The sequence below is a fragment of the Callionymus lyra genome, chromosome 5 (genome assembly GCF_982586985.1).
Source record: "Callionymus lyra chromosome 5, fCalLyr1.hap1.1, whole genome shotgun sequence".
In the NCBI taxonomy this organism is placed as follows: Eukaryota; Metazoa; Chordata; class Actinopteri; order Syngnathiformes; family Callionymidae; genus Callionymus; species Callionymus lyra.
In genome coordinates, this window is record NC_141822.1 from 28872299 (window position 1) to 29114325 (window position 242027).

General features: G+C 41.3%; 17 protein-coding genes across 35 annotated transcripts; 9 read left to right on the plus strand and 8 right to left on the minus strand.

Annotated features, from left to right (window-relative positions):
* Nucleotides 1–223: 223 nt before the first annotated feature.
* nrp2a (neuropilin 2a) lies at nucleotides 224–63040 on the plus strand. 3 transcript variants are annotated; one of them, XM_087791727.1, is made up of 18 exons: nucleotides 224–808; nucleotides 10906–11083; nucleotides 18719–18900; nucleotides 27932–28162; nucleotides 30149–30304; nucleotides 30732–30901; nucleotides 32003–32158; nucleotides 39079–39223; nucleotides 41305–41480; nucleotides 41891–42070; nucleotides 42140–42284; nucleotides 48477–48557; nucleotides 48637–48741; nucleotides 54271–54536; nucleotides 54721–54817; nucleotides 56336–56368; nucleotides 60217–60279; nucleotides 61290–63040. In XM_087791727.1, exons 1-18 carry the CDS (start codon nucleotides 736–738, stop codon nucleotides 61592–61594), a joined length of 2742 nt encoding a protein of 913 aa, XP_087647853.1. In that variant the 5' UTR covers nucleotides 224–735; the 3' UTR covers nucleotides 61595–63040. The 3 variants fall into 3 exon arrangements, with proteins under 3 accessions (XP_087647853.1, XP_087647855.1, XP_087647856.1); XM_087791729.1 differs by lacking the exon at nucleotides 56336–56368; XM_087791730.1 differs by lacking the exons at nucleotides 60217–60279; nucleotides 61290–63040 and adding an exon at nucleotides 58014–60110.
* Nucleotides 63041–81654: 18614 nt separating this feature from the next.
* On the plus strand, nucleotides 81655–91842 carry abcb6a (ATP binding cassette subfamily B member 6 (LAN blood group) a). Its single transcript, XM_087791742.1, has 20 exons — nucleotides 81655–81866; nucleotides 82208–82728; nucleotides 83505–83645; nucleotides 83707–83896; nucleotides 84278–84370; nucleotides 84582–84774; nucleotides 84838–84959; nucleotides 87955–88064; nucleotides 88130–88195; nucleotides 88323–88448; nucleotides 88768–88844; nucleotides 89141–89204; nucleotides 89288–89373; nucleotides 89443–89500; nucleotides 89574–89678; nucleotides 89820–89994; nucleotides 90061–90173; nucleotides 90261–90355; nucleotides 90429–90497; nucleotides 90560–91842. Exons 2-20 carry the CDS (start codon nucleotides 82216–82218, stop codon nucleotides 90717–90719), a joined length of 2556 nt encoding a protein of 851 aa, XP_087647868.1. The 5' UTR covers nucleotides 81655–81866; nucleotides 82208–82215; the 3' UTR covers nucleotides 90720–91842.
* Nucleotides 91843–92277: 435 nt separating this feature from the next.
* Nucleotides 92278–96593, plus strand: cnppd1 (cyclin Pas1/PHO80 domain containing 1). Its single transcript, XM_087791731.1, has 8 exons — nucleotides 92278–92466; nucleotides 92846–92948; nucleotides 93586–93667; nucleotides 93745–93865; nucleotides 93941–94069; nucleotides 94141–94202; nucleotides 94293–94410; nucleotides 94512–96593. Exons 1-8 carry the CDS (start codon nucleotides 92404–92406, stop codon nucleotides 95142–95144), a joined length of 1311 nt encoding a protein of 436 aa, XP_087647857.1. The 5' UTR covers nucleotides 92278–92403; the 3' UTR covers nucleotides 95145–96593.
* Nucleotides 96594–96971: 378 nt separating this feature from the next.
* prkag3a (protein kinase, AMP-activated, gamma 3a non-catalytic subunit) lies at nucleotides 96972–101858 on the plus strand. Of its 2 annotated transcripts, XM_087791734.1 has the most exons (12): nucleotides 96972–96998; nucleotides 98806–98972; nucleotides 99035–99116; nucleotides 99314–99372; nucleotides 99454–99499; nucleotides 99593–99647; nucleotides 99774–99900; nucleotides 100722–100887; nucleotides 100951–100988; nucleotides 101110–101256; nucleotides 101318–101411; nucleotides 101750–101858. In XM_087791734.1, the coding sequence occupies exons 2-12, from the start codon at nucleotides 98814–98816 to the stop codon at nucleotides 101797–101799; spliced, it is 1023 nt and encodes a 340-aa protein (XP_087647860.1). In that variant the 5' UTR covers nucleotides 96972–96998; nucleotides 98806–98813; the 3' UTR covers nucleotides 101800–101858. The 2 variants fall into 2 exon arrangements, with proteins under 2 accessions (XP_087647860.1, XP_087647861.1); XM_087791735.1 differs by lacking the exon at nucleotides 101750–101858 and having other exon boundaries at nucleotides 101318–101538.
* Nucleotides 101859–103547: 1689 nt separating this feature from the next.
* retreg2 (reticulophagy regulator family member 2) lies at nucleotides 103548–111551 on the plus strand. Its single transcript, XM_087791732.1, has 9 exons — nucleotides 103548–103873; nucleotides 104966–105069; nucleotides 105898–105928; nucleotides 106051–106180; nucleotides 106322–106406; nucleotides 106792–106929; nucleotides 107536–107624; nucleotides 108175–108310; nucleotides 109126–111551. The coding sequence occupies exons 1-9, from the start codon at nucleotides 103620–103622 to the stop codon at nucleotides 109878–109880; spliced, it is 1722 nt and encodes a 573-aa protein (XP_087647858.1). The 5' UTR covers nucleotides 103548–103619; the 3' UTR covers nucleotides 109881–111551.
* On the minus strand, nucleotides 111541–115525 carry mdh1b (malate dehydrogenase 1B, NAD (soluble)). Its single transcript, XM_087791733.1, has 11 exons — nucleotides 115468–115525; nucleotides 115262–115384; nucleotides 115074–115186; nucleotides 114332–114466; nucleotides 114129–114271; nucleotides 113877–114045; nucleotides 113394–113730; nucleotides 113183–113324; nucleotides 112755–112930; nucleotides 112545–112684; nucleotides 111541–111628 (listed from the first exon to the last, which is right to left on the minus strand). The coding sequence occupies exons 2-11, from the start codon at nucleotides 115281–115283 to the stop codon at nucleotides 111596–111598; spliced, it is 1410 nt and encodes a 469-aa protein (XP_087647859.1). The 5' UTR covers nucleotides 115284–115384; nucleotides 115468–115525; the 3' UTR covers nucleotides 111541–111595.
* A 647-nt stretch (nucleotides 115526–116172) lies between these two features.
* On the plus strand, nucleotides 116173–118348 carry LOC148080148 (uncharacterized). Of its 2 annotated transcripts, none has more exons than XM_087792595.1 (3): nucleotides 116173–117056; nucleotides 117125–117296; nucleotides 117368–118348. In XM_087792595.1, exons 1-3 carry the CDS (start codon nucleotides 116328–116330, stop codon nucleotides 117772–117774), a joined length of 1308 nt encoding a protein of 435 aa, XP_087648721.1. In that variant the 5' UTR covers nucleotides 116173–116327; the 3' UTR covers nucleotides 117775–118348. The 2 variants fall into 2 exon arrangements, with proteins under 2 accessions (XP_087648721.1, XP_087648722.1); XM_087792596.1 differs by having other exon boundaries at nucleotides 117384–118348.
* Nucleotides 118349–120176: 1828 nt separating this feature from the next.
* fastkd2 (FAST kinase domains 2) lies at nucleotides 120177–124731 on the plus strand. Its single transcript, XM_087792597.1, has 11 exons — nucleotides 120177–121051; nucleotides 121118–121221; nucleotides 121411–121519; nucleotides 121772–121895; nucleotides 122285–122424; nucleotides 122496–122668; nucleotides 122827–122981; nucleotides 123059–123292; nucleotides 123373–123466; nucleotides 123976–124090; nucleotides 124166–124731. Exons 1-11 carry the CDS (start codon nucleotides 120494–120496, stop codon nucleotides 124250–124252), a joined length of 1893 nt encoding a protein of 630 aa, XP_087648723.1. The 5' UTR covers nucleotides 120177–120493; the 3' UTR covers nucleotides 124253–124731.
* A 1235-nt stretch (nucleotides 124732–125966) lies between these two features.
* On the plus strand, nucleotides 125967–158360 carry raph1b (Ras association (RalGDS/AF-6) and pleckstrin homology domains 1b). 4 transcript variants are annotated; one of them, XM_087791736.1, is made up of 18 exons: nucleotides 125967–126226; nucleotides 138485–138569; nucleotides 144511–144630; nucleotides 144824–144929; nucleotides 144996–145175; nucleotides 145907–146334; nucleotides 146800–146886; nucleotides 147324–147398; nucleotides 148959–149036; nucleotides 150837–150996; nucleotides 151111–151232; nucleotides 151510–151575; nucleotides 152550–152693; nucleotides 152884–152994; nucleotides 153314–153412; nucleotides 153490–153610; nucleotides 153692–153828; nucleotides 153905–158360. In XM_087791736.1, the coding sequence occupies exons 3-18, from the start codon at nucleotides 144511–144513 to the stop codon at nucleotides 157247–157249; spliced, it is 5379 nt and encodes a 1792-aa protein (XP_087647862.1). In that variant the 5' UTR covers nucleotides 125967–126226; nucleotides 138485–138569; the 3' UTR covers nucleotides 157250–158360. The 4 variants fall into 4 exon arrangements, with proteins under 4 accessions (XP_087647862.1, XP_087647865.1, XP_087647864.1 ...); XM_087791739.1 differs by lacking the exon at nucleotides 146800–146886; XM_087791738.1 differs by lacking the exon at nucleotides 138485–138569.
* A 972-nt stretch (nucleotides 158361–159332) lies between these two features.
* On the minus strand, nucleotides 159333–170235 carry LOC148080151 (putative ribonuclease ZC3H12C). The gene is made up of 6 exons (XM_087791741.1): nucleotides 170134–170235; nucleotides 162985–163802; nucleotides 162779–162918; nucleotides 162480–162714; nucleotides 162087–162193; nucleotides 159333–162015 (listed from the first exon to the last, which is right to left on the minus strand). Exons 2-6 carry the CDS (start codon nucleotides 163731–163733, stop codon nucleotides 160568–160570), a joined length of 2679 nt encoding a protein of 892 aa, XP_087647867.1. The 5' UTR covers nucleotides 163734–163802; nucleotides 170134–170235; the 3' UTR covers nucleotides 159333–160567.
* A 375-nt stretch (nucleotides 170236–170610) lies between these two features.
* LOC148080152 (mitogen-activated protein kinase kinase kinase kinase 4-like) lies at nucleotides 170611–196530 on the minus strand. 8 transcript variants are annotated; one of them, XM_087791744.1, is made up of 32 exons: nucleotides 196277–196530; nucleotides 195888–195953; nucleotides 188951–189007; nucleotides 185995–186120; nucleotides 185614–185724; nucleotides 185444–185534; nucleotides 184888–185018; nucleotides 184764–184818; nucleotides 184611–184689; nucleotides 183466–183641; nucleotides 183277–183349; nucleotides 182978–183188; nucleotides 182742–182903; nucleotides 182492–182578; nucleotides 181752–182201; nucleotides 180733–180882; nucleotides 179425–179703; nucleotides 178545–178645; nucleotides 178332–178468; nucleotides 178094–178188; nucleotides 177036–177214; nucleotides 176707–176836; nucleotides 176245–176517; nucleotides 175446–175563; nucleotides 174445–174612; nucleotides 174236–174379; nucleotides 174022–174156; nucleotides 173853–173953; nucleotides 172837–172986; nucleotides 172599–172758; nucleotides 172397–172536; nucleotides 170611–172315 (listed from the first exon to the last, which is right to left on the minus strand). In XM_087791744.1, exons 1-32 carry the CDS (start codon nucleotides 196331–196333, stop codon nucleotides 172232–172234), a joined length of 4476 nt encoding a protein of 1491 aa, XP_087647870.1. In that variant the 5' UTR covers nucleotides 196334–196530; the 3' UTR covers nucleotides 170611–172231. The 8 variants fall into 8 exon arrangements, with proteins under 8 accessions (XP_087647870.1, XP_087647873.1, XP_087647876.1 ...); XM_087791747.1 differs by lacking the exon at nucleotides 181752–182201 and having other exon boundaries at nucleotides 176707–176815; nucleotides 178344–178468; XM_087791750.1 differs by lacking the exon at nucleotides 181752–182201 and having other exon boundaries at nucleotides 174445–174609; nucleotides 178344–178468.
* Nucleotides 196531–200600: 4070 nt separating this feature from the next.
* chst10 (carbohydrate sulfotransferase 10) lies at nucleotides 200601–205105 on the minus strand. The gene is made up of 5 exons (XM_087791752.1): nucleotides 204714–205105; nucleotides 204544–204638; nucleotides 202742–202970; nucleotides 202566–202671; nucleotides 200601–202371 (listed from the first exon to the last, which is right to left on the minus strand). Exons 1-5 carry the CDS (start codon nucleotides 204805–204807, stop codon nucleotides 201819–201821), a joined length of 1077 nt encoding a protein of 358 aa, XP_087647878.1. The 5' UTR covers nucleotides 204808–205105; the 3' UTR covers nucleotides 200601–201818.
* Nucleotides 205106–206805: 1700 nt separating this feature from the next.
* Nucleotides 206806–208907, minus strand: rpl31 (ribosomal protein L31). Its single transcript, XM_087791753.1, has 5 exons — nucleotides 208823–208907; nucleotides 208192–208295; nucleotides 207992–208117; nucleotides 206962–207074; nucleotides 206806–206886 (listed from the first exon to the last, which is right to left on the minus strand). Exons 2-5 carry the CDS (start codon nucleotides 208293–208295, stop codon nucleotides 206855–206857), a joined length of 375 nt encoding a protein of 124 aa, XP_087647879.1. The 5' UTR covers nucleotides 208823–208907; the 3' UTR covers nucleotides 206806–206854.
* Nucleotides 208908–209514: 607 nt separating this feature from the next.
* On the minus strand, nucleotides 209515–219745 carry zc3h13 (zinc finger CCCH-type containing 13). Of its 3 annotated transcripts, none has more exons than XM_087791756.1 (20): nucleotides 219651–219745; nucleotides 218337–218510; nucleotides 218161–218264; nucleotides 217970–218084; nucleotides 217525–217636; nucleotides 217276–217442; nucleotides 217070–217209; nucleotides 216532–216732; nucleotides 216225–216389; nucleotides 215813–216150; nucleotides 215297–215725; nucleotides 215012–215230; nucleotides 214040–214580; nucleotides 213850–213962; nucleotides 212289–213476; nucleotides 211630–212217; nucleotides 211426–211569; nucleotides 210843–211043; nucleotides 210608–210771; nucleotides 209515–210532 (listed from the first exon to the last, which is right to left on the minus strand). In XM_087791756.1, exons 2-20 carry the CDS (start codon nucleotides 218499–218501, stop codon nucleotides 210332–210334), a joined length of 5295 nt encoding a protein of 1764 aa, XP_087647882.1. In that variant the 5' UTR covers nucleotides 218502–218510; nucleotides 219651–219745; the 3' UTR covers nucleotides 209515–210331. The 3 variants fall into 3 exon arrangements, with proteins under 3 accessions (XP_087647882.1, XP_087647880.1, XP_087647881.1); XM_087791754.1 differs by having other exon boundaries at nucleotides 213766–213962; XM_087791755.1 differs by having other exon boundaries at nucleotides 213766–213962; nucleotides 219573–219713.
* Nucleotides 219746–220558: 813 nt separating this feature from the next.
* Nucleotides 220559–224445, minus strand: cpb2 (carboxypeptidase B2 (plasma)). Its single transcript, XM_087792598.1, has 11 exons — nucleotides 224332–224445; nucleotides 223147–223222; nucleotides 222958–223082; nucleotides 222785–222893; nucleotides 222610–222711; nucleotides 222442–222546; nucleotides 222237–222347; nucleotides 222079–222169; nucleotides 221778–221980; nucleotides 221164–221248; nucleotides 220559–221086 (listed from the first exon to the last, which is right to left on the minus strand). The coding sequence occupies exons 1-11, from the start codon at nucleotides 224403–224405 to the stop codon at nucleotides 220887–220889; spliced, it is 1281 nt and encodes a 426-aa protein (XP_087648724.1). The 5' UTR covers nucleotides 224406–224445; the 3' UTR covers nucleotides 220559–220886.
* Nucleotides 224446–224761: 316 nt separating this feature from the next.
* Nucleotides 224762–227574, plus strand: alg11 (ALG11 alpha-1,2-mannosyltransferase). Its single transcript, XM_087791760.1, has 5 exons — nucleotides 224762–224823; nucleotides 225317–225538; nucleotides 225607–225978; nucleotides 226050–226615; nucleotides 226873–227574. The coding sequence occupies exons 1-5, from the start codon at nucleotides 224777–224779 to the stop codon at nucleotides 227154–227156; spliced, it is 1491 nt and encodes a 496-aa protein (XP_087647886.1). The 5' UTR covers nucleotides 224762–224776; the 3' UTR covers nucleotides 227157–227574.
* A 119-nt stretch (nucleotides 227575–227693) lies between these two features.
* cdadc1 (cytidine and dCMP deaminase domain containing 1) lies at nucleotides 227694–233767 on the minus strand. Of its 3 annotated transcripts, XM_087791758.1 has the most exons (12): nucleotides 233738–233767; nucleotides 232013–232123; nucleotides 231629–231732; nucleotides 231393–231570; nucleotides 230441–230732; nucleotides 230161–230367; nucleotides 229987–230087; nucleotides 229853–229902; nucleotides 229095–229264; nucleotides 228838–229027; nucleotides 228569–228632; nucleotides 227694–228347 (listed from the first exon to the last, which is right to left on the minus strand). In XM_087791758.1, exons 2-12 carry the CDS (start codon nucleotides 232110–232112, stop codon nucleotides 228256–228258), a joined length of 1548 nt encoding a protein of 515 aa, XP_087647884.1. In that variant the 5' UTR covers nucleotides 232113–232123; nucleotides 233738–233767; the 3' UTR covers nucleotides 227694–228255. The 3 variants fall into 3 exon arrangements, with proteins under 3 accessions (XP_087647884.1, XP_087647885.1, XP_087647883.1); XM_087791759.1 differs by lacking the exon at nucleotides 233738–233767 and having other exon boundaries at nucleotides 231629–231729; nucleotides 232013–232395; XM_087791757.1 differs by lacking the exon at nucleotides 233738–233767 and having other exon boundaries at nucleotides 232013–232394.
* Between the last annotated feature and the right edge of the window lie 8260 nt (nucleotides 233768–242027).

A 242027-nucleotide genomic window follows, 5' to 3' on the forward strand; every position in this document is an offset into this window, starting at 1 on the left:
CGGCATCAGATTCACACATTCCTAATTCAGAGTCACGATCTGCTTCTTATCGTGGTGATGTGTCCAGGAGCGAGGCGCTCTCTGAAGGGGTGAGTCCGTGGATGGGAGAGAGAGGAGCAGGAGGGGCGTGCGTGTGCGCGCTCCCTCCTTGAATCAGGGGTGGGGGCGGAGCTGAGGCGCCGCCACTGTAACGCGATAGCGGCTCAAAAGCGCGACGACTCTCACACGCTCTCACACACGCTCTCACACACACCTCCAGGACGCACACGGGACGCACACGCCGCCGACAGTGGACCGAACCCGGAGCCCAGTGACAGAGCAGCACCGGGGACCTTGTGCCACATTGGTGCCCAAACAGCTGGAGCTCAGAGAAGATCCGAGAGGACTTTAGCAGGGGAGTCTCTCCAGGAGAGACCTGAGGGGAACCATCCGTGTGCGCAAAAATACGCGTGGACTTACTCACCGTGGACGACCCCAGAATTAGATCACTTTTTTTCTCCATTAACGGTTTGAATCGGAACAGTTCTGTCATCGATGGACACGCTGACGCTGCGTAAAGAGACAGTTCCAGTGACATGTAGTTGTCACGCGTGTCTCCGCCTGTGTTTGAAGTTGGATTATTGAACTGCTGTGGATGTTTTTTTTAAAAAACTCTTCTTAAATAGTTGCAACTCTGGACTGCGCACATTTTCAAGTGGAAACAGTTTGAAAGTGAACAGATCCGCCTCCTCCAAGATGGATTTGTCGTGGTCTTTGCTTGGATTTTTAATGGCCATGTGTCATCTCTCTCCGGTCCCGGCAGAAGAAAGTAAGTTTGTCGACATGTTGATCTCAACTCCACTAAGAATAAAAGCAACAGTCTGTCAACTCTGACTTGAATCCGCAGATCAGAAGCTCTTGAATTGTTTGTCTCTGATTGAATTATTCATCGAGGGCAGGGAACCCACCAGAACCTGATTTTTAAATGCTGAACAGTTTTATTATATTTTACTGTACGGATCGTGAATCTGCTTAAAAAAAACAACCTCCGCTCGTGCTCCGGCGGGTGTCCAGGAGCGAGAGGGCGGGCGGCGGGTGTCTCCTGCCCGGGGCAGCGGGCTGCGCGCACCGCGACCTCCGAGCGTCCTCCGCGCAAACGTAAACAACAACAAAAGTATTTTCTACTTAATTATGTAAACCTTATTTCCAAAGCATGTTTTTATTATGACTATTTATTGAGTAAAAAAAACAATTTAAATCATTGATTAGTTAAATGATTAACCAAGTATTTGTATGAAGATTCGAATATACTTGTTACTCGAATATATCCATAGTTTTAATGCCTCTGTCAGCTTTTATTATTTCTAAAAAGCTAGCAATGCTAAATGCAAAAAAAAAAGTATTAAAGACTGTATATGTAAAGGCTAAAGTTAATTTTATATTGCATAATTTTAAAGCTTAAAAATGTATGTAGAATAAAAACAACTAAATCAACACTTGATGAATAAAGATTTGATCTGCTTTATCACGTTAGCCATTATGAGACTAGCTAATCTGGTTAAAAATTGAATTATCTGTTCTTATATTGAGAGAAATTGTTGTTTTGGAAAGGTTTTCTTTTTTTTTTCGTTTTTCCTCTTGTTTATGATTCTCAATAACAAAACAAATGATAACAAATGTGTTGCGTGTGTGTTTAAGTAGCATCTGCCTGTGAAAAGTTGAATAAGAACCCAAGGCAAGTCCACTGTTCTACTGTTTCCCTCATAAGTCAAGATAAAAACACACTTGTATCTTACATGTCTAAGCAGACGTTCAGTGGTCTACATCTGGCTGCCGTTTGTTTGGCGGACTGAGGAGTCGGTGCCTTTACAGCACCACCACCCGCCGCCTCTTTTAAAAAAAAGAGCCTAGTCTAATGCTTATAGTCTCTTCCTCTTGTTTAGGCTACTAGTTTTTAAAGGACATGCATCTGAATGTGTGTTGATCGGAGGCAGATGTGGACCTCTTGGCAAACGAGGAGATCCACCCTCCGTTCTCCTCCTCTCGTTTCTCTGTGCTGCCAAGACTCCACGCCACATGTTCCTCCCTCCATGTTCCCTCCGTGAGCCACACTACACACAGATGCCGAGAGAGGGAACAGACTGGAGGCACAACAGAGTGGAGCTAAGAGAGGGGAAAAAGAAGGGGGGACCACAGAGAGCTAGAAGAATGGCAGGAAGATATAAAGGTTTCATTGCGATGCATCCACAAGCTATAACCTGAAGAAAGGGGGACCGGGGAGAGGGGGCGCTAGAAGGGGGGGATTGTTGGAGGTCAACATCAAAGAGTGCGGGGTCAGGGAGTAAAACGGGACTGGATTTAGAGCAGAGACGGCTTGAGTCGGCTGTTGACTGATGTGACTGAGAGAAAGTGTTGTGAAAAGGACACGCAGACAGGCTGGACGTTTTATGGATTTCTGTAAAAGTGTGAACTATTTGAAACACTTCAATAATTCAAGTGGGTTTTTTTTTTACATTTAATTGTGGCTACTTCTCACAACTTCATACACATAGGTTAACAATACCATCCTACCTCTTACACCATTTGTACCAGGGAGTATCTTTCTAAACCCTAGTGTTGACTGACGGTGCTTTGTGTTTCTGCATCATTATGACCCGGCACTGTGAAGGTGATACCTTTTCTCTGACCGGGATCATCAAGACTCACATCAGAGCAGAACAAACTTTCCATTTTCTCACTGGGAAAACAAACTGATCATATTTACATGTAGCGGCTCGTTTCCAAAGCTCTAGTGCCGTTCATTTGGTTCTTATTAAGAGCAAAGAGACGCATCCATCTTCTCTTGATTGACGCACCAATTTACAGTCAAATATATCTACATCTTTGCTCCCCGCTGTTAGTAATTATAGGAAAATAAATCAACCTTCGTTTTTTTTTGGCTCCGTCCTCACATAGCAGATGTGCCATTCTTCACATGGAGAACATTTACTGTGAATATTAATGCTGGTGTCATCTCCGAGTGGAGGACAAGTCTTGGGAGCAGGACCATAATTATCTCTCTTTCACATCCGGTGCAGACGGACCTTCTCTCCACTCGTACTGTAATCACAATAGTTTGACTCCCTGACACGTACATTAATTACTAGCTCGCGCCGACATTAATATTCAGGCCATTAAGCAGCTCATTTGCATGTTTATTGAGTGGGTGGGTGTGCGGCTTCAGAGTTGTTGGGTTTCAACTCATTTAATCATTTGCTTAGAAAGTTGTGATTACATTGAGTCGTTTATATCTCTCTTTTTTTCTCGGCGTGTTTGTTTTTCTTCACGGCCTTTTGGGCTCTTTGCATTTTCCCCCTGTTTTAATCTTCCCGGGTCTCAATGGTATCAGCTGTGAAAACAAGGTCAGCGATTAGCATTCATAGCTGAAGACAAGCAGCGCGGCTCGCTCGATACCAGCCAGGTATGAGAGTCGCAAAGCCCCGAAACAGCCCGCTGCACTCAGGGTGAAATTAAAAACAAGACCCCCATAAATAAAACAGAGACCCGTGTTTCATTCTGATGCATTTGGCACGTTGGGGGGGGGTCTTAACCACTGCTTAGGGACGGCTTTGTCTGCAGCTGGAGGGTTAGAATTGTGGAGAAGCATTTAGAATGTATTGTTTTCACTCACACGAGAGGTTAGGGACGAGTCCAGGAGGTCGTTCAGATATTTCGGGGCTTGTTTTGAAAAGGATATGATGGTTATATGACACACAGTCTAAACAACAAGAGACATGATACCGTGGTCAGGAGGGATTTGAACCAAAACACCGGCAGCCTGAAGGCAACAGAAACCATCTGTTTACCTAATTGATCCATTCGACCATTGATCACCACGGCCTGCGCCGTGCATTTGGCTGATTAGCATCGGCCACTTATCCTGTTAGCATGGAAGAAGAACTAAGGGGGATTGAGAGAGGAAAAGAGGATTTGGGAAGAGTATCCCTTTTTAATCTCTTTTTGTTTGTTCTAAGATCCAACCCAGGAATTTCACGAAGAGAGCGCTGGTGAATCCCTCTCTTTATTTGAAAGTTAGAGGCTATAAAATTTACAATTTCAACAGGTTTTGTTATTCCAGCATGCGAGTGATTCTTAACAGACTCCTCGTTGTCTCACGGATACACTGGGAAGATTGTTGCTGCCATAGCATCAAAAGATGGATCGCACAGACGTCCCAAGAAGTACTGCGTGCATGGATCTTGGATTTTGTAATTTGTGCTCATAAATCAAGTTCTGTGGAAATGAATCAGAACATTTTAGATCAAAGGATTAAGCAAAAGTTGTGAGAATGCATTGACAAAAAGTGCTTTATTTTAATCTTCAATAAGATAACGGCAAAATATGTTGTGGTAAAATACATTTATTTCATTTTTCATGGTCTATCCTGTTAGAAGAGTCGGCTTCTTGCGGCAATTGTGGATGAAATAGAGCGTTTAACTAAGAAAAGGCGGTTTTGTGAATATTTCCTTGAGAGTAGAGAAGCAATCGATTAAGTCTGAATAATTCATCGCTCAGTGCAACAAGTGGGAACAGAAGTTAATCTTAATTTAATACCAGAACAAATCAGATTTTTGTTCATCGTTTTTTTTTCTTCATCCCCCATCCCTGTCATCTTTAAGATGCGAACCCCTATTCTTCCGCCCTCCTCCTCCTCCTCTCCCTCCATCCTTGGCTGGGGCCAGTCTAGTGTGGAATGGTGAGATTAAAAGCAGTGGCAGAGACAACCTCTGCTCTTGACTGAATGGATGAGTGCGGCCCGCTCTCCCCTCACATTCCCTCACTCACGGCGATAGCACTTTTTAATTAATGTAGGTGGAAGGAGGAGGGGGTGAGAGAGGCGAGGGAGGGGCCACAGACACCAGGAATGATGGAGGGATTTATCAGTCTCTTCCCCTCACACTCGCCGCTTATCCCGGAGCGTGACGCCATACTTCCCCGATAAGGCGGCTAATAGAAATGAAAGTGATGGCACCCACACACTCGCACACTTTTATTGTGCCGCTAAGACATGCAGACTTATGCACATTTCCTCTGATGAAGACGATAAAAGCACCAAAAGACGGATGTGAATGGATTACACAAGCACATCAAATATGCACAATAAATGCAAACGCCGACATTAATTAAAAGCCTCTAACACAAATACCCTGAGAGGGGGAGACACAAAGGAACGTCCTCATTTACCAGCTAATATGCATATATTGTGTATTTAAGTAATTACAGGAAGTACACACAGCTGTCACTGTAATCAACTTCCTCTTTTGGCGGCAAGGATCGAGCACAAAAGCCATTAACGATGTGTTTTAAATTGATATCATTATGTAGATTTAAATGTTACTTAAGCGTAACATTCCCTAAACGCCTTATTTGTAGGTCTTTGTGACAAAATACACGATAAAGACCAAGATCCAAATACGCCCTTCTAATTACATGAGTTATGAAAACTATTGTCTTTGCTCTTTGATTCCTTGGTTGACTGTTATGGGAGGCCACGAGGGCCTTTATTTTCTCAAGTGCGGATCCATTTTCATTTCCTTCTTAAAATTACTTTTTTATCTACGCATTTGTGCAGGTTTCACAAAGTTAGCTGGTTGTGCTAGCTCCGCCCCTGCGACAAAATGATTGGTTAGCCCCTTTGTCACGGGGGGGCAGGGTTTCATATCTACTAAACCCCAACAAGCCCTAGCGTGTTAATTGACAGCAGAAGACCAGGAGGATTAAAATGACTATTTTTGGAAATGCATACAATACATTTGACGTATTTCGTTATAAATGTACTATTTTTTGTCTGTATGTATTCCCCCTTATCTGTATAAATCACTCTATGCATTTAAACATATTTCAATACATATTTCTACTTCCTATATCTCTATGTCCAATCGTTATAATCTAATTATGGCACATTCCATAGACTGTGACTTTTAAAATGTGACTTATCAGCAGTGGCGATGTCCTGAGATGCTTATTTGAAGATGAAAAGAAGTCATTGTTCTAGAGGAAATACAGGCTCAGCAAAAGTGGACTTTATTATCGCTCAGCTCATGTGTGTCGGTGTGTGTGTGTGTGAGACCGGCAGAGGGTCCCAGGCGGGGTCAGCGTCTACAGGGAGTCGCAGGATAGCAGACAGCTCGTAACGAGGCTGATCACACTCCAACATCACAGACACAGAAACCCTTCTCCCTCCGAACCAAGCTTTTTTATTTTGTCTCTCCTCGCCAACTTCATCCCACCAACCTGTTATTATGACCACGCTGCATCTCTCACTTTCATCCTCTACCACTTTCCACTGAGCTCTTTCTTTATCAATCTCTCCTCTAACCATCGCTCCCAGCATTCTCTGGCCATACTTCCCACAATAATCCCTCACCCACTTCTCCTCGCTCTCCCTCCCCTCATTCAGTCTCCTCATCCTCCTCAGGCCACTGAATGGGCAGCTGAAGGAGAAAGTGCCGAAGCTGCAGGATTCTCCCCAAACGGCTTAATCTGCCGCTGCTGCGTGTGCTGATAGCCTCCTGCACACCGTCTCAGCAACAATAGCTGTCTGTCTGTACCAGTGTAGGAGATAAAGACATGTCTCCCTCCCTCTCTCTCCATCTTCATCTCTTTTTGACATTTTCCCTTTCCTCAATCTTCCTCCACTCTGACTGACAGGTGCTTATGACAACCAGAGTCATGTGACCTCGTGCTCACAGCGCACATTATCTTAAAGGTTGCATGTGATTGTTTCTATTCTTATTCCCATGAAAGTGGAACATGTTCCTGAGACTTCAGTCCCAAAGGAGGAGGTCTCCTGGCGACCAAATGTGGCACAGTAGCACATTTGACACTCACAAACAACAACACTTATTTTTATTTATCTTATCTTGTCCTTAACCTTGTTCACGAGTCACCAGACACTGAAAAGTAGTTGCAGTTGCAATAAATGGAAAGTCTTACATTAATACTTGTTCCAAAAGAAAAAGATTTCTACAAATATATTCCACACTTCACCCAGGCGTTCATCTCCTCTGGGTTTATGCTGATATTCCCCAATTTTGAGGGCATTTATTATTTTTGGCTGCATAGCTGGTGAGAAATTCAGAGGATCCCACCTCCGACGCCCTGACTGCATCTGGAATCATTTGAAGTGTCCGATTTCATTCAAATTCAGAGTTTAAAAATGGCAAAGACTGTGTAGTTGTCGGTTTAATAGTTGCTATTTTTCATTTTGCTGCTGTCTTGACTGCTGGCGGGAATATTTATTGTAGCTTATTCTGCTGACTCATCCATTATCTTCTTTTATTTTGTTTTTTAGGTTTATTCAAGAGTTATTTGTTTATTTGCGGTACATATTTTGACTGCCCTTTTTTCGGCCCTGAGTGGACATTTTTTTCTAGACTTTGTTGCATTTTTTATATAGATAATTTTCTCTTCCTAATCAACTTATATTTTATCTTATACATTTTAATGATTTTTACCAAATCTCCTATGTTATTATGTTAGTGTTGCATTTATTAATTATTATATTATTTTGTATTTGGTTTATTTTTACTTCCTTAACTTGTTATTAAATAATAACAATTTCTTAATTATTATAAGTGATTTATTATGTATTAGTACATTGAAAAAAATAAATAGTGTATTATCAGAACACATTGTTTTCTTTTTTATTACATTGCTTTAGGTCACATTATAACATTGCTGTTTACCTTTAATAACAAACAAGTCGTGTGTCCACTTGGGAATAAATAAATTGTGTGAAGAGTAGTCGCCATGGTGAAATGAGACCGTACAGTGTCATTATCACAGAGCATGAACTTGTTTTTTCTTTCAAATGGGAGAATAAAGGGTGTTTCTACGTCATGTGTAGGAGTCAGCAAGTGCCTCTGTGCCCTTGTTCAGGGTGTGTGTGGGTGTCTCTTCTCTCAAAGTGAGGAAGCCACAGCTCTATCAAATGTCAGAGATTCTTAAGTGTGCCTTTTAAGCACAATAGGCGGTGGAAATGTCAGCACTTGAAGGCTCTGTTACACTTCAAACCTTTTTTTTTTATCCTCGCCACTTATTTCATTGATGATTTCGGAAAGATTTACGATGAAAAAAATGAAAAGGTTTTCTCTCCTTTGTGACCACAATTGATCCGGAGAGGCAGCTCCGTAATCAAACTTGCCACCTGTTTGTGCTGAAGGGTGATTTAAAGTTTGAAAGGAAAAAATCTTCCAGTCTCCATGACAGTGTCAAGAGTTTTGTCCTTGATACACAGACCAGTGTGAGCAAAAAAAAGTAAGTGAATAAAAGGGAGTAAATTCGAACTTCAGTTCGACTATTAAACCGTGAGACGTCAACTCTAAACATTTGATTTGATTTAAGTGTTCTTAATTACCGTCTGGGTCCAGTATTCTTTTAGAAGTACAGAACACTTAGTGGTGTAGAAGCGGTCGCAAACGCAAGCTTCTGTTCTTGCTCACGACTACTTTTGGGCAAGAGAGTTCAGAAAAGCTATAATTGATTTAAATGCTAGGATTTCAAAGTAACAAATTACTTAGACGAAAGAAATTTCTTGATGATTTCAAACTTTTTTGTCATGTATGTGATAGGAACTACTAAATGAGTTATGAATCATAATGTTGCGACAAAAATGCGCACATTTCTGCCTTATATTGAGTAAAATATGTATTAAAATGTAGAATATCACACATTTTCCATAATGTACTGCAACAGTCAAGGTTTAATAACCCTGTTGATCCCAATTCAAGGGTCATAGTCGTGCATTTACAACACTTTTTAGAAGCTTCAAAAAAATGTTTATTCTATTTAGGGATTTAAAAAAACTTGGCTGGGACTGGAGAAGTTTGAGAAGCAGATCTCTTACACCCGAGAAGGTCGCAAACCGAAGCAGCCTTATTAGGAAAACATTTGTTTCCCTCTCGGTTTATGGCCACACTTTCATTACATCTTGAACACCTTCTGTGTGAGACTCGCACAAACACTGCCGAGGTGGAACCATCCCCCCCCCCGCTCTGTTGTCATGGAGAAATCATTTCTTCGCCTTTTGCCCCTGTGAAAAATAATAATGCCCGCAAATTTATTGGAATGAAAAAGTAATAAAAGAGCCATTGTCCACAAAGAATGATGTCTGTGTGATGTCTCACTGGGCTGGAGTCTCTAATACGTGCTGCTTCTGTATGTGCATGTGAGTTTATGTGTTTAGCGTGTTTGCGGGAGATAAGGCGACGCGAAAGAGCAGCGGTAGCTGTCAGGGCACGGGCGGAGAATGGAGACTTTGTTGCGGCATTAGTTTCTCATTACAGAGTCGGGGTGACCCCCAGAACCCCGCTAGACAGTCCGTCTGTGTGTCACTTCCTGCCTCGGCCCGCGGAGCGACGCCATTGGCAGGCTATTGTTCCTGGGAGAGTGCGATACCATCAGTGTTCTAATGTTTGCAGATTGGCTTGCCGGAGCAACAATTACACTTGGAGAACGCTCCCAGTGGGGATGTGGAGAGATAAGAGCTTGGGTGTGGAAGAGGGTGAAACTGGTGTGTGTCGGTGTGTGTCTGTGTGTGTGTGTGTGTGTCACTCACTAAATTATCATCTTTTATTGTTTTAATAGTGTTCCCATGCGGTCCTGCTCGCATTGACGACGCACAATGGGAAAGTCTTTCTAACTTCCCCCAAACTGAAGGCCCTAAATTGCTTTCTTTGTTTTATTGTCCTTCTGTTGCTCATCACATCTTCATGGAGGTAAACGCAGGCGCGGCGGCGACTCGCACTTAGATGAAATAAAACGCTGTCAATTTCAGGATTCGGCATTAGCCGATAAAATGCGGCTCCAGGTTTATTTAACTCTAAACAAGCACATTTTACTCGTCCAAGTGAACGAGATAAATCGCTGGTGAAGATACGTTGTTATCTGCTGCAGTATATTCGGTTGAATTAAATCCAGTGTTCAAAGACGGTGCTGATGTGCCTTTGTGCAATCACATCAAGTGTTGTTTCCTTCTGCTCCAGTTTTTTCAAAGGTGGAATTGTTAAGTCGTTTTCCCTTAACTCGGAAAAGAAGCAGCAAAAAAAGGGTTGAGATGAGGTTGTTAGTTGATGACATAGGTAGACATGTGGTCTGGGGGCCACATGTGGACCTTTTACTGTATCTACCCGGCCCTCATGAGGTCAAAGTATAACTGAATAAAACTGATAATGTAAACATGTTTTAGCCTACAGACCTTTTCTTTAAAAGGAGGCGTTTATTTTCTCTTTGTCTTCTTTTCCTTTTGTCTATTTTGAGACTATATCTTTTGCATAATTTTCTTTATGATCTTTCCATATCTCTCTATGATTCATGTGATCTATATCTAAGTGGTCTATTATCTAATATAAAATAATTTGATATACTATTCAATGCAAACTCAACTTATTTTAAGTGTTTGCCCTTCATACTGACATTGTTTTTTCTTTTTTGTCCATTCTTTAATTGTGTTAACTCATACATAAAGCTCTTACACAAGCAGCTATGACTATTTAGGGCAAGAGTGTTTAAGTTGATAACACCAGGTCAACAATCTACTTTTGCGCAAACCATGAGTTTTACACGTTTGATTTGGGGTGTCAGAGTAAATAACAAGGACGAAAACTGAATTAAACCAGAATTTCTTAAATGTTCTGACTCTATGTATCATATAAACAGTATCATCATTCAAGCTTCAGGTGTTGCAGTGCATCATGGGACTTACAGTATTAAAGATACTACAGGCTTATATCAACGCTGTTTTGTGAGTTTGAGTTTGACATTGCTTATTTTAAAATGTACAAATATGACGTGTAATTTATTTGAAAAAGTGTCTGTCCTTTGAGTTTAGAGAATGTGTGTCCAATGTACAAAATAGTGACTGTGTTTACATTTTGTGTCTCGCAGCCTCAGAGTGCAGGGGAGTCTTCGACGCCAGCGAGGCGGGATACATCACCTCCCCTGGTTATCCTCTGGAGTATCCCCCTCACCAGAACTGTCAGTGGGTCATCACGGCGCCAGAACCCTCGCAGCGCATCGTCCTTAACTTCAACCCGCACTTTGAGATCGAGCGTCTGGACTGCAAGTAAGTGGAGCAAACCACTTGTTTTAATTCTACTGAGTAATACACTTTGAAGTTGTCACTCAGACTGTGTTGACAAAATCCTCAGAAAGCACAAATGTGTCTGGAATAAATCCAAACGGTCCGGAGCACACTCTTTTTTTACTTGCTAGCCTTTTTCACTGTCGGCGGTTTCGGGTTTGATCACAAACATGTTCCACGTTCTGACCACAGTGGGTCAATTACGGTAGAAATTTTAATTGCAGATTCACGCGCTCTGCAAAACCATTAAATGGACTGTGGTTTGCATCCAGAGCAACAGTTAGTTATTGGCACTTTAACTCCGTGCAGCTCCGCCCCATCTCACTTTCACACCATTACACGCATTATGTGCTGTTTGCTGCCCAAAGTACCCACAGACCAAGCGTTATATCCCTTCGAGTGGCACTTACTGGGTTGGAGTTCTCTGCTATGGGGCGCGTCACGTTCACACAAGAATTTAAAACCCGAGTTTGTTATGTTTGTCGTGCACCATTACTTGACCTTGTAGAAAAGGTAACGCCAGAAGTAAAGCTGGCTGAGGCAGTAATGATGCATGACACATTTGCTCAGTTTCAAGGAAAAATGTGTTTGAGGTCCGGTTCACTTGTAAGTTCAGCCTCAAGTCTAAAACCAAAGTGAACTAACTCGGCTCTGTTGTTCAGTGTTGTGCCATGTTTACTCAAATACCAATTTCTACTTCGACGTCACTTCTACAGAGACTTGTTCGACAAAATATTGTTACAAAGATACAATTTCACCAGAAGAAATACACAAACAGAGAACACCTCTGCCAAGGGCGTTATTTGGCATATCTTGTCATAGCAAAAAGGGGGAAAAAACTTTAGTATTGTTAGTTGGACGCCAATAGACCTGTGGGTCTTTCTAGTGTTGCTGTTTTAGAAAACTGATTCTTTATTATTCCTTTAGTGTTTCCATTGTTTTCAAAAAATTCAACAACCCAATCATCTCAATTTCATCAGATTTTCCTTGTTTATTTATCTATGTCAATGGAAAATGTTTTTAAAATCCTTTTTTTCAGAACTTTTTGAGTGATTCTGCAAAAAAAAACCATGCAACAAAAATGTTAGTTCCTTGTTCAGGTTAAAAAGTAGCATTGTTAGAAGGGTTGTTATGGCAACTGTATCGGTACTATGCCTAACTTACGGCCGGAACCTCCGATGCTAATAAAGTTACAACATCAACGCTCAACAGCTCATACAACATTAACAAAAAGAAACCAAACAACATAGACTTTTGGTTGATCAACCATTGATACTACGACTATAAAGTAATGCAAACCGATTACTGAAGTAACTGGAAACTCTTGCAATATTTTGCTACTTTTACAGGTTGTACGTTTACTATTTTTACATTTCATTCAACAGCATCATCCCAGCCAACCTTCACTAGCAATGGGTTATTTTCTACTCTTACTACTTTCAAAAGTAGTTTTCCCACAACTTCCTAATGTCTTTAAAAATAACAAATGTTTTTCCCCCCCGATATCATCCAGACCCTCCAGCATGCACTTATCTTCGTTGATCAGATAACCAAATGCCAGGCAATATTTGAAATGTTGTATGTGAGATATTGAGCCTGGCTGGGCTGATGGAGTCACCAGATGGACGGATAGAGATATAGACGGATGTCAGTGGAGGGAAAGAGCAGAAGCGAGCAGAAAGCAGAGAATGAGGCCCATCTGGTTGGCTGGAGATGACGGAGTTGGTCAGTTTCCATTCTCCGACATGAAACTAACCAGAGTCATATGTTCCTCTATTGTCTGAGAGGAGAGTAACAAGTCATCCTCCCGTGTTTACTCTTCTTTTATACAAAGACTCACACAGATTCAGAGACGAGCTCCATTTTTGGGTACATCTGGCTGCATGAGTCTGCAATCACGCTGGTTTATTTCTCCTTTTTTTCCATCCAACAATTCCATCTCTCTGAATTACAAAAATGAGGCCTTGGGGAGCTGACGTTCCATAAGTGTCCGGGTATAATTATGCATACTGCCAAAACTGAGCTCATCCTTTCCTCCAGTATCAATATGCAGCTGCACTTTACCGTTTTAGAAGCCCACCAAATTACTAGTTATTAAACCCTGATGTTTATCACATCTTAAATGTATCTGATGATGTTAGAACAAATGGAAATATGGATCAGAATTCAAAAGACTGGATCATTACGTTGTTTCTCTCAAAATTAAAAAGCAAGTTCTTTTTCTCTGAAGTCAATTTTTTTTTTATATTCCATTGAAACTGACCTTTAACACTATGTTAAATAAATATAAATCAAATTATTATCAACCCTAACTCAGATTTAAAAACACACACACGGAGCACTTTGCTGTATGGAGATATTGAATAAGAGTGTAAGTGAAGAGAAAAGAGTATTTAAATTTCCAGCCTTCTCACAGACCCTGACACATCTGTCAGAGGGGAGCAGTTGCATAATTATCTTACTGTCACTATTGTGGGTAATAATGCTTCCACCGCAGTGTCACAACACTGTAGCACGTCGGACTTTCTCCACTGTAGCGGGAAGGGAAATGTCTCAGCTGTTGATAAACTCTGTGTCAAGCAGTTTCTCACAGCCCAGGGCGAGAAGGAAGAGGGATTGGATGTAGAGAAAACCCAAATGTCTCCTCTTCTCTCCTTTCCACTGAGAGTTTTATTGAAAAAAGGGGTTATTTTTTTACAGTTGCCCGGAGGGACCAAAGCCTTGGCCTGCCCTCTAACACACACTCCCACTCCATCTCCTTTCATACACACAAGTGTGATCGAGGAGTCAGTGAGCGTGGGTGGCAAAAGGCGTTTACGTGTGAGTAATTGTGCGAGCATTCAAGCCAGTTTTAAAAAGCTTCGCATCCAAACCGCCATTGTTGTTTAAAAAAAGAAGCTCTGCCACCATGATCACTGACACATGTGCTTTGTAAAGGCAGCAAATTCCCCTTTGGGGGTCGAAACAGCAGCAGAGTGCATCTGAATATTCCTGCCTTCGATCCCATTTTATGCTTCCGTCCTTTCTGCCAGCACGGAGCTAAGCCCCGCAGTCTCGTCACTCTTAGCCACTCATCTATGGCAACAAAGATTACACAGAAATTCACTGTTGTGGTTCAACAGAAAAAAAGTAGAAAACTGCACTCTGCACGGGTGGAAATCCAACATTTAAAATTCAGGTCATATGTTTAAAAAATAAAGGTGTTTTACCCTTGTGCCATTTTAGATTGATTTATTTCTATTATTGGCTTCTTGGGTATCAAATACCTTTTCAACGTGCTATTTTAGGGGATATTAACTTAAATTTCAAGTGTTTCTCTTCTTGTAATTCAATTATGAATGATATCCTGGCAACACTGCCATCCAGTGGCTGGAGGTCATTACCTCAGGGACCCGCTACCTACAGTAGATACTTGTTTTAGTCAGTTAGCAATTTTATTGAGTGTTATATATAATTGTATTATTAGCAGAATTGTAAATAAAAACAAGAATGTCTTAAGAATAGTACCAGTCTTCTGACCCGGCTGGGTATTTTGTAAAACTATCAGTAGCCTTTCCCTGCGAGCATTGTGAGCAGGGTTTCATGCAGCATAAACCCACGACAAGGACATATGCATTAAGTGTCACTTAAAAATATCTGCACGTAGATGCTAGCGCTTGGGACCTGTCGATGTGGGAGTGCTCATCAGCATTCACCCTCCATCGCTCCCCTCCTTTCTCGAGCGATTTAGACCCCAATAAAACCAAGAAAAGTGCTTTGTCAGCTGGAGAAAGGGGACTCAACTCTGACGATTTTTTTTTTCTCTGCAGTTTCAGGCCAGCTGTCCTCTGACTATGTAGCGTGTCCAAAGCAAAAGTCTACTGCAGCAATCAAATCTGTTGGCCCTTCATGTCTGAGGTGGCACTTTAATTCAGGATTTCATTTCAGGGGGAGTCCGGCCACCTGCCAAAGAGCTCTTACCTCCCGGCTGCAAGCAGATTGATGTGAACTAAATGTAATAAACGCTAGATGAAATATCAGGCCCATATCTCTAATGCAATCTGCCATTGCCGAGCCCCGGGATGCTACCTGGTGATATACCAGGAGCAGAGAGAGTCTTTATCCTTCTCTACGGCTCTCTTTACCTTTATCTCCCCAACGCCCCACCTGGATTTATACTCTTCTGTCTCCCCTAAAGGTGCTGCCAAACATTGGCATTAAATATTAGCATGGTGATGAAACTCTTGGCTTTCAGGAAGCTTTTTTATCTCTTTAATAATTCATGGAACTTTAGGCCGAATGGTAATATCTAACTTAGGGAGCACAGCCCAATGTTTGATAGTATCCTGCATCACTCGTTTCTTACCCTCAAGTTCCAGCTTTGTTGTCCCTGAAGTTCAGGACTAATATTATTTAAAGCCGTCTGATCATACAGTAGATCCATCCACAAGTGTACTGTATAGCAGATCGTTCCTGTCCAAGCCATCAGAGACCAGGAGCGGTGAAGTGTGCGATCAGCGATTTCCGCTTATAATGGGAAATCAATAGATGATCTTCTCCTGCCCGAGGTCACAAGGTTTAAGGACAGAAAAAAGATCTTGGTGGCCAATTCTGAATGGAGATTCCAAGATCTCAAGCACTATAAGATCAGCCAGAATTTTGTCAAAGTCGGATTTTCCGGATCTTCTTCATGTTATTTTGGGGTCATATATCATTGAAGAATTGAAGCTTTTATCAGATAGATGAACGGTAGAATGATGGTTCTACAAAAACGATTGCTTCCTAAAGATAAAGTAGATAGATCTCTAGATAGTAGGTAGCCTGGTGTTCCTCAGGGCTTGCTTACCGGTTTCCTCTATGTGCTCATGTTGACAGGTTTCAAATCGTTCTTAGGGCATATATAGAAGAAACATTAGTTGTATCTAACCAACAGAAGAGGAGGGGGAGTGGCCATATTCATCGACATCTTAAATGTATTACTTGTCCAATAAATAGTCTTTTGGATTTAGGCTGCCCTTTACTTCTGTCCAAACATGTCCAAATATGTCCGAATAGATTGCAGAGCCGTACACAACAGACACAAATACATGATGATAGGTGTCGACTTGGAAGATCCCGACAGCAGTGGCCGCCGCTTAGACTGATGTTTCTGATCAATGCTGCTCTTGAACGTCCAGGGCCGTGCCCGGACTGTCTGCGGTCAGCGGTTTGGCTCCTGTCATCTGTAAGTACGAGTCTGTGATGGACTGGAGAGGACAGAGCTGAGACATCAGGGGGATGGGAAAGAGAGAGAAGTGTTGTTTGGCTCTTTCTTTTTTGGAGTGGGGGGCTGGATTGAAGATGGCAGGGCCCATGGATCTGCAGGGATTCTGCTCCCAGCATCTAGTTAATATTTCAGAGGCACTTATGGTTTATTAGAGTCCCTTCGAGAGTGAAAGCCAGAGTCTGCCTGTGTACTTAATTTCTGCCTCTGCTCATCATCTGGAGGGAGAATCCGGGTTCTTAATGTTCTCTGGATTGGCGGTCCTGCAGGTGAGAGAAGCCGGAAAAAAAAACTTGAAAATAGACCCGCCGCGGGGAGGATCAACAACTCAAACCTCAGAGTTTGATTTGCAGATATTTTTGTTGCGCCTTTATCATCAAATCAATTAAAGGAGCGTAACCCGAGCCCTGCAGCCCCCCCTAGTCTGAGAATGGAGTGTCCTTATCTTAATAAATGCTCAGTGTGTTTCCTTCCATAACGGACAAAAATAATCTGTCTACTTTTGTTGCACACGACCAGTGCTGATTAAAGACCAAATTGTCTGTCATGTGCCCTCCGGGAGGTTTGATTCACTGGGCATTCTCACTCTTGTTTAATTTTCATTAAGTGGGGGTCTTTAAATGGGCCATGAAGTCGCTTAAATTAATCTGTTCATCACATTTGAGGAAAAAGACGAACACACTTTTGAATGATGTTCTCAAGAAGGTATCTAAAGTACTCAAGATTCATTGATGTATTTTTTGGTAGTTTCTTTTACCTTTTGTAAGAGGTTGTCACAGACATAAAATAAAAGATCCTCCCCTTTATAATCTCAACTGGTATCACTAGCTTGTGTGGGTACTTTTGAGACAACATATCGCTGAATCTTTAGGTGTGAAAAAGAAATTAGGTGTTTTTTTTAGGCAGATGAGAACATGTCTGGACCTGTGTGACACCACTGGCCCCCTTAAGGTTTAGAGTTTCCTGGACCGGTCTCCCTGGAGTCTAGAGACTGTGTGTTCCTACGATGGGGGTTGAGTCAGTACAGCTCCCTAAACTGCTCATGCAGATCCAGACAGACTTGCGGACGGACAAAAAACTGGTAACAGTGTCAGACATAGGCGGGGTTTGCGTCGACACATATCTAATGGGATTTAGTTAGGGTGGGGGGTTTGTCTCAATGGGGGGGGTTGAAGGGGATCTCAGTCGCCGATTCTGCGCATGTGCAAATGCAAGTGCAATGTCCTGGAATGCGTTCAAGTGTGTGTTTTTGCCCGAGACAGACAGTGGGCTCTCCCACGTCAGACCCTCATGCATGTATTCATCAGAGCCAGGGGAGCGGCTAGGTCAATAATCACATCTGAGGAACACTCACTGGCTGACGTTAATCCATGACAGGAGAGAGGGAGACGCATAGAGACCCACTCCAAAATCAATTAAAACCTAATTAGGCTTTCAGCTCTTTCGCAGGCCTTTTATCCTCAGTGTTGGCCAAACGTTGTGGAGTGTGTGCGCGCACGCCCTTGTCTAAATCGGTGTGTGTTTATTGGTGCAAGTTACGCCGTGTGTTTTCCCAGACCATGTGTCAGTTACAGCTCTTAAGTGATGGAATGATACTCGCGCCTCGCTGAGGGATTGCACCGCGGCACCTCTTGTTTTTTAGGATTACAGGCTAAATCTGCCGGACGGAACAAGACTTTATCAGCCGCCTCGATCATCTGTATCTGACTTCTCTTTTTATATTTGCTGACCCTCCATCTGGAGGCGGTTGTATCAGCAGATCAAGTTCTGGAATCAAGTTTGAACCTCTTGAAACTTCCTGGTGTGTTCATGTGAGACTAGTTTTAAATAGCACTTTTTTACTGTCTTTCATAAAAATGATCGCTGATGTGAGCAGATAGCCGCTAACACATGGACATAACAATGTGTTGCCTGTGACCCGGGCAAACTCTTCTGGGACTTAGATCAAGGCACACGGGTCGCTGAGGGCGAGTTAATTCTGGATCAGCCAGGTGGACGCACAAAGCCATAAACACACGCACACAAAGCCATAAACACAGGCGGACTGACCTGACAGTTAAGAATGTGCTTTTATGGTTCAGGTTCAGCTGACTGGTCAGGGTTCTTAATGAGCTCATCCATGTGGAAGTTCAAACGCCGAGGTGTCTTCAGCTTTTCTTTTTTTTTTCGACTCGTTCAACTAGTGATGTCCTCAGCCTCTGTTCCCTTGAGCAGTCTTTTCAGCTACGGCTATTTTTAGTTTTGGTGTCTATGAATCATCCATGCACGGGGCTTGCATTCAGTGGTACAACAGATGAAGTGTTTGCTATTGATATAACAGCATGTTTGTTCAAGAATGGTTTGAGTATATTCACACAAATATTCTTTTCCGACAGGTACGATTTCATTGAAATCAAGGACGGAACTTCGGAGAACGCAGATCTTCTGGCTCGTCACTGCAGCAACATCGCCCCCGCACCGATCATCTCGTCCGGACCGTCCCTGCAAATAAGATTTGTGTCTGACTACGCACACCAGGGGGCAGGTTTCTCTCTGCGCTACGAGATCTTTAAGACAGGTGAGAAAGTGCTGAGTCACGAGTCACATTTGTTCTGATATCTACTTGCCATCTGTCTTGGGAAGGATCATGATCGGGGTCACCTCTAGTAGAGCCAGGGACAAACACATGATTGTCGTAACTTCGTTTATTGTCTTTATTTAAGATCCAGAGGAACTAAACATCACAACTGTTATAGTGCTGACTCAGCAATAGTATTGTAGAATTGAAAGTGCACAGTAAGACACTATAAGAGTCAATGGTTGTGTCACCCAATTCTAGATCAGACATGAGTTAATAGAGATCATTTATGAACGACTGATAGACTTACTCTGGTTGTCTTTGAGGAATTCTTGCCTAATTGGAACAGGATCTACTTCCTCTCCGGAGCAGACGAAGGTCTGGGTGAGTGATGAATTGAGCTCCGGGGCGGCAGGAGTTGAGACGGGAGGTTAAAGGTTTACAGGTGAAGGCGGAGGCCCGGAGATTGATGGGGATGAGCCGAAATGGAATTTTCTAAAGTCTGTAAAGGTGCACAAGGTGAAGTGCACTTTGCACGAGAGTTTGCAGGCAGAGACGGGGGTGGGGGGGGTTGATAGGACGGAGCCGGTACCAGTGGGAGGGGTGTGGGAGTTGTTAATGGTCAGGTGGCCTTGAGGCAGCTGAAAGATTTATGCTTCCAGCTGATGGTGTTTGTTTTACCCTGCTTCTGTCCCGCCTGCCTTGAGTCCGTCTCTGAGCTGCCTATTGACACTGTGATGGAAATACCATACGTCACAGTCAGAGGGAAAATCTTGGATGAAATTGTAAAAGTTGTGTGAGCCCACTTTTATTTTCCCATCACAAAATGCTGAATTATTGATTATTCAAAATAAAAGCGACTTTCTCCTGCCATTACTGCAGCAGTGGCTGAGTTAAGTGATACTTGGTGAAACCTGTCAATCAATATGAGTTATTATTGCGTAGTAAGAACCAGCCTTACGATGGTACGATAAGTGTATTCCTCTGATTATCGGTGCAACCAGGCCATTGTGTTTTAATGGCATGAAGAGTTAACAAAGCCACATTATCTGTTGCGTGTTAACTCTGGATGTATACACAACTCCTGTGAGGCTTCTATTTTTAAACCTCTGATGATCATATGACTCTCTGTAATATACAGTCATTGTGACTCATACGAAACAAGCTAATTTCTCCCCCTCATGTCCACGACTCCATAGATAAACTTCACGTGTGGGCGATCGACTTTACATGTAGAAGTATATGTGAAGCAAATGTTATTTTCAGAAGATTCCGCCTTAAATTCCGGGGTGTTGCGAGGCAGTATGAGCGAGTGTAGGTGTCTGCTCCAAGCGTGAGTGGGTGGTTCCTCTCTGCCTGTTTTGTCAGATACATTGCATCCATACATGTGTAGGCGGGCATGATAGATGTGCATGTTCGGAGTGAGAGATGCTGGGAAAGTGTCGGGGTGACAGAGCAGCCCTGGAAGAGTGAGTCGGGGTGTGAAAATGTATTCATTATGCATGATTGAGGCCATGTGTTAATTACGGCGTTTGCGGTGTCTGAGCTGCCTCATCAGAGAGTTTGTCTTACTGTGGCAGAGTCACGGCGCTGCTATGATAAACTGGGTCTGCTAGTTCTCCTGCTAACACTCTGTATGCCAGAGAGTTGGTCTTGTATTTAAAAGAAATAAGGAAAACGCTTTTATTACCAATTGTATTTAAAAAGTTGGAAATATTATGTTCCTTTTTTGCTTTTTTACCAAGCTTACATGCTTCAGGAGTAACTGAAGTATAAATGAAGAAGAGCTTATGCAAAATGATATAGTCAAAATATATATTTTTTCATTGTAAATTAGGCCCTCAATATGAACTATAAGCACATATTTAACTCTTGTGTTATCTCGGGGTCAAGATGACCCGAAGGCACGAAAACAAATGTGTTTGTGGTATCCCTTGTGTTGTCACTGGGTCAAGTTAAACGACTTCCACCACTACTGCATATGTATTTATGGAAGCCAGGGAGGTCATTCATCTTGACCCAGAGACAACACACGGGATACCTCAAACACATTTATTTTCAGGCCACGTGGTCACCTTGACCCTGAGATAACAGGGTTAGATACAATTCAAATGCACTTTATTTTTTTTAACATAATTGTCAACAATAAACTTACATGTAAACAAGAATAATAAACATAAAAACTAAAAAGCACGGTATTTTTGTATTGAGGAATATGTATGTATCCTGGACAGTATCACACCAATGTAGGTATAAAACAAAGAAATGTAACAAGTTTAGCTGCTCGTTTGAAGTTAAACTGATTGTAAATATATGCTGTTCTCAAGGCATCATTTGTTTGTTTTGTATTTGCTGGGTGGATGTCATTCAGGGCGTGTCCGTCCAGATAGTGATCTTTGCTCACAGCTAGAAAAAGCGTGTCTGTTCTGTTTCCTTCCATCTTGAGCAGACAGCAGAGCTCCGAGCGCCGGCTGACCCCACTGTGCTGCGTCTGCAAATCACACCGCGTGGGTCTGATTTGGGCTGAAAGAGGGAAAGCCTTTTATCCCAATGGTTGTCTGCAGGATGAGCTAATGATACTGGGGCTTGTTTTTGTTTTTCTCATTCAATGTTATTACGTAAGGATACGGCTATTCTAGGGAGGTTTCATCTGGCTGCTAGTGTTGTCCACGACGCTCATTGTTTGCCGTTAAGATCATGGACCTTGATTAGACCCTTGACCTTTGAGCCACCGTGAGACCTATACAGTCCACCCGAGGGCGTGTCGGGGTGGAAGTTTGTCCAGAATGTCATTTGTTTTACAGTCCATAATCAGGGCATACAGTAAAAGCCCCCCCACCCCCCCCCCTCCTGTCTGCACCCCCACTTATTGTTGTGGCCTACTTGCACTCATGCGTGCTTAACCCTTTATTCACCATCACCCCCCCACCCCCCACCCATCTATCCCTCATACATTTAGAGTCACGTGATGCTGATGCTGTTACCACGGCTACAGGGGAAGACTTATATAGAAAAGCCCCTTTTACCCAGCTACCCCCCCAAGCCCTCCACTAGCAAGGCAAGGGCAGAAAATGTTGCAACCAATCCAGAGTCTTGACCAAACACACTCCGGGGTGCGGGGTCTCCACTGTGACCGCTGGTCACTGCTGCTGTGGCATCTGTATTTCCTCGGTGGGGGTCGGCCCTCCGGCGGGACCCCCACCCTAGCGCCAGTCATAACAGAGCGTGGATTTTCCGATGCCATTGTCGTGATTGGACGGCGTCTGCTCCTATGCCTGATTGCATTGCCGTGTTTGTTCCTTAATCACGTCCTCATGCTGAAATTAAACACGAGTAATTAACGGCTGAAGGTAAATTAAAGTCATGAATAAATAAGATCCAAAAAAAAGGGTTGATCAGTGATGAAGAAAACTGCTCGTGGAGTGTAATAACAAGACGTGATGAGCCACCAAATGAAGGACTAACATCACAAATGTTTACAACAGAACTTAATTAATTAATTATTGTCAGTTTAATATTAAAAACTATCATTGACGGGATGGTTATAAAAACACTATAAGAAGAAAAGCAAACATTAAATAAATGGATAGTGTAGCTAAGTCCTTTAGCGTCTGCACATACAGTATATACAGTTTCAACACATATATACACAATATAATCCTAACCATCAACATGATTAATCTGATTAAAAATGTTATGTTGCAAATGTGTTACAATGCATTCTGTATTATAGTAAATCTGCTAAAGTCGCACCACTGGTAGCAAGTAGAGCACATACCACCTGTAATGTTGGCCTGAGAGATTAATACATTTAAAAGTGATTCATAGAAAAATAAAATACAATAAATCAATTTCCTTCTGTCTTTGTTTGTTTAAACAAAATGAATGCTGTTTTAATTGTTATTAATTGTAATTAATTACAATTAATCCACTGTTACCCTGTGATTATATTCAAATATAATATATAACAACATCATTCATTCATTTGTTATGAATAGATTATTGATTCATAGTAAGCAAAGAACAATCTGTGTGCCTTAAATTGAATTTAGTAAAATCTATCGCTGAAGTCAGCAGTAATCAATCAAGACTAAAGATGATCCATCACTATTCTTGACAAACTCCTCACCACTTTTGCGCTGTTGTTTTTCATTTATTCAAAAGAACAACAAACACAACGCTCCGACATCATCGACAACTGTCTGCTCGCACATGTCGCTGCCGTCTCTGTGGGTCTTGTAATCGCGTCACACGAAACACGTTGTTTCCCTTTTTCCTGGCTTGTTTTGTTGTTCACAGTTGTTGTTGTTTTCATCCAACCTAACCCCTTCCTGCGCCGAACGCCCTTCCCGACACATCTTCACACGCGCATGCACAGCGGCCGTTCCCCTGATGCCTGGAGAGGCTGTGCTGATGAATGGAATCCTGGTGTCTGGCATGAGTACGGAGGCTCCGTGAGAGACGTGTCGTGCAGGTAGTGAGCTGAGGATGATGTGCAAAAGGGGTGAAGAGTTGCATGCAGAAAACAGTCGTCCAGTCTGAGGAGTGAGGGAACACAGACTTCTCTGAGCAGACAGAGAATGTGGGGGGGGGGTAGACAGAACATGTGTAGCGACTTCTTCTTGAGGCACTCAAGCACAAGAATCAGGTGGTTTCTACCCAGCAACTCGGCGCCTGCTTTGCTCAGGCACCCTGTCACATCCTGACCTCCCTCCTGTTGCCAGCTTGCCAAATGGCAGCTCATGGTGTGCAGCGAGCACCAAACCAGGGCACAAGTGTCTCCTGGAGACGGGCGAAGATGGAGGAAGGTGGGGCGGGGGGGCTTGTTTTGAGCATGTTCATCTAGTGGGAACTAATGAGCGCTAACGAAAGAAGAAGGTACTCATGCATAGTGCCGCGACATGTGCACACGCGTGTCAACACGTGGCGACGATAAGCGTGTATGTGCAAAACCCGTAGCCGGTTATGCTTGAGATGGAGTCAAGCTGTGCTCGGATTGAAGTTTTTTTTTGAGGCGGCGGGGATCCCTCGCTGCTGAACTGTGGCCCAGTAAGAAACAAGGTCAGTGTGTTTCTGGGTCTAACACATCCTGGGAGTCTGACACACGCACATCTCAGGAAACATGCTGGAGATGCATGTGTAAAGACACACATGTCGTGAGAAGGACTCTAGTGATACGCTTGCGGAGACGACGCTCAAAAATGTTTGCCTGCCTTGCTACATTTTAGGTGCATTTTAAGCATTTTTGAAAAAAAATAGGTTTCAAGATCTTCTATTTTCAGTTGAAATAAGGAGACCCAAGATACCAAATCTCACCTGATTTGTTTTATTAAAGAAAAGAGCAGATGCTGGAACTTATGTATTTTTTCAAAATTCAGGTGTAATTATGAATGTTTAAATCAGGAAGAAAATATATTGTTAAAACAGTTTGAGCATAACCTTGAAAATTTCTTAGAAATTATTGATAAATACAAAACATCCAAGAAAGAGCATATAAATAGATGCATTTTTAGCATTTGAAATATCTAAATATGGAGTTGGATACGTTTTTTGCATACAATCCACTCTTTAAATCTGATTTCAACATAAATGCTGTTACACAAAAATGTATTATTTATATATATAATCTCCTGTTGAATTCACAGTACTCGAAAACAAAAAAACAATCCATTGAAAAAATCAGTCTATATTTTTATTGTCTAACTATGATTAGTTGTTCCAATTGTTCCAGATTACTTGTTGAAAAAGGGCCTTTTCAATAAAGGACGTGGCTTTTTAAAAACCCTCATCCACCACCACCTACCCAAGCTTTCAAAGTCAAATAAAAAAAAAAAAGATTCCTTTAAAAAAAATGTGGATCCTGATGGTACTCTAAAACATCATCATAGGTAATCAGCTGTGCTTTGTCCTATTATCAACCTTTTTCTGAAAGTTATAACATGAATATTTCACATTTGCAAAATGGGAAAGTCAAATGAAAATCCTGCTTTAAACAGCTGTATGAATAAAAATAAATTTGGAAATTTCATCAGTACTGGATAAATGAATGCAAGGTAGCCCTCGAGCCAAGGCTGCCTTAAAATATTCCGATTTTGAAATGAGTTACAAGTATAAATATTTTTCTTCCTGCTATAAAATAACATTTTTCACAAAGTAGGTTTTATTTCCACTCGATAAATGCATAATGATCCGTTGCATTTTTTCTCTCAACTGGAACACGAGGTGCAGGGTGAGGTCAGGAATGGAGAAGAGAGCGATATCGCAGGTAGGCGAAGGGAAATTACCATCATATTTCAAGTGTGTGTGGACACAACATAGCTCCCGGATCTGATGCTGCTCTGAGTGTGTAGGAGTGAGGGCACGAGCGGTGCATGGAACCAGAGAGTACGCAGAGAAATCGAGTTAATGTGTGAATATGATTTTGTTTTTCTTCTGTTTATACACGAGCAGGAGTCGCCTGCACATTTCTTGAAGACGTCTCCGAGTGATAGAAGGGCTGATTGGGGTCACTATTATCAAGTGGAGACAGGGGCGGGCTGCTGCAGACCCCAGCACTTTTTATAGGGCTGCCTGATAATAAGGGCTGGTGCCTTGGAGGAATGCTGCCCGAGGAATTCGCAGTGAACGTGCCTGTGCTGCTTTTATGATCTGATTCTCAAACACCGCCGGGTGTGCGCCTTGTTGATGAGACGCAGTCGGAGTTTGACGTTGACCAGAAGCTTCTCCCCTGAAGCTAAACTCCCTGAAGCTAAACTCTCATTCTGCTTTCTGACAATTACGTGAACATTTCAGAAATGCTGGTCAAGTAGGAATTTAATTTCAATAAACAACACGGTATAGCTCTCAAGAGTGCGTTGATTATCGGAAGAAAGTGTTGAAGTATGGAAGTAAATGTGTGCCATCGGACTTTGACTATAATTTGGTGAATTTTATTAACACCAAAATCTGACTTTGAGTTTTAAAAACAGCATTTCAAGTACTGTTGCATGAAAAAATTTGGTGTTAAATTCCCTGTGTAAAAAATTATTTAAATTAAATGGTAAAAATTGAAGTTGAAAAAAATTTTTTTTTAAAAGATGAGAGTAAGGAATTAGATATTCAATGTGTCGTGAGACTCAGGGAAGCAGCATCAGACGTGTTGCCCTGGCTCACTCCTTCCTGTGACCCTTTGCGTGATGTCGCAGAGTAACGTCTGGGGATCCATTCCTTCCCCTTGGTTGCCCATAAGTAAACACTGAATTCATTTACATTCATTTTTTACTTTGAATTTCAAACACTCTTTTTACATTTTTTAAGTTATTGTGAACCATATATCTAAGCTCAAATATAGCTACAATTACTAAGTCTTCCCTTAAGTATTTAATAAACCTTTTTGACCCCCAAGTGAAAGATAAGATATTTATCACATCTCTCGTCAGGTAGTTAAGTAGTCTATCAGTTGAGTGTTCCAAGAATTGTTATTGGACGATGGCAAGTGTCTAACTTTCATGACGAGAGACAGGTATAAGTCTGGTGAAAAACCAGACTCTCTACAGTTACAAAAAGCTTCATATTCAGGAGTGGTGAACTTTGAGTTGAACCTGCTGTTGTATTTACATAGCTGTCAAAAGATCCATCATAAGCTTTCAAGCTGATCCCGGATGACTCTCACTGAAGGTCCATCTGTCATCTGGAGGTCTTTTGGAGGATGTTTTCAATTTTGACCGCTCAAAAACTTTATTCCACACTTTTTCCTTCCTGTAACATCTTGTTGCTCTCTAACCTCGCTTCAGAAGAGCCAAGGAAGTCGATTCTTCACCATATAGCAAATGAGATCCTGGCTCCAAAATCCAAAACTTGTGTTTTGATTGTCCGTAGTAATGACAACCCTTTAGTGAACCAAATAATCTAAGAGTGAAGGGAAGGATCTGAATATTCATCAGTGTTAGTTATACATTTGTTAATTTGAGATCTGTCTCCAAGCAACCAAAAACCCTGGCCGACAGATTTTTAGCTGGACTGCCACTCAGCCATTGTCTATTAATCGGACCCTCCTGGGACCCCAGAGTCATGGCAAATGGGTAGAAGATCTGAGTCACACAGCTGCCTACGCTCAAGGTGAGCCACCCAGGGTGCATAAATCTGCATCGCTAATGCCGCGCTGGCGCACTGGGCTCACTTAGTGCCATTACAGTGTTTGTTCTGTCTTCCAGTGAGGGAGAAAGTAAGACTTGGTCACAGGAGACTAGTCTTCATAAGTGAGGCTCGGTCTAATCTCTACTACCTCTTCTTGGTGGGAGTATTTTTGTCATAAGTGTGAAGGAAAAACAGGGATTCTTCAAAGGCATTAATCCTGAAAGTTGCCGCGCATGATCCAGCTAGCACAGCTGGGGATTGGAACCTTTCTTTACTTTGATCGACTCCTTCATGTGTCAAACTTTCCTGTCAACAGGAGAGGCTCCTCACTTGTCTCCTACGCTCTTCTTGGCATGACTAATGTCTTGAATTCCCCATCTGGTTCCACCATGTGCTCCTCAAAAGGTGCTTAGTAACCCAGGTGGCTCCTCAAAACTCTGCCTCACCCCTCGTTTTGTCAGCGGCGTGTGCTCTGCCGCCGAGGCTTGTTGGATTCTCAAACAACGCTTGTGACCCACTGGACCGTTTACTGCTGACTCGTCATACTAAACTGTCAAGGTGAAGTCCTTCGCAGTGACGTACGACCTCATCTTAAAAATGAAAAAGTGATGTATTAGTTTTGAGAGCGGCTGCAAGTGTCATGCGAAACTCTGGTTGATGTGCCGTCCAGGACTTATATGGATGAGAGTGTGAGATTACACAGTAAAATGAGGCTCGCCCACCTCGGTGTTTGCTCGAGTCATAAACAGTGTTTGTGTATTCCTCCTCTGCTATATTTCCTCTTATGCCATCGATGACAAACGACCATCCGGAACAGCCTTTGCAAGTCAGATGAGATTTCGCTCTGATGGATGAGTCCGTCTGTATCTCCTCTTCATGTGACCGATTGTTTAATACTCCCTAAATTTCCTTTCAGGGTCGGAATTCTGCTTCCGCAATTTCACCAGCAGCGCCGGCATGATCGAGTCGCCGGGCTTCCCAGATAAATACCCCCATAATCTGGAGTGTTCGTACATGATCATCGCCCCGCCCCACATGGACATCACGCTCACCTTCCTCACCTTCGACCTTGAGAACGACCCCCTAATGGTGGGAGAGGGCGACTGCAAGTACGACTGGCTGGACGTGTGGGATGGACTCCCTCAAGGTGAGCAAGACACAACATCTAAAATTCTCTTAAGAAATCAGATTCACCAATAAAGCATTTTCTCATTTTATTTTTTCTACTGTCATGTTGCCACTTGTTTCCTTTTACATTTAAAATATTTGTTTTATCTCAATCCCATTTTTCCACCTATAATTTTGTCTGTATACAGTTTAATTGATAAGTATATTCTTTTCTGTGATTTCATTCATTATAACTAGTAGAATTTTCTTAAGGAAAACTTCTGATGACAGTGAAATTACAGCATTCATTTTTTTATATATTTTTTTTATATATTTTTTCTGCATTTAACTTTATCACAATGGCTGCTACTTTAAAACTAGTAATAAGACCCTAAACTTCTGATAACTATCATTGTATTTTCCCTCCAGTAACTATCTAAAATAATATGTTTTATTTTACAACACACTTTCTGTATTTTATTGCAGTAATTGTGGAAAATGATCAATTAAGGATATTAAAATTCAACTGTGGTTAGAGGAAATAATAAGATTAACATAATAACTTCCTAACAAAAGGGAGAAATTGCTGTAAAATCCACGTCAGGGCAACAATATTCACAACAAGTGTATTAAAAAGAATATCCTCATGTTCCTCCAGTAACAACAGTGTCTCCAGTGAACAGCACTTATCAGCACACATTAGATTATGTCTTCTTAAATCCTGCAATAACAATAAAGTTAAAATATTTGGTGTAGCCCCAGAGCGTACACACAGCAGATGAAGAAATCAATGTTTCTGCTCACTGAGGAAAACATGTTCACATCCAGATTCATGCAATAATCACATTCCCACACAGAAATGTTCATGCCTCAATTTCCCGATCAGCCATCGCTCTCTTTGATGTCGGCAGCCTCGCCTAACATTCCTGGACATAGAGGAAACATTATTTCACGCTGGAAACTGGAAGTGGCTGGACACCCCCGAGGAGCAGCCCTTTCTCATGCCCCGCTCCCCCTTTAATAATAACACCCTTCATCACCCCATTTCTATGCCCCCCTTATCATCTTCCTTCCTCCCCCGGGTCAAGGCCAAGATGGTTTCAGACCAGTGAGAGGTGCTGAGTTTTTCCAAACAGCTTATCGCTGGATCAGGAAGTGCCAAGGGACAAACCTCGGAGGAGCTTTGATAGTCATGCCATGGGGCAATGTTTGCTACTGTACTGCTGACGAAAACCCGCATTAGCTGTAATGAGTGATATACTCTCACTCTCCCACCCTTTCTGTTGCCTCTCTCTGCCTTTTCCAACGATTAGGGGGAGAATTCTGCTCTAATTATTCTATTTTGAGCAGCTAAGAAAGGGATCCAAGTGGATTTAAAATTCCAATTACAGCCTTGAACTCGGTTGCTTTGATAGCCGGAAATGTATACCATTGAAAGTCAGGAATTAGGAAGAAATTAAAGTGTAACCCAGTTCAAGTTAAGCGAGTCCTCGGGCATAAAAGAAGGATTTGAGACAGAGAAAAGAGGTGAGGAATTGGTTGTCTGGCGAGGGAGTTACTCTTGAGACACTTGTAATCCCTGCTGGTGTGTGTATATGTGCGGCTGATCCCAGTGCAGCTTGCAGTGATGCAGGGATTCCAGTCCGACTGGGCTGTTGGCTGACACACATACGGCAGATGGAGGGATGGACAGAAGGGAACTGGGAGAAAGAAAAAAGGATGAGAGGATGTAAGACGAGGCAGAGCCACGCTGTGACTCATTAGACAGTTCTTCCTATGAAAAAAAAACTCATTGAATAGTCATAATAATCTCGGAGAAGCGTCAAACTACTTACACTGAAGTTATAGTGGCAGATTGAACGAAAGTGGAAAATGGACAAATAAAGGTGATTCATTTATTATCTATTTTATATAAAACACAATGATCCATATAAAAAAAATGATCACATTTTACTATTAAATTAGAAAATAGTACAAAGTCTTTATTTGCACTCAGTTGAATGTCTTTTTTTCTTTGTTTCAACAGTATCACCCATGATCGGTCGCTACTGTGGCACCAAGATCCCGCCAGAGATCCAGTCGTCCTCCGGCCTCCTGTCCCTCTCCTTCCACACCGACATGGCCGTGGCCAAGGATGGCTTCTCTGCTCGCTACAACATGACACACAAAGAAGTCAGCGACTGTGAGTGCCAGATAACGTTTAGCAAGTGTGCTCTCTTTGTAGGTTTGTTTACCGGGATCCGTCCCGTCTTCAAGCCCAGCGTGCTTCGCTGACGTTCGTCTTTCCGTCTCACTCTTTCGATCTCTTTGGCTTATGACTTTAATGTAACTTCAGACTCTGAAACCCTCTCAATCCTCCTCTCTGCAGAGACCGGGTTTTCTCAGAAGCAGCTCCACACTATTTTCTTTTAGAATATAAATGTACTTCACCTCAATTTACCTGTGCCCACCTGCCTGACTTCCTTCTTTACTCTCTTATTTCATCTCTGTGATATGCTAATTCTTTCAAACAAGCATGTATCTGTCACCCACTCCTTTATAATTTCCCTCTTGGCTTTTCCTTCTCTGTTTTCTTACTAGAATAACTAAATTTGCTCTCTGCTCTCCAGCGTTCCACTGCAGCACCGCTCTGGGTATGGAGTCCGGGAAGATCAGCGACGACCAGATCTCTGCTTCCACCTCCTTCTATGACAACAGGTGGTTGCCCCGGCAAGCCCGGCTCAACAACCTGGACAACGCCTGGACGCCCTCTGAAGACAGCAACAAAGAGTTCATACAGGTCAGTGAGTTGTGCAGATACATTTGTGAAACAGTAACATGTTGTGATACACTGAGCTTAGCCACATTAGCAATTAAGCTACATTAGCCCTAGCACTTACATTTGCATTATACATTATACGTTTGCTATCCATCAAAGATCATCAAACAAGAAGAATTATATAGTAAAGTTGTATATTTTCACCAGAGACACAAGTTTAATTTCTTGGAGTTCCTCTTAAGCGCTCTTTGGTAAAGACATAGCACCAATAGCAAGCTAGCAAGCTAGCATTAGCCAGAGTGGGTTATAATTGTGTAACGAGTTAAAAGGGAGTAAAAAAGGAATAACTTATTTAGCCAAACAGTTTTAGATCAAATGTATGAAGTGTTGGTTTTTTTTTTTACTATTAATGTTTCTTTTTTATCTTTATTTCGATTTTACTTTTGTATAGACCAACAATGAAGGCACATACTATACAATCACAGACAAGACAAGAGCATCCCCACCAACCCCCTCAAACCAGGAACCATCAAATGAAATAATTAGCAAACTTTATGTTTTAAGAACAAAATAAGAATGTTTGTACATTAAGCATTTCACATTCTAAGACTCGGTTTATGTCAGGCTTCAAGGTGTAAGTAAGCAAGTAAGTAATTTTTAGCTTTAAAAGTGTTTAGACTGGCTCTTTTACACCGAGGGACTTTGTATAAAAAAAAAGAAGCATCGCAGCTAAAGGGAGTGATGATAACACAGGGATCCTGAGCTCTCAATCTTTTCCTGTCTCACACATTTGCTCCCACACACACACATGCACGCACAGCAGAGAAGCTCCTGACTGATGACGGTAGTCTTCAGGAATACAAGAACGCCGCACCATTGATCTTAACCTGCGGTTTTATTCCGACAATGCACAGATACACACACAACCCCAGCTTCCTCAGCATCGCCCACCATCAGCGTCTCCCCCCCCCCAACCCCTCTCACTGTCAGAGTGACGGATCGACACAGCAGCTGGTCTGGATCTGTTATCTCCATCAACCCCGAGCTCCATATACTACTGCTGGAATCTGTGCTCCCCCTACCCCCCTCCGACAGAAAGTGACTTGCCTGTCTCTCTTTCAGGTGGATCTTCAGTTCCTCAAGGTGTTGACCGGGATCGCCACACAGGGAGCTGTATCGAAGGAGACCCAGAAGTCCTATTATGTCACCTCTTTCAAGCTGGAGGTCAGCACCAACGGAGAAGACTGGATGGTCTATCGACACGGCAAAAACCATAAGGTACGATTGTCATGGGAGATTTTCAGGAAGTTGTTGCCAAGCCGGTTGTACTCCCTGTTTTTCTGTCAAACAAAATCCAACCAGGAAGCGGTTTTATTCCCTAACGTTCTAAACAAACATAACAGCATGTACAGTTAAAATGAGTGATTTATGGAGGAAGTAAATATTAATATGAAGGCAGTACAGAAGGTCAAATAGGTTAAGAAGGAGGTTAAAAGATATTGGCATATATTATATTGTAGTACGTGGCAGTGAACGCATCACTGGACATGGAAATGTTTGTGCCACAAGGTTTTCCAGGCCAACTCAACATTAAATCCAATGAATCGTTGACCTTCCCGTTACCTCTGAAGATATCACAATGTTTTCTCTAATAAGAGAAGCTGTTGTGCATCTCCAAGAAGCATATCAACGGAGGCAGCATTCCTGAAGTGTACGCTCCTCGTGAATCTTGAGTCATGACCTGGAGGAGTAGGTGATGTAAAGTGAGGGAAAGATAGAGATAAAAAAAAAAAGAGGAGGGGAAGCTGACAAACAAGAACAATGGCGTCCTCTATTTGCCCTTATCTTAGCCTGCAATTCATCATCTCTCACGCGTTAGCACACAAGCACCCGGGCCAGCGAGAGTGTTAGGGTCGTATCAGCTGTTAAAGAGTCACATTATTTCCCAGATGCGGCGTGTCCAATGTTTTTTTAAACCATAAAGTTCATTAGGGTGTTTTAGCAATGTTGCTGATTCACCAACTTTCACCTGTGCATTTGCCATGAACTACAAAATTATGGGTTTTTTTTCATCTTAGTGAACCAACCAGTTGTAGGACCCTACTGTATGTTGTTGTGTGATCCTCTAATGTATTGGATTCTCATACGCCTCCAACATCTGGGTGAAGGTTGATGTGGATTAAATGTGGAAAACTAGTCACAAGGGGGTTGCCGTGTTAATCCATGCACTGCTGGTGGCACCCCCTGTCTCAACCAGAGATTGGTTAGAGTGGGATCTGCGGGGGGTGTTTGATGTGGAGATTATTAAAGGAAACGTGGATTTGACTTAAAAAAAAAAAAAATCACATCTGTGTAATTTATTGGAAGGTTTCACCCCTCATCTGGAGCATGTTGCGTGTGTGTGCATACATCCATGATGCGTCTGTCTGCTCCGTGTAATCCGAGTCGACTAATCTGTCTGAGCAGAAAAACTGTTTCGACATTTCGTATGTGGAGAAATCACATGTGTAGCAGACATGCCTCCTGTTGTTGTAGACATGTGCATCTTTAAAACACATTTTAAAGAGAGATAGTTTGATATTGTTTATGTTGATACCTTTAAGCATTAGACAAGATTTATCTTCTGTTGTTATTGTTGCTAAAATCAGGAGAATAGAAATGTATGTGGATCAACATCAAACAGATATAATGTAAGTGCAACTGTTTATGCTTTTTATTTTTAACAATAACATTTAAGATTACACTTGATTGATTCTGTTACACAACAGTGCTCCAAGGTACATATAATAGAAGTAGACCTGATGAAGAGAGTGCAGACACGGTGGAAAGGACGGAGATGAGTTTCCTGGGTGATCTGTGACAGAAAGTAATTTGAATTGGAATCTTTGTAGGAGAGTTTTCATGTTGCAAAAGAGTTAGAAAAGTCAAGATTTCAAGTTTGAATTGGATGTGTCCAGGAATAACGAGGTAAAGACATTGGCTGAGTCGCCTGTAATAGCACATTTGTTGCATTAGTACTTCAAATAAAAAGGTCTTAAAGGAAGAAGCAGAAAAAAAATGTCTAAACCATTTTCCTACTGTTACTAAGCTGGGAAAAACCCATTCAAGCTGAAAACAGGATACTATTTACATCCCAACCTTTGTTGTCAAGTGACTCCTCTCTGTGTCTCTGATTCACTCATTTACTGCTTCTAAACATGTTTAGGAACTTTTAAGAAACACGTGGTAAATCAGTCTCATTGACAAGAATGATAGAATTTTAACTGCAAAGGTAAAGAGGACTAAACAACATATTGTTGATCGCACGACTCTTTTTCAGCTGATTGTTAGCTCTTCAATGATAGATATTATTAAAATAGAGCAACACATCATTGCTGGAATATTTGACTTTATTATTATTTATTATTATTATTTATTATAATAGGTTTAATCCTTCCTGAGCTGATGATGAGCTTTAAAAACTGCAGCGTTCATATTATAGTCAATGTAAGATTTAAGATCATTTATTCCAGTTTTGTAGCGACTCATTTGCCATGACTTGTTCATTTTGCTGTTATAGTTATGATGAAACAATGTAGTTTTATCCACTAGTGTGTGTGTTTGCCTGTTTGAGTGTGAAGGTAAGTGTGAGCATGCGTTGCGTGCCATCGCGTCCTTCTTGCTACCCGAGCGACTTGTTAATTTTAAATCACACCATTCACATATGCGCCTCATTACCCGCTGCAATGCTGATGAACACCGTTACACACCCTTCAAAAATGGATTCACACAAGAATGTCACGCAAAGGAATATTTTGGAATATGGTGAAGTCGCGACCGTGCTCACCGCGCGACGTGTGAGAGAGACTGTGCTACAACTGTCTATCACACTGAGACAGAATACACTGGGTAAGTGAGGGAATAAAGCCCACACAGCATTTTAGCTCGCTCCTTCATCTCACTGTGTCAAGCACACACACACACACACACACACATCTGCAGATTCCAACGAAAATCGCAAACAGGGTCAAAACAGAAAATGGTGTGGGGCTATTTGAAGGGATCACTGCCTCAACCTTCATCCACACACACACACACACATCCTTAGAGCGAGCGGCCAGCTGGAACCAGTTCGACATCTTCATACCGCGAGCCAGGAAACAAAGATGGGAGTAATGGCGAGAGAGTAACAAAGAGAATAACTGGAGCAAGAAGAGTGGAATGAGGAGGGTAATGGAGAAAGAAGGAGAAGAGGGTCGAGGGGGGGCAACAAGGGTAGATGATGACTTGTGCAGAGCTTACAATGTCCCCGTGGTGTCATTGAAGAGTAACTGATGGAGAAAGCAGGCAGATTTACAGAAACGGCTGCTGGATGAATCAACTCTTCTTCCTTAGTGGATACATTGAGTGAATTGTATGATTGGCTTGACCTTCTTTTTTCTCTCAAAGTCACAGTCAAAATTCAAAAAGAGATTATTCCCATAATCCCCCAAGATGTTTTACCTCGTCAAGCACTTTACCATGTTTTAAAAACAGGGTTTTACATGCTAGAACAGGTTATGAAGGAGAACATAGTAAATTGTGTGTCTTGATTGAATATAGAGTTGCTGAGACAATGTGAGCCTCATAAGAAGCACCCATGTACCAGCTTTTTAAGTTTACAATTTATTGTCACTTTTATCAGGGAAGTTGTCAACAAATGGTATTAGGTTTGCCAGAAAATTTGATTTTCATCGTTTTAAAGTTGACCCTCCTGCTGAGAATGGAGTTTGTATAATCTGTTGTAATCTTCTTAGATCAATCCCGTTCATATTTAAGTCAGACTTGTAGGTCTGGTTGTGTTGCTTTAGGAAGCTAAAGTTTAAGTGCTGCCAACAAGAAGCTATACAACGATGCAGAGAACAGATGGGGTCTTTCAAATGGTATTCCTTGAGGTTCTCCATACTCATAGGAAATACCTTCACTCTACGTTTGCTTCTTGTTATTTTTCTGAAAGACACCTTGGCCTGGTTGCGAGCTCATCAATAGTTAAGTGCTCTTGGCTCACTGCTGATGTCCAAACCAAGCAAGTCTGACCGTCGCACACATGCAGCACTTCGTTATAATTTCATGACTCCCCAGACTTAGACACAACATGGCTCTGTTAATTATTCAACCCACTTCACTAGTATGTCACATGTAGGGCGTAGTCGCCGCCACAGACAAAAACATGCCAGTTGTTGGGCAGATTACAGCGACGGGAGGTCATCGGCAGTGTACCTTCAAAACCCCAATTAATTTAGGTTGAAAAGTAACCAGGTTATCCCCCAGCTGATCAATAAACAACCCTCTGCTCGCTCGGGTCAGCGACCTTTAACCCTAAAAGTGATGGGTCAGTTAGCGGGGAAATGGATGGGAAGTGGAAGCAAATGACTAAACCTCACAAGCATTTTTTCAAACTCTCATTGAACCGGCGTTTCATCCCTCAAACCTCCGCCGACAGCTTTTGAGTTGCTGCGATCATTTGTGGATCGTTTCTCAGAGGTTGTTGTCGTCGTTTTTCACACGACGCAAAGACTCCCCACTTGAGGGACCTTTAATGGCTTCGGTCAGGTTCTTTATTGAAGAGAACTTTGTGGTTATGTGTTTTCTGGAAGCTATGAAGGACTATTCATCTTAAAATTGAAGGAAATTTCATTATCCTGCCAAGTAATGGGATAAAGGCGTGGATGGATGCTTTGAATCTGCTCATTGTTCCTCCAGCAACATTCCTCTGCTGATAGTCTTCATTAAGTTATATCTGCTGCCCTCCGTTCAACCTTCCTCCGCTCTCTCTTCATCTGCTCCGAAATATTCTCCCAGCCCCAACAGTCGTTTTTCGGTTTTTCCTGTTCTTCCGCCGTGCTGCTCTTTGTTTCGCAGGCGGAAGTTGTATGCGGGCCAACACTTCCATCATGTCTTTGTGCGAGCATGTGTGGGTGTTTACATAACCCCCATAAGAGCTCGCATCCACCATTTGGCCTCTTAGGTAAACACCAGGCCTGTCTATCGTCAAATCAGGCAGGAGATAGAGCCGAGATCTCCTCTGTTATCTGTTCAAACACTCCTGCTGCTTTGTTCGGCACTGTCAGCTCCACTTGATTAAATCAGGCCATGCCCAAAATCAAATAACCCCCCTCGGGTGGGATTTTGAAGTCCAATATGCAATTTCTGCTGGAATATTTTGTCATTTTGAGCTGGGAATAATATAAGTGGGTCACTTTTCAACAACATGGCAGAGACAAATTCCGAGGCACTGAAAAAGTTCATAAAAGGATTTGGGATTTTTTTATTTCTTTTGCTGTCCTCGCAAAAGGAAAAATCGTGTTGTTGTTTTCTGTCATGGAAATGGAGCTTTAATCTTTTATTCGGTGCGGGCAGCCGTTGTCTTCTACATCTTTTCATTGCGTCTGAAACTCCAGCGCGGTTTGCTGATATCCGTCGGTCAACAGCGGCAGCACTATCAGCCGCCCGCGCCACCACAAGCAGATAGAGTAAGTGACACTTAACAGTCGCTCAGCGGGTTGAAAGACACTTCCTGGCCTTTATCTCAGTGGCGGTGCTCTGTGGTTTGGTTGTTCCTTAAAGCAGGAAGAGAGAAATATAGTGGGGAAGAAGCTTGTCAATGATAACAACAATACTCCAACAGACAAAACACTTTTTTCAATTCTGGTCTGTTCAAATGACTGAATGTTCTTAATGTTTATCAAAATAAAATGTTTTTTTTTACACTTATTAACCATAAGCAAGACAATTCCGGTGAACTTACATCTTTTTCAAATATGTCCTGCATCAAGGAAATAATGTAGGCTTTATTTGAATTTACTTGTTTTGCCTGTTTTAAAAAAGAGACACATTTATTGTTCTATTGAAGTAAACCAAACTGCATTTTCACTAATAATAATCATTAAATATCTGAAGGTAAATAATATGTAACCCTCAGTTGAGGACATGCTGTATTCACTTTTCATCGTTAATGTGAATAAGGCAACTGTAACTAACTGGAACACTCCAGTAAGTGTATTTATAATTCTGAAAAAAAGAGTAAAAGTCATATTCTGACGCCAGGGTATGACTCTCTGTTCTACCTTTGTTGCCTCATTGTTTGACCTGTTTTGCATCAGAAAATAGAGAATTGTGTTGCTTTAGTCATTTTGCAGGATTTATTGCAGAAGAGAAGTTTTGACGTGTTTTGTAAGTTGATGATGCGTCTTGTCTTCTATTGGACTCTTGATTCACACCTGGGAATGTTTGTTAGTTTAATTTGAACATGAATAAATGATAAATGGTTCTTACTTATGTAGCACCTTCTCTGCTTGTTCAGCACTCAAAACGCTTAACACTAAGTCACCCATTCATGCATACAGTCACATACTGACGGGAGTAGGCTGCGACGCAGCGGGTAAGCTCATCATCAAGCGGCAATCAGCGTTAAGTGTCTTGCTCATGGACACAATAGTATCTGGAGCTTGGATTTAATCACTGTTGCAGTTGATCTGTAGCAAAAGAGTAATGTGAATTCTTAATGAGATATTGAGAATTGCCATGTTGCAGCAGAGTTTTAAAAAGTCATAGTTGGTCATTTTCTTAAACTTTTTAGCCACAAGTTAGAACTCACCAAACTAACCATCTGAACTATGCCACAACATTTGCAGAAAATACTCTTTCCAGGAAGGAAACGAGAGCCACTCTGTAATAAACCGTGTCATTCAAAATGCTCCGCCTCAGACAGGAAGCTCCTCTTGTCCCTGAATTTTTGTTGCCACAACACTGACTGGAAGGAAAGAGTGTTAATATTCAGCCATGGTTGGTCAGGAACTGGGGAAGTTAATTTCACTGACATCCTCCCCACCTGGACCGTCTTCCTGAGCATGATGGCCAATGATGTCCGGTCGTGTCAGGTCAAGTCACCCACAGCTTCCTATGACCAGCAGCACCGGGGGTGACCGAGGGTTCTGGATGAGTGAGCAGTGTGTGTTTCTGAGAAAGACCCTCTTCCTTCGGCGCCAGGCTTTCCCTGCCTCCGAGCTTCAAACCTTTGACCCCAAAACACACCGACAGCTGGGCCAGTGTCATTGGATATGTGTTTGGGTTGTCTATACTTCCACTGTGCAAAAGTAGAGAAACGAAGCTGCAGGCATTTGTGTGTCCTAGATGGAGTAGTAGAATTTTTCTTACCAGCCTCTTTCTGTTTTTCACAGACTTTCCATGCCAATACGGATCCTGCTGAGGTGGTTCTGAACCGAGTCCCACTGCCGGTGTTGGCTCGGTTTGTGCGAATCCGACCCCAAGCTTGGAAGAATGGCATCGCCCTGCGCTTCGAGCTCTACGGATGCCAGATTACAGGTGTGTGTGGGTGGTGGGATTCCAACCTTTGTTGCCTAAAGAAAGTTGACCCTGTCAGGGTTGTCTTGCTGCCCACTTCTACATTTGGACCACCCAAATACAACAACACTTTATTTTCTCGCTCAAGGGCGACTCAACAAAGGTGATGAGGGAGCAGAAAGTTTAGTCAACTTGGAGTTGAATCAGCGAAGTAGGAGTCAGAAACTTTTTCTCCCTCAGGCTCGCCAAGAAAATTAAATGTAGAATAGTAAGGTCTTTTTATTTTTGTTGACCGAGTGTATTCATTAGAAAATGAAAAAATGTGAATGTTCAAATGAAAAATTTGAGTTGCAAAAGTCACACCCCTCAAACATCGTCATTATCTTACTGCTAACACCACTTTGGTTATAAAACTCCGAATGAATGATTATCTGAGACCCCGAAAAACCCTCACTTATATATGTTTAATAGTCTTCCTTGTGCCTCCTAAGCACAGCGAGCCTCGGGCTAATTAGAGTCAAAGTTTTCTCCTTCTGTATCTTTTCCCTCTGCTGTTCCTGTCACTCCTCCTGCTCTTCCTCGCTCCTACTTCCCGTCCCTTTCTCCCCGTTTCACATCTCCGCCGTCCTTTTTGCTCCTGGAGCTTGTCTATATCAAGAAACACGATGCGATCAATCATTCATGTCTCCTGTTCCCTGCACTCACATATGAAAACTGCAACTCACTTCAGTGTCAACAGCCTTTATCAGATTAACTGTTACATTACAGGTATGTAGACCCACAACATTCACACGCAAACGCACAGCTGCTAAATATAACACTTGACCTCAAAAGCATTGCTTGAAGTGTACACAGACACTCACTGCCACGTACACACATCCTGAGCCTTTTATTTATTATTTACATCTCCTGCTTTTCGGTGACATAACAGCATGAAACTTTGATCTGTGTTCTCTTAAACCGTCAGTGCAACTAACATCTCATATCTTCTCTCTTCCTGCTGCTTCTCTCCTCCTTTTCCTCCCTTGTTACTTACCCACTGCCCTGCTTGTGCTGCACAACAGCCTTGCCTCAGCAACATCTTATTATTATGGGAAATATAGGAGGCTGTGAAGGGTTTATATCGTTTGTATTTGCCAGTAACATTAATATATATAAAAATGCAGATGTACTGTCAATTTAAGCTTCAGCTTTATGCGGCGGCTATTGAGCCAACAGCGGCCCATTGACTGATCTATATTATCCTTTGTTATTATTATTATAGAGTCAAGAGCCTTGTTATTAAAATTGAAATGTATATTATTTTTCTCAAGCCTTTTTTCGAGTGATTTTCTGTTTTTCTTTCATCCATTTATAGATTGTTGTTATCACTGTCTAAAGCAGCTTTTTTTAATGATATGGTTTTATTTATTTTTAACAACTTTAGCATAACAGAGGCTTTCTTATTTAATAATTATAATAAATATTATATATAATAATTATAATATAAGTATATATAAATATATCAGTTCATTCTTCTTTTCTGTCTTTTATGTCACAATGACTAAATGCAACTTTAAATAATCTCATGAATTACTTTATTCAAATCAAAAAATCATCTTTTTTAATGTGTCTATAAAACTTTGTTTCAGAGCGTACATTTTTTAATTGTTTTTTCACTTTTGACTCAACTGTAATATGTTCAACCGATGATCCATTTAGCCCCATTAATGCCATGCGTCTGTTCTCACAGGTAATAATGTGATCCCTTGTATGTGTGCCTCTAGACTAGTAAAAGGAAAGGCTCCTTCATTCATGCTGCTCTCATATTTAATGAACATATGTAATATTAATATTGTGAGCAGGGTTTTCTCTCAGCGTAGCAGACCTCGTCCATTAAAGTCTTTTCAGTCTTTACTATTACATTACTATTACTTTACAGAGGGAAACATCAAAGATCTTTACAACTCTGGCGCACAATGCTCCTTAATGTTGAGTGGCTGCCGGTGCAAGTCTGCGGTGAAGCTTAAGAGTTCCCATGTGGGAATATGTGTAACACCAGAGTGTGTCCTCGGAAACTGTAGTGGAAAGCTAAACCGTGGTCCCTCTGCTTCCCACCTCAGATGCCCCATGTTCGGAGCTGCAGGGACTTCTCTCCGGGTTGCTCCCGGACAACCAAATCGCAGCGTCGTCCAGCAGGGACATGATGTGGAACCCGGCCACCGCCCGCCTCGTCGCCAGTCGCTCCGGCTGGTTCCCCGCTCCGCCGCAGCCGCTGGCTGGGGAGGAATGGCTACAGGTAAATGATCAAAAATCAGACTGATCAAAGTATTCCAGGTCCATTATGAAGTAATACCATTATGTGTTTTGGATATTATTGAAAAGCTGATTATTTTACGATTCAAGCCAGCAAGCTACCAGGATAGAATAACAATTAATAAAATTATTATAAAATAAAATTGACAAAGTCCTTAAACTTGTGATTAATACAGACAAAGACGTGTGAAAATGTAACATAAGTATTTTAATCATTTGGGTGTCAGTAAAGAGCATTTTAATAGTGTTTTTAGGTGTTTATTTCTTACCAGCAGCACTAAATGTAAAGTATTATGGTGAATGATTTTCCTAATACCAAGGACTACATGAGGCACACGGGCCTTGAGTTTGACAGCACATGAAGGTAAAGTAATCATACATTTGTTTGTTCAGGTGGACCTTGGAGTTCCTAAAACTGTGCGAGGAGTGATCACTCAAGGGGCGAGGGGCGGCGATGCTACCAGCGGTGCAACAGCTGAAAACAGAGCTTTCGTCAGGAAGTATAAAGTGGCCTACAGCGCCACTGGAAAAGAGTGGAATTTTATCATTGACAGCAAAACCAGCCTGGCGAAGGTGAGCAGCTGGCAGGATTCTAACCTTTATAATAGATATCTCACTTAACGTGCAATACCTTTTCTGCAGATCTTCGAGGGGAACACTCACTATGACACACCGGAGCTGCGACGCTTCGATGAGATTGTCGCTCAGTACGTTCGTCTGTATCCAGAGCGATGGTCTCCAGCTGGGATCGGGATGAGAGTGGAAATCCTAGGGTGTGATCTTCCAGGTACTTTTTCATTCCTATTGTTTTAAAGTTGATTTAATCAAACATGTTGTGTGTAGAAGATGATTTAGACCGTGTAACTTTGGGCACTTTCCAATGGAAAACAAGACAGAGCCTGTTTTAGTGATTAAAACGTTGTTATTTTCCGTCTGGTTACAACGGCCTGGTGAGTCTGGCGTTCACAAGGCTACAGAGGAAACTTGCTTCCAGCAGTATTCCAGGTGGAACTATTAGTCATCAACATGACTATCCAGAACCGAATGGGCCTTGAGAAAAGTGTCTCCCATTACAGATGAATGAGGGCCAGTAGGGTATGTCAGAGTTGAAAAAACACTCCTGAGTAAGCTGGGAAAGAGAGAACACATACCGTGAGGGAAAGTTTAAACCTCACAGGTAATCTTGATTATTTTGTAAACTGTTTCACAAGGGAAGTTGGACCGAGAGCGAGAGGGAGGATCAGGGAGTGATTTGGGTTCAGTTGAAAGTAACGCATCCCAGGAGAAGCTGTCCGGCCTGGTCTGTTATCCAGATGTCAACGCCACATGTGGAGGTTTACTTGAGAGTGAGACTGAGAGCGGAGAAGGCGCGTGTTACCGTCCAGGCCTCAAGAAAGAGAAAAACACAGCGCAGACAGAAGAGACGTGTGTTTATGTCACACTTTACTTTACTACATTTGTTAGAAATGGACTCGCAGCTGAAGATCCACTCAGTTTGTGTTAGTTAAAATCATTGTAATCATCATTACAATCACAGTTCTTACTTTAAAAATAAAAGTTTTTCAACTTGGAGATTCTCTCAACTTGGTTGCAGAAGTTTCTTCTGTTTCCTCCCATAGTCTTTTTGTGTCTGTCGGCATCTGTCCTGTGATATACTAGTGATCACTCCAGGGTTCTTCAACCTATGTAACCAGTCCAGTCTAGCTATTCCGGATTATGCTAAGATTGATATTTGTACAGACTGAAGGTTGACTTAAAGAAGGTTGTTGATTGAGGATTGGTCATAGCAGCAGGAAACAACAAACTGAAAGACTGATTTGTTGCCTTGAGCTCCGTTGTGGTGTCAAGGAAGCAGCTTTTCTTTGACACGGTTGCGATATCACCGGAAAATCAGTCCGTTGAAACCACAGGCTAGAGTCAGCTTAGATTGTGCACATGATTGTCAACATCCGTGACTATGGATAAAGTGCTTTAACTTCCTCCCAGAGAAACGATGTGCACTTTATTATGATCGTCGTTTGTATGTTTTTATCAGGAAAACAAGACAAGAGAATCTTTTTTTTCAGTTCAGCATTTCATCTCACAATAATCTTAATGTACATGATTTGATTTCCTGTTGTATCCCTGCTGAGACTGAAAGCATTCACAAACTCTCTGCCTTAGATTAGCGACACGCTGTGCTGGATTTCGTAGAAAAGCGGGACACGCCCACAAGGCAGTGCTGAGGCAAACAAATGGGAATGAATAGAAAACTGTGCAAACGCAAGATAATGACTGAAGCGCATTGCAATTGATGAAGTGTATTCCGGAATATAACCTTCTTATTAAGGAGTTATGAAGCAACCAGTGCTGGATCACATTATCATTAAGAGACATCTGTGTCTTCAGTCGCAACCGTCTAATGTGGCTTGTTTTTTCACTTTCAAGCTCGTAAATCAATTTGAACTGGTTTGACCGTTGAGGCGGTGGAATGCAGCATGAGAGGAGGTGAGGAAGGAGTTTGTGCCACACGGAAACATAAACCCCCGACCGTTTTGTGCTTTGTTATTATATCAGCAAGCATGCACCTTAAATATAGGTTGAGCGATGTAGCCGGTGTAATTTGGAAAATCCGTTGCTTACACCTCAGCTCAAAAGTGGCCCGGTCTCTCAGGAAGCATGTGGTTCACATTTGCACTTGATGGCCGTCTGGGAAGATTGAAGAGTTCAACTTTTGGATACGGAAAAGAAATTAGCAAACGGGAATTTCATGGATGGATACGGGGAGGAGGGGACGGGGACTCGTTGATTTTTGTCGGATGACGTTTAGGTGGAAGTGTGGCTCATAAATTGTCTGGTTGAGGGTTTAGCATTGTTCCCAAACGCAGCAGGGATAATGTCCCGCTGCTGACTTCCTGTAAATCATGTCTACCCCTTCCACTCCTGTCATTGTTCTCTCATTTAAATGATTTAGCGCTAATATTTGACTTCAACCCAGGCGTAATGTGAGTGAGCTTGAGCCGCCGGAGACATGCTTGTAGTCGAGGCTCTTCCTTCCTGAGGCTCCATAAATGTCCCCTCTTCTTCCTCTCTGCTCCGCATCACTGACACTTCTATTGCAGCTGCTGCCGCTTCTGACTTCTTCTATTTTGCCCTCTTCATGCACAATTGTCTCTTTCACACACACACACATTTACACACACACACACACACACACACACACAGAGAGCTCTTGAGTTTGAGTCAGAAACATGGTTCAAATGCTAAAATGTGCTACAAAGTCGTAAAGGAATTATAACAACATAAGATAATAGTTTTTATTACACATGCTGCATTAACACTGTTTCGAGAATAATGAAGAGCAATGAATGAAAATGAAAATATAGTGTTTTTAGCTTATAAGTCCTTGTATGATGACAGTAGCTTATTATGGTTACTGAAATAAACTGTAGACATTAATGTACATTCATTTAGATCAAATAGAGCTTTTTTAGAGTAGCTGCTTAAGATGTCGTTTGCCGACTTCTTCAGCTTTCTCTGCAAAGGGTGCAATGATTTGGAATCAATTGGTGCAGGGTGTAACTAAATGTGGCCAATTTTAGCAAAACAAAGGAGACAAAGAAGCATCATGGTTTTATGTTGGTGCTAAAAGGCAGAAGTGACGCAGAGTTTCAAGAGGCTAATTCAACCCGCATGAGTCATCAAGATAAAAAAAACATTTTTATGGTTTTATTGTTAAACCAAAGAACACTGATGTCATGGTTCCCTAAAGTACATTTTGTACCTGACATAAGCGGTCGATCAGTTACCCTCAGCACATAAAAAACACAATTACCCTCCTGGAAATCAAAGGGTTAATTGATTTCTTGGTGTTACTGCAGATTTACATCCTCCACCTCTATTTGACTGCAATATCCATTTTTCTGTAGCACCGTATAATTTATACTTCCCTCAAAACTATTGATTATTGAATAATTATCTAGATTACATAGTTTTTTTTCCCTTGTTTCAGCTATCCAAGAGCTGCTTTTGTACTTTTTTAATTAGCACTGCTGTGTGTAAAAACACCACAAATGCTCAAATAAATGTTAATTAATGAATAGTTGATGCAGTTTGCTTATTTACTGATTTTGGAAAGTGCCATTGATCCAACAGCTTTGTGTCTCCTGTGTGTTCGGTTGTGTATGTGTGTTCCTGTGCCAACAGAATTACAAAAAAAGCTTTCAACATAATTGGAAAGTTTTTTTTTCCTCCTCTGACATCTTGCTGAGTCATATTTTTTGGGTTGTGATCAATGACTTCCTCGTAGGAGTGGTTTTCTCTTTCCTCAAGCCTGTTCGATCTGGTGTAATTTGGGAAGCATTTGTATGCACCGGCAGGTTCAACAGTTATTTATGTGCGGTGTATCTCCATTATCTATGCCAGCGGTTCCCCCGAGTCCAGATCTAAGTGTCGGCGTCTCATCCCGCGCATGATGATGACTTGCATCATCACCTGCAGCAGCAGACACATTATGTAAGACAACGCTTCACTGCAGGACTTTTTTCTGCATCGCAAATCCTTCAGCTGCGACACATTCCTCGCTCAAGGGCGCGCCTCGGGGCGGGTCACATATATTAACTCACATTTTCCCTGCGTCTCACGTAAACATCCACACAATTGCACTCGTGGGCCCTGCTCCCATCGCCCCTGACACCCCTGTCACAGCCGGGAAAGGTCAGCGCATTTACACTGTGACAAGGCGTGACCTTTGAAAGCACGTAGAGCTCATGAGCAGCGTGGAATCTTAATGCTCTTGTGAGCTGGACGCTGGAGTTGTGCAGGTATTGAGACTCAAACGCAGACTTCTTTACCTGAAGCACTGATACACAAACACACACCTTATAACTTGTTGTCACAAATAGTAGAAAGGTGTAATGAAGCCACTAATGGTGTGTGTAAAGGACGTGACATTAGCAAAGGTTAATGTCAGATGGCGTCATCAGCTTTGGTCTACGCTTTCATCTCTGCCATTTATGCAGCTGGAGAGCACCAACACCGCTTCTTTAAAGGGATCAATGGCCTTTTCGTGCTGTGGGCGCCACCTTAAATCCTCTAGGAGGAGGATGACATCACAGGAGCAACATTTATTATGCTCACATTTATCTTGTGATGTGACTGTGAGTCTAAATGTCTGTATGACCTGGCAGCTACGATGACGTTATGTCGATATATATTATAGATAATGTTGCTCAACCGGCAAATGTGTGGTTAAGGGGAAGTGATTCGCAAAAAAAAAGTGTAAAGCATTGACATCATCGTCCCATTATGAAGAACAGAAATAAAAACATAAAAATAAAGAAAACATTGAAAGAAAATTGGCAGAAATTTTGTGAAGATGGGAATCCAGGTAGATGGCTATACAGAATCTAAAAAATAACTGTACAAATGAGAAACAGAACAAAAACCCGAAAAGAAGAAACTATTATATCAGGGTTAAGATTTGGACTCACAGGTTTGAACAATACACTTTTTGAAATGAAAAAGCACATGTTGAAAAATTGTAAAAAAAAAAAAAAAAGAAACAATAGAACATGTTATAAACATATGTCCAAAATATGGAGAATAGAATAAAAAACATTAACTAGTAACTTAAGAAAGTTGAAGATTGATTTGATGATTTGGTACTGCAATATCTTCGAAAAACTAACTAACTAACTAAATTAGGAAAGAAAATATAGAAATGTGTAAATTCTTAGTATAAATTGTAATAGCCTATTTATAAACCTATTTGTACATTAGAAGAAACCACACTGAGTAACAGTAACAGTAAGTGGCAGTTTAAATCTTTATTTTGCCATTTAACCAAAAAGAAGAACATTGATTATACAGTGATAAGTAGGATGTGATGTTGTCGAGATGAGTCAGTGATCAGAGTAAAGAAAACGGATGAAAGGCAGCGAAGAAGAGAGTGCCGGCAGGGTGGATCAGGCGGAGATGTGTGACAGAAGCTACCAGGCAGAAGAAGAAATGGATTGAGGTTCATAAATGAACCACTAAACTAGAACATTCAAATGATGCAACACATGTATCCATCAACACTGGTAGTAAAGTCAGCATGTGTCAATATTTCTCAGCAAACTCCTCCAGCATACTGAAGACTCATGTCAAACTCAATACGTTCTATATATAGGAGACATGTGTTTCACGCATGCGAACATGTGTATGTCATAAACGTAGCTGAAAGAAAACGGTTACACTGTTAATTCCCATGATGCATGATCGGATGAAACTGGATCTAAAACCCTTCATGCAAAACCTCTCGCTCTCAGGTCGACCCATCTGCTCCCAATAACACCCAACTTTCTTTGTTTTCAAATTCCTGCCGCAGTCTGCTTCGCATGTGTGCGCATTTTAATGAGACAACGGCAAGATCATTTGTGTGTGTTGGTTGTGTTCTGTTGTGTGATAAATAGATGCCAAAAGCTGCAGAAAATTCAAGCGTTACACTTTTCCTCTGTGACTTATGAAGTGAAGGCAGATGCTGAAATTCTCCTGATAGTTCCCAAGAAAACAGAGCAAGAGATGAAGTGTGTGTGTCGTTGTGTGCATGTGTGTGTGTGTGTGTGTCTGCCTGTCAGCCTGTGAGTGGTCCTACACCGTGATGGTCCCTTCCAAGGTCAGGGGAGTTTGTTAGACACATCCATCCATCAGCAGCATGTGTGCATGTTTTGCTACATGTGTGTTGGACAGATACGACGGTGGAGCACCCAGACGCTACATGACAGGGGCCCCTCTGGGCTCTCGGGTCTCTGAACCCTCCTCTGCTTTACTTTCTGGGTGGGATGTGTGGAGTGGGATTTGGACTATGACTTCAAATGGTCCGGTGAAAAAGATGCTCTAGTACATGAATGTTCTTAAGTTGATGGAGCGTGGACATTTAACTCTTCAACTGTTGCATATAAGCCCATATCTGTGTCTTCACATGCACTGCTTGACAAGAATGATCTTCCTTCTGCAGAAGTCACCACTCCGGCTAACACCATGACGCCCACCCTGCCCTCTGGCATGGAGACCACCACCTTCCCTGCTTCTACGACAAGTGAGGAAAACTAGAGGAAAGTTGAAGTTGATCCTTTAACATGATCATTAACAGTCTGGTATCTCCTCCGCCTCTCCAGTCGCCACCTCCCCTCCTTCCAACACTGGTTGTGACTTTGAACAGAGCATGTGTGGGTGGACACACGACCCCACCGCCCCTCTTCTGTGGTCACTGCACAGCAATGGTGAGTCCGCTCATTTGTAAAATTCACATGAATCACTCACAGGTTAGTCACTGCTCCACCGTGTGTCATTATGAAGCTAAATGTTTAGTTGGTGGAAAGCCTGAAGGAGGTGACTGAAGAAAAACATGTGGAGTAACTGAGCTGTGGGTCACGGCTCCAGCAGGGTCGGAGTCATTCTTAGCTGGCTTTTATAAATTCCATAGCTGCTTATTGTAACATGCAAGTTCAGCTTCTTATAAAAAAAAATCCATCTATTTGTGTTTGCTGAGTGACGTGAATATTCTGGATCATGATGACATCATTGCCGGTAAACCATGAAGTGACTTAATCGTCATGTTGACGTACAATTTCTTTCACTAATTCCAAATGTGTTTGAGTAGCAACAACTAATTCAAATGTATAAGTCATCTCAGAGAAATACGAATAAAGGGAAGCAGAAACAGATGTAGTAAAATAAATGATATAAAGAACGTGAATGAAGTGTCACCTTTGTAACATTATGTGAGTAAGAATCTGAAAGTTCATATTATTTACTGTACTTGACTCTCAAAAGTAATTTTGTAATATAGAATATTTTCATCAAATAATTTTGATTATCACATTTATTGTTGCTTCTTTATAAGGTACAAATAACATTTTTATATCATTATCAACACTTAAAACATGTTTTCATGTTATATGCTATAACATGAATATATGCTCATGATGTCTAATGAACATTGAATAGCATCTAAATTGTTGCTCTACTGACTTAAACATGGATTAATCTTCCTCCTCTTTTGATTGATTAACATTTTTATTTTTTTAACTTCATCAGGAAGTTAAAAAGAATAAAAAAAATATTCTACTCTTATATTTCAATACTGGGACTAAACATCTCCTATAAATGAATAAATGAATTTGTTATGCTGGATCTCAGTAATAAAAGATGTGTCTGTACTGTGACATAGTTTTTTATCAAAAGAAAATGGCAATACTTGGGGCACGATGAAAGCATATATTGAAAACAACATTTCATGGTGTCTATTATTACACTGGGACAAACACTCCCAGTGCTCATACATCCAGTCACACAGACTGCAATAGGTCAGGTTCTCACTGAAGTTACACTGATTTAATTCTAGATTAGTATTTTTATGTATCTCCATTCTGCCTGAATGTCATTTTGTTTTGGCCTCCATTAAGGCTTGGTGCAGGAGCACAAATATGTTTGTCATCAATGACAAAGAAATCTTTGATTGTAGTTTTCGGAAGACTCCAACAATCAGCGCAACAGTCTTTATATTTGCATCTGCGAGGAGAATTTCATTTGGTCACAGGAAATTGCACAAGCAGAAGTTTATTTTATCAAGCCACGCGGGTCTCGGCGAGACATCGTCTGCTATAATTAAATGGACTGGTTCCGCCTGTGTGTCTTCATCGGGTCCTTGCGTCGATTTGATTGAAATAATTCCTGAAATTGAAACTAGGCTAATTGAGCGGCAACATTATCTGCCAGACGCGCTGCTCATTGAATGAAAATAAATCAGGGGCGTTGGAGGCGAGAGGATTGTGTTTGCTGTGTTGATGTCTAAACAAGTAAATGGAAGGGAGGAGCTTAAACCAAAACTAATATGGATGCACAATTTGCAGTTTTAGAAGTGACACCAAAGAATACGATTTAAATAAACCAGATCGGGATTCAACAAAGCAAACTTATTTAATTAGTTAAAATGGTAATAATAAGTAGAGTATTCATATTTTGAACACTGTATCTTTAGCTACTAATGCCATATAGTGTCTGCAGGTTCCTTAGATGGATCCAAGTCTATATCATCACTAACTTATTATGTATTTCTATGGGTCAAGTGATGGGTCAACATTACAGAGAATTAAATGTGACTTACAAACTATTAATGATGTCATCTATCTATTAGAGACTGGAAACCAGGGCTGTGTGTGATTGGTGGAAAACGATTACCTCAGCAAGGTGCTAAATTGATCCGTCATCTGATTTAAAGAGCCATGAAAGATTCGCTGGGTCTCCAGATGGAGACAATTAAGACGAAGAAAACTGTCTCCATGGTAAAGAGAAAAACGTGATGTCACCAGGATCATGTTCAGCAGGGCAGCGGATCGCACGGAAAGGAAGAAAGTTCTTCATAACAGTGACCTCTTGAGGTCACAACCATTTTTTTCAAACGCAGCTTCAAAGTGTCGTCTTTTATCACAGCGGGATCAGAGCGGTCCGGTAGATTAGTCAGGTGTGCGGGAGTAAAGGATCATTTCCAGCTGTTCTGACATTACAGATTTTTTTATCTTTGATCGGTTATGAAAGGTCAGACATTCTAGCAGTTTTGGAATAATAAATCACAGACTCATCAGCTGCTCTTCCAGAGCCACACTCCTTCCACATAAACCATGATTTATCTGGCAGCATTTGTGTAGCATTGATTGTTATGCTTGTTTTATTCCCATTTTCCTGGCAACCTGATGGATTAACCCTCTTGTTAGTCGCTTCAAATAAAAGCATCGACATGTAAAGTAATGTTAATGCCTAAAAGTGTGCCTTAATATCCCCTGCTATTAAAAGCGGCTAACTAGGAATCCAAAGATGGAATCCCTCTTTTTGGCTCAGTGGTGGGATGGATTTTTAATGCTGGAATGTATTGTCGAGGCTTCACTATTGTGAGCTGTGTGGTGAGCACAAGACGCCACAAAAGAAGGCTCCACGCTTCAGCGGTGGAAGCATTAAAATGAGCGATATAACAGCTCGTCGACTCACAAATGTGCTTCATTCGTTCTACCGCACACCCGCAGTCAAGTCATTCCGCGGCTGGGGAGGCAGGCAGACGTGCTGTCACACACACACTGTCTGAAGTGTCACACTCTGGCGAGTCAAGGCGTATGGTGGGCAGTGGGAAGCTGTCAACCCGCAGGAAGACTTGTCCCTGCAGATATTGCTCATCAGCATCAGAGGAAAGCTCAGAACATTGTTTGAGTTTATCAGATCAGTTGGTCAGCAGGCCAGAGCTTCACTCACTTCCCTTGCTGTGATACAAACTTTGTTGTTTTGTCATCTTTATGTAAAGATAATTATCTTAAAAGTCGTAGAATCATGCCGGCATCAGAAAAAAGTCTTACATTTTTAGTTTGAACTTTTTATTACTTATTAATATTCTGGATTGTATTTTTTTTTCCTCAGTTTATCTATTTTTACTGATAAAATTCTGCAGTTTTTGTTCATACACATGGTTTTGGCTGCTAACTGGGCTGGTGTACACCTGTTATTAGCTATTAACATCACAGCTTCAAGATCAATTGACTAAGAGATCATTAACAAAAGAAAACATGGAGTGGATTTTAAGGGACTTTCTTTTAATGTAAACTACTAGTGCACTGTCTTATTTACTTCTTACATATCTTAAAATGGAGCAGTACGACTCAGTGGTTCTTAATAAATCAGGTGTTTGAGTCATCACGCTGTTGATTCTAGACTTTTTCCCACAAGGCCCACTTAAGAAATTCTTCAGTCGACACTTCATTGAGTTTCTCCCACACTCTCCGGTACAGTCCACCGAGCGTTACCTCACAATGAAACTCATTGTCAGTTTCCAATTTGCAAACTAAACATCCTCTGGTGTATACAAATAAAACAGTGGGTCTTCTGTCGGACTTTTCCGCCGTAAAAATCGTTCCTTGAAGAGCTCAGTCCCAGAGGTTCTTGGCACGGTTCTGTTGGTTCTTATTCTTCCACATGTTTATATTTGTCATATCCCTATTGTGTGAGTCCACTATTGTGCGTCGGTGATCCTGTTCCTGTGAGCAGCTGCTGATTAGTTTCTTTTCTTCATCATGGAGACGATTGTAATGGTGTGAACGCTGCTGCTGTGCATTCAAAAATATATTTGTCTGAGAGCGGTTATCTGTGGCGACACTAATGATTATTGGTGATAATTATATGACTCTTTTCAAACGCTCCATTTGTGTCTATTAAGCTCTTTGTAGCAGCATTAGTAGTCACTAGAAAAGCCTCGACTTTGTCTTTCAACTCTCCGTCAGAAATTGAATAAACAAGACTGTTTTGTTTGCATTCTGCTGCTGAAAATGTGTTTATTCATTGAAAAGATGAATCATGTGACGCAGGACTGCAACACAAATCTGGTCCAAAACCTATTTTTATAATTAGGAGACCTTTTGACCTGCTGTTTAAAAGCACTTGCACCACCCGCAAGTCCCATAATGCAACAGGTGAAAGAGTAAAATGAACTTCTGGTATCGAATTAATTATACAGTGGTCCCTCGTCACATCGTGGTTCACCTTCCGCAGCCTCGCCATTTCCCTTCTTTAAACTTTAAAATAACCACAGAAGTTGGTGCACTCCCATGATGCCTTTCTACACACTGCCCTATCTATTCACGGCTAGACGATTGGTCACTACAATACTGTTTTAAATGATACATCTATGTTGCTATGTGATCGACAGCTGGGATTGTTTGGCTGGGCGGCAAAGCATCATGGGAGCTGTTCTGGTCACTGTTACTGAGAGGAATGGCATATCGTATGTAATGTTAATTTAAACAAGTGAAAAATTGAGATGGTCACCACCATTGTCAATTTCGTGTAATAAGGGGGTGGGGGCGGTCAGAACGTAACCCCTGCAATACATGAGGGAAAAGTAGATAGATATTAAATAGAAATATTATCTCATGAAAAGAAAGATGTAGATAATTAGTGTCAAACTGGTTGATTAAAATTAGAATTTAATTCTACTTTCAAGCCTTTAAAAATTAAAAAATCCTCAAAAATAAAAAGTGTGTGCCAATTCAACAAAGAATGAGCATATATCAGCAGGGATGTCTTGTACTGTCGCCTTCTGAATACTTGTTTCTTGTTAAAACACTGGCAGTTAAAGACTCTTCAATAGATATACACTCTGTTCGACTGTGTTTTAAATTTTGGTCTCTTCCGTGATCGAGTTCAGTAATGAATGTGCATCCATGTGTGATTCAGTGATGTTTCAGAAGCCGCATCTTAATTTAATCACACAACCTCATTGCAATTCAACAAACATTTTCCGGGAGCGATGCACGAGAACGTTCACAAATCAACTAGAGGCAACAACACGATAATGAAAAGCCCAAAGCAGTCGCAAGAGTTGGATGAAAACAACTCCAAGATTACCACAATTGTTTGATGTTCTCTTGTAACTGATTCCTTTTAGCAGCTTAATACTTTTACTGGATGTTGAATGGAAAGTATTTTTTGGGGTCTGGCTCTGACAGGTTCTGGTTCTGTGGTGTTGGTTATAAATGTCGGTTAGCTCTGTAGCGTGTAAGCCAGCAGCACAGTTTCCCATATTCTGAGGAAAAAATGGAATTAAATTTCTTTTCAACAGCTTTTTTAAATAAAAGATTTGGATTGAGTTCTTACTTGTAAAATTGGATCAGCAGTACCTAAAATTGAATCCTGAGTAAAAAGTCAAATTAGACCTTTTATGTTGATGTTTTGAAGTCCCTTTTTGACAAAATTGCAATCCTGTCTTCTAGAGCTGAACAGCTACCTCTACGTGGACGCCAGTCTGAAGACTGAAGAACAAAGAGCCCGAATCCTGAGCCCTATGGTGGGAGCAGACACCGGACCCCTCTGCCTCCTCTTCTACTACCAAATGACCGGGGAAGCCCAGGGCCACCTGAGGGTCCTTCTGCGTGATGCACACAATGAAGAGACCCTGTTGTGGACCTTGAAGGGCGATCAGGGTCCTGTCTGGAAGGAAGGGCGCACCATCCTGCCACGATCCCCCAAATCCTTTCAGGTAAAGCTTTTGAAAAGAAACCTTTCTGGAGAGATAAATATAGTCGAGAGGCTCGAACAAGCGTTTGATTGTTCTCATAAAAGTTCAAGCAGCTTAAGAAACAACTCCACAACATTAAGATTTTATCCTCCACTGTTGTTTTTTTCTGACTCCCTCTTTCCCTCCTTCCTTCTCTCATCCTCAGGTCGTAATGGAAGGTTTCTTTGTGCACGGCACCGTGGGACACGTCTGGATCGACAACATCCGCATCAGCTCCAGCACACCTCTGGAAGAGTGCACACGTAAGTTACACAAACTGACTCTATGGGGTTGTTATTGAAGATTTAATTTTAGTATTGTATTCGTGAGACTGAGAGGGAGGGAGATTCTAGCTCTTCTAGCGTTTGCACATAATAACCTCCGTTCCCTGTTGACACCCCCAACCGTAAACACTGACGCCGACAAGCTGATTAACACCCCCACTAACTACACCTCACTTTTATTCCTCATTCCACACGAAAAAGATGAAAAATATAAAGTAAGGGATGACATTTACATCTCCACATAAAAGAGGCAAAGAATAGAAAACTAGGCCATACACACCCTGAGGGCCCCAGCAATACTAATCTATGTTTTATTAGATTTCTCTTTTCCTTTCACCTCCGTCTCTCCAACGCGTGCTATCTCCTCTGTCATATTTGTAAACACAGCTTTTTCCCGAGCTGTCGAAGGGAATTATTAGATGGACTGGCTTCTCTGTGCATGAGCCGAGTGCCAGGCGCCCTAATCTGACCCAGGCAGAGACTTTGAAGAAGGTCTTAAACAGATCAGAGAATTAGCTGCGACTGCAGAGCCAAAAAAACCTGCCATCATCACCGATGAGCTTCAGCAGCGCGGCGGGAGGTATAATTAGGAGGTAGGCAGTTTTTTTGGAATAGTGATGCTTCCTCTGTTATGTTTAGCCAGAGTCATGGCCGACTTCTCGTGTCAGGGTTGGCAAAGCCGAAAGCAAGTCCAGCCCATTTGTTGCCCCAGTAGAGAAAAACTCAGGCTTCATCAAAAAGATTTAGAGGAGCTGATCCTCATCCTGATTCTGAGCTGATGACCTGGGCTGCAGAGGCCACCAAGCTGGAAAATTCAGTCAAGTTTCGAAAGAGCAAGAGATAATTTGTATACAAACTGATAAAATGACGTAAAACAGTTCAAGTTGTTTGTAGAATCCTTAACCGCAAACTAACACGTCACAGTTCTTGTAAATGGACGTGATGTAACTATGGCAACAGTCCAGAGGTGGGGTAACACAAACTTCTGGCGTCTGGCTTGTGTGCTGGAGTCAGGAGAGATTTGGAGTGCAGCAGTTTGGACGATGACAGCAGAGCTCAGCGTCCGTGGCGCTCCCCGAGCACGCCGGGATGTTGCTTATCACCCAACACAGTTGACTTTCTCACAGTCGGCTGGCACACGCAGCGAAAGGCACCATGTCCCATGTCATTTCCACCCTTTCAACACACATTTCAATGCACACTTTCATGCAAACTTGGTGTTTGAATTCCAGGCAATCACAGCGAGAAAACACTTGAGTTAAGCTGGACGCTGCAGATAAACAACTTGAAACGCTGCGAACACGTCCAGCTCAGTGCATTTTTAAGTACTATCAAGTAAATGCTGCCTTTTTATCACCACCAATCTTTGGGATTTCCTGGGGATGAGATTTATAGTCTTGTGGCATTTGTGTGACATTTGCTTGACTTTTCCTCATATTGGAAGTTATGTAACGGCTCTTTATCTTTCCTCTTGCTTCCCTCTCCGTTTGCGCCCAGAACCCATCGCTGCTTTCTCTCCTGAAATGACCGGTGAGTTCTTTCATGATGTCACTTCTTGGTCTTGCTTTCTGCTTGTTGATGCACCGGCTTGAGGTTTTGCTCGGTTCCCCCACGTGTTGTCTCCAGTCGTAACCAAGCACAATTAGTCGAGGAGAAGAAGAGCAGCATTTTATTTATTTATCTGTGGTTCTGAACTTTTTTGAACTTGGGTAGAAATTTGTATATCTTGTTTGTCATCTTTTAAATGTATCCTCACCTGAACTGTAGCTGAACAAACAACCCTTGTAGTGCATCAGATAATGACCCTCTTCAAACAAGGAACAAAAGGTCCTCAGATTTAAATAGATTTTTTTGCTCCTGGTGTGTGTTATATCTCTTCTTTCTCAATACTGTTGAGTTGCAAAGGCACAAAAGGGAAAACACAAGATGTCTTTTTATTAAAAAGAACGCACTGGTTCGAAGCCAGAAGCTTTTGCAACGCATGTCTTTCTCTTGAAACACATTTATCCCGGGGAAGTCTGATTATTGCGAGTGTTTTCGGCATGTCATAATAGCTTCTAATAAGATAAGAGCTTGGCAGTTTCAATATGCAGTTTCCTCGCCAGCTCGACTTCTCCTCAAAGCACACACAGCTGTACAGGTTCTCCAGCCGCTGACGAACACACACGATCACACACATTAATATCGGCGCTCTCACACACACACCATCGTCCCCAGTGAAAAGCAATCAGATAGAGTAACTGAGCAGCCTGGATCGCCGGTGTCTCTCTCTGCTCTTCCAAACTCTTCTGCTCTGTCTAATGAGTGTGTGCAGTGTGAAGTAGCGGCAGGATGCACCATTTCCCTCTGTAATTACGTGACATGGTCCAAAAAACCCAAACGCATTCGGCTTGGCTTCTCCGGGTTCACTTGGAAATTTCCTAGGACTTGAGGCGCCCTTACTTGAAGTTTGGACGTACAAGTGGGAAATTGTTTTTGCAGCATTTAAATCCTCAATTTGTCGAGTGTTCTTGGAAGATATCGTGATGCACGTAGAGTCTTAGTTCACACCAGGGGCAGCCGAGCTATGGAGACAGTCTCCGAGGAGACAGGGCTGGCTTGAGGAGGAGAGGACTGGCCGGAGAAAAAGCAACACTGAATCTGATAAATTATGCACTGATAACAAGCTAAACAACAAATCCCAATCCAATATCAGAGCGAGCTCTGGAACATTGGATTCACATGTTTTGTGACAGTGAGACTTGCATGGTTCTTCATCAAGGAGGTCAGAAGGGACTTCCATGCATCATAAATGGGATGTTCCTTAATTTCATGTGTGTGAGTGCTTTTTTTAACTAATTAGTTTGGCTTTCATTTCACACCAAGTGGTTTCATCAGAGTCATGAACAAATCTAAGGGAAAAGTGTTTGAGTTGCTTGGAAATTGGACCGAATTCAAACAAACTCCTTTGATGGTCTTGGTGTGAAAACCTTCAACCCGAGCAACATGAAAGACTCGGATGCATTCATTTATTAACTCTCTGGTCCTTGGAGATTTATCATTTGCTACCGGCATGCTTGTGCATGCTCATGCCAAATGCACGCCCTAGAAAACTAGAACTTTAAATATGGTGTTGAAAAGAAGTGCCACTCCTCTCTTTTTCTCGCTGGCCAATTATTCTGTATCTCTCCACCAGGGGGAGGCGTTCCTGTGCCTCCCTTCCCTATCCACTGGTATTACATTATGGCCGCCGGAGGTGCCCTCCTACTCCTGGCGGTAGCCATCTTGGTCAGAGCTCTCTGTTGCTGCCGCCAACACCTAGCCACCAAGAAGAACCAGCTCTCTGTGGCCTATCACAGCTCCTCCCAGTGCTTCCAGTACTCTAACTGGTCATCCAGTATGGCTGCCCCAGGAGTGGAGCCAGTTCTGACGGTGCGGTTGGACAGTCGGGACAGACACCGAACCCTCTGCTGAAGACAATAAGCCAGCAGTGATGTTTGATTTTTAATGTTGAAAGGCAGGACATTTGAAGCCACTGGATCTTGTACGAGGGTTCGTTGATCACCACCAAAAAAAAACTGCCACCAAAGTCCACACTGTGCTCCCCCTCCTGCCGATGGATTGATGCCTTTCTTCCGTTAAGGCTGTTGATGTTTCACACCATTACACTCCTGAAGTGAAGACTCAAGTACGTAATTTAGCCAAAGTGTCATCTGGCTGGTCATCAGCTCAGTGGTGCTCCTGGATTCCACCCAGCACGGACAAACACACAAACATGTGTAGGCTGGAGAAGAGAAGGTGGTGGTGGGGGGACTGTGGGAGCCAGTCAGAGTTGCCAACCCTCAGACTAAAACAAGACCCCCTGAGACCGGCGGAGCTCTGTCGAGCAGTGAGCGGAGAATACTGATGCTAGCTTCTTCTGAGGAGTAACTAAGGAAAGCCACTCCATTGTCCTTTCCAACGAAGCATGCGCACATCTAGAAATGGAATGCAAATCCATCATACTTAAAACCCTGCATATCAAACGGAGATAACCAACACGTCTGGTCTCCTTTTGATAAATGCCTCAGTCAGTGATGGATGCCACCGTCCGCAGTGTTTAGTGTTTCATCTTGATTAATAAAGCACACATTTATACCAGCCGCTGGCCCGTGTTCTCACGCCTCTGAGCTCTGAGCCGGATCATGTTGTGTTTCCACTGTTGCTTTAGCCTCGTAAATACACACAACCTGTTTCTCCTGCAACATCTGGAAGCCATGAGGTTATTGTCGGGATGTTTATTAGACGTTATCAGCGGGTAGATCGGAGCCTTGATATTTCAACTTCTGCGTGCCATAGTCGAGCGACAGTGAGCTCAAAAGTTTTGTTTGTCAGCACTTAAGGAAACCTCTCTCAATGATCTTGGCTGAGATTCCGTCGACACTGTGCAGAAATCTGTCACTGGAAGCTCAATACTTAAGAAACCTCAGTTCGTTACCACTTTTTAGTCGCCGTAGTTTCTCCCCAGAGTTTTTTTGGCTCGCCTCCCCCCAGGTGCTTTTAAATCAACTTTATAAGGAGGGATTGGACACCAGCCTCAAAAGCTCCGAGACTCTAATAGGTGTAATTAGTTAATGGACAGATAACATTTATTAAGGCTGCGGTAAGCACTTTTCCCTCCATCCACCCGCGCCATCTACTGCCAACCTCAGTTGCCCTGGAAACAGTATTTATTACACCGTTGGCCATCCAAGACCTTCAGATCTAGACATGTGCCTTGCCAAGAAGCTATTGCTGTAAGCTTGCCAATTGCAGAACATACACACACTCACACAAGTAGACACACACTTTGTATAGACCCACTTGACACACACAGAGTTCTTGAAATCTGTAAAAATGCTGCAATATTTGCTGTTTTCTGTTGATACTTCACACTTCAAATGCTTTGATGACAATTTTAATTTGCTGGCAGTGTCAACACAATTGTTAATACATCATAAATGTGCTTTTTAACTCACGACAAACTATTGGGGCCACATAGCATGTTCATTTCTGTTGAAATCAAATTGTCAGAATTGACTGTTGTTGGCGGTTTCGTACATTTTTCTTTCTTTTGCTCCCCACGTGGCCCCGTAGTCGCTCATAATCACACGTGGTGTACGAGTTGACGTTGCTATCGATAAGTGGAGTTTCTTGCATTTTCTCGGAATGAACAGTCTTATATCAGCAGTATGTCATGTGACATCAATGTGTTTGACCAGAATGTGTCGTCATGATGTTTCTGTGTCAATAAAGTCATATTTTTCTAGCACACTCTTTTGTGTGGACGTGGAATGTTCATAAAAGAAAAGCTGTGGCATTAATATTGTTTTTGCCTTTTGTACTGAAAAGTAGGATTTCTTGTTTTTCTCTGTCAACAGACAGGATTCCAAATCAGTTCGGCGACGGTCGGCTTTTCAGCGACAGAGACGCTCTCGGCGGAGGTGAGCGAAGCCACAGTGTTGATGATATGTTTTGATGCTTTGATTGCACTCTCGTATATTTTATATATACAAATATGTTTTGACACATGATAAGAATCAGCTCTTCAACTAGATAAATGTTGGTGGAAACAATAACGAAAAAACGATTTATGTAAATCTGTGATAAATCCACATGAATGTGGCCCAATCCTAGTTGAAATTTTACGTCAATAATATTTCCCCCTTTTTCAAATAAAAATGGTGTTTTCTTAGATAGTGGTATTAATATCTTGTGTTTTTTATACGAAATGTAAAGGTTCTTAAATAAAGAAACTACAAAAGCACTCAGAGAGGGCAGCCCTCTTCCAAGAAATATCAAGTTCCAAACCATCTCCATCTGAACTAAATGTTTAGTTTAAATATTGTTATCAATTATATCAATAGAACAACTTACACGATCTAAGGATAGTATTTAATTGTATATTTTTGGCTGATGGAAAATGGAATTGGTTGGACCAGGATTTGAACCTGGACTCTCACAACAAGTAGAAACTTTAGCAATACACTAATCTCACAATACGATTTGATACACTTCCTTATTTTCTCAACGATTTTAGGAAACACTGATTTTAACCTACATCTTTGTGCTTGTTACACTTTAGTTGAAGTTATCGAAATGAAAGTTAATTGATGTCCCCACATCAGATTTAATAGCAGCTGGAGCCAGCTGTATTCTATCCTCTCATCCTCAGTCATCGCTGGGATGTCGCAGGATTTCATTGTTCCTTTAGCTGCTGCCATCTAGTGGCTGAAAGTTTTATTGCAACACCAAAATGAACAAACGCTGTAAACATTTGAATGTTAATGTTAAAGAAATGTAAACCAAAAAAATGTCATGATCACATGACTCTACAGGACAAAAATATTGAATTATCTCACACTCCTAACCAACACTAACATGACCTCCCCTCCCCTTAGGTTTGCTGCTACTCTTGAAGCCTTTATTCATCTCTGGACTCTCTTGTCTTCAGGTTTACAGTTTTCGGACTGGAACACGCCATCACCTTCATCGGAGCCGCCAGTGACGCGTGTCTCGGAGAAGGACAACTCGTGGTTGTACACCCTGGACCCCATCCTGGTGACCATCATCGTCATGAGCTCACTCGGGGTGCTGCTCGGCGCCGTCTGCGCCGGCCTGCTGTTGTACTGCACCTGCTCCTACAGCGGCCTGTCGTCTCGCTCCTCCACCACTCTGGAGAACTACAACTTCGAACTGTACGACGGCCTGAAGCACAAGGTGAAGCTGAACCAACAGCGCTGCTGCACCGAGGCTTGAAGAGGACGCGGAATCTTCTCTTCACCATTTCCTTCAGTTCACTTTAGTGTCAGTTTACTTCTTTAACGATGCAGGATCCCGGGATAGTCGGCAGCACCAGAACCACCTTCAAGCTTCGCTAAAGACAAATGTTGGTTGTGGTCGATCAGACCGGGCTTGCCCATGGGGGTTAATCCCATCTCAACATATCAAGGAAAGACGCCACCTCTAGACTCTTCTTAGCTGCACCTCAGAGTGGAGTCTGACGGAGCGACGGTAGGTTAGCGAGCATTGTTACGATCACGTGTCAACACAGTGGCCTAGAACTTAGCTCCTTTTGTTTGCAACCTATCTGGCTATCTTTTCCTCTTAGTTCCTGACAGTCTGTGGTATTTTTAGTCACCGAGGTCCTTCAACCCTCTCGCCCTCTTTCTGTTTAATGTTTTTGTTCTGGCGTGGTGCCAATCTGTGATAGCAGAGCCGTAGAAGAAAAAAAAAAGACGTTATAAAAGAGGTGAAGTGTGTTTTTGTGGGAGGGGCAGGTATTGTTAGATTTAGTCCTTCCTGGCTCCTGTCAAAGAGAAGGTCATGTTTACAATGTCGTCAGCAGTAGAAGGTCAGGGAGACGTGGTCAGTGCAACCTATGGATTGCTTGTAAGAAATTGTGAACGAGAACTACTGATGAAATGGAAAAAAGATCCCACTTTCATTTGCCCCCTCCCCCTCTTCTGTTGTGAGGAATACATGCTTTTACACAGCAGGAACTGCAACTCTCAGACCACTGAGTTTGAACGCGGATACACGATTGAGCCTTAAAACTGTTGCTGTCAAATCTGAAAAGGAACTGTGAGGTAACCCCGAGACTTTTCATGCGGACCTCAGAAGCCATGACTTATAGGACCTATCTGCCGGAAAAAAAGACACTTCTCATCCTCCTTCTTTTTACTTTTGAGACTCTTTCCCAGCAGCAGAGGGGTTTCCAACCAGTCCCTGGTGCTGTTGTTTGCAGGTGACGGGTGGACTCACAAGCCATGAGCTGGAGGTGAAGTCGACTCCTCACCGATGCACATACAAACACGCTTGAGTGTGAATCGGGGACACACTTGGGAAAAGCTGAAAATGAAGGGATCAATGGCTGCTAGTGAGAAACTTGAGGTTTATATTTTCTTTTCTGAAACCTTTTCTTTCATCCCACGTCACCCATCGCTCTGCTCTGGACCCCACTGACTCTTCTTGAAGTGCCTTGGAGCCTCGGGGGATCCAGCTTGCCTTTGGAGCCGGTATCAGACTGAGAATAAAAGTGATAGCGCCCACTTCTGTTTCGGAGGGCCAAAGACTTTCAAAGGACAGGCTTCCTCCCCTCACACTGTTCGGACTGCTGTTGGTGTTGTTTGTACAGAAATGCTCTTTTTATGATTGTTATTATAATTATTGTTATGATTATTTAATAAAGGATTTATACCAAAACTTTTGTCATGACTCTATTATTGTCTCCATCTCTGGCCTTCCACTTGTTAAGGATCAGGAGGAAATAGTTCTGGGATATTATCTCACAAGTCAAGCTCAAGGCTCTTAAATCATGAGTTTACAATTAAATGTATTAAAATATCACTGGTTTTATCGCCAGCTTAGATAAGAAATGTTGGAATTTGAAAGAAAGTCAGACTGATACCATGTAACACAGTTTCAGAGGATACATAAGAGGTTAGATTGGTAGGCTGGACACTCCCAGGATTTAGCACATCTCGAGTAAATTCCATATCTAGGGGAAACTGAACTCCTGTAATGAGGAACAGCGTTCATGAAAAACCATTTAAAAAAATAATTCTCCGGTCTCGACCCGAGGCTCCTCACCAAGAGTACGAACATAGATATAAATCAGGAACTTAACATTCACCATAAGGGACATGTGGAGCGTTCTCACTGATGAAGACTGAACGTATACTTGAACCTTCTTCTGCAGAACACCAAGTGAAAACTTCTCCGACTTATGCTTGGACTCATTCCCAGCCTTTGTGAGACAGAGGTCTCAGATTTATAGGATACTGATCAATGGTTGTCCAACCATGTCAGTGAGTGGAAGAGTCGGTCTGGTGCAAAAACACAGGAGAGATCAGAAAGCTGCTAAACGCTGCTCACTCTGCCCATAAAGGTGAACAGAAGTGGCAACACAGACCTGGCTCCAGTTTGCTAAGCACCGAATGAATGGTTCCATTCAAGAGGTTAGTCGTCAGGCGCCTTCTCCGGTATTTGAACATCAGGAACAGAAAGATTTATCGTTTTGATTGAACGAATAACAGACTTTCTGACCAATAAAATCATCTGTTAAAAAAAGTAAAGTCTTGTTTGGTGATTCTTTTTGAGCTACTGTCCTGTGATGAAAAAAAAACCTGTGCCGGGGGTAAAAGTTTGAACTTACTTTATCGACATTTCCGGCAACATATTATTGTCAATTTACCCCTCGAACGTCTGCATGAGACTTAATTTTCAAAGCCAGAACACACACATACATTCTGTCAAATATGTACAATGCAGTGTTGTCAGCCGCCCGCGCTCTAATCTCCCCATGATGTCCCATTAGTCTGGACCTCTGGTGGCCCTCATTTAGGAGCTCCTACATCAAAGCTTTGAAGTGCCTGGTGTCACAGCCACACACACACACACACACACACACACAAACACAATCGTACTATGCAATTAATCTGCCTCTCCTTGGTACAGTTTCTCCCACACAAGGTTCCATTTATCCACACAGACCCTCCTCACCTATCAGCCCTCCTGGTTACAAATTCAGATTTGCGGGACATGATTACTGGCGCCGCGAAAGTCTGGGACGTGCTGTTGATGAATGACCACGACAGGCCGGGGATTTATGGCGCATTGTTGAGTAGACGGTAAAATGATTTGTCATACGTGAACCATTTGGTCATGTATTGATTATCAGTAAATCATTGTTTTGAATCTGTGGAGGAGGTGAGAGACAGGAGGACTGTGACCAAGCTGTCGTCCATGATGTCAGCCTGTCTCACCCTCTGCAGGACACTGTGATGGAACAACACCTCCAGCGCAAGACTCGTTCAGGCGGCAGGAAGGAGATATTGCGCCGCACTCTTCTGCCCACTGTGGTCAGGTTATTTAATAGAAAACATGTAACTAGTGTTTATATCCCCAACTTCTGTTCTTCTCTTCTGTTCACACTTCACTACTGCTTATTGTTGTAGTTGTAGTCTTGTGTTACTTTGCCATGTTGTAAAAGTGTATTATTATTATTATTATGAATATGTTATTATTATTATTATTATCAATGTTCTGCAGCAAATTCCCTCATGTGGGTTGCAGGGGGCTGGAGCCATCGGGGGACACCGTAAACCAGACCTGGGCCAAATGCGCCCCTTTGACTGTATTTATGGGACCTCGTAATGTCAAAGTATGATCATGTATAAATGGTTCTAATGCATTAACAAATGTGTAATTTTTCGAGGATATATTAATCCCTCAAAACATTTTTTTTAAGTGAGTTGAAGAAATGTTTAGAAAAAAACTCATATATAAAAAAATTAAAAAAAATAGCAGCTTATTTAACTTAATAAATGTCACGGCCTAATGACAAATGTCCTATTTTGAAGGATTTTTTCATCTTTCTTTTTGCTTGATGGCCCCTAACAACATTCACAGAATTGAATGTGGCCCTTGAAAAATTATAATTGCCCACCCCTGCCCTAAACTGCTCGCCAGTCTGTCGCTGGACACACAAAGACGTACAACCATTTCACACACACACCTATGAACAATTCCCAATCGACCTCTGTATGTTTTTGGACTGTGAGAGGAAACCGGAGTGCCCAGAGTTATGAGCACGAGTAGAACATACAAACCCAACACAAAAAGTTCTCAAAAAGGTTACTGGTTTGATTCCAGGCCGAGGCAACCTTTCTGTGTGGAGTTTGTATGTTCTCCCCATGTTGGGTTGGTTTACTCCGGGCACTCCGGTTTCCTCCCACAGTCCAAAAACATACAGAGGTTAATTGAGAACTTTGTGAAATTGTCCGTAGGTGTGAGAGCGTGTGTGAATGGTTTTCAGTCTTTGTGTGCCCTAAGACAGACTGGCGTCCTGTCCAGGGTTTTCCCTGCCTCTCGCCCTATGATACTGGGATAGGCTCCAGTCTACCCGCGACCCCGACCCCGGTATAAAGCAGTAGACAATGAATGAATGAATGACACCACAAGATGAAGATGATTTGAAACAAATGATCAAAACCAATAAATTCACCCTTTAGGCCAGGGAGCGTGTTAAAAAAATACTTCTCACTTATCATGGAAAATTATTAAATAATCAATAGTGGGATTAGTTCATAAGAGGAATACAATTTACCATCCATGATAATTCATATTTAGTTATTTCTGAAGTGTGGAACACACTGTTGATAACCCTTCAGGTCACACAGTGGAGTAGCTTGCATTTGCAAAAAGATTGATGACCCTGCTTTAGGCTGATAATCCACCCATGGTTTCAAAGAATATAAGTTCAATATTAAACTTTACCCAGCAGGTCTGTTTGTCCATCCAAGCCCCCCTTCATTGACACACCAGGCTGTGGGGGGGGGCGTTCCTTTCACCTGCATATGCATATAGCTTTATTTAAGCTGTGATGTGCACAGCAAGACCCTTATAGAGCTTCAATCCTGAAAATAACAACTTGAAAACACTTTACAAGCAACATATATATATAATAAATAACAGTGTATTTGCAGTTCAGTTATTTAGAACATTATTAATAACAAAATCACTTTTATTTTTAATTTTAAATAAATAATCTAAACTAAACTGTAATCGATTTATTTGAAAATCTTAATTGAAATATTATACTGTATTATTTGTAATTACATTGTAATTATAGGTTGTCATACATGATAATAAAATGTCAAAACATCTTCTATAAAGCCTTATGAATGCTCTTATCATCACCTTCATGCAAGTGTTACCAAACTAAGTCCTAGCGAATATATACATAATAATAGTGATCACTTCATACGTGCTCATTCTCCTCTGCATCAGTGTTGTCTTCTTCCACTCATCAGAATCAGAAAGTTCTCAGACTATTGAATCGTGAGAGCTTTCTAAAAAAGGGCTTCATCATGGACATTCACTTTCAGAGTCAAGGTCAGTTGTTGTTTTTATATTTTTAGATTGTTGTTCTTCTTCCACTGTCTGTCCGGCAGCAGGTTATTCTTGGGGCTCATTGCAATAACAAACATGGCAGTGAACTGGGATTTCCCTTCATTGTCCGAGTGGCTTAAATGTGCGTAAAATTGCCAACATTTGAGTCGATACGAAGAGTGTCCAGGTACATTAGCAGCCATAATGAGCAGTGTGACATGTGTTGACGCTCCACGGCGGCTGTTAGCACGCTGCAGTCCGTGACTTAGCAGGCCAATTACCAGCTCTAATGAAAAAAATAAAACACAGACAATCCTCGGAACGCCAGAGGAGCGCAGCGCCATCTGCTCGCAGGTTTGATTGATCCCGGCAGAACAGTCACGACCACATCACAGGAACGAAAGCCGACAGGAAATTACCAAAGGAGCCAGATTGTCATTGTTCCAGAGCGCCTCTTGTTTTCCTAACCAAATGTAACTTTTCTTCCCCCCTGTGAGCGAGCATGTGTGCGTGTTCCCCAAATGTTGTTTTTCCGTGTCGTTATCGGGCCGTAATGGCGCTCAGCGGAGGGCCGTCACATCAGAGGGGCTCCGGAGCCTCTGAAGCCGAGGGCGGCCTTCAAAGTCCAATCTTTGGCGTCCTGTAAGTCGATAGGCCAGACTGCGGAGGGAGCGGTCCGAGGGCCACGCTGCAGGAAGTCACTGGAACACCAGCCTCATTAATCCTGAGGTTATGTAATTGAGACGGAGAGGCGAGCGAACACGCGCCGCAGCAGTCGTCGCCGTTCGCCAGGAAACTTTGTTTGCTTTTTTAACTTAACGACCATTTCCTTGTTTTCGCCACGCAGCCTCTCTCCGCGGGTCTCGCCTCTAAAGTCGACGAGTGATGCGGAATATTAATAGAACGCATCCCGGGAGACGTCGAGCAGCTATAATTCTGTGCCGGTCTTAAGAGGAGAACCACCTGAGACCCAGAGTTCTTTCAAGAGCGTCCAAAGTGCTGTCACGAGTGCGGCGCTGATGTAAAATGCAGGAAGAGACTGACAGAGCGGGTTTCTAAATATGATACGTGCACACGCAAATCACCGTGCACTCGCTCCCCATCGGGCTCGCTGGGAACCAGGCCCAGATTATCATGGCCTGCCAGCAGTTCAAAGCCCCAATATGGGTCAGAGCAGAGTGTGTTAGGAAGATGAACAGGGTTTCGCCAGTCAGTGACAGAAGACCCCAAAACAACCTGGAGTCTTTTTCTTCACCCTAGATCCACACTTTCATTCCACCATGAAGTCCTCGACAGACACACACCTGGAGGAACTTCCACCGAGACGCTCTTGTTGCGGTTCTGCTCGTCAAGGGTAGTAAAGTGGACTGACTTTACCGTCACATTTAAGACTCAACAATTTACAGCCTTTTGTTGCAAAAACCAACAGAAAAACGCCTCAGTGGGTCAGTACCATAACACATGTACATTCACCTTTTATTTTATTGTGTCAAAAGTCATTATAAATACAGATGTTTTAAGCATCAATTGTTCAAGCAGGATATAATTACCATGTTTTTTGAAGTGTACAAATATGCCAAATAAACATGTAAAGTCTGGAAACAAATTTACAAATGGTTGAAACAGATTTAAAAATAGCATCACATTTTTCTTTAAAAAAAAAAAGCAATTGCAGCAATACCTTTGTTGACTATTGAAACAAATGTAGCAACTCATACCCATTTTTATAGTCTGACAAAGATAAACTGACCAAAAATTAAAGATTGATTAAAAATAAAAGATAGAAGAGCTAGTGGAAAAAAAACGAACGCTAAAAAATATGTTAACTAACAATTTTTGAAACAAATGTATAACTCTTCAAACAAAAACAGAAGAACTGCAACTTGTTTAAAATGTTTTTGATTTTGCACTTTTGTGAATTCATTGTATTTAAATCATTTGTTAATGTGTAATGTGTTTTTTTTTTATTTGCTGTTTTTCGAATTTGTAAATTTTCATCTGGTCTTTGATAGCTTGTTTCTAGACTTTGTCGTTTTGCCCTTCCCAGCCACCGTAGTCAATAATAGGAAACATTTTCAAGATTAATAAACATACGTATGGTCTGGAGTTGCTGCCCTTTGTGGATTATTCTAAGAGTGATTATTATTAGTCCAAACAGAGATTGAAAAATGTTTTGATCAATACAAAACTCAGCAATAACATCAAAAGGTAAATTACTGTAAATGACTTGCTTGAGTATGTAAAGTTATGTTATTTATTTAGTAGTGTGTAGATGAAGTAGGCACAGTACCTAGTTAGCATCGATGAGCCTCAAACATCAGCACTGAGCTTCCTTTGTCTTTCGGTTTGCATCCACGTGAGATCAGAGCCTAAAGTCTTCCTCCTCAATCTCTTCTCTTCAAGCTTTTTTTGTCTATTATTTATGAATTGTTTGAAACCTTACAATGACAGGTAAATCTCCTGCATCTTTAAAGGAACATTGTTCATCACGGTTGATACAAATTCTTCACTTGGAATAGTTTGTTGGAAAACTGACTGTTGAAGCTGAAACAATGGCCTAGTGCACATGAGTCATGTGAGTCGGGTCAATTCCCACCAAGTTTATGTGGCTCACCAAATATTGGACCAAAATCAAAAGTAGACAATGTTCATGATGATATGGTTTGGTAGTCGCTTTAAAGCGAGATGAAACTTTACATCAAACCAACTGTATGCATTTAAAGCACTTTCATTTGATCTGGTGTTAAAATAAGTGAAAGAGTGTAACGAAACCTTTAATTCCATAAAATATAAACAAAGACGATGAAAAAAATCATTAATAGTTGAGTAAAAATAAACATGTTTCTCGGTCTAGAATGTTGGATGTTCGCTCGAAATAATCTTCACTTATTCTTTCTTATGTGGTGGTAGTTTGTATGAAAGTGGCACTCTATTCCTTCTAAATTATAAGCTACAAACAGATCCATGTGTTTCAGACACATCTTTAAAAACAGTATTTGAGCCACCCTGCTGCTTTCACTGCTTTGTTTAGCTGAAAACATTTTATAATATGTCTTTGATTCGGGCATAACATAACGTTTTTGTTTTCATTTCCGAGCTTCACCATCTGAATTTACATTTTCCACGTGGAGCTATAATTTCTTCCCGCCGACAAAGACATATCTCTTAAAAATCTTCCCTTATTTGACGTGAATCTGATGAAAGCTGTGTTCTTGGTCCTGCAGAGCGGCGGCGGCAGTGAGGGAGAGGGCTCATTTTGGACTGTAATTATTTTGGCAAAGCCATTACTCTGGATGAAAGCAACTGTTCCCGTTGCTTTAATGAGTTTGCAGAGCTCAAAGTAATATTTCATTAGAATTAGATTTCTTTGCCCAAGGACCTCATTTTATATCTCAGATTGGTAAATTAGATCAAAGCTCTATTTTTGATTTGGGTTGATGTCATCATCGATTTAGTGGAGCAGCTCGACACGACGTTCTGCTGGATGTTCTTGAGAAGTGACAGGATGTTTGCGGGCTGTTTGCACGCTAACTTGACTGTGTTGTCAGCATCATGCAGGATAAGTTTACCCAGCGTACCTTTTGCAAGTTAAAAGGACCCGTGTTCTAAAAACAGATCACAAGCCCACCGTGAAACCATTTGTCAACGTGAACTCTGATCCTCGAGAGGGAAAACAACTAAAAATGTACCTGTCAATCACAGAGCTGCTGGCGTGACAGCTTTTGAATTCACAAGATTTGACCTGTGATGGAGAGAACAAAAGCAAATGTTATTTCCTCACAAAAACAAGAGCTGATTAGAAGACTTCAAGTGCTTTCTGTGCTTTTAAACAGTTCTGTAATCTATTATTATAAGCATCATTTTAGCATCGATGTTTGTTGTTATTATACTGTGAAAAAAATGTAACTTTATTTTTAATATAATCATTAATTTCTTTACATGTTTGAAAATATATTCACATAAAATCGAACTTATCTGATACATAATGTCGTGTTTGTACCAACAATACTCATTTAAATCTGTAGACGTTCTACACATAATTATCATTACATTCAGATGTATTCTATTTTAACCCCTGATGGACAATCACACTTTTTTTTTAAATTAAACTAAGACAATCTTTGCCTCTTCTGTCTGGGGTTTGTGTGTTTCTGCCTGTGCTTGCCTGGGTCCGCTCTGAATACTCACTATCTGACAACAGACAGATGTTCATCGATTGTATGAATTTTGCAAGAGGTTGTCCTTCAATAGTTGCCGGGTGTATGTCCAGGGTGTCCGTCGCTCCTCACCTCTAATAACCTCCATCTGTAGAACGTCACAACTGAGGGGACATGATACTTTTAATCCAGTTACTATAATGCAATTAATTGCACTAGTTCGACAGTTTAATCGAATCAACGAGTTCAAACCCAGCAGTGACTAATAAAATCACAATTTACATCAAAAGAAATACACAATAAATATACTCACAAAAACAAAGAAATCGAAAAAGTTCCAATACTCACACCAAATTAAATGAATGAAGCGAAAGCAGACTACAAAGAAATAAAAAAAAAGAAACACAACAATAAAAAAAAGACAAAACACTTATTAACACACACAAAACTCATATATGGTTGCAAAAAAATTGACATGCACATACAACAGATACTAAATATGAAATTATCACATAAAAATAATACCTAGAGAGAAATCACTCAAAGTTCAATAAAAAACAAACAGAAATGCTGACAGTAAAACACACAAATAGAAACACACATAATAACTATTGCTTACAAATAGAGCTAACTTACTTGCTTTTTTTTGGTTTTATTTTGTACTTTCACTTCCTGTTCTCACCTTTCTTACTTCCCTGAGTTGACTAATGGCACACAGCTGCACCTCCTCAGCGATCCTGTTTCCTACATTAAAGAATTTCCTGCGTTGTAGTATTGTTCTCTTGTCTCCCTTTTGGATATTTATTTTCCCTATTGGACCTTTTTGTATTTTTGACATTTTGCCTGACTTTTTTTCTGGGCGTTTTTCACAACGGTCTTGAACTCTGCAACACGAGGGATAACTCAAACACATTTGTTATTGGGCCACCGGGTCACCTTGAGCCTGAGTTAACTAAGCATTAAGCGATATTGGACTTTGATTTTAATTTTTAAGGATTTGTGGATCATAGTGTTTGGACTAACATACAAACACATACACATACATACACAAAAAGGAAAAGCTGAGATACAACATATATTTGTGGGATTAAGACCATCTGAGTCTATATATTGATGAAGCTGACATGATAGTAGAAGTTGTACTCCACAGCTGGAGGCATCAGGCACCACATAAACACCTGGCTGTGTCCTTCAACAGAGGAAGAAGAGTGGATTAATTCTCCTGAAGGGCAGAAAGTGAGAAAGATTCTGGTTGTTGGAAGTTAGCTGTGACATTTGCGTGATGATTCTGATGAAGTCATTATCAAGTTCAATTGCCTCTTCAGAGCCGTCAAATGTGTTCGTCCTCCTCTGTCATGCACATAAATCTGCCCAGCTGGATCAAATTGAAGTTCTGTGGTGTTTACAGAACCATCTCTGCTCTTCTCTTTGATAAAATTGGACACCACAGAATGTCGAACAGCCAAAAAAAAAAGATAAATTGAAAGAAGCATGTGGTGTTTTCCGCCCTGCAGCTAATGCAGCCTGAGAAAGAACATTTAATTTGTGGCAGGCCAGCTTGTGAGAGTTTGTTGAGAACAGAGTAGACTTTATTCTAAGGTCATTGAGAATAGACGACAGATGTGTTTTTGTTTATCTTATTTATCAATTTTAAAATATTAAGCAGACTCAGATCCTACATAGAAGAGTGACACTTGTATGTAGCAACACATTTTTCAAAATACTCACCAATGTTCTTATTACAATGACCACAGCTTGTCCAGTTGTTTATGGAGGATTATCACATTTAAAACTGCACAAATGTTCAAACGAGGCAGCAAATAACAAACATAACTGTAAAGTCTGTCGATTTAAAAGATGTATTGGATGTTTGACTCCACAATGAGGCAACTTAAAGTGCCATTTGTGTCAGACATGTTCATGCTGCTAGAAGACCAAATTAGCCACATTTCACTTTTAATATGATGCTTAAACTGCTCCTTTTATATTCACATTTAAATATGTGATCATATCAATGCACTATGAGAGAGATTTGTAATGTTTTATGTGGATTAAATGTGTTTTTACTGGTTTTTGGCTGTTACTAAACAGTTTATAGAAAAAAGTATTTACTTTTTTTTTTATCTTTCAGCTACTTCTATCTTTCCTAGACGAAAAAATGATATTCATTATCTTATCTTAAGAAATGAAATTGCCTGTATTATAGCCAAGCTCCAACAACGTTATCACAAAACAAACTTTTTCAGATCTAAATTGGTATTGAACTCAATTTTGGACTTTATGTATTTTTTAAGAGGGCCCTTATACTGAAAAAATAGCATCTAGACCATCCAGGGTTTTTCACCGCTCCTCAACGATAAAACCTTCTGCCTATAATTGCTAATAATGTAAGTAGTTCTTTGAGCATCATGAAGATTAGAAGGTGATACGATCACTGGCAGATGATGCCATACAGAGTAACTTCGGAGGTGGTCATAATCTAATGGTACGCTTTAACAGATTCTGAGGAAGCTGTTTGAAACATAATGTCGGAAGAGGTTGAGATGGAGTGATTGTCAGCCAGCCTGGTGTGTTCTATGTCTTTATATCCTAGTTTTCTAAATGGTTGCTGGTTTAAAGCTGTGTAGCAGCATGTGAGGTACAGTATCATCTCTTGTATTCTTCTTTATAGTAATCGATCAGTTTGCTAGTGTTAAGACACACAATCATCATGTGATTTTTTTTTTTTATATATTATTTATTTGTTCTATAAATGTAATTGAATGATACTTCAATTATGGAAAGCATTTGTTTTGGGATTAGCAGGTTATAATTAAAATTATTTTTAATTTTGATTGTATTTCCTCTTTTTTTGTATTGGTTCCCTATTTCCTCACATTTTATCCTGCTACCATGTTAAAGCAGACATGTTGTTATTCATCACTGGTTCAATAAGGAAAAACAGAAATACAAGATATTCTAGTTATTTTCTAGTAATAGAATTGGACAAACAATGAAACAAACTTTGTCAATTCTTGTACAATTTATAGTAGCATAAAATGTAAAAAATGAACAGCTCTGACAAAATATTTATTTGAGGTTTTTTTTTTCAGGTTTTCACAATTTCTTTATTTCTGTTGATGGAACCTTACAACATAGTATTTATTGTGGGCCTAAAAAGAGGAGAGTATGACTTGCCCATCACAGTTTAAATCATAAAATGAAAAAAAAATTGATTCAATTGCTACTCACAACTATCCCCAAATATTTGTTGCCTCTAAAGTTGAATTGGAATCAATGCTAAGCTAAAGCTATAAGCTATAAGCTAAGATATAGCTATAAGCTAAGCTATGGCTGTAAGCTAAGCTTTAGCTATATAACCTCATTGATATTAATATTCACATTGTAAGCAACTTTGAATACCAATATAATTTGCACATCTTTTTTGTTGTTGTTTGCTAATCAACAGTTTTGTCAGTAAAAATTTGACTCACCTAACTTAACCCCGAAGGGAACATTAAAATGTTCTGTGACATCTGACAGTCAAATGTCAAACAGCTAAAAATCTCACGAGGGAAAAGACGGGACCTCCTCTCACCTCTGTGGGCCTGTGGCCTGATGGAGAAAGTGGCCTCAGGCATGTCTTACAAAGTTAAATAAAAAGTAAATGTGAAAACGTCGATTCACACCAGAACTAATGTTGTGTTCTTCCCACACTTTCCTGTTGTATGTTGACAAAACAAAAAGATGTGTTTCAGCCTTTTGTCACCTCAATATTTGATCTTTAAATCCAAAAATGTCAACCAACTCTGGGTTTAGTGTTTTTGGGGGGGTGATGACAACATGCCTCAACATGAAGTAAATAAATAAGTAAGTAAGAGTGCTTTTCCAGACCAGGGTCACAAAGCTCTTAAACAATCAAAACAATACCCAATAAAATATATACTTAAAAGATCAAGACACATAAGACAAACGCAGGAGTCTCAGAAAATCAAAGAAAAGTCTGCACAAATAAAAATGTCTTAAGATGTTTCTTAAAGGAGTCAGTAGATCCATCAACCGCAAAGAGAGAGGAAGATTGTTCCATTTCTCTCCTCTGGTCCTGAACCTTGTGCGAGGAACCATCAGTAGATTCTGATCCACAGACCTCAGAGCCCAAGCTGGGGTGTAAGGCTGGATCAGATCAGTGATGTAAGGAGGAGCCTGACCATGAATAGATCTGAAAGAAAGAACCAGAATTTTAAAGTTGATCCTGAAAGAAACTGGAAGCCAGTGAAGAGTTTTAAGGATCGGAGAAATGTGAGTTCTTCTACTTGAGCGGGTCAGTTTTGTATCAACTGCAGGTGAGACAGCTCCTTAAACTGAAAATAAATTGTTACAATAGTCCAGACGAGAAAACACAAACGCATGGATTACAAGCTCCAGATTATGTTGTGACAACATTTAACTAAGTTTAGAATTTTTTCTCAGTTGAAAGAAACAGTTTTTGGTCAGTTTTCTGCAGTGTTGAACTAGAGACATTGTCAAATAGAGTCTATAGAGACATAGAGTCTTTGTCAAATAATAAAACAACACCCAGGTTTCTTAGGCTCAGTTTGACAGACTGACCTAAGTAACCAAAGGAAGACTCAACCCTGGAACCTTATCAGGATCAATAACCAGAGTTTCAGTTTTGTCCGCATTTAGCTGCAAAGTGTTTTCACTCAGAGTAACATTGTGTTGAATTTATTTAGTTTTACTGCCTCAACTCCCTTGACCTGCACATTTCCTACGTCATCTGTTTTCGCTTCCTCCCATCCCAACATGTCTAGTTATGAAAAAACAGTCGATAATGTGAAGTATGGGGGTCACTGAGAGCGCTTATCTGTCCTTCTCGGGCTGTAGTTCAAGTCCCTGAGAGACACAACAGCATCGGGCCACTGGGGCACTGGAGTAAACACCGCCCTGCAGAATAAGCAAGCAACACAAAGGCCTTCCTCCCGTGAACAAGGCCACACACAAAGACGCAGCCCTGGACTTTCCACTTGCACAACACAAACAATCTGAGAAATACTGTAGCACATATAGTCAATATCCTGTTGTTATTTTTGACCGCTTGGCGTCACCGTGGGATTATTTGTTGTTGTTATATACTCTGAGGACGGAAGAAGCACCTGCGGCCTCACCTGTAATGAGTGTGTGTGTGTGTGTGAGATCATGTGAGCAGGTGAGTGGGTGTGCAGGTGAAGCAGTCCTCTCCCACTTCAGACTATTTGTTGCTATGGAAACAGTGGTCATCTCTGGAATCATCTTGTTTGTTGATTCTTCTCATATGTTATATTTACCACAGCAGGGGCGGGCGTGAAGTTTGTTAGCACGTTTGTAGGCGTAATGATGCTAACAGTTTTTCTCAGTCAACTCAAGAGCGAAACATTTGAATACATGTGTTACAATGGTGTCCAGGTTAAGCTAGCTCATCTCAGGCTGCACTTGAGTTAGTATAGCATGATTCATCTCCTGGATTTCAATGGAAATACAGAGGTTTGGTAAGTTATGCGCATATCAAATCCCTCTCACCTCTACTTTCCTTCCGTCTCTGTGGGGAGAAAAAAGGTTTTACTTTGACTTTATATTTTCATGTAAGTTGGCTGCACTGCCTTTGTATGCTCCTACCATCGCGTGCTGCAAAAATTAGGAACGAAAAGCTTATATGTTTTGTGACTTCCATGCTGCATTGTGCTGTTACACTGGCTGTCCCATGAAAATGTATAAACACTGAAGCATTAGGGAGGTGAGAACTTATTGATAAACTTAAATTGAACAGTACTTTTATTTGTCTTTCAAATCATATTTAATATTTATGGAAGCAGTCATTACGTCCCTCAAAGCTATAGGAACAATGAAATCCTGCTAGATCCTGGGGATGACTGAGGACGAGAGGATACAGTCATCTCCAGCAGCTTTTAAAGCTAATATTTTTGACATATTTTGGTTTCAAAACAAATAAAAGCAGTTACAACTTCATCAAGAGTCATGTGGTCTGTAAATCATGCATCGCCAGATTCAAGTACTACAAATAAATCATTGTTTCTACAGTATCGCGATGTATTGTATTGATTGCACCTGTACCGTGATATGTATCATATTACCGCTCTTTAGACGCTGATAACACACAGCAATGTTAAACCCTATGCGTTCTGCAGACCTGACACCACTCTTTAAACAGAGATACATAAAAGATGAAGTCTCGCTATGAGATCTGCAACACTCACTGAATTGACAGCAGCGTTTGAACATGAATGCATCCAAACACCAGGAAAATTGTTCGACCATGTGTGTGATTCCATTGCTTCGCGTCGTCAGCCGTGTCTGGACCTGAACCATTTTGATCACAGGCGGTAGCAAAATGACAATATTATGATTGAAAATTTGATTTTGAAAATGACATTTATTTTTGTAAACCCAAACAATGGCAATTGTTTTAAGTCAGCGTCCTTTTCGGGAAGCCCTGTATTAAACAGCTCACACTGAAACTGGCCAGGTTTGTTTCTCTTTGTTTGTTTGTTTAGATGATATTCAGGGCTGCTGAGAAACAAAGCATCCGAGTCAGACGTCTGCGTCCAGATGTCCATGTGTAACTCTAAGAGCAGAATAAACATATACATGATTAATAAAAAAAATTAAAAAAGGCATAATACATTAAAATAAAATAAAGCAATATATATTATGGTAAATACTTAAGTAAAGATAATATGTTTATACTGTATGTGGTTTCTTTTGTTAAATTTGTATTATTTGTTTATTGTGTCAGACATATTTTTTACATTTGTTGATTTTTCCTCTAGCTTTCTAACTCTCCACGGAGGGAACACTTGGGAAATAATTCTGGCCATGCTGTCAACTTTTTGGTCTGAATTCTCTGGGGGGTTTTGACAGTAATGCAAACTGCAACTCATTCATAGTTTTTTGTTTTTTTTCCTATTTGTCTTGTAAGTTATTTATTCATTGACTGTTTTGAGTTGTGGGTTGATTTCCTGTGTTGCTATTGATCTGTCTATATAAAATTACGATTTGTTAGAAAATATAGCCGATTTTAAAATTTTGAAAAAACTAGACATGGACATTAGATTTCTGGGATAATAGTTTATAAGATGGCAGCCCTTCACTTGGTCAGCCTTCTTATAATGCTGGAGTAACCCTTAAAGTCTCAGTTGTACATTTCAACTCATTGACTGACAGTCAGTCTCAGCCAAGTCCTGAAACCCCAGAGCTGTTGGCACATTTATCGTGACCACATTTCTACTCGGCTTCTGCTTCTCAATGTTTACAGTAAACTTGTTCACGGTGAGCTTGAGACCGAGAGAGGTTTCAACTTTTAACGATCTCCTATATTCGCTGTTTTCTTAAGGGATTCAGTGGTGAATGAAATGCACTTCAGTTGCATCATTTTTATTATGTTCACCGCAAAATGACTCAAGATTGACCTTTGACACAAAACACTGTCGAGTGAGTCCTTGTGACGCGTCAGAGAAAACTATTTCATCATGAGCAGGAAGATGCTTCAAGTATTCCCACGACCCTGTTGCCAGAAAAATAATCCTCCCACACTTGATACAACTGTTGCCTTTTCTCCAGATGCTTCGCATCTCAACTGCAATCCTCCCCCCTTTCTCCTCTCTTTTACTACCAAACCAGAGAACACTACCTGCGTGCAATTAGCACACACGTGCTAACATGATGATGACGAACGCCCGCAATGCAAAGAAGCGGATTCCATCACTCTCCAGCCCAGAAAGAGATCCCCGCCTAAAATTGAGGCTCCTGGCAGGCCTGCGAGGAGGAGACAATGTGCAGAGCTACTCATGCAGGAAGGTGCCTCCTCCTTCTAATTCTTCTTGGGTGGTGGATCAGAGCGGCACTTACCCTTCATTTCATATTTCTCATTCCATTGTTCAGTCTGCGCGTAAATCGCTTCAAATGTACATTTACGGCTCACGCCGAGGCTCAGTGGCTTCATAAAATCCTCCATTGCTGAGAGTGATTACACCAAAGTGCACCTCTTAGCAGTTCAACGTCAAAGTATGTCACGTTGGAGGAACGTTGAGTGAGGTGTCTTCAAGCTCAGCAGAAATTCTGGCAACTCTCTGGGCTCTTTTTGTAGAACCCGTGAGGGTCTTGTATGTTCGGACCGTGCACGTCTGGTGGTCTCCAATGGTGGTTGGCCACTGATTTTGTGGCTGCAAATCAGTGGGGGGCTGAAATCTCCATCCTTGTATTGAAACTGGTACCTGGACCTGAGATTACTGGAATTCCATGGAACGGAAAGTTTTAAAATGGTATCCGGTGAATCTTAAGCCCCGCAGATTGTTCGACTCCATAACTTTCAGTGAGGGCTTCAACAAACCTCCAGAGAATAGGATCTATTATCCGCCGCTCTCACAAGAAGTCTGGTGGCGTGATTGCCGTTTGCTCTTCACAATAGATCAGCAGAGATTTGTGAGCGTTAACACCAGCGGAGGTCATCCAACAAGATCCTCGAGTACAGGCTAAAGAATCCACAAAACCTGATCCTCCAACTGAATACCACATTCAGCGCCGGTGAAAGCCTTATTGATTGACCTCGGTGCTAATGAGATAGAACGTGGCCCGTCCAACGCCACCGATATTCTCTCCTGAAAATCTGGGGATTAGATTGGCATACACAATCCAGGCTGTTACCATCCAGACGGCGCACAAAGGAGCCGAGAGGCAGCGAGCCAGAGAAAAGGTGGAATTGTATACAAGAAAAGAGGCACCTAACAGACTTAGAGGGCTCCAGCTGAGGGTGCAAGGCTCGGCCACAAAGGAGGAAAGAGATGAGGGCTGTGATGGACAGGACGTCACATCCAGATGAGGACAAAAGAGCTGGGTGACAAGCAGGCGGTGGACAGAAGGGCCATTTCCACTCTCACAATAGAGGCAGGGAGATGAAGCAGATTAGCAGGTTTTCATGCTTTGTGCCGACTCTAAATGATAAGACTTGGCTTCTTCTCCACCTCAGTCTTGTGGAGGTTTTCATTACCATCACAAGCTCTTTCTAACCACGCGTGAGTGTTTCTGCGTTGATGAGCTCCAACAATGGCAAGATGGCATCGATTAAAATAAGCAATCTTTGACTACAAACTGATGTTGTAATCTGCTACTTGTTGAGACCCTGAAGCATGTGAACTCTGGTTAACTTTGAAATGACCAAAACAGAGTTGACAGTTCAAATTCTCCTGATTTAAATAAATACACGAGCAGAAAATAAAAATGTTATAACCGTAATATAAAATTTCCCACCACTTCTCCTTCTTCTAATTCTTATTTTAGTCGTTTCTCTCTACTTCTAGTGGTGTATGTAGAAGCAAGACTTGTGTAGATTTGGCCTCTAGGTGTCGCATGTCCGACAGTAGCAGGTCTGCTGGCAACCGTGATCTGAGACTGTTTGTACAGTCACTGAAGACATAAAATGATACAATTGTTTTTCTTTCCTCTGATTTCTGGACCTCTCGCATCTATCTGTCACTACTGCATTTTTTTTAATTTCCATAATGTTTGAAGGTGAAGAGAAAATAATTGACTTTAATTAAATACCTGCTTCAAAAATGTATTTTCTGCAGAAAAAACTACATAAATGTCACAAGAAACTTGTGACATTTATGTAGCATCAAAGCCAGTTGACTCTGCTCAGTGGGGAAGAGTGCTGATAATTTAGTTTGCTATTATTACATATTTGACTGCTAAAGTAAATTGTAGGGTTTTATTCATTGTTTGGGGGGGGGGTTTAATCAGGTTATTTTAAATCATAAATAGTGTAAAAATATATAGTAGTAATTGAAACAATTATACACAAAGACGATGGTTTAAAAACGAGCAAAGGAGTATTTCATATATTTGTATGTGGCATCATCTATTGGTCATTAAACAACATTGCAAGTATAATAATACTTGTAGGACTTGTTTTGATCATCTCCCAATAAAAATGTCACAACAAATTACGTGATTTATTTGATAAATACACTGTGTTTGAATTGTATTCGATAAATATTTTTAAAATGACCTAGCATCCGGTCGCGAGATATTCTTTTGTTTTTTTTTGCTGAAAACATTTGGGAAATATTTAAACGATGATTTCATCTCTTTAAAATCCCATTAAAAAATCGATTTAGAACTCGGAGGACATGTTTTTGTTTTTTAGAAAATGCATGTATTGGTGTCTGGCGCCATCTACTGGTCGTGGGTTAGACTTGCATAATGTTTTTAAAGATAGACCAGATAACACCAAAAGTTTGATTTGTTTCGTTTGTTTGATTTAAAATAAAGATATTTTTAAAGAAAGAAGTGTTGTTTTATGTTCGCTCACAGAGGTCACTGTTGCCCAGGCCATGCAATCGAGCGTGGAAACAAGTCTTTCGTGTCGATAAACGAGTTGGATCCATAGATGTCAAGGACTCATGGTTCAACGCCATTGTTATTCATTTAATATTTTTTTTACTAATAATTTGTATCCGATATAGTCATTTAGAACGAAGGTCGTCTTGGACTGACGTTCAATATGACGCGAAAGAGCGGCCATGACGTCACATATCCGCATGGACTATAAAAATAATTACAGCACAACTACTACAGCAAAGTAAAAGTAAGCTAAATAACTTTAGTTTTTATTATTTCTGAGAGATTAAAAAAAATGTATTGGCTCGTCCTGTAAAGTTGCATCTTGAGTCGTGTACTATCCTGTCAATGGAAAGATATTTGTCTGCTACTTCTCTGCACGATGCGCATGCGCGTTGTTTGTAAGGACGTTACATGTGTGGGAGTTGGTTTGGTAATAAAAACACCGAAGGGCGGCAGCGATGACCGGAGACGCATTTAAAAGCGAAAATGCCGCCCCTTTGTCTCGTCCACGCTAGTAGCTTGTGTGCTAACGCGCAGCCTTCAGTTTGCTAGCCTCAGCCTGCTGCTGACAAGGATCAGTGAAGGGCTCCAAGAGTTGTGATAAGGTAAGAATGTGTGCTGCTGACCTTGCCTTGAACTATATGTACACAACTGGGTTCAGGATTCTAGTTCAAGGTGTTTCTCTGTCTATGCGCAATATCAAATGTGTTCAAGTTAAAATGACAAATCTGGAAGAGGTGTAACTTGTTATGTATGTCATACAAAATACAACTGAGTTAAACCAACTAATCCTAGATAGGTATATGCATTTACAATGATTTCTTACTTGAATTAAAGCAGAAACTTTTATTGCCAGTGTTTTTGTGGTGTCAGTACAGATTAAAATAATGAAAAACAGAACCGATCAAGAGAGTATAACTTCTCTAACTATCACACTGACTTCCAGGTGTAGCCATGCTGCCCCGGAGCTACTGTGAGGTCAACAGCTCCATCTCCCGCACCTGGCTGGACGAAGGATTGTCGCCATGCTTCTACTTCACCCTGGTGCCTTCCGTCCTCCTGAGTATTGCCATCCTCCTCGGCACCGTCCTCTGCATCTTCTACCAGAAGTTTGGAACAGCCATGGAACCGAAGTTCATCCCTCGCTCCCGCCTCTACGCCGTCCAGCTGGGCCTTTCGCTTTTCCTCCTGCTCCAGTTCATCGGTGGGATGGTGTGGCAGATCGCCGGCAGAGATGAGCTCCCTGGATATGTGGTGCTCTACGGCTGCTTCTCGGTGCTTGGCTGGGCCTGGGCCGTCTCTGTGCTCCGGGTGGAGAGACGCCGGGCCCTGGTGATGGACAGGACGAGGGGCCACAGCGCCGTGCTGCTATTGTTTTGGGCTGTGGCGTTCTCTGCGGAGAACCTGGCCTTTATCTCCTGGTATAGTCCTCACTGGTGGTGGAGCTTGGACAACACTCGACAACAGGTGAGACTCTAGATAAGTAACTTACCAACAACCGATATAACAAATTATTATGGTATGGTTATAAACCATGATAAAGTTAATCTGAGACATGCATGTGTTATCAGAGGCTCCACGTCTGTGTGGCTATGGACTCTGCTTGTGTGCAAGCCAGAAACTGTAACAACCAGTGAATAATTACTTATATTTTTAAATACAAAGAGGTGAAAAACCTGTTCCATGCAAGGTTTTCTTTGTTTAATACTTGGTAGCATGTCAAAAACTATTCAGGCATGTTTTCTAACAAAGTAAATGTTCAGCTTGGTCAGTTTCCAGCAACAGGTTCACCTCTTGATTGGATACAAGTCTTTCATAATAATACTAATAATAGGACTGTCTTAAGATGTGTGTCTGCATGCTGCCATCTTGATTTGACGGCAACAATCCAACGCAGCTCTCAAGGAGTGGAGAAACATGCACAGATGAGAGAAGTGACACAGCGATTATGTTTTTAGCTGAGTCATTGTGACCACTGGGAACGTCAAGTCTTTTGCATGAGTCATCAGTCAAATTGTTACCAGTGAGTGTTCACTAGCCTTTTGTCAGCTATAAAAATATAAGTTCAAATTGTTGTTTTAATGTACTTGGGGAGCAAAATATGAATACACGCATTATTCAAAGCATTCTTTAATGTATACACTTTATTTATAAGTTTTAATTTGAAAATGCTTTGTCACTATTCATTATGTGAATTCTAAAGGTCAAAACATGTGTATTTTTATGTGTTTTGATCCTCAAAGGTGGAGTTTGCTCTGTGGCTGATGCGTTTTATTGGAACTGGGCTTCTCTTCTTCATTGGCCTAAAAGCTCCAGGGTTGCCACGGAAACCATACATGCTTCTGATCAATGAGGACGAGCGTGATGTTGAGCAAAGCAGACAGGTAATCTGGCAGAAATGCTTATGTACTGTTGGAGCTCTCCTAAATATGTTTCATCTTTTAGGCACTGCTTGGCACTGCAGATGAAAACGTGTCTACATGGCAGGGATTCGGGAAGAAGGTTCGGCTTCTGCTGCCCTACATGTGGCCCCGGGGGAACATCCTACTCCAGATCCTCGTCGTTTTCTGTCTTGGGCTGCTGGCAGTCGAAAGGGTCATAAATGTCTTTGTGCCCATCTATTACAAGAATATTGGTAGGTCGCTTCTTTTGCATTCTAGTTTAAATGTTTCTATGCTGCCAAATTAAGCGACAATGTTTGCAAAATGAATGAGACGAAACCACTTTAAATATTTACACATTCACGGCTATATCTGGAATTCAGAAGGTGTACAATTGTTTTTACATTATCTATTTAAATTCGGAAAAACTTTTTTTTTCTTTTCTAGATATACTAAAAAGAATGTGACTGTGAGTCGCATAAACTCTAAATCCTAAAATCATTGAGTCCTCATTTAAGGTTAATCTTGATAGAGTTTAGCCAATATGTTTGATTTTAACCCGACGGATTCTGAACCTACTGTATTTGTTGGTTGATTCATGCTCTTAAATGTTTTCCTTGTCTGTCTCTCCTCAGTGAATGAGCTGACTGACCACAGCAGCTGGCGCACTCTGGCCACTACAGTGTGTATTTATGTGCTGCTGAAGTTCATGCAGGGCGGCGGGGCAGGTACGTCTCACTCCCTCTTCCCTATATGTAATGCTTTGTCCATTAAGGAACCGGTTGTAGCCAAGATTTTTGTTGGAAATCACCAAATTAAAGACAAAGCAGGATTAAGTTTGAAGTTATAGTTTGTGGGAAAGACTGTGTCATATAAGCCAGACATCAAATCTTCCCAGATTCGAGTTGTTTCACAATATCCGCGGCTCTCCCCCCTCAGGTTCCTCGGGCTTCGTCAGTAACATGCGCTCCTTCCTGTGGATCCGAGTGCAGCAGTTCACCAACAGGGTGGTTCAGGTGCGCCTGTTCGCCCACCTGCACGCTCTGTCCCTGCGCTGGCACCTGGGTAGGAAGACCGGTGACGTGCTGAGAAGCATCGACCGCGGGACCTCTTCTATCAACAGTCTCCTCAGGTGAGAGTGAAGTCAGTCGTCACCGATGTCTCACAAGGACGCTGACAAAACCGTTTTCTGCAGTTACATCGTGTTCAGCATCTTCCCAACTATTGCCGACATCGTCATCTCCATCATCTACTTTATCACGTACTTCAATGCCTGGTTCGGCCTCATCATCTTCGTCTGCATGACGCTCTACCTCAGTGAGTAACCTGCAGATACACAAGTATCATAGTAACAAATAATAAATATCTACCTCAGTGAGTAACCTGCAGATACACAAGTATCATAGTCACAAATAATAAATATCTACCTCAGTGAGTAACCTGCAGATACACAAGTATCATAGTAACAAATAATAAATATCTACCTCAGTGAGTAACCTGCAGATACACAAGTATCATAGTAACAAATAATAAATATCTACCTCAGTGAGTAACCTGCAGATACACGGGTATCATAGTAACAAATAATAAATATCTACCTCAGTGAGTAACCTGCAAATACACGGGTATCATAGTAACAAATAATAAATATCTACCTCAGTGAGTAACCTGCAGATACACGGGTATCATAGTAACAAATAATAAATATCTACCTCAGTGAGTAACCTGCAGATACACGGGTATCATAGTAACAAATAATAAATATCTACCTCAGTGAGTAACCTGCAAATACACGGGTATCATAGTAACAAATAATAAATATCTACCTCAGTGAGTAACCTGCAGATACACAGGTATCATAGTAACAAATAATAAATATCTACCTCAGTGAGTAACCTGCAGATACACAGGTATCATAGTAACAAATAATAAATGTCTACCTCAGTGAGTAACCTGCAGATACACAAGTATCATAGTAACAAATAATAAATATCTACCTCAGTGAGTAACCTGCAGATACACAGGTATCATAGTAACAAATAATAAATGTCTACCTCAGTGAGTAACCTGCAGATACACAGGTATCATAGTAACAAATAATAAATATCTACCTCAGTGAGTAACCTGCAGATACACAAGTATCATAGTAACAAATAATAAATATCTACCTCAGTGAGTAACCTGCAGATACACAAGTATCATAGTAACAAATAATAAATATCTACCTCAGTGAGTAACCTGCAGATACACGGGTATCATAGTAACAAATAATAAATATCTACCTCAGTGAGTAACCTGCAGATACACAAGTATCATAGTAACAAATAATAAATATCTACCTCAGTGAGTAACCTGCAGATACACAAGTATCATAGTAACAAATAATAAATATCTACCTCAGTGAGTAACCTGCAGATACACGGGTATCATAGTAACAAATAATAAATATCTACCTCAGTGAGTAACCTGCAGATACACAGGTATCATAGTAACAAATAATAAATATCTACCTCAGTGAGTAACCTGCAGATACACGGGTATCATAGTAACAAATAATAAATATCTACCTCAGTGAGTAACCTGCAGATACACGGGTATCATAGTAACAAATAATAAATATCTACCTCAGTGAGTAACCTGCAAATACACGGGTATCATAGTAACAAATAATAAATATCTACCTCAGTGAGTAACCTGCAGATACACAGGTATCATAGTAACAAATAATAAATATCTACCTCAGTGAGTAACCTGCAGATACACGGGTATCATAGTAACAAATAATAAATGTCTACCTCAGTGAGTAACCTGCAGATACACGGGTATCATAGTAACAAATAATAAATGTCTACCTCAGTGAGTAACCTGCAGATACACAGGTATCATAGTAACAAATAATAAATGTCTACCTCAGTGAGTAACCTGCAGATACACAGGTATCATAGTAACAAATAATAAATATCTACCTCAGTGAGTAACCTGCAGATACACAAGTATCATAGTAACAAATAATAAATATCTACCTCAGTGAGTAACCTGCAGATACACAAGTATCATAGTAACAAATAATAAATATCTACCTCAGTGAGTAACCTGCAGATACACGGGTATCATAGTAACAAATAATAAATATCTACCTCAGTGAGTAACCTGCAGATACACAAGTATCATAGTAACAAATAATAAATATCTACCTCAGTGAGTAACCTGCAGATACACAAGTATCATAGTAACAAATAATAAATATCTACCTCAGTGAGTAACCTGCAGATACACGGGTATCATAGTAACAAATAATAAATATCTACCTCAGTGAGTAACCTGCAAATACACGGGTATCATAGTAACAAATAATAAATATCTACCTCAGTGAGTAACCTGCAGATACACGGGTATCATAGTAACAAATAATAAATATCTACCTCAGTGAGTAACCTGCAGATACACGGGTATCATAGTAACAAATAATAAATATCTACCTCAGTGAGTAACCTGCAAATACACGGGTATCATAGTAACAAATAATAAATATCTACCTCAGTGAGTAACCTGCAGATACACGGGTATCATAGTAACAAATAATAAATATCTACCTCAGTGAGTAACCTGCAGATACACAGGTATCATAGTAACAAATAATAAATGTCTACCTCAGTGAGTAACCTGCAGATACACAGGTATCATAGTAACAAATAATAAATGTCTACCTCAGTGAGTAACCTGCAGATACACAGGTATCATAGTAACAAATAATAAATATCTACCTCAGTGAGTAACCTGCAGATACACGGGTATCATAGTAACAAATAATAAATATCTACCTCAGTGAGTAACCTGCAGATACACGGGTATCATAGTAACAAATAATAAATATCTACCTCAGTGAGTAACCTGCAGATACACGGGTATCATAGTAACAAATAATAAATGTCTACCTCAGTGAGTAACCTGCAGATACACGGGTATCATAGTAACAAATAATAAATGTCTACCTCAGTGAGTAACCTGCAGATACACAGGTATCATAGTAACAAATAATAAATATCTACCTCAGTGAGTAACCTGCAGATACACAAGTATCATAGTAACAAATAATAAATATCTACCTCAGTGAGTAACCTGCAGATACACGGGTATCATAGTAACAAATAATAAATGTCTACCTCAGTGAGTAACCTGCAGATACATATGTATCATAGTAACCAATAATAACAAAATGATAATGCATCTATTGAATAAAAAATAGTAATGCATATCTAACCTTTACTCTGCTGCCTGAGCTACTCTCTCAATGCTTTCTCTTCATCTGCAGCACTGACCATCGTCATCACGGAGTGGAGAGCCAAGTACAGACGAGACATGAACGTGCAGGACAACAATGCCAAATCTAAGGCTGTGGATTCTCTGCTGAACTTTGAGACGGTAACTGGAGCACATCTGCGTGTCTGGAGCCGGTTAATAAACACTCTCTGCCATCTCATCATCAGGTGAAGTACTACAATGCTGAGAACTACGAGGTCAGCAGATTTGAGGACACCATCCTAAAATATCAGGTTCGATAAGCACATATATGTGGCTTTATGTTTCATTGTCTTCTGAGCTGCATGCTTGCTTGAGGAAGAGCCTCAATTCACTCTGGATTCATATCATCACACCTACTCTGACCTTATGATGGAACAGGTGTCGGAGTGGAAGACCCAGGCGTCGTTGGCATTTCTCAACCAGACTCAGAATCTCATCATCGGTTCTGGCCTGCTGGCCGGATCCCTGCTCTGTGCTTACTTTGTGACCGAAGGAAAGTTTCAAGTAAGTTTTATTTTCAGAAATCAAATATTCTGTTAAAGCCCATTTACCTTTGAGCTTCTCCTGTCCGAGTGTCTCGTCGGAGGAAACGCATCTTCACAGTTTCTTATTATTTTGGTCATTACCTAAGTGTTGTAGCCAAACGTGAGAGTTGGAATATAGTTCATGGTAAATAAAGTTGATTTCCGTAAAACGCATAAAACATAATTTGACTTAAGTGTGTGGTTATCATGACGGGGACACATATTTATAATGAAACCCTGATTTATTTATTTATTTTACTTTTTGTCATCAAATGTTACAAAACATTCTTATTTTATAGGTTGGAGATTTTGTTCTCTTTGGTACCTACATCATCCAGCTCTACACGCCACTCAACTGGTTTGGAACCTACTACAGGTGAATGGGTCTTACCTGAGTCCAACAACCAGCATGAACTTGTTATTGTTTATTCAATTCATTGGATCAGTGTTGGAATTTCCCCTGTGAGTCCATATTGTAGAACATTTGTGCTCCATTTGTTTTTAAACGCATAGTATTTTTAACCAGAGCTCTTTCAAAAATGTTGCTTTATAAAAGTGTTTAACTCATTCTCCATATAAATCACCCTTCTTAACAATAATATAATTAATCTATATAATTGAGGATAAGAAATTGTCTTTCTGACTTGTTTCCATGTTGTTGTTTTTTGGCAGAATGATCCAGAATTCCTTCATTGACATGGAGAGCATGTTCACTCTGTTTGAGGAAGACGAGGAGGTTGGGCTGCCTGATCTTTTTCATATGTTATCCACCATCAAACCTTTTTCTAAAATTCATATGTATATAAATATATTGTTCAGGTCAAGGATGAAGTGAATGCTGGGAATTTTCTCTTTAAACTGGGAAAAGTGGAGTTTGAGAACGTGTACTTCAGCTACGTAGACGGGTCAGTACAGGTTGGATTAATGTTTCATGATGAGCTCGAAGGAAGTTAATATTGTCTTTTTATCAACAGCCAAGAGATTCTCAGGGATGTTTCGTTCACGGTGCTGCCGGGTCAGACCGTCGCCCTGGTGAGTAGGACAAGTATGCTAAGACTGAGTCGCCCGGTTTATCTGCTGATCTAACGGCTTCTTCATGAATTAGGTGGGACAGTCGGGGTCTGGGAAAAGCACAATATGCCGACTACTTTTCCGATTCTATGACATCCAAGGAGGCTGCATTCGCATCGATGGCCAAGATATCTCTAAGGTCAGAATGTTGAAAGAAAAACGAATGATATTCCCACTGAATGATTCACCGTTCAATAATATATTATTAAATAAAGGTGTGAGAGACAAGCGTGTATCATTATTTTGTAAAGTGACTCAAAGAAGGATGTTCCTTGTGCAGGTGAAGCAGAAGTCTCTGCGCGCTCACATCGGCGTGGTACCTCAGGATACGGTCCTTTTCAACGACACCATCCGCAACAACATCCGTTATGGCCGCATCTCCGCGACTGACCAGGAGGTGGAAGAGGCGGCCATCGCCGGCGATATACACAGCAAAATAATGTCTTTCCCTGAAGGTAAGGCACATTCAAGCTTGCTCACAGATGGACGAAAGTTTTCCAGGACCTCACGTTTTCCGACAGGTTATGAAACACAGGTGGGTGAGCGGGGTCTCAAGCTGAGTGGTGGGGAGAAACAAAGAGTGGCCATCGCCAGAACTATCCTTAAGGCGCCGCAGATCATCATGCTGGACGAGGTGATTGTTTTTGCCATATGTAATCTAAGATTTTTTATATTTTGTTAGGATTTTGTGCTACATTTAACCTTTTTTTTGGCTGATCAGGCGACGTCAGCACTTGATACACAGACCGAGCGCAACATTCAGGCCTCTCTAACAAAAGTTTGTGCCAATCGCACCACAGTTGTCGTGGCTCACAGGTAAAACACACCAGCCTCCTTTTCCGTGTTTTACCCTTTTTCTGTAACTCGTTAAATTTTTTTTTTTTCAAAGGTTGTCAACCATAATCGGAGCCGACCAGATTCTTGTGATTAGCGAAGGCCGGATTGCCGAGAGGGGAGGGTGAGTGCTTACAAGTGACGGATGTGTTCCAAACCTTTTCCTGATTTGTTTCTGAACAACAGACACGAGGAGTTACTGCTCAAAGGAGGCTTGTATGCCGACATGTGGAACAAACAACAGCAGGCTCAGGACTCTGACTCTTCCGACACTGAAAGTAAGGACAGAGCGTCTGAAAAGCTGCAGCCACCGACGGCATCCTCTGTTCACCATGGTCATCAGTGAATGCATTTTCTAAATTGTACAGCAAGAGCCAGCTTTTACCTTAAGGTGAATATTTGATTTAAATGTCCGGGAATAATAAGTGCACAGAAACTATCTTACTAAGTGTGAGAGCGGTATGTGCCTTTCTTATTGGAGGGAAAACAGTTTTTTTTATTATTTATTATGTCTGAATCACTCTTGCTGCTTCCCTTTTTCTTATTATGTTGTTGTTTTGACTATTGTTAAATAACTGTTCTGTTGTTATCAAAATAAGATTTTTTTTCTTTTCATAATGGCTTTAAGATTTCTAAATTCATTTTAAGACTCTTTTATTAATACACTAGAAATGTGTAAATGCTCTCAATCAATCAAGGTTTTAAATGCCAAATCTGAAACCATTATTGGTTAATCATTTACCAGAGATAGGAAATACTTCAAAGATGTAAACAGCCAAGTGTATTTGGTTTGTGACCACTTACTTTATAGCATCTATAAATTATTTACCAACTTATTTTACTGCGAGCAATTAGGAAATGTTTTAGGGAAGTAGTCACCAGTATTCTAGAGTTTCAGGTGACCTGATATGTGTACAAACACTAAACAGTATCTGCTGCTGAACGACTTCTGCTAAATCAAGACTTACTTAAATCTATCGTACACCAAATGCAGTAAAAGCAATAAGAAAGTTTGTTTCTTCGGTTTATATTCTTTAATCTCAGGTGAAGTGTATTGTTTCTAGTTTTACATTTTTGTTTTTAAACGATGTGCTGTGTATTAGAGGTGATGAGTGTGGAGTGTAAAGGATTTCTTCAATAGCTGTGGTATTGGCCATTGGAATGTAATGGAAGAGTTTATTTATAATTGTGCTTTTGTTCCAACTATGTTTGCATATTGCTCGGTTTTGGAATCAAGGTCAGAGATTATAACTTGGTTGTTTCTATGTTTCTGTCTTACATTAAATGTGTTGTTTTTTCACAAATGTGCTTCGGTGTCTAATTCATATTTTCAATCATTATATTTAATGGCAATTGTGAGACCAAGATAAGCCTTTAACCATCACCTAAGTGTCAATGTTGTTGTTTTCTTTTTTTTTTTAATTAAATCTACTTGTCAATTTGCTAATGCAGGTAACTGAAGGATTAGTTGGGTTGAATGGTCCTAATGACACCTTTATTATTATATATATATATTTTAATGAATAGGTTTACACTATTACGATGAATATGAATGTTGTGTTAAGGGCAAATATATAATAAATGTTATTTTAAAAAAAGAAAGTGAATTTCAGGCAGTGAATTTTCACCTTATCATTGTTGAAAAAACAAACAAAGGAGGCAACATTCATGTAGGCACTGATATTAAGTCATTATTGACACTTCAAAGGCTATAATGCATCATTTCAGCTTAAAAGAGACTGTATAACATATGAACTAAAGATCGCATTGTCTTATAGCCCAAAATGTTCTGGTTAAGAGTGTTGATCAGATACTTTTTAAAAGATTCCCATAAACGAATAAACCTTGTTTACCTTCTAACTGTGCACTATAGCGCCCCCGCTGGCTAACCCAAGTACTCACGGCGGTAGAGAGAAGGAGCCAGAGGCTTCAGGGAACTCCGTCATCGGGGCGTGTTACGCTAACTCGAGTTAGCTTCCAGACCACACGACCGTCTATCGTATCTCGTTCTATCAAATGTTCTAGCCATCATGGATTTTGACGCCTTGTTTAGTGAGAAGGTCATTCAGTTTTCCGACTTCCAGGAATTCACGGTATGTTTATGTTGCAATATGTAATGCGGAAGCTAAGCTAACTTGAGCGCATAATTAGCTAACAAGCTGTCAGCAATCTGGCGTAACTTGGTTTACTTAACTTTAGGAACAACAAAGACATGGAGATACGTGTGAATTAATGCCTAAGTGGTTTGAGGAATACTAACATTTAACGTTAGTTAATGACCAGGCCGTGCATGTATGTCAACTCTTTTGAGCGGCCTTGCGTAATATTTGTATTGTCCTCTTCTAAAGTTGACTTTTCGCCTCTTAATATTAGGAAACACAAAAGTTCTTGTTCGATCCCTGTTGTTATTACGATTATAGACATTGTTTTGTGGTAGTTTATAAACACTCATAAAACTGTTGTTGTTGACAGTTTGTTCCTGGACACGAAAGGTTGACAGAACGAGTGAGAAAGCGGTTGTATTATGGTCTGGATACCGATGTGACCCTCGACGCCCTCTCATGCCCTGTGACAGGTTTGTTTATTATATATTATATATTATTTATATTTGACCAGTACTACAGTGGCAGTCCTTCTAAAACACGAAATGACTTTAAATATTTATATTTGATGACAAACATACGAAGTAAATTGAATAAATGTGTTATTCGTGTGATCAGAGTTAAAGATCAACATAAAGCTGCATGAATAAAAGACTGACTCTCTATTTTACCAGCCATTGAAGTATAATTCTTTCTCTGACCTACTCGGTTATGTCATGTAAAATGTGAGACTGGTTTTTCAACTTTGAAGAGAGGTTAGCTAACACTGTCTCCCTCTACTTTGTTGAGTGAGCATTCATGACTGAATAAGTATTTATGTGTATGGTGATGACAATTGGCTGATCAGATGTAGTTAAAATAGTTTGACTTGTTCTTAACCCAGCAAAGTATGTACAATAACGGCTTCTAAGAGGAGAATAGAATCAATCGTTTGTTGCAAAACATAAGGAGGGCTCTAGACTATATCTCCATCTAATTTGGGTGTAAAATTATTTTTTATAGACCAGGAACAAAAATATTTCCAATAACTCTATCTGTTGACTTAACCTTTATTACCAATCATTTGTTCTAGTAACTTTTTTTGCAATAATGCAATCTCATATTTTTCAGACATTGCAGTTGAAATTTTTCAGAAATCTGCCCCAAGTCCAATCAGAAAGCTTCAGAAGAAATACGCTGCCCACGTTTCCAGGTTCTTGCAGTTGCAACTACATTAAAAAATGACACAAGACAAATGTTCTTTTACTGAACTGTTTTGTTTTCTGACAGGGAGGCATGCATCTCTCCATGTGCCATGATGTTGGCTCTTGTTTATATAGAGAGATTACGACACAGAAACCCAGAATACCTCCAGAAGATCTCCTCGTCTGACCTCTTTCTCATATCCATGGTGGGTATTTTGGGGTTCTTAATGGCCCAAAAATGAATATTATGGTTGTTCTTATGGATGATTGTCATTTAACAGATGGTTGCCAGTAAGTACTTGTATGATGAAGGCGAAGAAGAAGAAGTTTTCAATGATGAGTGGGGAGCAGCCGGAAAGCTTGATGTCCAAACAGTCAACAAACTGGAAATGAACTTCTTGAGTGCTATTGTAGGTCGTTCAGACTTTCTTCTTGCATAAGGGTTTGTTCAGTTTGCCAACCTTTTGCTTTTGCTGAACAGGAATGGAGCCTCTTTACGGATCCAAGTGACCTCTTTGACATCTTGAGTCAACTGGAAACAAGGTATGTTGTTTTGGTTTTATATGAATGAAATATTGTTCACATAGTTTAATAAATCATCTGTAACTTGTGATGTGTCGCTCACACCTTCAGCATCGCAAAGCAGCAGGGAGTGAAGCGAGGCTGGTTCACTTACACTGACCTCTGTGTTCTGTTGGAGCAGTCTTCATGGAGCCAAGCCCTCACCGCCATCTACCAACACTTTGTCAAGGTAGCAAAGCATGTATTTTATGCCATCAGTGCATGTGTTTTAATGTTTATGTTAAATCATGTTGACTCTCTCAAGACCTAATGGCATGTGTCCCTCCACAGGTGTCCTGTATGCTTGGCCTCGTCTACCTGACTAGTGTTGCCAGTCTCATCGCCACCACCTCTGTGCTGCATCAGCTAAGCCTCTCCACTGGTGGTCAGACTGTGCTACCGCCTACATCACAGCTGAACCCAGCCCATGTCCAGAACGCCAGCTTTAAACCGGAAGATTCCGCTGCAGTACCACGTGTCCCGTGTTGTAATCTGGCTAACAAAAGTGTAACCCGCCAGACACCTACATTCTTACCGGACCACGGACAACATCTTCCAGCCGGATCCACTGAGCCTTCTCTTCTATGTCTATGGGGGTCCCTCCTCGCTTCCATGGGCCACATACATCACGATGAGACATCTGAGACGGACAGAGTTCACTCCTGGTCTACTGCTTCCTACTTCTGTCCCGGCTGCCTGGCCACTCTTCCTCCTCTCCAGTGTGGTTTGAGGAACACCACGGCCCACTGCACAAACAGGGCTCATGGTAATCATCACGCAACACTCATGTCCTCCAACCTCCTCAGAGCTGTGGGGAGTTTGGACTCTCCCCTGGGTATGATACCGGCGTTCCAGCTTGGACCTTGTGCCGCAGACTCCCTGTTACCTGCAGAAAAGCCTCAATCTCTGCTGATGCCAGGTTAGATAAAATCATAAGGTGCTTCATTTTTGTCCTGAGGTCTATACAGCCACATGATGTATAATCCCAACAAACCTTCAGTCTAACAACTAAACTGTCTCTTAAAACGAATAGTACCAAGTTTGAACATCTAGCCGAGTAGTCACTTAAGCACTTTCTCCCACATTTGCTGGTCCAAGTTCCAAAACAATTTTTTGATCAAAAAGAAAATACATATTGGGTTCTGACGTTCGGAGATTTCGAAAACATTAATGTTAAGTAAACAATTTATTTGATTTTTCTAGTTCTGATTCTGCTCTGACTTCCAATCCCTAACATGCGTATAAAGACACAGTTTAGTGAATTGCCAATACTTTGCTTGTTTTCATACTTGTATAAAGAAGATGCTCAGAGACGCTGTGAAACGTCATAATCTGAGACTGTGACTGTCAAAAGTGCCTGTACAGGGTCTCAGCCCCAAAACTCTTTTCTTTTTTGGTTTCATTTGAAATTTAAAATGACTCCGAGGTGGTGATTTGGTAATTGGCTGACCTTGTTTTCTATCATAAATACAAGCGTGTATAATTGGGCAAGAGCTCAGAGAACCATCTCAGCAGATGCTTTCTAGAAGTTACAACATAAAACGGGTCAATAATGTTTAGTAACACCATAATGCACTGAAGAAAAGCTTGTGAGACTTGAGTTCTGAGCAATGGAAGTTAATGAGTTGAAAGAGAGGAAAGGTATATTGGCAGGATTTGGTGATGTTGTTTTCTAAATGCTTTGTTGACAAAAGTGTGGAGTCTGTTAAGAATCTGACCTTTTTCATTAGCATCCTATTTCTTCACCTCAAGAACAAAGCACTTAAAGCGCCAAACATGCTTTTAGGATGTGACATCTCTTTATTGGCAGACCACACATTCACCTATGAAGTCTGCTTCCAGTGGAGGCATTCTTCATCCTCCTGTAGATTAAATCTCAGTTTGAGGTGTATTTTTGTAGCATTTTTCTTGTTTTGGTTTAAGAAGGGTTTCAATCTCGCCATCATTTAGAGTGCAGGAGAAAGTATTCTAGCAAGTCAGGTGTGTTACAGAGAAGGGAATAGGGTTTTCTTTCCTATCATGTTTCTTCATAATTTACAGTCTAAGGCACTGATTTATTTCTGCTGTCAGAAAAATGATATTCAAACTCTATCTCAACGTCAAATCACACATACAAAATGTTCATACAAACACATTTATTCCACTCCATCACTTGTAGTTTCATTCAGGTGCGTTTACACCCTTTACTGCACAATAATAAAACAAACTTTCACGCCACTGTTACTGCTGCATATGTTTTCTTACTGAGTTTCATCTTCGGCTCCTCAACTTTTGCAGCGTTTGATACTTTGAAACAAGAGGTCATCTAGATTTGTACATGATGTGAAATAAATGTAACAAACCCTCAAATAAATAAAGATGCTTTATTCCTGGTTTCACCTTGTGCTTGGTAACTGGAATCACAGAAGTGCTGTCTGCGGGAATTGTTTTGTTTTGGCGAGTAATTTGGCCGCAGATGAGACTTAAAATTGACTTCCTCAAGTACCGCCTTGTGACATTCATGGCTTTCGAGCACTGAGGTTGGGGTGGGCTGATGACGCCTCACATTCTGACCCCTGTCGTGGCTCCTAAAATAGTTCCCACAGCCATAAACCCAACGTCTTGGGTCTCTGCTAGCTAGCTGCTCTTTGACGGACGCTGAAGGAACATGGATCCTTGTTCACAGGTTTGTTTCGAACAAACTCTTGTCACATTTGCTGCTGGAACACTCCTGAGAAGATTGTTGTTTACTGAGATTGTAGGTGTCAACAGCAGTGAAGAGAAGGAGACAAAAACAAGGTGAGAGTAAATCATCCTAAAAGTCAAATGGAAATGTTCATGTGGCTCCAACACCTGTTTGTTTACTCCCGACATGTGTCACGTGACCTCTGCAGAGACACTTCACAACATGTACCGTGTCATATTATTTGCACTTTGGACTCATTAGAAACCGTTTTAATAACAAGAGCTGAACCCTAACTGAGTGCTGAGTGTTTTCTGTAATATTGAATCAACCTCACAATATGGCATTAGTTGCCTTGTCCTGCTGATGCAACCTTATTGACAAGATTCCAACAAGTGTCAAAAATTGACTGAATGCATCTAAATATACTCAATAACTTGGACGGCTTAAAGCGATAGTACCTCTGAAGTATCACCATTTTTATTTCCCTGCATGGATTGTCAAACAAAATAGTACCACATGTTGACGCCTGGAACTTCATCATCAGGATTTGCTATTGCTCTTTTAATATGTCGATTTATGACATGATGGATCATACACTGACTTGCTGTAGCCATGCTAGTTTATTTATGTACAGAAATTGAACCGTTTATATCTTATGTATTTGTGTGGAACGCGAACATGTAAGCATCATTGCTAATAATATGAATTAACTGTAAGGCTAACAAAACATTAGCTTTAGCAGCTATAATAGTTTTGTAATAGGACCTACTTGTTTAAAGTACGACTAGGAAATGGTAGAGTTTATTTTTTTTAATATTTAAACAAGATTATGAGTGTCAGGTTATTAAAGTTGGATAGATTATGAACCCATTTCTAAGAGTAATGATATAAGGATTGAGTCTGATGTAGTATGGCTTGTTGTGTAGCAAGCTAACAAGTAGGATTAGAGTTATGAGAACTGTGCTTTGAACCAAAGATTTTATGTGGAAGATTCTCCTGCCTGGATGGAAATATTTAAGACCATTTTAAGTTCCTGCACTATGTTGAATAAAAATAATTGATGTTTTTTGCTATATTCCTTTTTAGGTCATTGCTTTTTAAATATCCCCTTGTTAAATTTCTTTGTTTAAAAATGGTATTTGTGTAAACAGCTGTAAAAGAAAAACTATTTATCTCTTACTAGTCTTTCTTTCTACATACAGTATGTTAAATAAATAATGTGCAATGATAAGTGAGTAAGTAAGTAATTTATATTTATATAGCGCTTTTCCAGACCAGGGTCACAAAGCGCTTAAACAATAAAAACAAACTCAATAAAATATATACTTAAAAGATCAAGATAACTGAGAACAACACAGGAGTCTCAGAAAATCAAGGAAAAGCCTGCATGAATAAAAACACCTTAAGATGTTTTTTGAAGGAGTCAGTAGATCATCAAACACAGAGAGAGATGAAGATCGTTCCAAAGCTTAGGATCAACAGCCTGGAAGGATTTCTCTCCTCTGGTCCTGAACCGTGTACGAGGAACCATCAGATGTCTTTTTTTAAATGCTTGTATTTATATTCAAAACTTAAATAAAAAAACTATATTTAATGCATGTTTGTTTCAATACATCAATATACCTATTCAGAGTAGTAGTATGAAAATATTTTTTTTTAGAATAGACAATAATGATAATTATTGGAATCAATACAATAAAGATTTTTTTTTGTCTACATTTGAAAGTTTCATCACAAATGATCATTTTACTTTAAAGATTGTTTGCAACATTTTTTGTATTTTGGGTGAAGAGAGAAGTAAAACACATTTTTGTGTCCAGTAATAGGAAAATAAAGTATAACACAAGTTTAAGATCCTCACAATGAGGTCAGTTTTTTTACCTAATGAATAAATGCTCTCGATGTATTTCTCTACTGAAGGTAAAACTATGAAGAAACAATCTCTGAAGGTTCCTGCTGTGCAGAGGACACCGCGCTATACTCAAGACGATGAAGCTTTAATCTACGTGAACTTCATGAAGAGTCACTGTTGCTACGACGCCATTCCAGTCAGTTGCAAACTGGTCATATTTGACACCACGTTACAAGTGAGACCAGAACAAGTCCGTGTTATTTTGTCTCAAATTGCTGAACGAGTGTATTGTTCTAGGTGAAGACGGCATTTTACGCACTAGTGGCCAACGGACTGAGGGCGGCACCGCTGTGGGACAGCAAGTTAAAGAAATTCGTAGGTGAGAAAGATCATATCGAACATGTCGACTACTGATCACTAATGTGACAAGTTCTACTTTTAGTCCATTTGAGACATGCCCATCCATCTTACCCAAAGTACTTGGAGCCTATGCCAAGTATTTGGGGCGAGATGCAGAAGATCTTCCTTGTTCATGACTTCTTTGTGTGACCATCTTAATGGTCTTGTCTTCTTTAGGAATGCTGACTATAACAGACTTCATCAACATCCTTCATTGTTACTACAAGTCTCCTCTGGTTGGACACACTTTTAATTTGTTGTCAATGTATTTCCCTTCAAAATGAAGCCTATTGAGCTGCTTTTTCATTCTCATCAAGGTTCAGATGTTTGAGCTGGAAAATCACAAGATTCAAACATGGAGAGGTGAATCATTTCAAAGTAAATAATCAGACATATGTGACGAATTGTTTGATCATCTGCTTAATGTCCTTGTAAATCTCCTTTTGTCCTGCACAGATGTCTACTTACAGTACACCAGTCACAATCTGATCAGTATCTCACCTGATGCCAGGTAAGAAAACACTGTTATCTATATCAATCAATAAAGAAATATAATCAAAATGAAAGTGGTTGAATCTTAAGAGCGAGTAAGAGATTAGCATTTGTATCAACTACTATCCGTGTTCATCTCTCCCAGCCTTTTCGAAGCCATCTACTTCTTACTCAAACATAAGATCCACAGACTCCCTGTCATTGATCCACAATCTGGGAACGTTCTTCACATTTTAACCCACAAAAGAATCCTTAAATTCCTCCACATATTTGTGAGTATTTTCTTATTTATTATACTTTTTTGAGTGTTTTGTGCCTTTAGATAGTTGTTGTAGCATAGCATTGTTATATACAGTATATATCAGCAATTATTGCATTATTGACCGTTTTATGTGGTTACTACATTACTTAATGTTTTATTTAATGGTTTTATATACAAAAAATGTCTATTCCAGGGGTATATCAAACAATGAAAAGGCCACATTAAATATTGACTGTCAAGGGTCGTCGTCAAACAAAGAGATCAAAGTGTAGGGTCTCAATGTGATAGAAAATGTAAGATAGAATAAATAATCATCATCATAAGTTACAAGGACAAAATCACAAGAGAAAAAAGATCAAATGTTGAAGCTAAGGATATCAACAATAATTAAATATATATACAGTATATATATATATATATCTTTGAAAAGTGTAGACCACGTACTGGTCCAGAAAAGGCCTGAGACGGTGCAGGTTTTGGATCCAACCAGTCAAGTACATATAGTTGAACCAATCAGTCGTCTGAAGACAGTAATCAGTTGATTGTCAATCAGGTGTTGCTTGTTTTAGCAACACCTGATTCGTTAACTCATGTGTGCTTGACTGGTTGGAACAAAAACCTGCACCATCTCGGTCCTTGTCCGGACCGGTCTGACACCCCTGGTGTAGACAGTTACAATCATTTTGTGTTCACGAGTCTTCAACGAGAGGAAGAAAGTGTTGTTGTGGCGGGAGGTTGTATAGAAGTAAGGCACAAACCTTTCAACCAATATTAAGTAAATCAAGCTCTTATTTGCGTTAACACCTGATCTAGTCTGTTTTCTACCTTCAGGGTAAAAAAATTCCCAAACCAGCATTTCTTCAAAGGCCAATCCAGGAGCTGGGCATCGGCACATTCCGGAACATTGCGACAGTTCGGCAAACAGCGTCTCTGTATGAAGCCCTGTCTATTTTTGTGGACCGCAGGGTTTCAGCCCTGCCTGTGGTCGACGAGGGAGGTATTTCGTCTGCTGTATTATTGGTTCATCTTTGTACTGATAACTATAACCAATGTCTTTTAGGAAAAGTGGTGGCCCTTTACTCCAGATTTGATGTGATTGTGAGTAGAGTCTGTCTGTATACTGTTCTTTAACTTGGTGTTTACTCAATAACAATCATTAGATTCCCGCTCTATTGAAGCAGCACTTGATTCAAGTATCGTTCTTGTGTGTTTGCTTTAGAATCTGGCCGCCCAGAAAACATACACTAATCTGGACATAAGTATGCGTGACGCAGTGGAAAGACGAACATGCTTCACTGAGGGTGTTATTAAGTGCTTCCCGGATGAGACGTTGGACGTCATCATAGACCGGATCGTGAAAGCTGAGGTACCTGCAGGAACTATTTATTCATAACACCAGGAAAGACAGCTGTTATTTCTGGCTGCAGGTGCATCGACTGGTCCTGGTCGACCGGTCTGATGTGGTGAGGGGCATCATCTCTCTGTCGGACCTGCTGCAGGCCATGGTTTTAACCCCCACAGGTATTGAGGCCCTTTTTTCCTAGCACCTCAACAGATGGCTCCTGCGCCAGCTTGATCTGCATCAGTCCTGGCTGTCAACCCAGGCAGGTTGGACCGGTACATTCCCAACTCTTAATAACTCCTCCCTCTGTGCTCTTTGAAGGCTATGTTGTGCATGTCAACATCCACAACGGCATTTTATTCAGACACACACACACACACATACATACACACACACGCACACACACACACACACACACACACACACACACACACACACACACAGAGAAATGTGCTCTGCAGTTTGATTGACAGTGGAAAACTTGTTTTTAAAGTGGTGACATGTTGATGTTTTACAGAGATGGTGAGCGTCGAGAGAGAGTCCTCGCCAACACAGCTGTCCATGTGACTGAGAAAATCATCGCTCAACAACACCAACTATAACAGTGTATCACTTATTCACTCCAGTCTTTTACTCTTTGTCTGATTTAATTGATCACTGCTTACCAACCGAAGTAATACCTTTTTTTATGTAATAAAGTATTTTCATTAATCAAGTGGAAGCATGATTATGATTAATGAAGTTGGTCATATCTGAGTTGTATAACGTTGATATAACAAACATTTTATATTTTGCTGCATATATTCATTTTCTCACCCTTGTTTTACTTTTGAGTTCAGATGCATTCAGATGCAGAATACTACATAGGGCCAGAGTTCATCCTGTATAAAAAAACGCCAATTCAGGAGCTTAAACAAATACTCACAAATACAATATAATCTATAATTCATATTGTGCATGTGTTAGTGACTGAACAGGAATTTAGTTTTAATTAATATTGCTGATTTGTTCCTTTTTTGTTTTCCCTTATTAACATTCCTTACCTGTTGGCATTTTTTTTATCTTTAAATTTTGTTTTGTTCATCGTCTAATTATGGTAACTCTGCAGAGAGTGGTGAGGACTGTGGAGAATATAATCAGGACACCACTCCCCCCCATCCAGGACGTTGCAAAATCACGCTGCCTGAACAGAGCTCACAGAAGTCTGTCCGACCACACCCACCCCCACTATGGACTGTTCTCTCTCCTGGCCATCAGACTGCTGAATGCAATATAACACGAGCTATGCAATGCAATTTAAAACATAATTTATTTATCTTATTCATACTATCTTGCACTATTTTTAACTTATTCATATTTATATTTATACTTTTTTATATACATTCATTCTATGCTGTGTTTTATTAAGAACCGCAGTTGCCAGTTTCACTGCGGTGTTTTTCTGTGCAATGATAATAAAAGGAAGTCTAAGTCTAATAAATGTAATTTAAGGCAATTGGATATTTACTATAAAGTTTGCTATTTTAAAGCAAGACTCCAAACAACAAATTAGAATATCATTCAATCAGAATCAGAAACGTTTAGTACCTGTGTTGTTAACACAACATGAGATTTTTTGTGTTGAATAAAGTAATGAAATAAGATAACACATAAAATAAGATAGAAAACAGGAGCACCAAGGATACATTGCAGTCCACGCTGGAAATGGTAAGGATTAGAAGTAGGTGTGGGAGGGGGTTCTGACTTTAAAGTGAGAATTCTAAAAAAAATATGTTTCTCTGGCCCACACCCTCATGTGTAACGTCAAATGGGATCTCTTGTGGCTGTGCACTATATTCTTTGACCACGCGAGGGCGCAGCTGAGAGGACCTCCTAGATGGTAAACAAGAAAACACGTGACTCCGCTCGCATCCGCGAGAGGCCCGTCGGTGCCCCGCCCATTTGCGTCACAACACGTGATCCTTTCCTTTTTGTTTCAGAGTAAAATAGTTCCAGAAATCAATCACTGGGTTTGAAGCTGTGCAAAAAAAGTGGATAAAGACTCGTGAATCGAGTTTTTGAAAGTCACTAAATAATGCGCATGAGCAGGTCGTGTTTTCTAGTAAGTATCTTGAAGTGACGCAATAATAGTGAAATAAATTAAACAAAAATACATTTTATTATGAAATACAATTAATGTCTTTGAATATAATCCCTCCAGGAGGTTGCCTGTGAAATGTTAACATGGAGGATTTTAAGATAATTCATAAACTAAATCTGATCATTTTCTCGTTCGGTTCTTGTTTTGAAACGCTAAACCGGAAGCAATATGTGGTCAGGCACCATGGATTGACAGGTGACTCCAGTATCCGTGAGCTCAGAAACAACACAACAAAGTGACGGAAAACATGGCGAGCGGAGAGGAGGCTAGAAGACGCCCCTCGCTCGGCTCCTCCTCGGTGGGCCTGGAGTCTCTGTTCCCGGCCGGGACCTCGGAACCGTCCTGCGAAGACGGAGACCCGGAGCTGGTCCTGCTGCGGGAGCGGCTGCAGGCTCTGCTGTCGCAGTACGAGCCGCTGCTGCTGTGGCTGCAGCGGCTGCTGGTGTGGGAGAGGCCGCTGTGGAGCGTCTCCGTGGCGCTGACGCTCAACACGCTCTTCTGGTACGATGGTCAGTCGGTTCTGACCGCGACACGCTGGGGTTCGATCGTGTGAAGGTGTAAATGTACGAAGGTGTCGCTCGCTGTGTTGTCGTGGAGCGGTTAGCAGCTCAGAGGCTGCAGGCCTGCTGGTCCAGCTGTCACTGACACTGACACACACCTTTAGTTCACTGCTACCTGGAGGGTTTTACAGCAACTTAACGGTTTAAATCATGTCAGTAGATTAATTGACACTTTTTATGTAGAACTTCGATGGGAATTTGGAAGTCAAACAAGCTGCACCACAGTATGGTCTAGTTCCAAAATGCAAAAAAAAATAATGTTTTACTCTCTTCGATCAGTCTAACATCTGGCTTTTATGGATTTGAAAATGATCACCAGGACAACTTAAGGATGAGGACAGAATAAAGTGTGGCACATTGATAATCAAACATAATTATCTTTGTTCAAAACTATCGTTACAGTAGGGTCAATATTTGGTTGGTAATTCTGTTTGAGTACCTCATATTTCTGTCAATTATCTGTCACTTTGAGTCTTGTTGTCCACTAAGTTAAGAGTCAGAGAAAGAAATCAAGAGTATTATTTGTTGGTGTTTTATTTAAACTAACTAGTTATTTTTAAAAAACTTACTTCAAGATTCAAGATTCAAAGCATTTATTGTCATAGGTACTACGTACCATGAAATTCTTACTTTGTACACCCAACAAAAGTGCACAGTAAAAAATAAACATATATATATCTATATATATATACATACATATATAAATAACTATATATACATTTGAAATAATAACAATTAAAAAAAAACAGAGCAACAAAAGTACACTTTTGTTACTTGAACCTGCTTGAAACTCATCATAGATTGTTTATGTTATTATAATCTTATCACAAATTTAAGTCATCACAAGTTCACTGTTAATCTCTTGTAATCATAGGTTAACATTTTTTAGTTTTTGGCAAAAAAACAACCTACTTTCAACTAATGCTTTTCTCCAAATGTAAACTTGATCAACGATACCAATTGCAGTCACAAGCCGTCTTGGCCCCGACCTCAGGACATGAGGGTCACATTAACGTGGTTTCCTGTTGATCAGGCTGCTGTCGTCTACATCTTTGCGTCCTCTGTTCCTGCTGAGCGTCTCCCTGATGGGCCTGATGTTGCTGGAGAGATGGAAGCCTCAGCTGCCAGTCATTAATGGTAATACCACCCACTCCCATGTGTCGCTGGTTACAACAAGATCTCTCGTTCATCGACGTGGGATTCAGATGTGGCTCATTGAAATGGCATCATTTCTTGACATACTCATTTTCTTGTTTCGTAACTTTAAAAGTATCATTTAAATGCAGCACATTTGTCGTCAGGAGGCAGTGACTTTAACGTTGTCAAATAATGGTGTTTACAAGTTGTAAATGCTTAACTATTCAACATCTGTAGACAACATTTTTAAACTACATACTTCACATATTCTCAAGAGTTCAATATTTTGTTTTAAAAATACAATACATGTTTAGTAATTCACATCATTCAAGTTGATTATTTAAAAAAAGAAAAATGCATTTTTAAAACTGAGTGCTGTTCTTATGTATTGTCAATATCCAAATGTCATGTTTTAAATATATTGATTTTTGAGCTAAAATGTTTATTGGTTTATTATGAGGTCAGTCTGCTGATTCTTATGACAAAATGATGTCCATTTTATTCTTTAATGCAACTGTTTACTATATAATACATGGCATTCTCTTTTAAATTGTACAATGCCCTGGATAAATAGCAAACGACCAAATAGTCATGAGCATCCCACTAGTATGCATATTTTATTTTCCCAGGAAAAAGCTGCAAATAAATCAACATAACCTTTCGTTTGGTAATTGTCGAACTCTACCGTAACTTAATCATATTAAACAACCACTTAAGGAGATTGTTTGATTGACATTTTTCATCGTCACTTCTGCCTCATGCCTCCCTCAAGTGTTAAATATGTTAAATGCTTTCTGTCACTAATTAAAAACTCTTCCCATCCCGCAGTTCAACACGTTGATGCTCCTCTCATTCAAAGGTATGCAGTCATTATACTTGTAAGGTTACAGCGTCATTGTTTATTCCTTATTGAGATTTAAATCATTGAATATATTTTGAATACATGTGAATAACGGCGTTTGTTTTATTTTACGCTGTCAGTGAGTCGATGAGCAGAGAGCAGCGTCTGCTCAGCGTTCCGGAGCTCAGTCACCACCTCGCCGAGAGCTTCCTGACCTGCCGACTTTACCTCCAGGAGATGTTGCAGTATAAGAGGCAGAATCATGGAAAGGTAAATACCAAATAATGTCCTTGAAATAATCTCTCACACAAGAGGATTTTTAAATAAATCTGTCCAACTCAGGATGTGAACTGATCCTAGATCAGTTTCAGGAGCATTAAAAAGTGACATTTAGACATATTTGTTTTTTAGTTTTGTGCGATGATGTGCAGCGGGTGTGTGGTTCTGGCGCTCCTCGGACATTATGTTCCTGGAATTATGATCTCATACATCATAGGTAAGTTTGAAGTGCACTTCTACTGACACGTTTATGACACGACTCAAGTGTGTTAGTGGTGCCAGGATAGCCGTAAATATGCAGCTGTGACCTCTGGACTCTACGACTCTCATGTCACGCATACTCACAGAGTGAGAGTGTTTTTACGTCCATATTAAACTGCTATTGCTGTATTTGCAGATCATACTTGAAATAATCGCACTGAGCAGCTCTACTGTGATTGTAAATGTATGATTGGCCTTTGGGAACTGCTGCTTAATAACTGACACTCAAGTAGATTGACAAAAGGCATATCATGAATGTTTTATATCCAAATGACATAATATTATGAAAACTAAACAAGATGAATATATGAATAATATAGTATACATGTCTTCTTTGTTAGTTCTGAGTGTGCTCCTGTGGCCTCTTGTGGTGTACCACGAACTCATCCAGAGGATGTACACTGGCCTCGAGCCCATCTTTATGAAACTGGACTACAGCATGAAGGGGGACACGGAGCACCGCAAGCACGATAAGAGAAGTGAGTCCAAAAATAAAAGAGTCAACTGTATCCTCTCGTCCTCAGTAATCTCGCAGGATTTTATTGTTCCTTTAGCTGTGGAGGAAGTTATTACTGCTATCATCTAGAAGCCGGAAGTTTATTTGCATGTAAATTGTAACTAAAAATTGAACTATTTTATGTTAAAATAAGTATGTTTAGAAAAAATAATTTAAAGGCTAAGAAACTGTTTTTTAAAAAATACAGTGCTGTTGAATATCGATAAAGTATGGTGAACAAAACATTGCAATATATCGGTTTAATGATGTTTTTATCACACTCCTAGTATAAATACAATACAGGTTTGGTGTAGACTAGCAGTTTCAACCACATAAGGGGATCAAAACATTTAGCATTAAAGGTGGTGAACGAAACAAAATGTTTATTTACAAACTATCTGTTACAGGTAGTATGAGTTTGATTGTAATATTGTCTTTTAATTCATGGAGGTTTTTATCTTAATTCTATCTGTGTTTGTACTCCATCATGCAACACTTTTACAAATAGCATCACTTGACGGGTCAGACTTCGCCCCCAAGATGTAGAAACGTGTTTTATTCTCCCCTCTAAACAAATGTGTTTTCTCAGAGGTGAAGAAGGAAGGAGAGGAGGGGGATGAACCAAGAGCAGAGACGGAGAGCGAGAGTGAGGAGGAACTTTCGTGTTTTGCACCAACGGTATGAAAACACAAACCAATGAACACAACAAGTCGAACAGAAAGTCAATTGTGGGTTTTGAGCTTGGCCTCGGCGTGTAGGCTGGAGCGTCAAAGGCAGGGTATGTTTTGAGTAAAGCAACATTCCTGTTGCATACCTTCAGTGGGGTCTGTGACATTCTTGAAAATGTGCAGACCTAGAATTACATTTGTTTGTCTATGGAAACTTGTGCGTGGCTTGTTGACAAGAAAAGGTGCCAAGTGAGTCGAGCAAGACGTTTATTTGTCATGTTTAACGTAGTGATGGGTTGATGGTCAGGCAGTATGGTACAATAATGTTTGGCTCTGATCTACAATCTCAATGAAACCTGCATAATTTTCAAGCAGCTAATGCTGTATCAAGTTAATCAGTAGACATGTGGAGTTGTGTCCCACCACAGAGATCTCCTCTAGGAAAGATCAGTCAAGAATACAGAAGGCACATGTGTTTGTCACTACTCTCAAGACGCCTCAATATATACAGTATATACATCCATTTTATCTAAGTAACACTTGTTCTTGTGAACCCTCAGGTGGATGTGAAGACCACGGCTCTGGCCATGGCCATCACGGACTCGGAGCTGTCGGACGAGGAGGCGTCTATCCTGGAGAGCGGCGGGTTCTCCGTGTCGCGGGCCACGACGCCGCAGCTCACCGACGTCTCTGAAGGTAAATTCCATCAGTGTCAGCGCGCCACTCGCATTTCAGCTCGTACAGAAATAATTCCGCAGGTCAGACGAAAGGCCAAAGGTCATTTTATCTTATTTAACATCCCTCGTTGTTATAGGGACTGTGTCTACAATTACACCTTCATTTGAGGTCAATTAGCATTTTATTGTATAAAGGGGGTCCAGGTGTGAATTTGCTGATCCAGCAAACTAAGTTGAAGCTCTTTAATAATAATATGATAATATGGAAGTTTATCAGTGCAAAATATTGTTTATTTAACATTTCAAACTTTTTAAAGTTGAAATGTTGTAGTTTTTAATTATTTTATTAGTTTTTAAATTCAAATTTTAAATGTCTTTTTCATAAATGAATATAAAAAACAAACAAAAAAAAATTTCACCTGATATTCTTATTCCTATAATTAAATAAAAATATTCTAAATTAAATTAAATTATTATTAATATAATTATTAATATTATCTAGACGTGTTGACTTTTATACCAACATTTATATATTAAATTTAAAAGGCCACAATCCTAAATTAAGAAAACATTTTTAGGAATTATTGAAATTAGAATATCATATTTTATGTGAAAAATAAAATGATGGTTCTATCTACATTTTTTAATTATCATTTTAATTGTGGCAAATTCAGAAATACAGAATTTAGAAAAAAAAAAGGAACATTTCAACTGTTAAATTCAAACTCTCAATATCCGGATGCCTCTGATACACTTAAGATATTTCGTATATTAAACTTTGCCGTCTTCTGGTCTGTGAGGTTTAGGTGTTCATGCTCTTGGTTTTGACTGCAGACTTGGACCAGCAGAGTCTCCACAGTGACCCAGAGGAGGCGTACCTACGGGATCTACCAGAGTTTCCTTCAGTCGAGGAATTCCCGTCCTTGGAACATAACCTGCTCCACTTTCCTCTGCGAATCTCCGCCCAGAGAGAAGGAGCCGGCGCTTCAGTGGAGGAGGAGCCGCTGAGCCCCGCCAGTCTCCTCCTGCAGCACCTGGCTTCACCCCTTCACTTTGTTAATACACACTTCAACGGACACGGAAGGCCAGCAGGGGGCGAGGAGGGCTTGTTGCCCGGACCTTCCGCTGGCAAGGAAGCTGGGAGGCAAGAGGCAGAGGAGAAGGTAGCCGGGGTGTCCCAGGGAGCCCAGCGGTCACTGGAGGCTTTGAGCGAGGAGATAGTGAGCACGGCCATCTCCACTGTGGTGCAGAACACTCTCTCAGCCCTGCTGTACTCTAGCGAGGCCAGTGAGGAGCCCGCCCTGGCCGAGTTCCTTCCCACCGAAACCCCTCCGAGCGTTCTAGATAGCCTCACTCCACCAAACCTCACCACCGTCGACATCGCATCAGGATCCGAGGACACTGAGACGACCACTACTGAGTTCAATGAGGAGATGCCCGACGACACTCTCGTCCCAACTGAGGAAGAGGATTTTGAGCTTCTGGACCAAAGTGAACTGGAGCAGATGGACGAGCTGGACTCTGACAGACAACCGGTGGGAGGAGCCTCAGAAGCTCTGGACAGTCCTCTGCACCAATCGCAGTCGTAGCTCCCTAGTGTCGACCCCTTGTTGACTGTTCCACGCTTTCATTAACAGTTTAGGTGTCGCATCAAACTGGTTAGAACTTTTTCTTTCCTCAGAAAGTAAGTTGACTTTGTATGTTGACATTAGAACAACAATTCTCCCATTTTTTCCATCTGACAAACGCGTCTGTTGATAGTTGTGAAGAATCCTGTGAAGTGAATTAGCCTCCCGTAGCTAAGCTAGTTGTCCGACTCGTATAAGTCTCCCCCGGGGTGCTTCCTGTACATTACAATTCTCTATACAGTTTCTTAAAACGGTTAGAAAAGAGGGCGACACCGAGGAAGTCTGGAACATGCTATAGAGGGACATTTCACCATCAGGCTTATGTGTTCGTACACACATGCTTATTTTGATAGAAACATTCATACAGAGTTAAACTAATACAATGTGTCATTCTACATGTTACATAGACTAGAATTGGAAATAACTTCATGGCGCTGCAGAAATCCTGGGTAAAATATACTAGTTGAAGTCTAAAGTTTGGACTGTTACGGAACTAAATAGGGACACATTCAGCTCTGGAATTATATTTACTAACAAGATAAAGTTATGTTAAGACATCTCTCTTCTTGAGTAATTTACATAATGGTTATTTTTTCATTTATATGAGATATTACCAACAACCTAAAGTACTGAGTGAACAAACCCATATGATACATTTTTTTTAAATAGTTTTCAGACTCTAGTGTTGGATACATATTACCACTAATATATTGATATTATATTTAAACTTTTTTTCTTCTCACAATGATTGTATGTTCCTTGATTGTTTCCTTCTTTGTCACTTGTTGCCTGAAAATCCTTGACATAGTTGGATGTTGAAACATCTCCACCCATATTGACAAGTGACTTTGAAGTGTGACATTATTTTTGCGTCATATTTCATCCTATACGTTTATTTGATCTTCATTTTACTGTTTTTCCATCATCATCATCATCCAGTGCATCACATCGTGGCCACGACATGCATGCTGTACATTGTGAATGTACCTGCAGACGAGTTTGAATTCTTCACTAGAAGCCATTTCGATTATCATCTGAGAGCTTCAGTTGGCAGAACATCTCCCAAATGTCCCGGGCTCCGCTCGACTATCTAAAAAAGTAGTGATTGGCTTCTATCATCCACTTTGGCATCCAAGTCTCAGGGTTGGGATGTACAAACTGAACATCACAGGATGTGTTTATTTCCCAACGTAGTAATGCACTGTGTTTGTACTCACTCTTCTATTCTCAACCCATGTGTGTGTATAGTGTATAAAAAAGATTGTGTATATTCTGCATGTATAAAAGCTCTCAGCTCAAGTTGCCTGGCAAAGAATTTGAACGGAAGCAGAGTCGGTTACAACAGCTTCAGAAAGTATTTTATGATACTCACATGCTCAGAAATATGGCTCCTTAAAATACTGAAAAGGCACTTGAACTGTTGGATTAAAAAATACAAAAAAAGGAGAAGAAAAGTATATTTTCTATTTTTTCTTTTTTTTTTCCATAAAGCACTAAAGGTTTGTTCTTTCAAAAGAAGAATTGGGAGAGTTTTGCAGGAAAAAAAAAAAAGAGGTTTATTGTCATTTAACTGGTCAAACGTCAAATAAACGGAACATGTGAAAGAATAAAAGGACAAACTGAAACATTCAAGGGCTTGTTTTTCTTCATTTTCCAAGAGAAAACCTCTAGATGTTTCAGACCATTACTGGGTTGCCAATATCTCTCTCCTGGAAAAAAGGAGTTTGAGGAAGAGTTAGTAAATCATGACACATGTTATTCATTTGTAGCTTTGTTGTGTAAAAATCAGCAAGTTGTTCGTCATCCTTGTAGAACTGAAGCACATCCTGTAGTCTTGCTTTAGTTCAGCTGTTAGAGAGACAAGGAGAGGTGATTCATCTATTTACGTGGATCATTCCTTTAAATCGCTTCATCACAAGTTTGCTCAGCTGCTCCTCTCGTGACTTAAGTGACGAAGAACAAACGTGTTGCAAAGCAACATTTAAACTGGTTCTTACAGGCGTATAATAATCAAATATTCCTCAGGTTTAAACTGGGGTTTAAAAGAAAAGGAACATCTAAACTATAAGTTTATACATTGTTGATATGTAATATAATTACACATTTAGTCATGTTTGAAATCAATGTTTTTTTAATCGACCTGCCCATATATTTAATTCAAATGCTCGTACCTTGGTCCTGTCGTTATGATGAATAATTAATGTACATATAAATTCTGTTTGGAAAGGGATCAAATGCCCCACCAGACAATAGTCATTGAGTGGTTTTCCCCAATAATTTACCTGATGACACCATTGCTGTACGTTAGCTGTTGCCTCACATGAGAGATTCATGTTCCGCCACATACTTTAAACATAAATTTGGAGGAAGAAACTTACATATTTTATTAGGAAAGATTGTAGGAAGATTGACAGGTGAATTGAGGGTTTTTTTGCAGGATGGTCTCCTGTAGTTTTCTGCATACTTTGATAAGTACATTTCTTTGATGTGTTCTATGAAAATATGATTCCAAGTGTATTTCAATAGAAATACGCTTTGTATTTATTTTCTCAAAGACCTTTGGATTTAATTACAACACGTTCACTTTGTTTCAATTTTGTTATCATTGATTCTGTCTTAACTCACCTGTTCGACTTGCATTGCCGACAACTCCAGTTTCCCCTGTAGTTCCTCTCCAATAGTTGGAGATGTGAAAATGGACCACATGCCATCAGCGAAGGTTACTGGCACTGACAAAACAGTTCCCTCTGGTAGGTTGTATTGGCCTGTATCGACACGTGTGTCAGCATTAGTTGTTAGTGTTAAGAATGATCTGGAGTTGGAGTGTAAAAATACCTGAACATATAACGCCCACAGACAGGAGCCCCTCAGAAGGGGAGAGACTGTTCCATGCTGCTAAAAGTGTCAAAATCCCATTTGCTGTTGACATGGAGGCACTTTGACCGCTCCTTGAAGCTGCATCCGCACGACGAGTACGTACAATTTCATGAAGAGCAGCCTCCAGCCATTTCCTGAAAGCCAGCATAAGATTATTGTCTCATCTTATTTCCCTCTTTTGCAACCGTTCATCTGTTGCCAAGATGATATTGCTCCAAATCCAGATGTCCAGCCATGCTGTTGACAGACTGAACTACTAAAGGAGTGGCAAATAGTTCTCACGCTAGACTTGGTTGAGGTCGCCTGGTTTGTATTTTCAACACACCAACCAGAGTTTTACTTTAATACGACTGCTATCAAGAAAAGCTTGACCTGTATTTCTCTACCTGTCGTGAAGAACTGGGTCCACCTGTTGACAGTAGAAATGAGGTCCTCTGATAGCACCATCGTAATTATAGACTCTGGCCATTTGGAGATCGATGTAGAACTCCCCACTGACGTTCCCCCACACGATTATGTCTTGAACATCTAGTGCGGAACGACAAGGTCTTGATGGTGTTTCAACAAAGGTTCAATTCCATCATTCATGGAACTCACCTGAATCAGTCACTTTTAGCTTTTGGGCTATGATGGTTCTGGCTTCATTCTGCAGCTGGGTTGCCATGACGACAAACTGTTTGCTGTCGATAGAGCTGGCGTTGGTCATGACTACACAGCACCTAAGGTGGACGAAATCACCACCTGACACGATCACCTTAACATTCCTGTTGGCTCTGGTGTTAATCAGCTGTCCATAGATGGTGTATTGGTCGGAGATTTCCTTCCTCCTCTCCATCTCTTTCTTTCCACTGATGTCTTCAGACCACCACTCATCCAGCAGCAAAATAACATCTGCCTCATGGAAGGCCTCTTTCAGATCCGTGTGAATGGTTGTCTGTGTGCAGATTTTCAGTTATTTAACACTTTTTGACCTAAACTTTGAGTCATACTTGAAGGAATCTTGAACCTGAATTTAAGATTTTTTTGAAAGACCAGTTGAGGGTATATTTAAGAGATGGAAATGATTCAAATCTTAGATACCTGATAGAGCAAAGGCAGTGCCAGGTCTTCTGTTTCCATCTTTAGTGAGTTCAATTCTTCCACCGTTCCATTTATATCCAGCAGATGGATGTCTATCACAGAAGCCTGCGGGAAGACCTCAGGTGAGAGCAAACGAGGGATCAGGATGTCAGACGTCCGATTGAGAGCGCTGGAATGTGGCAAAAATGTCTATTAAAGCGACTGGCACATTTTGAAAAGAGGACATAGTTTGACCATAATGGCTGAACAAACCTGCTTATCCAGATATGAAGGGGTTTAATAAGGCTGAGAAGCTGTGCCTCCTCAGCAAGTACATTTATTTTTGTCTCCAGATTCTCTTCTGCAATGTTCGTCATCAACTCTGGCGACATGTCCGATTTAACGTTATAGTATATCTGAAGGACAATTGATGGTTAAGACAAAGATGGAGGCAAAGTATGAATAGAAATACTTGCCTGACAGTGTGACAGGAACTCATCCAAGCCACCGAGTAGCATTCCTTTCCCACCTTGGTTGACCAGTTCCCGCCAAATTATGGGCGACTCGTTGTGTGTCCATTTGTTTTTAGAGCATGTGTCTTCCAGCCATTTCTGTGATGGACAGGAATATGAGAAGAAGAAAAAAACGAACCTTTATTAAAGAGAAAGAAATGTGCATTCTGCTTGTTTAATGATAATTTACAAGTTCATGTTTGTATCAAATAAGCATTATAGCTCATTTAAATGCTGCTGTCCAACATAATTTTCACTTCTATGTGAAATCTACCAGACTTAAAATGAAATTGAAAAGCCAGTAATTCTAGTTTATAAATATGAGCAAAGAAAGATGGGTTATGGTCAGACATGTTCTGTGAAATTATTACTTTTTTTTTTAATGAACAACAATGTCTATTTTAATTATGAAAGGGATTTAAAATTAACTCATATAATTAACTAAATAACTCAACCATACTTAAAGTTCTTCAATGTAATACAACAGTTGCTAGAACAATACTTTAACAAAATCAAAATGTCATCCCTGAGTGAACCACTGCAGAAAGAATGGAGGAAGGAACATACAAAGGTTGGTGCTAGGAAGGATCTGAGGTAAATGTAGACAGAAGAGAGTGTTCAAGAAATGGAGAATATAAGTAATGGATTCGGTGGTGAAACAAACAGCAACAAAATCAAAAGACAGAATCAATTTAAACAGATTTACCTCCCATGCGTCTGGTAGAATAGAGATCTTGTGGATTCTGAAGCTGGGCAAAGACCTTACCAGACTATCTGACAACAGCTCCGCTTTGGCATACAAGGGACAATTTGCTTTCCCTGAAAAAGTAGATCTGATAAATTAAAATATTGTTTAAATCTAAGATGACTCGGTAAATGTTTAAACCAACGCACCTGCGAGCACAAACTTGGCCATTTTCTCCAATCAAGATGGAAGGATGTACCAGATCTGTGGTTCAACACCATCGCTGTCTGGTGCAGTATGACAGGACTCGCTGTTGGTGAACTTGGAAATCCCTGTTGTGGAAATGTTATCACAGACAATAAAGAACTGAATTAAAGACAAATGCTAACAACGTATTAAAGGCAGTTTCACTTACATAATGGAAGGTGGCTTCAGGAAGGGTTTTATGTCCGTTAAATTGCTCCGATCTGCTGACTAAAATAAAAACTAACTGATACACGTGTGCGCTCAGTTTGGCTGTCGGTCACCATGGCAACAGACGTGACGCTACCTCATAGTAGAAAATTGAACGTTCTATTAACAGTAAGATTATATAAAAGTGGTATATAGAGTGTAATGTTACACCATGGTTTCATAAAAGCAACTGATACACGTGAAGATCGAACACATTTGTAAATATAAGGCGGTAAAAGTGGTAAACGTGCATGTAGTTTCTACCTCACATCAGTAGGTGGCAGTGATGGTCAGAGAGAGCGGTTATTAAACCTGCATCGTTGTCACCGCAAACTGACCTTTCGATATATCATGAAACCCGAATAAAGCTATTAGAATTCAATAAAAACTAAAATTATTACCATGTTTCTTTTTAATCATGTCAAAAATAATTCGCAAGATTTTTTTTTCATGTTAATCTTCATATACTGGCTTATTTGATTTCAGTTATTTTTACGTAAAGATATTAAAAACACAAGCGAGTGAAGTATATCCAGCTGTATATACACATGATGGAGACCTTATTAGGTTGAAATACGCTTTAAAAATATATTGCCATTGCATGTTGTTAGGAACAATCGTTGAGATCAAAATTACACACGGACATGTTTTGGTGTGACACCGCTGGACCGAGCTGAAGGTAGCTTTCGCGCTAAAGGTGCAATAAAGTTTATAACCCAGGTGGGTTTAACATTAAACATCGTGAACGTTTATTGCGATTAAGTAACACACTTTAAAATAGTGTAAAAGTGGAAGAGGTTTAACTGACTGCCGTGTGGCGCCATGGAGGGACTGAAACCACCACAGACTCTCTGTTTGGACTCCAGCAACCTTCCGAAGACGTGGAAGAATTGGAGGGAAGAGTTTGTTCTGTATGTGGATCTGACAATGGCCGAGGCCGATGACAAACAGAAGGCGAAACTGTTCAGCTATCTGGTCGGCGAGAGCGGCAGAGAACTTTTGTACACCCTGATGGGCGACACAGCTAAAGATGCGTGGAAAATGGAGGACATCATAACCAAGTTTGACGATCACTTCCTCCCCAGAGTGAATGAAGTTCTGGAACGCTATCGTTTCTTTACCAGGAACCAGGGTGCCCGTGAAAATATAGACAGTTATGTCACGGAACTTAAACTGCTGGCTGAAACATGCAACTTCGGGACTCTGAGAGACTCGCTTATTCGTGATAGGATGGTTGGTGGCTGCAGCAACACGACTCTAAGAGAAAGACTTTTGCATGAGAAAAACCTGACACTTGAAGCATGTTTGCAACTGTGCAGAACGGCGGAGCTCTCCAACAAGAACGATAAAACCATCACCGGAAGGATGGTAGAAGAAGTGCTTGTGCAGTATAAGAGGAAAGCAAACTACACAGTGGAGTCTAAATTGTGTGGGGAAAAGCATCAAACAAATAAACAGAATTGTCCCGCTTACGTGAAGGTGTCTGCGAAATTTGGCAGTGAGAACCACTTTGCAGAAAAAGAAACACCAGAACAAAGTTGGACGAAAAATGTGAGTACCATTGCAACATAATATGTGAGTGTTGACTATCAATATATAACTTGTCTTTTGAATTTTAGTTACACAGTTCAATACAGACAAAGAACAGCCATCTCAACATTGAAAAATGCAACACGTGTTGCTCGTATTACCACTGCCCTTTTTGCGCTGTGACCAAGTTCCGACCAACGAGGTCAGAAAAGCTTAAACAGCATATACAAAGCCATCTCAGAAAGGCAGTGAATTATGGAGGTGTGTATATCTTGAGTTATTTCCTCATATGTTGCATGATAACAGTCTGTTTACTTTTATGTTTGTGACAGACTTTACCATACACAGATGTGCGCTGGGCTGCAGACCAACTCCTCACTACCATTGTCCATGTTGTGGCGATATATTTGTTAGAAAAGATTATTTGAACAGACATTTGAAGACACACAATCGATCAACAAGAACCACTTCAAAAACAGAAGGCACTCCGATGGAAGAAAGGGACTCTGTAACAATGACCGGGCGGAATGAGCCAACTAAAGATATATCACTTTTAGCCAATGAACCCTTAACGGATACTTTAGAATCTTCTCTTGCAGCCGCTGGCATAGGGAAAAAACAATTTGGGAGGAACCGGCTTCGTGTGCAGCCTGTAGTCAAACAAAGATGCAAAGTTTGCGGCATCCTCATATATGTAAAAAACTTGAAGAAACACGTTGAGCGCCGCCATTCCAAATAGAGCATTCATGACATCAGGGCCACCATAATGGTCACATCCTCTACTTGAAAACTGAATTTACTGTCATTAAAGATATAAGGACACATTGTTCCTCTTCATGCCGAGATGATATTGTGGAACCACAAGATGGTTGTATGTAATTCAAGTTGACATGGACGTTGTGCCAGCACATTCGGTCAGTTGCTTACTGCATGTCCTTAGCAAAACGTTTAATTGACTTTATTCATATATTTTGATATAGGGAATAAATGGTTTGCAATACAATAAACAATGTTTGTCTGCTACACTTTATTATTTAAGCGAGTTCACATCATTAGGTTAGGTTAGGTGGAACTTTATTGATTCCTCAGGAGGTCTCCTTCGGGAAATAGTTTTTTTCCAATTAGCCACGGCAAATACAGCAATTTTTCATTAAAAAAATAAAAAAAAATAAATAAGAAGAACAAAGAAAAATAAAGAGAAAGAAAAAGATGATACAATCTAAGTCTAAAGATAAAGAACATAGATCAAAGAAAAATAACAAAGACAAAGGATACGAAGACCAACATAGAACAGAACATCATGATACTTTTACTCCCCTGAACTCAGAATTGTACAATTGAATAGCCCGAGGAATGAATGAGTCCTTGAGTCTATTTGTTTTGCACCTGGGAAGGAGCATTCATGCACTCATTCTGCTTCTCTGCTCAATGATGACAGTGTTGAGAGGATGACTGTCATCATCCATGATGGACAGTAGTTTGTCGTGTGATTTCCTCTCAGCAACTGTCACCAGTTGACACTCCTCTTGGACACATTCCCACCCCAACACACCACAGCATAGAACAGGAGCTTCTTGCAGATGTTAAATAATCGGAGCCTCCTCAGAAAATACAGCCTACTCTGAACTTTCTTATAGACATGGTCTTTGTTGCAGGACCAGTTCAGTTTACTGTCCAGCCACACACCGAGGTACTTGAACTATCTCCACCTCGTCACCTCTGATGGACACTGGACATGGCTTTGTCCTAGACCTCTCAAAGTCCAAGACCAGCTCCATGGTCTTTGAGGTGTACAGCTGCAGGTGGTTCCTCTCACTCCAGTCCACAAAGTCACGTATCAGACTTCTGTACTCGTCTTCGCTGTTGTCCCTGATGCATCCAACAATGGCAGTGTCATCAGCATACTTCTGGACGAGACTCAGCTCTGAGTTGTAGCAGAAGTCTGAAATGTAGATGGTAAAGAGGAGAGGGGCCAGCACTGTCCCCTGAGGTGCTCCTCTACTGCACACCACAGTGTCAGACGTGATGTCCTTCAGCCTGACATACTGTGGTCGATCGGTAAGATATTCCGAAATCCAGGAGACCAGACCAGGGTCCACATGCATCTGTGTCAGTTTGTCCTGGAGCAGAGTGGGTTGGATAGTGTTAAAGACCCTAGAAAAGTCCAGGAACAGGATCCTCACTGAGCCGCTTACTTTATCCAGGTGGGAGTAGGTCCGATGCAGGAGGTGAAGGATGGCATCTTCTACACCAACCGCGGGCCGGTATGCAAACTGCAGGGGGTCTTGCACATGATGGTATGAACACCATCCCAGACCTCTCTAATTTGTTCCCCACCCAGCTTCTCCTCCTGTAGGTGTCCTTTGCCTTTTTGTTTGGTCCTGAATGTTTGTATTAAAGATTTGCGTTTGAATAAAAATAGAAGACTTACAGTTGGCAGTGCGCTTTTCCCTCCTGTGGGCCAACTCCCTACTTCATTACCTCAATTCCTACTAGCGTCCAAACATGGATGTATAAGAACATCGCACAATCTTAATTTTAAAGAAATTAATTGTTACAAGCAAAACAATAGTCAAATTTGGTGATCAAATAAATCCATAATCTATTTGGTTTGAAAGTTTTGATTGTAGTTTGATTATACAAAAAAAATGAATATTCCAATTCAAAACGAGTATGAATGACTTTAAAGATGTATTATTTTTTCCCGTATACATTTTAACTTAATTTAATCTGCCACTAAAGAGCCCATTGCAGAAACCAAAAATGTACAGTATACCTAAAACGGAATAAGGAAGGAAATACCACACTAATGATTAAAATTCTGAATATTTCCAGGCTTATTTCGAAAAATAAGAATAATATTCAAATTTCCCTACTGTTTGAAGAATAAATATCTTATTTACTAGTATACCAACTAATTGTCTTAATTTAAGTACGATTTAAAGAATATTTAAAACAAATATATAGTTAATTATTAATGATTAGAGTGTGCATGTATTGAAATACAGTTAAATGAACAATGTTACAAACGGTTAAATAATAGCGATCGTTTATTTCTATTAGAACGACAAACTCAACGGTAAACGTTTATGAACTCTCGCGATGTTTGGATGCAACAACATGCTGGTAGGAAATGACGTCAGTAAGTAGCGACTCGGCAGGCACACGGGATAGAAGAGTGCAGTGACAACAGTAACTACCAGCGTGTTCATAAAAAGCATTTTGTTGTACTTTTGAATTATTTATAGTTGAGAATGCCATTCAACCGAAGGAAATGTTGCTATAAGGACAGGAAGTCTTAGCGTTTCTTTGGAAAGATAACATAAACTTGTGTTGTGTTGACTGTAACCTTCAATAGTCTTGTCAAGAAAACTTTTGAACACTTGCACAATATAGATCCAGTTTATCCTTATAGTGGCCTAAGTTTTTTATTTAATATCCTCGTCCACTGTTTGATAATGTCTGTCTGGCTATCGCGGGGGATCCTGAGAACAATGTGCTCACGGTTCTGCAGAAACCGATTGTTATGGGATGTTTTGCCGAGGAGAGACATTTCCTTCCTTCATCACTTATCTAATGCTCAAGACAAAACACGTATGACGCACATGTCCGTTAGGTTCTTCTCTGAAATGATCGAGGAAGCAGAGGAACGTGTGTCGTCTAAACACTCTACAGATGGGACATTTCAAAAGTCGCCTTTCATGGACCTAGAGAGCTGTGGCTCCCCGTCAGCCGTGCTGGACCTCACCTGTAGGTCCTCCCTCACGAATGCCAATGATGTGGGGAGAAGCCTGATCCAGATGTGGGCCACCATCGAGTGCATTCCAGTTGAGCAACGGCACGAACAACTCCAGTTGATGTTCGCCCACCCAGAGCTTGGCAAGTTTTTACAGTTAGCCATCCAAAGCAGCAGTACCATGAGGGTTAGTTTTCTGGTCCATAGTCTACACTCTTTAGTGAGACTTGGTGTTCCGCATCAGAGCCAGGTTGTCCAGAGGTTCCTCCTCACCTGCATGGTAGTATACGACCCTGACTTGACAGTCACACAGGTTTTCTTAATTTCTTATCTGTATATTTCACAGGAGAGACTGAACAGCTTCAATGAGAAATATTTGAGCTTTTTGACTATGGTTTTGGAAGATATGGAGAAGACGGCCGTTGTCAATGACCTCAAAACAGGGATTTGGTGAGATCTTTTTTTTTGTGGAGAGCATTTTTTAAACATGAATGATTGCTGACTTTGAAAATGTTTAGAAAGATTAAAAAAAAATCTGTGTCTCTATTGATTCCTGTTACCCAGTAATCGTAGTTTCAAATCTTGAAAAAGTGGCATTTCTTTATCTTGAAAATCTAAATTGTTCCTATTTTGATCCAGGATGATCGTCAGGTCTCGCATCACACAGATTGAAAGTCTTAATGGGATCCAGAAATTCGTGCCTTTACTGGTTAAAGATGCGCCTATATCCTTGAAACTACAACTTTTGGTACGTGCCTTGTTGTTTATGGTCAATATTGCAATTATGAGCATTTCAAATAACTCTGCGAGAAACATTTCTTGATCCTTGTAGCCTGGTTTTTCTTTTACATTAAAATGTCTTTAAAATGTGTAATTTAAAAACAGGAAAGAATGACCAATATGGGTCAGTTGTAGTTTTATGTGTGGGATTGTTGTAACTGAGGGATGTTTTTCTCAATTTTAATCATCTTTAAAAGAATGCCAACATTGTCTATTCCAGAGAAAGGCTTTGTTGATGTCAGATTCATTCAGTCTGACAGACACCCACGACATGCTGATTACCATGAAAGCCATTGACCTGCGCTACAAACCCCTATTGGAGGTTTGTTCTAAGAAAATCCTTGGTGAGTTTTCTTATGTATTTATGTAAAACAATGACCAAAAACACTTCGTATATTTTGAAGTCGCCCAGAACAGTTATTTTTATCTTGACTTAAACGATATTTGCTACATTTAAGCGAATACAGCTCACATCTTCACCGTAGTAGAGCTGCTGCTGTGAGCCAGTACTTTAATCATGACGTCAGCGCAAATATACTTGGTAAAAACAGCTTGGATCGGATGCGTGGATCGCAGCCTTTTAACCTATAGCCGATCCGATTTGGAGAAGCTGGTTTGGACCAATATGCAATTCCAGTATCGGATCGGTGCATTCCTAACTACAATATTTTCATTCTGAAAATCCTTCTCATTACATACTAATTCAACACATTTCTTATTCACTCTCAAACAGAGGAGCTATGTGGAATCCCCTATCATCAATTGAGGCAATTCGTGCGTGTCTATAAAGATCTTTCCTTCAAAAACGTCAAATTCTTCAAGGACATCTCAGACAACTTCTCCTGCCATTTTGAAAGTCGGACCAACATGGAGGTTGTACAGTATAATCCACTTAAAGTTGTCTGACTTAAAATCCTGAATTCTGCTTTTCACCGTCTCTTCAGGTCTTAACACTTCTGTTTTATTTTGACCAAATGCGCTTCTGTCCCTCTGCCTTGATGGAAGCTTTTGCCGAGAGAGTCATCCAGAGTCCAAAAACTTTGGCACTGAAAGACATCCTTTGTGTGGTTAAGGTGTACTCGTCCCTGAACTTTGACCTGAAAGAAAAGAGACAGCAGTAGGAAAAATTGATTGTCATTGTAAACATGTATTGTATATATTTGTATTTTATAGATCAGTACCATACCTGCACCTTACTGTAGTCTAGGTCTGTTTTTAAATCAATGAACTGACAGCGGATTGGGGTTGTGAAACAAGTGTGTGTGTTTTCATCAGGTTCCTTGAAGCCCTCACTCAGGCTCTGGACGACCATCTCCCTAAAATGTCAACTTTCGAGCTCATGAAGACCGTTTATTACTTTTGTCTCTTGAACCACTTTCCTCATGAACCCCTGAAGAGGCTTCTGTGTGACGGCACGCTGGAGACTATCGGTAGCTTAGTTCTCACTCAAGCACCTTTATTTCTACTGTAAACCGCTGGATAATTCACTCAATGTTAACGTTTTCAGACACAACGGACAGGTGGTCACAGACGATGCTACATACTATCTCCTTGTGCATTAATCTGGATCAACCAGTTCTCCTGGAGCGACTGAGTGTACCAATGTCTCTACTGGGCAAGATAAACGATGGACATCTGTTTTTTTTGGGGAAACTTGAGCAAGAACTCCACTCCGTGATAAAAAATCAGGAGAACGTGAGACTCCAGGCAAAAGTATTGGTGGAAAACTTTTACGTCATTGGTAAGAATCAAAAAAGGACATTTAACTTAACTTAAATTTTTCATTTTCATTTTTCCTTAAAGTGATGATTTTAATTTCAGATTATGTTGTAACGAAACCCCCTTTGAGTCAAACCCTTTCAGCCGATTCCAGCAGTTCAACAGAAGACGCGACACCAGCAGAGGGCGCCAAAAAGTAAGCGCTTTGAAATAAGGTCTTCCTCACTTCACTACTCTAACAGATTAAAAAAAACGTTACTTTTCAAAATAGACCCAAGTCACATACCAGATACTTACAATTACGTTAATTGTTTTCTTATTTGCTTTTGTGAAAGACGAACTGTATTTTAAATTCTTGGTCTGTTATTAGTAATTTTCATGTATGTATGCCCATTTAGCCATTTAATCACAGTAAGAAGATGAAATAGTTTAAATAACCTTCTATCTTGAGCATTATTAATATGTAAAATACGCATTTGTCTTCTCATTGCACTGATGAAAATGAAGAGAACTGAGAGGAAATGAAAATGAATTGGAAGAACTTATCTAAAGGTCTATTTTGTGGTTTTGAGTGGCTTAATTACCTAGTAGTGTAGTAGTATTAGTTTATTTAATTGATAAGGCTGTTAAGTTGTAGGTGATGTTGTATTTTGATAGAGGTTTGTAAAACAAAAAAAAACAATGACTCTTTTCTTGACATTGTAGATTTGCAGTTTTGTATATCACTCCAAATAATGTCTGTATGGGGACAACTCATCCTCGTGGACGTCTGGCGATGAAAATTCGCCACTTAAAGATCCTGGGATATGACCCGTTACTGGTGAGGTCAATCTAAGATCAGCCACACATTCACAAAGTGAAGGTTTCTTTTACATTTACCACGTGTTTTTTTTAGGTGTTGCAGAAGGACAAACGGACGGCGTCTCTGAAAAAACAAATCTTTCCAGAAAATGGCATACAACATGTTACAACTGAAATATAAATGAGTGGTTGTTGCTAAAAATCCTTTTAAAAAATTTCTATTAAAAGTTAATGTTATCATAAAGGTGCGCACATCTTTTCAATGGTTTATTTATTTGTTTCAATCTCACCTTTTCCCTTACATCAATTTCAGTAAATGTGTCCCTTTTTTAACAATCATACACTTTGAGTAAAACACATTTTTGTTTTGTATATATCACTCACCAGCAATATAATTTTTCCACTACGATCAAAGATTTTTAACTGCAGTCAACAGAATTAAACTCAATAAGTTTCAACTATCATTACACAAGATATTATTAAAGATGGAAAAGAAGCAAAGAGAAAAAGAGTTCTTGATATTTTTATTTTTGTGTAATGTGAAATTGTATGTGCATTGTGCACATTCTGTGTGTCATGTGAGATAGGTATTTCAAAACCCATGATCTTTATGCTTCTCTGGATTATTCTAGATGTCAAATACATTTCTTTGAAGACCTTCACACTGGTTTGGCTTTTCATTTAAAAGTGTTCTATATTGTTGCTTCTTTTACTGGAGTGTTAATCTGCCTGATACTAATTTGAACATGGGATTTATGGAAATTCCCTCCTTGTCTGTTATGCTTCTCAACGAGTGTTTAAACATTTATAGACCAACAATATATTATAACAACCCATATCACAGAGAAAGTGTTCCAATTTTCATAACCAAGCATAGGAACATGATGCTGGAGGATTTTTGCAGAGATATTAGGGAAGTTAGAAACATCCCCAGAATGGGGTTTAGTAATTCCATGTGCCCATTTGGATGACGGGCATAAATCTTATATCTGCTGCAAGTCCTCTTTGTCTTAAAATGAACATCCATAGGAACCAAAGCAGGGGTCCATTATGGGCTCTAATGTGAACCCCCACTACACAAAAAGCTGTAATCAGTTCAATGGGGTAACATGTTTGGTCCCCCGCTGACTTTAACAACATTTCATGACATCCTTAAGGATTTTAATTGCCTGGCTTGTGGCTCATAGACTCAAAGTTTTCACCTAGTTCGCCCTAGAGCCCTTAAAAACGGGCGGAATATCTTAAATTGATATTAACATTTTTAAATTGGGAAAAGGTATTCTAGGGTGAATTCTGGACCTCTTTACTTCAACTGCTGGCTCCTGTTAGCTGCCCACTACCAAGCTTTGATATTATATCTATTTTAAGGTTAAGGAGAAACTTTTTCCCCATTGTTCTGTAAATTATTTCTAAATAACTCACTTTTTATTACATAATAATATAACACTGCAGTTTCTCGGTAGGTTTATTGATCACATAAATAAAGTCGCAATTGTTGGCCCCTGGTTCATTCATTAATACTTAAAGTTAAGTGCTGGCTAATGGCACAGAGAGATAGTTAAGACTCAGTTTCACTTTTTCAGTCCCTGCAAGAAGAGGCACAAGATCAATTTGATTCCTTCCGTTGTGATGTGAATACAGAAGATACAGAAAATGGAACGTCATCCTGTGATAAACAGGTAAACATTAAGGTAAAGTATTGTTTTTTTTCTATATATTTTTTTCTTTCTATATATGCAGAATTTTGTTGACTCCTATCACATTTAAAGTAAATAAAGTGATACACTCAAGAGGAAAAATAAAGGATTTTCAGTTCCAAGTTGTTCGAGCTCCAACGTTCCTGACCTTCCCTGAACGCATCGTGAGTCTGGGCTGGACCGGAAGCGACGCTCTCCTGCGCGTGCCACCTCCTCGGCGTGTCTCTCTGCCGCTGCTCCGGGACACCGTTATGGAGCGTCGCGGATAACTAACGTACAACCCAAACGGGTACGAGTAGACAATGACTTAGGCTGTTTTTTTTAAATACTTTTTAGGATTTTTCGCAAAGGCGCCAGGCGGACCTATATCTTCGACCTCCTCCTCCCCGGGCTGTCGTGTCTGTCCCCCGTTGGAAAAGCCAGGAGGAGCGGAGTCTCTTTGTGAATCCTGTCGAGCGGTAAGAGCTCTTTATTCTTTCTCTGCTATTTTTCTATTTTAACACACACTTGACACACAGTCCACGTTAAACATCCTCTAAACATTCATGTTTAATATTTTTTTTACGGGAATGTTTAGGGTTTTAGTTGATGTCAAACAATACTGTCGGGCGTGAGTCCGAATGTGTGTTTTTATTCCCTCGACACTCGTTTGATAATAACTAAATAAATAATAACGATGTGCACAGAAAGAATCGTATTTTTAAGATATGTATGTTATTATCTTTTATTCTGTGGGTGGCTCTGTTTGAATGAACGGCCATTGAAATCGTCTCGCTCGATAAAAATGACCGATCGCAAGAAACCCGTATTTTATTTTTTAAATCATTATAAAAGAGAAAAGGTAACTTAATTCACATGAATATCATTTTTTATTGACAATTGTATCCATAGCCGTTTTATCTGACCGTGGCCAGAGAGGGATGGATCGTCTCCACCCAGGTTAGCGGGAGAAGCTATTGCCTCTCCTGCTAATGTTGGATGCGTTAAAGAAATGACACATTTTTACGTTGGACTGAGAACGAAAAACGTCGTCGGTTGGTTCAAGATAAACGGATCTGTGTTCGATCACAGAGGATGATCGGGGTGTGAGTTCTCTTTGTTGGCCGCTGTGTCCATCCAGCAGCTGATCGGAGGCTATTATCAATTTAACTGCTGCTCCCTCGAAGCTAATCGATTTTAGCGGCTAGGCTACATGTAAACAGTATTCCGTTGCAAAGAATGAGTCAGCAGTGCGTGAAGCACCTTTATTCGTTTGTCATTTAACCCATTTTCCTTATCAAATCCAAATTTAAGGATAAAATGAAGTATTTACCTAAATTCTAAATATTTGTTGTTGTTAATGGTTGCCAATATTGTAATCTTCGAAAATCCTCAATTCACCCCACATTCAATTCCATTTTACTGACTGTCTTTTTTCTGTAAACAAAAAAGCAAATATTGGCAAAGAGAAACAATAACTGACATGGTAATATAACCAGCCTGAAATGTTTGGCTCATTTTGGATTAACATTATGAAATATCATTAATCTGCATAACAAGATGGCTAGGTTTTTAATACCACTTAGTGGCAGGTTTTTTTAAGCACCCACTGCAGACAAAAGAATATTAGCAGTTTGTCCGACAAGATGTCAGTTGTTGTCTTTCTCTGGTTGCTTGGTAAATTAATAATTGTGTTGCCCATTTTTCACCCAATGTCTGTTGGTGTTTGTTCTTCTAATCTCCTGTGAACATGTGTTAAACGGTAATTAAATTAGCTTCAGTGTAGTTAATCTGTTATACAAACAGAATTTTTACATGTCTGTATTTTATTCATTTGAACCCCAAAACCTGACACTGTTAGCTTTCACGCTGCAAGTCGCACTCACAAGTTAATGACCCCTCACTGGCTTTAGAGTGCAAAGGTCATCTGCAAAAAAAAGGTGCCCATCATGCCACTGTCTGGCTGGCTGCCATATGTTCTCACCCTCAACCTGTGTTGTTTACACTGCTGCAGCCATGCAAGGACAGCTTTCATCTTTATCTCCCCTATTCAGGGTTGAATTCAGCAAAACAAACAAAATGTCCTCCAAGAAGAAGCCACTTGGCCTAGCTTTTATTCCCCACGGTGAAGTTATAATGGACCGTCTGTGTCCTTGGGCAAACTTGATTTGCATCCGCAAAGACTGGAAGTGAACTATCCCAGGCAAAAAGACGGCACAGTAACAATGTGGCCTGTTCGTTTACAGTGAACATAATGGGTTGAGTAACTATTGGCCTCGTGGTGAGTGCCCTCCAGTCAGATGGCTTTTATCTAATGTTTGCTAGCTCGAGGGAAGTTTGGTTTCAGTTTTCAAACCAGTATATGGCCTAACAGAAAGAGATGCAGCCAGCATGTCTTGTTGTTTTTCTCTTCTTGCCCGTTTTGCCTTTTGGCATTTTCTGTTGTGCATTTTAAAATCTGCCCATCTGTAGTGGTATTATTGAGGAGAACACTGTGTATAATGTCTGTATTCTTCTGTTATAATTTGTAATTTTTTTGTTGTGTTTTCTGAAGGAGGGATTCTTACTGTCTACAATGAAGTTTGTTAAATAAAATTGCATGGATTAACCTTCTCATTTGTGAAAATTGAGCAGCTTAAATAATAAGACCAACTGAGCCAGTAATATGTTAACTTGACTCGGGTGCGAGCGTACTAAGATCTTTGTCTCTCAATTGCTATGAATAGATAATTGGTTCTGAAGCGAGTCGAGGTTATCTTTAGCAATCTATTCAGTTGTCCTGGAAATACATATTTTTATTTCTTTAGTTTGATTTGGTCTTATATTTTTCTGTTTCTCCCTTAATGGAAACACTATATAACATGAACATGTTGGAGCAGCAACGCACGAACCACCAGAATGTTGTTTAATTGACTTTAGGAAGTCTCTTCGATAAAAGCCTCTGCTGAACACCCTGTAATCTAATGGAATTCAACGAAAGAGGGAGTGCAGAAAACGTTTTTCTCTGAAATGAAAATGTGCTGTTGGTCTTGCATGGACATTTGAAACATGCTCTTTATGTGCTTCATTTCTCTTTGCCAGACTGTATGTTTTACTGTTCACCTTTAAAACTGCAGCTAAGGATCTAGATGTTCAAAAGAGCTTTCTGTGTCAATGAAGCGTCACATGTTAGGCATGTTAAGCCAATTGAATGACGGCCATGCCTGATGTTTTGCTCATTCATCCATATTCTCTCTCATGCACTCTCATGAGGGAAGCGGCTGTCAAACTTTTTGGCCAGAATATGAATTATTAAATCTCTCTTATAGCCATGTACTGTATTCTTGGATGATATGTGTTTGGACGTCTCTCGAATGTAAAACTTTCAAAAGTGGACAAGGACTGATCTTTTCCCATTTGTCAGACCATCTGTGTCCACAAGGCTGGATTGCACAAAAGATCCTAAAGACCAGACACTGGCTATGAAAGTGAAGGCCAATGTAATTTTACCCTTGTTATGCTATAGCCAGAGGTGTGGGTGGGTACCAGTGGGCAGGGGGAGGATGCCACTTCAAACAAGGCCTCTGATCCAGGGCCAGAGCAGTAACCCGATCTTCTAGATGTAATTTTGTATTAGGATTTTGACTAGTGGACTTTTACAGCTATTCCAAGCAACAGAATTAAGACAGTGTCCATTTAATCTAGGTGTGTCCACCCACTATTCCTGGGCACGTTGGCCCAGTCTCTATGGAGCCTTGTTCGGCTAACATTTTGCTGACCTTTTTGTGGCAGCTGCCTGGGCCATTTGCAAACAAAGACGAATGGGTGACTGACCCGCCTGCATATTGAAAATCTCCACCTCTCCTGATACTGCCTGGCTTTTCCTGTTTGCTTTTCAAACTTCAATCTAAGCTTTGTTAAAAATTTGGTTCTGAAGTGAAATTGTGGTCCAGAAAGAGCCATTAAGGACACCATTGTACACTTAAAAAAAAAACAAAAAAACATATATATATATATATATATATATATATATATATATATATATATATATATATATATATATATATATATATGTTTTTTTATATATATATATAACTATTTTGGATAAAAAAGGAATAATGGCAACAGGCACTAAATAAAACGGTGTCCCAACCTTATATAGTTTTTGACAAAACACTTGCTGGAAGTGGAAACATGTGAATATTGATGGTGACTATCCCATCATTAGATGGAAATAGTGCAGCTTTCTGTCATTCTCTAATGATCTTGAAACGGGTATAAATATGGATTAGCACCATCAGTTTGAATGCTATCCATATGCCTGCATGCTGTGCAAACGTTTTACATAGTCAGAAGTTCTGGGAAAACCATTTGGCAGTTATTATGGAGTAGACAAATTATTATTATTTTTTTATTTACGTCTCGATATGATTGGACGTGTTAAGGTATTTATTGGACACGGACAACATTCTTTTTCACTTGGTCCCTAAATCCCATGATGCCAAAGAAAGACGGTTGAATTACTCCTTTGTTGACCCAGAGTCACTAACTTTTCAGTAAATCATGCAATGAACATTTAAGGTGATCAATCCACAAGCTCTCTCCTAAATTATGTGCTGCTCAAGTAGGATGATAAGCGATCTTTCAACTTAATGATGCCCAGCAACCGGCCCGCTGTTCCGAGTGTTATACTTGAATCCTGGTCATCTCTATGTCATGAAGCTTGAGTCCACCTGAGTGAAATCTCTTGACATTGATCCAAGCATCCAAATTTGGAAGAGGGAATATCATCCATGTGGGAATTCTCTGCTAGAATTTCAACAGCTGCCTCAGATGTCAGCGTAGAAAGTGCACACTGGGAGATGATTTGCGATATTGGCTCATTTGTGTCCTGTAAGTAAGTAATATTTATTTATATAGCGCTTTTTGTAGCACCCTGTACAATATCTCCACCACAAAGTCCTCAAAAAGCTTCAAAACGGCATTCCTCGATGGAACAGGTCAATAGATGTGAGGGCCTGTCTGTGTATTGGACAGCTTTTAGAACTAAAAGGATAGATGGCAGGATTGTCACATGAGAACTAAGTGCTTGAGGCAAAAGCTTGAGATAAGGTAACAAGATCATAGGAAGTGCTGCCCACAGCAGCAAAGTAAATATTCATCATTGCCTCATACTGATGGAAGACCTGTCCAGTGTGAGAAGTCAGCATGGAAGTAGAATGCTATGTAAATTCTTCCACTTATGTGTTTATACTATATATAAGGGTATGTTAAATAAACGACAATAAAAAGTTTTAATCCTCAACATGATACAAAGTTGTTCAAAATGTCTCTGCAGACCAAATATTTGTTATTCATTTCAATGCAATTATAATATTTGCTCACACTAAATTACCGTATTTTCCGGACTATAAGTCGCTCCGGAATACAAGTCGCACCAGCCATAAAATGCATAATAAAGAAGGAAAAAACATATAAGTCGCACTGGAGTATAAGTCGCATTTTTGGGGGAAATTTATTTGATAAAATCCAACACCAAGAACAGACATGTCATCTTGAATGGCAATTTAAAATAAAAATAGATGGAGGCAACAACAGGTTGAATAATTGTACGGTATGCTTACGTTACATGACACAACTGAGAACGTGCCTGGTATGTTAACATAACATATTAAGAGTTATTCATATAACTATAGCATATATAACATGCTAAGAAGTTTACCAAACCATCCGTGTAACTCCAAATAACTAAAATCCAATGAAATCTTCATCCTCGGTGTCACTTTTAAACAACTCCGCTAACTCCACAGGTAGAAGATGCGGTGCTTCCTCTTCTACGTCGAAATTCTCATCACAGGCCTAGAGCGTCCTCTTGCGGTTTAGTGTGAAAATAACATGTGAAATGATATACCGGTAATAACGAGTTAATAATTTCACACATAAGTCGCTCCAGAGTATAAATCGCATCCACGGCCAAACTATGAAAAAAACTACGACTTAAAATCCGGAAAATACGGTATCTAGGCTAATTATTTTAACTGATCTACACTTAATCTTACTCTTATAAACCATCAGAAATGGCATGTAGATTTTGCATTTAATCTTTGATAGTTAACAACCATCCTATTTAGGTAGAATTGCATGAATCTCAAGAAGCTTAATTGTTGCATGCCTTGACTCAACTCGACAATATTTAGCCATAGTGTCCTATTGTATAAGGTAAGGTAAAACTTTATTGATCCCTAATATGTCAAGATGGTTGCAGATGTAAATTATTGCAGAGATAAACTCATTTTATCAGTTTGTAAACACCATAAGACTAACAACAACTTGCCCAGCTTGATATGTCAAATGATACAAATAGGCCATTGTGAGTGCAAGACTTGAATGTTTCCTGTCATCCTGCTGTGAAATGTCTCTTGGAAAAAAATGTTATAACAGCCCCTGCTTCCTAGTGAGAACAAACATCAATGACTCCAGGCATTCCTGTCAAATTCACTGTAGATTTAGTTTAAAGGGGTAAAGAAGATAAACATTTAATAACTGAACTATCAGATCATCAGAGGAAGAAGCACAGATTTAGACCCCAACACCCCTGTCTTATGGTTTCAATTATAATTTGCATTCTCACTCATTTATCTTATTGTTTGTCACAATTTGAACCGTCAACTTTTAAGAAACGTTCTGTTTTCAAAGATTATAGTGTGAGTGACACTTCTGTTCAACACTAATAGAATGAATACTACTACTACACTTTATTAGGCCTGTAAAGGTAAACAAATTGCGTTTTTTTTCTCCCTTTTGGTCAAATAAAATCAGGACATTTTTCAATGGCAGGAGTTTTCGCCTTCTTTTGTGCTTACTTGGGTAAAAGGATGCTCATTGAATATTTTAAATGGAATTAAAATTCTTTCTTCCCATCCTTTGTCCCATTTTTCTCATAGTCATTGGGATACCATAAATTACATTATTGTGTATACTATACAATTAACTATCTTATGGTTGTTTAATGTTGTTCAATAACAACTTGGGGAAGTAGAATTTTGTAGAAACCTGCAAACTGAAACATTCTGTATGCTCCAAAAGACTAATTACTCTCCTTATTAAATGCCAACATTGATTTTTTTTTTAATCATTTGATTATGGTTTATTTTATCCATCCCAAATACTAGTAGATTATATGTAATATAACTTGTTTTCCTATTTTTTCCTTTGCTGTGTCACTAACTGACTCTTGAGATTAATTTAACTAGGAACACTGTGTGGTTGCTCGATTAGTAAGTAAGTCAGTAAAGGTTATTTCTAAAGCACCTTTCTAGATCAGGGTCATAAGGCGCTTTAACAACCAAAAACAATACACAGTCAAGAATATACTTTACAAGGACAAGACTCGTAAGGCAAACACAGGAGTACCAGCAAATATTAGTTGACACCTGAAAGGAACAGGTGCGATCTGTGCAATCATGTGCAATGGTGCAAATCCATCACCTCTGACAAGAATCTTTGTGTAAATTTAAAATGGGGCCCTAAAAAATTGGAAACAGATGATCGTCATACAGAGTTTAGAAAGAAGTTTTATGACCAATAAAATTCTGTACGAGGCAGCTGAATGTCTTGTGAAGTACAACTGTTTGGAAACATTGAGGTCACGCTTCAGTGTCTTTGCCAGCTACATCTTTCACTTTGGCTTTGGCTTGAATGTGTAGTGGCAGTGACATCCCACTGTGCTCCATGTAGCAGGAAAACTAGGCTTCCTGTCACCAACTGTGTTGAGTGACCTACTATGTTAGAAAAGGGAAGATCACCCTGGCTCAGTTGAATGAGTTGGACTGACTCGTGCGAGAATCCCTTGACAGTTGCTCAAACCTGTGGGCTTAATCTCACAAATATCTGTGACTGTTTCATGCAGAGTCTCATTGGCTAATACCCTCGTGGCTGAGTGAGTAAGTGTGAGCCTCCAGTGACTGAAACATTGATAGTGGCTGAGTAGTTTGCTAATCTCACTGCTCCATTGATCCAAACTCTCTAGCGATTCTTGATTCTAAGAGATCTACTCTGACCGACCACGATCTGAGTCAAGTTTGGCCAGTGACCCACTCACAATTTGACCTTCATCACTCCAGGAAATGCTGTGGAAATGACTTGACCGTGATTGTTTTGATGACACAACATGAGTGATTTTTATCCTGGGAATGTGAGAAGGATGTGATGCTGCTTTTAGTCGTTCTGGACATAATGATAGATTCTAATCAAGTTAAGAATATTGTTATATATAAGCTCAACATTCATAAGTGATACTTAAGAAAAGTCAATGAGTCAAATGAAAGATCCTTGAATAAATGTCTTGAAATATTGGGATAAAAAAACAATTTTAATGTGCAAAACAAATTATTATTAACTTTATATTTGCTAATTGTCAACTATAGTAACTTATTTAGAGCAGATGCTCATTTACTGTACATGCGCAAGTTTTGATCAATAAAGAAAAGAATCACATTCAGATTCGATTTCTCTACAAATAAGCTGTTCGCTTGCCTATGGGACCCCCATCAAATCTCAGTGGCCATCGTGGGAACATTCCTGACACAGCATAATACAGTAATTCCCGCCATGTGTGGGGCTTCCAGAGCTGAGAGCTCTCTGCATGGCGCATGGAGATTCCTACTGAGGAGTGGAGATCAGCTCCTTGTAATCATATCCAGACTTCCTGTGTGAATATGTGAATAGTTGGTTTTAAATACAAGATGCATGGAAATGTTGGAAAAACTGGTTTATTCTGACAACAGCTTTTGTGTTATTGACAATCAGTGAAAAGTTTTTTCTGAAACTAATGAAAGGCATTCATTTTTGATGTTTCTTTTCACGGATAAAAAAAATGATATTATGCAACTGTATCATGTTGCTTGGATTGCATGATTTAGTAGTGCATTTTGGGACTTTCATTTGCCATAATTGTGTTCATAATTACTTATTTGATTGTTTGTACGTATTTCACCAGTGAATTCACCTTTAATCGTATATTTTACAGTTATCATTTATCTGAGCTAGGGCTGAACATTTAATCGCATTTGCGATACAATCGTGATTTTATAAATTTTCATATGCAAACTCAAACTCATCTTATATGATGAGTTCAGCTCAGATGAATGAAAGAACCAAAGTGTTTTCAATATGTTTGCATCCTGACATCAGTCTGGAAATTTGAATTGAGACGTGTGTTGCTGGTGTGTTTGTGTGTGCGTGCGCTGCTGGCGTGTTTATGAGTGTCTGCTACTCAAAGGTTTTTTAAGATTGTATAATAACACAATACAAACTGATAAATAACAATAAATTATTTTGTATTACAGGAGTTGCACTTAAGGATGACCGAGAAACAACAGTAACAAAAATGTGCTAGGCATAAGGTAGAATGAGTGACCATTGCTTCTACTTTTCTTTACTCTGCACAGATGTTTTTGTGATTTATTATTGACTATTAAATATAAACGTTTACATCACACCTTATAGCACATTTTTGGAGTTTTTAAAGTATTTACAGTGATTGCTAAGTCATTTCTTCCACTTGTGTGTGAAAGTTATTGATTGATTGTACACCTGTTTAGTTTTTCTTAATTTACCTGATATAACTGTCTGTATTCTAGTAAAAGTAATTTCCAAATGACTAAATTACAAAAATGTTGTAATGTCATGATTATCTTCCTCACCAGAATCTGTTATGTAGTTAGTGAGAGGTCAGCCGGTCCACCACAAGATATAAGTGAGGAAAGTCTATCTTGTCCTTGGATGTAGAGAGCGATCAATACTAATGCATCTTCAAGAGTGGATCGGCTTTGGGGAAACAAACGTCAGCTGACTGATGGTTTACCTCAGTACTCTTACGAAGAATCCCACATTTACCCTGAACACCATTATCTGGTTTTGCCTCGAGAATAATTTGTGTCCAGGCGATATCCATCCATATCCTGGTTGACATCAATATGGCACATTTCTCAGGAAATGTGTGGTGCACAGTGGGTGATGTCTTCTGATATATTGGTCTCTGTTGATAATATCTTCAGAATCAGAACCTTTCATTGTCTGTGTTGTAAAGACAACATAGAAAATTATTTGTGGTGGCAGTACAGAATCGTGTTACTACTACAATTCCTGTGAATCCTCGAGTGTTGTGTCTTTCATTCTCAAGCGTAATGTTTGGTCATATTAAAAGCCACGAGTCATCGTTTGCCTATATACTTCTTATGTGATCAAACTAACATCTGGTGTAAAAAACCATGCAGTAAGTGGTGCTGGACGTCCATGCCTGACAATACTCTCTTTCTTTCTTCCTGTTACATCATCACCCAGTAACCTACTCTGCTTCCCACTTCCTGCTACGACAGGAAACGGGCTGCCTCAGAGGACTGTGTGGGTGGACAAGGACACACCTGTATCCACCACACAGATGCCTCTGTTTCCTAAGGCTGTTGGATTTGGTCATATAAACCAATTGGGACAGTGGGCACCTCTGTGAGCTTTCTTATATGCTTATGGCACCCGCTGGGTTGTAAAATGTTCAAATACAGGACGTCTGTGTGGCGGTATGGAAAATAACCTTTTTCCTATGTTTTTTTTTTTTTTTTTTTAAATGGTGATTTTATATGATAAGCAAGCATTTCTCATATGATAATTACAATAATTGATACAGTCAACTTGATATAGCTTATGAAATGTTATTCTTACTCCCCTCTTCTGTGCAAGTTCAGTTATTTTTCTGTCTGTTTACAAGTGTGTGTGTGTTTTTGGACGCCAGCCTTTGTGTCCAGTGTAACAGCAGCTGCCTGCTCACTGTTGTGACTGCAGCAACTGTTTCCCTGCAGCTGCCCGGCTGCATGTGTCGCTGCCTCACCTGTTAGATGGCCTCGTGCTGAATGAGTTGTCTCACATTCACTGTGTTTAAATTACACCCTGAGGGATGGGCGGCAGCACCCACCCCCCCCCCCCCCCCCACACACACACACACACAGTTAAATCAAACAAAATTGCCTAAATCAATATCTTAGAGGTGTGGCATTAAAGTACAATCATTAAAATTAAGTTAGAAAGTTCATTCTGCATAACAAAATATGTGAAATAATGTAGACACAGCATACTTTCTGTACATGCGTGATCCTGCCAGGAGGCAGCAGGAGGAAACAGCAGGTGGTTTGTGTGGATGAAGGAACAGCTGATGCTAGCATAACCAGCCTGCTACTAGCAGACCAAAACATCAGCTGCAACCTCGGATCATAATAATAGTCAGCATGTATGTGGACTCAATAAAGTCATTGTGTTACCACCTGCCGGGTGAGTCAACATGATAATAGCTTCAATTATTCAGCACTGAGTTGATGACTCGGTGTGAGTAAAGGTGTCTTTTTTTTATTACGTTTACTAGTCTGTGGGAGTTGGACGACACTGTTCAAAAATTGAATGCTGATTTATGACCTTTTCAGACTTGCTTCTTTTAGTCTGGTGTATATATTATACTAGTTATTTTGATGTCAGTATTTATTGAGATTACAACTCCACAAGTTCACTATACATAATCAAAGTGTTGGACAAGTAACTTAAAGTTACCATTTGTGGTAACGCTTAAAGGCATTTTAAAAATATGGTAATATTTTAGTTGATATAATATACAATACAATTATTTCTTAATAAACCTTTCTTTCCCATATCGGAGAGCAGAAAATTACCCTTTCACATTTTATCCAGAACCACCAAATGGTTTATGTTTACTACAATCCTATATCAGTGGTTAACATGAGCTGCTTTAAATTAATAGGGTAGGAAATGCAGATCTAGATGAATTTTCTTCTTCTGTATACTGCACCAAAAATGTAAACAAATAATAGTCGGGATGCTTTAAAATTCTCTGTGAATTAAGAGAAAATGTAAAATGCTTCTGTCAAAGTAGTGAAATGCTTTTGTAAAGAAGAAAATCTTTGTGACAGTAATGTTGTAATTTAAAATACATTTTAAAATGGGCTGATCAATAATTAATTTCATTAATTTATTTTAGTGACGTGTCTAACACTGCTCCCTAGTGAAATGTTTCACTAAAGGAAACAAAATGGCTATAAGCTTATATAGTAGTATAGTATAGATGTTTTGAGTGCGTTGGTATTCTGTTTAAAAAAAAAACATTTGCTTAAAAACCATAATGTTTTGTATTTTTTGTGTAACCATATGTGGCTCCTAAATATTGGAAATGAATGTACAATTTGTGTAGCTTTGTTGGATGTACAAATGTGATGAGCCATGATGATTCAGTAAATGATCAAAATGTTGTTTTTGAACACATTTTTTTTTGTACTTTAATGATATTTCCATCTGTTAAACTTAATGCTGCAACACAATATAGTGATCCAAGTCAGTCAGTGTAAGACATTTGACAGGCTGGTGGTAGCTGTTTTCTTGGATCACAGTTGGCATATTCATCAACACTTGTTTGCTTGCATCCTCTGACGACGCGACTCATTAAGAACCGTCTTAATAATGGAAGAGCTTGAGCCTGATTGCTTTTAGAACTTTGAAGCCGTGCGTGTCACTTTTCTCTCCACTGACTAAATCTCAGGCTGCACAGTTAATCCTCCACATTCTTGTGACATTGAAATTGTTCAGCTCTGGCTGCTCCCGAGTTTTGATTTCCCCAGAACAAAACCAGCTGAGGTAGACATTTCACTGACTAATAGTCTTTGTAGTTCATATCTGATTCATGGTCTTTTTCCCTTCTTCAGGTTGATGAAAGCTTCGCCACAGAGTTGGTTGGTGGTTTCGATTAACCCTTAACCTCAGAGAAAAGTGAAGAGAGACACTTAAGAGGTAAGCGTTCCAGTAAAGCCAAGGCAGTTGTGGCAGCGAGCTGCTTTTAGTGGGCAAACGACAGTAACAGATGTTCATTCTATCTATTAAAACCTTGTGATATTGCCCTTAAATGTCATTTAATGAGTCATCAATCCATTTGTTTGTTGTGAGGCTATGTTTATCTACACCATACCCTCACCACATCAAAGCCTCTGTCAGAAGGTCTTGTGAATCAAAGCCTAACAAAAGAGGAATGGCGCCTCTGAGGATTATTCAAGGGGAGTCTTCGCTAAAAGAGATGATTCCTTTCTAAAGTGGAACCATGTGAGGGTGAACTGAAGTCTTGTAAAGAATTATTGCCCAGTGTCAGGGATTTGCCATTGCACATACATGTTTCTGCTGTCATTACATCACCCTTTGATGGTGTTGAGCTGCTGTCGTGAACTCCCAAGATTAAACTAAACCCTTTGAAAATCGGTTAAAATTCAGCGAATAAGTGTATTTTAACATTGTGGGATCAATAAAGTTTTACCTTACCTTACCTTACCTTAGAAGTACCTCCTTCACTGCAGTTTCAAAAACTTACTGTTGTCACTTAGTGTCAACAGGTTGGACAGGTTGATCAGAAAGGCTGGTTCTGTGGTTGGAATGAAGCTGGACTCACTGGTGACAGTTGCTGAGAGGAGATCATTGAACAAACTACTGTCCATCATGATGATGACAGTCATCCTCTGAACACTGTCATCAGTGAGCAGAGAAGCAGAATGAGTGCACGAATGCTCCTAGCCAGGTGCAAAACAAATGGACTCAGGGACTCATTCTTCCCTCGGGCTATTAAATTGTACAATTCTGAGTTCGGGGGCAGGAGTGGAGTGAGAGTATCTGGATGTTCTGTTCCATGTTAGTCTTTGTATCCTTTGTCTTTGTTGTTTTTCTTTGACCTATGTTCTTTGTCTTTATCTTTAGACTTAGATTTTGTCATCTTGTTCTTCCTCTTTTTGTTCTTCTTATTATTTTATTTTTTATGTATTATTATTTTTTTATTTTATTGTTTATGAAAAATTGCTGGCTATTGGTAAAAAACGATTTCCCGAAGGAGACCTCCTGAGGGATCAATAAAGTTTTACCTTACCTTTACCTTACCTTAGATCCCTCAGTCTCCAAAATCCTTGTATATCTTTTTTCTTCTTTTTTTTTCAATGGCATCCAACTTTAAAGATTTAAAGTAACTGTAGATGGCGTTGCATTGACCTTGGATTCAGCAAAGGTTTAATGTCCACAATGATTACTTGTACGGCTTTTTAACACACATCTCAACCTCATAATTTAAGTACAAAAATACAACACAATATTGAAAAGGCCAAGCAAGTATATACCAAGTATATTCTGCTCAAGATCCAAGGTTAAAGTGGGAGCCTAGGGCTCAGGGAAGGAGGCCTACTCCAGAGGACTGTTCAGGGAAGTCATGTTGGTGTCATGGTGTTTTATTGACGCGTCTGTATCCGTGTCATGCGCTTTCACAGGCAGTGTATTGTCAGACAGAATGCTGTCGTGCAACTTGAGTCACAAATTCAGAATCACATGAACATCATGTCATTGTTGTTCTGTCATGTAATTGTCATTAGGATCCCTTATAGTCTGCACGCATAAGTTCCCACCACAAGGCTGAAATAAATGATGCGTTTTAGTTTTGGTCCCCCGCTTGGATGCCAGCATTGGCAAGAATAATAAAAGTTGCTTGGCAGGAAACAGACCAGCACATTTTTGAGGGATCTGCTTGATGAGATGCACAAAGAGAGTTGAATAGACTCTGAAGGCTCCAACTGGGTCAGGCGTTTGGGAAAACGGGGTTAAGGACTGAGCAAAGAGGAGATAGGGAAACTGACAGAGACATTCCCAGCTGCTGGCGATGTGTGTGTGTCTGTGTGTTTATTTACAGCACATCACACATTGCTGGCCTGTTGCTGCTGGAATGTGTTATTCATGTGTAGGGTATCCATCTGCTCTTGTGTGTGGTTGAGCGCATGTTGGTGTGGGTGATACCCTCTGTGCTTTGTATATGGAAACAGGTGGCGGACGTAACCTTCTTGTGTCTCTGAGTAGTAATAAGGATTTGATGTGCCTGACTTAAATTGTTCTCTGTAAAGAAACTTGATGCTGCGTCAGTGTAACTTGTGTTCTCTCAATGATAAATATTATTACCTTTGTGTAAGCACTTAAACCAGATTTTCTCGCCTCATTATCGAATCATTTTCAAACTGATGATGATCCACAGGAAAGATCTGCTACATGGCAGGTATTGCAACAATCTCTGTTGCTATGACGATGGCGAGCAGAATGGATGTGCTGAGTTTTGGCTTGTTAAATCCTCACACCTGCCGCCCACTTCTGTGACCATGCGCTCCAAGACTAAATGTTGCTGCTGCTCTCCCAACCAATCTGTCCATCATTCATCCTGCCCGTCATTCAACCTCTGAGTCACTTATGTCATTACATGTCGCTGCTCTGACTGCTGTGTCAGCAATCTTTACTCTATCGAGCTGTGCTTTCAGATTCTGAATTTTAACCATCTGCAAATCGCCATCTTCCGCTGATCCAAGATGCTATTGACTGATCTGTACCCATCACCCATCTTCGGTTTTATCCCCTGGCTGCCATAATGGCATTCGCGTACACTTTCTAAATTATTCCTTAACTGAATGTATTCCAGAAAAAGGGATGGTTTCAATTGCGTTGTAAATGTGTCAACATTTATCCAACAAGGTCACTTTGTTTGAAGCTTGTTTCAGGTCATCTATGGTTAGTGGACAGATGTGGTCTCGGTGTCTGTGTTCGACAGAAACGAGGTAAAGCAGCCTTTAGCCTCAGTGAGAAGGGTCTGCTTCTTGTTTGAGTGTTGAAATAGAAAAGAAGGTATTTTCTAAGAGGACATTAAAGTGAACTTTAAAAGCTCATCACACCCTTGTGAAAAGGAAATTATATTAACAACACTTATGACATTAAATGAAGGCTTTCCAATTGAAGTAATTGGATTTTAAAGGCAATTGCTTGATTACTTGTTTGGTTTCAGCTTTGATTCCTGCTTTTAGCAACAGGACTCCCTGCCTTTGTAGCAAAGGTAACTATGTCTTTATTTTGAAGAAATACTTTATACAAAGCCTTGAAACTCTTTTTTTTTCACGGTTTTCACATGTGACATTTTATATTATTTTTGGATAGTTGCATAACAAGTTTTTGAAGAAAAAAACTGATGTAAAGAGAAGTTTACTATGAAGGTACAAAAACTTGTTTCTGCTCCAGGTAACGTGTTGTTTGACGGAGGACATTTAACGTATGGCTCAAATTCTTTATAACTGTAAAATTATTTATAACCAGAAAACATGCATGGTGTTTTGTCTATTTTATGTTCACTACTTCCATGTCGTGGTAGATAATATTTAAATGCAAGCTAAACATATTATGTTGGGAAATATGACTACTATAACTGTAGCTGAGCTGAATGTCTGCACAAAAATAATTATATTAATAATGAATATCATCAAAAGAAAGTTGTTTTAATGGCATGGTGATAAAGAATTTCCTAAGTAAAGCAACATGAGTCATCGTTGAATATTGGCCTTGTGTTGCAATATGCTAATAACATTTAACTTCCTAATTAATATGAAAATTTAGTTAAGTTCTGATTTGCTTATAGTTAGTTGCTTTATTACTAAGTATAAATCGGCTTTTAGTACTTTTGCTACGGCCTCAGACAGGACTTAAGCTAAACCACAAGGACAGAATTTGACAAATGATGTCATCTTTCAACTCTCCCTTTTTCTTTCAGTCACACCCATATTCTTACATTACTTTTGCCTTCTTCTTTTTATTCAGAAATTTTGAAGCGTCAACTTTATGTTGCATTAGGATTTCACAAAATGAAGTGACTGGAGACACTACATGTGTTTGCTGTCACAACAATTTCTCACAGCACGTCGGGTGTGCAAATGCAAATGCTTCATGAATTCATTGTAAAACGAGTATAGTTTAGTAACTAGCCTGATGTTGCTCATTTTAAATTTAGTGCTTGATTTGCAAACAACGCAGGGTTTGTGAGAGTATCACATTATGGTTCACACCCTTTGTATGGACACTTTTTGTGTCTTCACTGTTCCCTTTTTCAATCCTCCTGATACTATGATATGACTGCCGTGGTCTAAAGATAGGAATATACTCCTCCTTGTTCTCCTTCTCTTCATCCTTCCTTGCTTTACTGTAAATCTAATTTTCATTATTTCATCCTGACCAATGCTGCACAGGTAAAATGTGTTTACCCAGACTTCATTGTTGTGACCTTTCGCACTCAACCCAGACCTCTCAGCATATGTGAAGACGTATATTTATAGATACCCCTCTTGTAAACTTCATAAACTGTAAATCCAGGACATGGTTGGTAATTCTCTTACACCAAGATGGCAACAGTGACTGTTTCCTTGTATTAAGGTTTAACGACCTGTTTATTGTCAACTTATTTTGTTTAATTTGACTGTTCAGTCTGTGTGAGCCTAGAATCCCTTGAGTCTGTTACTTTGTGTGCCGTTGTTGGAGAAAGGACTTTTTAAACGCATCTGTTTGTGTGTGTGTGTGTACGGATGAAACCATCAACAGAGGTCATAGCCAAATGTGTGGTTTCATTTTAATTCAGACATTTCCCCTCGGCCTGACTGCATCCAGTCAGCTGTGTCATGATCTCATACCCGGTGTGAATGATCGAGTCCAGCCCTTAAAATGAATCCTTTTCTATAGTTGCCATTTATTTTGTCACATGGACATCACACTAAATAATGCAGTTGAACAAGATCTAAATAGCTTTTTAGTTCCACAAAGATTGGTGAATTTTACTCGCAGACAGCTGTTGTATTCCTGTCAAAACCAGGCCATTAGGGAACTATGGAATTCTGCACATCCTGGTCACTTCCTGTTTTGACTGCAACTATTCAATGCAGGCATCAACACATATGTAGGAGTTGGTGAAGAAAAGGTTGTTTTTTTTTAATGATGCAGAATCCTTTGCGACTCAAATTTAAAAACAGGCTGTTGTTTTTGAGCAAGGGGACTATTTTAGTTCTCCCTGCACATGCCATGAATGAGGAGAGCAAAACGCATGTGTGGACTGGAATGTGAACATTTGGTATTTAAAAAAAGAACTTGTCTGAAGTTGTGACTTGAGCTGATGAGTTACTATCCACCCATATGCATAAGAGCTTCCTCACATTCACATGCTTGACCTAACAATGTCAACAGTGTATATACAAAATACGTACAGAACTTTCTTTTTTTTCTCAACTTAACACTGCGCCACGATGTATTGTTTAATGGCTGAAGACTTATTGGTATTCAATAATGACTAAATAGCAGTGGAACTGCACAGATATTAGAGGATTGATCTAAATGATGACCGTGTTCATGTCTCTGTCGGTGCTGGTTGTGTACAACTTCCACAAGTTTCCCATCTATCCCAAAATATTCCCTTAGTTTAGATTCTTGCCAGTTGCTGTTTTAGATATTTGAAGGGCTGTTTTATTTGTCACCAGTAGAGGGAGCTCTACAGTCGCCCTTTGCAGATTCACAACAAGGCGCTTTCTAGTCTGATGTGAACAGTTTTCAGTGATCTAATGATTTGCCAAACCACATAAAGTGCTTCATCCGCTGGTTGAATATTATCATAGAGCAGGTCTCTAGGAGGTCTGGTGTCTTTTTTTTGCTGCTGGGTGTGTCAGTGGTGAGTGAGGCATGACATGGCAGTGCCCAATCATACGGTACCCGCAACCATTGCATGAATGGTTGTCATGGAAACAGGCACTGAGGTTGGCACAGGCACGGAGTCTTTCATTTATATTTAATTTAGCTGTAAACTGTGTCAATATGTGAGTACAAGATTTGAAATGGTTTTCATACTTGTGCATTACATGCGTTTCAGATGGAGCAAGTATCGGACGATGAATTGGATCATGGCGCTGAAGAGGACAGCGATAAGGAGGACCAGGATCTGGACAAGATGTTTGGAGCGTGGCTGGGAGAGCTGGACAAGCTCACACAGGTCAAGACACACACTGTATCACAACACGCAGAGTTAGTGTGACCGTGAGAGGCAGAGGACCGTTACCATAGAAACCTTGAAACTTGCTAATCCTCTACACTGTATCCTAGCAACTCCTTCTCTACCGGTTTAAATACATGTGTAACTGAGAAGGCTGTTTTTTCAAAATGTGTGTATGGCATGTGTGTTACAGAGTCTTGATGATGGGCGACCCCAGACAACTCTGCAGAAGCCTCCGTTGAGACAGGAAACAAACATGGCCAATTTCTCCTACCGTTTCTCAATGTACAACATTAACGGTTAGATCCTGAGAAAACACATACTAGTCACACTTTGCTATGAAGTAATCTGACATCTTCTTGCAGAGGCTTTGAACCAAGGAGACAAAGTCGACCTGGATGCCCTCATGGCTGACTTGTGCACAATCGAACAGGAGCTCAGCACCATCTCCAAACCCAACTCAAGAAGCCAGAGCAAGCGGGCCCTTAGTGGCCGCACTAACAGCACCAAGCACACAGGAACAAGCTGTGAGGGCAGCAGTGGAGGTAGTTTTATGGTAGAATGTGTTTTGCCACTGCAATCTTGTTGCTGCCGACAGAATTTGACATTTCAAACTTTAGTAATGCCTTGAAAGTTTAATATAGGGAATCAATTACCCTCCACAGCAACCTTTTAAAGTCTCAACACATTGTTGAACAAAAACCCAATCAGTGCTGTGATGAGTGATATTGCTACCTGACTGCTAGCATGCAGGGTTAGTTTGGACCTGAGTTCTCCACCTCAATTGGACTTTAAGGCTATTTTTAGTCCAGGGGTTATTGCACCGTGGCAGTTAAATGCCAGCATTATTTTCACGGACTGGCCTACAGATAAAAATAACAAAAATAAAATTTTAAGACCTGCAAAAACTAAATGTTAAGGCTATAAAAATACCTATCACAAAACTAAATCAGCAAGATCCCTGAATTCTCCATTTTGAGTTTGTTTTACTCATTTATTTTGTAATCAGGCTTTCTTGAGTGAACCAGACTGAAATTGATTATTATTTAAATCATTAATTTTTCTCGTTTTGTTTAGCCCAATATCAAATGCCTGACTGGTTGAATACCTCTGATTAAGCCTTTTTTTAACATCAATATATGTGACTATATCCATTGATTTTCAAGGGAAATTATCAGATGTAGTTAACAAGGTTTAGAAAAGGCTTTTAGAAAGGCCTAAAATGTGTCAAATCTGAGAAAAGACATCTGAGTGTGAATGATGTTTCCCAAAACAGGAAGTGCCAGCAGCAGCACTCGCGCCTCACCAGCCAACACTGTACGTGGCGGCAGCGTGAACACGCGTCCTGCAGCCTCAAACATCTCCCTTGATGACATCACCTCTCAACTGGAGAAGGCCTCGCTTAGCATGGATGAGGCCGCTCTGCAGACGTCCTCCTCATCCTCTTCCTCTTCATCGTCCTTCTCATCCACCACTCTTCGGCGACCCTCGTCCGGGTCCTCAGTTGGGGGTCAGCACAGGAGAACAGGTTCCATAGGTGGCGTGAGCGAGCAGGACGCTCCCTCACAGCGCTCCAGCGTCAATTCAGCGTGTGCCTCGGCGTCCAGCATGGACTCTCTGGACATTGATAAAGTGATGACAGGAGCAGATGTGGAGGGCCACAGTAGTCCCAGTGCTCAAGGACAAAACCAGAGCAACACAGAGGTAAAGCTGCAGATGTTGGAGGATGATTATTTACCGTAAACATCATTCAGTCATAACATTATCACCGCCGACTGCACATGCACTGCTTCTCTCACACATTTGGGAACTCCTTAAACACTGTATTGAAATGATCAATGGAAACAACATAATGCTTATAAGACATCAACAATCAAACGGGTATTGTTGATTGTGAAATGTGTTACCAACATCCTTGTGATCCAACCCACCCAAGTGTGACTCGGATTACGTTGACTTCTCTGAATGTCTTGGTTCTCTCACCAGAAGCCTATTAACTCACTAACAAAATGTTTAGCTTGTAAACTTTGGAGTGGTTGAAGTACTACACCTGGATGTTTTGCACCAGCATCTTGATTGCACGCTCTCATCTGTCTGCATGTGTTCATTCTTTTATTTGAATTCTGTCCTCCACCTGTGGTCTGCACCCTCACTCTCCTGCACCTGCAGCATGTCGTACTGCGACGGGCCAATGGTAACATGGCCAGGCGCCATCTGGACTTCTCCTCCCAGGGAGGTGAAGTGGACCTGGTCACTGTAAGTGCATGCGTGTATATGTAGCTGCACGAGTTTGTGTTTTTATATATTTATAAATCGTTTCCCCTCACATCATTACAACTCTCTTGCATGAAAACTCTCAATTTAGTTTTTTTCATAAACGACTGAGGTGTGTTTATGACTTACTGAAACAAATGCACCTCAAAATGATTGAGAGTTGTTGAACAGATTATTTATAAAAACAAGAACATGCGCTCAGTGAATCTGTAGAGGTTTGTATGAATTAGAATTGAACTAGTTATGGTTTGATAATGCACCGATCTACTGCAGCCTGTTCTCAATCACAGTCGCTCGCCACACAAAAGCCTCACTTCATTTCCAAAGTTCTTTCCACACGTAGAGCTTACCATCAGCCATTAATCAGCCAGCTTCGACATCACTTTCTCCCTTTTCTCTCCCTCTTTGTCCACCAAAAGCACTCCTACCTGGATCGAGAAACCTCGCTCATTCTGAAAAGCATTGCTGGGAAGCCCTCTCACCTCCTGACCAAGGTGACTTTATCATTCACTCCTTCAGTCGATTGTTCTTTTTATGGTATCACTGCTGCTCTACACTGCTTTGCATGTCAATAAGTTCACCAGCTAATTATCTTCATGGGTCAGAGTACTAGAAGTACGCCAGTATTTATCAGGTACACACTCATCTTTGCTCTATTAAAACTGAAAACATTTGTTATTTATCCAAAGATACACACTATTCACCTGTTTGTGTCGCCTTGTACAGCTAACTTTTGCTATGAAGTTATCAGCCTTCTCCGCCATTTATGTCTGTCTAGTTGCTGAAAAACAAAAACAATTTGAAAGTTGTTTAGTGACCTAGAATATTAAAAACAATTTTGTTCTGTTCAAATTCGTCCAAAAACCAAGGCCGGAGACACAAGTGCCGTGGAAAGACGGTGCTGAGACATCCAGGGAAAAAGATGTTTCACCAGGCTGTCCAAAACAACCTGAATATGACCCCAAGGGAAATGTTTGAACTCGTCTGTGTGTGTGTTAGACACCCCAGTGACCCTGTTCCTCTCACACCCAGGCAACTAAAAGCCTGCTGCTGTGGTGTTGGCCAAACAAGCACGGTAGCTTTAAAGCGAGCCAGCCAGCCGATCATGTGGAAAAGGCAGTCTGGGTCAAGAAGGGGGGTTTTCGAGGTAAGAGGCTTTCCAAGTGCCTGCTAATGCCCCAGACCCCACCTTCTCTTGCCCGCCTGGACTCAAACAACTTTAAATATTAAGCTTTTTTTTTCTTTTTTTTATTTGCATCACCCAAATTCCACCCTGTCGTTTTGGGTTAGTTGTGGTCACAGTACACCCTCCCCATCCTGATTGGCGGTAAGACTCCCATTTTTCGCAGATTGATTGGGCACGCTTGTGAAACCCCGTAGAAAGAGGGGGATACTAGTGAAGGGAGGAGGCGGAAAGAAAGGGGAGGGGTGTTCCTCCTCTCTTTATCACTAGAGGTCCTAGTCAAGCAGTGTGTCAGTGAACCTTTAGTGTGCCAGGGTGGTTGATACAGTTCTGAATGGGTTTTTCATTGGATTCGAAAATAACTTTTAGTTGAATCCGTTTTCATTTTTTGGATTACATTTCCTGCCGAAAGGATCCACTGAGCTCTGTGGCCCTCTGGGAATTCCGTCATTGTTTCATTGAAACATCAAAAGAAGCTGCTGCAGCTCCATATGAAGCTACAGACGGCGGGTGAGGCGCCATATTTAAAGGAACACCAGAGCAATGTCTCCATAGCTTCGGTATTCCCCTCGATTCCCATTGATGTCTTCCCACCTGCATGTGGAGCCCTTTGATCACGACCTTTGGGATGGAGGTGATGGCATCTTGTTGGAGGGGGCAGGTAAGAGACAAAGCGCCTGAGATGTCGTTCAGGGCATGACACCACTCATCGTCGCAAACCTACAGCTGCTCGCTTATAAATGGCTGTTGAAGGCTGATGACTATTTCATGAAGTAGTATTCCTGACATCAGAATAAAGAAGTGTAGCGGTGAACACATGAAGATGGTTCCTGCCCACCGCCGTTTCTAAAGGATTCTTCTATCCTCGTAGGAAGAGCAAGCTGCCAAGCTGAAGGCAGAGAAGATCAGAGTCGCCCTGGAAAAAATCAAGGAGGCGCAGGTCAAAAAGGTATCAACATTTTTTCACCCGGTGACTTTTCTATCTCCATTGTGTCGTGAACGCAGCCGTATTTGCAGCGCATCTTTGTGTTCTTCATTCAACGCGAGGCAGTGAAGCGCGTTGAAAATAGGTCAATGCAGCGCTTGATTGTGTGCATTTATCTGTGATGGAAGCAAGAAGGAGACGGAGCACAAATGTCTGGTTAATGTCGACACACTAGCTGGTGGATGCTGCCATTTAAAGATTGTCACATGAAAGCACAAATGGACCGCTTTCTTGGCTATGAATGAGTTTCCTTCGCGGATAATGGCATCATGGTGTTAGTCAGACGGAGCAGTGTTCTCACAGACTCTAGTTTTAGATGATGTGCAACCAACGATGCTGATGTAAAATACATTTTACAAGTAAAAGACATTCAAATGTTGTTTCAACATAACGCTTTTTTTTCATGTTGTTCAAAGGTTACTTGAAACTTTCTCTGCACCTTGACTACCTAAACTTTGATTTATTATGTATGTCATATAGGTGTGTATCTCTTCAGCATCAAGTTAAGAGCAATGTTTTTTATTGGCGTCATTCATAATCATTCATGGCACGTTGAGCTTAGTGGTTGACTCTGTATGCAGCCACAGCTGTCCTGATGCAAACCGACGACACATTGGCCAACCATTACCATTCATGCATGTTTACATAAGGCAAAGTTGGCAAGGTGTAGTGACTAGGACTGGAGAAAACAAAAATAACCCTTCAATAATTTGGTGTAAATCTCGCTACCACGTCAGGTTAAACGAAAGCAAACGCAAAGATGTTAAATTAATCTGCAACACATATTCTCCTTAACTCGATCACGACGACTCACGAAACTCTCTGAGGTGGTTTGTTGCTTATTCTCTGGGAAAAACATCAGGAGATTTACCAGGTCTCTCCCGAGAGATATGTAGGTCAAGTACAAGACCCGCCGTTTCATCAGCTCCGCCCTGATGCTGATTGGATCTTTCATTCTCAGTGGGAGGGGACAAGCGGGAGGTCAAAGAATTTAAGAGCTTTGCCCCGTTTCACACAGAGTCTGCTTTTAAGGGATGTGTGAAGCTGGACTTGGCACATGTAACACATTCATCTTAGTTTAATCTCTCATCTTGGTGGAGTTTTATTTCCGAAATCAGATTATTTGGTGTTTTCGTTTGTTTGCGACTTTGGCGTTCCCACTTGTTGGCTTCACTTTAGCAACGTTTGACAGTCCTTAGTTGAAAACAATTGTCCAGCAGTGGTTATGGTCGGCTTCAGAATTTTTTTGTTTAATGCAAACTCAATACAGCGAGCGCAATTTCTCCAGGAGAATAGTAGAAGACTGTTGAGACATCTCATCACATAACAAGACTTTAATATAAATGACATTTAAACAAACCAATACTAACTATTCATTTTCAACAATTGTACAACTCGAATCATACACAATTTTACCTACTGTTTCATATACTTTACATCATACACATACAGTCTCAGAAATTTGAGCCACAATCAAACGCATTCAGTTTTAATCAACCAAATCATAACTTGAAATCAAATGATTTTCATCAGTTTTCAACGTTCTTCAAACTAGTTTCAGCTGATCAGGCGAGGTATTATTGGTATTGAAAATGTGCAGAAAAAATACCACTAATGTGTCCATTTCCTTCAGCAAATATTTACTTTTTTAATGGATATATTCTTCCATTCAGGTCTTAACAATAAGTTCCATGTAATCCACTTTTTTTCTTCTTTTATTATCTTAAACAAAAGGTTAAACGTATCACAATTCCCTCTCCTCAGCTTGTGATCCGGGTCCATATGTCAGATGAAAGCTCCAAAACCATGATGGTGGATGAGAGACAGACCGTCCGTCAGGTGCTGGACAGTCTGCTGGACAAGTCTCACTGTGGATACAGCCCTGACTGGTCACTGGTAGAAACCATAAATGAGCTACAAATGGGTACGAGAAACAGAATTGTGTATCCACGAGAATTGAAATCGCTTCCCTTCTGTTTTCGAGCCAAGATGTGGAGAAGAGGAAGCTCATCAGACTTGTTTTTCCTTCTGTTCTTAGAGCGCATTTTTGAGGATCACGAGAATCTGGTAGAAAATCTGTTGAACTGGACACGAGACAGCCACAACAAGCTGATGTTCATCGAGCGCATTGAGAAATATGCTCTATTCAAGAACCCACAGGTGAGTCTGCACACCAGCAGCTGGTCTTTTATTATAAAATGGGCAGCAACACCTGTATTTACTCACACAAGTGAAATACCATCTGCACGCACTAACGTTGTTTGTGTGCGCCCTGAGTTGTACACACCCCAGTCAGTGAGCACAAGTGTGTTCCTGCTAGAAGTAGGTCAAAGCTCCAATGCAAGTAAATCTGAATAATTTACTGAACACTAGAGAAGGTGAACCACTGACTTGACTCTCCCTGATAACCCGTTTAACGTTTCCTAATCCTCTTCAGAACTATTTGTTGGGGCGCAAGGAGACTTCAGAAATGGCTGACAGGAACAAAGAGGCTTTGTTAGAGGTAAGATGAGAAATGGATGTGGAATATAACGCACAATGATCTGATTTAAAATGTTGTGACAAGGTTTGTTCCATCTTTCTGTTGGTGTTTGTGGAAACAACAGGCTTCGAATTTAAACTTTTTAAGGTCATGGCAAGTCTTGCCTTAAAGAAGAGCATACATTTTATGGCACCAAGGCAAATATTTATTTCGAAGTAGGGGCACCAAGTCATATATATATTATCTCATGTTCTTGTTAACACATATTGAAAACAAAAAGAAAGTGAAATGACAACTTCCAATATATTTTTTCAGTCATTTATTTGACATACAACAAATAATGCAATAACATTTTTAAATAATGCACTTGGGTTTGACATAATGTTATCATAGCTTATCAGCTATGCATTAACAGCTTGTGCTTCTGCTAGCAATTATTCATTTATAAAAAATATGTATTATAACAAATATTTACAAACTTAAATAAATAAGATAATACATTTTTAAGTAATAAGAATTACAATAACATGATAAATGACTGGATTATATGTAAAAGTAAAATGAGTAATAAGATTTCAGGAACTAGCGAGTTTCGAGGGCAAACGAACCACTAAATACTTTTAGCACTTTATTTAAACAATGAAATAAACTTACCTAAAAAAGTTGTGCTTTTTTTTTTTGCTACATGTTTTCCCAACAGCCTGTAGTTCATTTTCTTTCCTTATTTTCACCATTTCCTTGCTCTGCATTTTTAAAGTTCGCTGCCTGACCAAAATTCAACGAACACCTTACCTCCTTCGAGGCGCTGATGTAACGAGTGTATCACTCTGAATTGCTCGGCTGTTTCCATCGTCAGTTAACCTGTGACACTAGCTTCCAAAATGGCTGCGCTCATGTTGTTTACCCTTTACCGTTAGATATTGAACAGTTGAACAGTCATCCCTGCTTCACAGTCCCTGGTGCATGTCTTTGCTTCAACGTGTGTTGTCTTTCAGGAGTGCTTCTGTGGCGGTACTGTGTCCGTGCCGGAGATCGAGGGTGTTCTGTGGCTGAAGGAGGACGGGAAGAAGTCATGGAAGAAACGTTACTTCCTCCTTCGAGCTTCTGGAATATACTATGTTCCCAAAGGAAAAGCTAAGGTGAGAAGACATCAGAGTCTTAATCGGACATCCTGCCATACATCATTTCCTGTTTAGAGCCTCAACACGCCAGAACCAGCTTGTTCTGATACCGTCATTACCCTTCTTGGTAGAAACGCATGTAAAGAATCTTCATGTTAAAGATTATCATGAACCGTCTGATCCACTGCCCACATCTCTGTCCCTACAGGCGTCCAGAGATCTTGTGTGTTTCCTTCAGCTGGACCATGTGAATGTTTACTATGGGCAGGACTACCGAAGCAAATACAAGGCACCCACGGACTACTGCTTGGCACTGAAGGTAAATACTTGATGAACAGATAGATGGATCTTAATTGATAAATTCAACACCCAAAGGTGGGTTTTTATTGATTTCTATAACTGCCACAATAAAAACATTTGGGAGTCAGCCTGCATTAGACCTTGGCTCCTGCATAAATGTGAGGGATGTCATCTCTGTGAAGAAATTGTGTCTTTATATGTTTAAGTTTGGGATTTTAGGGTTTAAGTTTTATTTAGACCGCACCCCAATGGAACCGATTTCATTAATTGTCCCATGTAACTCTGGCAATGAGACTTTGATTAGCCGTTTATGACCTCTTATCAACTTGTGTTCACAGCACCCCCAAATCCAGAAAAAGTCCCAGTACATCAAATACCTGTGCTGCGATGACGTCAGGACGTTGCACCAGTGGGTGAATGGAATCAGAATTGCCAAAGTACATCTGGATTTTGAATCTCTTGTTTGTCGGTATAAGGCTTTTTGGATTAATGCTGGTGTTGTTTCTGTGTCAAGTATGGGAAGCAGCTATACATGAACTATCAGGAGGCCATGAAGAGGACAGAAGCAGCTTATGATTGGTCTTCCTTGTCCACATCCAGCATCAGATCTGGGTCCAGTTCAACAAGTATCCCAGGTAGGGAGTGACACTTGGAAACAAACCCTAGTGCTTGGAATTCTGTCCAGAGGACTCACAAGAGATGTGTTTATATTTCAGAGTCCCAGTCCAACCACTCGGGGCATTCAGACAGTGGGGTGGACACTGGGTCCTCCCATGGTAGATCTCAGAGCGTGGTGAGCTCCATTTTTTCTGAGGCCTGGAAGCGGGGTACCCAGATGGAGGAGAACTCAAAGGTAGGCATTTTGCACTGTGTGACTAGACACTGGTTGTTGTTCTCCATTTAGTTCTGATCAAAGATCTTCTGTGCAGATGAGAACTGAGACCTCCAGAGGGGGGACACTGCCACACGCCTCCCATGGTCATCGCCATCACAGCCATCACTCAGTGGACAACCAAGCACTCACCCCTCCGCCACAGTCTACCACACATTCCCCCACACAACAGCCCACTCCTCCTCCTGTGACACCCCAACCAGTTAGTCAACCTCTCCCTCCCCCTCCACAGTCCCCCCAACAGATCCAGCACTCTGCTGCCAAGTCCCCTCAGAGGCAACCATGCCCAGCGCCACAACAGCAACTGGGGGTAAACTACCATAATGTGCCCATCCAACATCAGACAGGGGACAGCTACAACAATGTCCCCCCCCAGCAACAGCCGACTGAGGGCACCCATATGCCCCCCCAACAACAACATACTAGGCCAATCTACAACCACATACCCCCCCAGCAACAGCCAACTGGGGGCACCCATATGCCCCCCCAACAACAACAGACTAGGCCCAGCTACAACCACATACCCCCACAGCAACAGCCGACTGAGGGCACCCATATGCCCCCCCAACAACAACAGACTAGGCCCAGCTACAACCACATACCCCCACAGCAACAGCAGACTGGGGGAAGCTACAACCACGTGCCCCCCCAGCAACAACAGATTAGGGCCAGCTACAACCACATGCCCCCACAGCAACCGCAGACAGGGGGCAACCATCTGGTCCCCCAGCATCATCAGACTGGGGGAAGCTACAACTCCATGCCCCCCCAACAACAGACTGGGGGCAGCTACAACTCCATGCCCCCCCAACAACAGACTGGGGGCAGCTACAACCACATGCCCCCCCAGCAACAGACTGGGGGTAGCTACAACTCCATGCCCCCCCAACAACAGACTGGGGGCAGCTACAACTCCATGCCCCCCCAACAACAGACTGGGGGCAGCTACAACTCCATGCCCCCCCAACAACAGACTGGGGGCAGCTACAACCACATGCCCCCGCAGCAACAGACTGGGAGCAGTTACAACTCCATGCCCCCCCAACAACAGACTGGGGGCAGCTGCAACTCCATGCCCCCCCAACAACGGACTGGGACCAGCTACAACGCCATGCCCCCCCAACAACAGACTGGGAGCAACTACAACCACATGCCCCCCCAACAACAGACTGGGAGCAGCTACAACTCCATGCCCCCTCAACAACAGACTGGGGGCAGCTACAGCCACATGCCTCCCCAGCAACCACAGACAGGGGGCAACCATGTGGCCCCCCAGCAACAACAGACTAGGGCCAGCTACAACCACATGCCCCCACAGCAGCAAAAATTGCCTGGGACCCAATTTAACCATATTCCCCCACAACAACTACAGACCACAATTGGCAACAAACATATTTCCTCTCAGCAGGTGCAGCAGTCTGCTCCTCCACCTCCACCACCTCCTCCTCCCCCTCCACCACCCCCACCTCCTCCAGTTCAGAGTGTGTCCCATCATTCGGCAGCTCTCAACATGTACAAGTTTAGCACCATCAACAGGCTCCAGAACCAGAAGACATCCCAGACCACAAACTTTAAAGTGCACAGTCACCCACGTCAGGCCCCAGCCCAGGCCCCTGTGAAGCCCAATGTCAATCACATTGCTGCACGCACCAATGTCCCGCCTCCACCACCTCCCCCTCCCCCTCCTTCCATGCCAACTCCAGGGTCTGCTATGGCAGTCCTAAGATTCGGACCACCAAGTCCAGCTGCTCCGCCTTCGTTTATACCTCCTCCCCCTACAAATGCCCTTGCATTCCCTCCCCCCCCTCCACCACCTCCTCCTCCACCCACACAAACTCCCTTGAACCATATGGTTCACCCCACTGGACTGAAGCAGGCTCTTAAGGAGCGCTTCCCGAGTCCTCCAAGAGACCTTCTTTCGCTTAACGAAGGCATTGAAGAGTGTCCACCACCAGCTCCGACTCCACCCCCTCCTCCACCCCCTCCTCCGCCTCCCCCACAGCAGTTTCCAGTACCTGCACAGTTCCCACCTCCTCCTGCACCACCAAAGTCTTTCACACCAGGCTTTATACCCCACACCAAACCGATGTCACCTGTCTCCCCTTTCCCACCTTCTGCATCAACGGGTGCCCCACCACCTCCACCTCCAACTCTTAAAAAGCAATTCAGTCACAACTCTGCCAGTCAGCCGCCGCCCACGCTGCCAAAACAGCACAGCTTATCCAAGCCCTCCACAGGAGCTTCTGCTGTCATGTCTTCCGTAAAACAACTTGCAAGTCAGTTTCCAGCAGTTAATCATACAGAGTCCCCAAAAGCCCCCATCTCCCCCCCAGCGGTCAAGACAAAACCCAAATGGCAGCCAGGTAACAGCTCACAGCTGCACTCACCAGAGTTTCCTCCTCCACCACCAGACAACAATGCTTGCTTCCATGCTGCTCCTCCTCCACCACCACCACCACCTCCTCCTCCTGGCACTACACCGCCACCACCACCACTTCCTCCTGGAAACCTAGGTTCCCCCTTACAAAGATCTCCCTCTGGCACCGGTGGTACGGGAGGTAAGAAGCCCCCTCCTACCCCACAGAGGAACTCAAGCGTCAAGTCTGACTCCTCAGCATCGTACCAAGAGTCAAGGAGGAATTTACTCAGCAAGTTTGCTCCTCAGAACACCCCTTCCTCGAAGCCCAAACCTTCCACGGGATCCCCATCAAAGGAACCCTTGGCTGGCCCACCTGCCCCCCCTAAACCAGGTAAACTAAATCTTTCCAACTTGCCACCTGCACTACAGGCCAAAGTTAGCCAGGCCAAGCAGTCCAGCGGTGACTTCCCCTCCCCACCCCCAGATTGTGCATACTTCCCCCCTCCTCCGCCAGCAGTGGATCTCTTTCCACCTCCACCACCACCAGCTGGTGAAACACACAACGGGGGACCACCAAGGGTAGCTGTCGTGAACCCTCAACCACAAGCCCCACCTCCCCCTCCACCTGTCCCTCTTGTCAGCAACTCTTCTTGGAGCAAAAGCTCCCTTAAAAAGACTCCGCCTGCTACAGTTGCCCGCCGCAGCAACAACACCCCGGAACCCCCACCACCGCCCACCTCCCCAAAGAGCAGCTCTGGCCAGCCTAACTTCCTTGATGACCTGCACAGGACGCTAAAGCGAAAGTCGGTGGGTCGGCAAGGCTCGGTCAACTCTGCTGGGCTCTCCAGTAAAATGGACTCCGGTACTCTGGACGACATGGCGTTGCCTCCCCCGCCACCCGAGCTGCTGGACGAGGACATGCAAAGCAACGGCGCCTTCAATGTCTCTGGCTATGCAACGATAAGAAGAGGACCCCCACCCGCCCCTCCAAAACGAGGGGATGCCACCAAGCTTACAGGCTAATGTTGAAGCTGGACTGCAAAGTTAAAAATGTAAATACTAAGAAACAATCTGTTCAAATTTATCATGATGCATTTGAAGGTCCATGACAACGGAAAACAAAATGTGGAAACATAACCAAGCCTGGCGCCCCCATATGGCCGAACTAGAAACTGAAGTTGATGTTTTAGGGGATTCAGCTGTTACTTTGACTGGGGACAAAACCAGATTTGTTTCTGCATGACGTTGTGTATCAGACTCATCTTGAAGGTTTTATATGGAATTATTTAATAATTGGTAAAAAGAAGGATTTTTTTTTTAAAGTGTGACGCAGCTGGTCAGCAAAATAACAAAAATAAAATTTGTGCATGAAGGACCATTCATGAGCTGGAAAAGATGGTCGCCTTATCCCCAAAATCTTGCACAGACCAGAACTGGATTCTTGTCGAGGAACCTTTTTTCTTTTTTTTCTTTTTTTTTTTACTGTGACGCTGCTTTTGGACCCTTAAGTTTGGGACGGTTGGTCCCTGTCGCTTTGAGACGTCACATGGTGTCCACCATCCAAGAGGTGGATTGTACAGATGTGTCGACGTACAGGGGATCACGTGACCAGACGTCGGATTGAATATTGTCTTGTCTCTGTGGTGTCATCCCTGCTTAAGCAGCTCAGGATCCAGAATCCTGCAAGTTCCATTTCACACAGCATTGCCTTCGTTCTAAGGTGCAACTTCTGTCCACCAACATTTCCACCGGGTCGTTTGGACTTTTATGTTTATATTTTGTTTAAGGCTGCAGTTTCAATATATAAAGCAACAACATATCTGCTCACTATGAAGAAACCGTTTTAATAGTCACGGAAAATACACGATTGTATAATTATGCCCAGTTATTCTCTTCCAGTGAAAGGAGCCTTGTGTGGTGATAAATGATTCATGTTCCGTGTTGTCTGAGTTAAGAAGTGCAATGAAACGCCGCTCCATCCCAGAAGTCATTTCAAGCGGGTCAGTGAAAAGGTCACCGGAGGTCATTGTTGTACGCTCCTCTTCATGCTCAACCATATGAAGTAACAAGGCTGCAAGTAAATGTTTCCCTCTGGAATATAAAGTGAAAACCCAAATATAAATGTTACAAACAGCCTCAGTGTCGTCTCTCCGTTGATGGTTTCCTTAACATCCACATGGAAGTCTTTCTCAGGCCCGTCGCTTCATCACCAAAAGCAGGTTGTTTGGTCAGAGACGGTTGTTGCCTTCAATTCATGCTAGAAACTGATATTAAAAATGATATGCGATTCAGCAGCAGTGTTTTTGTGCGCTTTAAACATATCGGTAATTTTGTTTTAAAAACATAAATAAAGGTTAACCTAACAATAATCAAATTTTAACTTTGACGTTTATTGCATTTTCTTATTCATGTGGCTTAAACGTATATTTACATGTAAACATAGATGGCCAGGACTTTGATTAAATGTTTAACAATACCTGTTAAATGGGGAGAATTATTTCTAAGTGGTTTCAGCTTCTCGCACGTGGCTCTCTATGACACAGCTAGTTCTCGTGGTTCACTTCCGGTTCAAAATATTTCTTGAAATAAAAACCAGGCCATTCGTTAATAATTTTTTCGCGGTAAAACAAGTGTTTTTTCTAACAGACGCCGTTTTAAAAACAAAATAAGGAAAACGGACAACAGAATGTTTAAATACGTCAATAGGGACAAATGCGGGAACTTGCATTCACACTGCCTCGCCAGTTGGGAGAGCACCTTTCCTATTGTTGATTTAATACAAATGATTGAACCATTCCTGGGATGTGTGGGACCATCAAGCGTGGACGGACTGGTCCTGTTCACACAGAAGAGAAACCTGTTGGCACTTTCCTCTGAGGCTCCGTCCGGACCTCTGATGGTCAGAGCTTGCTTTTTTTGTATCTTGGTCACCCAATACTGCCCTCTGTCGGTGAACAAGAAACCGTGCTATGTAGGATAATTTTTCATGAACCTTAATTTAATTTCAACTTTAATGTTTTTTTTATATGTTACGAGACAAACATAAAGACACATACAAACCATTAAACAAAGCAATAACAGCAGAACTCAAAAAGGGAATTTTCACTCATGTTGAATCAGAACTTTAATATAAACACAGTAGTTTCACAGACTTAAATTAACAGTTACAGTATTTACACAACCTTTGACAAACAAAGCTGAGCTCAACTTGGATATATTCGAGTAGGAAGGTGAAGCAGCCGCAAACGCCGGGTAACAAAATCGTCTGTACACGATAAACAGGATTTTAGACACACGCCAGCTGAACATAGTTCAGAGTATCTGATGTGTCAAGAGCACAATGCCACGAAGAGGCATTACTTTGGGCCCGTGCTGGGCGCCGCGCTGACACACGGTGTCAGGCGGGCGAAGCACAGGCGCTTCTTCAAACTTCTCCCCCAAAACCGTTGATCACTAGAACACGACCAGAGTGGACACAAACAGGTGGGTCGGTGAAGCTGGTTGACGACGAGATCTCGAAAATTTTAATCATATTGATGTCGACCACAAATCAGTTTGGGTCTAGACTGAAACTGATGACTCCTGTCATGGACATGGACATGGTCATTGGGGGGTCAATTCTTCAAAGGACAAGCAAAGTGATGAAGAACTGAATGAGTTTCTAAAAAAGACACGATGGACCTGATCAAGATTTCTAAGATCAGTCACTTTTTTCAGTTGGACAAAAAAAAAAAGTTTGAAAAGTGAACCAAAACATTTGAACCATCACGATGGAAAAATCAGCTTCAGACCCCCAAACTGAAAAGACCCCAAAATCTGTCCCGACAAACTGTTCCGGAGCAGAGAACTCCTGGTTGATGAGCAGGAGCGTCAATACGACGAGAACGTGACGATTCATAAATACGAGCTACTAAAACACGTTTAGGTTTTGATACAATTTGTATCGACTTTCTCTGTCTGGGTAGATTCTGCCCGAGATCCAACAGACATCGCGACACTTTTAAATATATTTACAAAAACAATGAATATGAAGACATGTGTGTTTGTGAGACTTGAGCCGAAAAGGCGCGACTATAAAAGTAGGTTTATCAAGACAAAGAGATGTCCCTTACTAAAACTAAGGTACACACGACAGGGTCTCCCCATCTCTACGGCTACAACTGCGACTCAAATACTGGCCATCTCAAAAAAGACGAACACCTCAGAGTCGAATCGCCACACGACCACGACGACGTGTCAGAATGTCAATAAGAAACCAGTACTTTTCCCTCCTTTTCATCATCGTTCGACTTTTGGCCCGTCGTAGTTCAGCATTACCCCAAGTGTCCACGGGAGGGCGCCTCAGTAACCAGACTGAGCTTTCTCGGCCAGGATGGCGGCGGCCAGTTGCTGCGGGTCTGTGACGTGGGGGCAGCGGGACATGACTCGACTGACCAGCTCGGAGGGGAAAATGTTGCACAGGTTGACAAACACCTTCTCCCTCATGTCACTGTACGGAAGAGAGTCCTGGTGCCCGTAGGGGGCGGGGCTGTGAGAGGTCAAACGTGGCGGGTGAGAGGGGCGGGGGGGCGCAGGAGGCAGGTGACTCATGTAGTGGAGTGAGGACGGGTGAAGGCCGGGGTGGGAGGAGTGGTGGTGGCCGTATCTGTCTTGCACCCAGGACTGTGTGTGCCAGGACGACAGGTGTGTGTCCGGGAGGCTCTGATAGGCCGACGGCTCGTGCCGGGGCGGCGGCAAGGGCGGCGGTCTGTAGTACGAGTCCCAGCCGGACAAACCCTTGAGCTGGCTGTGGCTCAGGTGTTCGTAGATGTGCGAGTCGGACACACTTTCTGCTCGGGCGGGACAGCGGCTGAGGGGTGAGCCGGGCAGGTGCGAGCCGGTCTGGGCCACGGAGTGGTAGTCGCCCGGGCAGCTGGACCTGGAGGTCAACGGCTGATGCTGCAGGTGAGGGGGTAGGGGGTAGAGCGGGCGCTTTGGTGGAGTCCCCGGGGGCAGGTCAGGAGCATGTCCTCGCATCAGGCTGTAGTGGTTCACTCCAGGGGGCTGCGGGTTGTAATCCGCAGGGTAGAGGGCGCACACGTCGTGGCTGCCACCCCTGTGATGGGGGTACGGGCGACCATGCAGGTAGTGGCCCCCTTCATCCATCAGCATCTCCTGAGGACACGCCGCACACGGCCGCTCGCCATAGGAGTCGCAGCTGCTCCCGCAGCTCACGCTGCTCTCGCTGCCGCACTCCGAGCCCGTGGAGCCCAGGGAGCTGAGCCGCAGCTCCGCCTCCACCCCGAAGCGGCAGTCGGGGCTCCGTCTGGAGGACAGACTCAGACCCGAGTACGCCCGGGTGACGGAGTAGTAGCTCAGGTCCGGGGACTCGCAGTGAGGGTAGAGGTCATGGCTCTGGACCGGAGGGGGGCCGTTAGGCGTGGGCGCCCTGGACTGCTGCTCCGGAGGCAGACCCAGACAGGCGGGTGGTCCTCCAGGTGCTGGCGAGCCACCGGAACCACGGCTGCTGTTCTTCAAGCTCTCCAGGCGGCTCTTAGCCAGCAGCTTCTCCTCCGCGTCACTGTAAGACAGCGCTCGGATGCTCGGGTCCGACTGTCTCTTCGTGGCCCCTTTCTTCACTTCGCCCACCGGGACACTGTGACTCTTCACCAGCCCCGCGTCGCCCTGGAGCTTGGTGGCGCCGGTGGTCATGGCACTGGCGCGCAACTCGTCAGCGACGGCACGCTGCGGCTGCGCCCCTCGCTCGGGGTGGTAGTACTTACACTTGTGGCCATAAGTGCACTTCTTCCCTGCGGACACCAAAGGAAGCTTCATGAAAGAACAGCAGGACAAGGACCCGGCAGGTGGGTAGTGGTCTCACCATAAGGGCAAGGCTGCTTCTTCTGCTCCGGCATGATCGGCCTCTTCCTCAGGAAGTTGTCTAAACTGGGACCATGGCGTCCGAGGGGGTCGTCCGGCGGCATGAACCTGAGACACAGACGAGGTCACGAGGGAAGAAATAGAAACCGTCATGAAACAGATGAGAGAGAGTTATGTCGGGTAACCTGAGCTTTCTCACTTCCTGAACAAGGAAACTTGTTTCAGGCGTCGCTATTTTGCTGTGATATTCTTTAACTTCTGCAACTACACAAGTCATCTGGGTTCATTTGATGTTGCGGCTGTAGACTCGTTCAGATTCTAAATGTTTGAATACTGACGGAAAAGTGATCGACGTGTGTTTAACAGTAGAATACGTGTTGACGGTTCCGCTCACTTGTCGTTGACGAAGGAGTACATCAGCAGGCGCTCGTCGATGAACTTCTTCCACTCTGGTTTCTCGTTGGCCAGGTCTCGGTAGTTGTCGTTGGACACGATGATGCCGTCGGACTCGTACGCCAGCTTGACGATGAAGCGGTCGTCGTAGCAGACCACGCGCCGCCCCTGAACCCGCCGCGACGGCGTGAACACCAGGATCTTCTCCTTCTCCAGGCGTCGGAGGATCTCTTGGTCTGTGGACGAGCGCGTCGACCGGTCAGTCGGAGCCAGTTCTCGCAGATGTTACAGCGAACTTGCCTGTGATTGGAGCGTCCGGACGCGACTGCTCTTTCCTCCACGCCGGCACGAACACCGTCACGTCATGATGGCCCCGCTCCAGGAACCAGTCAACAGCAAGCTGAATGCCTTGGCAGGAAAACACCTCCTTGTTGCCATGGCTACAATAAAAGATACTGTTTAATGCAAAAAGAAGAGAAACATTGGGAGCAATCCTTCACACCGACCTCATGGCCACGTTACTTCCGTCCACCACGACTGGTCGCAGGTTGTCCTGGTCCAACAGAGCCTCGGCCAGGCAGGGCGAGTCCGACCTCTGCCCGTCCAGAGAGTCGGAGCAGCCACACGAAGAGGAGGAAGAAGAGATGGAGGTCCCAGATCCCACCGGCTGCTCGGCCTCAGACGTGCCCAGCTTGACCAGCTCTCCCAGGATGTCATTGATGAGAGTGTCGGGACCCAGTTTGGTCAGAACCGATCGCACCGTCTCCTCCGAGTAACCCAGCTTCAGTGCGAACTCTAGCTTGGCCCGGTAATCCTTTCCAGTAGAAGTGGCCTCATGGGTGAACTCAGGAGCTGGTGCCGCACATGGAGGGGGGGTGAGGTCGGGCTCGGGTGCAAGTCTTTCTAGTGGGGGCTCCGGAGGACCTTCGGTGCCCAGGTCCACGCACTGTGTCCGACACAGAGGCTGATGGGAGCTCTTGCTGTGAGTGGACCCGGTTTCTCCTCCGTCTGACCCAAGCGCTGGGTCAGGAGCGACTCTGTTGGACTCTGCTTCACCGTGTAGCTGCTCTGTGGAGGAAGGTGGAGTGTTGGTGGCGCTGGTGTCCCCGGGGCCCTCGCCCTGCTCCTCCATAGCAGGAGCCCCGACAGCGCAGCCAGACTGGCGGTCGGCCCCTGCTACATGGAGGTACTCCAGGTCGAGCGCCAGGTCGATGATGTGTCCTGCTCCTGCCTCCACATGGTCCTTCTGGCCCATGGATCTGTCCCAGACATCCAGCACCACGGGCAGACTGCTTCTCGCTCAGACGTCCTCATTCATGAACACCTGCAGAAGACATGGACATCGTGAGATGATTCTTCACTCGGTTCTGAAGCTGAAGAACATTCACCCACTAATAGCATAACCAGCAAAGGCATGTCCTCATGTTTAACATGTAAATAAAACATGAGCCTATTTTGTTGTGTAGTTGCGTTTAGAAAACTGTCCCAGATTGAGGCGTAAAACGGAGCAACACAGTAAAATGTATATGAAACGTATCTAAGAAAGCAACAGTTCAGGTAAACACACGAGTTGTTCAAAAGTATCCCCTGTATCGTTTGTGTACGGTTGGGTATCAATCAAAGATGTTCGATACCGGACCTGAAACCGATACCTTCTTTTCGATAACAGTTAATAAATTATACTTTTTCTTAATATCAATTCAAGTTAAAGGAAAATCAAGTAGCAAGGTTTCAATTGCAAAAGAACACTTGCTAACAACAAGTTACAAATGCAACTGATGTTTTCTGCGTTTGTCACTTATCCGTTTTTCTTCCGAAAAATCCACACATTATCAAGTTTTGATCATGCGTGGTACCGAACCATCGCACAGAAAGACCATGAATGTTTCAATACTCGGTATTACCGAAGCAATTCAGTTGGTGCCAGAAAAGATAAATAGTTTTTCCTTGAGTACTTTTTTATTTATTTTGATATTTATTCGAATAAGTGACTTTTTTGCCGCTTTACATCTTTCACGCCTTAACCAGAAACCAAATGTTATTCCTATTGAATTAAAACAATGTTTATAACTTCTGGTTTCTTGCTTTTCAAACATCATCGTCCAGATTCTCACTGCAAAATGAGACATTTTTGGTCAAAGAGTTGTGTAGGCGTCACTCACCAGAGCTTGGGTGCGTCTCTGTTTTTCTGGGGTCCCTTACCTTAATTTGCATTAATCTAAAGGGTGGGCTGGGGGTCAACCATTAACAATGAGAAACCCAACGGTTAGAGAAAGGGCAGACGCATCCCCCAACTTTCTACCTGCTAATTACACACCATATGCTTCCTGTTGGAGGGGGGGGCTAAATAACTGTTGTTTTTGATTTAAACAAGTGTTTAAAAAAAGAATGTGAGTAAATGTGAGTCTACCACTATCTCCTAGATAACTTGTTTAAGAGTATGACATTTTAAACTAGTTGTTCAAGATAATAGAAAACATATCAAATCCATGGAGTTTTATTCAAATTGGATTTAATATTTAGTTATATGTGTGTCAAAATAAGAGGGAATGCCTTTGTGCATGTTACATATACTTCAAGGTTATTCTGGGTCAAAGTCGAGCTAATCCAGCTGTATTGTATGCCAATGAACGCCCACCCTAAACACACACCTCCCCCTCCACCCGGTCCACGTCTAGCTGTCATCGTTCCATCTCAGCGGCGAACATAAGATGACCACATCACTTGTGCATCAATATGTCAACGTTGCATCATCTGGACAACAACATAATGTTGTTGTCCAGATGATGCAAAGTGACAAAGCTGAATGAACGAGGAGGGGGTGTTCACTGGCATCGCTGGGTGGGGTGCATTTTATGAAAGGAGGTTGCTAAGCAACCTGGCTGTTGCTAAGCTATTGATTTAGAAGGCATTTTCCACACCAAAATACCAGGACAAGAGCTCTGGGCCCACAGCAACAAAGGAGTCTGTTGCAGAGGTGGGGGGAGGGGGTGACGCGGGTCCAAGTGTGCCTCACTGCCATCTCATTCGTGGGGTGCACCAGTGAGCATCACTTACATCTGGCACCACCAAACATATTGCACTGAATTCAGCAATGTCTGAATAACAGAAGAACTTTTCAATTTAAACTCTTTGAATGACCAACAAGTAGTTTGTCCTGATATGATCTGGAACAGACTTCTGGTGACCCAGTTTACTCAGTTAAATCTGAAGATAATGAATGTAAACTACGGCAGCTCTGAGATGACATTAGTGTAGATCTGTGACTAAGAACCATGTAATATTTCCTTTATTATTTTTTTTTTTTATAGATATAATATCATACACTTCTTCTGCCCCTGTGTTTCAAACATTAAGCCCAGGGGTAACAAAGAGCCTGCCATTTAATTTGGCCCGGAAAATGTATAATCTACATATTTGAGTTAAGAAATGAAATAAATCTTCATTTCAATTTCAGCAGTGACTGATATTTCCGTTTACACTATCAATTTAAGTTGGGCCAGTTTTATAACTGTATGTTGGTGTGAATTTTGGGCTGTTATGACTAAAATGGTGGCCCTCTTCTGTGTCTGTGTATCTAGTTTTATCAATATTTGCACTAGAGGCTTTTAATGAGCAAGAGCCCTCTTGACTCAAAGGTCAAAATCCTGCCTTGCTCAGAGGAACGACTGACGGGTCAACGTGGTTCAACCTAATCTTGTTCCCTGTAGTACAATGACTGACATTCAGATTATAATCTCTATGTTTGAGCTTCTTTGTAGGTCAAATATACACATTGTTGTCTGTTGTCCAGTGTGACACAGCAAACTGAAGGCGAGGACAGACTTCGCTGTCGAGTCACTGTTGCCATGGTGACCGCTCTGCTCCAGTGAAGGTTACCTTAACAGGTGAGCCATGAAGTCAAATGATTTCACATGAAAAAAATGTCTTGAATCTGACGTGAATCATCAGTTTAGACTACATAAGAACCTGGACTGGCATCAAAACAGACACGTTGGATTGAGCAAACAAAGAAGATGATATAAAGCGGAGGTTTTAGGATCCATGATGCTGTGCAGCCCACAGAGGAGCTGCTGCATCTTTCAAACGTCAGTGGGCCTGAAGAAGCCCCCACACCGCAGAAGCACCACTGCTTTGACGGAGACTGCCATGAATATGTAACACTGTCCCCAGTGCAGTAAAAAAAGGGGGGCCCCCGAGGATTGGGGTTCGGGGGGGGGGTTGTCTGGAACTGAGATGAACTTATTGTAGCAAGGGGCAAGGAGGGGTGAGGCCGGAATGGCGAGGTGGGTTCATCATTAGCAGCGAGCCAACAGATGTCCGTTGAGAGATGCACACTGGTGTCTCACACACACACATGCACACACACACACACACACACACACACACACACAAACACACACACACACAAACGGTGACAATCTTGTTGGGATGCTTGTAAGCCGACACCATCAACCTCTGACCAGAGAGCAGTTATCAAAACACAGCCGGCTTGAATGAAATAAAGTAACAGAAATGTGGAGGAAGCCAAAGTGAAAGTGAGATTCAAATGATTATCATCAGTTTACTTTGTCAGGAGCACAGTAACTACTCCTGTGACAGTAACAAACACCTGACAAACTCATGACAGAACTAACATTCCTCATCCTATATCCTTGAGAGCTACTCTACATTCATATACAATGATCAATACATACACTCACAGGATTGACCTGCAGGCCTTCAAAGATCAAAAACAATAACGATTAAAAAAAACTTACTCTGAGCATCATCAGCAAACTTGACTGAAATGTTTCCACATTGTCAGATTGTCAAAGAGCCAAAAGTAAATCCTGCAGAAACTGGGAAACTAAAATTGAAGTGTGTTTGGCTGCAGGTTCAGTCCGGACCATAGTCTGGATCCTACAGGAGCTGTTGGACAATGAGGTGCAGGACAGATGGAGCAACAATGTCAGCCATTCCCTTGTCTAGAGTGGCAGCTCCTCCACCAATCACGGAGCAGCGGGAGGAGGGGTCAGTGCGGGCGAAGCCTGAAACAACCGACTTCCCCTTAGGCACGCGTACTCAATGTGCACGCACACACACACACACTAAGAACGAGCGAGTCTAAAGGGGCTTCCCTGTGTGGCCGATGAATCAACGAGGGGTGGGCAGCTGAACAATGGAGGCACACAAAGAGGGGCTGGGGAGGGCAGCTGTAGTGTGAGTGCCGGTGTCATGACGGCCCAGGGCGGCTATGGAGAACACCTGGCTCCTCTGCCACACTCTCCCGCTCCCTTCTTTGTGCGGGGGTCTGCAGGGGTGGAGGGCGCCCGGGAAATAAAAGAGCCGGCCCGAGACCTTTAAGAGAGTGCAGGAGGCCGGGCTGAAAGGGAGTGTGGGGGGTCAGCGGACATCAAAAAGTTTTACGTCCCGAAGAGAATGGAGGGGTCGGCCTGCTCCTTATTGTTGTGGCACACTTAGGGCAGATGACTCGGAAGCACAAATCCTGGGCTTCAACATGTCCATAAGGAAGTAGAGCTACTTGTATTGAAAGATAAGAGAAGATGAAGCCGCCTATGTCTGAAGACATATTCACACACAGTGACTTTTAATGATCAAGTTAATCCTAACTTCACTGAACTCATCGATATCAACATCATACATTCTTTCATGAATGCTGGTTATCTTTGATAAGCTTAGCATAATAAACATAATACACTATATTTAGCTCCTGTGTACACCAAAGCTACAATCGTCTAATAATTGATGTCGACACACAGACCATGAGTTGCGGCGATGAAGAAGCAGCTGAACAACTGTCATGAAACAAGAGCAGAGGAACAACAGCTGCACAACAAACACACCAGCGACAGAGCACACGATCTGCCAGCTGCCACGGACATACAGGTGTCTGTCGCCTCCGCTGCTGCGACATCACTTTGTCCTGAAGTATCTACAGTCCGGACTGTTCAAATATTGTGAACAGATGAATAATGATAGCAAAATGCTTCTTTCCTGCTTCTGCAACATATAAAATATAGATGTTTCGTTTTGAACTCACACCAAGTGCTTTGCGGCATTATATTGACTCGAACAAAAGCATGTTACTGTCCTTTCATCACCGAATTATTGTATTTGTTTCCACCTCATCTTGTCTTGTTACATGAAGTTATTTGATCATTTATTAATACATCGTTCACCCGAATTATTAAGTCTGACATTTGGTCGCTTTTTGAAGAGCCGATTTGTTACTCAGCCAATCATACACGCCGCAAAAGTAACGGAGAAAGCGTCGTCTCTGAATATGATTTAGGGGCCCTGGAAAAAGCGACCCTGATAGTTACTATGCGTAATGGTAAACGTCTGCCTGTAGTCCCATGTTTGGCTAGCTTAAATGGTAGCACACACCACCATATAGGACGTTTGAGGATGTGAGGTTTCACCAGTTTGATTCCTGCTCTGGACGCTTTCAACTTTTTGTTTTTTTGCAGTGTCTTGGTGTGCGTTTGTGATAAATTAGTAAAAACTATCTCCAATGTTCTGGTGCAGAGGACAGGTTGTTAACAGATTTCCTTCAGTTTATTTTAATAATTAGTTTGTTTTTTCTGTATGATGCATGTTATAGTATAATTCAAATGTCTTCTCATTTGTATGTAAACAAGGAGCATAATAAACATTATTATTTTTGGCACTTTGTGAGCGAGTCCAGGGTTAAAGGCACATTTCCTTTGTTCTAGAGCAAGACAACACTGATGCAAAGCTTAGAGAGGTTAACGAAAACTAAAAGGAAACGATTGATTCTGTCAGATCGTTGCTGGTTTACTCCCAGAATGCATTTGATAAAAAAGGGATTCTCCTCCAGTATATTGGTCAAAGGTTGAAGAACAAGATTACCTTGAATACAGCTTTGGTAATAATACCATATTGTTGAGCTTCATTGTACTTTTCCAAAAAGGTAAATGGACAAAAAAATAAGTTAAAGAGTTTAAATATGACAACAGAGAGAAAAGGAGTTTAGGAGGATTTAGTACATTTTGTACAGAGTGACTCATTTAAACTAATAAATTGTCAAACTGTATCTATATTTTAACACACTTTCTACTGAAATAATTCATCTTAGCAAATAAGTAATACAGCTCGTTATTACTGTGAAAGCAGGTCCACATATACAGATGGAGCAGCAACAACTACAAATCTTATTAAAATAATTAAATTTCATGATATTTTATTTATTATTGGCAATTAATCAGTTATTGAAAACCCTAAAATGGAGTTTAGTACAAGAAGGGTTGATTCAAGCAGCGACAGGTTAAAAAAAATAAATCAATAAATGATATCAGTTTCCTATAAAGAGCAGGAATGAAATGTCATCCAAGAAGCCCATCCAGACCATAAGTTAGTGAGGTCATCCTTGTGACGTTCTCCATTCCTGATCAGAATTCAACAACATTTCCACATTTTGTAATTTCAACGACAACTAAGGACGTGAGAATATCCTCGACCCTCCTTCACGGTCCAGACAAAGACGCCGGCATTTTAAGGGCAGCTGAGCCGCAGCAGCAGCTCTGCTAACAGGGGCGTGTGCGTGGACGCCTCGGAGCGTCACGACCTCCACGCAGATATCACCACCAGCCCCCAGAAGCCTGCGCTCCAGGGACAGGAGACTCACTTACCGGGACAAGCGCATCCATGGAGCCTCACAGCAAGCTGGCGTACCAGGGCGGTCCAATGCTCGCCTCGCATTCTGTCGGCGAAAAACATCCGGCGAGCCCGCATCACATCAAAGATGGCCGCGAGTGGACTTCCGGTAGACGGAGATGTTTCAGAATAAAAACTCGTGTTTTTGTTTACGTAGATCAACAATACAATGAAGATAAAACATTAGGTGCTGCGTTCACAAATGCATTCCCTATAGTTTGTATTGTTAAAATATAAATATTGTAACAGAAAAATTATTATACGATTCATTTATTGATCTTAGACTCGCAAATAAAAGTAAATACTTTTGAATTAAGGCCATAATATAACTACCCTGATGACAATGACACCTTCAAGAATATTTTCAATAATGTCTCATCCATTGATACCACACCAATTCATTTTTTATCAATTGTTTCTAATTCAAAGTGAAATTAATAATGAAACCAACGTGTAAATTACTTCTGAGTTTATTCGATGGAAAAAAGACCTTCAGGAAAATACAGTAATTCCCATAGTACACACAGAGAACATAAATTAGAAGCAGAGAGATGTCTGAGGGTAAGTACACCTTTCTGCCACCCGTGTGGTAGAAAACATTTGTTCCACGCTGCCACACAGTCTGGGGATGAGAGCAGTTGGTTATTCCTGTACACAAACATCTAAATGAGAGTACAAAAAGAAAGGGGGAATAATACAAAATACAAAAAAAAACAAGCAACTGCCCTTATAATAAACCTTAAATATTTCAATTGGTTAGACAAAACAATGACTTCTGTAAACATTTTCAACATAGGGTGTGCATTTAAAAAACAACCACCGCAGTCGCTTCCGAAAGCTGACGTGATTAAACTCTTGACCGAAAAGTTAGAAATATGAGACAGGAGTGGTCTGAAGGATTGGTCAGTAAAAGGCACCGCCTCTAACGTTAAAGCCGAGTGATACGGAGAAAGTTGTGAACAAGTTGTGGTCAGGCGAGTAATAATACTCTGGCATTGCGCTGTGGTTGGGATGTGTATCTGGACAGTTTGTTAGGTGCCTGAAAATATAAATATTTATTTGTAAAAGAGGTCCAATGAATCACATGAAATATTTTGAAGTGTTCCTTCAGACGCCTTTACACGTTCCTTCTATTGCAGACTGTAATAATTATAATAATAAGGCAACCAGATGGCTGAACATCTGTCCCACATCTCCAGCAGCTGGACCCAAATCTTCAGTGAGAGATTGAACTACTTTCTGTTCCTGCCCACTGGCTTTGAATCTCCAATTCACAGTTTATCCTTCCTTTACTACTGACTGGAAAACAAAAGCTACGACGAATGTAAATTATGGCCCCAATGTGTTCTTTTAAAATTATTCTTTGTGTTTTGCTTTTACATTTTATCATCAGAGTTGATTATTAAAATAAGGCCAGAGAAAAGTGACGTAAATAAAAACGGACCTTCACTGTTAAAATGTTTTGATTCTTTCCGTTTTATTTATTAATCCATGTGCAGCATGGAGTTATACAGTGTACAAAAAAACGTATAGTTTTGTCGGTGACACTTCAACTAAGAACCTGTGTTCAGGTTGTTGGGGTGTTATTACCCTGTTTTGGACAGAAACATCAAGATTTAAAGAGCAAAAAAGGCCAGAAACGGATGTACACGTCAGGTGCAGACGCGAGTGTTTAGTTGACGTGGAACTCGAGGTGGGGATTTTTACCTGAACTAAACACAGCAACAAACAGCTAGGACCCACAGGAGGTGCCGCACGTACAGTATTTCGTTAAAAACCTTCAGTCATTCACATGCGCAGTTGCCCTGACTCTCACTCACACATTTACACGACGCAACTATGACAAAGATCCTCCTATGACGGGAAACACCCGAGCATAGTTTAAGAGGCGACGTAAAATCCTGGCAACTTAACTAGCACTCTTAGTGACACACAGAACGCCCCTGCTGCTCAGACCACCCCTCGCTACTGGTCATGGTTACTGGGCAGCGGAGAGCGGGCCCCGGTCAAATCCACAATGGTCATCTGTTGGTCACTAGGTAGTCGAAACGGTGCATTGGGGGAGGATCCAGGCTACCAGCTCATGAGAGAGGTGCGACCGAGAGTCATGAAGTAGACCTGGCTGGCTCCGCCCTGACGCACTGAAGCAAAGAACACCTGGTGGAACAAACAGAAAACATGGTTGGTGTCTGCGAGATAATTCCAAAGTCCAGTGATCGTCTTTATTAAGGAGCGAACCTTGTCGTTGCGCTCGCAGAGAAACTTTAGTCGCTGCGCTCTCTTGTGCATGAAGACGCCGTCCAAGTGTCCCGTCTCCACGGAGCGGATCTCGATGGCCTTTTCACCCCAGCCCATGATCTGGTTCGACCTAATGTAGGCTGCAGAGGGACAGGGTCAGACCCTGAACTTTATTTTACCGCTCAAGACCGCAGACACTCACCCACTGAAGTCGGCATCTCTCCCCACTGCAGCACCACGTCTTTGGTGATGCGGCCGTAGGTGTTGACATAGACGCCCTCGTCCTCGTAGCACACCAGCAGCTCAATCCCATCCGTGTTAGGCAGTATGATGATGGCGTGGCACTGGATGTGGGTTTGGATCTGGGGAGAGAGCAAGGGGGGTTGAGACAGAAGGTCTGGCTGACCACCAGTCCAAGTCTTGGTCGGACGCCGACTTACATGTGTGGGCAGGTAGATGTCGTAGACGGCACCAGAGTCCACGTCCACAGCATGGAACCCTGAGCAGGAGCCGTATATGACCTTTAGCCTTTGACCTTCTTCCACAGTCAGGTCCACCAGCAGAGGCTTGTGCACCAGGTCGCCAAAAGACTAGGGAGAAACGTTGTTATCTACTTGAGAACAAACTCATGGTCCGGGGGGTCAAATCAAGTTCACCAAGTCATTTTATGTGGCCTGACAGATGGTTGGCTCTAAATAAAAGTACATTCATGTTCATGTTCAACACACTTCATCTTATACAGAGACTAAGTTGAAGGACGTTATTTTTTCTTGGCAAGTGGAGGACAAATAATAATAAGATATACAGTGGTTCCTCGTTTATCACAAGGTTTACATTTGTCACTTGTTTAAATCAACAACCATTTATTAAACCACATATTAATTTCTTATGTATTTAACAATTCCTTTTAGTTGAACTTGCAAACTCAACATTGCATCCATCTCAACAAGGCTTTCAGTATCAGGGATCTGAGGAGCTCCCACAACACACTTTGGACATAGTAACAGATGTAGTATTTAGATACAGTATTGTGACCCGTATCAGCCTTCACTAAATAAAGCAGTGTGAAGAAAAGGATCATGGGAGTTCACCATTTTGGGTGCGGTAATAAGTTCCCACTACCAAGTTCTGTGGTCATATAGTCAAGTTTATCTGCTGTTAACGTTTGTAACTCCTGTTAAGAATGAAGAGGAGCTTGGCTGTTTCTGACTGCAGCTTGCTTCCAAAGATTTAAATATTCAGTACCACAACAAAACCGTGTGGAAGGTAAACTGCGATATAGCGACGGACCACTGCATTGAGCCTCCGAAGAAAAAAAAAAAAAAAAAATCACAGTCAGACTCAAACTTATTGTTACATTGAGAGTTTGGTAAATATACATTTTGTTCAGCAATCATGACGGCTGAAGGATTTTGGCCTTTTGTGTGATCGAGGACCAGAAAGACATGAGACTCACCTTAAAGGCCATGAACTTGTGGTAGGGCTTCGGGGCCCAGGCGTAGACCTCCACAGCGTTCTTCAGAGCCAGCACCAAGAACTTGATCCTCTCATATTTGACTATAACAAATTTTAAAAAAATCAGCATCGACTCCTCATCCATCCTGGAGTTGACCAGCACCACTCACCAACTTTGTAGTGGACGCAGCCCTCCAGGTCGCCCACGTTGACCCAGCCTTGTTTTTTCTCAACCTCAGGATCATTGTGCAAAATCTTGTTTCGGAGCCACGAAAGGTAGTAGACACGCAGCTTGTTCTTTTTGCCTGCAGATGGACGTGATGACCAAACCGTCAGACGACTGGGATTCACTCAAACCTGGACAAGTGTGAGTCAGACTTGTACCTGAAATGGTCACCAGAACATTCAGGCCTTCCAGGACGTCCATCTGCTGGATGCGTCGTCGGTTGATCAGCGGGTAAACTTTACCCTGACCGCTCCGATCCAGCAGCATCAGGCCACTCTCTGTCCCCACGAGCAAGTTCACTCCTGCAGCACCAACTCAGTTAATTTCCTTTATCTGTAATAACGGCCTTCACTTTCTCTCCACATACCCCAGAGAGCAGCACACAGGATCTCAGAGTTGAACCTCTTCTTGTATTTGCGGATCTCTGGCGTGTCGCTGGGTGGACGAGTGTTAACTGGGTTAACGTTGACTACAGAGCCTTTGCGTGAGGCGTCAGACCTCAGTGGATCAGCTAAGCGACCATCTTGGAACGCTGCTAAAGAAGGAAGCAGAGAAATGAGTAAACATCATTCTGTTGAGCATTCAGACAACATCCTCCCCTAAAGTATTGTACGAAGCTACGAGTTTTGTCAGTTTCGATATATAGTTTTCATCTAAAAACTGCTTCAACCGGACACTTTCTTCAATCACTGGCTTGCCTTAAGGAAATGGTTTTCAACTTTAGGGTCGTGGGGATGCTTTCAGTGGGTTACTGTTAGAGCAAAAAAATAACGGTAAACATGATTTTTGAGAGAATATCGTTTCTTTCTTTGCACTGATCAAGACGGACTTATTGTGGCAGCATCAGCCTGTGAATATTTAGAACCTTATTTACTGTAAAGAATTTCCAAATGAAAATGACTTTGTCCCACAACAATTTAACAAATTGGTTTACAATCCCATGACAGTCCTTTCCTAAAATGTTTCCTTTCCTTTTTTACCTTCTGATAAATGACTAATCATTTTTTTTTTTTTTTTTTTATTTTGAACATAAAATTACTATATTTTAAAACAACACAAAGATGCAAAAATAAATGCAAACGAAATAGCAGTGTCCAATAAGAGATAAGAGTATAATATAAGCTTATAGGACTTTACCCCTTCTTATCTATTAATAATTATATAATTAAAATGTAATTTCTAATGAATAATATCACCAATATCCACAGTGGATATTATACATAATTGGTAGTAATTGTATAACTATTAGCAACAGTGTTAAGTATTATAATAAAGACTAACTAAAGTCAACACAACTCCTCCTCAACTACATAACTCCAAGATTTCTTTCCTGAATCGTTTTTTTTTAAATATTATTGTCTGTCTTACCCATGTTGTTGAGGGAGCTGCCACTGGATGGAGAGATCTGGAGGAGACGTGGGTCGATAAAAGGAGTGAAGGAGGAAGAGGACTTGTGTTTGGAGATTGAGTTGCTCTCGGACTGGCTCTGTTTGAGAAACGTGAAAGATGAATGGTTAACACAGTCTAAAAGGCTTAGAGGGATAAATACTAATAATGAAAACGATAATTAAACAGAAATCACTAGCAACACCATAGTTTTATTTTAATCTAACTAAAACAGATTTATGACATTGTTCCAAATAGAAAATCAGAAGAATTCCCTGAAAACACTTGAGTGTTAATCTGTGAAACGTTAATGATTGAAGGATTTAAAGTGAAGACAATGTTACAGTTGTGAATACAGTGTAGAACATAAGGTTAGCAAAGAACTAAAACATGCAAAAGAAAAGAAAAGTGAGAACAATCTAGAAGGAAAGTTATTTGTTAGGACCGTTGGTTAATTGTTTTTTTCCTTGTCATGCTCCTTTTCTACCACCCGGTGGCGCCAGATTGAGCAGCCACACAAAGTCAGTGCAGGTAACGCAGGAGGAAGTGGAGTCGACCAGCCAGGCCAGAAGTGTTAGCGATGAGCCAGAGTGAAGCAGAGAGTTGGCAGAGAAACTGGAGCATGGACACAGGACTGGAAAGCAGCGTTCAGACTTGGAGGTGCCAAAAAGTTGTTTTGTCAAATGTTAATGTGAACTATCTCTTTTGCTGACAGCACGTCGAAGCCTGAGCGCTCTCCGCCGGTCCACAGTCGTGGCACTGCAATGGAAGGGCAACGTACCTCTATGGCCATGAACTGGTCCAGGGGGGTCTGTGGGGACATGGCAGGGCTGGGGTGGCTTGGTGTGGAGGGGAATGAGGAGGTGGAGGAGGAGGAAAGCATGGTGGTGGAGGAGGATGGGGAGTGGTGGCTCTGCTGGATAAGGTCGGGTAGGTGGTGAATGCGGCTGGTAAAGCCGTTTTTCTCTTGAAAGCCGTGGCCAGGGGGTTGGGGCTGGCTGTTACCAGCCGGGGAAGAGGACATATTGACCAGTCGTTTTATGTCAATGGTGCTCTGGAAGCAAGAACAGGCACACTTTGGTGTAGAGAGCACGACTGGCTCCTTTAAACGCTGCTCTCAAGACTCCCCCCTCAACCTCAACAGGTCACAACATTCACTGTCAATGACCGAATCTTACAAGGAGCCATGAGAATAACGCGATGGCGGTGAATGAATCAAAGATCATCATCACTCTTTTTTTACCTGTCTGATGACAAGGGTGCCATCCTTGGAGGGCGTGGTGGCTTGGTCGCTCTCTGAGTCTTCCACTAGCATCGTCTTTGCCGACTCCGTCTCGCCATTACTCACCCTCCTGCGGAAGCCATGAGGATATCTGACGCACACAACCAGACAGATGTTAAAACCATGGATCAACTGTCCTGAACAGAATTTTAACATTTAAATGATCACCTTCAAAACAGAACTAACTCAGACTTCTTTGTTTTTGTTGTTGTTTTTTTTACAAATAAACATATTTTATTCACTTTCTCATTCTGTTTATCATGTCAATATCACACTTAAAATCAACTTACCCAGCTCTGGAGTCCTCAGCGCCTGAAGTTGACTCTTCTCCTGCCTCCTGATCCACCTCCTCATCATCCTCCTCATCAGTGGTACCTGACTCCTCACTGGACGAGGAGTAGTCGGTCACTTTGTGCGGAGGTCTGACGTCGTCCACAGCACGGAGCTCCTTGGCTAGAGCGGTCAGGTCCTAAAATAAATGTAGACAACCAATGATGATCCAGACCACACACAGAGATGTTAACTCTACCCTCTACACCAGTGGTCCCAAACCCCCGGTCCAGGGACTGGTACTGATATCAGGTCATGGAAAATAAAATAAAAATGTATATATATATATATATATATATATATATATATATATATATATATACTGTTTTGGGTTGTATATAACTGTCTGTGAGGCATTGATTTTGAAAAGAAATAACTGATTTTCTGAGTTACTCTTGACAAGTAAAGACACTTGTTTCAGTAAAGTTGATTCAATAAATTAGCTTGTAAAATAGATTAAAATACAAACATGGGAACACCTTGATGCTGAGCTAATGCATTTATTATTTTCATGGACTAATGCCATTTTATTTATTTCTATTGGTCGGCCCATGAATATAATGCAAACACTCAACTGGTCCATGGGACAAAAAAGGTTGGGGACCCCCACTTTAAACAATGCTGCCAACAATTCAAACGTGCATGTACTTGTGCCGACATTGGCATCCAAGGTGTGGAAAAAACAGCAGGAATTTCAAGGCTTAAAATCAGTGTGTAAGCATTCAAGTGTGTAAACTGGTTCCATTCAAGGAACTGCTAGAAAGTGCAAAACAAGTTTATTATATGAAGGAATCAAAGAAAAGCAAAACCAGGCATATTACTGCATTTTAGGATGAAGTAAAGAAGGTGCGGGCAAAGTGGGGTTTGAGGCAATCTGAAATGTTCTTACCATATCAGCCTAAGAGGTTCCCCAAAACCCGATTGCACACATCACATGACATTTAATTAGAAAAAAGAGTGAAAGGTTTCCCCTTTAATCAGAACCTCAAATATGAACTTTGACAATAATCAGACTTACAGAAGGTCTGGTCGGTCGGGCTTGATTCTTGTCGTCAGTCTTCTTTGGAGCGTTTTCCAGCCGCTGGTGTGGTGATCCTTCGGATTTGGAAGAAGCTTAAAGGAGGACGGGAAGTTTAAGCGTTAGCAAAGGATTCTTTTTAAAGTGAAATATTATTCTGAAGCCAAAAATGTCAACATGTGAAAGTAGTCAATGATTTTTCACAAATGCGCAGTAGAGTTAGTGAAGTGTACACTACCAGGGGACTCACAGCGAGGCCGGAATCGGTCTCCAGGACTGGCCTGGGAGCTGGAGTTAGAGCCCGAGGAGCTGCCACTGCCGGGTCGAGGTTGGAGCTTCTCCACGCGGTCCCACAGGGGGCGCTGTTCCACATTTCTGTAAGTCACAAAGAATTTAAATTTGTGAATTCAAGAACCAATCACCCAATTATTTTCCAGGTCTCTCCACTTACACTCCAGCATTCCTCTGTCCTCCCTGGCTGCCAGGCTGAGAGGGAAGTGGGGACTCACGTCGTGGCAAAACAGGAGACCTGGATGTCGTTCTGACTGGGACCTAGAAAAGAGATTCCAACGTTTAAACATTTAGACACACTTGCTTACCAGACTTCAACATAAATGTGCTTCAACTTGCTACTCAGTTGTGCAGCAATGATCGACTAAAAAACCACTTCTAAGGGGCAGCTTCAGCTTGAGTTTACTGGTCGCTTTATGTGTGATTCATGTAAAAATTATCTGAGGCATTTCAAATAAATCATTCAACCTTTGTGTTCATAATGATCATTAAGAGTTCAAAAGACAAATACTTCCAGTTCACGTTAGAGTGCTTAAAAACATAACGACAATAAAAGAGGAGGAACGTTGTAGCTTGTGGCAAACCAAATGAATACTAGAGTACTTCCAGACAGCTATATTTGTACATTAAAGGATGTAGCATGCTTATTTTAGGTTCCTTCAATGTATCACTTTAGTCGTTTTCAACTTAAAACATGCAAATGAAAGGACCAGATGATCATCTTTGGTTAGTTGGACTGGAACATCAAAATGTTACAAATGTTATCTCTGTGGAAAAGGTACTTTCAGACATCGGATGAATATATGATTTTAATCTTTGATATACATGAGGAAGCACCAAGACCAAAAATAACAAACCATATACCAAAAAAAGAGTCACAATTGCATAACATGGACCTTATCAGTTGAAACAAATATGTCATGGAACAATTTTGAAGGGAAACAAGATACTTCTTGCAAACGTATAGACATTAAAGGACAAACAGGATGTGGTGAATGTGGTGATGAACATGCAGGAAAGATCGAAGGGAGGGGCCTTACCTTGGGAGGAACCTCTTCACCAGCCGCCTGGTGATCGGTTCTCTGTTGGGCCTGAGGATGATGCAAGGGAGGTTGGGGATCATTGCGTGCAGGTGAAGGGTGGTGAAGATGGTGGTGATGGTGGGGGTCCTGGGAACGCAGCTGGAGCTGTGCAAAGTTAGCGGTGACGTTGCTGGACTCGCTGAAGGACTGAGAGCGAGCGACTGGAGGAGGAGGAGGAGGAGGAGAGGGGGCGGCGCTGTTGCTACTCTTTAGAGCGGCCAGGTGAGACCACTGGACCTTTTAAGGGTGAGGTAGAGGAAGTAGGGGTAGGGAAACAAACAGACAACACAAGTGAGACACGAGGGAGGATGTGTGTGGCTTACAAACGTGCACTCTGATACCCATGCAGAAACACAAACACCAAACAAAGTCAAAAATGTTCATCCTGGTGCTGCAAAGACTGTTGAATATTCACCAAAGAGTTATATTCAAATGTATAAATACATGGTTCAGTTTATAACTTGATTCAACTGTAGTCCGTCCATTCCATTGGTCCCCAAACCACCGCTCTGGCAGCCGGTCCCTGAGTCATTGGTTACCATATTAATACTTTTCTTTTCTATTGATTAATACCATCTGAAAAGGTGTCATTTTGAATAAGGACCAGAATTTCTCTGAAAGAACATCAGCCTGCGAGTTTTGACAAGTTTACTTATAAGAATAAATTGGTAACTATTAAATTTGAGTAAAATAAACTCCATTCATAGTCCTCTTTAGACATAAATAATGCTTTAAAACAAATTCACCATTGTCGGCATTCAAGCAAATATACATAGATGCAAATACACAGACAACTGTAACCAGTCCAAAGCTAACGGTTATGTTGAGATGTATTATTCATGCACTTTCATTTCTGCCCGTCATGCTATTTGTTTGTGTTCATTTGTTCAGTAATTTTTTATCTGAAGGTCGGTCCCTGATTTAATGTGGACATTAAGCCGGTCTGTGGTACAAAGAAGGTTGTTCCATTTAATATTTTGTGTTGTCCAAAAAAAAAAAAAGAAATCACCACCTTACATTCATAAAAGCTGGAACAAAACAGTGATTCTCCGTTCTCCATACACAACATGCAAAACAACGAGGACATTTATTATCACATGTTTCCTTTTTTGTTTTGTTTTTTAAAACGAAAAACAAACATAAAATAGAAAAAATAAATGGCCAATTGTGAATGAAAATTACCTCCAAAATATAAGAAAAATAAATGATTGGGTATGTTGAGGTTGAAACGCAATTTTAAATGACAAACAGGGAGGGAGGATTTACCTGAGGCTCCATTGGCCGGTGCATTGCTGATGCCTCAGAAGATCCACCATTGGAGAAGGGTTCATTAGATCGGGGAGGCAGGGGGGGCTGCTTGGGAGGAGGAGCAGTCTGAGGGGAGCCCTGTATGTTCTTACGGTAGCGCTCGTCGGCCTGGGATGAGGGAAGGGTTCAGGTGAGGACAGGTGGTAAATCGATGGATACTTCACGAGACTGAGTATACTAGACAGTATTGTGTCGTTAATGTTCATGCTTGAAGCCACGCAGGCGTTAAACTGTGTGCACATTCAGAGACTTCTTGAAAGTCCACAGACAATGTTAAAGACACGGAAGTGTTCGCTGCAAGTTAGTTTGGACCTCCAAAGTTATCATGCACCCTTAACTGGGTCTTGATTCAGAGACAAGATCAGAGATAGATCGGCCCATTCTAACAAGTCTGCTGTGCCATATCCTCATACAGAAGTATGTCATCAGCAAGTAACGCACATGAATGACCTTAATTAAGAATAATTGGCAAAATTTGGCGGATTTCCCAACTGGCTATTGGCATAACAAACGTCCTTGGGTTTAACAGTGTTGGTTACAAAACAGGGTAAAATTGTGTTTTTTTATTTTAAAAAAAAGTTGATAAAAAGTGTAGAGTGAACCTGATGGTAGTGAGCTTTTAAGATAACAGACCGGAGTGCCCAAAAAGCAAAAGAACAAGTTCACATGGCTGGTTGCTAGTAGCAACAAGTCCCTCAGTGCAGACATCCTCCACTTATCTCATCAAAAGAATCCTTATGAGACGGGCCTGCAAATAAGAAGCTCATTCTCTGAGAAAGGCAGTCGCAAAAACATACCCAGGAGACGTGACGTTTTCAGTGACCAATGGAATTGAAACCAGATAATTAAGTGAAGCAAGGTGTTAAAAAGTTCTCTTCATTCTCTCAGTGTGTCAAGACAGTATCTCCTTCAATCCTGAGCAAGAGGAAGCCAGAAAGAGCAGCCAGCAGAGCAGCCAGAGCCAAGAAGAGGTTCACCTCTTTCATAGACTGAGGAGGATGTTTGACAGGCTGAGGAACTTTATCAGATGCCAAATCCTCCGCCTGGGTAGGATTAGAGTCAGTCAGAGAGGAACTCAGCGAGTTCTTGCTGCTCTCATCGGACCCGTTCTCGTCTGATGCGTCAGTCTTGAGTCTATTGGCATCAGAGGAAGTCGTCCAGGAGTCTTTGGAGGACTCGCGAGTGCAACTTGCTTTCAGGGAATCGCCCTCATGAGGAGCCTGAGGAGGTGCGGGTGAAGTTTGGGGTCGGTCAGGGGGCAGGGTGGAGGTCTTAGAGGGTTTGCTATTGTCTGAGAGGAGTTTGTCCTTGTCTGAAGGAGGTTTGGAGTCACGCTGAAGAGACAGCTGGTAAACCTGTTCCAGTTGCAGGCGCTTGTGAAGCCGCTCTGCCTTGCGCTGCTCCTCCAGCTCCCGCCACTTAAACTCCTATTGAAGAATGTTGATTCATGCTGAAAAACTTCAACCGTCATCACGGCAGAGTCCTTATGTCTCAAAAACAAAGTTATACGAGCAGAAAAACAGAACCGCTGGGATGACCGCCCCTGTTGGCTGAATATGAAAGCCTCTTTTACAAACATTCTATCATGATGACACCGAGTGCAGCGATTTCTCAAAGAGCTCATTTGATCCACAGCAGTAAACACAATCGTACACATGACTTATTATGTACAGGTACAAGCAGTGAAAGTGTTGAGTGTTAAATGTGTGAGACTGACCAGCAGCATGGCCTGTTCACGCAGTAGCTGCTCCTGCAGCATCTCTAAGTGTCGCTGCTCCTCCTCCAACTGCCGGCGGATGTATTCCTGCAAACGAAAACCTTAATGTGGGTTTGTCTTTCTAGGGCCGTTCAAGTAAAGTTTAGTTTATGTATTGCATTGTTGATGTGAAAAACAGTTCTTGTCACAGGTATCTTTGATGGATTCTGGTGAATAAAACTTGAAAAGGAAACATTGCGCATGAACCAACCTGCTCACGGTCATTTCTTCTCTTCTCATCCTCAGCACGCCGGCGCTCCTCCTCCTCCTTGCGTCTACGATCCATCTCCTCGATGCGTCTCTTGTCCTCCTGCTCACGGCGGCGCTGCTCTCGCTCCTGTTGCCGCCTCATCTCACGCTCACGTCTTTGTTGCTACGAACAGAAGCGGTTGATAAACGATGAGAGATCAGAACTGACTTTGATATCAAGATCGCAAAGAACCAGACCTCCTCTAGTCGCCGTCGCTGCTCTTTCTGCTGCTCAATACGCTTCTGCCTCTCAGCCAGTAGTTGGCGCTTGTACTCCTCCTGCTCTCGAAGCTGCTGCTCCTGGAGAAGCTGCTGGCGACGAAGAGCCTCCGAACGCTCCTTGTTCTCCTGCTGCAGGCGGATGAAGTCCCGGCGCAGAGTTGACTCACCGGGTACGTTGACGATAGAGCTGCACAAAAGCAACATTATTATTGGACCAATTAAATATGTGATTCATAGACATGTTTTGGATTTTAAAGCCTTAAACAATTATGTACCTGGGCTCCCCTTCCTGCTCTGGAGGATCTTCCTCTTCCTCCTCACTGCCACTGTACTCATACTCAGTCTCGTCTGAGAAGAAGATACACCAATTACTTTCAAAATAAAATAGGCTGCACCCCAAGATTAAGATGTTATAAAAGCAGCAGTGCTGCTCTTCATGAGGGATTTTTGGGAGATAAACGCACCTTTCTCTCCCCTTTTCTTTTTTGTGCGGTCGATGTGGTCCTTCAGCTGAATGCGGACCTGCCTCTCGTTGGGTTGATCGCGGATGAAGGGATGTTTCAGCAGCTGATCAGTCGGCGGCCTCTGCGTGTAGTTCTTCACCAGACAGCCCTCGATGAAACTGAAGAACTTTTTGGACCTTTGGGATTTAGGTGAAGCAGAGCAAAACAAGGTTTGACAGATGTTGACATGGGGCTAAAAAAGAAGTATTCCCAGCTGGAAATATCTTATTTAGGCCTTACTCACTTACTCACCACTGACAGAATAACAACCACATATCTTTGGATATTACTGTTTGGTGTGTTACTGCATGTTGGAACCGATAAATATACGTTTCCATTCCGTTTTTCATCTCCTCTTGCTATCACAACAACGGCTTCTACAATCACATCTTGAGCCCCAAGAATGAAAATAATATAATCATAGTGTTTCCAACCGTCCATGAAGCTGGTTACATTGTAAAATAACTAGGGGTGTAATCGGGCAGTTAATAGTGTAGGCCAAAACTATTTCTTCCCCCCAGCATCGAAAATGTGCTTAAGCGACACCCACTGAAAACTTTTTCTGGAGATGAAATCTATTACTATAACCACACCAACTCTGCTGTGATTAGTCAAGCATGGAGGTTTGTCACAGCGCATCATCGATCCCAGAAGTTTCAACCTCCAGGGAAATACATTGTATAAAAAAAAAAGCTCGGCATGATTACAACTGGCTGGAGGAGTATGACACCATAATGGGCTTTACTGTCTTGTCTACAGATATTTTCAGACGGGGAAGACTTATAAAATCTATCATTATCATTGTGTATGAATATAAATGGTATATTCCATTTATATTTCTTTAAATTGGCCGATATATGTCATTTAAGGGGTGGATCAGCAGGAAGTCAAAAATGCTTATGATGGCTAAGTTATTGTGCAGCCCTAAACAAATCCCTAACTTCTTTCACAGACAAGTGAGTAGATCTTATTCTTGCCCACACAAATAGGCAAAACAGGAATGAGGAAAAACATTTTTGACTCCAAACACGCAACTGGCCGTTTTGGACAGAAGTAACAGTAGTAAAGGAGAATTAAAAAACAGATGACTACTGAAGGGAGCTTACCATTTTTTCGACTTGAGCCTAGGAGGCGGGTTTCTTGGAATAAGAAAAAGGGCACGCATCGGATGCATGTCACAAAGTGCTGCAATGAAACAAATATGCAACATAAGACAGCTGAAACTGTGGTCACTCAAGGCGGACGACCGTGGCACTTACGTGGAGCTCCCTCAGCCATTTCTATGGCAGTGATACCACATGACCACAGATCGCTCTAAGGGAGAGTAAAGAGAGTTATGGTATCACTTAAAGTGTCCAATCTTAAGGGAATAGTTGGTCTTACTCTGTAGTCATATGTAGCATCCGGGTTCTCATCGCAAGCAATGACCTCGGGTGCCATCCAATATGGTGTTCCAATGAAAGTGTTTCTCCTTCCAACCGTTCTATCCAGCTGGGCACTAACACCAAAGTCCACTGAAGAGAAAGAGTCACCGGTTAGTGAATGCTTGTTGGTCCTGAGAATACAGTTACATATGATTTTTCATTTTTCGTGAATATGATTACTTTCAATACAAACAACTAAGAGAAAAATGTCTGTTGATATGATAAATGTGTGCCCCATTAACTTTTACACTCCTTAACACCTCCAAAGAGCACTACGCTGCGTTCAATTAACTCAAAATAGATAAAAATAAAAATAATCAAATTATGTTTTAAGACCACTACAAAGTAAGTCATATTTTCTGAAATGTGTCATAGTTAAAGCCGATTTGATTTTTGTATCATTGTGATATCCTACATTTAAAAGTTTCTAAAAAGATGATTTAGAGAGAAAAATTCAGAGTAAAATTTCTGTCAGGAAGCAAAATCTTTGAAGAAAATTGTGAGACAATACATACCTAATTTGACTTCTGCATTCTCCGTCAGCAGCACGTTCTGTCCCTTGATGTCACGGTGGATGACATGGTGGGCATGCAGGTGGGCCAGACCCTGCAAGGGCAAGAAGAAAACATGACTTAAGCGATAAATTGTTGACATGAAAAGGGAGAACAAATGCACGAGAACTCACCCTGAGGATTTCTCTGGAAATGTAAGCAATCCAGTCCTCCTTGAGCTGGTTCCCCTTGGTGTTCTTCACCAGGTCTGTGATGGATCCAGCTCCACAGAACTCCATCACCAACTAAGAGTGGAAGGGAGCAAAATTTAAAAGATAAGGTTGGCAATCATTAATGCGTTTTACCTCAAAATTATCACTGGTTTATTCACAAGACTTGAAGCATGAGCTTCCATTCTTGCTAATATACATTTTGTTTGTTCTACAAGCCAGTAGACAATAATGCTATAATGTTCTAATTCTTTTACAGGTAGTTTATAAAAGTGGGACACATAGCTTCATGAAACCATTTAGTAGCTGAAGAAAAACACATTTCTTCGAGACTGAAAGACTTACCCACAGCTGGTCGTCATGACCTGGAGGACTCTTTTTAATAAAAGCACCATAGTACGTAGCAATGTTTCTGTGGTGGGAATACTTCTTCAGCATATTGATCTCCAGTTTAATTTCCTCCTCTTCATCCTAAAACACAGACACACATACATCCAGGATTATAAAGTTGTGTATTCATCAACAAACCCTCCGCTTTAAACAGGTTGTCAAAATCGAATTACTAAAGGTTTTGTTTATGAATCATTCTGGAAGAGGAAACATGGAGGAGAAGTAGTCTGCTACTATGGAATCCTTTGTTCAGAGGTTAAGTATGCATGAGTAGGTCTCTGTCTGAGCAAATGAGGACACAATCACCATTTAAAATCATCAGATGACACCCGTGAAAGATGCAAGATAATCGAAAAAGGCATGACTGTTATCTTAATGTGTATATAACTAACAAAAACAAATGCTGGAAGTTGTTTTATTCGCCGTTAGAAAACTAAGTTTCAATAATGTGGTGTTAGAACTGAAGTGCCAATACAGACACATTTCAAGTGCTTAAATAAAACTATGTTTTGTCAAAAACATTGCTAAAAATATATACATATATATATATATATATATATACATATTAGGGGTGTAAGAAAATATCGATATAACGATATATCGCAACATTTTTATTCACGATACTGTATCGATATTCAATAGCACAGTATCGATGTTTTAAAAATATATATATTCTTGCGCTGACGTCACACGCCTGCAGTGAAGATTCGGCTACAAGATTCATAACAAAGAGAAATCTCGCTACAAGATTCATAACAACTAACGTTATTAAACATCTGAAGACGCATTACGACAAAGAATATGAGCAGATCGAAGAAACAAAACGAAGCAGTTAACTTTGCTGTTTTTCTCTAGAGACGAGAGAAACTTTCAGTCAAGGGAATGAAAGTCAACAATAACAAACATTCTTGTTAGTGTTAATGTTGACTTCATCATTGGAATCTGCAGCAATACAATAAATAAGCAGCAAAAAAGCAGCAGTCTACTTTGGTCAGTAAAAAGGTCAGAGCCAGTTGCAGCACTGACTCACCGCCTGTAGCCAATCACCACTTGACAAAGATCAACAGTGACACGCTAATTGAACCCATGCTGGGATCCGCCGGCCCTGCTCTGCTTTATGCTAGCCAAGTACAGTTGGAGGGGAGACGAGCAGACATAGGTGGACAGTTCTTATGCTTTACACATACACTACATAATCATGAGAGACAGTCTCTTTCACAGCCCTGGAGAGGCACAAAGGAAGGATGATGCCACAGACGACCTACAACTAAACGGCAGAAGGATGTCTATACATCCGACCAGACCTCTGCCGCATGACTCTATAGTTGACGTAAGCCTTTCTGTTGTCTGCAACAGTCCCCCCCGCCCCACCTTGTCTAGCGTTTCCCCCCCACCAGCTAACCATCTCTGCAGCTGTTGGATTATAACACACCCGACCGCAAAAAAAGCTCTCAGAGTTTTGGTCACATGGTGAAAAAAACGACAAGCTTGGTAATATGGGAATGTGTGTCAGAGACAATAACAAAATATAAGGGTTCAGTGTGACATCATTCCCTTGTCACAAGATGAATTATCAAATAGGGAATTTACACAGTGCACTAAACATGGTGAATCACAATCATGGCTGTTGAGAATTTATTTCTTCTCTGAATACGACTCAACATGTTTATCTTTCTTATATTCATTAACTGACGGATAATAAATCCACTTTGATACGTCTTTATTGACCGGTTTTTAACAGGAACTTTTTGTCTCACTGGAAAATGTTTGAAGAAAGAAAATATCATTATTGTTCTCTCTAGATCAAAGAAAGTAATGACGTACAAGTATTTTCTAACAAAACTTTTATAGAAAGAAACATTTTGGAAACGGGCCTAGTTTTTCTTTCAAAGGGTGGTTTGAAATTTGCATTTTAATTGTTCAAGTCGGAACAGTGCCGTTTCAATGGTGCGCTTCCTACCAGACACGCCTAGTGTCGGCTCTTACGGTTGAGCAACACTGCACGACAACAGGAGAGACAAGTGTGTAATCCTGAATCATCATGACACACTCTCGTGTGAGGAGTGGTGGTAGGAGTGCCAGTAAACTAGGTAACCTGCTCTTGTCAAAAACAAACAAACATCTCTATTAACTGTTTAATTCAAGTTTATGTAAAGTGTCTTCTCATAACGAAGACACTACAGTTTAAGTAAGACTATATTGGAGAAAATGGTTTCTCTTGAAAATCCTTGTATCTATGGTTACTTGTTAGAATGAGATTTGAGTTTGACCTGGTCAGTAATCTTAGGCCGGTGTTCATTTGAGGGTTAAAATATATTTCCACCAACGTGTTGACCAGTTGATGAGGGATCAGTGTGAAAAGGCATCTTGTCGAGTCGTTTGCAGTTAATAAATGAGGCAGGGGTGGTCGTAACAAAGGCAGCCATTTACTAGACTGTAATATGGTCATACATGAAGACATCTCAAGAATTCTGGCAAATGAATCCAAGAATTGTGCGTTAACAATTGTAGGAGGGAAACACGTTCTCCTTGGAATTCAGAAATCATGGATACAATCCATATTTAAGTCACTTGTGATGAATGCCGGTTGTCATGTTTAAATATTATGAAAATAATTTTCCAAAAAGACAAGAAGGCTGATTAGTATTCCACTGCAATGAAAGCCGACTGGGACATGCTCTCTTACAAAGATGAGAAACCAGTAAGTCTCTTGGAAACTAAGGCATGCATGTGTGATTTCAGCCAGCTATCTGATGTTGGACAGTTTGAGAGGCTAAATACGTTTCCCCTCTTCTGTTTTTTAAGCATTACCCGATATTCTTGTTTTAATCCCAACAAACTTCTTGAATTGACCTTCATGGCATGAAAGGTCAGAGCGGTTCTTAGCCGATATCATTTAAACTCGTCTTACCTCCGTGACATCCATGACTTTGATGGCAGCCAGCTGTCCAGTTTTGACATGTCGTCCCTGCGAAGAAAAATCATAGGTGAGTGTTTTTGTCAAGAGCAACAAGAACGCTGTGATTTGCTGAGAAGAAGTGGAGTTTTTACTAAAGACCGTCTTGCTGTGCACACTACAGATGGCATTTACTACATTAAGACATTTTACAAATAACTGATTTGACACAAAGTTCAGAGTACATCGTTGGTTTTATCTTAAGTTGAACTTAGCCTAGAACATTATCTTGTTGAGATATCTTGCTTGTGCTTATACGTGCGTCTTATCTTTTTTGTAATACGGATCCAAGATTAAATTGAAATGGAATCCATAAAAAGAAATTACATTCAGGATTTCTCATGAGAGATTGAACCTCATGTTCATCTTCAAGCTCACAGCACCAAGGAGTGAAAAGCCATACCAGATGAATCTCGCTTACAGATCCAGTTAAAATTATACAGATTTAAGGATGAGCTCATTATTCCCCAAGCTCAAGTCTTCCCAGCATTCACAGACTACTCTGCTGCCCCAGCACCCATTTGCCACTCCTTACATAAACAAAGGACAGAAATAGAGGCCTCTTTACAACCCCCTCCATCCAATCACCAAACCCTGGAGGAGCGAATAACATGTGACTTCTCTGTGAGACAAATCTGTTGGGGTATTTCCCCTCTCGCCGAGCATGAGCGCCGCTGAGCTGATAAAAATGAAGCATGTCTACAATGGAAAGTCACACATATGACACACATATGAACATCCACCGCCACAAAGTCCATCTTCAACAGAGCATTCCACAGTCAATTGAAACTGTATGGACTAGGACAATAAAAGCCATGCAGGCTTAGAGGCAATAGAAGCAGGGACACTAGTCTAATCCACTTACTAGGATCCCCAGATGATCTTATTCAAACAGCAACAACTTGAAAAACAGTGTTTACTTATTTATACTGTTAAGAGAAGGTAGAAAAAATATATGTATTTAAGAAGAATATCTCACTTTCATTACAAAGTTATAATGAGTATAGTTTACCTCACTTAGTTCCAATATAGAAATAAATGACAGATACTAGTGTGGAAAGATGATCATCATTTTAAAAATATATATATATATGGATGAGCTGAGTTTTCCTAACACTTGTTTGAGGTCTTCTTTGAAACAACTTAAGCCTGGTCTAAGTTATTATAAGTACTAGTTGTGTTTCCATCCTGATGGGAGACTTTATGGCTAATCACAGGAGTTCAGGGGTGTGGCCCTTAGGGGAGTAAACCAGGTTGCGGAGGAGTTATCCAAAGAGCTCAGCTATCACTCGGTCCTCCTTAGCTTCGATTTCCACTCCTCCATCCTCACTCCTCTTAAGCTTGGCCAGATGTGCTGCTGGCTGCTCTCCAGCCCGGCACTCAAATAAGGACAGACTAGAAGCCTTTACATACACAGACATAAAGTTGAGATCAAACTATGGTTAAAAAAAAAAGTGATCAGTTTATTATTAAATAGATTTTAGGAGTTGCCCGCGGTATAAAAACAACTGCTGTGGGGACGATAGCATCTCTGTTGCAACATGAGTCAGAAAGGTCCAGATGCCCTTTGTATTTAATGACATCACTGCGGTAGTAAGTGTTTAACCTTACGTTGCATATTTCCCCTTCTCCTTATCTCATTCCTGTGTCCTTCTTTATCACCACCAACGTACTCGCTACTGGGGAAGAGTAAGGCCAATGGAACTAAACCATAAGAACAATGACCACATTTTGAGGAGCAGTTTTTAAGCTCGGCCAGATAGTGATTCCTGTACACATCGACATAAAGCCCGTTTCCTCCTAGCAAAATGACCATGTTCTCCCAGGTCTCTGGAGCAACTCGTAGCTCAAGAAAACCTGTGAGGAATATGGGAAACAAGCATTTAACTTAATTCTTCTGTGATAACTTCCTCTGCTCTCCGAGTTCCAATTTGTAATTAGTTAAAAAATAAGATTGATAATATATTATCAAGTTTATAGGGGTTTGATACTTTGTTGTTTGTGGTCAAGGTGTTAAAATTGTATCATCCACGCTTTATTTATTTAATTATACGGTTCACAACTCTCAGTCAAATGCTTCTTATGTTTTATTCAAGGTTTGGCTATTGCACCAGAGAAGTTCCTCATCTTAAGTATTTAGATACAAAGAAATTATAAAATTATATTTATGATTATCTATTCAAAGTTCACGCAACAGTTCCACAGGGACCATGGGAAGCTGTGCCTTGACATTTGACCTTGTTGTTGGAGAGAAAAATCCATCTCAAGGGGCTAATGGGCACAAAAGAGTACAATTCTTGTCTCCCAAATTGGATGAGTCCACAGGAATGAGAAATGAACAGTCAGCAGTAAGTAGCAGCACATGACGTGGAGCCTGTGCCTTGCTCTGGGGGCTCTGGGATCTACCACTTCAGGCTGATGCTGCATACCAGCACACTGACCCCATTCACACACAAGTTCGGCCCTGCTGCTCCCTCTCGAGCACTCTCCTGGAGATGGTGTGGATAAGGATGGGATGGAAAACAACAGGCTAGCCGAGAGACACAAATGAAAACAGAGTTGTCTCAATAATTGGGATGTAAACCTAAAGCGTCTAATAAGGTATTATATAAACAGCACGATTTTTTTGTTCTTCACAAAAGCAGAATAAAGAACAAATGATTTGTCTTCGGCCATTAAGACAAGTAGTTCCACGAGGAGTTGAAACTGTCAAGTGGAGAAATTTGAGAGAAAGAACAGACAGCCTTGTGTTCCTCCACCGAGTGTCTCATCTCAACCACACTTGGGTGATAGACACGATTATACACTCAAAGTCGGGCGGGACAGACACAGCGTGTTTTGTTCACATGGCTCGACCAGTCAGGGGACGTTTCAGGTCTTGTGACATCCATTATGTAGTGGGTCACTGCGGGGAAGGCAACTGATGATAGTGAGAGCTAGTGTGTGTATGATAACATGAGGTTTTTTTTTTAAATATCACTTTTTTTTAATTATTAAATAAACCACTATCCTAGTATGGCTTAAAAGCCAGAAGAACAAAAGAGGGTTAAGGAGGTTAGACACAGCATGGGGCCCTGGCTACTGTCCAGAAAGAATGACACATTAAGCACAGACAAGTCTGACTCATCCACTCATTTATTTCACAGATGTTCCTCAACACAGATCAGCCACTACCAGAACAAAAAGTTATATAATGTTTGTATCTATGACAATGTATTGTTCTTTTGTTGTGCGAGTTGCTACAAAATGTCTTCTTTTATTCAACACAATAATTCCCTTTCAAGACTATCCAGGTGTTATCTTAAAAAAAAAGCAAAATGAACCAATTCAATCAAAAATAAATCTGTCTTTAATGTCAGGCTTAATTATTTTTACATATTTTGGCGGAGGTAAAACATACAGGATGGCTAATGGAGTCCAGTAGCAAAGAGATGCCCTTGACTTGACCCACATTTCTGTACAGAAAAAAATGGTTTTCTTAAGATGATGTGTTATAATGGATTGACAGATGTGGTGGGTTCAAGCTCAGTGGAACAAAAACAGGGTCTGCTGTTTGTTGACTATATATGGATTTTCTCAGTGCTCGAGGAATTCTCTTTGACATTCCAAGTGCAATTTAGGAGACCCTGCACATTTTCATGTTATTATCTCTCTTTTTCTCCAAATCCATATATACCTGAGATTGTGCTGTCAGCTAGCTGGTTCAGAAGATAAGAAGAAGGCCATGGAAGGTATCAGCCTGCTCCCAGAAAATGTAAAATGACAGTGTTTTCTCTGGACCATAAAAGAAAAAAGTCTCTTCACTCAACAACAAAACCTGTCCACGGTCTAAACTTTGGTTTTTGTTCATGCTTACTACTCCAGGAAGTTAAAAAAAACATAAAAATAATGCAATTTTTTTGGATTGTGTTGTGAAAAAAAATTATAATAACAAAAGACCTTATTCCCTACAGTAGGAAAACATGTTTCGTTCATACACTTTATGCTTAGGCTTCTTTAAACCTTGATAACCGTTTTATAACCACTAACACAAATGAGGCTTAATACAAGGAAGGAATTAAAGAAGCTGTGATTAATTATTTTGAGTCTTATTTACCTCATTGCAGGGTCATTGGGAACATAAAATATCTACAATGTAGGGTAACAATATGTCTATTATTATAAACATAACACTTGATGTGAGCAAAAGTTAATAAAAAATAATTTTGATTGTGACCATTTTGCAATAAATAGAAGTGCAACTGTGGTTTTATTATCCAAGTCCAAAATGAACTTATGGATCAGTCTTGCCAATGGAGGCTGCAGCATTAGCTGATTTAGCTCTAATATTCATAATGACTGTCAGTCAAAAGCCAGCCATGATGGTTCTCTGGCTCGACGCCATATTAATCAGCTTCCTGGAAAGTTAACCCCAGGAGAACGCAGGTGCAAAATTTGCATCCATTTTCGAGTATATAAGAAGACATTTTCCAATATTCTTGTATATTTGATATTCTTTATCGATTAAAACCTTATGTGGTTGATAGGCTATTGAAGGGAATCCAAGATACCTACTCTGAACCAGAGAAGAAATATAAGATGTCATCAGCAGAATCCAGCAGTTCAAGATGCTTTACTGTCAAAATAATATTTTAAGTGGCTGCTGCTCCCACCCATCCAATCTCAATAACGCTGACCACTCGATAAGATTTTTTCGATGCCTCTAGAAACGAACAATCATAACACTTGCCCGTCATGATTCAGAATGTGACTAATGTAAACCCAAGACCGTGGCAAGCCCCAAAAACAGGAAAGGATAGTGCGACAGTGTCACAATGAGTTATAACAAGACATTTATGACAGTAATTAATGTCATGAATTGAATTTGAGGTTGGCAGGTGCAAATCAAAATGTAAACTACTGTGTCCAATACAAAAAACAAACATAAAGCACAACGAAACTTACTATATCACTGGAACTACCGGCTTTCACATTTTAAAGAAGGTTAACCTTTTGTATCTGATATTTTGGTTAACTGCAGTGAATCTTCAAAGCTATAAATAAATATGACCAATAACAAATGCTCCTAAAAACAGAAGAAAAAACATTTTTGGGAGAAAACCTATCTTTGCACGCTTCCTAAAATGTATATTTGTGATAATGTGTTATTGAGCAAAATCAATACAATGTATATATTTTTGGACAGAATCATCTCCACCCTAGAAGAAAAAGAGCTAACAAAGCAGAAAAGGTTGCCTTAGAGGGGAAATAAACTCCCCCCAGTTAGTTGGGGGCTGTTGTGATTATTCAGTGTTTGAAACACTGCGCACAAACACCCCCTTTCTACACCACTAACTGACCAAGAGACAAAATGAGCTTTGTAAAAGTGGAAGGCAAGTTGCTGTGTGACTGAACAGCTGCTCCTCCTCTATGACTGCACATGCTCAGTGGCAACATGTTCTCAGTCCATCACTGATGGACAGCTGATCGTCCAGTTATCTTCAACAGCTTCTACCAGCACTAGCGACGACAATTAAAACTGTGCTGTCCTGAGTCTTTTGGTCAACTGCAGGCTAATCTCTCCACTTCAGACAGCACGCTTACAGAAATAGGATTGAATGGTGAATGGAGCAAGAGATTACCCAAAAGAAGGAGGGGAAGGCAATAATTCTTGTCAACATACAGCTGTTTTTAAACCCATCTGTTGAAGTGGTTGCCAGCACCAGCTCACCTCGTGAAGCATTGGCATGACACAGATGGGTTAACATCAGGGCGTGTCAATCATGAGCAGGTGAAGCTGTGCTAGCACTGCACAACTGTATCAAAACGCTGTAATCCAAACTCATGCTCAGCACAGCTGCTCAGCAGACCATGGTAAATTGGAAAAGGTCTCCCAAATGGCCAAAACCAATTTCATCCATGTCTCTGACCTTAAAGTGCACATTATTGCTTTTATTTAAATCTTCAATTGCATAACGTTGTACAATTATTCACAAATTGTTAAATGTTTCTACAATAACTTTATTTTGCAACCACAGACACACACACGTTTGACAATTAATGGAATTTATTTGGTATTTTCGGAACATTGCGACGAATAAAAATAAATCATAGATATATATAATAGGGCCAACATGGTGTGGGGGGAATGATTGCTGTGAGTTAGTCATAGTAGGAATTATTGATTTTACTTGACAATTCATTTTCCAAAAATAAATATTTAGTCAATAAATGTTTCACAGTCAAAAGCTACAATAAGTTTAGTACTTTTTTTTAAGTCAATTTATCAAAATAAGAAACAATAATAATAAGAATAATTTAATTCACACCTAAAATATGTATATTATTGGGATGAACTTCATTAAAATTTTCTTGCGAAATAAAAACAGAACAGGTTTGTACATTAATCTGTTTGGGGGCGGACAAGAACTGGTTTCTTGTCACACTATAGTTTTTCCCCTTGAATAAGAAATATAAGATGCCTTCAAACAGCTGCATCCTACGGTTCACTCAAAACAACGTGTACGGTGATATTAACTAACCTAGTTCCTGGTGTTGTAGTTTAAATCTTGAAAACGTTAAGCATGATCTAATGATAGGAAGAAATGTTGGGTTGTAGATCTCTTTTGCAACACTCTCCATACCTTCTATACCCAAATATTTATGTATGCAATTGACTGCTTAACAAATTGGAAAAAAACCCAAATGTAAAAACATTTTTTGCAGTAAAAATGTAAGAGTTTCTTTACTTGAACCTTTTTGAAAACACCAGGAGTTAAGATCGTATTCCCAACAACACAGATGGTAGATGGTGATGTTTGATCATTTAAAAACACAGATGTTTAAAAATCACAACATGTTTATACAACGAGCTGGAATGATACAAGTAAAAACAGAGAGGCCTTCAACCGACCTTGTATACTTGTCCATAGGTGCCATTTCCAACCACTTCCACCAGTTCGAATATCCCAGCTGGGTCCTGGAAATAAAAGCAGAAGGAAATATAGTGGTTAGAGGACGATGAGGACTAACTGGGTCCCATCATGGTGCGGGGTGAGCCAGCTGTTGCGCGCTGGTCTCCCTACATGCCAAACGCATCCCGAACAAAGGAAAAGCAGACAGTGGCAACACCTCGCCGAGGACCAGCGCTCCTAACTCAACAACAGCTCCCCTATCAATGGACATTCTAGCAGAATGGAAGCTGGACTCCTTCACCGGTCTTATGGAGATGAAATGCATCGAGTTACATCGAAGAAGGGAGTGAAAAACGGTTAAAAAACACACGGGCTCAGCAGCACTCACCCGCAATGAAGCCAAGTCTATGTCTACTAGACTTTTAGCTGGAGAGTCGTTCGCCATCTTTTTGAATAAAAAGCAAAGCTTTCCGAACGACTAGGGACACTGAGTCATTGGCGGTGACCCAGGAGGTGAAATCAGAGCAAACCCGTTAGATATTCCTCTCCGTGGGGTCCGCTAGTTGGCCGTGAATACCGAGGAATCTCTACTCCATGTTGAGGTGGCAGCAGCGGCTCAGTTAGCTCCCCGACTGTCTGCCTCTGCTGGAGTCAAGGCGAGACCGCCGTTTCCGCTGAGGACTTTCAAAATACAAGCACCGTGGTGGACGATATTAATCTCTTGACGACTCTAACCAAACGTCTTGTCTGTTTTTTGCAAAGAAGGAAGTATTTTAAAAGTAATTATTAATATAAAGGCAATTAATATTGTTAATGTCGGCGTCAATGGATGCGAATGCTGCAAATGCACTTCCTCATTGTGACCAAGCTTTAACCCTTATTTTGAAACACTGTACATCCCCCATTCCGGTTAACACTCCGCTCTTTGCTTGGGCTGAGCACAAACACAGGAAGCCGCTCTGCTTCCCGGAGAAAGAACTGGGCTGGGCCTCCGAGCCCAGCATGGATGGACTAATCCCTGCACATGTACGCGCGCACTCACACGCAGGGCATCTTTATCGACTTGCCCATGAGAGCCTCGACAGTCGATACTGTTAAGAATGGGTGTGGCCAGTCAGCAGATGAAGCCTTCAATATTAATAATCCACATGACCTTAATATTTCATCAACCTCTTCTTCTGAGTATGAAGGGATGGAAAGCAACATTGATAATCGCAGACTTAATTATCAATGTATATACATATTAAGTAATACACGATTATTGTTGTTGTTGTTGTTAGTATTATTGACTTTTTATATTTACCTACACTAAGATGGTCAGCACATCAAATCTCCAAATTATTATTATCATTGAACATCCAAATACTGCATCATGTGTTTGTGCTCCTAAATCCATCTATTGGTTATTACTTATTTAACCACTATTGAAGTGCATATTTGTATCACTTATAATAAAAAATATGTTTTCTTGTTTTTGCTCAACGGAGCCTAAATCTTAATGCACAGCGAAAATGTCAATCTATTATGTAACCTTTTAAAAGTAGGTCAAACAAAAACAAATGCTCTTGACCTGCAATACAGAGATCTATCACCTAGACATGGACTGTTTACAGCAAGCAAGGTCAAAGTACTGGCCACAATCTCCTCACCTATACTAAAGGAAGTAATGAAGTAATTATTATTTCTAAAGCTATTTTCACAGACCAGGGTCACTAGGTGCTTAAACAACAAAACAATATACCTGAAAATATAAAGAACACAGCATTTCGTATAATTGTGAAAAAGTACATAAATGTCAAATTAGCTATAGCCAAATCCATTCAGCTCAAAATAAGCTTTTAAGAGTCAAGGCTTTTTCCTAAAAAGTTTTTTCCTGCCTGTGAAGAAGTTCTTCATTTTGTGTTGAACTGTATGAAAATGTAGGAGCTTTTATTTTGAAGTTCTGAATTAGGTAACTCTTGATATGATGGTTCTGTTTAAATTAGGTATCCAGCTGATTTTCACTTGAATTTAATGAAGTGTTGCCCTATCTTAAAAAAATGTGGGAACTCCTAGAGCCCTCTGGGGCCTTATGTGACATTCATTCACAAGGTCAGAGTAAAAAAAACTGTGTTATCATTTTTCACAGCAAACCAATCTTTTGCAACCACTTCCTGTTTTGTTTGTACTTTGTATTAAAAGTTAGTTACATCTGGGGAAAAAATGTTTATAGGTCCCCACAGCTTTTAATACTCATATTAAAATGTTAAAAGGCAACTAATGTAAAACTCCAACACTCCTGACTTACTCCCATATTTTAAATGTTGAAGTCTTCCTCTCCAAGATGCAGTAAGTCCCACATCATGATGATGTTTTCAACTTACTTACTTTATAAAGTTCTCCCCCATGTGAAATCTCGTAAAACGAGAGGTTATGTGAACGAAGTTTACTGTGTCGTAATGATGGCCTCACTCCTCCACTAGTCAGATGAAATCACGCCCGCATTGTTTAAACAACATTTTCTAGCGTAAATATTTAAATGAAAAGAGAGTTTTGTACAAACAGACATATACTGATGAGTACAATAGACAGACAGATAGACGGACAGATTGAGAGACAGACTGACAGACAGATAGATAGATAGATCCATACATATATATATATATGTATATATATATATAATAACTCATCAGTATATATAATGTTATAGCATTATAACAGTGGTTAATGAGCTCATATAATTCATATAATGACATCTAGTATCAATAAAACCCTTATTTCCAGTTTTTTAGTTTTGTTGTTTTTGACAACCCCCACATCATCCCTAGTGTGTAATGTGACCCTTAAGGAAATAACTACTTGTGTCCATTTTTACAAAAATGTTAACACATGGTGTTAGCTCAGAGCGAGCAACACATTGTATTTAGAATCCAGCCCTCTGCGGTTGAATATTTACTCAGGACCCCTCTGAAACACACACGGTTGATCTGTTGTTTAAACAAGCAGCAACAGCCAAATGTCAGTCATGACCAACCGGTCCGACGGGAAAGAGGAAGATCCGTGCTTGGGTAGTGAGCATGTGCGAGCAGGTCTGGGGTACATCAGGGCACATGAGTCTACCATCCATGTACATCTGCTGTGGTTCCCACTGACTGAGCACGCTAACTCGTCTACTGACACATAGATGAGTCACTGTGCTTTTGTATGATGTCATGTCGTAAATGTTATAATGACTGTGTGCATGAGTCAGCTGGTTTTGGGATGGATTCTGGTCTAAATAAGATGGACGATAATGAAATGAATAGGGGTTCCATTAGTTGAACTGCTGGATGGATGCATGTTGCCTGAGCAGAGATTTAGATGGATATTGTGGGTGATGAGTGGATGGAAAGATAGATGTTGTCATCCATCTTGTCAGTTGATGGCTTGAATTTGGCAGGCAGATGAAATCAATAGAGAAATACATGCTGTGTGAATGGATGGATGGGTGTTGGAGGATGATGGGTGGTTTCTGTGTAAATAGGTAAATGGATGGAGGCAAATATTAATGATACACAAGGCGTGATGAATAAGTAGATAGAATGGTGACCGTGGTGAGTTTGTGCAACATTGTCAATGTAGTTAGATGGATGGAGAGAAAAAATAAGAAACACACAAACATGTTGGTTAATGAGCAGCTGGATGACGTAATACTCTGCAAGTAAATAACTTTGAAATATTATTGAAATATTTTACGATAATGAATAGTAAATAATTGTCGAAACAATTGTCTTGTCATTTATCATAATCCCCTGAAGGCTTTGCTCTTAACGGATATTTAAAGGAATCGGTTTAACCACGGAGCTGCTAAAATCATAGTGCGCATGTCCATAAATCTCCCGTACACAGCCCAGGGCCCCCCATATTTCCGGACCCAAAGCCAATCAAAAATACTGGCTGCCATCCTTCAAAACTGAAAAAAGATACCACAAACCAAGAACAATCAAATAATTTATAAAGACTTTTATAAAGAGCAAAGATGAGAAGTTTGTGACATCATCACAGGTTTGAACATTGGAGTGACAAGAGGGACATTGACAAGTTTGTCCATATGATCGTCATCCATCCTTTATATTGAAGAAACGAACTGCACTGCTGAGTGGCATTTTTGGGGAATCTTTTAAATTTTGATTATGTATAAAACAAATCGATTGTGTTTTGGAGGAGGAGGGTTATTATTTATTTTGTCATTTTGATAGAAAATCTTTATCAAAAGTGATTAAAGCACCCTCATTTAAAATATAGAAATAAATGACATCTGTACTTAGATATTAAACGTTAAGTGCACACATATCTATACTTTGTATAATAGGAATTAGACACAGGAAGCGTGCTCTAAACAATTCTAAATAAGAAACGTTATTTGACGTACGATTGTGTTGTTGTGTCATTAAATGATGATATGAAGCACAGTTGCAGGTTGTTTGATAAATATTGAAATAATGTGCTATTTTCACTTCACCAGAGGAACTAATAATAAATCACGAGCCTCAACATACGTTACTGTAACGAGCCCACTCTGTGCCCCACTCAACTTTTCATGCTAGACGCCATTAGGCGTAAAATGACGTCACCGCTTAGTGCTCAATCTAAAATAGTAGGCTGCCATCTGATGGGTAAAGAGTAGTACTGCACCTGAGGTTCCCTTCTCTGTATTTGACTGTCTCAAGAATTCTAGTCACACGACAACAAGGTGTTAGTTTTCAAATTAAACTTTATTACAAGCAAGCGCACAGAGCCAACTGTCGAAGAAAACCTCTCTCTAATGGCTAGTTTCAGTAGTCAGTCTTAATCAACATTATAAATATCAGGGTCCTACTTAGTACTTCACTCACATGTTTCTGACAGTACTCGTCCATGTTGTATGCACGGGATGACATCGTCACTGGTTAAAACTTCCATTTCAAATCCCGAAAGTCGACAATGTTACCGTTTAATTTAGTGCAATGAGTAAATAGGTTAAATATTGTTAAATAGTTAAATAAAAATAAAATAAATGTGTCCATCCATTCCATGTTTGTACTTTATTTTCAAAAATAGACAACTTCCGTTACCATTAGAATAAAATAAATGTGAAGTAGCTACAGAAACATGGTTGGTGTCATTAATGCTACTTTAGTGCTTTTATACTTTCCTCAGTGCTTAAAGAAATAGCTTAATATGAACAAAGGAGCGATGAACACCAGAAAATGTGCTTCCCTCAGACACATTTTTTACTATCTATTGCTTCATTGGACCACCGGAATACTTGTGTTCGCTGAAGAAGCAGGTTCCAATGATTATGAGTAGGAAGCTGCAATATTGAGGCTGATCAGTTTGGGATGAGCATTCAAACTAAACCAGAACACTCTTATCACTGCTTAAAAAACAACATTGTCGTAGCTCCGCTCCTAGTGTTGAATTTATGTAAACAATAACTGTAAAACATAATGTTGTGAAGGACCAGATGCAAAAGTTAGCATTACTGACTAACATATTCCATTGTTGCACTAAAGACACTTGGATTATAAGAGTAGCTTTTAAATCAGGACCTGGAACAGAAGAGGTCCGAATGAAAAGGTTCATACAAAAACATAATTCATAATACAAATAACAGATGGTATATGTTGCATTTAAAATATGTGTAGCTTTATGCAAAAATAGGAAGGTAAAGTTTAAATCAGAAGTTAGAGTTTGGGGATTAATGCCAAGTAAAGTTTCTACGGCAACTATTAGTTTTGTATAATCCCAGCCACGATCTCAGTTTATGATCTCTCGGTGTCTTGTTCTGATAATTGACCCCCCAACTGTGCTCCAAGGTGACACAACAGATAACATCAGACATGCTACAGTGGATGGAGATCTGAGATTGTTAAACTTGTCGTACTCCTATGTGCGTTTGTGTAGGTGCTCATTAATCCAGGTCAATGGTTTCAGTCAAGTAGAAAGTCAGGACTGGGGTATCCGAACAGCTTGAAGTCGCCTTGGTAACGTGCATAGAGACGCCTGACGTCCCGCTTGGTGATCCCTGAGAAGTAGCGCTCCACCTTGGTTTGGTTGTAGCGGGTGATCCCGGGAGGTATGGCTGGGTAGGTCACCAGCCGCTCGATGCCAGCAGCTCTGAGGATGAACGGTGCGTCCTGCTCCAGCGTTTCGTGGTGACCCACCACATTATAGTGGATCTCGCACGGCGCGCACAGATCGGCGTACGTCACCCAGTGGATGATGTGCTCGCCGAACTGCCGGTCCATTCGCCGCCGACCCTCTACGTCCCCCAGATATCGGACAAAGTCTTCAAAGTGGAGTCCGGATGCTGCCTGTTCGCTCTCGCGGTGGCTTTTGCGATACTTCCTGATGATGGCAGGAGCAATGTCGTGTTTGTACCAGGGCTCGAAGCGCGGGTTCTTCACAAACTTGTCTTTGAAGGCAGAGATGAGCCGCTCGAATGGATCTCTTACGATGAAAAACTTAAAATACGTGCTTAATCTGTGGAAGAAAATCATTTATTCAGCAAATTTCAAATGGAATGATCTCCAGAAGTAAATCCAATCTTCTCAATGTAACCACTATAAAGTAAGAAAACATTTTGAGACGTACAAAAAAATGAACACCAGATTAACCGTAGAAGAAGTACTAAAAACTGATGTTTACAAATTGTTGTCAGGAGAGCCTGGACTGACCTGCGAGTTATTTCCTTGGGTGAAAATGATGCGAGGCGAGGAAGACCATTCTTTTCATGGTCATGAACCAGGTTTTCTGGGATCTCCTCCACTGATGGGAATCCGCCTAAAAGTCACGCCAATTTATATTACTCAAAGTAGGCTCTGATCTAGTGTCGGTGTGAGACTGAACTCACCATTGAGAACTATGAGGACCTTCTTCCACTGTGTATTTCCCACCTTGGGCGTCTGGCAGAACAAGATCCTGTGCTTGTCGCAGACAAAGATGCGGTCCAGGACGAACTTGCTGATGGACACATGGGTAAGATTTCTCAGGCTGCTGTTTTTGCACACATTAGAGATCAGCTGGCCTCGACCTTCAACAACAGTATCCCAATCGGAAGCTGCTGTGGTTCCTGTTGAGTGCTGTGTTATAAATAACAAAATAACTTTGATTAGATAGAGACAAACTTAATTTGTCACAAGATATGAAATTAACCTGATGAACATTTTTCAAATGTAACATTCACACGTTAAACCATTGCTGTAAATCACAGAAATATATTTAACCAATATCCACAATTTCCTGGTGTGTAATACTAATTAAGGTGATCTTCACTGAATCAGAACTAGAAGGTGGAGCTGAGGGCCATATTTTTGCATTTACACAGAAAACCATGCTTAATATCAACTAAGTAATAACCATTTTAACTGTCAAAGCTTTTCATCTATCTTCAAGCACAGACAGAAGGACACAAACTCTGCCCTCCGGTTATTACCCAGAACACCATGTTCAGATAATCAAACAATCATAGAAATGAAAACAAACATGTTTATAATGCAAATTTGAATATTGAATGAGAATACAAAAACATGTTAATTATTAGTTATTCTTTCTGCTCCTCCTCTACCATCTCCTCCAGCTTCTCCTGCTTTCTAGTCTCTCTCTTCCTGCTCCTCCTCTACCATCTCCTCCAGCTTCTCCTGCTTTCTTGTCTCTCTCTTCCTGCTTCTCCTCTTTATCTCCTCCAGCTTCTCCTGATTCACCTGCTTTCTAGTTTCTCTCCTCCTGCTCCTCCTCTACCATCTCCTTCAGCTTCTCCAGCTTCACCTACTTTCTAGTCTCTCTCTTCCTGCTCCTCCTCTACCATCTCCTCCAGCTTCCCCTGCTTTCTAGTCTCCATCTTCCTGCTCCTCCTACATCCACCCCTCCAGTCTCTCTAAAGTCCATGAAAAATATGTCATATGATTAGATCAAGGATATGATTGGTCATTATTGACAGAGAAAAAAAGGGTTGATTATTTTCTTTAACTAAAAAATAACACACATATCAAACTAGTTTACATAACAAACACAAACCGAAGTGAATCGGTTTCTGAGGTATGGAGTTTTATCTTTTACACTGAATTAAATACTGTTCTTTTTCTGTACTGTTTTTTTTGTTTGTTCATGCCGGATAAGTCATGTCATTTGACCATGTGCTTTAGATTGTACAGCCAATGTACCCATTTACACTTGATTAATAATCGTCATGCATTTGTAGTATTGTTTTATGTTGGTTTGGTTTTCCTTAGGAGAAAATATTAAACACTTTTCCAATGTCTATATTTCCATTTTTGAATGACAATATTTAGCAAAAATGTGGATATGTACAATCAAACTGCATCAATAATCTGAGGTTTTATAGTACGTTGCTCTCTTTCACACAATTAATGCATAAAAATAAGTTTATTGGATCTCTCAGTGGCTTAGCTGAAACCCAATTCTACCATCCTGCATACATGCACTTATTTCTGACGTGCTTTACTGCTTTACTAATATGATTTCAACGTCTATCATTTTATCTTATTAAACATAGCAAAATTATTAATTAGAAACCATGAAAATAAAAGTTGAATTACACCTTATCAAAGTTGATGATACGCTTTTGGAGGTAGTTAGTTGGAAGTCAGTGGATTCACGTTTTAGGTCCATCATCTCACAGTATTACATGTTTACCTGCCCTGGAAGTTGCACCTCATCCTTCTCTGGGCTGGACTTGACCTTTGCTCCCGCCTCAGTCCACGCCTGTCCCCCGACTTTCTCTCCGTAGTCTGTGAACACGATTGTTTTGAGTCAATGTTGCTCTGATCTCAGGTTCTCTCCCTGAGTGTGTCCTTCAGTCTCACCATCTACAGCTCGGAAGTTGATGAACCTGGTCACGAACATGAGGATGAGCAGCACCCAGCCGCAGGCTCCCAGGAGCAGCCAGTGGTGCCGCATCGCTCTGTGGGTCAGCCGGCGGCCATGGAACCCCTGGACGTCCACACCCACCTTCAGATAACGACGCTCATGGAAACACTCACCTGTCCTCTTTATCCACTTCCAGGCCACATTGTCAGAGATGTTTCCAAGATAGAAACTTAACCGAGGACGTGAGTGGAAATGCAAGTCGTACCATCGAACTAAGTACACAAAACAAAAACACGTTAAAATGGACCTCGATATTAAAAAAGCAAATGTCTCCGGGCACAGTTTAAACTCTGTACTGGAAGCTAACAGAAGCTAATGTCGATAGCAGTCAACATCCGGTCTGTTGGGTCTTGCGCGCGCCACCTAGTGGAGGCGTATGCACGCAGCACATATACACTACATCAAATTTTGTAATAATGTTGACGTCTACGGAAGTATATCAGTGCCATCAGAATATTGAATGGTTGATTTTAATATTTAAAATATTGAAAGGTTGAATTCGCTTCATTTTAAGTTGATTGATATTATGTTTGCAAATTAGTAAGTATGTAAGTAAAGGTTATTTGTAAAGCACCTTTCTAGACCAGGGTCACAAAGCGCTTTAACAATCACAAAAAATACACAGTTAAAATATATACTTAAAAAAAGTCCAAGACACACAAAGGAGTTCCAGAAAATCAGGGGAAAGTCTGCACAAATAAAAATGTCTTGAGATGTTTCTTGAAGGGGTCAGTAGATCCATCAGCTTAGGAGCAACAACCAGGAAGGATTTCCCTCTTCTAGTCAGACCTCAGAGCTCGAGCTGGGGTGTAAGGCTGGATCAGATCACTGATGTAAAGGAGCCTGACCATGAATTAGATACTGAATATCAAAATGGATGGAAAAAAATAATAGTTTTTGTCAGAAATAACTCTCCCTAAATGTTGAACTAACTACATTCATAGTTAAACATACACCGCTCAATATAACAGAACATACAGGTGAATAAACCAATGGGGGTTCACTAAAGGTGTACAAACTCAAATTGAAACCATTAAAAAGACAATAAAAAACAAAACATTTAACTATAAAACCCCAATACAAAATGTAAATTAATTAAATATTTTTTTGTTTGTTTATATTAATTTGCAGTATTGAAGGATGTAGTAATGGTTACACTTTCTCCTCCAGTAATAGTCAGTGGCAGCGAACCAATAGAGGGCGTCGTCCGGCAACTCCCAATGACATTTATTTTGAATAAAAAAAGTACATAGAAATAAGAAAGCTCTAAATTGTAATTCTATTAGTAAAGTATATATTTGATGCATTACAGTATATGGCAGTATTACATCCTTAGCATGGTTTCTTTGAGAAAGCATCTCAACCAACTCATACACCTGCTAGGTAATGAAGCGCCATGAGCCTGTAATTAATTGAATATAAGGGAAAGTGAAAACAAATGCTTTATTTTCCATTTTAAATTGTATTTCATGTCATCTACCCTTTCATTACTATTAATTTGTGCAGGCTACTCCTTGATTTTCTGGAACTCCTGGGTTTTCTCAAGTCTTATCTTGACCTTTAAAGTATACAGTATATTTTATTGAATATCATTGATTGTTTAAGTCCTTTGTGACCCTGGTCTGGAAAAGCGCAATACAAATAACTTACTTGCATTGTTCCATGTGAACTTTTAACTGATGGGTAGCACTTCAATTTTTTTGATTTCCTAAAGAACTATCAAAGTACCCTTTCATAGATATACAAGTCTCTAAAAACAAAAACCCTGCATGTTGCTCAGAAAACAAGTTTTACTTCATTGCAAATAAATGCCTGAGTAGGACCTTATCAGGGATCAATAAAGTTTGGTGATAATCATTGTGCATCATTGGGTTAGTCTACCTTGGTTTCACAATTTTAACCATTGATCAGAGTGACTGAAATTCTGAAACCATTACAACAAAGCACTTTAGGGCAACTTTACAGCTCATTTCAATGTCAAATTGTGCAAATCATTTCTCAACCTTTAAGAAACAAAACAAATGCAAGTAGATTTATTTTATCGTTTATTCCACTCTCAGGGGGAAGGAGGGGCTGTTTAGTTCTCATCCACATTGACCGTCTGAAGACCTGCAAGAACCAGAACATAACATGAAGAAAACACATTTGGTGCAACAAGCTAAATACACAGGAGCAGGCGTTTACCTTTGCATGAGGTAACTGGGACGTATGTGACCAGAGTGTACAGTTTGTTGGGAGAGTCTTCGTCCTCGTTACGCTTCCTTGACAGCCTGACTCTCATCCTGTACGGAACGTTTCTGGAAAATAAACGAGACTACTTAGTTCACATGGTCGAGCAGGTTTCAGGGTCAGCCAGCAGGTGGATCAACAGTCCTGCATTCCTACCAGCACAACAACCAGGCTCGAGCACGTTTCACACAAACCAAGCCAGGTGTAGACAAATCATTTTTAGAATCGTATAGAGGAATCAATAAAGTTGTATCCATCTAGACCATTAAAAAGATTAAAATGTAAACACTGTCTAGCAGACTTTCTGTTATTGGTGGACAGAAAAGGCTGGTAACTTAATAAAGTAAATATGATAGATTTAGCCAATGACCTTTCCTGGCAGGTCAAGAAGTTTAAGTTTTGAGGTTTATAAACAACATCTACCAACTCAGCATTGGTGATCACATGGCTTGCTCATCTTTAGCCAACATTCTTTTAGTTTATATTTAGTTCATTTTTGAATATAATTAATGTGGCATTTTATTTGCTTTATCCACCAAGAAATTTCTGCTCATCCCATGCTTCTGTAAAGCCATTTTAGACTAAATATATAGCAGCCAAAACTGAAGCCATTTTAAGACCCAATGCATGGCTCCTGTTCATATCCCAATTAATTTGTGGAACAAATGCACAGCAGATATCAGTATGGTTAAAAATCAATGACGTATGGCACCAAGGTAAATAAAGTGTCTTTTGAGTAACAAAACCGTTTTTTTTTTTTACAAGAATTACTAAACAAACATTTAACAGAAGAAATGTATAATAAAATGCATGTTAGATTCAACCTTCTAACTACTAGCACATTTCAATTATGCATGACTTAACACAATATGATTAGGGGAAGAAAATCGAGACTTGGGGCAAAACTACTTGAAGGATTCAAAGTCAGGGTGCGTTTTGAGTTGAGCTTCAAGTCAGGGCACAGTATCTGCAGTTCAACACTCACCTCACACCCTTGCACCACACAGCCTTGTTGAGACGAGTGTCAATGCGGACGTCTGGGGTTCCCATCTCCTTCATGGCGAACTTGCGGATCTCCTTGATGGCGCGGGGAGCCCTCCTTTTGAAACCACTGCAAAAACAAAGCCAAACCGCCGTTGAGTCCACAACTACTGCACATGTTACACGTAAAGCTTAGCTACTCACATTCCATGGATGCGCTTGTGGACGTTGATGGTGTACTCCCTGGTCACCACCTCGTTGATGGCTGAACGCCCCTTCTTCTTCTCTCCTTTCTTTGTTGGGGCCATCTGACATTAGACATTTACAGTGAGTGTGATGTTCATTTCAAGTGAGCCAAAAAAAAACTGTTAGCTTTTAAGAACCTTTCAGACACAGTGATAACAAAGATAAGATGCTATCGACACTGCAACTTTAATACATTTCAAGTTAGTGTACAAGTGGACCAGTGAGTATAGCGCCTATTACTCGAGGCTTAAATTTAACTATCAAAGCTAAATACGTGACAACCATTGTCTGCATACGCGAATTATAACAAAAATTGACAACAAAAACAGGTGAAAACTATCGATAGTACGCTTGGTCAAGAAAAAGGTGGGTTTGAAACGTTCCTCAGACACAACTTACGACTTGAACCTTGAGCTAACGGCCGTCGTTTTAAGTGTCTCAGTTGTAACGTTTTCGTCACAAAATGGCCTAAATCTAGTAAACTAAACTCATGTGTGTGTTTATTATGAATAATCAATACTTGACTGGTCTTTGTAGACGGTGGATGGAGATAGATTGTAAGAAAAGTACTCAGACGGATAGCACTCACATTAGCTCTTCGCGGCAGCGGAAGTAGAAAGGACGGAAGTTGGGCAGAGCGTTGTTGGTAAAGGAAACAGGTCCGTCATTATAAGACGACCGTCGCCACATCACTATCAGATGCGGTTCCGCAATTTAGAGAAAACAACAAATTCAACTTAACAAACCGGACTATAATATAACCACATTATGCATATTGTAATTATTTCGAATTACATTGCATCACTTGACATTTATCACGCTTATATTTACCTATTTTCTCCCTTTTTTAATGTTGATAAACCTTTGGCTCTTCTTGCGAAAATCTGATTATAATGTTAAAAACGCTTCGTTTTTCTTTGGCGATGAAATCTTTTTTTTCCCCATAACCTCGCCCATGTTGCAGTGATTGGTTTAGCATCGAGGTTTGTCACGCAGTTTTAAACCGGGAAATATCCACCTCAAAGGAACTTAGAAGAAAGAAGCAGGTCGTTTTTTGCTGCTGGAGGAGGGAAGCCCATTATTATTTCATAACCTCTCGTTTGCCGAGATTTCAGATGGGGGAGAACTTTATAAAGTAATAACTTAAAAACATGAGATCTACTGCATCTTGAAGAGAAAGACAACATTGAAACATGCAGGTAGGTCAAGAGAGTCGGATTTTCACATTAGTTGCCCTTTAATATTGTCTCCGTCATCAATTTTAATAATCGAATAAAGCAAATCATTTAATCAATTTATTTCAAACAAATCACTTGTTAATTTCATAGTGAGACAAAGACACCAATTGGAGTCCATCATTCTCAGTCCAACCAAACATTTATTCATGATTCCTTGAATAGTAGTTGTGTACACAATACTTATTAGGTTAACAAAGGTCTGAAATAGAGGAACAGTTTACACAGATGACAAACTTTTATTTCTACATTTGCGATAAAGAAATGTAATAATAGTACACCACGTTACCTACCAAATTCAGCTCAACTTGACAACCCAGTCCAACACATTCTACAGTTATTTATACATATTTAAGAAGTCCAATCATTTTGCGACTAGCATTGTACAAATATGGAAAAAGTGAATTAAGCGTAAGCATTTTCACTGGCACTTTTCAATTGTTCAGTCAAGGTTTATAGATGAGAGGCTTCATAGTTTAAAGACAAATGTTCCATGGCAGTAATCATCATGATCAATCTTCAAACCTTCTTACCTGTAAGACTAATACAGTCACAGCTCTTCTTTACTTCATTTACTGAATGCATGTTGGCAGGAATCGTCAGTACATTATCAAAAAAAATCGAAGTTTGTGTCTGGTCTGAAAAAAGAAAAAAAAGAAGAAAAGGTCCTAGACACTTTATCGCATAACCAATGCACATGTTAAGAAGTAAAATAAAAACAGTTCTGAACATTAAAAGCATAAAACAAAACCTCATCACACACTTATCGGTTGGCTGGCAGCTCCAGTAGTCTATGGCACAGCACATACAGGACACAACAAAAAAGAAAAATGTGGACCCGAAAGGTGCAGTACAAGATACTCTCAGGACACACAGACTTCCGGAGGAGCAGTCTCCACTATGCTTGCACCACCAGCAGCTACATCACCGGCAGGCTCTGAGCTGCTGTCAGTCCTCTCAGGCGCGGATGCTTGACCTGCTAGAGTTCTCCTGAAAAGCCTCATGCTCATTTGCAGCAGCTCAGTGTCTACTACAGGAGTTGCAGGATATTGCTTTGTGAGACCCTGACGACACAGAAGGATGATTTAGTACATTTCTACAACTCTCCGTTTACGTTGATTGAATATTAAAAACTTCACCTTCTCATTCTTTAGTAGCTGTCTGCGGATGGCGAAGTCCCTGCGCGCACAAAGGGCTTTGCAACAAGGGCCCAGGTTCCTCAGTAGTCCTGCCCGCTCCACTCTTCTTTTCAAAGCTGCCATGTTCAAGGCGCCCAGGTCATGCTCAAACATTTTGTCCACATCTGGAAAAAAGATAGATCTGAGACATGAAGCGATGGTGAACCGGCAGCAGTGGTCAAAAATGAATACACACCTTTGGGGTCGTCGAGCTCAGACTTGCACACTTCTTTCACTTGCGCCATAAGTTTAGGTCCTGCAAGTCGCTTAGAGACTCCGGCTCTAAGCAGAACAGCACCAGGAGTAAAGCGGAGCAGAGCTGCCCCTGCTGCCCGAGGTTCTGGCTTCTGTTTGGGCATCAGGCTGGACCAGTCCACGTCAATGACATCCAAAGGTCCTGTGAGAACATGGCAAAAATGTTAAGGGCTTTAACAAATTGTAGCTTAGATTAAAAAAGCATTTTGACAATTAGCTTATGATAAAAATGAAGAACCATTTAAAAATGCATTCACTGGATTCTTTCCTACAAGAGGATACAGTTGACAGATTTTAAAGCTGCCGTTTGGACAAACACGGTTTAAAAAAAACAAAGAAATCAAATCAGTTTGATTTTGTCAAGAGTTATGCAGTCATTAAATTCTGAAACACCAGAGTCAAGAACTCAAACTTAACTACAAATAAATTCTTGTTCATAAAGTATCGCAATATATCGTGTCATTTAACCAGATTCATGAAAATAGACACCACTTGCTGAAAGAGTCAAACATGTGTGAGGGTACCTGTAGCTCTCTCTTCATCTTGTTGGTCTTCTTTTTTCTGACTGTCAGCCAGGATCTCGTCTAGCTCTCCATCACTGATGGGCTCATACTCCTCTCCAACTGAAGCCATTGACTGACTGTCGTCGTCTTTCCTATCGTCGTCTCCTAAAGAGCAGAGTAGTCGTTAGAAACTCTTCATGTTCTGATCTGATCCTGATGTTTTACCATCCATGCTGTCGGTCTTCTCTAGTTCCCGCTGTTCTCCCACCAGGTGGCAACTGTTGTTGGCCTTCTCAGACTCTGGTGGACTGAAGGCTTCTCTTGGCAGCAGGGGCTCATAATCGCCGCGGTCCTGTCTCATCATGTCTCCTCGTCCACCAACCCTGGATTCTCCAAGAGGCTCCGTCAACATCAATCTGTCACGCTCTCTGTCTCCCCCACGTTCACCCCTGCCATCTCTCTCCCGCTCCAGCAGGAGTGCATCTGGGAGTAGACGATCCCTCTCCCGGATGTCCCGATCCCTAAGAAGGGGTTCACGTCCTGGACGTATAAGCAAGGGCTCACGGATGCGACCCGGCCAGTCTCTGGATTCAGGTTCCCAGTCTCTCTGTTGCTGCAGGGGCGGCTGGTGCAGGAGGGCCTGCTGCTGCTGCTGTTGCTGGGGCCGATGTTCTTTACGATCCCGATCAAACTGCTCCCGGTCTCGTTCACGCTCTCGACTGTCATAGGAGCCGGCACGAGATTGGGGCCTTCCCTGTCTCTCAGAGTCGGGAGAACTTCGCCTGGAGCTATGACTGCGGGAGTCTTGCCGGTCTGAGTATTGTGTGACAAAGGTTAGTGTATTCATGAAACAACAAACAACTTATAATTTGACATAAGCTAACCTGATGAGGTGCTGCGGCTGGGTTCTCCACGTCTCAGCTGGTCAATTCTGGACTTTCTCTCAGCTACTGGTGGTTCTGTCATACCAGGCCTGTCCCTCTCTCGCTCTCTGTCCCTGGAGTTGTTGCCCTGGAGTCTTCCCCTGCGGGACCTGGGACCCTGTGGTTCCTCCCGATGGGCAGACTCATTAGAAGGTGACCGAGGGCGCCTGGAGGAGGTGCGGCTCTGGTTGCTTCCCATACTGCTGCTGCGTGCCTGGTCAGGCGGCGGCTTGCGCAGCACCGGCTGCGACATCAGTGGCTGCGGGGTTAGAGTCTGCATCAATTCAGGGACCCTCATTGGAGGGTCCTGAGAGAGTAGAGGGGCAATTGGTGGGGCGTTACATCTCTCTCTGTCTCTGCCAGCCCTTGGACCACCACCTCTCCTCGGAGGATCTGTTTGGCCGCGCTCTGCAGGAAGTGCTGGCTCAGGTACACCCTTATCAGTGCCTTCCTCATCTGACCAGTCACTGAATGTGTCCATCTTTGAAAGGGGGGAAGGGTCTGTGTTGCTACGGTGATCAGGTCTCATGGAGGGTGGCGGGGTGCGAGGACCTCTTTTTCGCTTATTGACCATCTGATGGGATGAAGATTCCTCCTCTGAGACGTCAGATTCTCCTTTTGATCTTTTCCTTTTCCGCTCAATTGTCTTCTTTTTCGTTACTTTCCTGGGAGAGAGTAGTGGAGGAGTTTCAGTTGCTGTAACAGGTGGCTCTGGATTGCAGCGGTCCCCAGCTGCGAGGACACTTTTGCCTCCAGTGGTCTCTTCATCTTTGCGACCTTTCTTTACGCCCTTTCTCGGAGCTTTCATCTTCTTTTTGCCTTCATCGTGAGCGGGATTGTCTCTGTCTTCACAGCTCGTCTGTGCAGTCGGAGTTGGAGTTGGACTAGACTCCCGAGCCTCTCTGCCTCGACCACGGAAGTCGGAGGATGAGTCCGATGCTGGTTCTGCTCTTCTTTCACTTAGTCTGCTCTTGTCCGTTCGAGGCTCCGTCTCCTCATGACGAATGCGCACTTCTCTTTTGTCCCCACTGGCTCTACGCTCTTCCTCCTTCCAGTGACCAGTCTTGTCGTCTGTAGACGCTACAGTAGGAGAGCGTAATAATGGCTCCTGTGGGCGGACCACCTGACTGAGAAGACGGTGTTTATCGCCTAAAAAAAACAAAAAACAGTTTGAGATAAATGTCCATTGTGGATAGTACTAAATTATTATGATTTAAACAAGACTTAATTGTTTTTGCACCCAGCAGTGGGGAAATCTTTCGGTGTGATGCCTGCTCAACAATTTTGTCCAGCAGGAATTACTGATGCATGAAAATATATCAAAACAAAAATCACAATCAATGTTGTTGATTGGGATTTTTGTTAGAGCTTGAAGTTGTGTAAACATCCCCGACATCCCCGAAACATCCTGTGTGTCCTTTCAAAAAGAGTTTCCTACTGTCAGATGAAGGCAGACACACTGGGCTGGGGAGGAGGGGCTGTGGGTGGAGTTTTGCTGATCCACGGCCAGCTGGGCGCTCACTTTTCTCGTCAACGCTGTTGTAGCCGTCGCTGTCTGCAGGGCTCAGGTCTCGGGTTCCTCGTCGGGGGGATGCACGTGGGCTCGGACTGTTTTCCAAACGCCTCCTTTTACGACTGTAATGATACAAAATGAGCCAACTAGAAGCTCGGCTCTAAAATTCCACACACACGATATAAACAATGCGTCTTGCCTGGTTTTGCGATCATCTCGTACTTCCCGTACGGTTCGATCTTCTCTGGCATCATCCCGCCTCTCCCGACGTTCTTCCCTCCCACGCTCTCTCTCCCGCTCTTCCCATTCCCGCTGCCGCTCCCTTTCTCGCTGCTCTCTCTCCCGTTCTCTCTGTTCCTTGCGCTCTCGCTCCCTCTCCCTCTCCTCTCGTTCCCTCTCTCTTTCCCTCTCCTCTCGTTCCCTCTCCCTCTCTTCACGCTCTCGTTCCCTCTCCCTTTCCTCCCTTTCCCGCTCACGCTCCTCCCTTTCCCGCTCTCGTTCCCGCTCTCTTTCTCTGATGCGCTCACGCTCTGCCTCCCTTTCTTTCTCTCGTTCCCTCTCCCTCTCTTTTTCCTTCTCCCTCTCCCTATCCCTTTCCCGCTCTCTCTCCCTCTCTCGGTCACGGCCCCTGTCTTCCCGTCTCTCATCTGCCCGGTCCACCCTGCGGTCTTCGCGCCTTCCATCCCTCTCAGACTCCTCTGATCTCCTCTGGTGTCGATTTGGAGATGTTGCCCTTTGATCTGTTATAAAGACAGAAATTGTATAACTTTTAAAGACAGGATTCTCCAGTGAAACATTTTGTGTTCAATGAGGTTTTTATACAAATGTACAGAGGTCCCTTGCCATATTGCGGTTCATGGTCATGCGGTTTCGTAGGTTGTTTTTTTGCATACAGTCAAGAATATTTACGTACATGTAGTGCTTATGATTTGAAATTAAAAAATAAAAAGTGGAATAATTGTCTACAGACTGATGCATGTTCTACAGAAATTAGGAACATTAGCTTAACAATCAGTGAATGAAGTTTTTTTTTACTCTTTATTCCCACTTTTCAGTATAGTTCCTCAAATTGGACAACTCTATGTGCTAGTTTATAGCATTTTATGGAATACTCAATATACTTCAATTGTTGATGTATCAATTACCATCTTCCATTTCACCATTATCTTACCTCTGTCCCGATTATCCCTGCGATCCCGTTCACCGTGTCCGCCTCGTCTGTCATAGGAAGAGTCCCTGGCCTGATCTCCTCGTCTGTCTCCCTCATAGCGATCGCGGTCTAGTCCTCTATCAGAGGCATCTGTACTCCTCTCGCGCACATTACTGCTCCGCGACTCCCAGTTGTCATGACCACCGTCTAGTTGCGAACCTCTGGAGTTTCTGTTGGTGCCTGAAATAAAGGTTTAATCAGTCATTCTGCGGTCTAATTGCTGAAGGAGCAGATATAATGTGTTGCCTTTTTCTGATGCTTCATTGGCTCGGCCCCTTCCTCTTCCATTCCTCTCGGTCCGGCCGTCGTCACGTCCTTGGTTTCTGCCAAATGATCTCTCATCCTGTGGGGGGTCCTCCCTCCTGTGGGCATCCACCTTCTCCCTATCCTTTTCCCGTTCTCTTTCTTTTTCCCTCTCCTTTTCTCGCTCCCTCTCCCGATCACGGCGCTCCATTGATTCTTGACTGGAACGGTTGTCTGACCTCCCCTCTCTGGATTCCTTTGCATCTCGGTTGTCTCTGTGCTCACGGGTTTCACGTGTCGTTTCTCTTCCTCGTTCCCTGCGCTCTCGTACCTCCCCCCTGTGGTCTCGTTCGTCACGACTGTCTCGAGAAGATACTTGCTCAGTGTCGTAGTCGTCACGTACATTGTCCTTATCACGTTTTCCACGAATTTCTGTAAAAAAAAAAAAAAGAAAAATCGAAATATGTTCAGTTTAGGTCCAGTAAAATAGGTTAATGATTTGAAAGGCCAAACTAGTACCATCTCTCCGTTCATATCTGCTGCGCTCTAAAGGACTCCTCTCTCTCTCCCCGCGACTCCTCTCGCGGTCCCTTGAGTGTCGACGGGTTGGACTTGACTTATCCGATCTGCGATGTGGGGACAAGGTGTCATGGGAGGCAGCTGGTGACCGTGAGCGCCGCGGACTCAGTGGTGACGAGTTGGATGCAGTGGGTGGGGCATTGCGATGATATGCTGGAGAACAGGAACGCCGGCGAGGAGGCGATGGAGTCTGACGCTGAGCCGAGGAGCCAGAGGATGGGGAGCGGTGATGTGAAGAGGGAGGGGTCTGCCGTTGCTGTGTGGGTGGTGAAGGAGACCTGGAGGAGCAAATGGCCAGTGTAGAAATGCTTGAGGTACAAGTCTAGTATATGAACACAGTTTAACACCTTACCTGCATGGAGGAGAGGCCTGAGCACTATTTTTGCGCAATATTTTAGGGGAGTTGGTCTTTTTCTTTATGTTGGGGGACAAAGCCGTGGGGGGGGATGATGCATTTTCAGAACACTCTTCTGTTGTAAGGGTCCGCTTGGCTTTGTGGGAACTGTCTGAGCGGTCCCTGTACCAAATAAAACAAGCCAAAATTGAGAAATTTGCTGAAAAAATGTAAAGAAAAAGAGCTAGACATTTGTTTGTCATCAATGGAATCTGTGTGATTAATATCATGACTCAATAATCAGCAACATATGCCTTCACCTCACCTGCGTTTCTCCTTCTTCTCCTTGTGTTTCTCTGTATCTCGTCCACGATCTTTCCCTTCTTTCTGTTTTTCTTCTGTCTTCTCTTTATTTTTATGCTTTCCTTTATGCTTTTTTCCAACTACAGGGATATCCACAGGGACTGGTGGAGGAGGACTGGGGGTCCGGGGACCTTTCTTCTTACTGTGGCTTCCTTTTGAAGGTCTACGGGAAAAAGGGAAAGCGGAGGTACATGCATAAGATTTTGACAAGAGCCCAGAAAACAAAACAGGCTGAGCCTTCAACCCACCATCCCAGATAAGATTACAATGGAAATTGAATATCCTTTTATATCATCTATAAGAAATGTATATTTGTCTTTTTATTTGTTGAAGTAACTGAGCCTAGAAGAAAGTATTACTCCCTTTCTTGGTATATTTATTTTATTTTTAATGAACAATAACAATTCTCGCCGCAGATGGACAGGTACAACTTCACTAGTTTGGTTAATTTCCTATGTATATTCTTAATACATTATTAAAAATGAAAAAGACAATTTTACCTGGTAGTTTCAGCCACTGGGGATGAAATTGCCACCTTCTTTTCTTTTTTACCAGAACCTTGTCCTTTGGCTCCACCTTTGTGCTTTGGGGAAGTGGACTTTTTTGGTGAATCTTTACAGCTTGGCTGCTCAGGCAAGGGCTATAGTAGAGACATCCAGGTAAGAATTTGAACTTTAAATTGACTCATTATTATTCAAGTACTTACTTTAGGTAGCGCACTTGTCCTTGTCTTGCCACCTGTCTCCTCTTTTTTGACAACAATGTCCTCCCTCTTGTCAAGATTCTCCTGCTCCAGTTTCATAAGTTCCCGTTGAATCTTCTGACGCTTCATTTCGAGAGACAACTCGTAATCGTAATCACCAATATCAGAGTCTGGAGAAAAAAAAAATCAAAACTAGGTCTTCATGAATTTAATGTTGTCAACCAGTTGAAGCGAAGACAAGACATCTACTACCTTCTCGATTCGTTTCCCACTCTGTGGGCTCTTCTTCACTGCCTGGCGTTCTTTCCTTAGTAATTTTAATATCCTCCTTTTCTCTATGTCGACTTCTCGAGGTATCTCTCTGCTGCAGGTGGAAGTCATCACAAACAAGAATGTAATTATTTGCAATTTTCCTCCATCAAATAATAAAATGCATAAAAAGGTGTACATTGCCATTTGTATTGTATATGTGATATACAATCTCATGTTAAAGAGGTTAAAAAAAATGTAATAATAATCCCTTCTTTATAGCCACTATGCATTGTTCAGCAACCTTTAACAAATGCCTTTACCTTTTGTTAAGAGTATAACATACTGTATTAAAAACAGAGAAAAGAAACAAATTTATGCAAAAAAATGTGGTGATGTGAATAAAATAGTCTTTTTACAAACACAACTACACTCATAGATCACTCACTCTTGCTGTGGGGGAAGTAGGCTCATCCAAGTCTCGCTTCAAGTTTTCTTGTTCAACATCCTGTCTCTTATTCTTCATCCTCTCCCGCAGATCACCTGTGGGTCTCTCTGCTGACCTGCTCCAATAATACAAATGCAAGTTAAGGAAAGGTCCTTCAACACATATTCGTTCCGATATTGGTTCTCTCATACCGACTGAAGCTGAATCCCTTGCCCCGTGGCTGAGTTCCATGAGTGTATCGACAGGTGTTTCCGTAACTGCAATTTCCGGTCTTCAGCCAATTTCTGCAATGACTCTGGGAGAAAAGCTTAACTTATTACTCAAGTTGTAACAGAGATACGTCAGGCAGAGGTAAGTGAAGCCATACATCAGCAGCATTACTCCCAGTACTGGGCCCAAGTCGTTCAAATACACTGGGCCTGCGAGAAGGGGCGGCGGGGTTGCTGGTGCTGCTACTGCTGGTTGTGGTGCTGCTACTGTCCGATATGGTTTTTGAATTCTCCACTGTTACTTTTCGCCGGATCTTGGACATTCTGCAAGACTAGAGATGTCACAGAAAAAGAGAATCAGACAAATTTATTTTTGAAATACCACATTGGCAGATGGTAATGTTCTCCCACAAATGCATCTAGTGTTTTTTTTGTGGTCAGACATTACTATGATAACTATTTTTTGTCATGTAGTTTTGATACATTGATATCAACCCAAGCTTCTTACACTAACACACGCCATAATTGAAAACATCACATGGCTGTGGAATGGAGAAACCATCTACTTTTTAACATTTGGACTTAACTCTTACCTGGTGCCACATCCTTGGCTTACACTCAAACAAAGCACACCGCCGTACTCCAGTTGCTCTTACAGACACATTAGGCATTTTACTTAGGTCTTTACCAATGCCAAAATAATAATTAAAACTTGCAGCTTTAAACTTCCTATTTTCAATTAGACTTAATTATTTCCCTTTTAGCATTCACATAGCAAGAGTTCAATATAAAAATGGAGCAATCTAGTAATTCATTATTCGTCTTTCTGTCAAGATAACTGAGCTTTCATATGCAATGTAAACAAAGTCACTTTGATTTGCACTGTTAAGTCATACAAATAACTTTGTTTAACCACTATAGGCCGTAAGTTTCTAGCTTTAAAAGGTCGATGATGCGGTTTCTTTTTGTCATACAGCTTAAAGTGTAGGTACAAACTATTATTCGACTAAAGACCAACGATTCGCGTTACATTTTTTGTTTATGTATGTTTGGTTTATAGTTTGCTTGTATCTTGACGAACACATATGTTTGGGGTTTCATTTGTGAATCATTTCCCACTAACTTTGATCGCTTCACCAACATTGCAGATTAGCCCATTATTAGCGAAGGCAAACTAAGCTTTACACCTCCATTAAAATCACGCTGGTTTAATGTCCTCAAATTCAATTGTATTACTCACTGCATCACTGTTAAAGAATGCATAAATAACTTCACTGCACGTCTCAAAAGAATGCCAAAATACACCATGTTGTTTGTGTGCTTTCGCGGGGCCTGGAGTAGCCTCTACTAGCATGCGTGCTACCGTCTTGCAGGCGAAAACAATAAATCCTTACCCTGGGTACAAGTTCGGCGTCGCATCTATTTCTAGCCGTGGATTCGAATTACCCTTTAAAAGAAATATTTACACTCACAATTTAAACACAAAGGCAGAAACTGCCCGGTTTCACAGTCATGTCTGCGCGTCAGTCTTCTTCACCAGGGACATTATCATCCAGCTGGGTTGCCGGGCGCCCTCTGCTGTTAACCAGTCAAAGTGTCTTATGGGATGTTGGAGAATGAGCCTCGGGTTCAATTATACTTATTACATTACTTGTGTATGGAGCAAATGTGTAACGGGGGGCTTTTAATAACTGTTATTGCTTTGTGGGGTCCTGTGCAGTGTCTTGACTATTTAGGTCTGTCTGATTTTTCTTCAATCATATTTTGGTGCCACTTCTGCAGTTTGGGGGTCACTGCTCCAAGTGATCCAACAACCGCTGTTGCCTTTCGCTTACAGGCTTTCTCTAGATCTTCGTTGAAATTATATTTTTCCAATTTCCCATTAAAATGTACCTAATGTTGCAATTGCTCTGGATCTACCACAAAGGTAGACCAGGGTCACAAAGCGCTTAAACAATCAAAACAATATTCAATAAAATATATACTTTAAAGGTCAAGACACAAACACAGGAGTTCCATAAAATCAAAGGAAAAGCCTGCACAAATAAAAATGTCTTAAGATGTTTCTTGAAGGTGCATTTGTTGAAGTTGTCTAAAGATGAAGAGAGACATTTATCTTTACTAGAGTGCATTTTTCATCTGCTAATGACATTTTAGACATTTTAAAAGCAGTAGATCCATATTTCATTAAAGATGGTGTCTTTTTTTAAACAATAATACAATTTATATGATGGCATTAATCTTTACAGATAGCAACAATACATCAAATCAATGTTGAAACATTGTCAGGCCACAAATGTCTGCCCCCGTCATCTATTTGTCTTCAACCATCATTGCATGCTCAACCACCTCAACCAACAGAAACCAATCTGACTAATAATCAACATTGAATCAGTGTAATTTTATTTTATTTTTTCAGAGAACAGATTCAGGGAACAGTCACCAAGGATACAGAGATGTTAATCCATCTTTAAACCAATAACATATCTATTCAACTGATGTGTATTTTCTTAAAGCTTTTACAAAGTACAAACTTTGCCAATACCTGTATATTTAATTAGAATTTCCACCTTGAATAAATTACAGAAAACAACACATAAAACCATTTAAATGTTGTATTCAAATGCATTCCAAAGAGATTGGTGTAGTAGTCTGGCTGTTACACGGTTATTTCTACGTTTGAGTGAAAGAATGATCAATCTGTGTTATTAGAGTCCGGTATTTTGTGTTTTCTCTATAACCCTGTAAGCAATTTTCTTCACAGCAAGGAGAGCCTCGTTACAAGCTCTGGAAATATGAGATGTTGGCAAAAGGAACCCGTACCGCCCGCGGTCCTGAAGCTCAAATGTAAAGGAATATTTGATGCCAAGGTTGTAGGCCCAGTCATCAGAACCACCTGGAGCCAAGTCTGGAAGAGAATCACAACTACATGTTGGAATCAACATGAAACATGACGTGAACATGGAATTCACTAGTCCAACTTACATATTGTCTTTGCTCCAGCACCATATCTGTAGTTGTTCCTGTAATACCTCCGGATGCTCTGAGCAGCTTCCTTAGCCATCTCCATCTATTAAGGTAGATAATAGAAATTAGAAGATAAGGGCTATTTAAATGATGGAGTTATCTGACGGGATGATTAAAAGCAACCCCATCTAAAAAGGAAGGTTACACCAAACTCTTAGTAAGTAAGTCATTTATATTTATAATGTGCTTTTCCAGACCAGGGTCACAAAGCGCTTAAACAAAACTCAATAAAATATATACTTAAAAGATCAAGATAACACTGAGAACAACACAGGAGTTCCAGAAAACCAAGGAAAAGCCAGCAAAATAAAAGTGTCTTAAGATGTTTCTTGAAAGAGTCAGTAGATCCATCAAGCGAAGAAAGAGAGGAAGATCGTTCCAAAGCTTAGGAGCAACAGCCTGGAAGGATTTCTCTCCTCTGGTCCTGAACCGTGTGCGAGGAACCATCAGTAGATTCTGATCCACAGACCTCAGAACCCAAGCTGGAGTGTAAGTCTGGATCACATAGAGAGATGACACCCATACCAGCAACTTCGAAGCATGATCTGAGGAAATGTAAGGCGGTTTCTCACCAAGTCATTGTGGTTTTCTGCTTCCTCCATGGTGTATGAGTAGGGGAACAGTAGCATCTGAGAGTAGGCATGGATGGTCAGGTACAGTACGATTGTGTCCTTGTTACTGCGCAGGAAATTGGCCACAGCCTCAGACTCTGGCTCAGACTCCGGAAAGGTTCCACAGTAGATTTCACTGCATGGATTATTCGACGCACCCTCCGCTGCAGAACCACACAAAAAAATGCCACTAAAGTTGATACTTTTTTCATTTGCAAGTGTGAGACTAACTATCTAACTTCTGGTATCACCAGATACTCACTGCACCAGTTTGCATCAAAGTTCCTGTTAAGATCAACACCAATGCAGCCGGTCCTCTTATTCACGGAACGATTCTTCCTCCACATTCGGTCCTGAGACAAGTATCTACATTACATTAAAGAACCTCTCGCAACTCCAGACCAGCCTGAAGATTAGTACCATTGTCCAAGTGTAGCGATAACCATCGGGGTTTAGAACAGGCAGCACATAGACATCCATTTTGTCCAGAATAAAAGTGATCTCTTCGTTCTGCTTATAAAAGGATAGTGACTGTTGGAGAAAAGACAAGTATTACTGCATCAGATGGTACACATAGTCATCTTTCTGAATACCCTTCTGCCTTGAACATATCCATTGTACTCACATACTGCACGAACCATAGACAGAAAGCATGAGAGATCCACTCTCTGGCATGAATCCCACAGTCAATCCATATGGCTTTTTTATTGGGTCTGTTATCTAATGACAGCTAAAAGATAGAAGAATAAACATGACATGAAAAAGAGAAAAACAATGTTTGACCTAATTTTACCTTTAGAGCATAAATTGGTCTTTTCTCATAAGAGGAGCCAAGAAGGATGACTTTGACTGAGGCAGGATTATCGTGAGAGGTTCTGTTTATCCAAGAGTAGATCTGAAGGAAACCAGAAGATGAATCTTAGTAAACATTAACTCTTTATGTCGTCTGTACAGATATGAAGCCGCACTTCTTCCAGATTGTGATATTTTTCATAGAAACTTGTGCTGCTCCGCGGGTCAGAGGAGTCGTTCCTTGTCTGCATCTCGATCAACTCTTCTGTGTTGTCCAGTAAAACTCTGAAACAAACAAATAAGACCTAACATCTCATCAGATCACCTCAACACCACAGAGGAAGCGCACTCATTGGTTATGTTGTTCCTTTGCAGTATATCCACAACAGTCCTCAGACTCTCAGCAGGTACAAACAGGTGTACTTCACTTTCTTCCTTGATGTATTGAACTGCCACCGGCTGCCATAAAGAGGTCTGAAACAATTTGTGATATTTAAGATAGAATGTTGATGACATGGCAAAAAGCAGGAATTCCTACCTTGAATTGAGAGGAAACATTCTTTACGATGTTCACCTGCTCTGGTGTGATGGGGGTAATGGACAGAATCTGGTCGCTGAATAACAAAATCAGGGTTAGGAAACAATTTGATATGTGTAGTTGTTCAAAATTGTTAAACCTATTTTTTCAGCTAAGACTGAATGAGCTAAAGGTTTGTGTATTTGTGTAACTAAATAGAAAAAACCTTCCAAAACATACAAAATCATATCTGAAATGCTCCCGGTAACTCATTCTAGAGCTGATATATCTTTACAAAATTTCCTCTCCCGAATCACTTTACTTGAAATATAAAATGTAAGTTTTCTGTTTGTATCAAAAGCATATACTAAAGATTAGGTGAATATACTAAAGGACAGCAGTATCTCAGAGCGCGGACAACAAAACAGAACCAAGCGCCAAGGCAGCCATTCTGCTGCACCTATTGAATAATACACAAAAATGTAGAGCAAGGTAAAACTTTTTTTAATTTTTACCTTTGTAAAAACATGAATGAAATCACAAAAAAATGTAAATTTTAATACAATCTTTAAGAATTTGAAATAGCAATAATATAATGCCTCACACATTTATAAATGGATTAATAGATTCAAATTCTTAAGTTGTATACAGACATATTAATTACTTTTGATAAAGTTCAGGCTCTAATTAGGACTTTAACCTCCTGGCACCAGTCATAGGAGGACAAGATACGATTAAAACTTCCTGGAAAAGTTTTCAGTGAAAACAGGATCGGTTTTAAAAATGAGCCAAAAAGGTACAACATAACAAACTTAACATCAAAACAACTGTAATTTGGTTCATCTTTGCAAAACAACTTTTTTGGTTATGTATTATTAAATCCTTGTTATCCTAAAACCTGAGAGAAATTGAAAATTAAATTTTTTAAAACTTGAGTCTCAAGAGGTTAAAAAAAATGCTGAATTCCACTCTCCTAGTCCAAAGGTCTCTGGAAGCCTTTACTTGTTCAGATGGTACAATGTCTTGAAAACAAAATATGGTATGAATTCAAATTAGGACCAAGATAAAATAGGAATAAAGTATTTTCTCCCTTTGCTAAGGTTATCTATCATCAACTCTAGTGGTGTGTTTTCATTATGTCTATATTGGGGACTCTGTGGAAAATACAATGAAACAAAAAATAATTATAATATAGAACGAACTTACTGTGTTTCCGTGCAGTTACCCGGATAGAAAAACTCAAAATATGTCACAATTAAACATATTAAAAGAGTCTTCATGATGGACAATAAAAGCCAGACAGAATAAATAAGACTTTGACTTCAAATGCTGGGGGCAGGCAGGTAATATTGATTGACTTGTTTATTCAGAGTTTAACCTTTGCTTTTTTAAAGCGATGAAACCGCACATAAAGCAAGTTTTTTCCCCTCCATTGTTACCTACAAATAAATGCAATAAAAATACATTCGTAGCGTTGATATTTGAATCGTATAATTTGTTCTTGAGTTTAAAAAAAATGATACTAAGAACACAAAACAGAAAATAAAAAAAAACACGTGTAGTTATACACCCCGAACAGTTGGGGCGCTGTATAATGTTAAGAGCCAGTACAAGCAGGAAGTGATTTAGAGTTGATGTCGCTCTTACCAAGATGTCGGGGCACGATCATCTTGCACACTGTCTGTGTGAAATAATTCGGTAGGATGTTTCTTAAACAAAAAAAAAATAGGCTTTAACCAACCGTGTTACGTGTAGTGTTTAGCGTGGGCTTTTATATTCTATATATTTTTTTAGATTTAGTTTGACACTGTCACTTATGTCATATGGCGTCTGTTTACAAGTCATCGTCCTGTATTATTAAACGTTAAAACACCACAACTTTAACTGTAATATGAGTTTGCGACTAGATTTAATTCATTGTGAATTAATGGATAATCCTTCTCATATTCAAACCTATATTCAGACTGACATAGATGTCAGACATTCTCGTGTAAATGACTTGTGAGCCGCATATCCACGATATAAATTAGATGTTTAATCTATATATATATTTATATATATGGTGGATGTATATACTTCTTTAATGTTGCTTTCTTTTATTGTATATCTAACTTAAACATCCATGCATTTTTAATGTTTATAGGCTATACATGTCAAACATGATTTCACTATTTTATTTTATTTGTTTCAGGTTGCTGTGGATGCTCTTGCTCCCAATGTTGCTGCTATGTGCAGTGTTACTTGTAATACTGATACTCTTTGTGATGCTGCTGAGATGGTGGCTACAAAGATGCAGAAGCGCCCGGAGGGCAACCAATCAGAATGCTACAGTTGCTTTCTTTCACCCTTACTGCAATGCTGGTGGCGGTGGTGAGAGGGTGCTGTGGTGTGCAATAAGAGCTCTGCAGAACAAGTATGTTTATTTTCTTGCAATTTCTTCCATGTCTCTTGCTGATTCTTATGGGTTTTTTTTTTTTACAGGTACAAAGATATCGACATTGCGGTGTACACTGGAGATGTAGGCGTTCCTGGGCAGCAAATTCTAGATGGGGCTCGACAACGATTTAATATTGTTCTACCCCGTCCAATTCAATTTGTTTTCCTGAAAAATCGCTTGTTGGTGGAGGCCAGTCTGTACCCACACTTCACCTTGCTGGGACAAAGTGTTGGCTCTCTGTTCCTGGGTTGGGAGGCACTCACTCAGTTTGTTCCAGATGTTTACGTTGACTCGATGGGCTATGCCTTCACCCTCCCTCTTTTCCGATACCTTGGGGGCTGCGGTGTGGCGAGTTACGTTCACTACCCAACCATCAGCACTGACATGCTGTCTGTGGTGAAAGACAGGAACTCCAGGTATCGACTTTACTACTTTTTTCATTGTTTTTTCTCATTCCAAATTGCCTGACAAGCGCTTATCGTTTTAGGTTCAACAATGCCAACTTTGTGTCAAACAGTCTTTTCCTGAGTGCCTTTAAGTTGGTTTACTACTTCCTGTTCGCTTTGCTCTATGGCCTGGCTGGCTCCTGCAACGACCTCATCATGGTGAACTCCTCCTGGACGCTCGGCCATATACTGTCACTGTGGCGCGCCCCTAATCGTACCACTGTGGTCTACCCACCCTGTGATGTCAGCGCTTTCCTGGAGATCCCCTTAGACAGTGATGCAGAAAACAAGTATCATCGGATTGTATCAGTGGGACAGTTCAGGCCAGAGAAAGACCACCAACTTCAGATCAGAGCTCTTAAGAAGGTGCTGGAATACCGGACGAACCAGGTTGGCGGGGTTGAGTCTCTGAAGCTGGTTCTGATTGGCGGCTGTAGAAATGAGGAGGATGACAATCGGGTGAGGCTGTTGAGGGGGTTGTGCCAGGAGCTGGGCGTTGCTGACCAAGTGGAGTTCAAACTGAACGTCCCCTTCGAGGAGCTGAAGAATGAGTTGAGCAGAGCAACTATTGGACTGCACACCATGTGGAATGAACACTTTGGAATCGGTAATTGATGTTTTCCTTTTTATCGTATACACAGCTTCTATTATGTCTATTCAAACACATCACTTTTCAGCTAAAAAACAAGATGCTAAAAGTGCTTTATTGCAAAATCTAAGACTAATTGTGATCAAGTTCCGATTATGTTAAGCTTCTAAAAAATGAGTCACATTGCTGTATGTGCTAAATCACGTAAACACTTCGACTTGATTTACATTGTAGGAACCAGGTAAAAGTTAACAAAGTCCCTCTCTTATCTTCAGGAGTTGTGGAGTGTATGGCAGCTGGAAAGATCATCCTTGCACACAAGTCTGGAGGACCAAGGATGGACATAGTCGTCCCATTCGAGGGAGGCCAGACAGGTTTTTTGGCTGAGGATGAAGATGGCTACGCAGACGCAATCGACAGGATTCTGGGTTTGTCTCCAGACAGACGTCTAGAGATCAGGCGTAATGCCCGACACTCCGTAGCTCGTTTCTCAGACCAGGAATTCCAGGTGTGTTTTCTTGCGGCTGTGGAGCCGCTGATGGGAACTCTTGAGCGGTGACTAATGAGTGTGTGGACATGTGAAAGAAAGCAGCATCAGCAAGGTCAATCACTGAATCTGAAACTTGGAGAACGAAAGACAAACGCATCTGTTTAAGAGTAAAACATACGTTTACTGAAAAGACCAAACAGGGAATGGTTTGTAAATAGAGTCACCTTGGTGGTAGCACTTTAATGGTTTCACCCTGTCGTTGCCTAATTCCTCCCTCTAGTTGGTTTTGGCTCCATAATCACCTTATTTCGATGATTCCAAGTAAAACGCCTGATGTTATCCATGAATGTTAAGAATTGAAAATTGAATTATGTTTGCAGATGTTTAAATTATTTTGAATATAGTGATGAATGATGAATAAATGACAGGAAAAGTAGCGGATTTGAGTTTGTGTAATATAATATAATAAAACTTATATTTGCTTATATGTTCTGTTATGACCTTGCTTACCAGATTCCCAATCTAATTTCACTCATTATAAAACTTCTCAGTCACTAAGGCAAAACCAGCACTTATTCTTTAATGAAGAACTCACATTTTCCTTAATATGATTGTATAGACACTTAATTTTTATTGAATAACAGAGAAACATTTGCACACCTTTACCTTTGTTGTTGACATTTCCTTAGTGTTCCTTCTGCACTCAACTTATCATAATACAAAAAAAACATTGTATAGGTAATCCGATGTATATTTCTATTATTCCCATGTAACTACGCAATAAACTCTCAAAAATATTATTATTATATTATATTATTAACTGAAAGTTTTTGTAACTAGACTGTTCTGGTTGAACTTCATTTGGATCATTTCTAGGTAAAATACAAGCATCCAAAAATAAATAATTCTTATGTGTGTGAGGCTTAACTAGACAATAAACTACACTCTTCAAATAAAACGGATAAAACATGTGGATCTTTGTTATGGTTATAACGTATTTAAGCAGCAAAGGTGAAAGGTCAGTAACATGCTGGTTACATTCCAACCTTAAGAAATTATGATCCGACTGATGACAAAAATGTCTGTAAGGATAACTTTTTTCACTTTGTCGCTCCCTCAGCAAACTGCATCTCATTAATCATACAGTATATAGAAGTATATATAGATTTCAGCTGACAGGCACGTCTTCTGTGGTAGTCCGTAACTTCTTCCTGGTGTGACTTTGCTCCTGCTCCCGAGTGTGTTTTCCAATTAAACCATCTGAAAAATTAAGTTAAGCAGTGAGAGAAATTAAAGTACTTAAGGTTTACTTTACTTTTTGTTCACTAATTTGTCTACAAGAACATAATAAATATCAGAGCCAGTCATGAATAATCCTTTTTCAAATACCCTTTGACATCAAACTTGTTATAAATTAAGACTTATTTGTTTTAACCCTCCTTGAATGCTAGAATACATATTTTTCTTTGTGATTGACTCACTTGTGAGGTGGTTAGCAGTAGAAGATGATGGTGAAGATGAGTTGATCTCAGGAGTCTTCTGCCACTGTGAACAGAAAAGGTTTTCGTATAACTCACATCCAAGTGTTATGACACCTAGTCTTTTTATCAGCCGTGTCAGAGTCACTGAGTAATACAAATAAAATGGTTTAAGAACTTGAACAGAACACAAATCAGATAATTAAGATTTGAAATTCAAATTCATGATGTAAACGTACACACAGCGCTCACGACTGAATTCAAAGACTCACTATAAACTTGTTAATGTTCTTCAGGCTGCCAAACTGCAAGTATGAAATGTCTCCCTTGTCTTTGTTCCGGTCCTGGTCTGAAGTATAGATGTGAGTGATTCTGGCTCCCCTGATCAATGGGATGCACTCATCACATGGACATTTGGTGACAAACAACATGGTGGCCTCATGTGGTTTGATGTCGCAAGTCCTGTGAGTGACAGATGCACATATGAGATTGTTTTCTGAATCTTTTGACGTAGCTTAAAAGCACAAACCTGAAAGTGAGGGCGTTCTGCTCTGCGTGAACAATGAATCTGTACTTCCGTGTCTGTTTGTCCTCTTGTTTTGTGTCCATCTGTGGGTACTCTGCATAGTCGGAGCCTGCTGGGTAAGCATTGTACCCACAGCCCACTAAGTAGAGACTTCCAGTCCCGCTGTAACCGGTCTAAAAAGAATTGAATGTGAACATTAGGAGTGTGTATTTGCAAGAATCGGGAGATATGATGCGTATATACAGGGACAACAATATGGTATATTGTGATACTGTAGTAACAAGGATATATATATATATATATATATATATTGGTAGTGACTCACGGCAAAGCTTTTTATAAAAACATAATACGTCCAAACATTAAATTTAAATGCTGGAGTCCACTGTATCCGCTTGTCCTCAGTTATCTATGGGATGCTGCAGGATTTCATTGTTCTTTTAGCTGTGGAGGATGTAATGCCATCCAAGGAGCTTTAATTGCAACACAAAAATGAACAGACCCCTTGAATATTTCCACGTTAATTTTTTTTAATTTAATTGATTGAAATATAAATCATAAAATAAAATCAGATTTTAAAAGCTAAAAACTGTTTTTGAACTGATGCATTGGTGTTAAATATCAATACAGTATTGAAAAAAAAACCCAACAATATTTAAGTGAATCGATATTTGTGAACATGAGTCGTTCAATTAGTGATTCACATGAAAAGGGCTGATGTATATTTCTTTAACAAACTAGTGTGCAAACGGTCTTCTCACCTGTTGACCTTTAGCCCAGATAACTGCCCCCACACCTACTTTTGGGTCCTCTGAAAGGGAAACGCATGGTTTCACATCCAGCGATGAGAAGCAAACCTTGTTTAGCAAGACTGCCTCAACCGGACTGGGTTTACCTGTTCTGTAGGCCAGCAGCCTGGCCTGGATGATGCAGTGACGAGCCACTTCCTGAGACACTCCATCATCAAGTGCTGCTCCTGCCACAGAATCTTGTTCTCTGAATGAAAAAAAAACGAAATACGAAGTGAAAATGTGGTATTCTCAAATGGCTTACTTTAACTGAGGCTGACCTGTAGAAGTTGTGGTGACACTGAGGGATACCAGCAGCCACAGCTGCCAGCAGCTTCACCGTCTCCCTCATGCTACTCCGAAGCGTGGTGAGAAAAGGATCCTCACAGAAGTTTTCAAGACCCATGCACTTTAAAATCTCCCTGTGCTGCTGAGAAGATGGAATTAGGAAGTGTCTGGAGAAAGCTTCCATGTGTCGTGCCCTTTCTCTGAAAAAATCAGCAGCCAAAAATCAACTTTTTTTAAATTGAATTTAAAGTAGCAAGGAGATGGGGGATTTACCTGTTAAAAAGTTTGCCAGCGTCCAGTCCTGGATCATCCTTCCTAAGCCGCTCCATGAAGTCACACTCTCTTGAAGTGCTCTCCACATACTGAACAAGGCCCGGTGGCAGCGGCCGCAGCAGCACGCGGATGTGTGTGCGACTGTTGGACTTCAGCTTCTCTGTCGCTACAGCGTCGAGCTCTGCCTCTTCTGTTATGTCACCAGATGACTTGCGAGGAGATGGCGCCGATCCGGATCTCAGCATGCTGACCTCGGGGTCTCCCGGCCAGAAAGAGATCTGACTTACTCCAGCTGCACCGTAGCAACGACACACATATCAAACTTATTTTTACACAATCTGTTACATTTGTAGTTTCAAAATAAGTTCCCTGTGTTTCTACTGTGAGGTACTTATGAGATTTATTTACAGAACTCACCCTTTCCCATACAGAATGAAAGAATACGCTTTTAAAATCATTTAAACACCATTAAATCAGTTGGATGTTTTGCCACTTTTACTGATGCCTCCTTCATTAGGGAGTCTACATTTACCTTTACATTTCTCTTTATTACCGCCATGTTTGTTATTGCAATATGTCATGTCACTGGGATAAACACACCTTGTGACACAGCATCTGCGTCGTGAGACATTCTGATGGTGTAATTAGTAGACGTGGATTGAGGATCAGTTCAATCCAGGCCTCCTCGAGGCGAATTAAATTGAATTCCAAACACACCTGATTGGGCTATTTTCTCTTGAAATATGTGTTTAGAGTTTTGTGTTTGCCTTTGCAATGGATTGACGGCATCCCTCCCTCGTGTCCCGAGTAGCTGGGATAAGTACTTAATTAATCACTACAATTGTAAGATCTGTCCAAGAATGTTGGTACCAAGCAGAAAAGGATGGCTCCTGTGAATTCTAAGATCACAACTTGTGTGTATTGTTAATTATTGTATTATTATAAACCTTACCATTGATGATCATCTTGAGACAGGTGGAACAGGGTCTCCTGGAGAAGTACAGGTCACAGTCTGACAGGCTGGCACCATGCTGGATGATGGCCACCTGTCCTGCGTGCAGCTCTGGTCCTGAACAGTGAAGTCCCACCACCTTACTGTTCCGCACCACGACCAGACCCAATCTACGGTTCTGGACAAGACAATACTGGTCAGATATCTGCACCAAGTGTTCCTTTTTGATTTAAAACCTGATTATCTTCTTCTTCTTCTCCTTCTTCTTGAGGAAAGAGCTCCAACCATAGACTCAAAAGAGTGAACAGGTTCGCCTGAGACAGCCTGGAGCAGTAACCTGCTGAGAGAGTCAACGGTACTGGAATGTAATAACAAACATGACGCCTCATTACAGCCCTACCCTTATATCCTATGTTGCTTCTTATATAGAGAGGTCATTATCAACATGGTACTGTGTGTTTGTGTTCTGTAACACTAGGTGTCCTCCACTGTCATTGTCAGTTATAGCTTCAAGTATTTGAAAATATACCTGAATATGATTGTTGTGTTTCAAACAGCTACAGGTGTGTTTACACACTAGAGGCCACATGAACACATGTTTGAGTTGAAAACAAACTCACCTTGTAGTCGGCTGCTGGTCTGGCTGTCGCTGTCCATACCTGACGGACCTGGACTGGACAGACACGCCTCCGCTCGACTACAAGCGCTGCCGTCATCCATTCAGACACACGCTAAGCGAAATACATTAGTGTCAGCTCGCTTTAAAGCGGAAATGCATGTCAATTCATGTCGCAATCGAACCGTTTTATGGTGTTAGCCGAGTTATTTAGTCGACTAATACGGATTGGCTAGCAGCACTTCCGAGTGTTCATTTCAGAATAAAAGTAACAATGACGGTATCCGATGACGCTTTAATACGATGGACTGAATAAAAGACTGAAAACACTGAACAACAGTCACGTACCAAAAATGCGTTTCTACATTTTTTAATCACAATTTACTTTAAGTCAACGGCTTTTATCCTTTATTTCGTGAACATGTATGTCATGTTCTGATGGTTACATTTTCCGTTACACACTTGAACATTTGTGGATTCAATTATTTTTGGATAACGGCGTTTATGTTATTATGTAAAGCTATTTGTTCAATCGACCAGCTTTAACCTGCTTCATTCCGGTCGCTTGATAGTTGTTTTCGATCACTTCCGTAAATACCCCTTTGACGTGTACAATGGGCGTGGCTTAGCTTCACCGTTGCAGTTGAAAAAATATAGTGTATAAATGTAATGTTATAATGCTCTCACGTGTATGTTTCAATCGCGTGGAATAAAAAAAAATTTCGTCCAAAATCTGCGTTTTAAAAGTAACCTTGCTTGAGAGATTCAAAATGACGAAATTAACAAAGTAGATGTTGATTGTTTTTACTAAACAAAATAATACAAAATGAATCTACGGGTCATTTCTAAACAGGAAACCCATTCGCCGTTACTACAACAAACTCCGTTAGATTCTCAATCGTTAATGTAATTACTTCTATTAACCAACAGGTGGTGCTGTGTCACACTGATGTAGACTCCCGGAGCTGTTCAGGTCCACTCACCTGTGATGTGGTGTTACTATCATGTTTTGGGCATGGGAGAATATTTAAGAATGTTTAGTTAATTCGACGTCTATTTTGAATCGAGATACTTAACGCAAACAAACATATTCACATCAATGGTAGAATTATCTGTATAATAGCATGAGCAAATCTAAAGTTTGTTGTAGAGTTATGATGTGAGACATTAGTGTTTGTCCTTTTAAGCTTCATAATTGAAGCTAATGGAATGTTGAAATTCAGGATTTCTAATTTTGACTCAAACCACACTTGGGATTTGTTAGTGTTGCTCAATTATTTCCATAATTTGTTACAGTTTTACCACACCATGAAACCTTGAGTATTATTTAGTTGTATTTATAGTTATGTATTTATAATACATTTGTTTATTTAGTTGTTAAACTGTGCAACATTTAGCTCACAAGCACTTCAAATGGCCTTTTGAGCATTTACTCCAATAATATGAAAAAATACTACTGGTTCGCTATTGTAACGGGGTGTGTTTTCTTTATCTGCATTGTGTTCTGTGCAGACTATGGGTATTCAGGACGCAGGTAGTCTTTCCAAATGCTTTTAATTTCTCTGTACAAAACAAGCATATGAATTAGCATGAGCTGCTGAGCTCCTCACACATGGCTCACTCCTCCTTGCAGCTAATGCACGCACTCATACATTAACAATAGGAAAATAAACATAACACACATAAATCACAATAAACAATACAAAATAAATAAAGAAATAAACCGTACCTGTACAAAACAAGCATATGAATTAGCATGAGCTGCTGAGCTCCTCACACGTGGCTCACTGCAACACACACACATGCTATTTAGATACTTGTTTGACAAACTGTCGCAAATTTTAGAACACGAATGAACAACATTTTTACATACACAAAAGCATAACAGGAAAGTGGTAAAGTTTTGAAACAAATACAAGAACTTTCTCCGCAGAACATACCTCCTCCTTGCAGCTAATGCACGTGCTGAGGAGACACGCAGCTCGCATGCGCGAGGTTACAGGTTCAAACACTTAAAGTGACAGTACGTATTGTAGCGAGCTTCAGTGAGCGTCAGGCAAGAGGAACAAGGGTGCCTTTTATTTAACAGAGCCCGTACAGGCTTGTCTAAACATGTAAAACATGGTGAGTGGGACTAATTCTCCCACACCTCTCACTCATTGTGCCGAACTTGAGGACCCATAATGCACCAGTCGCTACATAGCCCCCACCTGAGGGGTCAGTCGTCCCCGACAACCCCAACATCTAGCACAAAGTCTCTAAACCTCCCAGGTCGCCGATGCTGTCGGGTAGGCCGTCTAGGTGCGACAGGTGTAGATGGAGAGTAAGGGTCCATGGGGCTCAAGGTGCCGTCTTCAGGAACATCACAACCGGCCGGGGAAGGACTCAGGGGACGGTATGGTGAAAGTCTGTCCTGGTGCAGTACCACCATGCGTCTTCTGTTTGGCAGCCGCACCCGATACACCACTTCAGACAAGCGGACAATTATTTCACCAGGTCCTTGCCAGTGACTGCGGAGCTTAGGGGAAACTCCCTTTTTGCGGACCGGACAGTAAACCCACACCTTGTCTCCCGGCTCAAAGGCACGCCCTCGACAGCGTGTATCATAGGTCCTCTTTTGCCGGGCGCCAGCACTGTCTTAAGACTGCCGACTGTAGTCGTGTACCACCTGTAGTCGGTCCTTCAGTCTGCGGAGGTAATCCATCTCCTTTCCTCCAGCAATCTCAGGTTCTGGCGGGGCACCAAATACCAAATCCACTGGTGTCCGCAGCTCTCTCCCGAACATCAGAGCAGCAGGAGTGCATTGGCTGGATTCCTGCACAGCAGATCGGTATGACCACAGAACCAGGGGCAAGTGACGATCCCAGTCCTTTTGATGTTCACTCGTCAAGATGGCAAGCTGAGTGGCAAGAGTGCGATTAAATCGCTCCACCAGACCGTCGCTCTGTGGGTGGAGCGGCGTGGTCCTTGTCTTCCTCACCCCCAGCCGTCTGCAGACCTCCTGGAACACCCGGGACTCAAAGTTTCGCCCTTGGTCACTGTGGAGCTCGTCAGGAACTCCAAACCGAGAGAACATCTCGTCAACCAACTTCTCTGCTGTTGTGATGGCACTTTGATCTGGTACTGCGTAGGCCTCTGGCCACTTAGTGAAATAATCCATGGCCACCAAGACATAGCGATTGCCAGAGTCTGACACCGGAAAGGGACCAAGAATGTCCACTCCAACTCTCTCCATCGGAGCCCCCACCAAGTACTGTTGGAGTGGGGCATGGGACCGCTGTGTTGGCCCCTTCTGGGCAGTGCAGGCATCACAGCAGTGGACATACAGCTCCACATCTCGTCTGCATCCTGGCCATTAGAACCGGCTCCGAAGGCGATGTAGGGTCTTTGTATTTCCATAGTGTCCTGCCCCCACCGAGCCGTGGACATGCAGAAGAACTTTGGGCCGGAGAGCCTTGGGCACCATGAGCTGCAGGAGGTCTCTTCCTCCCCCTGGTGCTTGCCACCGCCGGTACATCACACCAGTGTGGACCTCGAAGTTGCCCCATTGGGAGTGGTATGCCTTCACCTCGGGTCCTAAAGCCGACACCTCCGACCAGCTTGGACGTTGTCCGGCCTCCAACCAACCCTTCACCGACGCCAAGGTTGCGTCAGCGGCCTGTTGTTGCTTCAGCTCTGGAGGTGTAAGTTCCAACCCATCCTCTTCCCTGCTGCTGGCGCGCACCGATATCACCCTTTGTGCCACATGGTCCCGTTCTTCCTGTCGGCAACAGTACCGACACTCAGCTTCAGCACAGGGGCGACGTGAGAGGGCATCAGCATTTCCATGGAGCTTTCCTGCACGGTGCTTGATCTCAAAGTCAAAACCTTGGAGCGTTTCCAGCCATCGAGCCACTTGACCTTCAGGGTTCTTGAAACTCAAGAGCCAGGTGAGCGAAGCATGGTCAGTTCGAATAAGGAAGTGATTACCTTGCAAGTATGGCCGGAATTGACGCAGGGCCAGGACAACGGCCAGCAGCTCACGACGGGTGACGCAGTAATTCTTCTCCACCTTGCTAAGTGCCCGGCTGAAATAGGCCACAGCTCGTTCTCCATCTTCCCCTTGCTGTGAAAGGACAGCCCCAACGCCAACATTACTGGCATCCGTGTCCACAATGAAGGGCCGCTGCCCATCAGGATATGCCAAGACGGGAGCTTCAGTGAGGGAAGTCTTGAGCTGAGTAAAGGCAGCGGAACAGTCAGCATCCCAGTTGAATGTTTTGCCCTTATCTGTGAGACGATGGAGTGGGCTGGCAATGGTGGCAAAACCCTGGATGAACCGTCGGTAGTACGAAGCCAGACCCAAGAAGCTTCGCAACTGGCCAACATTTGCAGGGGTAGGCCAATCACGAACTGCAGCTATCTTTTCTGGGTTGGTGGCGACCCCACGAGTACTGACAATGTGGCCAAGGAACTCAGTCTCTCTGGTCAGCAGATGACACTTTGCAGGGTTCAACCGTAACCCAGCCTGACGTATAGCCGTGAAAACCTCACCTAGGTTAGCCAGGGCTCTGTCGAAGTCAGCGGCATGCACCAGCAGATCATCCAGGTACACCACACAGCGGTCACGGGGCACGTTAGCCAGAACTCTCTCCATCAGTCGCTCGAACGTAGCAGGTGCATTGCAGAGTCCAAAAGGCATAACCCTGAATTGCCACAGTCCTTGTCCAATGGTGAAGGCTGTCTTTGGTCTTGCCTCCGGGGCCAATTCCACCTGCCAGTATCCACTGCGGAGGTCAAGGGAGCTGAACCAACTGGACCCAGCAATGTTGTCAAGCGCATCATCAATGCGAGGAAGAGGATACGAGTCTTTCTTGGTGACTGCATTCAGGCGCCGATAGTCCACGCAGAACCTCCAAGTACCGTTCTTCTTCTTGACCAAGACAACGGGGGCTGCCCAGGGGCTATCTGATGGTTCAATTACTCCAGCATTGTACATCTCCTGGATCTTTTCAACTGCGACCTTCCGCTTGGAGAGGGCTAACCGATGGGGGCGTAGACGTATGGGTTGAGCGTTACCAGTCTCAATAGCGTGCTGGACAAGTCCAGTCTGCCCACAGTCCTCATCCCTGGCAGCAAAAATGTCTTTATACTCGTCAAGCAGACATTTCAACTGCTGGCCTTGCTGAGGTTCCATGCCGTCACTACTGCGCTGCCAAAGTTGGTGGATGGCTTCCGCAGTCTCTGCAGAGGAAGAAGCTGGAAGGGTTGGTGCTAATGCCGTTTGTGGAGCACAAGATCTTGGCATCTTTTGAACTGCTGCTGTCATCCTCCGATGATCAGGCTGTGCCTTCTCCCCCCTACTAGACTTGAGCTCCACTTTTTCCTTGCCCAGGATTATGGTCTTTCCTACACCGTCGACTTGAGCTTCCCAACGACTCAAAAGGTCCAGCCCAATGATACACGGATCATGGATGTTGGCAAGCCAAAACTCATGCTCCAACACTTGGTCTCCCGCTCGAACTGTCACCATCTTTTTCCCTAAAATTTTAAACTTTTCTCCAGTTACTGACATCATTTGGTGTTGGTTGGGGCCCACATTTCGGAAACTCGGCTATTGGCCTCAAGGAGGGTGCCTGGACGGACCAAAGAGATGGTGGACCCAGTGTCCACCAAGGCTTGACATGGCTGACCATCCAGTTGGCAGTACAGGTACAATCCTTGTGTATGTCCACAACGTCCAACCAATGTCCATCTGCCTTGGAGGGAAAGTGGATTTTGTAGTGGGCGGTCCCTCATTGCGCCACTCCACTGCAGTTTCCCACCACCCTGGTAATAGGGGTCGGAGCAGGGCAATCTCTTGCGAAGTGGCCGAGCTGGTCACACCGAAGGCATCGATCTGTCGGACGGGGTCGTCGTCTGGATTGTGGCGGCACTGAGGACAGGCGGACCTCCTCAACATCTTCATCATAGTCCAACATCCTGACCTGCGCCCGTGGACCAGGAGCCCTTGATGGTGTATGTTGAGCAGCGAAGATCCCTTGTGCTCGTTCAGCTTCCCTCAGTGCCTCGGTTAGGGGCACCGGCATGGAGAGACGAACATGCTGTCGTAGTTTTTCTGGTGCCAGCCCTCGTAGAAAAGCGTGGAGTGCTAGTTCTCCTTGGGATGTAGCATTGAAATGCGGATAGCCTTGCCGGGCATACTGCTGCACGTCAGCGGCGAAGGTGCCCAAATTCTCCCCTTCTTGTAGATGGCGACTAGTCAGCTGCTCTCTGCTCTGGTCGGCATGACACGGCTGGCCAAACCGTCTCTGAAGTGCGGTGGTCAGGTTATGGAAGTCGATGGTTTCCAGTGGGGCTAGGTCTAGAAGCACTTGTGTCGCCTTTCCTTCCAAAGCCAGAGCCAAATGGGTCACAGCTTCAGCATTGCTCCACCCATTATGCCGCATTGTTAGTTGCACATGTGCCAACAGGGGGCAGGCGGCTCCTCTTCTCCGGTCTTCTTTTCCAGTAGAGGGCGATGTCCCCGTATTGCACTTGCTCCATCAGGTCTGTCTTTCATCAGAAGCCGGGCTCCTCCAGCCACCAGGGGGCGATCGGTAGTCATCTTTGGCGTTGCTCTCTTCTCCATCAGTGGAGGGCGGTTTTGGCACTGGAGCCCAAGATTTAGCTCAATTGCTCACTCAAGTTCGTAGATTTCTCTGTCCATTGCTCAAGAGAAATCCCACTTCTGACACCAATGTAGCAAGCTTCATTGGTGTCAGAATGACCTGTCTCTGTCTTTTCCACACTGCCACAGACAGGTGCCTTTTATTTAACAGAGCCCGTACAGACTTGTCTATACATGTAAAACATGGTGAGTGGGACTAATTCTCCCACACCTCTCACTCATGGTGCCGAACTTGAGGACCCATAATGCACCAGTCGCTACAATATTTATGGACACAATCTAACTATTTAAAATTAACCGACATAAAATGAAAAATAAAAGATAACACAAATAAAATACGATGGATGTTGTGAAATTTCAATATGCAATTTATTACCTGGTTACATACACCCTTCCTGAAATTCACCAACATCCATACAGTACCAATCTCTTTTTACACAAAATCTATTCTGGACCTCCACAATTGTCAGCCAAAAGTAGACCTAGTCCACTTCATCAACTAAACGTTACCTCAATTTCAAGGTTCAGGGAATAACAAGGTTGATCAAGTCTCGTTTATCCCTTAGATTAATATAATGCCTTTTACATTATACCCATATGGCTCTGAATGAAATCGGTCCAATAAATTATGTGTAAAAAGAAAAATTAACCCAAGTGTATTACCCAACATATGAACTTACATGGCTTCTAACCAAACTGTGAACCTTCCAAAATCGGCTTCTGAATCATTGATTGGATTAATCTGTTCACGGATTTAACTAACCTTCCTGTCCGGGTTCTAACCTGGTCACGAAAATGAGAAGGTTGTTCAACGTCGACTTCAGATGGACTACCAACTAATGGAGCAACAATACTCTCTTCAGCGACAGACGGAAACCTGAAACTCTTCAGTCGGAATTAACAACTCTGACTCAACGGAAACGTCAGGAAAGGGAACTGGAGTGACAACTTCATTTTGAACACCAGACACGTTCACTTCACCAGTAGTCTCTCCCTCCTAACCAAGGTCAACATCCTCTTCTTCCAACTCATCGTCATTCGCTAATGGAGAAACATCAATCGTCTCAACTTGTTCCACGTCCGAAATTGGCAAGAAATTGACTTCCAACAAAAGATTTCTGTGCACCACTTTTGTTCGTCCCTTCATATTTTGAACCTTGTAAACATGAATACTGGGATTTACGCTCACAACGGTGTACACTCCATCTTCCCACTTATCTGCCAACTTTCTTTTGCCTCGTTCTCCCTTGTTTGCAACCAGAACACAATCCCCCACTTTCAACTCAGTACCTTCGGCACGTCTATTGTACTGGCTAGCTTGATGGTGTTGCTCAGTTGAGGAATGTTTCTGTGCAATTTCCATTGCATCTTTCAGACCGGACAGCAAAGACTTAGCGTATTTATCATAGTCAACAACTGTCGGGTCCTTCAAGACCTGCCTAAACATGATGTCGACTGGCAACCTAGGTATGCGACCAAACATAAGATAAAATGGTGCATAACCCGTAGTCTCATGAATGGTTGCATTGTAGGCAACCGTGAGGGAGTGAATCTGCTCCGGCCAACGCTGTTTTTCCTTGAGCCATATTGTCACCAATATTACATATATTGACAGACCGAAAAGGAAATTAATCTTGACTTGCCAAATCTTTAGTTAAGTAGAAGTATCTCAGAATACCACAGTCCTCCGCACAATGTCTTTGTAAAGTCTCTTTCTGGAACGACACTTCCTGGGGTACCTGATGACCTTGCAGAAAGATGTCGTGCAGCTCCAACCTCCGGCGAACGAGACGATATCAACTGATGATCCGAAAAAGGTCACGGCACCATTGTAACGGGGTGTGTTTTCTTTATCTGCGTTGTGTTCTGTGCAGACTATGGGTATTCAGGACGCAGGTAGTCTTTCCAAATGCTTTTAATTTCTCTGTACAAAACAAGCATATGAATTAGCAAGAGCTGCTGAGCTCCTCACACATGGCTCACTCCTCCTTGCAGCTAATGCACGCACTCATACATTAACAATAGGAAAATAAACATAACACACATAAATCACAATAAACAATACAAAATAAATAAATAAATAAACCGTACCTGTACAAAACAAGCATATGAATTAGCATGAGCTGCTGAGCTCCTCACACGTGGCTCACTGCAACACACACACATGCTATTTAAATACTTGTTTGACAAACTGTCGCAAATTTTAGAACACGAATAAACAACATTTTTACATACACAAAAGCATAACAGAAAAATGGTAAAGTTTTGAAACAAATACAAGAACTTTCTCCGCAGAGCACTCTCAACATACCTCCTCCTTGCAGCTAATGCACGCACTGAGGAAACACGCAGCTCGCGCATGTACAGGTTCAAACACTTAAAGTGACAGTACATATTTATGGACACAATCTAACTATTTAAAATTAACCGACATAAAATGAAAAATAAAAGATAACACAAATAAAATACGATGGATGTTGTGAAATTTCAATATGCAATTTATTACCTGGTTACACTATATAGGTTAAATATTATTGTATGTTCAATATTCCTACTATGGTTACATGTTGTTGTGTAAACGTCATACTGTTTTGGGAATATATTCTGCAGGGAGACTTCTTAATAGCTCCCCTGCTGCTCATAAGACAAAACAAATAAACTCATTTTTCTTGTGTCACAGAGGCAAGGCAGGGAGGTTGTCTGATCTCTATATTTTTCTTTTTTTTTGTTCAAGTGTTGGGGATTTACAATTCCACCCCCTGCACCACAATTTATTTACATCAGGAATATTAACTTGTTATGACCGCTTGATCGTGATATCGAAATTAAAATGAGCGTGAAAATGTCATATTCGGTCATTGTTTAAAAAGATCAACGCTTAAAGCTTTAGGAACCCCACTTCATGCTTTCTATACCTGACATCAATCAGCCAAAAATGCTGTCAGGTTGGTAACCACGTGTCTGCTTCAAACTGCAGTTGCGTGTCCATCTGCGTCAACGGCACACAAAGCAGGAAGTAGCTCACGCATTCAGAATAAAAGTACATCTTTTATGAAAATGATTATTGTAATCATTTCAATTGTTAAATTAAAAGATGCTCAATAGCTAACATTACTTCATTACCACATATTTCTATAGATATAACTTGTTATCCGTTCATCAATAGCCTGATAAGAGATGAATATACAAGCTGAAAAATGATGAATAGATGGTTCATTATAAATCCACATTCCACTTAATGGCACACTTTAAAGTGTGTCATTGCAGTCCATATTTTTTATTGGATAATAGAAAGATAAATAAAAAGATAGATTGAGTAACTTAAACAACTAGTAGCTTTCTACAGTGTTACAATTGCCACATTCTCCAC

Excerpts from the sequence above, each read along its gene's own strand:
- nrp2a (XM_087791727.1), top strand. The coding sequence starts at position 736 with ATGGATTTGTCGTGGTCTTTGCTTGGATTTTTAATGGCCATGTGTCAT. Across the intron at positions 809-10,905 it reads TCCGGTCCCGGCAGAAGAAA|CCTCAGAGTGCAGGGGAGTC; the intron begins GTAAGTTTGTCG and ends TGTGTCTCGCAG. Across the intron at positions 41,481-41,890 it reads CTGGGGAGGAATGGCTACAG|GTGGACCTTGGAGTTCCTAA; the intron begins GTAAATGATCAA and ends TTGTTTGTTCAG.
- prkag3a (XM_087791734.1), top strand. The coding sequence starts at position 98,814 with ATGAAGAAACAATCTCTGAAGGTTCCTGCTGTGCAGAGGACACCGCGC. Across the intron at positions 99,373-99,453 it reads GTTACTACAAGTCTCCTCTG|GTTCAGATGTTTGAGCTGGA; the intron begins GTTGGACACACT and ends ATTCTCATCAAG. Across the intron at positions 101,257-101,317 it reads ACCGGATCGTGAAAGCTGAG|GTGCATCGACTGGTCCTGGT; the intron begins GTACCTGCAGGA and ends TTCTGGCTGCAG.
- fastkd2 (XM_087792597.1), top strand. The coding sequence starts at position 120,494 with ATGTCTGTCTGGCTATCGCGGGGGATCCTGAGAACAATGTGCTCACGG. Across the intron at positions 121,896-122,284 it reads TTGTTCTAAGAAAATCCTTG|AGGAGCTATGTGGAATCCCC; the intron begins GTGAGTTTTCTT and ends ACTCTCAAACAG. Across the intron at positions 123,467-123,975 it reads CCAGCAGAGGGCGCCAAAAA|ATTTGCAGTTTTGTATATCA; the intron begins GTAAGCGCTTTG and ends TTGACATTGTAG.
- chst10 (XM_087791752.1), bottom strand. The coding sequence starts at position 204,807 with ATGCGGCACCACTGGCTGCTCCTGGGAGCCTGCGGCTGGGTGCTGCTC. Across the intron at positions 202,672-202,741 it reads GGTCCTCATAGTTCTCAATG|GCGGATTCCCATCAGTGGAG; the intron begins GTGAGTTCAGTC and ends CGTGACTTTTAG. Across the intron at positions 202,372-202,565 it reads CCCAAGGAAATAACTCGCAG|ATTAAGCACGTATTTTAAGT; the intron begins GTCAGTCCAGGC and ends TTTCTTCCACAG.
- rpl31 (XM_087791753.1), bottom strand. The coding sequence starts at position 208,295 with ATGGCCCCAACAAAGAAAGGAGAGAAGAAGAAGGGGCGTTCAGCCATC. Across the intron at positions 208,118-208,191 it reads CACAAGCGCATCCATGGAAT|TGGTTTCAAAAGGAGGGCTC; the intron begins GTGAGTAGCTAA and ends TTGTTTTTGCAG. Across the intron at positions 207,075-207,991 it reads GTGTGGTGCAAGGGTGTGAG|AAACGTTCCGTACAGGATGA; the intron begins GTGAGTGTTGAA and ends TTTATTTTCCAG.
- LOC148080152 (XM_087791743.1), bottom strand. The coding sequence starts at position 196,333 with ATGGCGAACGACTCTCCAGCTAAAAGTCTAGTAGACATAGACTTGGCT. Across the intron at positions 185,725-185,994 it reads GTCATGACGACCAGCTGTGG|TTGGTGATGGAGTTCTGTGG; the intron begins GTAAGTCTTTCA and ends TTCCACTCTTAG. Across the intron at positions 172,537-172,598 it reads AGAGATGCCGACTTCAGTGG|CCTACATTAGGTCGAACCAG; the intron begins GTGAGTGTCTGC and ends GTCCCTCTGCAG.
- retreg2 (XM_087791732.1), top strand. The coding sequence starts at position 103,620 with ATGGCGAGCGGAGAGGAGGCTAGAAGACGCCCCTCGCTCGGCTCCTCC. Across the intron at positions 103,874-104,965 it reads ACGCTCAACACGCTCTTCTG|GCTGCTGTCGTCTACATCTT; the intron begins GTACGATGGTCA and ends CCTGTTGATCAG. Across the intron at positions 105,070-105,897 it reads TCAGCTGCCAGTCATTAATG|TTCAACACGTTGATGCTCCT; the intron begins GTAATACCACCC and ends CCCATCCCGCAG.
- alg11 (XM_087791760.1), top strand. The coding sequence starts at position 224,777 with ATGTCGGGGCACGATCATCTTGCACACTGTCTGTGTGAAATAATTCG. Across the intron at positions 225,979-226,049 it reads GTGAAAGACAGGAACTCCAG|GTTCAACAATGCCAACTTTG; the intron begins GTATCGACTTTA and ends TTATCGTTTTAG. Across the intron at positions 226,616-226,872 it reads GAATGAACACTTTGGAATCG|GAGTTGTGGAGTGTATGGCA; the intron begins GTAATTGATGTT and ends TCTTATCTTCAG.
- LOC148080151 (XM_087791741.1), bottom strand. The coding sequence starts at position 163,733 with ATGGGCCAGAAGGACCATGTGGAGGCAGGAGCAGGACACATCATCGAC. Across the intron at positions 162,919-162,984 it reads GGAAGTAACGTGGCCATGAG|CCATGGCAACAAGGAGGTGT; the intron begins GTCGGTGTGAAG and ends CTTTTATTGTAG. Across the intron at positions 162,715-162,778 it reads TCCGGACGCTCCAATCACAG|ACCAAGAGATCCTCCGACGC; the intron begins GCAAGTTCGCTG and ends GCTCGTCCACAG.
- cdadc1 (XM_087791758.1), bottom strand. The coding sequence starts at position 232,112 with ATGGATGACGGCAGCGCTTGTAGTCGAGCGGAGGCGTGTCTGTCCAGT. Across the intron at positions 231,571-231,628 it reads AAGAAGAAGAAGATAATCAG|AACCGTAGATTGGGTCTGGT; the intron begins GTTTTAAATCAA and ends TGTCTTGTCCAG. Across the intron at positions 229,903-229,986 it reads GCTGCTGGCCTACAGAACAG|AGGACCCAAAAGTAGGTGTG; the intron begins GTAAACCCAGTC and ends TTTCCCTTTCAG.
- zc3h13 (XM_087791754.1), bottom strand. The coding sequence starts at position 218,501 with ATGTCCAAGATCCGGCGAAAAGTAACAGTGGAGAATTCAAAAACCATA. Across the intron at positions 214,581-215,011 it reads CAGGGATAATCGGGACAGAG|ATCAAAGGGCAACATCTCCA; the intron begins GTAAGATAATGG and ends TCTTTATAACAG. Across the intron at positions 211,044-211,425 it reads AGATGAAGAGAGAGCTACAG|GACCTTTGGATGTCATTGAC; the intron begins GTACCCTCACAC and ends ATGTTCTCACAG.
- mdh1b (XM_087791733.1), bottom strand. The coding sequence starts at position 115,283 with ATGGCCAAGTTTGTGCTCGCAG. Across the intron at positions 114,046-114,128 it reads CTTCATATCTGGATAAGCAG|CGCTCTCAATCGGACGTCTG; the intron begins GTTTGTTCAGCC and ends GCCACATTCCAG. Across the intron at positions 113,325-113,393 it reads GCTAAAAGTGACTGATTCAG|ATGTTCAAGACATAATCGTG; the intron begins GTGAGTTCCATG and ends GTTCCGCACTAG.
- abcb6a (XM_087791742.1), top strand. The coding sequence starts at position 82,216 with ATGCTGCCCCGGAGCTACTGTGAGGTCAACAGCTCCATCTCCCGCACC. Across the intron at positions 89,205-89,287 it reads TGTTTGAGGAAGACGAGGAG|GTCAAGGATGAAGTGAATGC; the intron begins GTTGGGCTGCCT and ends TATATTGTTCAG. Across the intron at positions 89,374-89,442 it reads TACTTCAGCTACGTAGACGG|CCAAGAGATTCTCAGGGATG; the intron begins GTCAGTACAGGT and ends TTTTATCAACAG.
- cpb2 (XM_087792598.1), bottom strand. The coding sequence starts at position 224,405 with ATGAAGACTCTTTTAATATGTTTAATTGTGACATATTTTGAGTTTTTC. Across the intron at positions 223,083-223,146 it reads ATGTTTCCTCTCAATTCAAG|ACCTCTTTATGGCAGCCGGT; the intron begins GTAGGAATTCCT and ends AAATTGTTTCAG. Across the intron at positions 222,894-222,957 it reads AGGAACAACATAACCAATGA|AGTTTTACTGGACAACACAG; the intron begins GTGCGCTTCCTC and ends TGTTTGTTTCAG.
- raph1b (XM_087791736.1), top strand. The coding sequence starts at position 144,511 with ATGGAGCAAGTATCGGACGATGAATTGGATCATGGCGCTGAAGAGGAC. Across the intron at positions 144,631-144,823 it reads AGCTGGACAAGCTCACACAG|AGTCTTGATGATGGGCGACC; the intron begins GTCAAGACACAC and ends TGTGTGTTACAG. Across the intron at positions 153,829-153,904 it reads AGATGGAGGAGAACTCAAAG|ATGAGAACTGAGACCTCCAG; the intron begins GTAGGCATTTTG and ends TCTTCTGTGCAG.
- cnppd1 (XM_087791731.1), top strand. The coding sequence starts at position 92,404 with ATGGATTTTGACGCCTTGTTTAGTGAGAAGGTCATTCAGTTTTCCGAC. Across the intron at positions 92,949-93,585 it reads CCTCTCATGCCCTGTGACAG|ACATTGCAGTTGAAATTTTT; the intron begins GTTTGTTTATTA and ends CATATTTTTCAG. Across the intron at positions 94,203-94,292 it reads TTGAGTCAACTGGAAACAAG|CATCGCAAAGCAGCAGGGAG; the intron begins GTATGTTGTTTT and ends TCACACCTTCAG.
- LOC148080148 (XM_087792595.1), top strand. The coding sequence starts at position 116,328 with ATGGAGGGACTGAAACCACCACAGACTCTCTGTTTGGACTCCAGCAAC. Across the intron at positions 117,057-117,124 it reads AACAAAGTTGGACGAAAAAT|TTACACAGTTCAATACAGAC; the intron begins GTGAGTACCATT and ends TTTGAATTTTAG. Across the intron at positions 117,297-117,367 it reads AAAGGCAGTGAATTATGGAG|ACTTTACCATACACAGATGT; the intron begins GTGTGTATATCT and ends TGTTTGTGACAG.